Below are 288,358 nucleotides of genomic sequence, written 5' to 3'. Positions count from 1 at the left end.
CTCTTTTGCTCCCTTCCTTCTTCCCAACATGTCTGAAGTAGGGTGGTGCCCTTTTAAATGGAAAGGAGATGCACATGAGAGATATTGTGAAAAAAGAATTGGCAACCTCTCTGGATGTGACGCATAAAGGAGACAAGAGCATGGAGGATGCTGGCTGACTGGAAGAATGGTGGTGGCCTTGACAGAGACACTAATGGGGACATTAGGAAGAAGGGAGCAGTGATGCCAGCCACTTCCATGGCTTCCACTCCTGTTGAGACATCTTGGTGCAGTAGGAAGAGACTGGATTGGAAGTCAGAGGACCTGGGTTTGAACTCCAGCTTAGCCACTTATTACTTATGTGGCTTTGACCAAATTAATTAACCACGTTGGGCTTCAGTTTTCTCACTTGTAAAATGAGAAAGTTAGATTGGATAATCTCTAAGGTCTCTTCCAGCTTGAAATCGATGACCTTATGACTCCAACCCTCCACCTCCTCTCCTCGCTCCTGCTTTCACTGTCTTTCAGTCTCTAGGTGTCTCTGTCTCTCTCTCCTTCCCTCCCCTCCTCTCCCTCTCCTTCTTCTTCTCTTTCTTTCTCACATGTCCCAAACCAAACTCATTCTTCCCCCACCCCACCCCTTCCCAGATTCATCAGACTCATAAACTCAGAGAATTTTCAAGCTTGGGACCTAGGAGCTAATGATACAACTGAAACCTAGACAACCAAATTATTCTCCTGAAAACACAATGTGAAGTACCCTCAGAGTGAGGACTCTAAGGGAAATCCCCCACCCCTAGTGTCTTTCCTCGTTGTATAATCTCCTGACTTCTACCACCATTTAAGATAGCTTAGTGACCCTGGGCACATCACTTATCCCTGTTTGCCTCAGTTTCTTCATCTGTAAAATGAGCTGAAGGAAGAAATGACAGACCCCTCCAGTATCTTTGCCAAGAAAATCCCAAATGGTTCACCAAGAGTCAGACACAACTGAACAGCGACACCAACAACAACGACACGGTAGAGAGAGAACAAAGGTTAGAGTCTGGAAGTCCTGAGTTTGAATCCTGCCTCAGAGACTCCACTGCGACCCTGAACAACTCACTCGTGAGCCTCAGTCTCCTCATGGATAAAATGGAGATTATAAAAGCATCTACCTCCCAGGGCCGTTCGGGAGGATCAAAAGACAGAATACGAGCGAAGCTTTGCAAACCTTAAAGGGCTTTCTAAATAGGTTCGGGTGCTGCTATTCTCCCCAGAATCCAGTCGTCAGCAAGGGCCTTTGTTTGCTCAGTGTTGGGTTTTGTTTGTTGTCTGAGGCCAAGGTCACAGCCTCCGAGTCTCCTGAGCCTTCCCTCATTCCTGGAACCAGCTCTCCCAGTGGGCTCTACGTCCCAAATACCTGCCCCAGCCCTCCCCCCTTCCCCACTGCCTCTGACGTCACCCTATTGCTTCAGCCTCTCCTCCTCCAATCAGCAGCCAGCTTTTCACCGCTCTAATTTCATCAGCCCAGAAGCGTCATGTAGCTCCCTTTACCCGCTGAAGAAAGTCCAGACTGCTTGACCCGGCATTCAAGCCTTGCCCTAGCTGCCCCCATCTCCCTTTCCATCCCAGCCACCCCCCACCATGTCCTCCACTTCCCTGCCAAACTGGGCTCCTGGCATTTTCACAACCTCATACCCTCCTGCCCCTGTGCCCTCCATCACCTAGAGAGCTTCCCTTCCCCCACTCTGTGTCTTCCAGTTGAAATTCAATCCATCCTTTATGGCCAAGCTCAAATGTCAGCCCTGTGTGGGTCCCCTCTCCTCCTGCCCAGTGAGAAATGAGCTCGCCCTTCTCTGAACTCTCCCAGAATGCTCTATGGCTCTCCTTGTCCTCATCAGGTTCCAGTTGGTGTAAGAGCTGATTGTGCACATCCAATCATCCCACAGGGCGGTAAGCTCTGGGAAGGGATGGGAGTGGGGGGGGGGGGGGGCACGGTCAGTTCATAAAGCCTTAGATCTAATGCAGGAAGGGACCCCCAAGGTCACCTCAATTTAGAAAAAGAAAATGAAGGTCCAGAAAAGTCTCAGGATCTTTGATCTAGTGATGGAAGGGATGTGAGACCTCCTCCAGTCTGACCTTCTTGTTCTAGAGAGAAGGAGAAACTGAGGCAGAGGGAGGACATCTGGTTCAGCCGAAGCCATAGAATTAGTCAATAGAAGAGACAGACATTGAGTCCTGATCCTCTGCCCCCACATGCGCAGCCTTCACCATCCCACCTCCTTTACCTTTATCCGTCCAACCAAGGTCCCCTGCAGAGCCCAAATGGACTGCCAACTTTTTAAAAGTTTTATTGTTTATTTAAAATTCTTTTAAATTAAATATATCACAGAAGACTTCTAAGGGGCCTCAGAGGCTGGCTGGCTCAGGCTGCACTTGAGAGCATGCTTGACACCATCCCCTCCAATGACCCTCTAGCTTTGGCCTGAAGACCCCCAGCCCGCCACCTCCCAGGGCAGGCCCATTCCACTAGCAGACAACTCTCACCTCCAGGAAGTTTGGGATTTCTTCCCCTAATTCAAGCCCAAATTTGCTTCTTCCTAACTTCCCCCTGCTCCTGGCTCTGCCCTCTGAGCACGAGCACAGCAAAGCGAATCATTCTTTCGCATGACAGCTTTCTGAATAGTTGGAGACAGCTTGTTCACCCCCCTCCCCCAGCCCCCATCTTGTCTTCTCCAGGCTAAACACCCACACACTTCTTTTGTGATGTGAATCAGGAAAAGGCACTTCCAGAAGCATTTTCAAAAAAGAGACAATAGGACCCAAAGCCAAGGCTTCCCAGCAGATGTGTGGGACTGAGGCAGGGCGCCCAGGGTCAGCACAGAAGTGTGAAGGGAGAAAACAGAGCGTTTTTCAGAGCCGTGCAAGGCCATCACCTAGAAAACAAACTCAGCTGATGGAGGTTCCATCCTCTCCAATAGTACGAGATTCAAGGAATGGCCTCAAAGAGTGATGGTTGGTACAGTTAAAAGGGCCAGGCCGTGTGAGCCCAGTGATAGAGGCACCTAGGGTAGGGTAGGGTAGGGAGGCAGAGGGCCTGAGTTCAAATCTGGTTCTGCCACTGCTGCTTAGTTGTCCTTGGGAAAGTGTCTTCTGAATGACGCTGTCCAGGAGTGGGATGTGCTGAACCTTGGCAGGTAGTGGATTCCACCACCCTGGGAAGAAGTTTCCATTTGTCTGGGAACACTGGGGGCAGGATTCATTTCAGGTAGGGATTGGACATGACAATGGGGACTTATATATTGCTTTTGAGGCCTTAAATCCAATGGCGGGTTAAAGGGGTGTCTATACCCTAAGCACGTGAACACTTCCCCTGGCACAGTAGGCAGATAAGAACAGTTTGTCCCAAAACGGCCGTGAAGGTGGCTGAAGCAGGCACCATGGAGCGCCCGGAGCCTGGTCAGGCATTGAAGTCACCCAGGTCATCCGCTGCCTCCCAGGCCGTCGCCAGTCATCCTGACATCTCCCTTGTCACTGGACTGCCGTGCCTCTGGAGGAGAGAGGAGGCTGATGACCTTGCACAGCCCTGCCTCACTTAAATCCGGTTCACACCCACGTGCAAACAGCACCCGCAATGCCATGGGTCCTCCTTGAAGCTGAAGATGAACAATTGCTCTTCGTGGCTTGCACAAAGATCCTTATGTATGTTAACTCATTTGGTCCTCACAGAAACACTGTGAGGTAGACGCCATGATTACCCCCTCCTTTCTTTTTTTTTAACAGAGTAGGAAACTGAGGCAGGCAGGAGTGAAATGACTTACCCTGAGTCATTCAACTAGTAAATATCTGAGGCTGGATTTGAACTCAAGTCTTCCTTACTCCATGCTCTGACCACTACACCTAGCTGCTTAAATGCTGCTGGGGTACCATCCAACCCTATGATTCTGGGACCTGAATTTGAATCCTGGCTATGCCATTCACTAGCTATGTGACCTTGGCCAAATCACTTCCCTTCTCTGGGACTCCGTTTCCTCACCTGTAAAATAAAGGGGGAGGCACAAGGTCACCATCGAAGCTCCTTCTGTCTCTATATCTTGGATCGTATGAAGCCACTTCCCCTTCCTAGGCCTCGGTTGGGGTTGAACTAGAAAACACTCTGGGCGTCCTTCAGCTCTAACCCCTTGGCCTACTCTAGACACAGTCTTAGGTAAGACTACCTGGGGCAGGGGATTCCTTCCTCCTCTCCCATGGCAGGCTGAAGGGGACGGCTGGGACCGGAGTCAGCAGAGGCTGGCCTCCAACGCTTACTGGTTGTACGGCCGTGGGCTCCGAAGTCCTGGCAGGACCCACCGCACAAGGTCATTGCTAGGCTCCAATGAGCAAGTGGAGATGAGATGCTTTCCTGTCAGTCCTAGTTCTGCCTGGTAACCTTCCCAATGTCTCATCCCCCCACACCCAGCCCTACACCCAAACATCAGCCCAAATCGATGGCTTCTCTGGGGGCAAAAGCCCCAGCAACTTGTAAGCATGGCATTGGGACTTGGCCCCTAGAGAAAGGAAAACATTTGAAGGAGCACTTTTTAAAAAGATCATTCCCATCAAAGGTGTCAGTGAGGAGAGGCGTTAAAGTGATGGGAGGTGGTTCATTCCAGCCTCAAACAGGACCTGCCTGGCTGTGGCAGAGTAAATGACCACCCCCATCATGTGTCTGGGTGCCTCTATTTAAAAATGGCCCCCAAGCCCTTCCTTCCCATTTAGCCCCAATACTGGTGCTCTTCATCCCTACCTCGGGGCGGGGGGGGGGGTGGGGGGAGGGGAGTCAGTTCAGCTCTCTGAGACTCAGTCTCCTTGTCTGTAAAAGGGAGATGATAGCACCCTCTTCACAGAGTGAGTGTGAAGATCTCTCTTGATATAGAGATAGATACGCATATATGTATTACATACACACATGCGTATGTGTGTGCATGCTTGTCCATGCGTACATTGTACGATGCTTTACCAGCTGTGAAGTACCATAAAAATGTGATCTATCAGTGTGACGAGAGCTCTCACTATCACCTGTGGAGAACTGATAAGGAAACACACACCACCCTCCTCTATGTAGAGAAGCGGAGGCCATGGGTGTGGAATGCAGCATACACCGTAAGCCCAGCTTCAGGGATTTTCTGTGTTATGAGGAAGAGATCAATGTCGGAGAGGGGAGATGGGGGAGCAAGGCTCTGACCATGATGGAAAAACCAAAGGCCACCTTACAACTTTAAAAAATGGAGGAAGCGAGACCCAGTGGAAGGGAGCTCAGGCGGGCCGCAGAAAGACAAAGGTTCTGGGCCAGCTCAGCCATTACCTGGCTATGGAGTCATATTCATTCACTCAACATGCACTGATTAAGCCCACCTGCCAGGAGCCAGGCTCCATTAGACCTTGGGCAGGGAAAGGAAAAAACCCTAAAAGTCCCTGTGCTCAAGTGCTCACCTTCAGTAATTTGCCAATAAGTACGTACTATCTGCTGGGTCAGAGCTACAAAGGTAGAAATAAACAGCCCCACCCCCAAGGACCTTATGTTCAGGAAAACCTGAGTTCCAAGCTTGCGTCAGACACTTATTTACCAGCCGTGTGACCGTAGACCAGTCCCTTGACTATGGGGAGGAGGCAGGGACAATATGTGCACAGTTAAGAAAATATAAATTGTATACTGAGTAAAGACCAAGGAATTTTGGTTGGGTGGGGGAGGGCCCTAGTGATTGGGGCACCAGGACAGAGAACGTGCATGGAAGCCCAAGCCCCTTCATCTCTCTGGGACTCAGTTTCCTTTTCTGGGAAGGGAGGGCGTTATGCTCCATGACCTCTAAGTTCCCCTCTAGCCTTCCAAATTTATTACCCTAAAAGGAAATCTATTTCAGGACCATTTTTGACTCACCCCGGGCAGAATCCACAGGAAGCTCAGTGTTAATGAATTTAGAAGCTCATCTCAGTGGGCATCGCTTTTAAATTCCAACTGCCATTCTCCTCCCCCCTTCCCCCCCAAAGAAAGTCAACAACAACAAACCACAAGCCAAGAGTAAAACTGGACATTTGTCACTCCCCCCACCCCAGTCTCCACGCCTCTGGCTGAGCTGCCACTGGGCCTGGGCAGCTCCCCCTCACGGTCCCCCTCGTGCCCCGCTTTGGGAAGGCCCCAGCACCACAAATCATTCTTCATCACCAGCCTGCTCTGGTGACACTCCACACACGTGGGCTTCAGCAGCTGTTTTCCCAACTTTCATTACCAGAGAAAGGTAAACTATGGCTCTGGAGTGGCCCAATCCCCCCCTAGAGTTACTCTAGCTCTGATCTTCTCTCCTGATCGAGAATGCCACAAAGGCTTAAAGATTCCTTGCTCTCTGCCACAAAGCAGAATCTGGAGGTGCAGCACAAACATTCAGCTCCTGCAGCCAGGGAGAAAAGAGGAGGAAGAAGAGGAGGAGGAGGAAGGAAGGAGAGGACAAGGAGGAGGAAGAGGAAGAGGATGAGGAGGAGGAGGAAGGAAGGAGAGGACAAGGAGGAGGAAGAGGATGAGGAGGAGGAAGGAAGGAGAGGACAAGGAAGAGGAGGAGGAAGAGGAAGAGGAGGAGGAAGAAGGAAGGAGAGGACAAGGAGGAGGAGGAGGAAGAGGATGAGGAGGAGGAGGAAGGAAGGAGAGAAAGGAGGAGGAGGAGGAAAAGGAAGAAGAAAAAAGCATGGCACGGTGGACTCAAAGCCAGAAAGAGCTGAGTTCAAATCCTACCTCTGACACATTGCCAGCTGTGAGATATGGACCCAGGCACGCCTCGAAGACCGTAAGTTACTAACAAAATGCCAATTTTCTTCAAGAGAGGGCATTTCCACATTGGGAGTCCCCTCCATCAATGATTAATAATAATAACAAATAATAACAATGATGATAATTCTAATAACACAGAGACCCTACACTACAGCATTATAGTGCCGTAATCCACACACTGTACCCTGGCCAAGTTGTCCAAGTATCCTGGTATGTTAGCACATCTTATCTGCAATAGAGCCCTTCAGGGTCAGCAGGACGAGTGATCTCATCCAGAGAGGCAGCCCCATAGAGTGCACAGAGTCAGGGGCTCCCATCCCTCCCCTGACTCTTAGGAGCCGTGTGACTGTGACGAGGGGCCAAGGAGCCGTCTCACTCAGGGGAGCTTCACACGAGGCTTGAGTTGCTCCAGGGTTGGAGGTGGGAATGTGTTCCTTCAAAGCAAAACTTGTTTTATTTGTTTTTAAATGGTATAAGGAAAAGGTCAGAAGCTGCCATGGAGCTGGGATCAGGAGCTAACAAAGAAGGAAACCTTCTACCAAAGCAACTTAGAGGCTCCAGGAGTAGCCTAGAGCCCTGAGAGGCAGAGGGACTTGCCCAGGATCACACAGCCAGCATGGTTCGGAGTCAGGACTCGAACACAGGCCCTCCTGGCCCTAAGGCCAGGGTTCCGTTCACTACGTCCACTATACCATTGCCTTTCACAGTATTTAATGGCATAGAGAGGGAGAAAAAAGGAAGGCAGAGACAGAAGGTTGCAAAGAAGGAGTTAAAGGAACGATGTTCCCAAATTAATTTGGTTGTTTTTGTGGTTCATTTGTTTTAGTAATGTCCAGCTCTTCGCAATGTAGTTTGGGATTCTCTGGGCAATGATACTGGAGTAGTTTGCCACTTCCTTCTCCATTTTACAGATGAAGAAACTGAGGCAAGCAGAGTTAAGTGACTTGCCCAGGGTCACACAGCTAGTAAGTGTGCGAGGCTAGATTTGAACTCAGAAACACTCCTTTTTCTCATTCTATCCACTGCACCACCTAGCTGCACAAACCAATTTGCCTCAGAACGTTTTATGATAAATATTTACCATACGATGTGTTAGGGCCTTTATACCTTAATTAAAGCGAAAATAAGAAGAAAGAAAGCATATGATATAGGACATGGTAGTAATGGAATATTGCTTGGTCATAAGAAGCAATGAACGTAAAGAATTCAGAGAAACATAGGAAGAATCACATGAACTGATTCAGTAAAGTCCAAAGAACCTGGGAAGCAATAGTCCCAATGGCTTTGACAGTGTAAATGGGGGGGGGGGGGGCGGGGAGGAGAAAGAATGTGCACACTGTGTGATTATAACGAACAGAGTTCAAAGGAGGATTTTTAGGAGCACCTCCTTTTCTTTAAGGAGACCGTAGGCATGGACCAATATAGATATATAACAACAGAACACTTTTATGTAGCAAATTAAGGTTTACAAAGTACCTCACGAATATTACCTCATGTGGACAGCACAACAACCCTGTGAAGTAGGTGTTATCGCTATCTCCATTAAACAAATACGCAAACGGAGACTAACAGAGGTTAAGTGACTTACCCAAGGTCACACGGCTAGGAAGTGTCTGAGGCAGGATTTTACCTCTGGTCTTCCTGATTCCAGCTCCAACCTTCTGTCCACTGTGACACCAACTGCCCATCAGACTCAGCTTATATATTGGTTAGTTTTACTGAGCTGCTTCTCACTCGCTTTTTTAAAAACCATCTGTTATAAAGGATGTCTCCCTTGAGTAGAGAATGCCCGCCCCCCCCCACCCCGACCCCGTCCCCTTTTCTTTCACAGAGGACTCAGTGGTGTAGGCAGGGGCAGGGGAAGAGAGGCCTCAGCCATGGGAGTACAGACTCCTATCCAGCAGCAGCCTGAGCACACAGCATGGGCTGCAGTACCGCCTTCTGAGCTCAGCCACCTCAGGCTCCAGCTCTACAAAGGTTGGAAGGGACAAGTTCCCTCCTCAGATGTAGCCTCCACCATTACCAGCCTGCACAACAAAAATGCAGGTGCCCATCAGCAAAGTCTGAGTCTAGAATTTATTCTAGTCATCGTCTTGGCAAGAGGAATGGCCCCACTTTGCATCCACTGCCTTGCCTGGTTTCTACTCCAGGGGACAAGTTGCCTCTCCCCGAGGAGCTCGTCACCTCTAATCTCACCACCGTGCTGTTAATTCAAGCCTTGACTGACACCACCTTCTTCAGCCTCATCTCTCCTCTGTTTGGAGGACTGGAGGGCAGAGGACCAAATTCCTCCCAATGCCTTTCTTTATAGAGGGCAGAATTTGGACTCGCAGTTCCCTCCACTTTGCATCTGCCGCCCTCCCAGATTTTAACTCCATGGAATCAGGTACCCCTATGCAGGGTAGCCTTGCTGTGCCTCATCGTCCCCACCTACCTCCCATTTTCCTGCCTCCCCTTGTGTGTTGTCTCTTCCTTTAGATTGTAAGCTTGTTAAAGGTGGGGACTGTCTTTCTTTTGATTTATTATATCTCCAGGCTTAGCACAATGCCTGGCACGTTACAGGTGCCTAATACATGTATATTAGAGTGTATTGAATTGAACACAAGTTTTAAAACACTGACCTATTTGGAGAGAGGACATGATTTGCTCCCTTCCTCCACATAATTCTTGAGCTCCCCCAAGACCAAACCCAGTCCCCCCGACAGAGCTCCTTGAAGAGAAGCTAGCTTGTCAGTAGAGACAGATGTGGAAGCCAGCCTTCTGTGAAGACATTCACAGAATGTCTGAGCATGGTCTGAGTGCGCAATGGCTAGGTAACCATTCAGTCCGACACTCCAGGCTCCCTGACTGATGTAAGTGGCTCAAAAGTTGGCCAAAGGAGACTGCGTTTGATCACTTTCACACTAAAAGAAATGGCGCTCCCCTTGGGCAGCAGTGGAACTAGAAAGCAAGCTTCAGCTCAGCACAGTCACGTCATTGAGGCAGAAGGCGGTGGAGCAAATAGGATGCCTGACTGGGAAACAGGCAGACCTGAGTTCAAATTCTATTTAGCATGGGAAAGGCAGTTAATTTCATTCACCCTCAGTTTTCTCATCTGTAAGATGGGGTGATAACAGCATCTGTTTCACTGGGTTGTTATGAAGCGCAGATAATATAACCTATGTCCAACAAGACCTGAGTTAATGTGAATAACAGATCCCTGAAGCAGGTGAGTGCATTTGAATTCACACTATTTAAAGTGACAGCTAGATAAATTCTAGTAACTGATTCCAGGCCAATGGAAATATGCCATGTGAATTTAAGTAACGGGAGGCCATTTCAGGGCATTCATTATTTGCACTAATCAGAGCTTAGCTGTGAAAACACTTTGTAAAATGGAAAGCTCCGTAGCAATGTTCGCTTTTATTGTAGACTCATGAACTCATAAATGTGACAGAATTAGCCGAGTTGCCAAATGTCCAAAACCTACCAAAGCCACTTCCTTAATATACTGTTGGAAAGGAAGCAGGAGGTCATTGGTCCTTGTCCATTGTTCAAGTCAACTTAAGTCAGTGATCATCGTCCGAGAAGAAGTCTGATGCCTCTTGTAACTCTGACTTTCTTAAATGAGAATTCCAGCAAAGACCACAAAGTATTGTGTTTCAATTAGTAAGCTCATCATAGGGTAACATGTACTAAATAAGATAATATTTGTAAAGCACTTAGCATAGAGCCTGGCACATAGTAGGTGCTTAGTGTTGGTTCCCTCTCCATCCCAAGGCTGAGTGACCTTACTTGGGCAGCACCCTCTAGGGATCTTCCTCACAACCTTCTGCACCTACAGGTGGATTGGGTCACCAGGATTCAATTAAGTGTCTGTCTCTTCTCATGTTTACAGAGGTCACCCTGAAGGGTTTTTGAGTTCCTAATAACTTCACTCATGAGCCTCCACCAAAGTCCCAATTGGAATAGCCATTTGAACTCTCCCCAGTGTCAATTAACATCACTTAGCTTTATAAGGGGTTGGAGTTGGATATATTTCACTGGGAAGGTATCGTGAGACCAAAGTTTAACATCCCACACACAAAGAAACATCTGGAATATATTCTCCCACAAGTCCAAGGGAAAGTAGTCTCTCCATTAGAGACCATGTGTTGAAGAAGGAAACTCAAAGTTTTTGGTTAGATGAAAGTCCTTTCCCCTTTTATAGAGGCTTCATGAAATTCATTCCCCTGATTTCTAGCTGCTTGCTAGTATAAAAGGCAGTGCCTTGTAGAGTCCTAATGCTGCCTTCACTTGGTTAGTCCAGATTGTCCTGGATTCTGGGTGCAAATGCTGCTGTTAGCCACCATTTGGCCAGCCACTGCTGTTCCTGGAACAATCTTATCACCAATGGGAAGTCCAAATCTTCTGACTTCTCAAAGTTGACAAAGGGGAATCAAATGGGGAGGAGACAGAGACTCTCCCACCAAGCCAGCAATTACTTTTCAAGGGCTTGGCTGGAATTGCTCAACCAGTTTGCTGATCTATTAAAATATTGGATTCTGAGTTGGACCCACGGAGCATGATTAACTGTCTTCAACCAATCCCAATACACTTCCTATGTGGCATCATCCCATTTTATCCTTTGGATTTAAGCATCTCACTCTACGTGTCTATATTACCCTTGGGTTGATTAATTGATTCAACAGAGATGTTTAGGAATTGTCCACATCATTTCCCACACTTGATTAATTGATTCTGCACATCAGTCAAAGGAGCTCTTGCCAGTTGTATTAATTGGGGTAGGGAGACGGATCAATTCAATTGAGAAGGACTGGCCTTTTGTGTTTGATTAGAGTGGAGTGAACTCCCATCCTTTCATTCTTAAAGGGAAGAAAATAGAACTTGTTCCTTTGATTATAAAGTGTTTATCTCTCATTTTCTGCTGTGTTGAGCATTTTGTCTCTACAGTGTCACCAATGGACTGAAACCATCTAAAATACCACTTGGCATCTTTGGCCTCCCTCCAGGCTTCCATTTTTGCTGCCACTGTCCTAAGTGCCTAGTTTCTATACAGCAATTATGTGCATTATAAAAATCAATTTTTAGTTGTGAAAATATTTGATAATCTGTCGATTGTGTGATAATGCAAAGGGATGCTGCGATAATCCTACAATTAATATTTCATATTAAATAAATGGAAGAATTTTTATTGGGGAGAAAGTGAGATGCTTTAAAATGTATCAATAGCTTTCCTGCTAGGCTCCGCTCAGCGATTACCAACTGATTCCTTCAACTATCACCTTCAGCTTCAACTGACACCTTCAAGTATTAATTATCAACCCCTTACCTTCAAGATATTTGTAATAGAGAAGGGGGTGTGAGCATACCTTCCCCCACCCACAGGATCATATATTTAGAGCTGGAAGAGGCCTAAGAAGCCATCTTATCTAACCCTTTCATTTTAGAGATGAGGAAACTGAGTCTCAAAAGGGTTAATGGACTTGCCTAGCACATGTCAAAAATAGGATCTCATTCAGGTCTTCACATCTCCAAGTCCAATGCTTTACTGCATGTGTGATACAGCTCCTGTCCCCATATGGGGAACGAAACAACGGTGACTCATTGAGGAGTGATGTTCTGTTGATAATCGGTCCTCCCCATTAAAAACTCCCTTGTTTCTTTAAAAGGGGGGGTCCTTCCTCAGAGCCCCAGATCTGGCAGGGACCTCGGAAGGCAGGAGGTATAATGTTCCCTCCAAGTCACTGGGTTGCTAAGCAGCAGGGAAGGAGGAAGAAAATTCCATGCGTCCTGACTAGACCAAAGGTTGGCCAGTCTAGTGGGAAAGCTTCAAGATACTCCTGCCTTCCTTAGGCTCTTCCTCTCTTCTCTGAGCTCTCTCTTCATCCCTTCTGTGGAAGCACACTAATCCTCTGCAGGGCCACCCATCCCTTTCTCTCTTCCAAATGGAAAAGGGGTAAATGGCTCCACCATCTTCATTTCTCTCCGTGTACCCTGGAGGGGCCAAGTTCTTGTGGCCTCTGTGATCTGTCAAGATCAGCCTGACTGGGTGAGCCCCAGTCGTCAGATTTTGTATCACTCAGAGGAAAACCTACATCTCGTAGCCTTTGGCTTATTGTGAACAATTATGCGCTCGATTTAGAGAAGTCATTTTGGATGAATTTATATTTTTGTACTGAGCCAGAAATTTCCCCAAAGTCCGTGTGCTTGCTAGTCCTCATTAAATTCCTCACTCTCTCCCACTAGCAAAATTATGTCCATTTATACAAGTAAAGAGCCAGCCAAACGTTCTGTTCAGTACTACCTGAGAGAAACCAAAGGTCAGTTATGTCCCCATGTCCCTAACCAGAGGAGGAAGGGGGAGGAGGGGGAGAAAAAGGAAGGATGGAAAGAGAAGGAGGAGGGGGGAGCTAGTGGATGGGGGGGAGGAAGAGGACTGTCTTTTACAGATTTGAATGAGAAACATGGGTAGTGACTTCAACAAGGTACAGATGAAGGTGGAAAAACACAGGAATGTGTGCGTAGATATGGATTTATAGGTATATTCAAATATGCATACCTCCCCACAGGAAGCTGTAAATTTATACTCAATCAACCAGCATTTATTAGAGACCTGCTGTCTTCCAGGCATTGCTCTTAGCTCTGAGAATACAAAGAGAAACCTGAAAGTCTCTTTGCTTAAGGACTTCTATCCATCCATCCACCCATCTGTCATCTATCTCTATTTCTCTCCTTTTATCTAAAATGCATCCATGTTATTGAAGTTGAAACTATATATGTGTATACATACACAGACAAACACACAGAGAGAGGGGGAGGAAGGAAGGAGGGAGGGAGGGAGGGAGGGAGAGGGAGAGGGAGAGAGGGAGAGACAGAGAAGGGAAGGGAGGGGGAGGGGAGGGGAGAGTTTATATTTCCGTTCTAAAAGCTAGCTGCTCAGTCTCTAGCTATGACCTGTACATCCCAAAGGATGGAGGGAAGGATGATTGGAGTGGAGCGTCCTAAAGGACACATGACCCAGCAGACAACACTGCCTTGGAAACCAGGCACTCCAAGGTCTCCTACTCTCTCCCTTCTGGCTCATCCACTGAATGATCTTGTCTCTCCCGAACTTCCGTACCTGGCCCCTGAGATAAGCATCCCCAGGGTAGTTTGCAAACACATTACCAAAAGCCATAAAGACTTGAGTTCCAATTCCACGTCCAGCGTTTCCTGGCTCTGTGTCCATGGGCGAGTCACTCATCCCTCGGAGCCTCATTTTACTCGTCTTTAAAATGAGGATGATCACAACTGAGGCAGCTGTCTCATAGGCCCTTATGTGGTTCAAATTATATTTACACACACACACATACACACACACACACACACACACACACACGTATGTACACGTAAGGGAAGGGAATAAGCATCTCTACAGCTCCTCCCTTGTGCCGGGCACTGCACTGAGGGCTTTTCACATCTACTGTCTCATTTGAGATAATCCATAAGAGCTGGGTTCAAGTCCTGACTCTGACACACACCAGGTAATGAGTTACAAGGTGACTGTCGGCAGGCGCTTTAACCTCTTCATGGCCCCAGGAAATAAGAGCCAGCATTTCTAGAGCCTTAAAGGTTTCCAAGTCCTTTCTGTCCCTTATGTCATTTCATCCTCACAATAACCCTGGGAGTCAGGTGCCTTTACTACTCACATTTTACGGATGAAAAAGCTGAGTCTGAAATGAGCTAAATAATATGTCCAGGGGCCGGTAGAATGGCTAGTCAGTGTGTGAGCTAGAATTTGAGTTCAGGTTCTCTTCATTCTAGGTCTAACATTCTCTATACTGCACCACCTGGCCAACCCTAGGCACCTAGACAAGACTGAACACTCTTCTTTTGAATCCCTGGCTCAAGACTCGTCTCAAACGAGCCCTTCTGCAGGACATCAGCAACATCCTCCTCCTTCTCTTCCTCCGCCTCCCCCTCCTCTCCATTCCTTGAGTTCTGGTGAATGTTTCCCTGGTTCTCCTCCGCCCTATCCAACCTCTCCTCCCCCATGTCCTTTGCCAGATCTTCATCCATGCCACATTAACCAACCATGGGTGTCTCGAAAGGCTTTCTTCTCTTCCCCTCTATAATATTTTGCTTGGGGATGTCATCATCTCCCATGGATTCAATCTCATTTCTGTGCAGATGATTCCCAAATATCCAGCACTGAGCTCTCACTTGACATCTGGTCCCACGTCACCAACTGCCTTTTGGACATCTCCAGCTAGATGTCCTGTAGACATCTTAAACATAACCTAGCCAAAACTGAACTCATCCTTCCCCCTCAAACTCCCCTCAATTTCCCTTTTCCCATCACAGGCACTACCCCCACCCCCAGCCCTCCAGGCTTGCCATTTTACCTTCCTTTCTTGCTCTCACCCCACATATCCAATCTGTTATGATCTTATCACTTCTGCCTTGAGTTCACCCCCCCTTCTTTCCACTCACAGCCCCCACTCAGGTGCAGGTTCTCACCACCTCATGCCTGGACTATCGCAATAGCAGGCCATGGGTCTGCCTGACTCTATTCCCCCTCCACTCCAATCATCCTCCCCTCAGCTGCCAACGTGATCATCCTAAAATACAGATCTGACCAGACCCCTGTTGTCCAGCAAACCCAGGAGCTCCCTGATACCTCTGGCATCAAATAGATATTACATGTCAGATGCATAAAGCTCTTAGGGCAAGGGGGCAGCCTGGTCCCTTTCTACCTTCCCAGGCTTTCTACATTGCCCTCCCCAACGTGTATTCTGTGATCCAGGGACCACCACTGTTCCTCACTGTCCACACTCCAACTTGACCAATGCAGCTCAGCACCTTCCCTGCCCTTATCACCCAGGACACTGAGCCGAAGGGACTGACCCAAGGTCCCTGGGCTGGTATGAGTCAGAAGCAGAATTTGAACCCTCCTATCCTGACCAGGAGGCCGGCTCTCCTTTTTTGAGGACAGGCTGCTGCTCTGTGACTTATCGCTACCCTTGCTCCACCCCCACCTCCTCCAAGCAAGGACGTGGAGGCCCAGAAAAGGGGCCTGGGCATTTTAAAAATGCCCAGAATTTACTGTTTCATTTCTCAGTCTGGAGCCTGTATGCTGAGCTGCCATTCTGCGCAGAGGGTTGAGGCTGGCTGCTCCAGATTGTGGATGTGGACTGATGTATGCATGCCTGGTAGTTTGCTCCTCTTTCTGTCTACTGGCAGGGTCACAACCCTGTCAGGGGGTCTAAATAGGGAAGAAGATGAGGATTGGGCTCAGCCCTGGGCTTCCTTAGATTAGAACCTCCTCCAAACCAAGTTCAAAGACAGGACATCCTAAGAAAGGGGGAAAACCAGGCTGGACCTTTTCCAACTAAAGAAGCTCACGGGACCCTAGAATGTTAGAACTTTGTGTGACCTCCAGCACTACCTAAGATCCTTCCCTTGACAGACACCAAGGACCAGAGAAGGAAGGCATATCCTCCCAGATTTCACAGCAAGGACCAGGCACAGTCACGTTTCAAACTCAAGTCCTAGATCAGAGATTTCAAGGTTGCAAAGAGCCTGAGAAGTCATCGGTTCTCCAGCCCAGCTCATTTTATAGATGCAGAAGCTGAGGCCCAGGGGGATGAGACACTCCCTAGGTAACCCAGGTAGTCAGTCAGTGGCACAGCTAGGGTTTGCTCAAGTCTTCAGAATCTGGATGGAGCCTTTGCTCCCACTACCCCAGGCCAAACCCGGGGCTCGCCCCACCGCATCTCAACAGCCACTGCAAGCCATGTGGCATCGGCTACAAATGACTGACCCACTGTCCCACGGGGCATCCGTGCCTCACCGTAGTGAGGGCAGAGGGTCTATGGTGGTCCTGTCTCCCCACAGTTTGGGATGAGATTGTGTTCATGAACACTCAAGACTTCCTTGGGCAGCCAAAGCCTGGAGGTTAGCCCTGTGCCATTGCATCATTGAGACTTGAAAGTCACTACACTAACCCAGGACAGGCACCAGGAGCTCTGATGCCTTTGTCAGCTTGTAAGCAGCCCACTAATACTGTAGCTAGCCTTAGGAGAGCCATGGGCAGGTGCCATGAAGTATCCACTTAAACCAACTTGTTAGAATAAGTTCATCTGAGGTGGAGACACAAGGTCTTGTGTTGGGAAGTCCAGACCCTGGGTCTTTGTGTGGTTCTTCAGGAAAAGCCTCAGGCAGAAGGCAGTCCTTGAACTGAGCTTTGAAGGTAAGGAGGGAATCTGGTAGGTGGAGGTGAGATGGGAAAGTACTATAGGCATGGGGAAAAATTTGAGCAAAAGCCCGGAGAGGAGAAAATGAATATCATTTATGTAAAACAGCAAGGTTACTGGAATGTAGAGTGGATGATGGGGAGTAATGCATAATAAATCTGGACAGGTCACCAGGTTGTGGAGAGCATCGAATGCCAAGGCAAGTTTATGTTGAGCCACGGCCAACCTCCACTGCCCACTTCACCTGATGGTCCCCTCCCATCAGGTCCTGTGGCAGCCTGTGGGGATCATTCTAAATCCTCCTCATGCAGGGTGAAGGCAACTTCTGAGTAATCGGCCACAGTTTATTCCCATTCCCTGTATAAGAAGGTCATGGAAGAGATTCGGATGAGAACAGAACCAGCCCCACCTTCTGTGCTGGGAAGAAAAGTCAGGGGGCAACTGAGCAGATCCAGGGCAACAAGATTCATGTTCTCATGAGCCCTCAGGACAGTGACTGCCAGCCTTGGGTTCTCTGTGGGGCTTTAGGGACAATCCACTGGTTTCCACGGCCTGCTGTTCCCTTGTAATTGTTCATCCAACTCCATCCCCCACATCCCAGGATCCCATTCATGGAAGGTGACTGATCCCTCAACTCCTGGCCTCTGCAGAAGATGTGATTCCAAGGGGCTGGACTATCCTGTTAGCTGCTGCCAAACTAGTTTAGACCTTAGAGTCAACCCTACTTTGTTTACTGAAGCTCTGGGAGGGAAAGATTTTAGGTCCAGATCCCCTGCATCACCACGCTGCACCACCCCCACCCCCAGCAGAATTCACAAACTACAAATTCTTTTCTAAATTTCTGTCATGCTCCAGGAGGTCGCTTCATAAATGCCCCCAGCTCTGATGAGGAGTGAAGGAATGTAGCTTTGTGCTCGTTATGTCTTCAGGCTGTCCTCTCAGTCCCTCTGAGAACTCAATGATAAGGAGAATGGATAGGCATGGGAAAAGTCTAAACATGGCAGAGGGCTTTGTGTGGGAAGGAAGGAAGGAAGGAAGGAAGGAAGAAGCGAGGGAGGGAGGGAGAGGGGGAGGGAGGACGGAATACTTATTAAGCACTTACCATGTACCAAGCACTAAGGTCTGGGGATACAAATAGAAGCAAAAAGAAAGACTGCCCCTGCTCTCCAGGGGCTTACATTTTAATGGGGACGGTAAAACACAAAAAGATGAAAAGGGGAGTCTGGGGTCAAGGTGTGTGAGTCTAAAGTCTAGAAAACTGAGAGCAGGGCAGCGAGAGGAATGAAGACAGGCTGTCCTGGTCCCCCTCACAAAATGGAGGCTCCAGGGGGAATGCACCCAAGGGAGAAGGGGGCTGACCTGGCAGAGGGAGACCCTCAGCTGAGCAAGTCTCAGGTGCCAGGATGCTCCCAGCAGGCAGGCCTGAGATCTGAGGCAAGCTTCAGGGTGAGAGAGCTGTAGTAGAGATGTGATTTTGGAGTCTATGGGGACAAGAATGGGGTTAGGATGAAGGCAGAAACCAAAAGAGTCACTATAAAGCACCTTGTTTGGAGTTGTCCCTGAACACTTGCGAGTCTTTTGCGTTTGGCATTGCTTCTGTGTGGAGGAAATACCTGGCTGTTCTACATCTGATCTAGAATGTAACTAAATACCTGTCTACTCCCTGTTTCGGCAGATCCCAGGCATGAGATAAAACCTAAGTTTTAAGTAATTTTTCTCAGGACTCAGGTTAGGGGTATAAAGAACCAAAGAATGTTTTTAAAATGGCGCCTAAACCTTTCTCTTTAGAGGTCAGGCTTCCCCGGGACTCATCCCAGGGCAAGACCTGAGATAGTCCCTGAGTGTATTGGGGAGATCAAGGCTCCTGGGCCCAGAGATGCTTTTTACTGATAGATAGATAATAGATAGATGAAAGAGAGAGAGAGAGGGAGAGATAAATGATAGACAGATAGATATTCCATATCTGTGCACACGTCACTGTCACCCACCGGAGAATGTCAGCCCCTCAAGGTCATCTCTATCCCCAGCATGACACAAAATGGCGCCATATTGTCTCTTTACACTGCATTGCCATTTTTGTTAGAGAAGCGGGGGAAGGGAATAAGCATCTGTTAAATGCCTACTATGCGCTAAACACTTCACAGATATTGTCTCACTTGATCCTCGCAACAATCCTGGGAGGCAGGGGTTGATATGATCCCCATTTTACACATGAGGAAACTGAGGTAGACCAAGGTCAAGCGACTTGCCCAAGGTCACACGGCTGGTAGTGTCTGAGGGTAGATTTGAACCCGGGTCTTTCTGACTTTTGGTCTGCCTCTCTCTCCACTATGACAGCTCCCTTTTTTGATCCAGCGACTTTGGCTTCCTGGTTGGTCACACACAAGACTCTCCATCTCTTGGCTATTGGCATCTTCTCTGCCCAGCCCCCATGTCTGGAGCTCTCTCCCCCTCCACTCAGCTACTGACCTCCAGCTTCCTGTAAGTCCCAACTAAAGGACTACCTCCTCCGGGAAGCCTTCCCCAAGCTGTCTCCATTCCAGTGTGTCCCTTGTGTTCATTCTCTCCTATTTATCTTGTATAGGGCTTGCTTGTGTCTATTTGTTTGCATGTTGTCTCCCCCACTGGATTGTGAGCTCCCTGAGGGCAGGCACTGTCTTTTCCTTCTTCCCCTGTCCCCAGCCCTTAGCACAGTGCCTGGCACATAGTAGGGGTTTAATAAATGCTTACTGACTGCCTGATTTAGCTGAGTCCAAAGCTGCGCTCTTTAGGTGACCAAAAAGAGATGAAATTGGACTGAGATTCCTTGACTTAAGCCTAGCTCAGCTACTAATTTAAAAATTCAGAGTGAGTCACTTGCACAAAATGCTGGGGAAGCATAAATCTGGAGCCGTCTGGTTGGCCATGTGCTCTCCAGAGAGCCTGGGATAATGAAGCACCTGATTTAACGTTTCTTTGGGATAAATATGCCATAGCCAGAGTTTGGGAAGAGTTATGGACCACCTTGGAGCCTGGAAATGAGACCTGGGGACTGTACAACAAAAAACCTTCCAGAGAAACTCTTTTATTTGAGTAGAAGTAAAGAAAAACAGAGATGAGAAGAATAGTGGGTCAGCAATAGCTTGGGGCCCTATTTAAACATTCAAAAATCATGAAAAATACATATCGTTTGACAGGCAAGGGAACCTGGCCACTTTGCAGGGAATCACAGGCCTCCTCACACCTTGAAATAACATATTCCTCAGAGATGACGTAGTAAGAACTGGGTTTTAAAAAGTGTCTTGTGACCTGCTCCAAATGTCAAGTCAGCAAATATTTATTGCGCTCATAAATACAATAAAATATTATTTAATATGAAACCACAAAATGTAAATACAATAAAAGCAGGATACAAATACAATAAAAAAGAAAGACAGTCCCTGCTCTCTAGGAGTTACATTCTAATTAGAGGACAGCACACAAAAGGGAGCTGAAAAGCAGGTGGGGGAGGTGGGCCATGGCGGGGGAGCTCTCCACTTCCAAAGAGAGCTGGCCCAGGACTGAAAAATGGCTGAGCTGGACCTCTTCTCAAGATGTTAGCTCCAGGAGGAACCTGCCAATGAGAGAAGAGTTCCCAGGACCAAAGGATCTTTCTGGCTGAGAAGGTCCCAGGGATGGATGGAGCTTCCAGGATGAGGAGGTGGATACTAAATGGTGGTGAAGTGGTGGGAGGCAAGAGGAGAACGGGGAGGGTCTTAGAGCCAAGAGAATGACCAGAAGTTTGACTATGGCCAAAGGAATGCAGAAGCACAGAATTTTAGAGCTGAAAAGAATTCCAGGAGCCCCTCAGTTGAGTAAGAATCTCTACCTGAACATGCCAAAGATGTGGCCATCCAGCCTTTGCCTGAAGACCTCCAATGACTGATTACCTCCCAAGACAAGTCATTCCACTTTGTGATAGTTCCTATTGTTAGGACACATTTCCCTATACTAAGAGTCATTCCTTCCTTTGGTAACTGGCTCTACCTTCTAGATCCAGGTAGAAAAATTCTAACCCCTCTTCCAAATAATGGGCTTTTAAATCCTTGAAGATGGTTTTCTCCTTCCTCCTACTCAGTCTTTTCTTCTCCAAACTAAATATTTCTTGATCCTTCAATTGGTCTGCTCTCATATGGCACAATAACAAAGCCCTCACCACCCTAGTTACCCACCCGTGGATGTTCTCCAGGTTATCAATGCCCTTTCCACAATATGGCAGCCAGAACTGAGCCCAGCAGTCCAGTTCAGGTCTGAGCAGAGCTGTGATGAGTTTGCGTGCCCAGAAAGCAGCAAGCTTATCCTGCGGATTTCTGACAACACTGACATTGTGAGTCTCAAGTGGAGAGATGGGGAGGAAGGTGATAGACAAGAGCTGCCTAAGCAAACTGAAATTAAACCTCAGCCCCAGGGGATCAGATGTTTCCATTAGAGCCCAAGCTTTGTATCCCAGGCCAGTGGAAGCCATTCAAACGCTAGATTTTGTTGATGATTTCAGCTTGCAAATAGCAAAGTTGACTAGATTGGGTCACTCATCCTTTCCTTCCCCCGGACCCCTCTAAGGAAAGTGCTGCAGACAAGGCGGAGATCCTCCTGCCTGAAAGCGTTATAGAAATGTTAGCCGCTATTACAATACCTCCCCCAACACACACCCACACACATTACAGAACCTCTGCGTTCGTCTCCTTGATGTGCTGTTTACACAGCCCAGTCATTTAGGAGGCCACTCAGCTGCTCCAGGAATGGGCAAGGTAACCCCCTTGGAAATGCCAGCTGCCAGGCAAGTCTGTCAGGCAGTACCTGGCTGAGCTGTGGAGCTTGTGCAAGGATGGTGTCCTTCCTTCCCTGCCTGCCTTTGGCCCCACAACAAATCCATACCCCATCCCCCCAAACGGCCCCGCTGCTCTCCTGCTGGCTTCTCTTCTCCTCCCAAACCCCGCAAGTTTCACAGCAGGGAGCCCAGAGCTGGGCTATCTCCCAGGCCCTCCAACGTCGTCAGGACATTTAGAGGAAAGTGTGACTGACAGTGCTCCCCTCCCCCGCCCCCCATGAAGGAAAGTTGATGTGAAGCTTCAAAGTTGCCTGGGGCCTTCTGCCTTCCCCTCTCCTGTCTTCCTCTCACCGTCTTTAAAAACAAAACCGAACAAAACTCTTCTTGACCTTGACCCCTCCCTCCCAGCAGGAGATCTTGCACCAGGGATGAGCTACTTCCTTATGAGAGTTTTTGATTAGTTCAGATGGCTGCTCTGCCCCGCTGCTAATAACCTTCATGTCACTTAGCTCAGGATTTCATGAATAAGCATTACGATTAAAAGAAAAGAGAGGGGGGGGGAAGGAGAGACAGAGAGGAGACATAGAGACACAGAGAGAGACAGAAAGAGAGAGAAGGAAGGAGGGAGAGAGAGATAGAAAGAGAGGAGAGAGAGAGAGGAGAGAGAGAGAGGAGAGAGAAAGAGAGAGAGAGAGGGAGAAGAAAGAGAGGAGAGACAGAGAGAGACAGAGAGACAGAGACAGAGAGACAGAGGGGGGGAAAGAGAGACAGAGAGGAGACATAGAGAGAGAAACAGAGGGAGACAGAAAGACAGAGAAGGAAGGAGGGAGAGAGAGATAGAAAGAGAGGAGAGAGAGAGAGGAGAGATAGAGGGAGAAAGAGAGAGAGAGACAGAGACAGAGAGACAGAGAGAGAGAGAGAGAGAGAGAGAGAGAGAGAGAGAGAGAAAGGGAAGAAAGAGAGAGGGGGAAGGAGAGAAGGAAGGAGGGAGAGAGAGATAGAAAGAGAGGAGAGTAGAGAGAAAGGAAAGAGAGAGAGAGAGAAGAAAGAGAGAGGGGGAAGGAAACAAGTAAGGGGGAGAGGGAAGGAGAGAGAGAAAGAATGGAGAGAAGAGAGAGATGGATAGAGAAAAGAGAGGAAGAGACAGAGCTAGGGGAATAGGAAGGGGAAGGTAGAAGGGGGGATGGAGAGACCAAAAGAGAGAAAAGAAGGAAGAATAGAAAGAGAGAGAGAGAGGGAGAGACAGAGAGAAAGAGGGAGAGAGAGAGAGAGAGAGAGAGAGAGAGAGAGAGAGAGAGAGAGAAGAGGGAGAGGGAGAAGGAAGATAGAGCAAGCTTGGTATTTCTTACTTCTCCATGAACTCATCTATCCTCCCTTGCACTCATGGGGTCCACCTTAAGAGACACCTAGAACCATGGAGGAGAGAGCAGTGTGGTGCATTGGTCAGAGTGCCTTCCACTCTTTACCACCTGAGTGACCTTGACCGAGTCACTACCCTCTCCCAGCCTCATTTCATGGTCTAGCTGATCGCTAAAGTCTTCCCACTCTAGATCTACGTCCCTGTGAGTCTTCAGGAGGCAGCTAGGGGGCGTAGTAGACAGAACACCGGGTCCGAAGTCAGGAAGACCCGAATTCAAAAGTGGCCTCAGACACTTACTAGCTGTGTGACCCTGGGCAAGTCACTTCCCCCTATTTGCTTTAACTCATTGGAGAAGGAAATGGCAAAGTGCTCCAGGATCTTCCCCAAGAAATCCTCAGGGACATTGTTAGCGTGCTGTGTTCCACAGGGTCACAAGGAGTTGGACATGACTGAAAAACTGAACGAGAACATAAGCCTTCAAGCTTGGAAGGACATTGAACCTTCCTCAGGCCCACTCAATGCCAGATCAGCCTCTCTGTGCCCTCTCTAGCACATGGCCTTCCATTCTCTACACGACCACATTTCCTGTGATGGGAAACTCACTACTTCCCCAAGAAGCCATTTCGTCCTTGGAGGCTTAAAGAGTTTAGAATCCCTCGGGTGTTGAGCCTAACATCCCTCTCCCTGGACCTTCCACCCAGCACTCCCACACTTCCCCTCTTGGCCCAAGGAGAACCAATCGATGCCCATCAGCAGCGTCAGAAATCCTGGAATTGATACAAGGTCATCTTCATCAGTGGCAACTCCAAAAGAAGATGCTGGGGAAAGTCACAAAGGACACTGAGCACCCGACTCCCACGTGGTCCCAGCATCCTCTGGGCTCCGCAGCCAGTCACTGAGGGCAAAACTACTCAGCCCCTGGAACACTATGACTTGCAATGAATACTAATCGGTTTGTGGCTCAGCACCAAGCGGTCACAATGTTCAATAAATATTCAAAACCTCCGCATTCCTCGGACGTTCCTTAGCACAGATCATTCTGTACTGCCTTGGGGACGAGAGGCGGGATCGGTGCTGGCTGCATTTCTGTAGCAGCCCACAGCACTGGCCGAGCAATGCTCTCTGAGGAGCTGTATTGTTTTTTCTTCTAAATCCCGAGCTTCTCATTCAGGTGAGCCAGTCCTCATCAACCCCTGCCCTCCTCCGAGCCCTTGTCTCTATGAGGCCACTTAACCTGATAAGGGTCTTTGCTTATGGGGATCTCCATGAGAGTGAACAAATGAAACAGCAAAGGCTAAAGAAAGGACAGTGGTGGTTTGATTTCCAAGGGGAACATGGCCCCATCTGACCTCTGTAGAAAAACCTTATTATACAGGGAAGTTGGAAGAGATGCCTTTTGTTAGCTATTAGCCCTTGCAGTCCACAAGCCTCTAAAAGCACTTGCGTCAGGAGAACTGGGATTCCATCCATTTGGGCCATCTCTCCATTGGTGCAGATCGCCACCCGTACAAGCCATCTCACCCTGCATGACTCTCATCCACATCCTCCGCCACTGGGAGCCTTCCCCCAGGCCTCTTGATGTGGTCACCAGGGCAGCACACAGAACGTCCATTGGTTAGCACCATTATGTGACCAGCTGACTTCTTTTCCGGGAATTCATCTCTTCTGCAATATCTTTAAAAAATAACAGTAACCCCCCTTCTCCCACCCCACTCATGGCTTTGTTCTCCTTGAGCCAAGAGGGCAGAACCAGTAGCCATGGGGGAAGCTACAAAAAGACCAGTTTAGGCTTGATTTTGAAAAAAGCTTCCCAATGACCAGAGCTGTCCCACAGCGAACTGGGCTGCCAAGAGAGGTGGTGAGTGCCCCCTCCTTGGAGATCTTGAAACAGAGGCTAGACCACCACACACTGGGGATATTCTATCGTGGGGAGGTCCTTTCATGTAGGATCATACTAGCCAGCCACTAAGGCCAGTACCAGCTCTCCACCTCTGTGATTCTTGCATGTGGGTTGGCCATAGGGTACAACCCTTGTAGACTACTGAACATCTCCAACATCCTAAAGCCCTGCCACATGGTCATACCGTCACTCAGAAGGGGCGAGGGCACTTGCCTGGTCATGGCACAGCAGGTGGCATTTTCCATGGCTGCCCACAGCAAAGTCCATCACCCCAAGAGCAGCCTTCCCTCTCTCATCCAACCATAAGTTGGATAATTGTGACTCTAGGGTTGTCAAGAGGCTCCCTAGAAAACAAATAAGGAAGACCTGATAGATAATTCCTGTAGTCACTTCCATTCAGAGGACCTAGATTCAGATCCTTTCCTGAAACTCACTAGCTGTGTGATTTTGGACAAGTCAACTAAACTCTCTGGACTTCAGTTTCCAATTTCCAAAAGCATGGCGGTCCCTTCCTCCAAGGACCCTTCTTACTGCTGACCTGCTGGTCTCCTGTCCTTTGTCTTCAGGTGTTAGCTTCTCCATCTGTAAAATGAATGGGCTGTGGCTCCCTCCTGCTGTATAACTATGCTCCTGTGGTGTTACAATCCCTCTATCCATTCTGAGTCTAAAGGCAGTTGGACATGATGACAAGAGTACTGGACTTGGAATCAGGAGTGACCTGGGTTCAAATCCCACCTATGACATGTACCAGTTATCTGACTTTGAGCAAGTCATTTAACTTTTCTGGGCCTCAGTTTCTCATCTGTATGACCTATAACCACTGCCTGGAGTTGTCATGGCGAGGCTCAACCAAGATGTCTGTCAATTGCTTAATAAAGGTCACCGCTGCCTGTTGTTTGAATGGATCGGGTATGTTGGCTGGGACTCAGTCCCTGGCCTCAGACTCATTCCAGTGCTTGTCTCCCCAACCACTGCTGATTCCTTCTGGCTTCCCAGGCACCTGTGCCCACCCATCCATCCTCGTGGAAGAGGCATTGTGGACAGGCAGCAGCTGTGGCTAATCCCAGCCTCTGGTATAGTCCCCATGACGACTGTCACTTGGGGGAGATTAACAGCTAAGGGACATATGAATCATTGAATAACCACCTGAATTAGCAGAGCTTCTTCTGAAGCCACCAACGCCCAAACCCAGCCAAGTCCTGGCCCCCTGGGCTTCCATACCAAAATCACAAAAAGAGCTTGCTGTCCTAGGGCTTCCCCCATCTGTTTCAAATGAAACCCTGTCACTCTCAAAACCATAAAGTGCCACCAGTCAATCAAGCAAACCTGCATTTATTAAGGCCCCATGATATGTTGGGCACTAATACAGAAATAGTCCCTACCCAGGAGCATGTTCTATGAAGGGATGCAACGGGCAGGCATATAAATATAGTAAAAATAAGCAGGGCCTAAATATAGCAAAAATAAATAAAGTGTAATTTTGTGGGGGTGGGGGAGGAACTACCAGTACTCAGAGGGGGGTACGAGGGAGGTGCCATTTGAGCTGAACTTTGAGGGAAGCTAAAAATTCTAAGAGGCAAAGGTGAGGAGGGAGGGCATTCCAAGTTGGGGAGACAGCCAGTACAAATGCATGGGGGTGGGAGATGGGAGAATCAAGTTTGAGGAAAAGAAAAAAGGCTAAATTCTAGTGAATGAAGTTTTGTAATGTAAAAGAAAGCTGAAAAGGGAAGCTGGATAGGGGGAGGGAAAGAAAATAAACTTTTTTTTAAATTTAAAAACAAAAAGGTAGTCTGGGCTTGGATTGCAAAGGGCTTAAAAGGTCAAGCAGAATTTGTGCTTTGTCCTACAGGCAACAGGAAACCATCAAAGCTTTTTTAAGCTGGGGAGGGTCCTGGTCATGACTGAGCTGAATGGAGAGCGGAAAGGTTAGAGGCAGGGAGGCCAATCAGGAGACTGTTGGAATACTCAGGGTGAGAGAGGAGGACTGTGTGAATGTCAGAGGCGCTGCCTTCACAAGCCATGGCCCGTCATTCAGCAGCTACTTAGAGGTTAGCCAAGCGCTTTACAGACAGGATTTCATCTGAAATAGATGAGAGAAGAAACAGGGGATAGAGTCCTCTTTGGGAATTTTCATGTGAATGCTGACTGAGTCAGGGCTCTGTGGGGGTCTTGATGGCGGTGGTTTTTAGAACAAGTATTTCTAATTCCATTGGCTGTTCAGTGCTGCAGGTGAGGAGGAGGAGGAGGGGGAGGAGAAGGTGGTGGTAGAGGAGGAAGAAGAGGGGAAAGGGGAGGAGGAGGGGGGAGAAGGAAGGAGGAAGGGGCAGGGAATGGAGGGGGGGAGGGAGGAGGGTGAGAGAGGAGAGAGGAGGGAGGAGGGGAGGGGGAGGGAGGAGAGGAGGAGGAGAAGGAGAAGGAGGTAGAGGAGGAAGAGGAGAGGAAAGGGGAGGAGAAGGGGGGAGAAGGAAGGAGGATGGGGCAGGGGGAGAAAGGGAAGGAAGGAGGAGGAGGAGGGGGAGAGGAAGGGAGGAAGGGGGGGGAGGGTGGCTGGTGAGAGTAGTCAGACTCAGAAGATTGAATGTAAAACCCCAGGAATCGCTGGTGTGTCAGCTGGACTATAACATAGCCACAGAGGCAAAATGTGAAATATGTCTGGAAAGGGATGTTGGAGGCAGTTTATGAAGTGCCAGAAGGTCAGGACAAGGAGTTAGAATTATCCCAGAGGTAACAGGGAGGGGCTGAACTTAAAATACCTTCAGGACGGAGGAATGGGAGCCACCCTTGAACCCCTGGAGTCTCCCAGGATGCTCAGTGCCAAGCAGGAGAGAAACACCACCCATGTCACATCTCCTCCTGACTTCAGTGCCCCCTCCCAGCCCGCCCCCCACTCCCTTGGGTGCAGCCTGAGTAGCTCCAGCTGAAGAAAGCTCCAAACACGTGGTTGCAGGTAATTATTATCCTTCCCAAGATCTCAGACTTTCAAATATTAACAAACCAAGCTTCTGAGAATGACTGTGAAGGCCTAGTCAGACCTGCAAGAGAAATATCCAGCCAAACTCTGGGAGCAGCAAAAGGTTGATCTGCTTTAAACCATTGTAGCCCCTATGGACCACTATGGATTCCTGGGGGCTAGCTGACCATGATGACTTTATCAAGAGGGGGAAATAACTTCGGTTTGAGTTAATAGACATTGGACAGGACAGTCTGGAGGGGGAGGGTTTTCACAAAATCACTGTGACCTAACAAAAGGATCAATAAAATGTGTTGAAGGGAGGAAGAGAAGAAGGGAGGAAGGGAGGAAGGGAGGAAGGAAGGAAGGAAGGAAGAAAGGAAGGAAGAGAGGGAGGGAGGGAGAAAGGAAGGGGGGAAGGAAAGGAGGGGGGAGGGGCGGAGGGAGGAGGGAATTTTTCAAAAGAGAAAAGAGGTTGAAAAATAAGTAAAAGAAAGACATCTCAAGAAAGGGGGAAGAAATAGAAGCAAGCAATGTAGTGATAGGCATATGTTCCAAGGAGGTTAAAGATGGAAAGAAAGACCTAAACAACCCCAGAAGGTTCAAAGTAGCACATTTGTGGTAGAAAAAACAATAAACAAACCTGGAAACAAACTGAGTGATGGCTAACCAGGGGATGGCTGCACAACCCATGCTGTCTGAGTACAGCAGAATGTTTTTACACTCTAAGAAATCACCATTATAAGGAATTCGGAGAAACAGGGAGGACTTGTATGAACTGATGCAGAGATGGAAAGTGGAAACAGGAGAACCATTTACACGGTGACTCCCAAGAGTGTATGTACATCAGGGATTCTTAAACTGCTTTCACCCTTTGGGGTCGGATGAAACCCATGGAGTCTTTCTCATGTTAATGACATCATAATTGAAGGAGAAACTCAATTTCAGTTAGAAGTTACTGGAACAAAGAATTTTTTCCCCCAACCTTTTACTAACTCCCTGAAATCTATCCATTGACCCCAGGTTAAGAATCCCTGGAGTAAATGGAGGCAGCTGGGTAGCTCAGCAGATAGAGCATTAGTCCTAGAATCAGAAAGACCTGAATTCAAATCCAGCCTCAGACGCTGACTCGTTGCATGACCCTTGGTGAGTCACTTCGATCTGTTTGCCTGAATCCATCGAAGAAGGAAATAGCAAACCACTCCAATATCTTTGCCAAGAAAACCCTGTGGACAGCATTGGTGAGCCATAGTTCATGGGGTCACAAGGAGTCAGACCCGACTGAACGACAACAAAGGAGAAAAACATTAAAAAGGGGGAAAGGGAAGAGAATAAGTGTTTCTATGGCATCTACTTTGTGCCGGCGCTAGGCCAAGTGCCTTCCAAACATCTCCTTTGGTCCTCACAACAACCCTGGGAGGGAGGCGCTATTACACCTGTTTTAAAGTTGAGGAAACTGAGGCAGAGATGAATTGACTTGCCCAAGGTACATACATCTGAGTATCTAAGGCTGGATTTGAACTCAAGTCTTCCTGCCTCTGAACCTAAAGGTCTGCCCACGGTGCCTCTTCACTGCCAAACCCAGTTTAGTTGTAATGAACACTATCAGTCCCCAAGAAGAGGCAGAAGGCTGGGAATGATCTGTCAGAAAGTGCCACTTTGTCCTACACTTTTCTTGGCTGGCTGTCCTTTGCTACAAGGGAAGGGGTTCAATGGGAATCAAGAAATGACCATGATGTAAAATGCAAAAGGCACACAAAGATGATTCAAATTACAATAAATTAAAATATTCTTAAAAGATAAATAAATAGAAAAGAAAAAGAAAGACATATAAGGGAAAGAAGACTGGATTTCACATAGGAGACCTAGATTCTGGTCCCAGCTCTTCCACTGCTGAGCCATGGGACCTTGGGCAGGGTCCTAGGGGAGCTTGGCCTCCCCAAGCCTCAGTTTACTCACCTGAAAAAATGAGAGGCTTGAATAAATGATCCCGTGTACTTCTAATGTTCTACATTTGTATGAGCTAACACTCTCTAAGCTAAAGAGATGCCTACGCCCTCCAGGATATGGGATTGTGTTGGCAATCAAAATGGGCTCTTATCACTCAGTTCAACCAAGTGCCCTTGAAGAGTTTGGCCTTTGTTTCCTTGATTAGACTGGGAGTCCTTGGTGACCTCCTTGCCTCAGGGGAGGGCCTAGTTTCCATGGGTTTGAGTGGCATGTTTGGGACATCAGAAGCTTTTAGACCATGTGGGTTTAAGTCACCTCTTTGTGACGATTCTAGGTCACGTGGGTGAGTCCCATGTGTGACTCACCCTTGACCCTGAAAAACATGTAAAACCAGGAGTTGGCTTTCTCTTTCTCAGAGCTCTTACCCACAGCTGTGGTGGCACGCGTGACTCTGGGCCAGCCCTTGTTAGGAGCTCCCGGGCTGAATTTAGACATTGGTAACTATGAATTATATTTGGTCTGTCGGTGTTTGTAATTTGTTTGTATTTTACTCCAAAGTTCAGGGTGCTGGCTTTTTCCCCCTAACTAAGTGAGTTATATTTGTAGGTTGGATTAAAGTAAACTTGTTAACCCCTTAATGTTGCTTTCCTTAGTAAAGCAGATCAAAAGAACCTGGGCTTTTGCAGCATGCTGGTGGCGTGCTTGTTGTTGGGCTCATGTTGGTCTTTCACCCCCACAACAGCTACTAGCTGGACTGTTGAAACAGGGATAAGCCACACTAACAGAAATAACCATGAAAATGCTTTAATTCTCAGAAATTGATATCCACTTCACACAGATACTGAAGACACGATCGATTATTAAATGAAAGCACAATAATTCGTATATGGTAGGCATTTAAATGCTTGTTGAACTGAAGTGAATTCAATAATAAATGCTGTATATTCATTTTATATTTCATGAGAATTCAAGATGCAAGAGAATCCATTCTGATTATCAGTAGTAATCACAACTTAAGCATTTATTAAACACCAATGCTGCGACAGGAGGTGCTGTGTGTGGACCTGGGAAGAGAAAAACCCAAAGGAAGCAGCTCCTGCCTTTGAGAAGCAAACATTCTGTAGAGAGAAAAACAGAATGTGCTCAGGTAAGGAAATACTCATTATTATGGGAGGTGGGGGAAGGGGAAGGGGAGAGAACACATTACCAAGGGGGTGGGGCCTTAAAGTAGTAGGTGACAGCAAGCTGAGCTTTGATTGGGGCTGAGAGTCAGGAGAAGGACCACTCCAAGAACGGGAATAGTCTGTGCAAAGGTATGGAGCTTAGTAAGTGCCTGGCATACAGTAGGCATTTAATACATGTTTGTTGGTTGATATTGATTGAGGGAGACAGGAAATTGAATCTCATGTAGAAATTCCAACAAGTCAGCAAGTTTGACTGAACTCGGAAGGGCACAAAGGGAGGAACATGAAATAAGCAGCTAGGTGGCTCAGTGGCTGACAGGACTTGGAGTTGCCAAGATCCGAGTTCAGATCCTACCTCAGACACTTACTATCGATTCCGATCGCATCACACAGGTCTCAGTTTCCTCATCTGTAAAGTGGAGGTAATGATCGTTATCTCACAGGGTTATGGTGGGCTTCAGATGAATCAACATGTGGAAAGCACTTTGTCTGTGTCGTTACTGTTGTTAGCTATCGCTATCAGTAACTCATCTCTCTGTAACGACTTCGGTTTTACAAGGCGCTTGCTTTACAGCCACTCTGGGAAGAGGGAGGTACAAACATCAGCCCCACTTTACAGGGAGGAGACTGAAGAGAGAGAAAGAGACCTGTTCTGCATCAGCACCATGGAGAGAGCAAGGGCCTGGGGACAGGAAGCCCTGAGTTCAAATCCAGCCTCAGACACGAGTTGTACGACCCTAAGTCACTTAACCTCTCTTTGCCTCAGTCTCTTCAACTGTAAAATGGGACTGATGATGGTGATGATACCTACCTCTCAGGATTTTTGTGAAGATCACGTGATAGAGTATTTGTTGTTGTTTTAAACCACACCAGAAGCACATAGTACAGTGCCAGGCACATAGTAAGAGCTACATAAATGCTGATTTCTTTCCCTTCCCTGCTCCATGTCATACAGTGACTACACATCAGACCTAGGGTTTGAATCTAATTCCCCCTGGCTTTAAAATCAGGGCTCTTTACCTTAAACAGTACTTCCTTTTATATGGATTTATAGCATATATTTCAATTTTATTTTGGTAATGGCTTTCAGTTACTCAGACTAGTGGAGAAATTGGGAAAAAGCAAATGGTAGATAATCCCAAACCATTTATCCGTAGCCTTGGAATATTCTCAAAAGTCGAGGTGGGGACAGAGGGAAAGTGTTGTAATTATCTCTTCCTAATTACACTTTATTTGGGCGAACACAAAAATGAGCTGGCATTCTCTGGTCACACACCAGAGGATGGCCAAAGGAAAAGACCCAGACATGCACTGGGGGCAGGGCAAGCCAGCTAGGATTATAATTTGCTTGTGAGCGATTCCCGATTCTTTAACCCTTTGCTAGTTCTGCAGCCTCACTGACGATGGGGGACCATCTCCCCCTCCCTCTCACATTTCCTCCATTAAAAATCTGCCCAAAGAGCTGAAAGTCTTCCTCCGGGTTGTTTCACATCTCGTGTTTCCCATTGCCTTTTTCTATAAGGGGAAACCATATGTATACACTTGGAGAGGTGCCAATTGAGTTAGTCCATCCATTGATCATCTCATCCCACTTAGCCCACAAAGCTTTATCAAAAGAGAACACCTCATGGGGGCAGCTAGGTGGCGCAGTGAGTAAAGAGGAGGACCTGAGTTCAAATCTGACCTCAGGCACTTGACACACTTGCTAGCCTTGTGACCTTGGGCAAGTCACTTATCCCCAATTGCCTTGTCTTTCCCCCTCCAAAAAAAAATTAAAAAGAGAATACCTCCACTGAGTTAATTAGTAAATCAGAGATGGGGAGGGTCTGTATTGAATTAACCATTCAGCCAAGTGCTGTGAAAAGTTAGCAATCCTTGCAAACCATTGGATACAATGGAACAACTTGTCCAGAGAACATTTAAATTGGTCAGGGAGATCTGGCTGAGTTAGTGGGACTTATATAAACCAGCCAGTCAGTGGAGAATTGAGCCCTCGGGCATCTGGTGGCCCAGGGGTGGAAGGTTCCAGCCAAGTGCTTAAGTAAGAAGGTTCTGGCTCTCCCCGTCCCCCTCCCACTGAACAGTGGAGGTCCCAGGGAAAGACGAAGCCTCAGAGGACTCAGGACTTCCTAATGGTATTGCCAGAACAGCGGAGCCAGTATCTCATTGGGAATGAAGGACAAACTCAGGAGAGGCAACTTTAGCGCTCCACAAGGAACCCAACAGAAAGTTCCACCTTACTTAAAGAGAGTAACATGAATACTTGACATACCTCAGCTTTCAGTGTCCTAGGGGGAGAGCGGGTCAGAGACCGTTGGGGGATGCTTTGTGCCAACCTTTCTCACCAGCTACCTCAGCAAACTCCCCTTTCTAAAAGCTAATTACGTCTGCCTGACTAACCTATAATCAGGGGAGAAAGCACCCTGGAGGGGTGGGGTGCTGTAGGGAACCACAAAGACCCGCTGCCGAGCCCATCCCTCGAGCAGCAGCTGAGCTCTGCAGACTGAGCTGCTGCACGTCGGGGGGTAGGATGTCCCAGGGCATGTGCTCCTCACGTAAGGAAAAGTAAAATACAGAGGAAATAGCAAGTATATGCTGGAGGACGGGCTAGCAACTTAGGAAAATCAGCAAAGGCTTTTCACCCACACTCAGCCCAAACAGCACCTCCTCCAAGAGGCTTTTCCCTCTGAGATTAGCTTGAATCTGCTTTCCAAAGATCGTCTGTGTAACTAGTTACTTATGTGCTGTCTCCCTCATCAGAACGTGAGCTTCCTGAGGGAAGGCGTTGTTTTGGCCTTTTTACCCCCAGAGCCTAGCCAGGTCCCTGGCATACAGTAGGTGCTCAATAAATGCTTGGTGCCTGCCAGTGATAGGCAACAAATCTGAAAAGGTGGGCTGGAGCCAGACTATGAGGGGGGAGGAGCCTGTATTTGAGCCTGGGCTCAGTAGGGAGCCAGTAGAGTTTCTTGATGGGGGGCTGATATGGTTGGTTAGATGTGCCCTAGGAATGGGGAGGATGAGGTAGACAGGGCAGGGACTACAGGAGGGGAAATCTAGGACGGGGCTATCACCATAGTCTGCAGAGGATAGAGGATGACCTGAGGTATGTGAGTGTGGAGAAAGAGAAAAACTGGAGCCAGCCTGGCAGGAGCAACAGACCTGGGACCCAAATGGGTAAAAGGGGAGGGAGAGCCCGAGGTTGGTGCAACTTCCCTTCTGCTGGGGCTAAGAAGTGACTTTCCTAGAACAGGAGAATGTTGGGGACTCAGTTTCCAATCAACAACGCCTGGCTCTCTGCTGGACCTCATAGACCAGGTGGCAAACAGGCACTAAATAGGATTCCTTCAGACTCATTTTCTTGCCTATGATAAAACTGCTTTATTTCACTTTGAAGACGATGGCCGTGGCAGCTGGAGGTGCCCAGGTAATAGCCGTCATGACAAATAGCCTATTTTCTGGGCCCATTCTTGACTTCAGGAGGAAAATGCTGTTTGTATGAAAAGGCACGGCCTTGACTGGTACGCAGCACTCTCCGCATCCTTCAGATTGCTCACATCTGGCCAGCCCGGTGTGCATTTACACACAGGATTGATGATCTGCCACACAAGCACCAGGAAGAGGTTATTTAATAGATAACTATATTTAGCATAGCAATTCCTCGCACATACTCCCACATCCCCCCCTCAAAAAAAGCCAGTGGTTGAGTACAGATATCCCAATGAGAATGGAAAAGTCTTCCTATAAATACAGAGCTGGTGGTCTAGCTATGTCTGGGCCCCCCACAATACTGGGCTCTTAGAATAACAACGAGAGGGCAGCACAGCTCAGTGCATAGAGGGATGGCCTTGGGATCTGGCTGGCCTGGAGTCAAGTCCTGTCTCTGTCTCTGTCTGTCTGTCCATCTCTCTCTCTCTCTCTCTCTCTCTCTCTCTCACACACACACACACACACACACACACACACACACACACATACACACCCCTAATGCTTAGAAAAGTCATTTAACTTATTTTCTGTTTCTTCTTATAGAAATGGAAAGGATTGGATTCAGTGGCCCCAGAGGTCCCTTTCTATCAACCTATGATCTCAGGTCCCCACAAAATATTCCAACCCTGGTTCTCCCTTTACTCCACTTTCAGGAGTCTTTTGTGTTGGATTTGTGGGTTGTTAAATCCAACTTGACTGGAACTTAGGGTGAGTGGGAGATGAGGCTGGCAGGGTAGGTTGGGACCAGAATAAGGAGAGCCTCGAATGCCAGACCAAGCAAAGAGGACTTTGGCCTGTAGCACTGGGGATTCATTGGAAGGTTTCTGAGCAGGGAGGCAGCTCCCTCCAGAGAAGTCCCAGTGTCAAGTGGGGTTTAGAGCAAATACTGAGCTAGATACATTGCAATACTCAGTTGTGAATAGATGGAGGAGAAAGAGAAGGGAGGAGAAATTCTGCTCACAGATGAGAGCTTTGGCATCTTCACAAATGCTGGAGTAATCCAGAGAACAGCCCCAGACCCTTTTCCACAAGGAATCACTTCCAAAAATGTGCCTTTGAAAAGATCCCAGTCTGGGAACCAGATTGTCCAGGGCCTGGGTCCAGAGAACAGAAAGAAAAGGAAATCAGGCAGTGAGAAAAGCAGGCCAGGCCATGCCTGCAGACCTCACACCGCCCATCCTAGCTAGTAATTCATAGGGAGTTTCTGGTGCCCAGCCCCTGGATAAATAATTCAACCTTAAAACAGAGATAAAATATGCAAAAGCGGCATACATAAATGCATTAGCAGCGGGCCTCATGTTTCATTTTTGGCAACTAATGAGCTCAACAGATTTGGGGAAGTGAAGCCATCCTGAATGTTCTCAGCCTTTTTTTTCCATGGAGATGTAGGGAGGTTATCAAGATACTCATGATTGGCATTTATGTCAGGAAGACCTCTGACATTCTCTGCTGTGTGACTCTAGGCAAGTGACCTCAACTCTCTGAGCCTCCATCTGTAAATGGAGAAATTAATTGATTCCTACTTCATCGGGGTCGTTGTCAGGAACAAATAAGATAAGGTTGTAAATCAAGAGAGATACTCTACGCCAGACATTGTAGGCTGTGCCAGAGAAACAGGAATGGGAACCAGAATTGAGCAGGATAAAGAGATTTAGAATTGGAAGGACCTTAGAAGCCATCTGGTCCTGCACCTTTATTTTACCGATGGGAAGACTGAGGCCCAGAGAGCGATAGAGATTTGTCCAAGGACACACAGCTCTTTGCACCATCATCTGTTCTAAGGATTCTGAGAGACAGACGTAAGGACATAAAGCATTCCAAGTAGACAGGCAATCAGCTGGGTGTTATTAAGTGCCTACTGTATGCTGAGCACTTTGCTAAGGAAAATGTCAATACTCCATGATGCATTTACCACTGTGTGGCTAAACTTTGTGCCATTTCAGCTTCTACCTTTCAGGCTGATGGGTCCAAAGCCTTACCTGGCTGTATAGCATGAAGTTATGGGGTGGGGTGGTGGTGGGGGATTGTCCCTTGGTAACGGTGGAAAGGACATTGGCTCTGAGAAAAAAGACCTGGATTAAAATTCTGTCCGTGAGGCTTACTACCTGAATGAACTCAGATGATCTATTTAATCTCTCTGACTCAGTTTCCACACCTGTAAAAATGAGGGCCTTGAGCTAAATGGCATCTGAGCTTCTCTCCATCTCTAGACCGATGATCTTAAGTCACTCTGCCTCTCCAGGACTCAGTATTCCCACATGCAAAATGAGGAGGGTTGGACTGAGATTACAGCCTCTCCTGAGGCCCCTTGCACCTCCAGTCACAGTATGTTATCCCCTAATCTTAGGCCTACCTTTCTCAAGTACCAAGTGGTATTCCCCAAATTCCAAGCCACAGAGAAAGTCAGCCTCCCTGTTGGGGATCCATCCTCGGAATAGCGTCTATGGAAGATCCAGTGGTCTCCCTCTTTATCAAGAATGTAAATGTCTTGAAGGCAGGAACTATTTTTGAATACCTGTCACTTAGCCCAGTTCTTGCCTTGTAGGAGGCTTTTGTTGATTGATTGATTGATTAGAGGACATTGCCAAGTCAGCCCTTCAAATGAGCAGAATCCTCAGCATCACCTGGTGGCGGTCAGAATGCCCACCTGCCAGCCTCTCTCCTCTTTTCCTTTGGCTGCTGCCTTCATTTCCTCAGTCTCTTCCTCTGTCCTCATCCTTCTTTGGGTTCCCTCCTGACCTGGCACAATCTCTTTGCAGGCCAGCATCCAGAAGGAGACTAGTAGTTGTAGCTAGAAGTATTCACATAATGACAGCCGTGATTCCTGGATCCATTCCAACCCCCTTCCCCACGATTTCCGACACTTTGCTGGCATCTCTGGCCTCAGCGAGGCTCTGGTCTTCAGCATAGCTAGAATTGATCTCCACATTCCAAGAGTGAGTTTCAAGCAATCCAGCCAGCATGTCCTTCTCTGCAAAGTTAGGGTGTGGGACAAGATGATTCAACTCCGTTCCATTCACTCACTTAGAAAGTGTTGATTCAGTATCTGCTATGTACTAGTGCTAGCAATACAAAGATGAAGCAGGCCCTGCCTTCAAGAAGCTTATATTCTATGGGAGAGAAATGAAGCTATGCAGAGAAGTAAATGCAAAATAGATGAAAAATGCCTAAGAAATCATTGGGGGAGGGGGAAGAAGAGGAGGGAATTCAAGCAGCTGGGGGATGTAGGATGAGCCTTATCTTCAAGGTCACAGACCCCTGGAGCCCAGGCACCCTCAGGGATCATCCAGCCCAGAGGTTCCTCACCTTGTTTATGCCCTTGACCCTTTGGGCAGGCCACCAAGGGAGCTGCCAATGGACCCGTCCCCACACTCCCACTCTGAACCCTGCTTGTTGCCTCCATTCATAATAGAAGGAAATGTAAATTGTTGGTTAGAGATGACTGAAAATATATGTATTTTCCCCCATCCAAGCTAATAGAACCTATCCACTGCCAAATCTATCCACAGACCCTTTCCAGGTTAGAAACCCCTCATCTAGGAAACTGAGACCCAGAGTAATAAAAAATGACATACACGAATCAAATAGCTGGTTAGTAACAGGGTCCAATCTGGACCTCAGGTATCTTGATTCCCAGTCCACAGGGCTCCTTCTACAAAGTAAAGCTGAGGGATGAAAGATCCTAGACTCAGAATTGAGATCTAGAGCTGGCCATTTGTGTTGGTAAGCAAAATGGGCTCTTAGCACTTAGTTCAACAAGTGCCCTTGAAGAGTTTGATTTGTTTCCTTTGAGTAATTCAGTGTATTTCATTGAGCCTTACTAGGTGCTAAGCCCCAGGCCCAAACCCCTATTAGGTGTAAAACCTATGTGGGTGTGACTTGGTAACTAAGGTGAGGCCCAAGGTGGGGCTAACTCAGGGGAGGGCCTAGTTTACAAATGAGTTTGAGTGATAGGTTTGGGACATCAGAGGCTCTTAGACCACGTGGGTTTAAGTCGCCTCTTTGTGATGATGTTAGGTCACATGGGTGAGTCACCCCTGACGCTGAAAAAGATATAAAAACCAGAGGTTGGCCTTCTCTTCTTTGGAGCTCTTTCCCACAGCAGTGGTGGCATGGGTGACTCTGGGCCAGCCCTTGTTCTGACCTCCCGGGCTGAACCTAGATGTTGGTAACTATGAATTGTATTGGGTCTATTTGTAATTTGTTTAGGGTTCTCACTGGAGATGGTGCTGATGAGGAGACTCCGGGCAGCTCTAGCTAAGGGCCCTCCAGCTTGTAACTCGGATGCTGAGACTTTGTTAAACTCTGGTAACTATGTGTTGGGATTTGAATCAGACAAGGTCTGTCTGTCCATGTTTGTACTTTGTTTGTATTTTGTTCTGAAGTTCAGTGTGCTGGCTTTTCCCCCTGAACTAAGTGAATGATATTTGTATGCTGAATTAAAGTAAGCTTGTCAACCCCTTAACGTTGCTTTCCTTAGTTAAGCAGATCAAAAGAACCTGTGCTTTTGCAGTGTGCTGGTAGCGTTCTTGTTGTTGGGCTTTCACCCCCACAGAAGCTGCTAGACGGATTGTTGAAACACCATTAGAGGTGGTTGAGTCTAAACTCTCATTTTACAAATGGAGAAATTGAGGCATGGGGAAGGGCTGTAACTTGTTTAAGGTCGCTTGAGTATTGAGAGGGCATGGTGGCTAGAGGAAGAGAAGTAAAGAAACATTAGAAGTTTTATTTCATTTCCCTATCAGGTGTTAAGAACTTCTGAAGCTTTCTGCCTGTAAGAAATCTAAGGACAAGATTTATTCCACCCCAAGACCGGCCTCCCCCCGCCCTGCTCCCAGCGGAGAGTGGAAGGACAGACTGAGTGGACAAAGCAATTGATTTCTATATCATGATACACCGAGCAGATGTCAGCTCCAATTTGGGCAAAGATTTCCTTTTGAAGCTTACTCTTTTTCAGACTACCAAATGTTAAGAATCTGGATTGTAATTTGTCTCCCAGCTTCCCGTCTCTACTTTTTCCTATCCATCATCCCCAGAGCTACCCAAAAAGCCTCCCTGATGCTTGCTTCTGACCTTCCTGGGAAGCCTACAATAGCTCCCTGTGACCTCTGGAATAAACTTTAAACTACTGAGCCTGGCGCTGAAGTCTAAGTTCCAGCTAAACTGTCTGTTCCCCAGCCTGAGCCTGTCATTCCACCATCCTCGTACTTGCACAAGCTGTGCCCCATGCCCAAAATACACTCTTTCCTTATCTCTGTCACTCAGAATCCTTTTCCTTCAAGATCCAACTCAGAGGCTACCTACTCCATGAAGGTTTCCCTGAGGGCCCAGGTCTGAGAGCTTCCTCACTTCTCCCAATTCCTTGACCATCGTGTGGCTCCCTTTCCTGCCGCTCCTTTCTCCTGCTATGCATCAAGCTCATCTGCCTTATTCTTGCTGCTGTGGCTGGGTCATTTTCAGCCGTGTCTGACTCTCTGTGACCCCATTTGGGGTTTTCTTGGCAAAGACACTGCAGTGGTTTGGCATTTCCTCCTCCATTATCTACGCTACTCCCATGAAACATAAGAGCTCCTTGAAGGAGGCACTCCTTTGTGTCCCTCTTCATATCCCCAGGGCTTAGCACACAGTGGGATAGAGAGCAGTTGTGTAATTTCATTGGCCAAAGGAACTCCCCCAACACTGCAAGTCAGAACCGTCTTTGTCATTTTTATTCTAGAGAGTTTCCCGAGGCCATTGAGGGGTTAACTGATTGTCCAAGATGGCACAGTTCCAGTCAGAGACGGGTCATGGACCCAGGTTTTCTTAACTCTGAAGCTGGCCCAGTAGACATTTGATAAATGTTCACTGAATTATGGAATGACTGAGAATCAACATTCAGAAGCCAACGGCAGTAACACCTAAGGCCAAAGACATGGTTATTTTTCAAGATTTGACTAAAAATAGCCATTGGTTTTTGGAGATTTAACACAGCCAAGTAAGAGAAGGCAGCTAACTCCCCAAAGCCTTCAGTGACAGCTCCTTTGTTCCCATTGTCAGAGATACAGAGGAGAGAAGATGAGACCCTACCATCTTCCACAGTCACCTTTCCCATTGGGTACATAATATTTGGGATTAGACTTTCAAATGATGTGTACAGATGTACCCAGTGGCTAAGATTTCTCCATGAATATTTATCCTCCTTTTCCAGTTTGCTGAGGAAGCTTTCTGGTTTTTTCCTGACAGGTAGTGAGTGACATTTCTTTTGGTGGGGGAGGGAGAGGAAGGATGAGGAAAGGGTGATAAGAAGATAGACCAGAGGAGAACAGAATCCCAGAATCTCAAAGCAGGAAAGTCTAACCTAGACATGAAACCAAATCCTCCCCCGCATAATGCAGCCAACAAAGGATCATCTAGGCTCTGCATGGAGACCTTCAAAGAGGGGAGCCAACCCTCCCACTCCAGGCTGTCCGTTCTGTTTTGGGTTAATTCTGAGAGAAATTATTATTAATAACCAACAATTTGGGGAGATCCAGAATTCTTTCCTTCTTCTAAAGTCCTAATTTTTAAAAAATAAAAAGTTCAGTCTCCGGAAGGACATTACTGATAGTGAGGTTGAATTAACTCCCCTCCATCCTGGCCAGACCCCACTCAACCTTACAAAGAATTTAATCCAAGGTGGGGAAGCCCCTAGCATTGTGCTCTGGTTTGGGTGGCGATAAATTCTTTGACTAGATTGCCCAAAGCTGGGGGTGGTCTGGGGATAGAGATAAGACTCTCAGTCCCCGGGTAACACGCCCTTGCTCGCAGCCCATCATTTTAACACAGCCCGCCTCCCATGGTGTTAACCAATCAGAGGTCATTGCCACTCCTCTTCCAAAAGCCCTGAGCCCAGCCACCACGATTGTCTTTGTTCTAATGGAGATGGCCAAATGAGCATCATTTCATTAATAATGTGCTGGCCTTATTAATAAAATGATTAAATTACCCAGAAACTATATCCCTGGAACCTTTTTAATTGCCACATCTTTCACAGATCATGTAAATGTCTAACCCTGCCTCTTTGCTACTCCCTCCATTTCTCCAAGGTTGTCTCTTTTTAGTCCCCCTCCCTAAAGGGTCTTAGCTACAGGGATAGAAGAAATTTGAAAGGTTGTCCAGCCCAACTCTACATATTCAAGTAACCTGGGAAAAGGGGGCAGAGTCAGGATCTAAACCTAGATCTCTTACTGCAGAGCTAGAGCCCCTTCTGCTAAGACATTCTGACTTATGCAACCTTTCAAAATCTTGATGACAGCTGCCATCATGATTCCTCTGAGTCTTTTCTTTTTCAGCCAAACAACTTCAGTTCCTTCAATACATCTTATGTCCTGGATGTAAGACCCTTCAATATGTTCAAGGTCCCCTCCGGAACTTTTCCAACCGATTTCCAATAAAAATGCCTCAGTCCCCACTGCTTTCTGATTTTGTTCCAGTGACTGTGAGATGCTACTTTATCCATCCATCAGTCAACAAGCACTTATTAATAATGATAGCTAGTATCCAGTCTTTACCTAGCACTTTAAGGTTTGCAAAGAGTTATTTGTGAAGGACCTACTATGTGCTAAGTGCTACCTACTTATGAAGGACCTACTAAGCACTGGGGATACAAAGACAATAATGAAGCTTTTTTTTTCTCCTAAAGGAGATCATATCCTACTGACCAAAGGGTCAGAGACCCAGAGATGAAACAGACCTTTGACCCACTCCTTCATTTTATAGAAGGGGAAACTGAGGCCCAGGAATGTAAGGGGCCACACAGGTAATAAACATCAAAGGCAGAATTTGAACCCAAGTTCTTACTGAGGTGAAATGTGTGCACAGAAAAAAGTAAATTCAAGAATGAGACAAAAATCCAGAGGGATGGAGGGGCCGCTCCCAACTGTGGGGACGAGAAAAGGCCCCCGAAGGACGGAGCGCACCAGCTAGTCCTTCCAGGGGGATCCGCAGAAAGCGTTTCAGGGCTGTGCTGAGACCCCTCTGCAATTCTACCCTGATGGATTCCTCCAGCATTGGAAAACTGAAGCCTGAGGGTGTTCTCAGAAACATTCCATAGACCCGTGTGAAGTGGGTAAAGGTGACGGAGCCAGCTTCTTCTGCTTCCAAGCTGTGAAGATTTAATTAAACCTTTCATATCCCAAACTTCATAATCATAAAGAGATTTTCCAGCGAGTATAAAAAGAGGAAGGAGAACAAAGTATTTCAGAATTTTCAGGGTAGTATGCAGGGTCCCAGAGCGCAGAAATGGTTTGCTCTTCATCTTTGTGTGCCTGGCACCGTGTGCTTCATGCCAGGTGCTCAGTTAATCCTCCTTGACTGATACTGCGTCATCCTAGTAGAAGGTAAGCTTCTTGAGAGCAGGGACTGCTTTGCATAATCCTGGAGCCTTGAACAGGGCTTGGCCCACGGTAAGTGGCTAATAAATGTCTATAAAGTTAAAACTAATTTTAGTCATGATGTTAAGCTGGGATGTCAATCAAGGGACTAGCTTCTTGGTGTCCACAGCAGCAAAGAAATCTATTTGAATGCAATTTTAATGACTTCAGACTTTCTAATATATAGAAGGTATGAAAGAGCCACAAAGACTCTCCCTTGGCCTTTAGGAGAATTCCAACTCAGTTTCTCAGGCACTGAGAGGACAAGTCTCTGAAAATTCCTTGGTTTCTCATGTCCCAGACTCGCCCCAAGAAAAGAGAAGTTGGAATAGGGCAGAGGACATTATGGTGGGAGAGTCTTAGGTTATAGGTTTTCAGTCATTTCCAATTATCTGTGGCCCCATTTGGGGTCTTCTTGGCAAAGATGCTGGAGTGGTTTGCCATTTCCTTCTCCAGCTCAGTTGACAGATGAGGAAACTGAGGTAACCAGGGTTAAATGACTTGCCCAGGGTCATATAGCTAGTAAGTGTCTGAGGCCAGACATGGACTCAGGAAGAGGAGTCTTCCTGATGCCAACCCCAGTGCTGGGGCTCTAGTAGCTGGGTAACAGACATCAATTCACAAGACACAGTCCAAATGGTTTAACAGTTGCCCAACCTGGAGCTCTAATCTCACGACCACTGCCCAAGACCACCTTCCTGGGCTACAGCAGAGGCCTTTTAACAGGCCCTCCCATTTTTATACAGGCCTTCCTCCCCTCCATCCATCCTTTAGCTAACGCCACATTAACTTTTCTTATATATAGTTATATTACTCCTCTGCTCAAAAATCCTCAGTGGGTCCCCATTGCCTACTGAGATCAATTCAGATTCTTGGCATTCAAGGCCTTCTACAATCTGGCACCACCCTGCCTTTCCAAATGAGCCATTTCAATCGCATCTATGTTCTTCAGGCTCCAAATGGATCACCTTCCTCTGGCCCCAGAAACAGATGGCTTTCCCCATGCTCTCACCTGTGAGTCTGACTTGCTTTTGGCCACACTCACTGAAGACAGAGAGGCTTGGGCTGAATGGCCAGTCTACCAAGATTCCTAAGTTCTTGAGGGGGCTTGTGGGAAAGAGAAGGAAACCGCAGCAGACCCTGAAACCTGATGATCTGGATCCAGCAGGCCACTCCCCTGCCCCCAGTGTCTCTACTCCCAAGGATGTGGCCATAGGCAGGTCCCAGCTGTGATGCTATCTCTTTGCTGCTTCATCTGGTGAATTCCTACTAATACTTTGAGCAGAAACTAAATGTCATTCCTCTGTGAAGTCACCGTAACCCCCCCCCCCCAAGTTGAGACTTTTCCCCTCAGATCAAGAAGAGAACTCTCCCCTTGGGGGTTCCCCACCTTTTGAAATGTGTAATTATCATTCAGTCAAGTGAAGAAAGTGACAGATTAGGGCGATATAAACACGATGTTTGTGAAATTATTTATGTATTTGGAAGTTTGGAAGAATGAGAATGTGTGAATGCTGACCCCAAAATGGCATATAAAGGCAGGGTTTGTCAGGCTTTGACACAGCCTGCCCAGCCCAGCTTCCTGAAGTGTTTGGTGACACCGTCTCCCATTGCAGGATCACGGATTTCAGGCTAGAAAGGGTCTGGGGGCCCCCTCACTTTGCACAAAGCCTTCCACTTGTCTTGGTGAGCCATCCAAGACACCCCCGAGGATCTGGTCCCAGGCCTAGTCATAGAACACTGACCAGCTAAACAGTGAGTGGAGTTCGGACTTTTCCTCTTGACTTTCCTGTGGCCTGTAGAACATCACCAGATGTTCTACAACCTAAATGTCCCTTGTGAATTCTAAGATACAACTGGTGAAGCAGCAGAGTGAGGAACCACAGGAAAGATGTGCCAAGTGCTTGTATTGTGGCTGGGACCCATCCACTGGCCCCTTGCTTCCTGCTTCTGCATGGAAACCAAAGCCAAGTGGCCAGTGAAATCAGAGGGGCTGGTCAAGCCAAGCCAAGAAGCATCTATCCAACATTTCCTATGTACCAGGCACTGTGCTGAAGACACAGAAAAAAGACAAACCATGTCCTTGACCTCATTTCCTCAGAGAGGAGAAAGCATTCAAAGAACCATATACATACAAACTATCTACAGTGTAAATGGGCTGCAATCTCAGAGGGAAAGGACTGGGGGGGCAGGGGCCAGGGAGGGCTTCTTGCAGATGGTGGGATTTGAGCTGAGTCTTAGAGAAAAACAGGAATCAGTCCAGAAGGCAGAGCTGCATTCAGGTGTGAGGGGCAGCCGGTGAAAATGTCCAAAGGTGATAGACAAAGCATCTTGCTCTGGGAACAGCGGAGGCCAATGCCCCTGGATGGGAAAGAAGACAGAGGGAGTTAAAGTGTAAGCCATCTGGAAGGGTAAGGTAGGGCCAGATTGTGGGAGGCTTTATAAGCCAAGAAAGATTTTATATTTAGTCCCTGGAGTTTATGGAGTTTATGAAATTATTAATGTATTTGGAAGTTTGAAAGAATGAGAATGTGTAAATGCTGACCTCAAAGTGGCATACAAAGGCAGGGTTTGTTGAGCTTTGACACAGCCTGCCCAGCCCAGCTTCCTGAAGTGTTTGGACACCTCCCTTATGGAGTGAAGGGAGTGTGAGTTGGCTGCTAAGTAGGGAATGGCCTTGAGTAGGTAGAGCTTGAGGCAGGGAGTTCACCCTTTGAGAAACCACTGGGTGCAAAAACTGCCATGAGGTGCACTGTTCTATGTCCATAGTCCAGGTCTTCTCCAAAGAGCCCAAGGAGCAGCTCCGAGGTCTGGTGGGAGACGTGGGGTTTGAGCCAACGGAAGCTGGGGGGATTTGGGCACGTCACTCAAGCCTTCTGTGTTACTTCATTTCTTTGTCCCCAGCATCCAGCCCTGCATTATGTGCACCGTAGAGGCTGACTAACGTTCGGGAATTCAGAAAAATTGAAGTAACAGGATTCCAGAATCTCAGAGCTGGAAGAGACTTCAGCTACCCCTGAGGAAGGCTCTCCTCTACAACAATCAATCAGCCAGTCAATGAGAACCACTCATTAAGGGCTTACTACGTGCCCAGCACTGTGCTCAATGACCTCTAGTGAAAGATAACCCACTACCTCCCCAATCGATCAATAAGCAATCATTAAGCCCCTACTATGTGCTAGGGCTGGGCACCCAGGTACTAAACAACAACGATTCCTGTTTTCAAGGTGTTTGCATTCTTTCGAAGAAGACAAGCGTGCCTTCCATTTGGGGATATTTGGGAAGGTGCCAGCTGGTTTTGGTTTTTTCTCATATTGAGCCTCAACATGTCTCACTGCGATTTACTTTACTATGAACTTAATCATTATTAACAAACATGAACATTTCAAAAGACAAAAAAGAGAAAAGAGGCTTGAAAGTGAAGCTCTGAACCAGTTTGATAGAGTTTTAAAAGTGGTGTACAGTGGCTGTGAGGGCAGCTAGGTGGCTCAGTGCATAGAGTGCCAGGTCCGGAGTCAGGAAGACCGTTCAAACGCTGCCTCAGATACTTACTAGCTGTGTGCCCCTGGGCAAGTTACTTAACCCCACTTGCCTCAGTTTCCTCCTCTGCCAAATGAACTGGAGAAGGAAACGGCAAACTATTCAATTATCTTTACCAAGAAAACCCCAAATGGGCTCACGAAGAGTCGGACATGACTGAAAAATGACTGCAGTGGAAACCCACAACGTATTAGCTATAACAAACCTCCCGGCTTGCCCGCCTGTCTGAGCGGCTGCTCTCTGCTATGGGTTTTTTAAATGTTTCATCCATGGTCTTTCCTCACATTTTCACTTTGTTACCACTACTAATTCGGCCCCCCCAACTCCACCTGAAGCCCTGCCTTGCGATAAGGGGATGAGGTGCTTGCTCTGCCCTCAGCCCTCGGGCTTCTTGATTGGTCATCTCGTGGGTCGGGTTTGGAATTCTTTCCAAGTCCTTACATAACTGTGGCCAGGGTGCCCACTGCACTGCACTGCCTCTTCCGCTTACCTCCCTCTGCATCGGCTCAGCGAAGTCTTGCTAGAGGGGAGTCTGTTCAAACATTCCCCGGCTGATGACCACCCTCTTTGTCCTCAGTTCTGGACGGCAACAGAAAACACTGCCACGACGTCTTTCGGTGCATGTGGGTCTTTTCCCTCCATCCTTGTCCTCTCGAGATACATGCCTGGTGATTTATGTCAAAAGCTAACTCCCAGTTTTGTGTCTTTGGGGTTATCGTTCCAAATTCCCTTCCAGAATAGTTGGACCACCTCACAGCTCCACCAGTAATGTATGAGTGTGCCGCCAACATTTTTCCTTTTCGTCTTTGCCTGTCTGGGGGGAGAGGGTGTCTTCCTCTCTGCATTTCCCACCCATTCTCTCTTAGTCCTGCCCTAAGGAACCAGCAGACCAAGCAGAACAGGCTGTGACACGTAACATCCCCTGTGATCCCAGAGAGCACTATCACCCCCCCAGTCTCTTCTCCAGGCTGAACACCCAGTTCTTTCAAGCAGTCCTCCAATGACACGGCTGCCCCTCTCTGAATGGTCTCCAGGTTAGGAATAGGAGTCCCAGGCTGGGGTTCCCTGAGCTGACCACAGTCCTCCAGGTGGGGCCAGAGCAGGGCAGCGTCAGGGGGACTCTCACCTCCTGATTCCTGGGCATCGTCCTCTGCATCTCTTTGTGGGCCTCAATCCCCAGATTTCTTCCTAGGGCGTGTGGAATCATATAAAGATCTGGGAATAAATGTCTCAAATGTACATGTTTGTTCACACACTGTGTTTCCTATTAGAATGTGAACTCCCTGACCTCAGAGACTAGCTTTTGCCTTTCTTTGGTTCCCCAGCACTTAGTAAGTGCTTGTCACATAGTAGGTGCTTTTAACAAATGCTTGTTGATTGACTGATTAACAGGTAGAGGCCAGAGCAAAGCTGAGCTGTAACTTCTCCGATTTCTAGGGGCCAAACTGTCCCGGACACGACAATCCAGAGGCCTCAAGACCCAGCATAGCTCATCCCTGACTGTGGATCACGAAGCCTCAGCCTATTGGCAACAGGAACACGTACACTTACGCCTTCCCTGTCTTTCCCCTGGTTGGAACAAAGGTCAACGGATGAGCCTTTGAAATCCTGCCTGTGACAAAGAATACATTCCAAGATCAACCGAAATGAAAATAGAAAAGACACTTCAAAAAATGACCAGAGTAGGGCTAGCCCCTTGGCAAAAGGCATGAACTGATTCAAAGGCCCCAGCTGAAAGGCAAGTCCAAAGGCAACTGGCACCTGGTGCTACCAAATAGGATAAGAAAAGAAGGCCGAGCTGTTTGGGAGGCTGGAAGGGAGCATAGGCATTCAAGCAAGGGAATCAGAGCCTGCCCTTACTTATGCAAAGCTGGACTTAGGCAAAGCTCTGGGAAAATAACAATCTTTAATGTCAAAGAAATGCGCATGCATATCAGCCAAGGACTCGGAAGTTTGCAAAGCAGAGAAAATGCCTTCATTCATTCCCCAAAAGGAGTCGGTGGTGGTGGTGGTGGTGGTGTGTGTGTGTATGGGGCGGGGCGGGGGATAGAAACCTAGGCTCTGGGAGCAGATAGCCTGCCTTCCAAACCTCCTGCAATCAACCAACAAGCATTTGTTAAGCATTACCAGCCGTGAGTTAGCCACCGCCCTCTCAGCCTCTCCTCTGTAAAATGAGAGGATCGGCCTCCACACCTGCACACTGAGGTCTTTTCTAGTTCCCGCTCTTTCATGCATGGATGAGTCAATACCTCGGGGCCTCAGTTTACCCCTCTCTAAATCGGGGCTAATAATGACTGCAGTTACCTCATGCCTAGGGGTCATTTTAAAGTTTTAATGGGCAACGTTTAGCTCACATTTCTAGTGTTTTAAGATGCGCAAAGCCCGCACAGCAATGGCCACGGGAGGTAGAAGGGTTATTCCCATTTCCCATTTCTGTCAGCTACGGGCAGGGTGCATCACCTCCAGTGCTAGACTTTGAGGAAGGAAGAGCTGAGTTTGAATGCTGCGTGACCCTGGGAGAATCACTTAACCCCTCCCAGCTGCCTTTGCCCCACTGGCCCCGCAGTGCATTCACAAGACACACCGAGCTCCCCAAGCCCCCTCCCTCACCATGCAGTTGTTGAACTACAAGGCCAAAGATCAGAGGCAATCCTCGGACAAACTGTCAAAATCAATGAGCCTCCCAGTCAGAGAGGCTCCCGCCTCTCCTTCCCCACCCCCCTCCCCGGCCGCCCTACCCCCAACTCACACAGACTTTCCTCCCTTCCCCAGCATCAAAGCCTCGGTGCCTCCATTCAACTCTATCTCCTGAACACACTTGCACTTGTACCCTACAAAAGATCTAAGCCAAAGAAATTAATGTCTAGTGACTGAATTTCAGACTTGGCTGAGCAGACCGGAGAGGCCTCCAGAGATGGCTGTCCCAGCCTCCCTCTCTGGCTCCCCCCTGACAAAGACGGGATTCTAGAAGGATCTCAGAAACCACCTAATTCAGTTTTCCCATTTGACAGATGAGAAAACTGAGGCTAATGAGATAGATATGTGACTTAATGGACACAGTAGTTACCAATAATTTTTTTTTAAGTAGCTGGATTTGAGGTGAGAGGACCTGATCTCCAACGGACAAGTCTTTGTGCCTCAGTTTCCTTTTCTATAAAATCTTAGGGGCTTGGGCTGGATCACAGATTTGGAGCCAGAAGGCACCTCAGGAGAGGGCTAATGGAATCCCATCACTTTCTCTGGAAGGAAGGGGGCGTGATCCAGGCATAGAGTCAGTTACCTGAGGTCCCCCAGGTAAACATCCCTGACATTTTCTACCCAGAGGGTGGGTGGCGATTCCTCCATTGGATTTAAATGCTCCTTATGTGGGCAAGTTTAAATCAAATCTTTCCAACAAAGAGTCCTCCCAAACCCCAAACCCTTGGTCTCCCACTCACTAAACAAGAAAATGAAGTCATTGTCCTCAGGGAGAAAGAGGTGGCGGCCTCTCCTGGAAATCATTAACTCCCGGGCATCTCTAAGCAATCTAGAAAGCTATTTTTCAGCAGGCATTTTTAACTCCGAGAAAATACCCTGGAGCATATCACCCAAACTCAGCCAGGATCGTTAAAGATAATGAAGCTAAGGGAGAAAGTGTTTGTCCCCCACCCCTACCCGATACATAAAAAGCTTCCAAGGACAGGACCCTAGAAGGTCAAAGCTAGAAAGTATGACCATGCTTATTTATTCTCTTCTCAATTCATTCATTCATTCATTCCATAAGCATTTATTAAACACCTACTGTGTACCCAGCACAGGAGTAGGTTCTGGGAATACAAAGAAAGTCAGTGAAACTGCCCCTGCCCCCAAAGTGGTTCCATTGTCTTAGGAGGACCAGACTTACACGGGGTCACTCACACATGGGGTCACACGGCTAGTGTGTGTCAGAGTTAAGATTTGATCCTAGGTCTCTCTTGAGTCCACCATACTGCCTCCCATGATCATATGTGCAAATGAACATGTAAGCCAATCGATACAAAGAAATCCGAGGGAGTGCACTAGCTACTTATGGATAGAAAAGGTTTTCTCGAAAGACATTAGGGATTTCAAGAGGCAGAGATGAGGAAGGACTACAGGGGTAACAGACTATGCAAAGGCTCAGAGGTGGGAGATGGGAAAACAGAAAGTCAGATGTGGGCGGCCTCAAATGAGGAGGTTGGCTACAGCACAGAATGCATGAAGGGGAGCCGTGTACAGGCTGTCACCCGCTGGGAAGGGCCTTCACTAACAAACACGGACATTTGTAGTTGATCCTTGAGGCTATGAGTAAGTAGGATCAGGCCCATTATTTTAAGAAAATCACTTTGGCAGTTGTGTGAAGGGAAACTTGGGAGATCATTGAGGAGACGCCGGCCTCTGGTAGGTGCTAGAAGTTGTAAGGTCCAGTGTTCCCTGCCCATGAGAAGGACATGGTCCTCCAAGCTCTATAAGAAACTCAATTGTCCTTTTGGTGAAGCCCTGCTCGTTGCTGGACTTGGGGGAGGGGAGGAGGTGACTTGTTGGAATCAGACCTTAAATGGCTGCTTTGCATTTCTGGGATTTTTGAAATGTTCTACGTAGGTTAAACAAGATGGGGAGGGATGTGCTGGACAGAGCATTGGCCCAGGAGCCCCTTGGGTCAGTCCCGTGTGACTACAGGAAAGCGCTCCCCACCCCCACCCCCACCCCCACCCCAGGGCCGTAGTGCCAGAATCACTTGCCCCGAGACTAACGGTGGCCTCTTGGCCGGTCCCTTTGCCCTACCGAGCTCCCAAAATAATGTTACTATGGCACGCTCTTCTGTTCAGAAGCCTTTAGCGGACCCCAAGCGCCTCTACAGCCCAGCATTTAAGAGCCTCCACTGACTGGCCTCAAAGGCAGCTGGGCGGTGCAGTGGATAGATCGCCCGGCTCTGGAGTCAGGAAGACCTGAAATGAAATCCTGCCTCAGACACTCACAAGCTATGTGATCCACCACATGAGGGCAATGATAGAACTCGCCTTACAGGGTTCTTGTGAAAATCAAATGAGAAAATACATGTAAAGTGTGACATAGGGGGTACCTTTGAGGATTATCGCTGTGACAGCTGTTTGCTGTTATCTCCAGCCCCCACCAGCCAAAGCAGTTCTTCCCACAAATTTTCCTCTTTTTCCTGGCACTTTCTTTTGTTTTTCCTTTTTAATTTCTTTTTCCTTTCTTTTTTCCCTGTCACCTTCTACCTCACATTCTCACCTGTGTTACTTATCAGTATAAAATCACAGGACCCCAGATGGAGATCGAAGAGGTGATTTGGTGACTGCCCAGAACAACCCTCTCATTCTGCAGATAAGGCATGGGAGGCAGGGAAAGGGAGGCCAAGGACTAGCCTGAGGTGACTCATCTCAACAAGTCACAGAGTCAGCATTTGATCTCAGATCCTCAGGCTTTCCCACAGGGTGTCAGCCCTCCCTCACCCCCTCAGACTTGAGGTCTCTTGAAAGTCCATGACATTTAACTCTCCCCATGCCCAGGGCAGAGAAGGCCTCAGTGGTCTGGGTTGGACCTCTGATTTCATCAGGGTGGGGACCTCCCTGGATTAATGCACTTCCCCATTGCAGACCAGCACCAGCTGTTCTGTAGTAAAGGAAGCACCTGAGGAGCTGAGAGTAAAAGGCTCTGTCTCCCTGAGGCCCCACAGCCAGGAGACTAAACCAGGAGTCTAAACCCGAATCTGGGTCCTCCCAACTCCAAGGCCACTGAGCTATTCTAGGCCGCACGGCCTCAAACTTAATAAATGCTTGTTAAGTTGTACAGACTGAAAGGTCCCTCCAGCTCTAGAGTTCTGTGAAATTGAGGAAAGTTCTTCTTAAAATGGGACACAATATAGACCAAGAGACAGACAGATTGGGAGACTTCTGGAGCAAGGGGCCCCTGGAGCAGAGACTTGAATCTATCTCCTGCCTCAGAGGCCAGACATCCTCCCCCACACTGCACATCTCCCTGGTGGGTCCATGGACAAGCCATTCATGGACGAGTGGATGCCGGAGATGGAGGTCCCAGGAGATCGACTAGTTTATTTTACAGACTAGAAGACTGAGGCCTGCGGAAGGGAATTGGCTAGGCTGAAGCAGGGGCTTAGATCCCTTTTAGGTCTAATTAAGGAGGCCCTGGTCCCCTTTAGCCATGAAATTCCTGCAGACCAGAGAACTTAGTCTTCCCTTCGAATCCACGTGTCCTACAATGGGTCTTTCCAAGACCAGGAGGGGGAAAGCCCCCTTTTAATCTCACTCTGTAAAATGAGGCAATCTGATGTAGTGTTACCCTCAGACTCACAGAGATCTGGGTTCAAATCCTGCCTTAGACACTCAAGGTGTGACACCAGGGGCCATTTGTATTAGCATCACTGCTGCTATGTGACCACAGGTCTGTCACCTCCCTTCTCTGAGGGAAAGCCCACCCCAATTTGGACTGGCAGAGAAGCAGATCTGGTCTCTATTGCCTGACATAAAGTCCACAGGGAGCACAGAGGCCATCTAGCCTGACCCCCTCACTTTACAGTTAAGGAAACTGAGGCAGAGACTGCTTCCCAAGATCCCTGGCAAATCCAGGTCCTTCCTCTGATTCCAAGCCAGGGCCCTTTCTGCCATACCATGCTGCCTGCCCAGCAAAGGGCAGAGGGTATAACATGGCAGCTTATTGAACAACCTCAGGGGCATTGAGTCAGCTGTTGGAGGAAGAGGGTAGAGGTGGCAGAGTATTTACTTCCCAGATGATGGTTATTCACATGCCAGCATTAGAGAACAATTTACCATTTCTATGAAAAAAAATGAGGGGCTGGAATATTTTCACTCCAAGTCAGAGCCAGGCTACAACATTCTTCATGAGCTTTCAGACCATGTCCTCAGATTCTTGCAGCTTCCATCCCACAGAAAGCATGGCACAGGAGGCAGTGTGGCCTAGTAGAATGCGAACTGACCTCAAAGACAAGATTTGGGTTGTGTGAATCCGGCCACATCATTGAAGCTCAAAATGCTCTCGGCAACTCTCCCAAGACCAGTTTCCACCCAAGCCTCGAAGAGTTCAAAACCTCTCCCTGCCTTGTTGGGTTTGTTTGGTCTTCTCTGACCCAGACTAACAAAACAGGGTGTGTAGCACCCCTCTTTGCCTGAGCAGGGGTTCTCCTTCTGTGTTGTGAATGCCTTTGGTAGTCTGCTATAGAATGGGCCTCAGCTCAGAATCATGTTTATAAATCATTGGGAGGAATGCAAAATTTCCATTAGTTTTTAGTCGGGAAAAAAAATTGCATTGTTTTTTTTTTTCTCCATCCCAGTTCAGGGACCTCCTGACATCACCCCAAACACCCTTTATGGTTCCAGGTTAAAACCCCCTGATTTAGAGAGGTTAGGAAATGAGAATAAAGTTGGCCTCTCCTCACTCGAAGACTAGAGGGTACAAGGATTTACAGCTGGAAGGGCCAACGGGCCTCATCTAAGCTGGTGCCCAATTAGGAAGGTGGGGAAGGGAAATGGGTTCTGAGAAGTGTAAAATGCACAGCAGTCAACTCCAGAGCTCCCATCCCGTTAAGGGGGCCGTCAGAAATCACTGCCGACAACTCATTAGTTTTTACAAAAGATGTGCCGAGTTGGAGAGATTCTTCCAGATCGTTTGCAAGATTGTGTGAACTAATTAGGGGCTGTTCAATGTACCTTTACAGAGAAGAGTTCAATTTTCATGTCTCTGGGAAGCAATTTATACCAGAGATGGAAAGCTAATCGCTAATTACTAATTGCTTCAGAAATCATCACAACGAAACCTGATTTCCAAACACCCTGCAGTTGTGGGGGGAAGAGAGAGGGAGGAGGAAGGAGGAGGCTGAGGAGGGAGGAGGAAAGGGAGGAGGAAGGAGGAGGCTGAGGAGGGGTAGGGATTTGGATGTGCAGATTTTTAAATCAATACAAAAACATCTCCACTCTTGCCCCGTTTTGAGCTGGAGGTGACCCTAGAGTCAAAGACTCTGGCCATGGGAAAGTGAAAGCTATGAGGAACTTGGAGAAACAGCATGACACGTGTATGAACGGAGGCAGAGAGAAGAAAGTGGAAGCTGGAGAACAGTTTGCATAGCAACCCTAATAGGTGACCAATCCACTCCGGTGGACTGAGAATGAAACATGGATCTGACCTCTGGGCAGAGCGGTGGTGAACAAGGGCAGGACGTTCCCAGGGTGGCATCCATGTTGGGCTGTTTGGCTTGACTTGATCCATGTGTTATGGATGGAAGGAGGATAATTCCATTAGAAGCAGGCAGGAGCAGATTGCAACCAGCTTCAACAGACTGGCAAGAGTCAATATTGAGATCTTCATCAGGAACATTTATACCTTGGAATTCAGAAAGTCCTACAAAACAGGGCTTGATTTGTTGTTCTGTTGATTGTCTAGACTGAGGAAGGTGATGAAGAAAACATCGATAGTGCAGATGACAATTAAAAGCAGGTCGTGGGTACATTCTCCCCCAGGGACCTGGCTGTTAAATATTTACCAGGACACCACAGGGGTACAGGGGAGCTAATGAGAAGGGATAGGAGAAGAAGGAAGAGGATGAGGAAGATGAGAATGGGGAAGGAGGAGAGAGGAAGAGGAGGAGGAGAACAGAGCTTTAATAAAACATGTAAGGGTCTGTCTAGTCCAACCCTCCCATTTTACAGATGACAAAACTGAAGCCCAGAGAGGTTGTGTGACCTACCCAGGCTCACACAGCTTCTAAGTGATTAAGGTCTTCTGACTCCAACCCTAACACTCAACCTACTATCTATGGCATCTAGATACTAGATTCACCAGAACTAGTCCTGCTGTTCCTTGCAACTTTCACTCTTTCCAAGATGGTGGATTTCACTTTACAGTACTTAGAGATCACCTCCAACGACTTCATTTTACAGGTGGCAATCACCCTAAAGGCTCCCTCCTACACGAGGTCTTTCCTGACACGGCCCCCAGATGCTGGGTCCTCCCCCAGTTATATACACAAGCCCCTGCTGCCCCATAAAATGTAAGCCCCGCTCCCCTCCGCCCCCCCCCCCCATCACAAATGCATAGGGCAGTGCTGGTAACAGTGAGTATTGATTCATGGCCACAGCTCGATGATGACTCATGTTGACCTTGCAGTTCACCAAACCCTCCTGATCTTATTCTCCATTAATCTGGTGATTAAACCCACCCTGTGGTTCTGCTGTGAACCTTTTTTGATCTCGTGACATCCTTTACATTTTTCTCTATTAAACTGCATTTGATTCGGTCCATTCTCGTAGTCTAATCTTCTCGGGGGACATCTCAGGCCCCTTCCAGCTCTGAGTTCCATGGTCAGTGCTCTGCTCTTTCAAACATGCCTGCAACCCAAAAGCTCACTTGAGAAATAAAAAGCTTAAATCCACATTTAGTCCCACAATTGGTCTATTTTAGAGCAGTTGTGTTTGGCCGGATTCAAGTGGGTGTTTTCAAACTAGGCCTTTTTATTCTCCCTTCAAACAGGCTTCTGTATGTGCATAAACAAGGTCTTATAATAGGTTCAAATGTTTTGTTAATAAAATCCATCTATTTGCATCCAAATCGCCCAAAGACTCCATAGCTGAGTTCCAAACAAGCCAGAGTAAGGTCACAAAGCAGCATCCCCAAATGCAGCAAATTTGTCCGGAGGGAGACTGTGGCAAAGGTTCAGGTGGTGCACATGAATTTAGGCGTGCATATACAAGCATACACACAGCTGTGTTATTTTGAGACTCAAACATTTACATTCCTGTTTCCTGGTATTATTTGCAAATAACCCAGTGATTGTGCAGGATTGAATGTAGGTTTGTTTTTCCTTAAAGCTTTGTTCTCAGGGACTGGGGCACTGAGTCCTTCCAAGAGTGCCTAGAAAACCAGAGGACAATGCTGGGTCTGGGGGGAAGCCCTCACCTCTGGCCCCAGCTGAAAAAGGTTCAGTTGTGAAGAAAGCTACTGTGGGGCCATTCAGGGTGAAGAGTCAGAAAATGCTCATGTAAAGACTTTGCATGCCAAACCCCTTGTGAGTATCGTCTGTGCCCTTCTGGAAAACAGAAGTTAGACATGACCTGACTTCTCCCTTCTCCCAAAGAACATGCCAAGATTGACACTCAGAGAAGTCTCCAATAAATCCCAGCATGCCTCCATCCAATGCCCTGAAGAAACACAGCTCACAATGAGTGCTGTCTACAAATGCAGGAAGGTTTCCTTAGGAGTCCTCCAAGGGTCCCAGGCCCTCATCAAATCAACGGTGAAAAGATTCCAGCTACCCCACCCCTCGCTCTTGGACACTGTTTAGAAAAAGGAAGGAGGCAGCTAGCTGATGGCTCCCTTTGTCCCAATTCTAGCTTCTTCTCTATTACTCCTCCCCCCACAAAAAAAGCCTGGAGTACATAGGTTTGTATCACTCAACAAATGGTGAGGGTGCCTCCTGAAAGTCTGTAGGATTTGCTGAGATTAGAGACTGGGTAAATCGAGCGTTTCTCCTTTTCTCCCAGGGCTTTCATAAACTCTGGCCAATGAGCACAGCCAGCAAGTCATAAGCCTCTGCCTTCTATAGTACGAGGACTTCCAAGTGGGTCTCTTGAGACCATTATTCACCCTTTTAGATCCTGGGGTGGAGCGGGGAGGGGAGAAAGGCTCCCTCCCTCTCTTTCTTGCAGAAGCAGGGAACATTGATTATACTATCAGATTCAGTTGTGTTGGTTCATTTTGCTAAACTGTGCCCCCTACCCACACCTTTTAAAAAAAAAAATTGTTTGCTACAGGGGCAGCTAGGTGGCAGAGTGGATAGAGCACTGGATTTGGGAAGATTACTCTTCTTGAGTTCAGATCTGGCCTCAAACACTTATGATCTGTTTGACTCTGGGCAAGTCACTTCACCCTGTTTGCCTCAGTTTCCTCATCTGTAAAATGAGCTGGAGAAGAAAATGGCAAACCCCTCCTGTATCTGTGCCAAGAAAATCCCAAATGGTGTCACGAAGAGTCAGACATGACTGAACAACAAAAAAGGATAGCTTTGGGGAGGGTGGGGGCAGGCAGGGAAAGAATACATCCAGACACACGAGTTGTATAAAATAAAAGATATCAATATTTCTTTTTAAACCTGTGTTACCTCTCTCAAAAACCTTCAATCACTCCTAACTGTCTCTAAGAAAAAACACAAATTCTTCAGCCTGAAATTTAATCAGAAGCACGTTTTAGAGTTAAAAGGTCCCTCTGAGAATCATGTGAGTAAAAGGATCTTCTCTAGAACCCTGTGAAGAAGTAGCTCTCCATTCTTTGCTTGAACATATCCAATGATGGGGCACTCACTCCCTCTCCCCGTCACTGCCTTCCAGGGAGCCCATGGTGGTGCTCTGGGATGGCTCCAAAGGGTAGGATGGTCTTCCTTAACTCAAACCTAAATTTTCCTCTTTACAACTTCCTTCCTTTGCTCCTTGCTGTGCCCTCTGGGATGAAATAGCACAAAAGGAATTCTTTGATGTGACAGCCCTTCTAAGCGTCTGCAGCAGCTCTCAAGCCCTGCTCCACTGTCCAAGCCTTTTCCAGGCTAAATATACCCAATTCCTTCCATGGATCCTCCATCCCAAGAAGTAGGGCAACACCCAACACTTTGCAAATGGGAGCAGCCTCCTCAGTGACCCCTCACTCCACTCTTTATTAGAACCAAGACTAAAGCCTCCAGGCAAGATGGAGAAAGGTAGGGGATGGATGCAATGAAGGATTTTACGAATGTACTTTGGCCATGTGAGTCACCAGACTATGGCAAGAGAAGGAAGTCCATGAGAGTTTTCCAACCGGGATGTGGCCACCTCATTACACCAAGGATCTTGCCAATTTGATGGGTAGGTCACCTGGATCTGTCATCCTCCTGTATCTGGACAACTCAGGGATGCTTCAGGGCACCTAGGAGAGGTATTCTATAGGGTCTTATTGAGGCATTTCTGATTGGTTTCCTATTTGTGATGTCACAGGGAGGGAGGCACCAATCGACTGGGAAACGGCAGCTCTTGATGGCTCCTGGCTTGGGAAGATTCCTGAGGAGGAGGAGCCCCACCCCTAATGGTGTCTAGAAAAGGGCCTTGGTACCAGGCCAGGGAAAAAGGGCCTGTCTACAGCAGAGGCAACCTGTCGCCAGAAGGGTCAGCCCTGAAAGCAGAGGGGTCTCTTCAGACTACAGAACTTGGCTCACCAAAGTGAATGGTTCAGACTGGCCATAACACACTCAATTAGAACTTCAGGACAAAGAGTGAATGTGCCTGAAATAATTAGTCATTTTTATTACCCATTAGCTCTGCTAAGCACCTTCCTGTTTAGCAAGGACTTTCCAATCTGGTATGTAAAGGAAATAACATTACAGGGCAGGATGCCTGATACCAGCCCTATGTCAGAATCTTGGGAATCGTGCAATAGACCAGCAGGTGAACTCTTTATGGTGTCCTGGGATCTTAGCCTGTTAGAGCTAGAAGGACTCCTAGGGGACATCGAGGCCAACCCCTGCACTTTAGAGGGGAAGAAATGGAGACCAAGAAAGTGGAAAGAACTTGGCCAATGTCATTGAGAGAGTGAGTCTCGCATCCCTCATCACCAGCAATGATTTCAAGCAGCCATGTTCTTTCCATGTTACTAAACAACTAATTCCCCATCCTAGATTTAACTAAATTGAAACCATTAAGGTTTCTGACTTGAAAATAAAACAGTATATGCTTCAGTGAGCAAAGAAGCCATTCCATTTCCCTACTTTCCTACCTTGCTTCCAACCTCCTTGTGCCCTTGACTTTTGAGAGAGGAGGATTTCACATCAACACTACCACAGATTCTATGAGTGTGAAGTGGCCATCTAGTCCATAGCTAAGTGGACACTATGGCTGGTGATGATCCAGTCTCCCCTAGCAGAATTCCAGAGAGGGACAACTCATTCCCTAGAGGTACAGTCATTTCTCTCTTTGAGGAGCACTTATTGTTAGATGTTTTTTTCTTTACACTGAACCAAAATCAGCCCCCCAGCGCTTTCCACCCACTAGTCCTAATTCTTTCTGTTGGTGCCAAGCAGAATAATGTAAATCTCTCTTTCATAAGGCAACCCTCTTAAAATTTTTTGAAAATGTAATTGGAAAATAATGAAATAAATTAAAATATTTTAAAAAGAAAATCAATATCTCAATGGACGCAGGAAAAGCCTTTGAAAAAATACAGCACCTGTTCCTATTAAAAACACCAGAGAGTATCAGAATAAATGGAGCTTACCTTAAAATGATAAGTAATATTTATCTAAAACCATCAGCAAGCATATCTGCAATGGGGATAAAAGCCTTCCTAATAAATACAATCGGGGGAAAAGATGCCCATTATCAGTATCCTTATTCAATGTTGTACTAGAAATGTTAGCTATAGCAATAAGAAATGGAAAAAAATTAAGGAATTAGAATAGGCAATGAGGAAACAAAATTATCACTCTTTATAGATGATATGATGGTATACTTAGAGAATCCTAGAGAATCAACTAAAAAGAAACTAGTTGAAATAATTAAGAATTTTAGCAAAGTTGCAAGATACAAAATAAACCCACACAAATCATCAGCATTTGCATATATTACCAACAAAGTCCAGCAGCAAGAAATTGAAAGAGAAATTCCATTTAAAATAACTGTAGACAATATAAAATACTTGGGAGTTTACCTGCCAAGAAAAGCCAGGAAATATAGGAACACAATTGCAAAGCACTTTTCACACAAATAAAGTCAGATTGAAATAATTGGAAGAATATTAGTTGCTCATGGGTAGGCTGAGCTAATACAATAAAAATATCAATCCTACCTAAATTAATTCACTTATTTAGGGCCATACCAATCAAACTACTAAAAAAAAGATATGTTATAGAGCTAGAAAAAATAACAAAATTCACCTGAAAGAACAAAAGTTCAAGAATCTGAAGAGAATAAATGAAAAGAAATAGGAAGGGGATGCTGTACCAGATCTCAAAGTGTATTATAAAGTGGTGATGATCAAAACATTCTGGTTAGCTAAGAATAGAGTGGTGGATCAGTGGAATAGACTAGGTACGCAAGACATGATAGGAAACAACCAGAGTAACCTGGTATTTGATAAACCCAAAATCCACACTTTTAGGACAAAAACTCGTTATTTGACAAAAAATTCTGGGAAAACTGGAAAACAGTGTGGCGGAAACTAGGTATGGACCAACATCTTTCACCATATACCAAGATAAGGTGAAAATGGGTACCTGATTTACACATAAACAATGACAAGAAAATTAGGAGAACGTGGAATAGTTTATCTGTCTAATCTATGGATAAGAGAAGAATTTAGGACCAAACAAGATATAGAGAGCACTACAAAATGTGAAATGGATGATTTTGATTATATAAAATTTGAAAGTTTTTGCACAAAATGAAGTCAATGCAACCAAAATTAGAAGGAAAGCAAAAAACTGGGGGGGGGGGCGGATTTTACAAGTTTCTCTGATAAAGGCCTCATTTCCCAAATATATAGAGAACTGAGCCAAATTTGTAAGAATATGTTATTCCCCAAATGATAAATAACAAAATGATGTGAAGAGGCAGTTTTCAGACAGAATGGGAAATTGAGGAGGTGCCCTTCAATTGGGGAATGGCTGAACAGGTTGTGGTATATGATTGCAATGGAATATTATTGTGCTATAAGAAATGACAAGCAGGATGATTTCAGAAAAACCTGAAAAGACTTATAAGAATTGAAGCAAAAGTGAGCAGAACCAGGAGGACATTGTACCCAGTAACAGCAATTATGTACGACGAAGAACTGTGAATAATTTAGCTATTTTCAGCAGTACAATGACCCAAGACAATCCCAAAGGACTTATGGTGGAAAATGCTGTCTCCAGAGAAAGAACTGATATTGTCTGAATACAGACTAAAGCATACTGTTTTTCTCTTTCTTTCTTTCTTGCATGCTTTCTTTTTCTTTCTTTCTTTCTTTTCTTTCTCTCTCTTCTTTGCTTTCTTTTTCTTCCTTCTATCCTTCCTTCCTTCCTTTCTTTTTCTTTCTCTCTCTTTCTTCTTTCTTTTTCTTCCTTCTATCCTTCCTTCCTTTCTTTTTCTTTCTCTCTCTTTCTTTTTCTTCTCTTTCTTTTTCTTCCTTCTATCCTTCCTTTCTCTCTCTCTCTTCTCTCTCTCTCTCTCTCTCTCTCTCTCTCTCTCCCTCCCTCTCTCCCTCCCTTTCTTTCTTTCTTTCTTTTTCTTCCTTTCTTTCTTTATTTCTTCCTTTCTTTCTCTCCCTCTTTCTTTTTCTTCCTTCTATCCTTCCTCCCTTCCTTCCTCTCTCTCTCTCTCTCTCTCTCTCTCTCCCTTCCTTCCTTCCTTTCTTTCTTTCTTTTTTGAGTCTTCTTGCACAAAATGACTAGAATGGAAATGTTTTACATGATTGTACATGTATAACCTATATCAGATTGCTTATTGTCTCGGAGGGGGAAGGGAAGAAGGGACGGATAGAATTTAAAATTCAAAACTCAAAAAGAAAAACAATCAATGTTAAAAATAGTTTTTGCACGTAATTGGGGGGGATAAAATATTATTCTAAAATACTCTATTTTTTTTTAAAAAGAAAATCTATTCCTGAGCATTTTTTAAATGTGTTGCTTCCAGCATGAATTTCTTCTGGATGTATTTAGTCAAGTAGAGGCATTGTTCTTGACATCATCACTTTAGTAGTTGGAGCTACTAAAAACCCCAAAAAGAAAGTTCTGGTCACCCGAGTCCTTGGCACTGTCATGGTTCAGCATCATAAACCTAAATGGTTTTAGAAATGGAAGTTTTTGTCTGCTTTGCTGCTGTACTCTAAGGACTGTGGGTCCTTTCCATCTGACTTGCTTCCTATACGTGTTGTCTCCCCCATTAAACTATGAGCTTCTGGAGAGCGAGGGCTGACCTGTTTTTCTATCTTTGTCTCCAGCACATAGGACAGAGCTTTGCATCTAGTAATCACCTACTGTTTTTTTTTTCATTCATTAAATGCTATTGCCAACTGATTTCTTGCATATGAGGTCAGGGGCCAAGACAGCAGAAGTCACATTCGTGAGTGATTTTACTATTAAGAGAGGCCAGAAGAGATCAGCTGAAAGAAACTCCCCTGGAGACACAAGCGGGTCTGTTCCATTTTGAATGTGTCTGTTGTTCTTCTCCTACTTTGATCTATGGATTCACTCTAGAAAATGTTGCTGTTCAGCCATTTCAGTCACTTTGTGAACCCTTTGGGTGGCTTCTTGGCAGAGATGATGAGTGGTTCACCATTCCCTTCTCCAGTTCACTTTACAGCGGAGGAAACTGAGGCAAAGTCACACAACTAGTCTAAGAGTGGATTTGAACTCAGGTCTTCCTGACTCCAAGCCTGGTGCTCTATCCACTCCACCAGCCACACATCCTCTAGATGATATTATTTAACTGGAACCCACCCCAAGCTTTCTGCAGACCCATTTTCTCCTCAACTGTTTTGTGAAGTGATGCAGTGTTCCAACAATGCTGCAAGCCCAGGTTCTTTTGATCTCCTTTACTAAGGAAAGCAACATTAAGGGGTTAACAACCTTAATTTAATCCAGCATACAAATATCATTCACTTAGTTCAGGGGAAAAAGCCAGCACCCTGAGCTTCAGAGCAAATACAAACAAAGTACAAACATCAACAGACAGACCTTGACTGATTCAAATCTCAATTCATAGTTACCAGAGTTTAACCAAGTCCAAACATTGGGTTTTTTTTCAAAGTCGGGGAGCTCATGACAAATGCTTGCCTAGAGTCACACGCTACTCCTGCTGTGGTTCAGAGCTCCAAAAAAAGAAAGCCAACCTCTGGTTTTATGCATCTTGTTCAGGGTCAAAGGTAAGTCACACATGCGATTCGCCCATGTGACCTAAAATCATCACAAAAATGCCACTTAAACCCACGTGGTCTAAAAGCCTCTGATGTCACAAATATGTCACTCGAACCCATATAAACTAGGCTTTCCCTGGAGGAAAGGAGGTCATCAAGGACTCCTAATTTAATCAAGGAAACAAAGGCCAAACTCTTCGAGGGCCCTTGGTTGAATAAGTGCTAAGAGCCCATCTCGACACCAATACATGCAGCTCCTCATTTTATGTCCTTCTCCTTTGTGATTTTTTTTAAGAATCCATTCTCCAAATTCTCTGGATAGCTGCGTTGTTTGGGGGAGGGGTGGGGTTGGTCTTCTTTCTGCCTTCTTTATAGTGGTGAATATTGATGAAACATCTCTAAGAACTGATGATGGAATTAGTATCTTTATTCCCCACCCCCGCTCCCATCTCCCATGATTTTAGTATGTAGGTCACTTGTTTAAGCAAGGGCCACTATGTGATGCAGTGGGTAGAGTGCCAGGATTGGATAGGAGGTTAAAAAGTTAGGAAGACTCATCTTCCTGAGTACAAAGCCTGCCTCAGATGCTTACTACCTGGGCAAGTCACTCTACCCCATTTGCCTCAGTTTCCTTATCTGTCAAATGAGCTTGAGAGGGAAATGCAACCCACCCCACTATCTTGGGCAAGAAAACCCCAAATGGGTTCATGAAGAATCAGACACAACTGATAAAAAGACTTCACTTTTGCTTTTGCTTGTTTAAGCAGGTCAGGTGGGAGCTTCTATCATTCTAGACCATTGGATCTCATTGCCTTTTCCTTCCCTCAGCTTTGGGATCTTCTTTGATCATCTGGCTGGGTGAAATCCCTCCACACAGACAGGTGACTAAAACAACAGCTCCTTCTGTATCTGGCTGCTTCCTGTCTGTCCACAAAGAACCCACGATCTGGATTAAACAGGAACAAATAGGAAATGCACACACACAGATTGTATTCAGGGAACAGGAAGCCACCTGGAGGGGAGATCGTGGGGTAGTAGAAATGGCCCTGGATTGGAAGTCAATAGAACAGGATTCTGCTGACCTTAACCTCAGTGCCTGAGCTTCCTCACCTGTAAAAGGGGAGGGTTGGGTGATCTCAGCTACCTCAAACCCACCCACTAACTCTGAAACAAAGCATCACAATTCAGTCCTCAGCTCTGGTGGAGTCTCCCCCCAGACTAGCTTTGCTGTTGAGAAACAGAGAACATGGAGAAGCAGACACCAGGCAGCCTTCAGCGGGATTTGAGGATCCCTCAGGGCAGCCACCCCACACGATGCTGACCAGAACCTCCACTTTGCAGCTGCATTATCTATCTAAATCATTTACTCACCACAAGTCAAACTATAGGTTACCTTATGATGGAAAGAGGTCAAGATCTGGATTTGAGAGACCTTGTTTTGAACCCTATCTCTAATCCTTGCTGTGGACTCTTGGACAATCTACCTTCCTCTCTCCAGATGCCAGCTTTCCCATCTATCAAAAGAAAGACATGGGTTTGATAACTCCTATATTTCTTCCCAGGTTTAAATTGTGAGACCTAGGCAATTTCTAAATCACTTTGAGCTATGAAAGCATAGTCTGATTTTCTTTTATGGGATCAGTACATTAAAAGGCAGGCATAGTGTACAATTTGATTTCAGTTTCTAACATTATAATATTTGCATTTCTGTGAGTTATAGAACTGTACGGTCTCTGAAAAATCAAACAGGAGAACCACCCAGAAGGCAAGAGAGGGGCAAATGATGGCGGTTAGTAGGCTGCCTGACAAAGAGAAAAAGAATTACCAAAAAGAACCAAAGGAAAGGGCATCATCAAAGATGTGCCTGAGAAAGAAAGATCAGCTGATCACCTGGTGCAAGTAAAGGCTGACAGTGGGCATTGTGTGGGATCCATTCAAGACTATAATGTTGAGAGAAACTAAGGAAAGAGCCCAGGATGGTGGTTGGGCACCCCTGGTGAATTTCTGGGAGGATTAGAGGGGCGCAGCCTCAGAGGTAGAAGAGACGTCAGAGAACATCTTAGTCTGACCACTTTATTTTACAGACGAGGAAACTGAGGCCCAAATACATAAAGTTATTTGCCACCATTGTTGTCGTTGTTCAGTTGTGTCCAGCTTCATGACCCCGTGGACCATTGTGCACTAATATTGTCCATGGGGAGTTTTTTGGCAAAGATACTGGAGGGGTTTGCCATTTCCAACTCCAGTGAATTAAGGCAAACGCAGGTTAAGCCAACATCATATGACGTATCAAATGATCATAGACTTAAACCAGATGGAACCTCAGAAAGCATCTAGTCAACCTGTTCATTTTTCAGAACAAGAAACTGAGATTCAGGAAGACGAAATGACTTCCCCAAGGTCCCCGTGTCATAAATGTCAGAGCTCAGTGTTCTCTTCTGTTCCCCAGTGACAAAGGCAAGAGTCATAAAGGATGGTCCAGCACCGATGGCCTCCAGTAAAGACTGGTCCAGCACCGATGGCCTCCCATTATCTGCACAGTTGGAAAGAATGCCCATTTTGAAGAGCTCACAGACCTGCTGGCATAGCTGAGTATTCACTTTAAGTGCTTTCAGTTTTTAAAAGTGCTTTATAGTCATTGCCTCCTGCGAGCCTCCCACCAATCCTGTGAGGTAGGCATTACAGGCATTCATCATTGGCAGAAACTGCTTACACAATGCTAACACACGGATGAAACTTGGAAAAGGTGGGCAATGTGCCAGCCACACGTTGCCAGCTGTTATGTGTATTCTCTTCCAGGTGTTTGCTAGTGTAGAAAGAGTGAGATTATTAGTCCAACCGAGCAAAGAACTTCTGTGGATTTCACAAGCTCCTCTGAAATACTGTAATTCAATAAAAGGGGGGGCACAGGATGGTGTTTTGCTGGAACCACTTTGCTTGTTCTTATGACATCCAAGATGTTCTAAGACCTGAAAAAGACGGTGAGTGAATGAGCAGCTTTAGCCCAGGTCCATCCGTTTCTAATTGCTTCTCCTTCGGAGCTTGGTTACCCTTGAAGAGACCTTGACCTCCCTACAGGAATTCACCAGCCTCCTACTCTGCTTCTTTTATTGACTCCTGGAAAATATGCCTAGAAAATGTTTTGTTCAGAAGTCCAACCACAGTGCACATGAAATTGTCAGGCTTGAATCAGGATCTCATGGAGAGTCGACCTAGGTTATGATCTATATTTCCAATAAGAAACTTCATTTTTCTGTCATGTTCTTCTTTTGGTTCCTGAGTCAAGAAGGCAATTCTATTTCCTCCTGAACCGATTATAAAAAGTCAGCTTTGCTAGACTATTCACTATGGGACACTCACTGTGTTCTCTTAAAAAAGCACGTTTTGTGGAATCCCGTTACTGGCAAGAGCCTTGAGTCGGCTCTGTAGCCACTGAGCCCCATGAACCCAAGAGCCCTGCCTTGTGACCATGGGAGACGTTTGCTTTAAAAATAAGGGCATCCAATAACTACAACAACCACAACCACAATCACTGGAGAGGGGGAGTAGGGCAAGACAGGCTTGTAAGTGCAAGAGGAAGTGGTTCCACCGAATGATGGCAGAAATGGAATTCTCCTGTTGTCTCTCCTCTGACACTCTTCAAGTTTCCACTTTGACCCACCAATGAGGTGGGTTTTTCCTCGGAGCCAGTTTGGCACCCTTCATAAAGCTGTGTCGCAGCTCCAGCCCCTCTGTTCTGATTCTGTTTTTACTTCCCAATGTTTAGGCGTCACTCTTGTGTCACTCGATCAATAGTAAATGTGCTTCAGAAGAATGGGAAGCTTCCTGGCCTGTGTTTGCCGGGTATGTCTGATCACAAATAGCAAGATGGTGGGAGGTAGTGACTGTGGTGGAGTAGGTGGAAGAGGGGAGCAGAGTCAGGAAGACCTGAGTTCTAATCCTCCCTCTGACACTTACTACATGTGTGACCATAGACAAGCTTAGACTCTCTGTGGCTCAGTCAGTAATCACTGAGTATTTATTACGTGTGCCACATGCTGAGCGTACCAAGACAAAATCACAAAGAGTTCCAACCCTCAACGAGTTTCTATGCCATGGGGAGAGAAAGGGAGAGAGAAGTAGCGAGAGAAGAATAGATAGAATGATTGTTGCGGTTTGTCCTTCATTCTGGAAGAGGACCAATGACATCAGGAGGAGGATGTCTTGACTTGCAAGTGCATTGGATTCAAGTGAGGCAGGGCTATGCAGTCATCCTCCTCACTATCTCCTCCAGAGTCCTCCGGTGTCCAGTGGCAAGACGTAGGTCAGGATGACTGGTGGTGGCCCTGACGCAGCGGGAGACCTTGGCCTTTTTATTTTAATGAGTGCAAAGAGAGGCTGGCTGCCCAGCAGAGTCCACAGGGAGACATCACTAAGGGTAACAAGTTCTGCTTTTTTGCAGCTACAAGTCACACAACCTGTGTTGATCTACATTGTTGGGGGCAATTTCTTCAGTGGAAATTCTCGGCACCAATGAAATCCTAGGTCATTAACACCAATGACAAAACACCCCATGTGCAGCATAAGGAAGAGCCAAAGTGAGACAAATCCCAGCTATTAGAGACACATCAATTCAGCGGAGGGAATTCCTAGTATTGTAGGATCATAGATTTAAAGCTGGAGAGAACCACTGAAGCCATCAATTCCAAATCCTTTATTTTACAGTTGAGGAAACTGAGTCCCAGAGAAGTTAATTGACTCACCCAGGGTCACACTGCTGTTAGGTGTCAAAGATGGGATTCAAATCGAGGTCTTCCTAATTCCCAGTGGCTCACTCTATCCTTTGAACCTGGTCTGATGGGCCAGTTCAAAGGGGCAGTAATCTCCACCCAGATGGATATCTGGGAGTGGGGAAGCGATATCTGGTATGGATGCAAAGGGGAGATGAGCAGGGCCACATACATGGCAAGCACTTAATCAAAGCTTACTGAGTGACTTGAAATGCTGGGGGACTCCTGAGACCTGACATGACTTCTATGGATGCCAGGCTGCTCCAACCGGGCTGTGTCAGACCTCTGCAGTTTGCAAGAGTCGGCTTTTGTCTCCCAAGGCCTGCTGGACCAGGGAGTGGCAATTTACTTCAATGATATCCTCATCTCATCCTGGACTCCTGCCCAGCATTCGGAGCTGGTCCAAGCCATTCTCTGGTGCTTACACAACACTAACACTGACCAGTCCCCAACATGGAAAAGTGCCAGGCAGGGAAGCAGGAGATGAAGAGCCTGGGACAGAAAACAGGTCACCAGGGAGCCTACGTGGCCCCAGAGAGAGCCATGGCTGTCCAGCAGCGGGGCCTTGGCTGCCTCCAGAGTGGTGCCTTTCTTCAGGAGACAAGGCTGTTGTTTCATCCCCAAGGTCTCTGCCTTTTGTAATGGAAACACCTTCCCAAAGGCTTCCAGGGGGTGCCAAAGCGGGAGCTACCTCCTGGCATGAAAGGAGCAACTCAAGGGGGTAGCCCATCACTGCCCACGTTCACCATAAGAATTCTGAGCTCTTACTTTAGCAGGAAAACACTGGGAACAAAGTAGGTGCTCACTGTCTTCGTTGTTACTGTTTGGTCATTTTTAGTCATGTCCAGCTCTCTGTGACCCCACTGAGGGTTTCGTGGCAAAGATTCTGGAGGGGTTTGCCATTTCCTTCTCCAGCTCATTTGACAGACGAGGCAACTGAGGCCAGTAGGGTCATACAGCTAGTAAGCATCTGAGGACAGATTTGAACTCAGGAAGATGAGTCTATACACTGTACCACCTAGCTGCCTGGAGTAAAATCTAAGCAATCCATGACCTAGGAATATAATGGTGTATTTCTGTGCCACAATGAATGATGACTGTGAATAACTCAGGAAGAAAAGGAGGAAGGAAGGAAGGAAGGAAGGAAGGAAGGAAGGAAGGAAGGAAGGAAGGAAGGAAGGGAGGGAGGAAGGAAGGAAGGAAGGGAGGGAGGGAGAGAGGAAGGAAGGAAGGAAGGAAGGAAGGAAGGAAGGAAGGAAGGAAGGAAGGAAGGAAGGAAAGAAATAAGGAAGGAAGGAAGGAAGGAAGGAAGGAAGGAAGGAAGAAAGGAAAGAAGGAAGGAAGGAAAGAAGGAAGGAAGGAAAGAAGGAAGGGATGAAGGAAGGAAGGAAGGGAGGAAGGAAAGAAGGAAGGGATGAAGGAAGGAAGGAAGGAAGGAAGGGAGGGAGGAAGGGAGGGAGGGAGAGAGGAAGGGATGAAGGAAGGAAGGAAGGAAGGGAGGAAGGAAGGAAAGAAGGAAGGAAAGAAGAGAGGAAGGAAGGGAGGGAGGAAGGAAGGGAGGGAGGGAGAACAGTAAATACAATGCTATTCCTGGAGTCACAGGATCATAGGAACATAGGTTTAGAACTGAGAAGGCCATTAGCAGCTGTCTAGCACAGTCATTCATTTGACACATGAGGAATCAGGCTCAGGACAGTGAAGTTCCTTGCTGAAGCTATCATCGGTAGAGTGAGGATTTGAAACCAGACACTGTGACTTCCAAGGCAGCCACTTCTTCTGTAGGGCTCCAATCCCATGTCAGATCACTGTGTGACCCTGGGCAGATTAATCTTTCTAAGCCTCAATTTCCTCACCTGTACCACTAAAAGAGTAATTACTGTAGGCCTATCTCTCGGGGTTGCTGTAAAGCCCCAGTGATATAATGCATATTCTTCAAATGCTCCATAAATCCCCGCTCTCCTCATTAAGGAGCTCGGAGAGCTCAGAGTTAATGTCGGGCAAACATGATGGGCCTCGGCCGTGGGGCGGCCTCACCTTTACATGATGAACACCAGACGAGATGCCTTCCTTTCCTTCCAGAGATGCTCCTTGGCAGGTCAAGGCTCGCTGACTGGCTTTGTCTATTTCCCATGTTCCAACCAGTGAACCAATTTGAAAATGTTAATTACTGAGCAGGTAGTTCCATCTGAATTCCAGGATTAATCAAGTCTGCTCACATTTCCCCTGCCTGCCCTGTGATCCTAGAATTTCCCATTTGCTCAGAGTGCTCTTCATCATTAGGGGGTTCTCACTCGATTCCTTCAATACCCATTGGGGAGGAGGCCGGCCCCCGCCGTCCCCTCTGACACAAACACATACCCTCCTGGAAGCGGATGAACCCCCTGTGATCATTGTCTGCCAGGACGTGGGTATCCATGTTCTTGTTTCCATTCCAAACTGCTGCTTCCTCCTGTCTCTTCACACCCCCTCCTCCTCCCCCACGTAAGCCCATGCAACCAGCCACAGCCCAGGGATGCTCTGGGTGACTGGTTCAAAATCCCCTCCTTTCACAGCTGAGGATCCTGAAGCACACTGAGGTGAGGGCCTCCCAGTTAGTAAGAGGCAGAACGAAGGCTGAAATTGGGGTCTCCTGACCTCTAAAGCCTGCACTCTTCCCCCTTCAAAAGATACCCATCCTCAAAGAGCATCAGGGTCTTTTCCTGTTGAGTGTACATCTCAAAGAAACTGCTCACGCCGAAATCTAAGATGCTGACATTAAAATTATGTGACCAACGTCACCTGACATGCCCAGCTACTATGACGGCCACAACCCCTGGCTATTCCTGGCTCGTTCCAACATTTTTTAGAGCTACAACATGGGCCAAGACATCAAGGCTTGGCTCCTTAAGGGTTTGAATAAACCATCACATCAATAAAACTTTCCACTGAGACACGCAAGGGGCTACACATTCAGGCTTCGCACCTTAATGCCTTTTTTATTGAGTGATCCCAGATCTGAGCTTGCCCCTCCTGCTCAAAACCTTTTGTTGATTCGTTGACCGACTACCTTCTAACCTAATACAGCCCAAACTCCTTATCTTGGCCTTCAAGGACCTCTTCTTCCGCTGCCATCCTACACTTCCGAGGGGAAAGGGGAAGGCAGAAGGGAATATTTATACAACGACCACCAGATGCCAGGTGCTTTACAAATATTCTCTCACTGGATGCTTACCATAACCCTGCGAGGTAGGTACTGTTATAATCCCCATTTTACGGTTGAAGAAACTGAGGCAGGAAGAAGTTAAATGACCCACCCGGAGTCACACAGCTAGTAAGTGTCTGAGGCTAGATTTGAATCGGGGTCTTCCTGACTCACCACTGCCTTCTCAGCCTTTGCTTGTCCTATTCCCCTCCACACACTCTGCAATCCTGTCAATTCAGGCTCTTTCCCTGCTTCTGTCTGGATTTGGAGGCCGAAGTTTCAAATCCTGCCTCTTATACTACCTGTGGGGTCAGCAAAGTGCTTCCTTCACTTAATTCTTTGGGCCTCAGTTTCTTTATATGAAAAATGAGAGGACTGCGGTAGATGACATTTTAAGTCCATTACAGCATGAGAATTACGATTCTCTCATATTTTCCCCCTTCTGAGCCTTTGCTAACACCATGTCTTACACCTGGAATGCCCTCTCCCCTAATCCCTCTTCATCCTTCAGGACTCTTCTCAAATATCACCTCCTTAATGATGCTTCACCTGATCGTGTCAGAGAGAAAAGACCTTTTCTTCCTCTGACCTTGAAGGGAACTTTGTACGTAAGGTTGCTGGCCTTAGCAGATGTAACTCATCATGCCAAGGGGGATAGGATACAAGACGGCAGCTATGATAGTAATGATGGCGGCGACGTTGGCAAAGCCCTTCATAGACCTTGTCTCCTTTGAATTTCAGGACAATCCCATGAGGTCCCTAGTGGGGGACAAATTACCCTCATTTACAGGCAAGGAAAAGAAAGCCCTGAGAGTCTCAAAGATTTGTCTGGGGTCACACAACTAGCACAGAGGGTCCTCTTTTCATGATGCCACATGACCTGCACACCTGGAACAAGACTGGCCAGTCTGGTGCTTCTGCCCCACCCCCCTCCCTGCACTCCTGGGCCTCTGTCCTTCTCCGATCCTCTGAGGCCTGTTCAGCTCAGGCCCAGGAACCAGGAAGGGAACACATTCATTTTCTCTCACCCACTGCTCTGGGACCAGGACATTTGGGAGGTAGCCACAGTCAAGCTGGCTGACCAACGGGCCAAAATGTGGTCCTTCTAGGATTCCTGAGCTAGACCACACTGAAGAAGATGCCTCAGTAACATCCCCATCATGTATCAGCAGCTAAGTCAAGGTTCCAGAATAATTCTCTTGACTGGATCACAGACCTTCCTTGGTGAAGGCCCATCCAAAGGACGTCTAAGAGGACCAGCAGGTCAAAGTGGCCCATGTTATCTCCAGGATCTCAAAGCCTCAGAGATGCCATCCAGTCCAAATGAGCAAGATGCCAAAAAGCCCTTGCCAGACAATGTGCTACAGTGGGCAGTGTCCTGGTTCTGGAATCAGAGGACAAGTGTTCAAATCTTGCCTCTCATGCTTACTGCCAATATGACCTTGGGTTAGTCCCTTTACTATCCCAGGCCTCCGTTTCCTCACCTATAAAATGAAGGAATTAGGCTTCATGGCCTCCAAGGTCCAGATGCGTACCCAGGACCCTGTACTCTCCATATGATTGTATCATAAAGCCGAGATCTGTTTCCCCCATCTTGGACCTGCTGATGACAATTTCTGACTAAACCCAAGGTTCTCATGCCCTGAGAATATTAGCAAAGGGCTTAGCCATCATCCAAACAACAAGGGCCCTGGTCTTAGGTGAGGGGAAAAGACATGGGAAAGTAGTGACCTCTCCTGACGTTGAGGCAGCCAGTGGCATGTCCATCTGGGGCTGGCATTGAGAGCTGCAATGTCTAGCTCTTTAAGACTCACAAAGAGTGACCCAAGATTAGAAGGGAAGCAGAAAGCTGGAAACAATTGTCTACAGCCAGTGTCTCTGATAAAGGCCTCGTGTCTCAAATACATAGAGGATTAAGTCAAATTGATAAGAATACAAGTCATTTTCCAATAGATAAATGGTCAAAGGATATGAACAGGCAGTTTTTAGATGAAGAAATTAAAGTTATCTATAGGCATATGAAAAAATGCTCTAAATCACTATTGATTAGAGAAATGCAAATCAAAACAACTCTGAGGTACCACATCTCCCCTGTCACATTGGCTAACATGACCAAACAGGAAAATGATAAATGTTGGAGAAGATGTGGGAGAATTGGAACACTAATGCATTGTTGGTGGAGTTGTGAACCGATCCAACCATTCTGGAGAGAAATTTGGAATTATGCCTAAGGAGCTATAAAAATGTGCATACCGTTTGACCCAGCAATACCACTGCTAGGTCTGTAACTCAAAGAGATTATAAAAAAGGGAAAAGAAGCTACATGTTCGAAAATATTTACAGCAGTTCTTTTTGTGGTGGCCAAGAATTGGAAATTGAGGGGATGCCCATCCATTGGGGAATGGCTGAACAAGTTGTGGCATATGTGTAATGGAATACTATTGTGCTATAAGAAATGACCAGCAGGAGGACTTCAGAAAAACCTAGAAAGCCTTACATGAACTGATGCTGAGCAAAGTGAGCAGAACCAGGAGAGCACTGTGCACGGTAACAGCCACTTTGTGTGATGACTGACTGACAGACTTAGCTCCTCTCAGCAATGCCAGGATGGAAGACAGCTCCAAATGACTCATGATGGAAAATGCTGCCCACACCCAGAGAAAGAACTCTGGAGTCTGAGTGCAGAGAGAGGCGGGCGATTCTCTCTCTTTTTGTTGTGTTTTTCTTTCTTGTGTTCTTTCCCTTTGGTTCTGATTCTTCTTTTACAACATGACCAACATGGAAATACGTTTAATGTAATTCTACACGCATACCCATATCAGATTGCACACTGTCCTAGGGAAAATTTAGAACTCAAAATCTTATAAAAGTGAACATTGAAAACTAAAAATAAATAAATAATCTTTTGTTTTTTTAAAGAAAAGACTCACAAAGCATGTTCCAAATATCATCCATTTCTTGAGAGACAGTAGGGTACAGTGGTATGAACGTGGACAGTGGAGGCAGAAAAACTGGGTTCCCATCTCACCTCTGTTGTTTGCTAGCTCTATGATCCTGGACAAGTCACTTAATATCTATGGACAAAATCTCCCTCACCTGAGAAATGAGGGGCTCAGGGGCTAGACCATCTCTTCTAGCTCTAAATCAATGGTGATTCTGTGACTGATTGGCATAATCTGCCCCCCCCCCATTTCTAGACTGCTGAATCAATTGAACCTGGCAGTGACCCTGAGCCAGGCCCTCCTCTGGGGGTCCTACAACCTCCTTTGCATCCACGAAGGCCAGGAGTGGGAGATGACTGTGCTCTGGGAGAAGGCTGAGTCATACCCTCCAGGTTTTGTCCTGCCCTGTAGTTTTGCCATGGTTCATCAAATCTATTTTCTAGGACTTATTAGAGCACAGTTATTGTCTCCTAATCTGATCTGGGACCTGTAGCCAGAATGCCAAACTGGTCTGAACCAGGCACCAGTCTCAACTCTTTACCAGGTTGGCAAATACTGTTGAGATGAGGAAAAAGTAGAACTTCTGGGACAGTAAGTGGTCAGTGAGGGGTGCCAAGGGTCCACAATGGTGGAGGCTGTTGACTAAAGTGTCGCAATGCCTTCTGGGCTCCAGGGGTTACTACCACTGGTCTGTCCTTATCGGCCCTGCTTCGTGGACTTTTGAAGGAGCCAATGACATTTTCTTGGACACCTAAAGCAGAAATGCTCAGAGCTTCTGCCTCTTTTGAGCAGACCCTGAAATCTCTCCCTTAGACTTCCAGTAAGAGAGAAGGGAAAAGAAGGAGGGAAGAGAATAAATGTTTATACAGTGCCTATCATGTGCCAAGCACTGTGCTAAGCACCTTACCAGTGCTATCTCATTGGAACCTCATAATCCTCCTGGGAAGTAGGTGCTATCGGTACTTCCGCTTTACATTTGAGGAAGCCGAAGCAGACTGACTTTGTCCAACACATCGTGACCCTTTTGGGATTTTCTTGGCAGAGATGCTACGTAGTTCACCATTTCCTTCCTCCATTCACTTTACAGAGGAGGAAACTGAGGCAGACTAATTTTGTTGTGACCCCTTTGGGGATTTTCTCAGCAGAGGTGCTACGTGGTTCACCATTTCCTTCCTCCATTCACTTTACAGAGGAGGAAACTGAGGCAGACTGACTTTGTTGTGACCCCTTTTGGGATTTTCTCGGCAGAGATGCTGGGTGGTTCACCATTTCCTTCCTCTGTTCACTTTACAGAGGAGGAAACTGATGAAACCGGTGAAGTGACTTTTCCAGAGTGCTACAGCTTTAAGTGTCTAAGGCTGCATTTGAACTCAGGTGCTCCTGACTCCAGGTCCTGTGCACAGTGACTCCCCCTAGCTGTACTTTGGAAAGCCACAAAGCAGAAGTTGCCTTCTTCTCTTCCTGGCAGTAGCTATGGTGGTTATGAGCACAGTGACAACTGCACCTTTAAAATGCTCTGTTGGTATTCGTCCCCTGACAAACCCCTTCCTGTCCATTTGCAGAAGGGCTGCCATTATCCAAACCAAGCAAACAGAAAACCCATCAGGAGCCTCTCTCAATGCTGCCTGCAGAGAAAGGCTTGGAGACATTTTAAGACAAGGGATCCATAGTGGCTAACAAAACAATTCCAAGCATTTTAAGGGCTGCCACATCCGTTTAGAAAGAACAGCTCATGGTACTTATTTTGTGTGCTAACTATCTAAATAAATCATAAGACCCAATCCTCTGAGGAGATCCCTCCACCCACGAAGAGAGGCCCTGTGGTGGTGGCAGGAGCCAACAAGAAGGCTGGGGGACTGAGGGTGGTCGAAAGCAGAGAGGGGGGTTTCCTGGGAACAGACAGCAGAGAGCAGGAGGGGATGGGAGTGCAGAGAAGAAGAGGAGGAGGAAGGGAGAGAGACAGCTGGGAAGAGGAGGGGGAGAATGGGGAAATGGATCAGTCACAAGGACGGGAGAGAGCCAGCATCCCACAGAGAATGTGCAGACATTTTCAGGGAACCTAGAGGAGGGGATTATACGCCCTTCATTCCCAGGCTTCACTGCAGTCTTTGGGAGTGGGGAAACACACACACACATACATACATACACACACACACACACACACACACACACAGAGGAGTAAACAGAGAAAGAAAGACAGGGACAGAGAGAGACAGAAATAGAGAGAGACAGAGACAGAAAGAGACAGAGAGAGACAGAGAAACACAGAGAGAGAGAGATCTTTTTCTTCTATTTGTTCCTACGTGATTATACTTGGGCATAATTTTTCCAAACACCAAAACCACACAGGATGTGCCCCAAATCAGTCAAGAAACTTGATTCTGATCCCTCTCCAGATGGCCCCCATACCTATGTACCCAGCCTCCATCACCCTCCTGGGCTCTGCTTCTGCATCACCACCTGCTTGTTGGGCAAACGTCTCTGCCTCAGCTCCCCTTCACCAACCTTAAACTCAATCTGTCCAGAACAGAATCCTTCAGCCGCTCCTCCAAACTGGTCCTTTCTCCCAACTTGTCTATTTCTGTTGTTAGTAACAAGGGCATCCACTTCAGAGGTTTGGGGAAGGAGAGTTTTACTTCTCCTGCACTCTGAACCACGGCATATTGAGTCAAACTGAGTGGTTGTTATTTGGTCATTTTCCAGTCATGTCCAACGCTTTTTTTTTTTTGGCAGGGGGGAAGGCAGGGCAATTGGGGTTAAGTGACTTGCCCAAGGTCACACAGCTAGTAAGTGTGTCAAGTGTCTGCGGCCGGATTTGAACTCAGGTCCTCCTGACTCACCACGCCACCTAGCTGCCCCTTGTCCAACTCTTTTTGAGAAGAACATGACCCTGTTTGAAGCTGTCTTGGCAAGCATACTGGAGTGGTTTGCCATTTGCTTTTCTAACTCATTTTACAGATGAGGAAACTGAGGCAAAGAGGTTTCAGTGACTTGCCCAGGGTCACACAAGTAGTAAATGAGGCTGAATTGAAATTCAGGTGTTCCTGACTCCAGGTCCAGCACCACCTAGCTGCCCCAAGGGAGATAACAACATGGAAGTGTTTGGAAGCATATAGCACTATATGAACATAGCTCTCGTCATCACTCAGCCATCCCGGTTCACAACCTTGAACTCCTCCCTGATCCTCCCCCACCTTAGGTCCCTATATTCCATCAGTTGCTAAATCCTATCAATGTGGCCCCTGAGTCTCTTGAATCCCCTCCCCGCCCTCTCCAATCACACAAATCAGAGAATCTCAGAAGTGGAAAGGGCGCAGAGTCATCGTATCCAGCTTTGCCCAGTGCCTGACACATAGTGAGTGTTTAATAAATGTTTACTGATGGAAAAGAGAGGGGGTTCAGTATAGCAGTCCGAGGACCTGGGATCTGAGGTCTCCCCCAGATTCTTGTAAAAGCCTCCCCACTAACCTCCCTGCCTCTGGCCTCTTTCCTCCCTAATCCATCCCCCATGCCGATGTCCAATAAATTGTCCTAAGGCCCAGATCTAAACTTCCAGCCGCTCCCTAGCTTAAAAGTAAGTAAATAAATGAACCTCCCCTCGTCTGGCTCCACCCTCCCTGTGCAGGCTTATTTTACATTGCAACCCTTTACTTCCCCTCCATTCAAGCCCCAAACTGGCCTCCTGGCGGTTCTCCCCAGTGGAGGCTTCTGCTGCTCTCTGCCCCAGCCTGGAAAGGGCTTCCTCCTCGCCCCACTCCCTCAGGAGCTGGAGCTTTCTCCTCTGGCTTCCTTCGAGTCTCACCTTTTGTGAGAATCCTTTCCCAATGCTCCTGAACCCCGGTGCCTTCACTCTGTTTTCTGGCTTGAACTTAGCCGGTCTATATTGTGTTTGTACATAGCAGTCTGCGCCTTGTGTTTGCTATTAAGCTGTGAACTCCTTGACCACAGGGACACCCCCAGCCCTCAGCCCAGTGCCTACATATAGCAGGTGCTTAATAAATGCTTCACCAACCTCTGGGGAGCTTTCCCCAGTTCCCCCTTGCTAGTGCTCCCTCCCTCAGATACTCCTCCAGGAAAGGTCTGACCTCTCCTTGACATCAGCCCTTGGTGCCTGGGACTCTACCAAGCAGAGTACAGACTGTATTCCCTCAGTAGAACGAGGAGAGGGACCGTTTCTGTTTCTGTCTCTGTTTTCCTTGTGCAGCCTCTTCTGAAATTTTTTCTACGTTGAAGCAAATTGAATTAATAATGTTTAAAATCAATATTAAGCTGATTTTCAGCCAGGCTTGAGTCCTCTGAGGTCATTAATCGATTAATAAACATCTATTAAGTGTCAGGCCCTGTGCTAAGCATTGGAGATACCAAAAGAGCCTTGCCCTCAAAGGGCTTACAATCTAACGGGGAGGCAGCATGCAAACAAATACGTACAAAGCAAGCTATATACACAGGGTAAATAGGAAGTAATGAACAGAAGGATGACACTGGAATTAAGAGGGCTTCCTGTAGGAGGAGGAACTTAAAGGAAGCCAGGGAAGTCAGTGGTAGGAACTGAGAAGGAAGAGCGTTCCAGGTACAGGGGACAATGACCAGAGAAAATGCCCCAAGCCAAGGGATGGAGGATCTTGTTTGGGGAACAGTCAGGGGTTGGGGTCACTGGGTTGAAGAGTATGTGTAAGGGCCTAAGGGATAAGAAGTCTGAAAAGGGAGGAGGGGGCCAGGTTAGGAAGGGCATTGAAGGCCAAACAGAGCATTTGCTATTTGGTCCTGGAGGTGGCAGGTAGAACTCTGGGGTTCCCTCGACTTAAAGACAATCACTCTAGTGCAGGATGGATTGGAGTGGGGAGAGCCTTAAGGCAGGCAGCCCCCCTCTACCCTATCAGCTACTGCCACAGTCCAGGAGTGAGGCGATTAGGGTCTGCACCAGGGTGGGGGCAAGGTCAGAGGAGAGAAGGGGACAAATTGGAGAGATGGGGCAGAGGGGAAATCGACAGGCCTTGGCACCATATTGGATCTGGGGGTGAAAGACAGTGAGGAGTCCAGGATGACTCCTGGGTTGGGAGCCTGAGGGCCTGGGAGGCCCTAGGACTTCGGTGCCCTCTACTGTAGCAGGGAAGGCAGGAGGGGGTCAGGGTTAGGGGGAAAGATCAGAAGGTCATTAATGCCTTCACTTTCTCCTCTGGCACAGGCATATGTCCCCTTTGCCAGGGGACTCTTGAGGAATAAATATTTAGAGAGCATGTTTGCTGATAAGACACTATCCTTTAATAAATATTTTGTAAAAGAAAAGCTACATAAACATTTCTAAGATGAGCTAGCACCAGCCAGTCTTTCATCGCTGCTCAATGATGAACTCGCTCCAATCCAATCCAATCTGATTAGCACTAAGGGTCCCTGTGTGCCAGGCACTGTGCTGGCCCAAGCTCAAGAGAGGCGGCTTAGCTAACATTCTCCAGCAATGCTGGCCGTTGTTTCCATTTGCTTATCATCGTCCAAAGACAAGAACAAAGTGTAGATAAAGAAATATAAAATAGAGCTGGGGGTGGGCGCTAACTTGAGGGAATAAGAGGAGCTGCTGGTGTTTACACATCACCTTAAGATTCACAAAACGCTTTATGTGTTATTTCGTTTGCTGCTCACAACGACTATGGAGTATTATCCACATTTGAGGATGAGGAAACTGAGGCTGAGCAAGGTTAAAGGTTCCACAGCTTGCAAGTGTCTGAGGCAGGATTCAAACCCAGGTCTTCCTAACTGCCGGTCCTGTCCTTTACCCACAGATCTCCCAGCTGCTTCAGGAATCAGGAAGGACTGGGAGCCAAGGTCACCGAAGCCAAGGTTTGAAGGGAGCTAGGATCTCCAAAAGGCAGAGAGAGGGGAGGGGAGGGGTATTCAGTCTTCCACGTGCAGACTAGACATTCAGCCGTGAACATGCAGGAAACAGGCAGAAACAGATGCAAGCCTTCTTAACCCGGGGTCACGGATTTCATTTAGTTTTGTGTTTAATATTGTGGTTACTGCAGTTCAATAGAATTGATTTCCCATGTCATCCACTGCCTTTCATTTTGTACATTGAAACACATGACTGAGGAGGGCTGCCCTCATTTCCGAGCCTGCCAAGGAGGTCCAACCTCAGCCCAAGAAAGGCAAAGAACCCGGCTCCCATAGGAGGCTGAGGATCAAAGCTACCATCCATGGGCCGGCTGGTGGCTGGAGGTGATTCCCTGATAGCTAGGGAGGCCTTGAGAATATTTACTCAGAAATTACCTTTCTGATGGAAATGCAATGAGCTCTCTCTTTCTCCACCAATGACTCACTTCTTAGGCATGCCAGGGAAAGCTTTCTGGGTTCTTTTGGGACCATTCTAGCTCTGGTGGCAGACTTCATTAATCAGGGGCCTAGGAATCGCTCCAGATTCCTTCTTTAGGCCTGAATAACTCAGAGATGGGGATTCTTCCCCTCTGTAAAATTAAGCTTGTTCTTAACATTTCAGAACAAGGACAGATTGAAGTTCTAGATAGGAAAAAATGTCCAACTTCTAATTCTGGAAAATCATATGTGTGTGTGTGTGTGTGTGTGTGTGAGAGAGAGAGAGAGAGAGAGAGACAGAGACAGAGAGACAGAGAGAAACAGAGACAGAGAGAGAAGAGAACAGGCCCTTTTTAAATTTTATTTATTTAATTTTTAATTTCCATAATAAAGGCAGCATTTCCATAACATAAAATAATTTTAAAAGTCATATTGATGGGACCAAAATAGAGAGAAAAAACACCAAAGGGGTGGCCTACCTGAAGGAGGTTAGCCCCACTTCTGATCCACCGCCATTGCGTCCCAGTAGGGCCAGACCAGAAAGACTCAGTCATTGGCCTTTAATCTGTTTCAGAAGGGAGGAGAACCCAGCCACCATCCCCATTTTCCACTTGGTGTGGAGGCAGGTCCTGGGCCTAGACTTGGCATTAGAAAAAGACACAGGATTCTAATAAAGGTGCAAGCTGTGTTAGCCTGAAAGGGCCTTGAAACCACTCTTTCCTCATCTACTGAATGGAGATAAGATAAAAAAAAAAATCACCCTCCTTATCTCACAGAGTGGTTGTAAGGGAGGCATTTTGCAAACTGCCCCAAGCGAGTAAATCCTGAGGGAGCCACGGAGCCCAGCCTGGAGCAGGCCAAGAAGCCCTCTGCAAATCCCTGACCAAGTAAGTGGGCATCCAGCCTCGGTGTGCAGACCTCCAGAGAGAAGGAAGCCACCCACTTCCTCCTGGGGTAGTCCTTCCCCTTGGGGATAGTCCTCCTTGTTGACATCCAGCCTAAACCAGCTTCCCTACAACATCCCTCCGTTGCTCCTGTCCTCTGGGGCCAAAGAAGAGCTGCTGAAGTCTGAGCAGGGCAGCACACAGTGGGATGATGGGCTGTCCTATATCTGAAAGCCTGGATTCTCCGGAGGATCCCATTCACTGTTCTGGCTGCCTTATCTCACTGTGGACTCACAATGAACTTGCACTGCACTAACCACCTCCTCTGCCCTCACCAGATCCTCTTCAGAATGCCTGCTATCTGCCCATTCCTCTTCCATCTTGGCCTTGTGAAACTGATTTTTTGTGCCCAAGTGAAAGACTTTACATTTCCCTCTGCTGGATTTCATCTTAGATCCAGCGCAGTGCTCCAGTCTGGCAAGGTCCTTTTATCAGCAAGAACGTCAGCTGACTATCAGTGACCCTAGCCAATGGATAAGCTTGTTATCTGCTGATAAACATGTTAAACAGGACCAAGTCCAGATCCTGGGGACAGTCCCTTAGCCAGCCAGGCAGGTCCAACTGCGGCTGCAGCTGTGGGGATTATTGTCCAACCCGTATCTCCTCATCTTCTCCAGCAGCAGAAGAGCACGGGGAGCACTTGATGCAAGGCTCTGCAGAAAGCCAGCTCAGCTTTCTCCACCATATTCCCCTCATCCACTCCTGGCTTAGTAATACTGTTAGCGAAGGCAAGGAGGCAAGCCTGGCATGGCTTGTTCCTGATAAAGCCAGGCTGGCTCCCTCTAATCACTGTCTCCCTTCCCTTCTCTTTTAACAGCCTGGTCTAGAACTTTTCCAGAAATTGAAGTCAAGCTCACTAATCTATGGTTTCTAGACGCTTCTCTTTTTGGAAAATCAGGACAAGCTCTGTCCTCCAGTCTTGTGGTACTTCTGCCATTGTCCGAGAGCCATCCCAGCTGCCGGTTCTCTCAGGACCCCCAGATGTGTTTCATCTGCACCAAGTGACTTGAATTCAACCCCCTTCTTTTATGTAATAGGAAGCTGAAGCCCAGGGAACAGCCCGAGATTGCCCAAGTGGTGGGTTTCTGTTGTAGGGTATGAACACAGTTCCTATGACTTCAGATGATCCTCAGACCTCTGACCTCGTGCCTTAACCACCCATAAAATGGGTATCTTGTTATTTCAGATAACAGGAGCTGTCATTCATGTTTCCAATGGGCTTCCTGTGCTCCCTCTCATTAGATCTTCTGGAACTTCTTGAGATAATGAGATAAGAGTTGGGAAAGGCATATTTGAATATAAAGGATGAATAATAGAAATTGGCAGTACAGGGGAAACCAAGGAAAAGCGAGTTTCAAAGTAATGATGAATCCTGGATTTGAAAGTAGGCTGCCCTGGTCTGCACTAATAACAGGGAGACTGTATGCAAATGATTCACAAATGAGACTATCCTTCTGTTTCACACGGCTGCATTTGTCATGTAAGGAGATTCAAATAAAACCCCTGGTAGGAAGTTTGTCCTTTCTCAGAACAGCTTTTAGAAATTAAGCAAACAAACCTCTGAGGATAATAGGTTTCAAGCTGCAGTGGAGGTCATCTAGTTCAACTCCCTCCCTTTGAGAAGGAGAAACGGAAGTCCAGAGAGGGCCATGCCTGTCATGCAGGTAGGTAGGTGGTGAGTGGCAGAACCAAGCTTGGGACCTGATATCTTCAGCTCCAAACACTCTGCTCTGCCCACTGACAATACCGTGGCCATCTCTGGAAACTGGCCTCGAGCTGTGGCTGTCTGGGCTCCCTCCCTGACCTTGTCTTTTCCCTTCCCAGTGATGTTGTCCAACTCAGGGTGGCAAGATGCCAAGGCGGCTGCTGCCCAGATCAAGAGCTGTCTTTGGCTGATGAGCAGCTGCTCTGGACTGTAGTTGCCTCTGGCCCCTCTCCCCTCCTTCTGGAAGTCATCGAGAAGCCTGCCCCTCCACTCACCCACCCACCACAGGGCATCTCCTCACATCATAATCATCAGCTAAACAAAACCGTTCAGAAGTGGGGATCGACTCAAGCCAGTCCATGGCATTTATTGAGCGTCTACTCTGTGTTAGGCAGAAAGGGACAAGAAAGGGGGAAAGACAGAAAGGAAACAGATGATTTGGTCCCTGATGGAAGGACTTAAAAACACTAGCCAAGAAATAGCCTGAGCTAGGCCTGATGGACTAGTGAGGATTTTAAAATCGTTTTCCACTAGTGGGAAGGACCTGTGTTCATATCCTGTCTCTTCCTGTAGTAGGTGTCTAATAAATGTTTATTGATTGCTTACCTGTGTGACCTTGGGAAAGTCACTTCCCCCTCTGGGCATCAACCTGGTCATATACAAAATGAAGGGATGTCCTCTAAGGTCAGGACCAACTCTATGCTCCTGCTATCCCATGATCCTCCTCTGATATCCCATCATGGCATGGAGGTCCTCCAGCTCTCAAAGACTAGCAAGCAGACTACAGGCTTTGGCAGATCCCACCAAGTCCCAAAGACTTAGACTAGAATGTAATTGAACAAAAGGTTCTATTCTGTCTGGAAGATACAACATGTTAACAGGTAGGGAAATCCCTCTGTCCCTGAAAGGCTTTCCTCAGCTGCCACTTCCTCCACGAAGGCTTCTCTGATAACGTCTAGCTGAAAATATTCTCTTCTTCCCCCAGCATTCCTAGAGCCCTTTGCCTCAATTTCTCCTGGGCTCCTTCCCCAAACCACCTTGTACCCTACTCACCAGTGTAGGTGTCGTACTCTCTCAGGGGAACATAAGCTTCATTCAGACAGGAACCTTAGTTTTCTATCATGCCCTCCCTACTTGGCATCATGCCTTGATCTCTAAGAAACACACGTAGGTAGCTAATACAGAAATTTGTTTTGTATGACTTCACATGTGAAATATGAATATCATACTGCTTGCCTTCTCAATGGGTGGGAAGGGAAAAATTTGAAACTCAAAAATAAAAAAAAAGAATGTTAAAAAATAAATGATTTTTAAAACCAGTCCATGTAGAAGGAATTAATTTTAAATCAATGGAACAAAATTGAAGACAGATGCCAATATTCTGGGTCTTCTTCTTCTCCATCTTCCCCCACATAACTCCCATTCTACATTCTGCTCAGAGCCTTCATGAGGCTTGTTTAGAGGAGCACACACAGGGAAGTGAGAGGAGACAACACTGGAGAACCCAGCAAGAGACAGAATGAGGAGCTCTATGAAGGAGCTTGGGGTTGAACCTTCAGGCAGCAGTTGGTGATCCAGGAGTAATCGGATCTGAGCTGGGCTTGAGGAAGTAAAAAGACTGGGAGTGTTCAGGCTGAGGCTGGAGGAGAGACAGATGGTAGAAGAGCCAGAAGTTCATCTCAAAAGTCCAGGCAGGAGGTCCTAAGGGTGAGTCAATAGGAAGGAAAAGAAGGGTGACTCAGATGTCTGGAATGAGGATAATCAGAACTGGAGAAATGGGAAAGAGAGAAGATGACTGTAGATTGGAACTGCAAGGGACCTTAGAGACCACTGAATCCAACCCCCTCATTTTTACTGATGAGGAAACTGAGGCACAGAGTGCTGATTTGTCCAGGGTCAAAGTACCTAAGGCAGCATTTGAACCTATGTCTCTGGGATGTCACATCCTATGTCCTATCCACTTAACCACATTGCCTTTCTGAGAAGTTAGGAGGCAGAACTGAATTGGGGGTTTTTTTGGGGGGAGGAGGGAGGTTGGTTTTTATTTTTGCAGGGAAGGAGGAAGAAAGGAAAATGATGAGCTCAGCTTTAGAAATTGAATTTGAGGTCATGGCTACAGTCCAGGTAGAAATGCCTCGGAGCCTATTGGAAATGATGATTGGGAAAGCCGCCAAGGTCGGAGAGAAACAAGGTAGAGAAGTATAAAACGTACCAGGTATAGAAGGGGAGATGAGACTGTCCTAGAAGCCACCCAAGAAAGTTGAGCTCATTAATTTTTGGTCACACATCTTAGGGCTGGGTCACACCTACATAGAAGAGATAGAGGGTGCCAGAAGAGATAGTAGGGCATGGGCAGGTCCAGAGCCAGAGGTGACCTTTAGGAACCATCTGGCCTAACTCCATTGCTTTACAGATTGAGAAACTGAGCTCCAGAGAGATTGTAAGATCTTTGCTTTAGAGAGAAGAGACCTGAGAGGTCAGTCAGTCCAATCCCACAGAGAGGGAAACTGAGGCCAAGAGGCCAAGACTGGCCCAAGGTAGTGGTCAGGATTTGAGCCCTGGCCCTCTGAGCCAGCACTCTAGACCCACATGGAGGTGGCAAAGAGATTCCTTGGGCATGGCCACTTTTAAGGGAAGGAACGAGAAAGAAGGGCCAGAAAAGGGGCCTTCAGAAAGGAGGGACCAAGCAGGAGAGAACGATGCCATACACTTCAAAAGCTCCAGAATCTTCTACAAGGGGAAAGTGGTGGACATTGTGAGAAGTCACAGAGGTCACAGAGAATGTAGACTGAGAAGACGTGGACATTATAGGTGAGCATTCTAGCGGCCTGTTTCAGCAGAGCTGTCTGGTCAGAAGCCAGAGAACAAGGAGTTAAGAGGAAATGGGGCAGCCAGAAGAGGAAGGAGAAAGCTTCCCTCTTCTTTGCAGAGGTGTGGGGGGTAGGAGGGTGGGATAGTGAGAACACCGTCAGACTCAGTTCGTGGCTTTTAAAGAATTGCCTTTTCTCCCTTTTGAAGGGAAGGAATTTATAAAAAATTTCTCATTGGAATATCTCTATCTCTCTGTTTCTGTACATATACACACATAAACATATATACACATATATAGTGTATCCACAATGCATATACACATGTGGATGTATAGGTGTATATAAATAAAATGTATACATTTTATACATATATGTACGTATGCAAATATGTATGTCTGTACACATACATATGTGTAGCTGTATTGTATGTATGTGAGACAGTTAGGAGGCTCAGTATGCTGGTCTTGGAGTTGTATCCCTAATTAGAGTGAAATTTTTTTTTTACTGTTTTCATTTTTAGAATGCTAAAGTAATCAAGTGCCTTTGAGTAAGTCTTGCTACGTGCTAAACCCCAGGCCCACACCCTTTTGCTGATTAGGTCTGAAGCCCTAAGAAGGGTATATAAACTTAGAGGTTAGCATTTTGTTTGGGGCTCTCACTCACTGGAAAAGTGGTCTGAGATTTGACTAGAGGAGACTCTGGGCAGCAGTTGTTAACAGCCCCCTGGCTTGAAAACCCAGATGCTGGTGCTTCCCTGGTAACTATGCACTGAGATGTTGGACAGAAAGCTAGAAGCCTGTCTACTGGTTTGTGTTATTTGATCTGTTGAGATTTTCTGTTTGTAATTTCCATTTGTATTTGCTCTGAAGTCCAGGGTGCTGGCTTTTCACCCTGAACTAAGTGAATGATGTATGTATGTTTAATTAAAGTAAGACTGTTAACCCCTTAAAGTTGCTTTCCTTAGAAAAGCAGATTGAGGAACCTGTGCTGGCAGCTCTTGCTGCTGCCCTTTTCAGGTCTTACACCTCAGCAGCAGCTGCAAACAGCATTGTTGTTACAGGAGTCAGGAAGACCTGAGCTCAAATCCGGCCTCAGACACTAGCTGTGTGACCCTGGGCCAGTCATTTAGCCTCTGTTTGCTTTAATCCACCGAAGAGGGAAATGGCCATGGATAGTATCGGTGCGCTATAGTCCACAGGGCCACAAAGAGTCAGACACTACTGAACAACAGCAACAACAATTATATGTGTGTGTGTGTGTGTGTGTGTGTGTGTGTGTGTATTTTAAAAGGTTAACATAAAAATAAAAGATGGCCCTTTTTTTCTCTTTAAAGAAATGGAAGCGGGAGGTAACTACATATTTGAAAAGTCCGGCAGGGAAAGAAAATTGAAAAATTGGACACTAGCTAGTGAGTGGTGGCCCCAGGGTCAAGTGAAGGGGTTATTTGGTTTGGGTTTTCTTTGCTTTAGAATGGGGAAGCCAGGGATACCCCGACAATGCTTGGGGGAGGGGGGAAAAGGGAGATTGGATCACTGGGGAAGTAAGGTTATACAGGGACCTTAGAGTTCACAGAGTCCAGTAGCTTTATGGGTAAAGATGCTGAGCCTTAGAAAGGTGAGCCAGAGGGCCCAACTCTACACACCAAATTAGTGATAGATTTGGCACAAGCTCCCAGCTTTGGGTCCATACTGAGACAAAACTCCTCTAGGAGCAATAGGAAGAAGCTTCCACGGGCAGATGTCAGAAAAGCAAAACAAATAAAAAAACCTTCCTGACACAGAGCTGTCCGAAAGGGGGAGGGAGGGAGCCTCGGTCTCCCTGGGGGCATCAAGCAAAGACAGATGGCAACTTGGTGAGTTGACAAAGGAGACGTTTCTTCGGATACAGCTTGGACTAGCTAAGGGCTGAGGTCCTGTCCACCTCTGAATCTTTGGTTCTGGGTTCTGGATTTGAGCTTCCAAAGCAATATAGCTAAGCTGCAGCGGCCTCCCCGGAAGAAACAGCATGGAATAAGTCAGTCTTTGAATGAGGAAGGGACCCCTCTCTTGAAGACAGAAAGGAATGGAAAAAATTGGGAGGGGGAGGCAAAAACAAGGAAAGAAGAGGATTGTTGTCATTGTTCAGGCATTTTAAAGTCATGTCTGACTCTTTGTGACCCTCTGAGGTTCTCTTGGCAAAGATACCGGAGCGGTTTGCCATTTCCTTCTCCAGCTCTTTTGACAGATGAAGAAACTGAGGCAAACAGGGTTAAGTGACTGGCCCAGGGACACACAGCCAGGAAGTGTCTGAGGCCAGATCTGAACTCAGGAAGATGAGTGTTCCCTTATTCCAAGTCAAGTGCTTTATCCACTGTACCACCCAGCTGCCCCACCAAAAAAACACGCACACACATACACATAGGTGTGTGTATATATGCATATATATATATGTATATACATGCATACATACACATAGCCCCAGCACAGTACCTGGCACACAGTAGGTGTTTAATAAATAGTTATTGATTGGTGGATGCACATACATATATGTAATTTAAAAAAATATCAACTCTATTTGTTGGTCACAATGAGAACATCAAGATGGGGGTTTCTTGAACTCAGTTCCTTGAGTAACATGTCTATTCATTGGTCATTGGCTAACTATCTCCCCCTCCTATGACTGACAGCAGAATTAATGTTTACAGATTGTCTAAAGAATGTGGGATTGTTAGGGACGTAGACACGGAATACAAGAACTTCAGATGCCATCTAGTACAACTCTCTCATTTTAATCAATAAATATTAAGCACCTACTGTGTGCCAGGTACTATGCTAAGTGCTGGGAATATAAAAAGAGGCAGAAAGCTAACAATCTAATTTTACAGATGAAGAAATTGAGGCCCAGAAATATTGGGTGAGTTGCAAGCACTTAATCACAGGATTATGGGACTAGAGTTAGAACAGAGCTCAGAATCCATCTAGTTTAACCTCCTCATTTTATAAACAGGTTCAGAGAGGTCGAGATAAGTCCAAGATATTGTAGTAAGAGGATGAGTGAGAGTTGGACCCTATCTTTTGACTCCAGCGTCGTTGCATGCACTTCCTACTATACCATCTGAAAGAACAGAAGGGGGTCTGCGCGTGATTGGAGGCCATTTGGCATTTCACTTTGTTTCCTGGGTCGCCACAATTTAATAATCACAAAATACCCAGTCTACTGACGATGAACCTTTTCAGACTTTAGCCAGCTCGGTGCTGAGAAAGCAGACTCAATCTATTCCTTTCCAGACCATCCAGTGAACAGCTCTTCTCTTCTCTCGACATTCCATTTGATTCTTAAAGATACAGTAACAATATCTGTAGTCGGCAGAAAAGCCTAACAGGCGTTACACTAGCATACCTGGCACATGATAATTGCTTAATAAATGCTCATTGACTGACGATAGAATGTGTCAGAGTTTAGATTCCATGGGTATACCCCTCAAGGGCCCAGAGTCACCTACATTCTAAGACGAGGCATCATTTTCTCTCTCTCTCACACACACACACACACACACACACACACACACACTGGGCATGGTGTCTGGAAGCCCTGAGTTCAAGTTCTGCCTCAGACACTTACATCAGATGAGATAATCACTGAAGCACTTAGCGCAGGGTCTGGTACACAGTAAATGATACATAAATGGTAATTATCATCACCGTCATTACTACTACCACAAGTACTACCACCACTTCTACTCCTACTGCTATTACTACAGCGACAGGATTTTTGGGTCAGTCGTTTCACCCCCTCTCTGGGCTTTAGTTTCCTCATTAATAAAGATTAAAATTACCTCTAAGGCTCCTTCCAATTCTAAGTCTAAGGTCCTACGGTTTTCCAGTGGAAAATGGCCATGAATGTTGGGGCAAGGGAGGCTAACGGTATCCCTACACCCAGCGTCATTTGTCCGGGCGCATGCTCTCCCTTCCCAGAATGCCTTGCCATCCCAGGTAGTGTTCTAAAGCAACCTTCAGCCCTTATAAACAGCCTCTTTTAGGCCACGGGGTGCCTGAGACTATGCCGTGATACTTGGCCCAGACGGCTCCGTGGCCTGTCTGTGGTGTCAGCCAGACAAGTGAGAGGATCTGGGCTGAAGCAGAAGCGAGTCAGAAGCGTCTGCATCATTTGAATCCAGATTTAGCCGGCAAGCGCTCACTGCCTTTGTCAAGTGCAGTTTGCAGGACGTAACATTGAAAGTCACTGAACAACAGAAAAGGGCGCACAACAAGCGAGGCTATCGTTTACGCGTCAGCTCCATCCACACGTCCTTCGGACTTCCAGGGGGTCCCCTCTAGGTCACATTTACTGCTTCCATCAAAACCAGAACTTTTGTGAGGTGGGGGGATGGGCCCAGGTCGTCATCTCCTTAAAAGTCTACCTTTTAGTGCGTGCTCCTTTGGGGAGAAAGAGGGATTGGGGTGGGGAGGGGCAGAAAGTGCAGGAAAACCAGGAGGCCTCTTGGTTTGGACAGTGTTGGGGGGAGCAGGCCTAAAACTCCTAAAGGAAAAACCAGGTCACCGTGCTCCTCCTCGTGTTTCCACACTTTTGGTCGTGATGGTCCTTTTTTTTTTTTTTTTTGGCAGGTCACTTGGGATTAAGTCACTTGCCCAAGGTCACACACCTAGTGTGTCAAGTGTCTGGGGCCAAATTTGAACTCAGGTCCTCCTGACTTCAGGGCCAGTGCTCCACTCACTGCACCACCTGCCCCCGCATGATGGCCATTTTTAAGGAGAGCTCTGCATTTGGGAGGGGGGGGGAGTGGTGGCAGTAGCGGGGGTCAAGTGGTGAATGAGCAGAATCTATTTCCAAAGAGCGGCATTTTCCCATCTTTCTTTCATTTACAGGATTTTCATACTTCTCAAGGAAGATGATTTGAAGAAGAGAAATCCTGTTGGAGACTCACTGAGCCGAAGGCTTCCAGGTCTGGCTATTAACATCTCAGAAGGGGGGTGGGTGGGTGGAAGCCCACACTTTGAATTGATTAAGGAGGGCAGGCTTTTGTTCAGCCTCTTTATCAGCTTCCACAGATAAGGCTTCGTTATAAAATGTTGGCCTCCATCCCATCAGGACTGGAGAAAACCAGTCACTGGTCCTGCTATTTTCAGAGGGAAGGAGGGAAGATTTAGGCCGCATCCAACGGTATATATTAGGCAGCCCTAGAAAATGACAGAAAGTTTGTTAGTCCCATTAATTTTTAAGCAGACCATAGAGAACTGCTTCATTCTAATAATGAATTATTTGTCCCATTAAAGAGCGGCCATGTTTTGTCTGCCAAGCCGAAGTGGTATTCTTTAAAAAGGGATTCCCTACTATGGCATCCAACTAAAAAAAGCAGAACCAACCAGTGTGTGTTCTGGATTAAACTACTTCTTTGGGGGGCAAACCACCCTCCTTGCTGGACGGAGCCAGGTCGTTTCTGGATAGAGTTGTTTCTGTTTCTGATAAAGTTATTTCTGCCAGTATAGTGTAAGGGAAGAAAAGACTATCCTCCCATTCTATATATCCCCTCTCCACTCTACCTCCTAGCATACTGTGGTATTTTTATCACCTGTATTTTCCAGTGAATCCCTCCATGGTCCCTAAAACCATTCTAATAAGAAAGGATTGTTCTTTTAAAGAGGGAAAATAAAACCCAGCTAAGCAAACCTAAATAGCAGATGGAAAAGTGAGATACTGTATACAGCACTCTATAACCATTGCCACCCACCCTTCCCCCCTCCTTACAAAGAAGAGGGGAACTATGCCTTCTCCTATGGGTTCTTTGGTGGCCCTCTTTTCTTAACATTTCTGTACCCCATTCTTTGATCAGAGAATCCATAGTGCCTTCCTTGCTTAAGAGACATAGGTAGATAAGATTATATAGATATTTTTGTGTATATATATATATATATATATATATATATATGTATATACACACACACACACATACATACATACATACAGAGATTTAAATCACAAAAAGACTAGAAGTGGCCTGGAAGCCTAGAAGGCTTCAATGGACAGAAGTGGACAAAGATAAGCATGGAAGGACACTTAATTATGTTAGGAAGGGGGAGATTCCTTTCAAGTGTTAAAAAGACAGCTGAGCCATTACCTCTGCATTGTGGATACATTTGCAGTATTTGCCTCATGCCAACCCCCTTCATCCTACCTCCCCGACCAAACAAACCAAAAGGAAGGCTCCACACTCTACTCCCTCCTCCACATTCATTTACAGCCCAAACAGCCCTGGCCCTTGAGTTTCTCCATTCTACTTGGCGAAAACAACATGGCAGAGATTAAGGTCAGAATTGATCCCAGATGAATGTAACCTCAGGGTAAAGGATCTCTACAACCTGGGCAAGCAGGGAAAGTCGGGGTGGGGGTGGGGGCAGGGTTGAAGATGGTGAGTTAAGCCTTGAAGGGAACTATGGATTCCAAAAGCTAAAGATAAGAAAAGGAAACTCGTTTTAGTGTGGGAGATCTGTGGGGGATAGGGTTGGCGGCCACATTATTTCTAAGATTCCTTCCTGCTCAATACCTTGGGAACTGACTAAGGCTCATTGGCAGGCCTGCCTTCTCCCATATACCCGAGGGCCTTTCTAATGTAGAGCTTCCTCTGCTATGGAAACCCTTAGTAACTGGCAATGTTCCCTGAGCTGCTCATCACTCCATTTACTGTTAGGTTCCCCACACTTCAAGACTGGCTGATCCTCCGCACGGCAGACTGATTGTTCCTAAAGCATGGGTCTGATTGCACCATTCCCCTGCTCAGGAAATGTCTGTGGCTCCCTACTACCTTTAGGAAAAATGTAACCTGCTCTTTTGGGCATTTAAAGCCCTGCATGGTCTGGCCCCTGCCTATTTAGGAGGGAGGTAGCTTATTGAAATGGGAAGAGTGCTGGGATTGATGACAGACACAGGGGTTGGAATCTTGCCTCCGCTGGACATTTCTGACCATGTGTTGTAACCCTGTATGATTTTGGACAAATTCCTTGGACTGAGATTCTCATCTGTAACAGAGGGTTGGGCTAGATAGCCTGAGGTCCCTTTTGGCTCTAAACCCCATGATCCTATGACCTAATTATCCTTCCTCACATGATCGAACATATTCCCTCTACACACATTCTATAGACTAGCCATCTCTATTCTATCTCCATCACCTGGAATGGCTTCCGGCCTTACTGCTTATTGGACTCCCTGGCTTTCTGCCAGACTCAGCTCTATTATGAGACTTTTCCCGACTCTCCCTGCTCCCCCAGTTGTTGGTACTCCTCACCCACCATATTCTTTCATTTAATTCATCCAATGTGCATGTATTAAGGCCCCACTATGGGCTAAGTGTTGGGCATCCAAAGACCAAATAAAGAAGCCTTGCTACCAAGGAGCTTACAAACTATAGGGAGAAATAACATTTCTTCCTTTTTACCTATCTTGGCATATAGCATATTCTCCCCGTCGAAAGTAAGCTCTTTGAGCACCAAAGCTGCCTCACCTGTCTATATGCCCAGCACAACACCTGGCACTTAGTAAATACTTAATAAGTGATTGTTCATTTGAACATTCATTCCCTCTCAGGAACAGCACCTCAATGCCCCCAACCAGGAGAGGCCTTTTCCCTGCAGAGCCCCCAGGACACTTGGCCTGCAATGGATATTCTGGAATCTTTCTGGAATCAATGAATAAATAAATGAATGAAAAACGTGTATTAATCCCTTTCCACATGTCAAGCCCTGTGCTAAGATACCAATTCAAAAAGAGGTGAATGTCCATTTACTGCTTGTGTATCTTGTATGCACCTATTTGTTTAAATATTGTCTTCCCCACCAGAATGTAAGCTCCTGAGGGCAGGGGCTGTTTCTACCTTTCTTTGGTTCCTCACACACAGTGAGGCTTCACACAGCACCCTGAAGATAGTAGGCACTTAGGAAATATTTGTTGTCTGACTGGCTGATCCAAAGGGCAGTGATGGGCAGAGAGGGGAAGTTACTGAGACCTAGAGTGGAGTGATAGAAACGCTGTAGATCTGATTCCTGTTCTCTGAAGTAGAAAGTCCCTTACGGTATTTTCCAGTCTATTCAGGATTATAATGATTTGGCTCCCTGCCTCACCTCCATCTATCAGACCAGAAGTCCTTGGAGGGCAGAGAATCAGATTTTCTTGATGACTTTAGCACCTACTTGAAAATAGGTTTATGCAATGAGTGAAATGAGACATTGTGGTCTTGGACCAGGGGAGAAAATAAGGGTCAGAACAAAACTCTTAATGCAGATAGGTTTTCTTCCTGCTTTTATTTCCCAATTGAAAAAAAAAAAAAAACAACTAGCAATCGGTTTCCAAAGCCAGGTGGGCCTCCAAGGCCCCAAATGACCAGACTTGTCAGAAAACCAGAGAAGAATCAGGCTGATTACATCAGAAATTCCCCCTCAGGCCAACAGTGAATTCACGGTCGGTGAGGACGGATTTCTGGGGAGATGAGGCGAGACCCCGCCTACTGCCTGCCTCCTGCCTGCCCACCTGCCTGCCAGGGTTCTTTTTGTCTCCTCTCACTAAGAGCTCTTTTGTTTATATTTTTTATAACTGCTTCTGAAACAGGTATTCGACTGGTTATTGATTCCACTTCTTGAGAGGAATGCTTTTTTTGTGGCTGTTTTTTATAGCAAGCAACAAATGCCCTTGAATCCAGTCCTGTTCCAAGGAGGCCGTGAGAGCTTTCCTTATAATCTCATTTCATTTGGGTTTTCTCCGTGTAATATATTTTATAGATAACCATCATGCTATTACAGTATATTACAATGATTTTTATAGCATTTTATATCTGGAGACTTCTCTGGATATGTGAATCAGGGAGTTACAGCTCACCAACTCCCCTCCCTGGTACTTCTGTGGCATCAGCTGTTTGTTGGATTTCGGTTTGGGATGATTAAGGCTAGTGGAAAGAGAACCAGAAAACAAAAGTCCAGACCTGAATTCTAGACTATTGGCTCTTTGTTCTTGGTGTGGTTATCATGTGGTTATTGGCAATCTTTTCTCCTTCCCAAGCTCATCTCTCAAGTGAGGACAGCAGGAAAGAAACCCCTCTCCTCAGGCAAGGCTCTCAAATTCCATGACTGAACTAGAGCGAGGCAGGAATGGGTTAGGATTGTCAGTGCAGGCTTCTTTTATTATCTGGACCTGATGACTGAGGGAAGGGGGAGGCTGGAGAAACATTAAGAGAAGCACCAAAAATTTTAGTCACTGACCTCCTAGCTCCACCAGGATACAGGAGGGCAGAGCCCCATAATGTCAGAGCTGAAAGTCACCCCTGGAACCATGTAGTGCACTCTCATTCTTTGACAGGTGTAAACTGAGGTCGGGAGAGGAAATGCATTGTTAGCTTGACTGCAGACTCCTTGAGACTGGGGGCTGCGGTAGGTTTTGTCTTTGTATCTTTAGCTCTTTCCTGGCAAAAGGTGGGAGCCATTTAATACTTGAACGTTGACTCTTCAGAAGTCTCAGGGCGGCTTGGAAGACCTGGACCCTCCCTATTCCACCCCACATGCCCTGCAGTCCCCGAGATATTAATAGAGACTCCATATTTATACAATCGGGATTTTCTGAATAAATCGTTTTCGTTCACTCGCCTGCTGGTTGCCCAAACCCCTCACAAAATCTGGTATTTGTTGCAGGCTCTCGTGGGGGAGAGGAATGGAAAACCTTTGATGGATGAAGCCAAGGCTGTTACGAAGGCCGCGCGCCTCACTGCATTTTAGGGTTGCGAAGATGCTGAGCAGCCATGTCGTCTAAACTCAGACCAGGAAAGAACCTCCACTACAATATACACCACAAGGGGTGCTCCAGCCTTTGCTTGAAGCCCTCCGACTTCCCTGGGCAGAATGTTTCCCACCTGAACCTAACCTGGCCGAGGCAACTTCCAATGGCTCCGAGCTCTGCGCCCTGGGGCAGGAAGGACCTTACATATGTTCAGTTTAGAACTAGAAGAGGCCTTCATGCTCACTCAGTCTCACCTCCTTTTAGGGATTAAGAAACCAAGCCTGGCCAGTCTTGTCCAAGATCACAGAGTAGCAAGGGGCAGAGCTAGCTTTTGAACCCTCCGTCCCCCCAGGCGCCTCCAAAGCCACCGCTCTATTCCAGAAACCAGATCGTTTTGCCATCGGAGAAACAAGCCCAGAGGGAGGCGGTGCCTTGCCCGAGGGCGCCTGCTCCAGGTAGCGCGCGGTCTGCCGGACACCCAGAAGCCTCCCACTAAGGGCCACTTCCAAGACCTCTTGCAAAACATGCTGGTTCTCAACTCGCTTGCCCACAAGCGCCCGGGCGACGGTTTAGACTCCTACTCTGGAGAAGAGAAACAAGGTTTCCGATCGTCCTCCATCCCCCCGCCCCCCCGCCACTGCCTCCGCCTCCGCCTCCGGGAAGGGAAACATTGTTTCCAATCCGGCCTGGGAGTTAGCACCACTCACCGGACGATTGCAAAGGCCTGGAGGTGGGCGGGCCCCCGGGTCCTGCCTCGCAGCCCCGGCCCAGGGGAGAGGGCGGGGCCCTCGTGACGTGGGCGGATTCGAATCCCGCCGCTCCGCCCCCCCAGCCCCCATCGGGGTTCTATTCTCCGCCCGCGCGCCCGCCTGGCTCCTCCCCAGCCCTGCCCAGCCGGGTCCAGCCCGGCAGCGGAGCTGAGACGGACCCAGACAGGCGCGCGCGCACACAGTGCAAGCGCCCCAGCCCCGCTGCCAGCCTCCGATCCGGGAGCGGGACTCTCTCCTTCTCGCTCGGCCGGACACTTGGGGACTGGCCGTTCGGCGGCCACCCCCAGAGAAAGCCCTCGCTCGCTGCTGCTCCTGTGGCATTCCCGGTGATCCGTGAGGGCTCCTTGGCCGGAGCAGCAGCCCCAGCGGCGGCCCCAGGGGGGCAGACACCATGGGAACGAGGTAGGCTCCCCCACGAGCTTGTGGGAACCCGACACGCTTTGCCCTGGGGGCTCGGGCGGGGCCTCCCGAGGGGCCCCTGATTCCTGGCTGCAGCCTGCAGATGCCCGAACCCGACGCCTGGGTTGTCCTGGACATTTCTAGCAGCCCCTGCCCCTGACCGCGAGCAGCACAGACACACACAGACACACACACACACACAGACACACACACACACACACACACACACAGTCCCCCCACTCCCCAGTGCTTTCTTCCCTTCCTCTGCTCCCCACACTTTCCTCCTACTCCGATCCCGCCCTCTTTCCTCGACGCGCCTTCCCCCTTGGGGCCGGTTTGCCAGCGCTGGGTGCGGAGCCCCATCTGCCATCGCGCCCCTACTTTTAGCTCGTGTAGACGCTGCTGGCCGCTCGGGCAGGGTGCTCTCCTGCCCTCAGGTGGGCGCCATATGTGTAGAGGAGAATGGACCTTTGCCTGCCGGAGTGCTATTTCGGAGTGGGTAGTGAGGCGCCTGCGGTGTGCTGTCCCCAAAAGAAGGCGTCCAGCCAGGGTCCCCGGCTCAGGTTAGCGCTACTAAAAAGGAGCAGGGAACCGGATTAGAGTAGCGGATTTTCCAGGCACCCAGTCAAGGTGGCCGTGACCTGACTGGTGGCGACCACACACACACACACACACACTCACACAACACACACACACACACACACACACACACTCACACTCACTCTTACACTTGAACAGTAACATTCAAACACTCTCACAACACAAACACTAACTCGCACACGCTCTCTGGCCGGGTCTCTTCGGGTGGGAGGGGACAGTGACCCAAGCACCCGGGATAGCAGCGCCCACGCACACTGGCACGCAGGGAACCTCCTTGTCATCGCCTTGGCTTCCTGCCGCTTCGCTCCCGGCGCATTGCTGCTTGGCTTCTTGGGTTGTAATTGCGGGTAATGGAGGTCCCTGGGTGCCCCCGGGTGCGTCGCTGCACTCTGCCTTTGCCCCAGAGCTGGAGGCTGTCTACCTGTCCCGAGCAGGACCTCCCACGCCTGCCTTAGGGCTGCCCCGCTTTGCGTTTGCGTTGTTGGAAAGCTGGGGCTAGGGAAGAGGGCTTGGGGCCCCGAGTTGCCCTCTGGGAACTTTCCCAGGCTGCTCTCGGACTCTTTCTGAGGCTTCTGTAGTGCTCTGAGTTGGCATCGAGGGTGGGAGAGCGACCACCTCCGATGGATCGCCTTTCTGTTCCTAAGACTGAACTAGCAACTGGGTGGACAAGAGCACCTGGAGTCCCTTCTCCAGTCTTCGCATGGACCTAAAAAGAACGGGGAGAGAGGGCTGTAGCCTTGGCAAAGTTAAAGCTTTTAGCTACTTCTCGTGGCTTGCTTGGGACGCTTGACTTTGCTTGGATTTTCGCCTTTACTTGGATTTTTGCAATTGTTTTCAGCTTTAGCTAGAGCAGGGCCAACTGTCTTGTGGAGGTGGATTTCAGGTTGTGTGTGTGTGTGTCCGCCCACTGACGAGCTACCCTACCCTTTTCTCTAGTTGGCATCTCCATCCCAGCAGGGAACTCGAGGAAGAGGGAAAGTCACCCAGCTTTGGGTGGCTTTTACAATCACAGTGGCATAGACTGATGGGGAGAGGTGGCCTCCGGGACTTGCTTAGAACTACTAGTGAAAGCAGTCCGCTTTGAAAGGTGCGTTCTTTATAACCTTGTGATGCTGGGAGAACCTGGCAGTGTTAGACCTGGGAGGCATCTGGGAGGCCTGTTGGTTGCCTGTTGTGGGGCAGTGATCGCCCTCTTCTCTTTCCTTCCCTCTACAAGTGTCTTAGAATCATGATCAAAATAAACCTCGAGCTTTCCTGAGAGGCTCAGCTAATCCTGACCGCCCCGGACTGGGAAGCAGGCTCATACATGTAGCTGTGCTGGGCCCCTAACATGGACGATACTTGATAGCGGCTGACATCTCTAAAGGATTGAAGTGCTGGAGAACTAAGTTCCTAGGGCATTCAGAGGCTCCCATTGATTTTAAGTGACTTCCTCAGGGTCATAAAACTAGTAGATGCAAGAAGCTCTCTTGGCCAACCGATTCATAGTGAAGGAGTGATACCTGCGGGGGAGGGCAGTAGAGCCCCATGAGCCTGGGGTGCTAGAGAGAGGACCACTCTGCATGGAGACTCACCTGGCGCTCCGGGGCCCTCCTAGGGAAGGCCAGGCCTGCTTTTACACTCCCAGAGGTCAGGAGGCTTTTCCTAAGGCTCCTATAAAAAATAATGAATGGTTGGGAAAGCTTTTGGAGGTTCATTAACCGGGGAAGCCACTACTTAAGTGCACACTGTGGACCAGAGGTTGGCCTAGACTGACACACGGCAGAGCCTGGTGCTGGCTCTGCAGATGGAAACATGACTGGAGGTCTGGGGAAGGGGCAGGGGCAGGCTGAAAGATCCACGATTTGGGGGAAGGGCCCAAGCTTTCCAGAAAATGAGGGTGCCTGAGAGGGGAGAGGCTGATGCCCAGATCTCTGGTTTAGCAGCCCACTTCGGCAAGTGCAGAAATATGGATTAGGTGGGGGGAGGGCCAGAGAAGCCGGCCCAGTGTGTAAGCACAGAAACTCCCCTTGAGTGCTAGCCCCAAAGTCTCCTGATGGGAGGAATGTGAGAACAGTTAGTCCTCAGCTAGACACTGGCTCCCACACTGATAAAGCTTGGCTTCCTAGGGGTTTGCTTTATGGCTGACTTGTTTACAAAATGAACAATGGGGATCTGTGAGGCCTGATGGGGGCCAGGGGGCCCTGTCAGGAAAGCTGCCCTTAGCCTGAGGTGGCCTTGGGTTCCTAAGTCCTAGGATCTTCTGCCTGCAGGGGTGTGTGTGTGTGTAAGAAAGCTGTATAAAGAGGCAGGCTTCCTTCAGTTTGCAGGGAGTCCAAGCTAGCAGCTAGTCAGTGACAGTGCATACGGGGTGATTATTTGCTCCAGGCTCTGGGAAACCCTGTTTAAAAACATTGCCTGGCCCTTTAAAAGGGCTGGAGAATGCGGCCGACTCCTGGAGAGTAGGGGGGAGGCTTCATTCTTTGTCACTGCATTTCCCAATCAGTTGGTTAACCAATAAACTGCTTAGCCCTGTGCCTCGCACGTTGTAGGGGCCTGGTGAGTAATCTGGATCTGGAAGGGACTTCGAGGTCACCTAACCAACCCCTTGAGGCCCGAGAGACTGGGCTGGGGTCACGCAGAGAGTAAATGGCAAACCAGAATTCCAAACTAGGGCCCAGGATTCGAAAACCTGCTCTCATAAAAGTCGAGCTCTCAGATTTCCTGTCGGGGAAATTCATTTTTTAAAGCATAAGCTCCCACAAAAGAAGCCACCATGCTGTCCAGGGGGAAGTCAGCCGCCTGTCCAGCACTGATGCGCCACACACTAGGCCCAGCTGACTCTTGGAGAAGGAGCTGCCTCTCTGAGCAGATGAATCACTATTTGAGGCCCCAAGGTCCCCTGGGAGCAGACAGAAGCTGCTGTTGTGTGGAAATGCCCTAATCTCTTCCATTTCAGGGTGTGTGGGGTGTTTCCTGGAGAGAGATGCCTTTGTGCCTGGTTGGTTGGTCAGTCTGTAGGTCCTCGTGTTACCGGGTCACTAAAGGGCTGCTGGGATCCAGTTTTCTGGCCTCAGAATAATGGCATAGACTTAGTGTGGTGAGTGGGTTTGAAGTTTCTGGTACCTTCTCTCAGGCTGCCCCCAGGCCTGGAATGGATGCATAGGATCAGAGACGAGCTGGAACTCCAGCCCATCCAATGGCCCCATCTTACAGAGGACAAAACTGAGGCGCCCAGAATGAGGAAGTCAGTAAGTCTCAGAGACAGAATCTGAACCTGGGTCCTGTGATTTCAGAGACAGTGTTCTTTCCATAGCTATCTACATATCTATCTACACACACTCATATAATTAGAGCTGGGAGGTGTCTTCAAGGCCATTGGGTCCAACCTTTTCTTGCTTTTCCTGGCAGAGAACAGTTGATCCGACTTGTCCCCAGTCAGCTAATAAGTGTCAGAAGTGGCATTGCCTCCTCGGGTCTTTGGGTCTCTGGGTCAGCATGTTTGTGCTAGGGATTTCATATCCCTAACCTGTCTCAGGGCTCCACCCCAGAGGAAGCTTTTCCCAGATGCCCTAATTGTTACTGCAGTCTTCCCCCCTCAGATGACATCATACTTCTCTTTATACATCACAGGCCTAGAGCTAACAGGCCCTTAGATTTCGTCTTGTCCTAAACACTCATTTTATAGGTAAGAAATTGGGGCCCAAGGAAGGTTAAGGACCTGACCTCTGGGGCCCAGGTGAGACACCACATTAGGCCCCAAGCCCACCGCCTTGGTTACCTTGGATAATTCTTACCCTTCCTCTTGAGATCTTGTGAGCAGAAAAGCTTCCATCCAAAAAGTTTAAACTTTTTTGGCACTTGAATGGTTAAGCTTCACTTTTCTAGAAAGCTCAGTAGAGTCAAACCTCCTGGAAATCTCTTCCATGCTGGAAGAATGAGGCAGGGACTGTTGCTACATTTAAATTTAGTCTGTTGTTCAGTTGTGTCCAATTTTGATGACTCCACTTGGAGTTTTATTGGCAGAGATACTGCAGTGATTTGTTGTTTCCTTCTCCAGATCATCTGACAGATGAGGAAACTGAGGCCAACAGGGTGAAGTGACCTGCTCGGGATCACACAGCTAGGAAGTGTCTGAGGCCATATTTGAACTCGGGTCCTCCTGTCTCCAGGCCAGGAGCTCTAACCACTGCACTAACTAGCTGCCCACAAAATTTAGTCTAGACATCTGGAAATGGTTCCCAAGAATCATCTGTGGGCTAGCTCTGGAGGTGGTTATTGGCTCCTCATTGGAGGTCTTCAACCAAGGTTGGCCAACCACTTGATGGGTTCAACCATGAAGGCCCCATTTCCATTCCAAACATTCTTCCATTCTTTGACTCCACCAATTGGATGTTGGAGAATGGAATCTAGTGTATAATTCTCTTCTTCCCTGCTCTAGGTCAGAGAAGCCCTGGAGGGTCAGGAACAGCATCAGCACCCCCTCTTTACTGAAGTTACTTGACCATATTAAAAAGGACCTAAAAGGTTTGTGAGAACTATGAGCCCAAATTCCCTGAGGCCCAAAGTGACTTCCTTGTTAGAAGCTTTCCTGTGTCTCTGCTACCACTCATTAGGGTTTGCATCCTTGCAGGCTGTGGCGCCAAAGAATTCCAGTAATGTCTTTATGCATGGAGAGAATTGGGATGCTGCCGTAATGGCTGGAAAGTCTTACCAGACTGTACAGGAGGTGCCGCCTGGCTCTTTAGACTCGGCATGCCTGGGGATTTCAGCAGGAGCTGCTTCTAACCTCTCTGTGTAGACAGGGTCCAACTACCTTCTCTTGGATTCTGATCCATGGCCAATCCTAGTAGAGATATCCCAGGGTGAAATGGGTTTTCCCTGGGGGAAACCCTTTGTGGTGGGCCTCAGGCAGATGTTGGAGATTGCGATCACATTTGTGAAGGGTGGGTTGGAGTGGCTTCTTGCTCTGGTGACCGCAGAGGGATCTTCCCACTCTGAGACGCTGAGATCATATTGAGGTTGGTTTGGAAAACAAGGTCCCTTTTTGCATTATTAAAAATGAATGGAGTTATAAGGGAGGCTTTGAGCATCTATTCGCCACCTCTGCTTAGACCATCTCTGTGCATCCGGGTGCGAGAGTCTGACATAACTCAATGTTTTGATCAAAGCTAAATCTCCTTCATCTAGGCCAGACTAACTTCCTATGTAGACATGTGTGCACTAGTATGAATCAGTGAAATGGCCTATTTCGGATTTATCCCTCCAGGGTCTTATTTTTTCTGGCCTCTGTGGTCCGGGAGCTGTTGTTTTTCAGGATGTCTTGTTTTATGTTCGTCCCCCCTTCCCATCGTCATCATCATCATCATCGCCATCTTCTCAGGATTCTCCCGCCCCAATTGAACCCTCCATTTTGTACCATAAGGGCAGTAACGCAAGCTAAGCCCTGCTTGGGGCGCCTCTGAGAAACATCAATCCAGCTGCTCACCTCCTCTGTGCCAAGAGGGGTGGCGTGTTTTCTCCATCAGCTCCCAGAAGACGTGACTGGACACTGAGCAGAGTTCTCAGGTCCTACGTGTAGTGAAGAAAGTCTTTACCTTGGGGTCCGAGTCTTAGGAAAATCACTCCCAGAGCCTGCCCGCTTCTCCCACGTCAGTGTATTCAAGTCTTCCCAAGTTTCTCTTAAACTGTCTCAGCCATATTCACTCATGCACTTGCTTGTGTTCAGCCCTTCCCCTGTGGACGGGCATTGACTGGGTTTCAGGTCTTTGCTTTAGCGAAAAATGCAACTGCTATAAATAGTTTCTGTTGACGGGGCGGCTTTCCTTCAGTCTGGCTTCCTTGGTGGCTACATACTCATTAACAAAGAGCAAGTACAGTTTACTGATGTTTCTGGCTTTTTTTGCCTGTGCAGATTTTTTTTAAAAAGTGTTAACATTAAAAAAAATGGAAATACAGATTTATCATGTCTGTGCAGACAGCGATATTTCTAATTTGTCGTTGTTCAGTTATATTTGACATTCTGTGACCCTATTTGGGTTTTCCTGGCAAGGATACTGGTGTGGTTTGCCATTTCCTTCTCCAGCTCATTTGACAGATGAGGAAACTGAGGCAAACAGGGTGAAGTGACTTGCCCAAGGTCACAGAGCTTATAAGTGGCTGAGGCTAGATTTGAACTCATGAAGAGGAGTCTTCCTGATTCCAGGCACGTTGATTTCATTAGCCGAGGCAACTTCTGGTATTGAAAATCGCTTCTGGGGTGTAGATCTTCAACCCTTTTAGAGAGTGCCTTGGACCAAGGCCGTGGTGAGTTGACTGACTTGCTCAGTAATCCAGCAGCTTCTGTGTCAGAGGGAGGAGGAACCCTGTGGCTCCAGACTGTCTTTATCCTCTATGTAAATCAAGCTGCCTTTTAGTAGCTAAGAGGTGCCGCAGTGCAGGGAGCCTGGACCTGGAGTGGGGAGAGCGGTGTGACCCTGGGCAAGTCTCTGAATCCCACTGAGCCACGGTTTTGTCATCTTTAAAATGGGGTGATAATAACAGCTACCTTCCAGGGCTGTCATGAGGGATCGAATGAGATATCGGTGGCCGTAAAACTCTATCTAACAGCTAGCTATTGCTGTTATTACAGTAAACTAATTCCGAACCTCTTTGGAGAATGTCTGGACCGTTTCACAGTTCTCTTAACTGTCTGAGGCCTGTCTTCTCTCGCTGGCACTGCCTCCTAAAATGGTAGTTACTCCTACATTGCCACTTTCCCCATCTTGGTTTCCATATATCACGGGGCAGCATAAGAAATTTCTGTAGTATTTCGTATTTTTAAAATTTCTTTTTCATATTATAGTATTTTTAACATTGACCTACATATAGCCTATGACCAAATACTCAACCCAAATTTTACAGTAAGGTGCTGTAAGCACCCTATAAAAGAAAAAAATCAGACTTCTTCTCAGGTATGAAGGGAGGGCCAAGACATTTTATGCAGATTTTCCAGATCCTGGGGGAAACCCCCTCCTCCCACACGCCAGAGACCAGTCTTTGGGGACAATCTGGTTGTGAGATCAAATTCCAGAGTTGATTATATTCTCTTAGAGTTTAAACTGAATAATCTCCAGAAGGTGTCTGCAGAGAGAAAGGGAAAACTGATGCACTCTTACCTGTGTGGGTATACAGCCTCAACTCACGACGGCTTTCACTGCTGAGTTTTGTTCACAGGGTGCAAATGGCCAACTGGCTTGTGGTCCTATGGACAATATGCCAGAGCCTTTCCTCACTCTTCAGTCCTGTGCCCTACACACTGTGACAACCTCGCCTCTCCTGCCTCTGATGTGCTCACAAAATCCCTGGTAAAGCAAATAGCCACAAACCTGAAGTCAACAACTTAACATCTAGGTAACTCTGGTTGAGTCAGCTGGGAGCCTGTTTCCCTTTCTACCAGATAATATCTGGGCTTCCTTCTAATGCTGAGAGACTTTATGGAATGGAAGCTCCCCGAGGGCAGGGGCTGGTGCCCAATGCTTGGCACATAGTAGGCACTTGAAAAATGCTTATTGGATTAGATTTTCATTGTAAGGCTATTATTAGCCCCATTTTACAGATGGGGAAATTGAGTCTTTAGGAGATCAAGTGATTTTCACACATGTAGAGAGCTTCTGCATCAGGATTTAAACTAGGGGTTTCCTGGCTTCCGAATCCTGCCTCTATCCAGTCTTTTACAGCAGGGGAACAGACCCATAGAGAGGAAGGTGACTGGTTCAGGGTCACAGAGGCAGGAAGCAGCCGTGCAGGAACTGGAATTTTCTGCCACCCAATCTAGTGTCCTTTTCGCTGTCCCATAACCCTGCCCTTTCTTGTGCTGACCAGATATGACCTTACAACAGTGGCACCTTTGGGCTTTCCCCTTGCCTTGGTGATCACCCAAACATTCTCCACCATGCTTTACTGCTCCAGTTTATGGATTTCCATCCAAGGATGGATTCGGGGTGCTCTGCTACCCCCCACCTTATAGCCCTTTTGTCGAATCTCCATTTGATTGGGAGTTTCACTGCTGTATTCCAGTCACGAGTGAGCTAACAAATGTCCGTATCGAGTTCCAATTTTATTTCCTTTGGGATAAAATTTCTTCTCCTTGGGTTGACTTGGATAATCAAGAGCCCTAAGTCCTAGATGAGGATGGTTTTCTAAAATAATGAGCAGGGAAGCGTTGTGAAGTACCATTTATCGTGCTCAATACCTCACCAGGGATTGGGGCTGAGGAATACATGGGACCAGGATAAGATTCTGGGGTTGACTCTGAGCTGTTTTTCTTGCAGAAATGACACCCATACTCTCATGTTGAATGGGGAAATCCTAATCTGGGAAATGAACAGATTTTATCTAAGGCCAGGACTTCCCTAGAGCAGTGAGATAACTGGTCTGGTGCCACCCAACAAATGGATGAGTTACTGCTGGCCATATAAAAATACAAGTCAGATATCTCCTGTCTCCAAGAGCTACAGTCGGCTGGAGCTCAGGACACCCATTCACAGATAGACAAGTACAAAATATCTGCAAAATGATTTAAAGGGGGCGGAACAGGTTAGTGGATCTGGGGCTCAGGAAGGGCCTGGCAGCTGAACTGGGGAGCCGGGGACCCTCAGGGAGAGGGGAGGAAAGGAGGTGTTCTGGAATGAGAGATGGCTGCCTTGTAAAAGCCCATGGGGAGGAGATGTGGGAGCTCCTCTCATAGGGCTTTCTGGTTGGCAGTCCTCCATACTACCCTGAGAGGGGTAGGTGGCATAAATGTTATCTGTCTTCATTGAGGAAGGATGAAGCTGAGCCTAAGAGGAGGGACATGAGTCATCTCTGCAGTCCTGCACCCAGAGTGTCCTAGCAGCCTGTGTCAGAGCTATGCTTCGGACCTGGGGCTCTTGCGCTCTTGGTCATGGGCAGCTTGAGGCCTGGGCCACCCAGCTGTAGGGCCTGGATTAGAGGAACCTGGTACCACTCATGCAGAGAGCCTAGTGGCTCAACCCCATGTCCCTCTCCAAGCTTTTTTTCTGTGGAGTAAGGGTAGAGAAAATCACTAGTATTCTTGGTGTTTAAAAGCAAACAATTGCCACAGGGAAGGTCTGGATTCTGTCTCTGAACCTCCTGAATGGATCTTTGGAATAGCTCCTTCGGTGAGTGGATCGCCTCCAGACAGGGTCATGCTGAGTCTCTGGGTTCGAATCCTGCCAGCTATGTGACCCTGGGCAAGTTTCTTCCCCCGGCTGGGCCTCAGTTTCCTCATGTATGGAAGGGCCTATACCACCTTTGGAGGCTTTTTAGCTGTATCAGGGTCTGATATAGTGGGGAGATCCCTGGGTTTTTGTCCAAGCTCTGCTGTTCACCTCCTCTGTAGGAGCTTGGGTAAGGGCCCCCAACTCTGGGCTTTCTTCACCTGTGGAGGATGAGAGGGTTGGGCATGGCTTCCGAGGCTCCTCAGGCCCCTCCCATTGTACCTCTCTGTGGTCTTGGATTTCTGTGTGAATTGGGTTAAATCTGTGTCCTTAAACTTGGCTTTGTGATAGAAGAAGGGACTCCATTAGTAATGGCCTCCATAAACCCATCGAATAAGGAGAGTCCAGTGAATGACTCCAATCTACTGACATTGGGGGCGGAGGAGATGGTAAAGGATTTCTGATTCAAGCTCATGGGGATTGTTTGGAGATATAGGGGCAGCTTAGGCTGGAGAAGTCGGCATCATGGTGAGTGGATAGGGAGCCATGGGTTCATGGGTTCAGGTCCTATCTCTGACCTTCACTGGATGCAGGACCGTGGGTGGGTGGGCAGATGGGGAGGGTGGGAGGGGGAGTCTCTTAGCATCTCCGTAATCCAGGCATTCTAAGCACTTGCAAAGTAGAAATTCTCTTACAAGTCAAGATACCACCCTCCGATGTCATTGGGCCTCTGGCAGAACTAAGGACAGACATTAACAACAACAAAAAGGCAGTTACCACTAGATTTAGGGGGTGGGGACGGGGCCTTCTCTTATTGGGAACCTTATACGGATCCTATTTCTAAGTTGTCCCCTCCCAAAAACTATCCTAGAGAAGAGAAAACTGGGAGATCATGGTCACCTGATTTCTGAAGATAGTCATGTGGGAAGAGTGGGCTTATTCTGCTCTCTGGGAACAACTGTGGCAGATTTAGATTTGGGAAGAAAACCTTCCCTCAGATTAAAACTGTTTCTAAGTGGTATGGGCTTCCTGGAGAGGGAGTGAGCTCCCTGTCACCAGAGAGATGCTCAGGAGGTAGGTCCCTTCCTTCCACCTCTGACATTCTATGATGGTGATTCTCCGGAACACGTTTTTCTTTGATCATTTCTGAATTCTTAGAATAATAGGATTTTGAATTGGAAAGAGCCTTCAGTAGAGACTGTCACTTCTAATCCTTTATTTTTGTGGAGAAGGAAGTTTAGACTCCTGCAGGGAAAGGACTTCATTACCTGAGGTCATAGTCAAGTCTCAGGGTTATTTGGAGAAAGCTTTATTTCTATTATCGCTCTAATTCTTGTGAACTCCCATTGGAGAAATGAAGGAAAGCCTTGGGTCCCAGTCTGGACTGCTGCAGTTTCCTGAGTATGATTGGGGGAGCCCTGGGGAGGGATATGAAGGTGGGCAGAGCTGTGTTTAAAGCTGCCTCTGCCCCTTTACTGGGTGATCTTGAACAATCAACTTTCTACCCCGATAAAGGGAAGGAGGCAGAGCTTTGAGATCCAGAGGCTGCCGGTTCGGATCCGGTCTCTCCAGAGATTTGAATGCCAGGCTAGATCTTCCCTCTGCAGCACTTCTGGAGAGACTTCTTACAGTAGAGGCTGGAAGGCTGCCTGGAAGCCAGGGTTCAAGCCCCACCCACTCAGCCAGCAAGCATTATAGCACGTACTGTGCTCCATGTACCACGCTTAGGGCCTGAAGAAAGGTTAAGAATCCTTGCCCACAGGGCGCTCCCACTTTAGGGGGGGAAGCAACATGCAAACAACTACATAGAAACGAGATCTATACAGGATAAACTGGGGTAACCTCTGAGATAACTCACATCAAGGGCTGCAGGGAACAGCTTTGGACAGAAAGTGGGATTTTAGTCGAGATTTGGGAGAAGCCCGGAGAAGGAGAGGGAAGGAGTCCCTGGCATGGGGGACAGCAAAGGAAAATGTCTGGAGTCTGGAGATGGCATTGTCTTGTGCGTAGAATAGCCAAGAGGCCAGGTCACCAATATGGGGAGGGGGAGTAAGGTGTAAGTAGGCTGGAGAGGGAGGAAGGGGCCAGTTACGAAAACCGATCTTGGAGGTGACTAGGAGCCCCTGGAGGGGAGGGGCAGATAACCTAGGCAGATTTGCCCTGTGGGAAGAACACTTTGATCGCTGACACTTTGATCATTGTATTCTGGCTGTGTGACCCTTAGAGAGTTACTTAACTCTTTAGTGCCATAGGCACAGTCTTTGAGACTGTGCGTGAGGGTGTTCCCAGGATTAATGAAAGTGCTGGGCCAGCTCCCTCCCAACCCGTGCCCCCCCTTAATTTCCATGGAAGCCCTGAGGGAATCTGAAGGGTCTCTCTCTCTCTCTCTCTCTCTCTCTCTCTCTCTCTCTCTCTCTCTCTCTAGTGGAAGTGAGATCTTTAGGTCACTTCTTCATAAATGAAAGGACGATGGATGGTTCCACCACAGTCAGAGGACTGGAGACCTACCAGGACTGGACTTTGAGGGAGGAGGAGGAGAAGGAGGAAGGCTTGAAAGCCCCGGGGCTTCTTCCTTCCAAGCCATCAGTGATCTTTGTTTGGCTGTTTTGCTGTGATTTCTATTTATGTATTTTAAATCAACCCTTGAGTCTTTGAGAAATAAATTTTGGTGTCTGGAAGGCCATTTAGCCTTTTTTAAAAATTCTGTTTTGCTCTTTCTTAAGTACAGAGTTCGTATTTGACAGCGCACCTATTTTTCCCCAAGATTTTTATGGTGATCTAATAGGTGACATCCCAAAGTTAGCTGCCCATTATAAATCAAGCTAACTTGATTCCAGGGAAGCCTTATGGAGCTGGGAGCTGCAGAGCCATCCATCATGCCCAGGTAATCATCTCAGGCTTCTCTTCAGGCTCACTGAAAACACGTCAAGATGAACTGGGGACTGACACAGACCCAGAAATGAGTCCGAAGAAGTCCCAGAACGCAAAAATTTTTACACACATACATGTATATATATGTATATGTGTATGTATTTATATGTATATAACTTTTTTATTTGTTCCTTAGCCCCTGGTACCTGGATGACATTTAATGAAATTTTATTGGATTAGCTTGTATTGAGAGCTTGGAGCTGATTCCCACAGCTGATGTTCCCTGGCTCTCATAGATTTTCTTCCAATATGGAATAGCCATGAGAGGCAGCCATGGCACAATAAATGAAGAGCTGGCTTCAGTCAAGAAAGATCTGGGTTCAAGTCCTGTCTCTGACACCTATAGGCTGTTTGACTCTGGGCCATTTTCTTAACCTTTCAATGTCCCGGACAATTCACCAAGACTGTAAGTTGTAGAATAGTTCCTTCATAGAAATTCTTCCCACACCTTCACTGGTATAGACACAGGTCTAGACTCCTTAAAAAAAAAAAAACAAGCAAACCCTAACTGCCAACTGGGAAATTGACGGTAGACCGTAAATCCCACTGGATTTCCAAGAACCAACACTTCTGGTAGGTGTATGGCATCTTTTACTGGGAGACGGGAGTGGGGTTCTCTGGAAACGAAGGCTGTTTGTGTGGGACATGAGAAGACTTCTTCAGTGCCAGTTTTCCATTATAGGAATATGTCTGAGGGCTTCCATAGGGGCCCCTGGAGCTGTATTAAATTAAAGCTTAGACCAAGACTCAGGCCATTATGGTTGTTCTTAGCAATGGGTGAGGTCTATTTGTGAAATTAGCCCCTCTCAGAGACCGACTCCCTGGACAGCTTTGGATACACTTGGTTGGTATCTTACTATGTCTTTCTGGGCAGGAGATTGACGCCCATTCAAACTCTGTTATCTTGGGTCCTGCTCCTGATTTTAGTTTGGATGGAAGGAAACGCTTCCAAAGATGAGAACTGTCCTACAGGGAAATGGGATTTCTTCTAGAATGGAGGTTCTTAATGGGGGTTTGATGTTAGCATCCCCAGAAGGCCTCCTGTCCATCCTGGTCATGCTTACCTGTGCATCTACTATGTGTCCGGCATTGGGGATATGGGGACAGTGAATAAAACCACCCCCAGAGAATGCTAAGCTTCCTCCCAATCAAAGGAGAATAGGCCACTTAGATGGTAAAGGATCCCCATCATCAGAGAGGGGATGGCTGCTTCTCAGCAATATTGGAGAAGGGATCCTTGGCTCCCAAGATCCCTTCTGAGTGGTCTGTCCTCTGGAGTAAGTGGGCATGACTACTGTGGATTTGCTTGGTCATTGTTCCCATTAGGTCTCAAATCTAGGCAATTCCATGTTGGGGTTGGCAGCCATCAGGTAGTTTGCAGATAACACAAGAACAAAACGCATTGACCCACGCATGGTCTATCTCTGCCCCAGACACTAGGGTAAAATATTGACGTCATCGGGAATGGAACAGAAATCTTGGTTTGCTGGGTTGTTGTCATGATTTAGAGACAAGAAGACTTCACCCCGCTGCTCTGGTGCATGAAAAAGGACTAACAGAATTATTTTCCTGGGTTAATCCTTATCCATTCCCTAGGGTCTCTTATTAGGCGTGGGTATACACCTTTTGGACTTAATGATTTGAGTCACCAATTCTTCAGCAGAGGGAGTCAGTTTGTCAGGCCCCTTCTCTTGCCCTCAGAGTGCTGGGGGCAGCAGCAGAAAGCTGGGCACTTGAGGAAAAAGGGATTGGGGCTGTGTTGGAATGAGGAGGCTGGTTGGGTAAAGAGCTGGATCCCAGTTTTGCCCAAGGCTGATCCTACTGGTGGGAGAAGATATTGAATAACACACTAATGCATTCAAATTTATTCAACTCAATTTCTTTTTTCCTCCTTAGCTTCCACCCTCCGAATCCATTTCATGCACCAAAAGTTACTAGAATTCTAACTCAACAGATTGAGAATTTCTTGAGGGCAAAACCTCAGTGTAATCTGTTACCTGTAGTTCCTAATACAACAGTTCTATTAAAAATATGCCTTGTTGGCTGATGAATTCCCAAGAATTTCACTCCATCTTTATGTGTAAGAGCTATCCCCGGAGCAAAGTTATTGCATATTGATTCTGGAATTTTGAAGGGCCACTAGGGACTTTTGCCTTTTCCATGTTAATTAGTCAGTAGTAAAGAGCTATCCCAATGGCAGGCAAGCCAGGTCCAGTGGAAGGAATGCCCTGGGTTCAAGTTCTGATTCTCCAGCATTCTAGCTTTTAAACATTGGGCAAGTCCCTTATCCTCTTTAAGCCTCATTTTCCTCAGCTGTAAAATGAAGAGGAGGGGCAGCTGGGTGGCCCAGTGGGTAGAGTGCCAGGCCTGGAGTCAGGAAGACTCAGCTCCTGAGTTCAAATCTGGCCTCAGACGCTTACTAGCCATGTGACCCTGGGCAAGGCACTTCACCTGATTCCTCATCTGTAAAATGAGCCGAACAAGGCGGTGGCAAACCTCTCTGGTATATCTGCCCAGAAAACCCCATGTGGGGTCACCGAGGGTCAGATACAAATGAAATGACTCAGCAGCAACAAAATGGAGATAGTCACACAAGACTATAGGGTAGTGAAGAAAATACTCTGTAGAAATGCGTGTTTCTGTTTCATGTGAAGTCATTAAAAACACCCAGAATTTGAGTTGGGAAAGACCTCTGGTGTCGGCTGACCAACCCCATCCCTCCCCGAGGAGGAATCCTTTATCTTGACTGGGGGTCATGTCATTTGCATGTTGATGCTCAGCAGTGGTGAGCTCTCCACCTCAGAAAGCCTTCCCATCCAGAAGTCCCAACCTTTTGGGATAGCCATGGTTTAACAGAAAGCAAGCCCTACTTTTCTTCGATTCAGTGTGAGTCTGTGCTGATTGTGAGCACACTCCATACTTATTTCATCTTCAGTTACCCGCCCCTGCTCTCCTCTCTGGTTTGAGCCTGGAGAATGAGTTCTTTGTGCAGTAACACAGGATTGCCTCTCTTATTTGCACAACTCCCCTCTTCTCCCTCACTGGAATGGCTGCTGGGATCAGAGTTGGCTTCGGAAGGCTTCCTTTCCCACTTGTGTTGAGCTCTGAGGTTGCGGGCCATGGGATGTACCTGCACTCAGGCTGAATCCTCTGAAATATTCTTTCAACACCAAGGATGGGCATCAGGTCACGCCAGGCTTTGCCTGTTTTTCTCTCATGTAACTATAGGCAAGAAGTGTGTTATACCTTCCCCAAGTTCCTTCCTGACCTTGCCCCTTAAGCAGTTCCTCCTGGTGAGTCAGTCTTCAAGTGATAATGGTCCTTAGGGGTTGTCCATGACCATCACACCGAGTACAGAATTCCCTGCTACAGTGTCCCTGGCAGGGTAGGTCCATCATCCAGACATTGCTTGAATTTGCTTTTAATGAGGACTTCACTTCCTACTCTGGCTGTCCTCTGCTCGACAACCACCTTGTGGATTCCAGCTGTCCTGATTGGGGACCTCTACCATCCCAGACCATTCCATGAAAATCTGAGCTGCCATCCGTTACTTACCCAGCCATTTCCTTGCTCACCGCCTTGCCACGGCACAAATACCCTTCGTTCCACACAATCCCCTCCCTCCCCCATAGGTGAAGAACTATAAGCTCCCATCATAGCAACTTTGCCATTGTTCCTGGATAGGTGGCATCAATCTACTGATCCTAAGCCCCACCCAGCATCCCCGACCCTTTTGGGACCAAAGTGCTTCCCCACCCCCTGAGGGAACTATATTGCCCTTTGTTGTTGCCTCCCTCTTTAGGAGGTAAGCGAGTCTCTGCTTTTACTTTTCCTAACACCAAGCTGACCTTTTGGTGAGCACTTACCACATGCCTTTTCATTCCTTTCGGAGGCTCCTGCCACCTCTGAGGCTCAGGTCCTTTTAGTACTTAGCTCAGTACTCATGGTTGGGTTGAAATCTGTCTCTCTGGTTTCCAGTGGAACAAAAGTATTTTTTCTTCCCATTTTTGAAAACAGCCATTAGCACTTCACTTAATCTTTTTCTCTTTTCGATTAAATGTCCATGATTTTTTCCAATCATTCATCTTTATGAATAGTTTATAGAACCCTTAACATGGTAGTTATTTCATGAAATTCACCCAGCTTTGTCAAGCCAATCTCAACTTGATCCCACTGCCCTAGGCCACTTTTCAATCACGAGTATTCCTCTTAAAGTGGGGAGCCCAGAAGCAGATAAAATCTTCTTGGTGTGTGGGACCTGCTGCGCATCAGATGAGACTGTAGAGCTCAGTGAGGTGGGTGGATGTCTTTGTGGGGGGCAGGAGGGCAAAGGCCAATGTATTTCCTCATCCAGGCATTAGGATAGCTTGATGTCACACATACATCTTAGGGGATTGTAAGCCTACTTGTGGCCAACTAAGGCTGCATCCCCCACCCCCACCCTGGTGAACTCTCCCCCATACCAGTTTGTCCCCACCTTTTCCGTCCCCTCCCCCACTCAGAGCAGTTGTTTTTAAACAGACTTTTACATTTTCTAAATTAATTGTTTGAGCCAGAGCGCAGAGCCGGCCTCTCCAAAATCCTGCTGAAAATGATTTCTTCTTTCTGTTTCTTAGGGAATTTTTTTCCAGACCAGGCTTTGCCTATATAACACTTGGGATTGTTGTGCATAAATATTTATTGTGAGACAACCAAGTGGCATGGTAGATAAAGTGCTGGATGTGCAGTCAGGAAGATCTGCCTCTGACACTAGCTGTGTGACCCTGTGCAAGTCACTTAACCTCTGCTTGCCTCAATTTTCCCAACTGCTAAAATGGGGATAATCCTCGCACCTATCTCTGAGGGTTTTTTGAGGATAAAATGACCGTGTTTGTAAAGCACTTTGCAAACCTTAAAAGCATCACATAAATGCTAACTTACAGTTATCACTGCCGTGGCCTTTATATTTGTTTATACTTGTTGATTTAGGTGGCCTGGAGGGCTTGGATAGGAGCAGACACTGTTTCTGCTTTTTCTTTGTATTCCCAGCTCTTAGCTAAGTGCATGCCCAGAGTAGCCCTTAATAAATGTTTGTTGCTTGACTAAATGTACCCCGTGGCCCTGTTCGATTGTAGCAGGCAGTGGGTGGCAGGGAAAGACCTGTTTTGAAATCTCTCTTTCATGTCAGTTTCCTGATCTTGGCTAAGTCTCATCCATATCCTCTGCAAGCCTCAGTTTCCTCATCTGTAAAGGCTTTGCAAACGTTTGAGCACAATCGAAATGGAATCCTTCTGGCTGGACATTTGGAGGAGGGAGAGAGAAGGAAGGGTTCACCCTGGGCCAGACTTCCTGGCGGTGGTTGGGAATTCCAGCCAGGCGGCAGGGAGAGCGATTCATGAATTTTCTCCTTAAAAGTGAAAAGCACCCAGGCCCATTCTGTCTGAGAGGACTTGGGAACGTTTACAGCTGAGAGTTTTCGAATGCTACATCTTTTCCATTCTCGAAGGAAAGCTTCTTTGGGAACGCATCCTTCCCTAAGAATAAGAAGGAAGAAACATGAAGCTCCTTTGCTGGAGTAAGACATCTGCGTTTGGAAATCCAGAGAATTTTTTGTAAAAACAGACCTGCAGCTGCGGGGGTGGGAAGCCTTTTATAAACTAAATCCTGGCAAAGCGTGCCAAGGCCGCCACTTAAGGGCACTGATGGGCCTTGGGCTCCAACAAATTGAACTTCTTCCTCTGCCCACAAACTAGAGAATTAGGGGAGAGGTCCAACTTGGCTACCAAATATTCAGGTTCAACGGCCACCTACCAATTGGTGGCTTTCCCATTTCTCAGTGGATTCCAGCCCCAGATTATCTCAAATTGGGCTGTAATCCGTGCCATCTGGCTGTTTGCCTCTTAAATGTGCCAAGATCTTGGCTATTCGGCTGGTCATGGGACAGGCCAGGAAAAATGTTGGCAGTTTGATAATGGACTTGGTCTCCATCTGCACCTTGTATGGATAGTTTGGACTGTTGAACCCTTGCCTCATGGTGGTGGTGATGATGATGATGGTGAGGAGATGAGGAGGAGAAAGAAGGTGATGCTAAGAGTGAAAGTATGCCAGTGATAAGATGTGTGACTCTGGGCAAAGCATCCTGGAGCCTCAGTTCTGTTATCTCTGAGACAGAAAGGTGGTGTGGACAATCAAATGGGAATGTATGGACAGTGAGGTGGGCACAGGGGTCGCTTCCTCAGTCTTCATGGAGCAGTGTGCTTGTGGTTTGTTGAGTGGTTGAACTCTTCTATCTTTAGTATTAAGAGCAGAGTGAGATTTGGGGCCCTGCTTACTTCAGGGCTCCTGGATTTTGTCGGTATGGGCGCTGCCATCCCCACATCACCCTTGGCCACCCCTCTGTTCTCTGCCTTTTTTGTGTCTGACCACTTCTGCACTCTCTGGACACACCCATGCCCCACTTCTCAGAAAATCCGTAAAGTAAAATACAGGGGATTAGAAAAGAAGCCGATTACATGGAAATATAGTCATTAGTATGAGTAATGAATGGGGCCAGGGGCTGCATTATTCTAGTTTACGCGCGCGTCTTTGCATTGACCATGTTTCGTTATAACCGCAAGGGGCACAAAGTGGACTTTTAGCTCGTACACTGTCTTCATTTTCAGGTGCATCCCTCGCTCTCCCAGCAAGCCATCCCTTGTAAGAAAGAATGAAAAAGAGGAGGAAAAGGCCACTTAGCAAGACTTAGATTACACTGAGTCTAACTGTATTCGATAGCACACATTCCTTCATCTCTGCCAGGACGATGCATTTTAAAAAGGGATTTTGATGGTTTTTTAACCTTAGTTCTTTCAATTCCTTCTCTCCTTTGAACATTCATCCCCCTTTAACAAAGAAAAAGAAATGAAAATGGGATTACTACCCCTGAAATCTTAGTCCTTTGGCCTGGTTGTGTCCTGCCCCTGCTGTGAGAGCGGCACAGGTACGCTGCCTTCCCTCGGGTCCTCAGCCCTAGCAGGGTGCCCGGCATACAGTAGGTGCTTAATAAATGCTCTTCTCCTTATCGGGCTTTCATGTTCTGAGCTCAATCCTTTTTGTGGGATTTTCACTCACATTGTTTTCATTGTCCTGGTTGTCCTTCTGGTTTCTTTGACTCCGTATCAGTCTTTCCAAGACTTCCTGGTTCAGTGAATTCCTCATTTGTCATTTCTTACTCCTCAATAATCCATTTGAGTCACAGACCATCTTTCTTCCCCCCTCACTGGGAGGTACCTGGTGGTGCAATGGTTAGAGCACCAGCCCTGGAGGCCGGAAGACCTGAGACCAACCAGCTGTGTGACCTGGGGCAAGTCTGTTTGTCTCAGTTTTCTCAACTTTAGGATGAGGATAATCACAGCGCTCACTTCACTTAGGACATATGCCTTGTTTCCTAGAACCCAGGACACCTTTGGGAAGCCTAGCCTGCCCTCCCTGTTGTTCTCTCCCCCACTTTTACTCCCCTCACTTTCTTCCTTCCCTCTCAGTTCACTTCATGCTTACTTATTCATGTCCATAAAAACGCCAGTGTAGAGATGGAAGGGATCTTGGGATCTCGTCAAAATCCTTTTATACTGAGGCCCTGAGAGTTTAAATGCCTTGCTCAGGGTTCACACAGCAGAATTTGAACTCTCATCCAGGGCTTAGCTAGCTACCTTAAAAAAAGAAAAGCTTATTTGCCTTCAGGAGAGCAGATCTTTCTGAGGGGAGGGACTGGGTGCTTTTTGCCCTTTTATCCCCAGGGCACAGACCAGCAGGCACACAGCAGAGGCTTAATAAATGTTTATTGGGAACAAACTTGAAGGCTGGCTTCAAGGATGGCTTAGCTAGTCCTCTCCACCTCTTTTCTCAGTCTGTAAACTGTATCACATGGAGGGATTGTTCTGTGGATGGGGACAAGTCAGAGCATCTCTAGTAAAGAATGCACTGCATCCAATGCCAAGAGCTTCCTTTGCCCTGCTAGGTCCCCAGCCTGATGACCTTCTTCCTCTCAGTGGTTCCGGCTGATCCTAGAAAGTATCTTATGGTTGGAAGGGCCCTAAACGGATCTCACCTGATCAGAGGATTGTGGATCCGGGGTGCGAGTGGACCTTAGAGGTTTCTAGAATGATCCCTCACTTTACAGGTGAGGAGACTGAGGGTCAGGGATGGGAAAGCACTTTCCTAAGGTCATGAAGCCCGTGATGGCTCTGGTCAGGTGCCTGAAGGGCTGTCTTGTGGAAGAGGCATTGGCTGGGTTCTGTTGGGCCCCAAGGGCAGAGCCAGAGGCAGTGTGGGTGAGAGTGGTCCAGAGGCCAGTGGAGGCTAGGGGTCAGGAGACCTTCACTGTAAATGAGAGCCAGCTGGGTGCCCTGCTCTCGCCTCTAAGGTCTTCACTCGGGGGCTGGATGGCCCCTTGTGGGGCGTATTACCCGGGGATTCTTCAGGCAGGTTTTGGACTAGAGGGCTGCTGGAATTGCTTCTAACTCTCAAATGCTGCGATCCAGTTATCTTTCTGAATAACTCAAGGTGTATATACCTCAACCAAGAGGGACTTTGGATCTGTAATGGGGCCTTTAAACAGAAAACCTAAAAGAATCGTTCATTTGCTTAGAAAATTTAGGGATGGTATTGGCCCCAGGGTAGTAGATCACCCCTGGATATGGGCCCCAGACCTAAAGGAAGATCTACTGAAGGAAGGCTATATACACTCCAGTAAAAAGCCTTCTCTTATGAACAAGCCTGGCTGGGAGTTTTTTCTTTGTCTTTTCCGATTCAGATAAAGATGTTTTTGTTCATTTCATGCATTGCTGCTTTCCTCCTTCATATTGGTTTCCTGATCTTGCAAATTGAACTGCCAAGGATCAGCCCTTTTTGAAGGTCCCCATGATAGCCAGTAATGGATGTCTATGTAGTTCACAGTCCTGACTACAAACCCCTGGTTTTAGGGGGTGGCCTTTCTCTGTCCAACAGACTGTCCCAGCAGTGAACCTGGCAGTAGCCCTGGCAGGCTTGGGAAACATTGCCCACTTCTCATTTGTTTCTCCAAGATAACTGTGTCAAGTAGGGAAGACAGGTGGTATTTATGCCCATTTTGAAGGTGAGGTCAATGAAGGTCAGAGAGGTTAGGTTGAAAAACCTTATATTAAGGCATTATTATATCCTCAGCTTGAGGAAATGCCCAGAAAGAGTGTGGTAATTACTGGGCTCGTAGAGCTCATGAACTGGGAGAGGCCACGTAAAAGACAGCTTAACTGTGGGGCCGATGGAAAGGCTTGGACTTTCTCAGATGCCAAGGCCCCGAGATTCTGAGCTTCCCTAAAGTGGGCTGATGGCAGTGGAAGTGGAGGGGCAGAGGCTGGGGGGACTCTTCAGGGCTCCCACATGTCAGCTTTCTTTCCATCCCAGTGACACAGACCTACTTGGGCCCTCCCTACATGGGTTTGCATGGGGAGGCTGGGCTCCAAGGCTCCCTTTGCCCCCACTGTGCTTCTGTAGCTCAGGCATAGCCATGAGCTGTGTCTGACTAGCTATCTGAACCCTCACTTTTTGTCTTGCCCCCATTTTACAATCAGAACAGGACAACCTTTGCACCAGTGGTTCTGGATCGGGGGTCTGGGAACTTAATGTCTACAAATACTTGGATCACTGTATTTCAGTATAATTATTTCCATTTGTAAACCTCCATAATTATTTTATGCTTTTAAAAACGTGATTCTTCTGAGAAGGGGTCTCTAGGCTTCTCCAGATTTCCTGCCCAAGGGTTCCAGGATACACAGGTTCTAGACTACTCTAGACTCATCTCTGAAGGAATGTCACTAGGCAGCTTTTGCCATTACTCAAAAAAAGCTGTTATGTGTTTTATCCTTATGGGAATGAATGAATGAATGGGCATTTATTCAGGGCCTGCTCTCTGCCAGACACTGCTAGCTCCTGGATATGCAGAGACAAAACCGAAACAGTTCCTGCCCTCAAGAGTTTTTCGTTGTAATAAAATGACTAAACTTAGAGGCTTGGAAAGATTCTCAGCTGTTATCTTAAATCTTGATTGAAAATCCTTATCTTCAGCTGCATCCCAGTTTTAAATGAGAGGCCATATGGTTCAATGGGCATAACCCTAACTTTAGAGCCACAACCCCTGGGCTCTTAGAGTTACCGGGGTCCAGGTGGCCTTCGCCAAGGATCATCATCAAACTCTCGGGGACTCAGTCTCCATATCAGTGGAATGGACTGGATGACCCTGAGAGGGCCCTTTCACCTCATGATTTGTTATTTTCTCCTTCTCTCTTCCTGAACCGTGGTAAGGAAAGCCATTTGTAATCTTAAAACAGTGACTATCTGACTTTGTTTGCTGTTCTCCAGGACACATTTGGCAGGGGAAATGTGGCCTATATGTTTCTTCTCTCTAACTGTTCCTCGAACTCTCAAAAATACAGACATTCTCTTTGATCCAAAATTTGGGGAGTCTTGCTAGAGCTTTCTGCAATCCTTGTTTTTGTAAATTTTTTAAATTTTTATTTTTTTTGCAGGGGGGAAGGCAGGGCAGTTGGAGTTATGTGACTTGCCCAAGGTCACACAACTAGTAAGTGTGTCAAGTGTCTTGAGTCCGGATTTGAATTCAGGCCCTCCTGACTGCAGGGCTGGTGCTGTACTCACTGTGCCACCTAGCTGCCCCTGCAATCCTTGTTTTAATTTAAAAAAAGTTTAGAGTCATTTTTCAATTTTCCAATTAATAAGCATTTCCTTTCTCTCCCTTCTACCTTCCCCACTGGAAAAAAAACCAAGAAAATGTTTGCAACAAATACGCAAAGCGAGGCCGAACAAATTCCCACATCGGACACCCCCAAAAGTCTGTGCCTCTTTTGGCAGCTTGAGTCCATCCCGCTTGGTCAGGAGGTGGGGGACTGAGTGTGCAATCATCATTTTACAGACATTTCTGGTTCATTAAATGTTTCCCAATTACGTGGAAAAAAATTTAGCATTCATTTTTAAAAATTTCGAGTTGCCAATTCTCTTCCTCCTTCCCAGCCCTCCCCCGGCCCTTGAGAAGGCGAGCCAGGAGACGTTGATTAGACGTGTGAAGTCAGTGCAGTGGTCTTCCAACTTTTCAGTTCCCCTCCTTTGCCTCCCTGCCTTCCAGGTTCCAAATGACTGCCAGGTTAATCCCGCTCCATACAGCAGGCTGGGGCCCGAACAAGCCTGGGCCTCTAGGGTCAGATACCCTGGGTGCTAATCCTGCCCCTGCTGCTGTCCTTGGTGTCTGATCGTGGACCTGGTGACTGTTGAAGTGAGGCTGACCTTGGGTGCTGCTGTGGGATTTGGAGGTGGGCTTCTGTTGTTGAGAGGCCTCCATTGACTCCTGTTGCCTGTGGGATGAAGTCTTTATTCTTTTACTCGGCACTCAGGGCCCACGATAGTCTAGTCCCTCATCCATGTTTGTGCCTTTCTCTTTTTATTCTTGTCACCTCCGAGCCAACCAGCCTGGTCTGCCCAGTGTTGTCTGAGAAGGCCTTGGTCCTGCCAGTGACCTCTTCTCCTTCCCCTCCTCCGCCCCACTCTGAGACTGCCCATCTTTTAAAGAGAAGAGTGAGTCCCATTGAGGTAAATGGTACCTGGACTCCAGTCCTTGCCCAGGTGCAGCAGCCGTGTGACCTGGAACAAATCACCTTCCTTCTCAACTGCCAAATAAGATTGGACCTGTTGAACTACAGGCCAGGGTCCAGCTCTGACCTTCTCTGCCCCCTCTCAGTAGTCCTCGCTGAGGGAGTCGAATTTACCTGTAGTGTCCGTGGTGTGACTTGAACTCAGGTCCAGTGACTCCGGGGCTAGTCCTCTTTCCCCTGACTCCCCACTCCAATTCTCCTGCCCTTCCTCAGTCTCCTTTTCTCCAGGTTAGACGTCCCTAGCTCTGAGACTCTGGAAAGGCCCTGGAGGGCAAGTGGGCAGCGCTTTAGGAATTTGGGGCAAGGGAAAGAGCAGGAATGAACTGAGTCTTACCCCTTCACACCAAGAAGAAACACATGAAGACGATGAAGCAAACATCCCATCATACCAAGGAGATCTTGGTTACACATGAATGTGTTTCAGAAGCAGCAAGTCTAACCCAAGAGGAAAAAATAAAACTGGGCTGCTCTTGCCAAAAGTTGTCTCAGACACACGGCATTTCCTTTCTCCCCAGTCCCCTTCCCCCGCCCCCCCTCGATTGCATCCTGGCTGGGAATCATCTCGCCAAAGGAGAACCAGATTAGTAATGCCCTTGGGGGGTGGGGGTGGGGGGAGGTGCCTTGTGGAACCAGTCTGTCACCTTCTCCAGAAGCCCTGGCAGAGTCAGGCTTTGCAGAGAGACCATTTCTCCAGGCTTTGCCAAGCTCTTCTTCTGTCAGATCCTGCATGTAGAGATTTGTCAGTCAAGGCGATGTGGAAAAAACACAGGAGACTTCTTGGCTTTCAGAGACACCTTCTGGCTGTGCTAAAGAGCTTGGGGCCCGAGAAGCAATCCCTGACTTCCTGGGATCCTATCTGTGCATCCATGTCATTGACGTCACTGTGCCGATAGTTCCTCCATTTAATTCAACAAAAACTAAATTAATTAATGAGTGGCAGAGGGGAGAGACAGACAAGACAGAGAGAGAGACAGAGACAGAGAGAGGGGAGGGAGAGAGACAGAGACAGAGACAGAGATTGATTATTGGGCACTTGATACTGTCGACTACTCTTTCCTTCTCCTGGTGCTCCTACCTCTTTGGCCGCTCCTAAATCAGTTTCCTTTGCTGAATCTTCCTCCATGTCACACCCGGATGTCCTTCAAGGCTCTGTCCCGGGCCTCCTTCTCTCCTCCCTCTCACATTTGGGGACCTCTCTAGTTCCATGAATTTGATAATTCCCAGATCTGTTTATCCAGGCCAGGCATCTCCCTTGGATTTCAACCCTAAATTTCGAGCTGTTGGTCTATGTGTCATTTCAAATTGGATGTCTTAGCATCTCCAACTCGGCATGAGCAAGTCACTGACGTTTACTAAGCGCCGCTCTTCCCAGTCACCCAAGCTCACGCCCTTGAAACCACTATTGACTGCTCTCAGGCAGCCCACATAGCCAACCCGTTGCCGTTCCGATCTGCACAGCATCTCCTGAATCTGTCTCCTTCATTCACTCAGCTGCATCCTCTTTCCAGACTCAAGCAACAACCTCATGATTGGTCTCCCTGACTCAAGTCCCCGCTCTGACTTCGGTCTATCATCCAGCTTCTGCCAAAGGGATTTTCTGAAAGCACAGATCTGACTGCGCCATTCCCCCACTCAATAAGCTCCAGTGGCTCCCTATTTACCTCCAGAATCAAGTATAAATCCTGCTATTTGACATTTAAAGCCCTTTACAACCCAGCCCCTTCCTACTGTCCAGTCTTCTTACACTGGCACTCTGTGATGCAGCCTCACTGCCCCATTCATTGGCGGTTACACACACACACACACACACACACACACAGAGTCTTAAGGACCACCTTATACATGAAGTCTTTCATGATTCCCTTCCCCTCCCACCCAACTTCCCTGGTCTTCCAAACTACTTTGTATTCCTTTCATGTATATTTTGCATATATTTATGTGTTCTTACTGCCTCCCCAACTAGAATGTGAGCTTCTGCTCTCGGAGGATTAGAGTGTTTCTACTCTAGATTCCTCTAAATTCTTCTGTTTCATCATTTAGGCTCCTGAACCATAACTTGTTCAGTCCCCCCTCCCCCCGCCCAGTGATGGGCATGAGTTTGGTTTCCAGTTCAAAGTACTTTTGTAAATATTTTCGCATATCCTTTTCTTCTATCTTTGATCTCTGTGTGGGATAAGCGTAATGATCGTATCACTGGATCAGGTGGTATGCACATGCACAGGTCGGTGACTGGGCTCTCTGCATTCCCCTCTTTTTTCCTCATTATTCTTAACTTTCTTTTGGTCTTCTTGATTAATTTTATTCTAGTTTTCTAAATTAACGTTTTGATATGACTCTGTCTATATATTAATTTAGGTGCTCTCATTTTTTACTGTGTTGACCCAGCCTAGCCTTGAGCAGTAAATATCCATCCTATTATTTAGTTCTGTCTTTATTTCCATAGTGTGCTTGTAGTTGTATTCTCATAGTTGCCATGTAGGTATTAGTAGCTACACCCCTAGATATAAGTTCTCTGGTTATTTTAAATGGAATTTCTTTCTCCATCTCCTCCTACTGGCTTTTGCTAGTTAATATTTAGAAAGGCTGATGACTTTGATGGTTTCATTTTTGTCCTGCTATTTTACTGAAATTATTAATTGTTTCAATAACTTGTTTCTAGCTGAATTTCTCCCACCTCCTCCCCCTACTTCTCCATGATTCACTAGCCACTTCCTTAGAATCCCTTCCTTTCCGCTGCTTGATCTTTTGTTGTTTTAATCTGCTAATGGTTAATCCAAAGAGACTGCCATCTGGTTTCTCCACTTTTGTACTGGGCTTTACTCATGGTTTCTGAAGAAAGTCCTCCCAAGTTCAGCTGATTCACCCACTGTAAATTCCTTTGGCCATCCTGTCCTGACCCAGTTTGCAAAAGTGAGTCTTATTGACTCCCACAAATTTCCAACTGAACTCCCCGTTCCCCCATCCTCACCACCTTTCTCTGCCTCTTTCCTCTCTCCTCATCATCTCTTCTACTCACAAAGGTGTAGGCCTGCCTCTAATCAAACCTCCCTTAATTGGCCCCACCTGAGGCCTAGTGAATGGGCAGGAAAGCTCTTTAATCACTGATTGGCATCACACCTGATAAACACATAGTGCCCACTTCTGGGCCATCTCGGCATCATCCTGAACCATGATCCTCAGCACTCTCAGCCTCCCTCTGCCATCACCACCCGTCCACCCCCATTCTGCTGTTGAGGGTTAGAGATTTGTTGGCCTTAGAGTCACAGAGGGAAAATGGAGAGGTTTCCTGGACTCAATTGGTTACTAACCTGTAGTAGAGAAGAGGAGACACAGCTGAGGCAAAACTGTAGGAAACATCAGTAGGTGTGTACATTAATATAAGACCCTCCATTCCTAAGTACTGAAGTAATTAGTAGCAAAGGTGGGGGATTGGGGGGTGGGGGTGGGAGGAAGCTTTTTTTTCTGGGGAGGGGGAAGAATATGAAACAGGCACTGTTAGAAGAAGAAGACATGGGGGAAATGTGCTGACATTTTCATTTTTGAACTTTCTAAGTATTGTAAATGCCTCAGAAAACTAGAGGCCAGCATTCTAACCACTGTACCACCTAGCAGATATCACCAAGAACTGGTGTTTGATCCTGGAGGTAATAGGGAGCCCTGGAAGTTTATTGTTTGGGGGACTGACATGGTCAGATCTTGAAGAATGACTTTGGCAGCTGAGTGGAGGATGGCTGGGATGGGGACAGACTGGAGGCACAGAGAGCAGTTAGAAGGAAGAACTTGAGGTCAGCCCTGCTGGAAATACCAGGGACCTGAACTGGGGAAGGGGTGGTAGCAGTGGGAGTGGAAAGAAGGGATTAGATTCCAGAGATGGTTTGGCCCTCATGGGATGAAGGTTGCCTGAAAAAATGGAGAGATTCAACCTGATTTAGAAGAAAAGAGTTCATGGAGAACCTGCTTAAGAGCAGTCCAAGTGTTTGCTGGTTGTCCTGTGAAAGAGCGGTTTGTTCTGTTCTTGGCCGTGGAAGAGAGAAGCAGCAGCAATGGGTGGCCTGGGCTGCCCCAGGAGGGAGCATTTCCCCCTCTTCTAGCCAAGGTCCCAGGACTTGGCTGAGCTGTTGGGGAAGGAGATTCCTGCCCAGGTGGATTGGACTGGCTGCCTCTGAGCTGTCTTCCTAGGAGTCTGTGATTCTGTGCCTTGGTTGTGGCACAGAAGAATTGTGCCAGAGACAAAGGCAGGACGGCTCAGGGGAGGGGGAGAGGGAAGGACTTGGCCACTGGCCAGAGAAATGGCTCCCACATTGGCTAGGAAGATGGGCAGGGGATGTGTAACCTGAGATGTTGCATTTGAGAGAAGGTGGAGGGAGAGCGGGAGGGAAGGAAGGAGGGAGGGAAAGAGAGAAAGAGAAAGGAGGAGAGAGAGATTGTGGCTGAACAGGTTTCTTTGTTCTTTGCTTTAACATTGTGTCATTGAGGATGTTGGGGAAACAAGTTGTTTATTCTCCTAAGTGAAAAAAGCCAAGTGGAAAATGTGGTCTTGTTTCACTATCAGTGGTTCGTGAGCCAGAGAAATTGGCTCTGGAGTCAGAGGGAGTCTGGGGAGGCCTGATGCTGAACCACTCCCTAGGTGTGACCCTGGGCAAGCGGCTTTCCTCTTCTGAGCCTCAGTTTTCTGATCTGTGAAATGGGTGGCTGGGGGTTACCTTTTCCATTTTGGGAGGAAACCGCTGTGTAGATTTGGCTGTGCTACAGAGGTGTGCCTTTAATAATAGGAAAGTAAGAAGAGCAGAATGGCAGCTTCAGAAGTATCCAGTTAGAACTTTGCAACCCCATTCTAGGAGGCTGACTGCAAATCCCTGGGTAAGTTCTCTGGCATGACAGAACTGGCTCTGCATCAGAAGGGAACAGGTTCACACCTTGCCATCTCATAGCCTCCCTATAGGACCACAGGCAAACCATTTTACCTCTGTGGGCCTCAGTTTCCCCATCTGTAAACTGAGGGGGTTGCACCAGAAGACCTCTGAGGTCCCTTTCAGTCCTAAATCTGGAATCCCATGACCTCTGAGCCTCAGTTTCCTCATCAGTGACATTTACAGGGAATTGACATCAAACTCATCCTGGACCCGCAGTTCAAAGCACCAACTTTCTTTTCCTTTCTCAAATTACAACCGGATTCCTTAGTTCCCAGGCCTCCAACACGTGCCCTTTACACCTCCCTGGAATGTTCAGATATTCACACCAGCAGCTGAACTGCTGTCACTCCTCCATTCATTTATTAGCCTGGATGCGTAGTTCATTGGGATCTCTCTTAGAGGTTTCCATCCCCCTGTCCCTACTTCTTAGGGATTTCCATCCCTGTTCTTTTCTCCCTACTCTCACCATCATTCCCCATGCCAAAGATATCAAATAGTTGGAGTCTGACTGAGAAGATCAAGTCAGCAAGTTCCTTGTGGCCTGGAGGTGCTGGGACTCCATGTAAAGGAGACCACCCATGGGAGGCCCGGGTGGACTGGAGTGGACTCCATGTAAAGGAGGCCACCTGTGGGAGACCCCGGGTGGACTGGAGTGGACTCCATGTAAAGAAGGCCACCTGTGGGAGGCCTCGGGTGGACTGGAGTGGGTCCTGCCTGGAGTTAAGGGCCACAGGTTCTAATCCTGGTTCCTCTACTTAGTGGACGTGTAGCCTTAGACCCATCACCAAACCCCTTTGGGATTTTCCCGTTCCCAAATGAAGGGGTTGGACCAGATGGCCTGGAAGGTCCTTTCCTTCCAGCTCTGAAGCTCATGAATTATTTGTTTGCTTTAAAGAAATACAGCTTAGAAGCTAAGGGGCCTATTGCTGATAAGCTCTCTTTTAAAGGCTTAAGCTTGTTGTTGTCTTCTAAATATTTAATCTCCTCCCTCCTGCTGATATTAAAAACAACAATCCTTGGAGTGAGGATGCTTCAGGGCAGAAAGCTCCCAGATCCTGTGTGTTTGAGGGGCTTAGGAGAGTGACAGGTGTGACTTGGACAGTTAAAGGTGTGGCTAGGGATCCATTTCAGCTCTCGGTAACCTGTTTGGAGAGGAATGGTGCCCTAGGCTGCTGGGGACAGAGTCTGGAATGCCTGCGCTCAAACCCCACCCAGGCTGATCAAGGGATGTGTCACCATGGGGAAACCACTTTAGCCCTCCAGCTTTCTTTTCCTCATCTGTGAAAGGGGCACCAGGACACCTGGAGCTCATGGTTGTTATGAGGCTTTGATGATGTGCAAAGTGCTTGGCAGGTTTGGAAGCCTCAGACCTCAGTGTTCTGGAAGAATCCAGGAGAGGGGACCCCAGCAAGTTGTGTAGATAGATTCCTTTTGGTCAAACTTAGGGAAAACCCCAGATCTGAAGGGTGCCCGAAATGGGCAGAGGGGTGGATTGTGATGTGCTTCAGAGGGTGGAACGTGCACTTGGACGAGATCAGAGATGCATCAGCCTTCCTTGGGCTTCGGGACAGCCGCGGTGTCCCATCCTCCTCCAAGGAGCAGCGGGCTTGTTGGGTCCATCCCATTTATAGATGGAGCCTTTTATAACATTTATCTCCTTCTCCATCTGAGTGGCCAGAGCGGTAGATGCTGCTCAAAGGGTCACCATCCCAGTCAGCTGTTGGCTCCGGAATGCCTGGGACCTGGCAGCTGTCGTCAGCATCCTTAGCCAAGGGCCAGAAAGTCTGCTTTGGGGGGGCTTTGCCGCCTCCACCATAGTCTGTCTTAGCTCCCAATCTTTGTCCTCTCAGGCTCCAGCAGCATCTTGTTTCAATGTTCCCCCCACCCCCACTTTTTAAAGACCATTTCCCCCTCAATGAGCGATCCTCTGTTAACAGAGAACAACCAAACTGCAACTGAGTCTGACATGAATGAAACATTTTGTATCCATAGTCCCCCACCTCTCTTACCAAAGGACTGAGGTATATCTCCTCATCTCTTCTCCAAAGCTGAATTTTGTTGTCAACAAGTCAGTTAACAAACACTTGTGAAGGACCTACTGGGTGCCAGGTTCTGTGCTGAGTGATGGCAGTACAAAGAAAGGTAAAACATAGTTGTTTTCTTCTTGTGTCTCCTTTCCCAATTCTCTTTTCTCATGCCTTTAAGTTTCCTCAGTTCTCCCTGATTCTGAGCTCCTGATTTGTCCTGACTCCTCAGTGTTGTCCCATTGTGTTCCTGGGCCACAGCTTGGCCATTTCCCCAGTCATTTGGCCTCCCCTTGGTTCTGGTTCTCTGCTGGCCAGAAATTCCTTTTTTTGGTGTGACTGCTGTGGCGTGTGTGCCTAGGACAAGCATCCGTGGCTCAGAGAATATGGACAGTCCTGTGATTTGTCTTGTGTCATTTCAAATGAAGGCCCCAGTCACCAGAATCACGTTCCCATTGGGTCATAGCCACTCTCGTGTTGGGAGTGGCCGGCCCTGTGTGCGGCCATCATCCTCACGGCTGATGTGAAGTGGTGCTTTGCACACGCTCTCACCTGAGTGTCATAATAACCATCTGAGGGTCCAGAGGGACTTACTCACATTTCATAGACAAGGAGAAAGAGTGTTGGGGGTCCCAATCTGCTCAGTGGGAGGTGGGAGGGCAGAAGCAGGAGCCCTGGGAGAAGGTGTCACAGGCTGACTTAGGCCTAAGGAAAAGCTCAAGTGGCAGGGGCATCCTGGGGAGGGTCTTGGGCTTCTTCGAACAAAGGCTGGCCAGTGGGCATTTTGTTCGTTTGGCCACTTGATGCCATCTCTTGGTTACTTCAGTCACTTCTAGGCATTGAACCCTCCCTGGTAACAAAAAAAATTACTTAAAAATAAGCAAGATGAAGAGATCTGACAATGTATTCAGCCTTTAGCCCACGAAGGCCCCCACCTTTGTTTGAAAGAAGGCAGGATATTCCATTAAGTGTTTTCCCTGGCTCTGGTTCCCCCCTCCCCTTTTTTTAAACAACAAAAGGAACCTTTTGTTTGTTTTTAACCTCCCCAGCCCTATTGTATATCCCGGGTAACAAAGCCTAAGAGAAGGAAAAGGGACAATTCAGTATCTCATGCCCCTGCTGCCTAGTCTTGCAACAAGGTGGGGGAGGGGGTGTGTGTGTGGTGGGGGGTAAGTTTTCTCTTTTCAGTCCCAAGGAAGAGCTCCTCAGTTACTGACCAGAGTCTGGCTTCTTCTCCGGATGTTTTCACTGACGTAGTTACTTTGTTTATGATCTTGTTTGTTTCACCTTGCCTCAATTTATCCAAATCTCTATCTTTTCCTGAATTCCTCATTCCGCTCTTGGGCACCTCCCTTTCTCCCCTAGCTTTTTGCTATAGCTACAAGGAGTTGAGCTGAGGATTTTGGTTCATGCTGAGCCTTTCTTTCTGTCTTTAAGTTCTGTGTCCAGTAATGGGACCATCACTGCAATGAACGGCCTGGTGCCTTTTGTTGTCTCCTAGAATGATTCAGCCACTTCACAGCCCCACCAAGAGGCTCAGTGTTTCTCCCAATGCCCACGCAGAGTTGATTTATAGCTTTAATATGAGTGAGCTCTTTCCTTGGTAGCTGGGCCCATTAGGAGTTATATTGGCCCATCATGGGTAATTCTTGGAACCCAACAGCCTGTTGCTTCTTGGCCTGAACTTTTGGAAGCCGTAGGAGGTTGCTGAGCTAGTTTCTCAAAGCAAACACTGGGGACCTTTCTGCCAACCCGGAAGTGGAGAGCTGCGGAGCCCAGGGACACAATGGCCGCATTCATGCCTTGCCCTCCAAGTGGGAAGAAGGTGGGCTCCCCAGGAGGCTCTGGCTGGGAAATGGAGCTGCATCTTAGTTATCAGAGCTGCCAGAAGGGATCAGAGCCGGGCCTGAGCCTTGTTCTCAGGCAGGCAGCGAGGCAAACAAAGGAATCTGCTGGTAGTGTCAGAGAGATCCACTGCTATTGCTATCCTTGGCTTCTTACCTGCCCCTCACATCAGATCCCAACCCATTGGGTCTGCTGTGAGCACAGAAATCAGCACATCAGCTGCCTCTGAGGGGACCAGCAGCACTCCGTGCCGTCTTCCACCCAGAGGGCAGTGGATTGAAGAACGTTCTTATTTACCTTATTCAGCTCTTCTTAGTGAACTTCAGAGAGCTAAGATTGGTTATTTCTAAGGTGTCCCCGTATACATGTTTCTGGAGATCCATCTCTGTGTCCCTCTACTGAAGGAGCTGACAGTCTAGTTGGGGAGAGGGAGAAGTTTACACTCATTTTTTCATTGCAGAGTGAGAAGATAGTTGGGTTAGCCCAGCAGGTTTGTTGGGAGGACACAGCCACACGACACTGGGGTGATCACTTAGCTGGTTCCAGTTTTAGCTGCCCTTGTGGGTCTCCAGCTGATGAGGCTCATGAAGAAGGATTGGAATGAAGACTGGGTCATGGGATGGACCCATTAGGAGTCTAGGAATTCAGGAGAGAAGTGGTGGTTTAGAGAGAATGTGGGGTATATGGGATGGAGCATTGAGTCTGGAGTCAGAAGACCATGATTTAAATTCAGCTTCTACCAGCTTACTGGTGGTTTGTTGTTGTTGAGCCATCTCAGTCATGTTCGACTCTTTGTGACACCATTTGGGGGGTTTCTTGGCAGAGATACTAGAGTGGCTGGCCATGTCCTTCTCCAGTTCGTTTTACAAGTGAGGAAGCTGAGGCAGTCAAGGGCAAATGACCTACCCACGGTCACACAGCTAAGACGTGTCCGAGGCCAGATTTGAACCCAGGAAGAGGACTCTCCTGACTCCAGTCCCACTTTATCCACAAACCACTATTGGTTTGCCTATCAACAATTCACTTAACTTCTCTGGGACTCAGCTTTCTTATCTGGAATCTAATCTCATGATCTCTACCGAATCTAATTCCATGTCCTGTGATCAGTGTGGGCTGGCAGGCAGCGGGGAGCAGCTGTAAGAATCAAGTCAGACTTGGGTTCAAATCATAGCTTGGTTTTTTGCTGAAGTCTCTTCCCCACTCTGACCCTCAGTTTCATCCTCTGTGGAATGACAGGGTTGGAAGTGAACTCTGAGGACTCTTGTGCAGCTCAGGCCCTATGAACCTCACTGACAGGAAAGGGCTGTGGAGCAGACGGGTCTTGGAGCTTCAGGAGGTTGGAAATAAGAACAGGGAGAGAAAGAAGGAAAGGGATTTGTGGGGGACAGCAGCATCATGAACAGAATTGGTCCAACTAGGAGCAGTAGGTAGAAATTGCACCAGGGCAGACTTTCTGCTTCTTGTAAGGAGAGGTCAACGTGACCGTCCACAAGGAGATGCTTTGGGAGCTGGGGGAGGGCTTCCCCAGCCTGGGAAGTTTTTAAGCAAAGGTTAGATGACGATTGGACCATAGATACAGAGCCAGAAGTAGCTAATGCCTCGTTTTACAGATCAGGGGAAAAGTGACCCACCCAAGGTCACACAACTAGTAAGTACTTGAGGCAGGATGTGAATTCCTGTCTTTCTGACTCCAGGTCTAGCAGTCTATCCATGCCACCTCTTAGCAGTCCTGTCAAAGACAGGGTACCAGAGGCTCTTTTTCGCTGTGCAGTCCAACACTGCATAGCCACGGAGGGGCCCTCCAACTCTCTCTCTACACAGGCAGGTGGTGGGGTACGTAGAATGTGGGTGATGGTGTCAGCAACACCTGAGCTCCAAATCTGGACTCAGATGCTTGCTGGCTATGTCACGCTGGGCAAATCACTTAACTTCTGTCTTCCTCAGTTTCCTCATCTGTAAAATGGAGATAGTATCTATCTACCTCTCATATTTGGTGTGAGAATTAGATGAGATAATATGTGTAAAGTACTTTGACAACCTTGAAGCGCTGTGTAAATGTTAGCTATGATTATTACAGTAACAAAAGTCATTCTTAGTATTCTGAGAGCTTCCCAAGAGTACAATGCTGGCCCAGGAAGTAGTGAGTTTACCTCCACTGAAGATTTTTAAGCCACCACTGGGTGGGGATTTCCTAGAGCGCATTTCTGTTCCACTTGGGGTTGGGCTAACTAGATATCTGAGGCCCCCTGGGTTCCTGACCTTGTGTGATTCTGTGGGATGGAGGAAGATGCCTCCGATCTTCAGAATTAGCCACTTGGACTCCTTCGGGTGTAAGGAAGAGGGACAAATGTCAGATAACCACTGTGACAATAAACCTGTGTCACCTTTTTCCAGTCTTAGTGAACATATGTTAGTACTCCCTATTGGGTAACATTGGGCTTCCTTCCTTCCTTCCTTCCTTCCTTCCTTCCTTCCTTCCTTCCTTCCTTCCTTCCTTCCTTCCTTCCTTCCTTCCTTCTTTCCTTTCTTCCCTCCTTTTTCAGCCCTTCCTTTCAAATTAGAGGGAAAAGTCATTACACCCATAAGATCATAGCTGGAGAGTTGGAACAAATCTTAGAGGTCATCGCATTCCACTACCCACCAACCCCACCTCCATTTTATAGTTAGGCAAACTGAGGCCAGGAGTAGCAATATGCCTACTCAGGGTCACACAGCTGGGATTTGAACCTAGTTCTCTGTGTGTTTAAACGTATGTAATGTCCCCCTTCTGAAGAGCTTAGCAAACACTGGGATCCAGCACTATGTGCCTGAACATCAGGAGAGACAGATGAATGGGCCTTTTCTAAGCTCAGCCATGGCCCAGCTGTTCTGCTTCAGGCATGGTTGCAAAATGCCACGCTTCCCAGAATTCTGGTTTGTTTGGTGCCCACATGGGCATCACCCAGCCTGAGGCGGATGATTTATCTCTCTCACCTCCATGCCAGCAGAGGTGAGAGGAAAGAAATCCCATAAAAAACAAGCCTCTGAACTGCCCCCACCCAGCCTTGCCCAGTGAGTCCTGAAAGCCCCCAACAAATTCCTTAGATATGAGGACTCCAAAAATACAACACATTTTTCTCTTCTTACATCTTTAGGTATTTAGCGGGCAGTGTCTAGCTCTGCAGAGCTGGAATGCCATTGCAGGGGGCATAAATTTTCCAGCCAGCTTCCAACCCCTTCAAATTTATGTGAAAGCTAAAATCAGGCTTAATGAAGTTCCCCTCTGAGTGTGTCTCTTCTCTCTCTCTCTCTGTCTCTCTTTCTCACTGTCTCTCTGTCTCTGTCTTTCCTCTGTCTCTCTCTGTCTCTCGCCCCCCTTCTTCTCTCTGTCTCTCTCTCCCCCTCTATCTGTCTCCCTCTCTGTCTCTCTGTGTCTCTGTCTTTCTCTGTCTCTCTCTCTCCCCCTCCCTCTCTCTTTCTGTCTCCCCCTCCTCCTTCTCTCTCTCTTTCTCTGTCTCTCTCTCCCTCCCTCTCTCTGTCTCTCCCTCTCTCTGTCTCTGTCTCTCTCTCTCTCTCTCTCTTTCTCTCTCTCTGTCTCTCTCTCTCCCTCCCTGTCTCTGTCTTTCCCTCTCTCTCCCCCTTTCCCTCTCTCTCTGTCTCTGTCTCCCCACCCCACTCAGTCTCTCTCTCCCTCCCTCTCCCTCCCTCCCTCTTCCTCCTTCTCTCTGTCTCTCTGTCTCTCTCTGTCTCCCTCTCTTGTTGCTTTATTCAGGGCCCCCTTTGGATCCTGAGCTGATCTTGCCGTTGTCATCCTGGCCCTTGGCCATTGGGGTCCTCACACTCTCCATGGGAGCTTGTTGCTGTGGTGCTGGGAAAGGATTTCCTTCCTGTGAGTTGACCATCAGCAAACATTAGGCATCTACTGTGTGCTAAACACTGGGATATGAATGTGAGAGAGAGAAGAGGAGCTCACCAGCAAATGGGGGAAGAAAATGCCCAAAGGAAGCTGGAAAAGGGGAGATGGAGAGGGAGGTTGGGATGGTAGCCAAGGAAGGGGCCTGTAGGGGAGGAGCCCTCCATGCAGCCCCCATCAGAGGGGCCTGGAGGACTCCAGGGGCAGAGGGGCCTAAATAGCTGTGAGCTGCAGGCTGAACAAGTCCCAGGGTCTTTGAGATGGGCATGGGGGCTTCCCCTATGTCTGCCCCAAATAGAAACATGCTACATATCAGAGATAGATAGTAAATGCTTTTGTGACCTCATGGTACATGAAGTTGTTGGGAGGGTCATTTAGTGACACTCAGCAGTGGTTCCAAGGAAGGTCTGCATTCTCCCTGTGGGCCAACAGTGTGATATGGGAGCAGAAAAATAAAATGTGATGGCAAGACCAAGTGAAGGGCTTAGTGTTGAAGAATAAGGAAGTGATGGGAAACCAATGGTGCTTGTCCTTGGTCAGACCCCACTTGCAGTTCTGTGTTTGGTTCTGGGACAAACAGGTTAAGTGACTTGCCCAGGGTCACGTAGCTAGTAAGTGTTTGAGGTCACATTGAACTCAGGTCTTCCTGACTCCAGGCCTGGTGCTTTGTCCACTGCACCATCCTCTAAATGGCTGGTGTTCTGGGCAAAATAAGGCAAAAGCTCCTTTGTTAAAAGCCCTGCTTCCCAGGGAGAGCATCCAGGCAGCATGATGTCCAGTGGCCGGGGTGCTTTGGAGGGCTAGTTCTAGGCTGGATTGTGAATTCCCTAATATCTGAGGCCATGTCTTATTCATCGTTGTCATGGAGGGGCCACCATTTATGCAACCCTTAAAAAGTTTGAAAAACAACCCACCTAACAGAGTGCATTCCTGGTTGAACCTCTTAACCCTAGGAGGCAGCTGATGTAGGGTTGGGGTCCCCACTTTGTGGTTAAGCACCGTGACTCTTTGTCACCTCAGTTAATGTCATTGTCACACAACTCGTAGTTGTCAGAAGCATCTCTTTGGGCTCCCAGTCCACCTTTGACATCTCTACCAGAACCATGCACACAGTAGGTGCCCAAGAAATCTCCTGAACTGAAATGGGCTAAAGCTGAGTGATTGTCACCATGGGCATCTTTGGGTCCCCTCTCCAGGCCTCTGAAGCCAACGTGAATGTGGTTTGAGGCTGTCCCCGCTTCATGTCAATTGTCCTTACTTTTAATTCTCACTAAGTAGAGACAGAGCTCCCTACCAGGGAGGGAAGGGGAGCAGAGGAGGAAGAGAGGAGGCATGTGAGATGAAGGGAAGCTGAAATCCGGGCAGTGTTCCAGATCCCATTTCTTTATGGGGCCGCAAGCGCCCATCTCTGGTGGTTTTGTTAAATGCTGTTGGAGAGGAAACTTCACGTCCCTGGTCTTTGCCTCTGAGGTGAACAGGGGGAAGGTAACCTGGGAGAAGCTGTTTCTAGGTGGCTTCTGTAGAAGGCTAGGAAGGTCATGGTGGGTTTGTATGAGGGGAGATATGTGGGGTAGAGGCGGGGAGAGGACAGGATCCTACCCCCAGGGATGGCCAGTCCTGCCAATATCTGATATTTACAAAGAGCTTTGAAGTGGGCAGAGGTGATACAGATGCCTTTTGAGCTATAACAAGTCTCATCCCATGTTAAAGACAGTATGGCCTAGTGGATAGAGAAGTGGCCTCAGGATTATGAAGACTCAGTTATGAAGTTCAAGCATCATTTCTGACACAAGCTGTCTGTGTGACCCTGGACAAGTCACTTAACCAGTGAACTCTGAGCCCAGATAGTTGTAGAGCAGGTGACGTGTCCATTTGTGATTTCATGGGCATGAATGTACCAATGCAAGCGATTCTCCTGAGTGATGAGACTGAAGCTCCAAAGGGCAAAATGATATACCTGGCAGAGATGGGCAGCATTGGAACACAAAGCCTCAGACTCCAGGGCCAGCTGTCTTTCCTTCACACTGTGTGCTAAGGAACAAGGTTAATTGCCTAGAGCCTGGTTGAGAGCTGATGCTGCGCGGCCCAGCCTGGCCAGCTGAGCTTGGACTTGGACCAAGACAAGCTTCTGAAGGTCTGCTTGTCTGTCCAAAACCTGCTGTGTGCTGTTGCCCTCTTACTGCTCACTGGCCTCTAGCTGATACAGTCACGATCATCCCACACTGGATGGGTTTCCTCTGGAAGAGATTCATGTCGATAAGCAGCGCCAGTAATAATAGTGATAGGCTTCGAGGGCCCAGAGGGCTTGACCCCACCTTCAAGTCCACAGCACGAATTTATCGAGCATCTCTTGTGTTTCAGAGACTGTGCTAAGACAAAGAGAAAGGCAAGCACGTTTTGAAGCCAAGGAGATTCCTTGTTCCTTACTGGCCAGCGGTCTCAAAGTTCAATTTCACATTTGGTTCTCTGTTGCTGATTCTGACCCACATTACTTCCTGCTTCCCATTTCCTCACCTTATGTATCACATCGGTTTCTTGGTTACTGCTAATTCCCATGCCTGAAGCATTGTTGATTTTCCTCCCTGCCTCGGTTTCCACTTATGGCATTTTAGATGGATACCTTGTTATAGCCTATATATGTAGACTATGACCCTCTTAAGATCTAGAACTGACAGTGACCTCAACTCAAATCTCTTCCTTCCTCCAATCCGTCTCTCCTATCTTGTCAAAATAATCTTTCTCTCTGTGTAGAGCTCACCCAAATCTTCAGTGGCTCCCTGTTGTTTGCCTAACATAGTTCACCCTTCTCTGTTCAGTTACAGAATGCAAACTTCTTGAGGGCAGGGATTTTGAAAAATAAATTCTAACTGATAGATTTTCTTTTAAAATCACCATTTCCTTATCTATCTATCTATCTATCTATCTATCTATCTATCTATCTATCTATCTATCTATATATATCTATATATATATCCCTCTTCACTCCCCATTCACAGAGGAACTCTCTTAACTAAACTTTGGGACCCTCCTAGTACCTACCACCATTCTTCGTAATGAAGAATCCCACAATCTCCAAGTTGGGAGCAACCAGGAGACATCCAGTCCCACCCATAGCTGAGTTAGAATCCCCTCTGAATTATCCCCAAGAAATGGCGGTCCAGTCTTTGCTTAAAGACCTCCAGGAAGGAACAAGTTACCAGCCCATGCCACTTGGGAACAATTTCCTTGTTGGGAAGCTTTGCTTTACTTCAATCAATATTATTCAATCAATGTTGTTGTTTGTCCTTCGTGGTGGTTGGAACAAATGGTTTTCCTCTGCCCATTCCACTGGGGAAAGTCTTCACATGCTTGGAGTAGACGTCCCCCTAGCCCACTGATAGGTTTGAGGCCTGTTGGTTACCCTCAGCCTGGGCTAGGCTGTTTGCCAAGATGGTTTTACTGGGCTGTGGCCACTGCACAATGCCATAGCTTCTTGGAGCACAGGTGAGAATTGGGTGACTCAGGTGAACACCAAAGCGGGGTGAGCAGCCCCAAAAAGGGCTCAGCAGCACCCACCCCAGAGGTGCTCATCCTCTCTGAATACCCCCAACACATCAATCAATAAACATTTATTAAAAGTGGTCAGTAAACACTTATTAAGCACCTACTGTGTGTCAGACACTGTGATAAGCTAAAGCATAAAGCTAAGTTGGTCTCTTTGTAACCTCGATTCCTCATTTGTTGGTGGATTTCTGTATTGTTGTCTATTGGTCAGTCAGTCCTAAAACAAGAGTTCCCTGGAGGCCCCAAGGCAGAACTGAACTTTATAAGTTTGAGCTATGTTTCTGGAGAAACCCAATATTAGAACCAGGCTGCTCCATTTCCTGCCATTCAATTCTAGTTGGTTTGTGTTTATGTAAGGTCCCGCCCAGTCCACACCCCAGTTTTATTTCTTGTTTGATCATATTGTGTTGAATCCAGGTGATTTGAGGGCACTGCCTTGGTCCAAGTCATGCCAAACCCTTGGAGAACACATCTTCTGTAACTGTGAAGGAAAGACGCATTCCTTAGGAGTTTGGGGAAAGGGTAGATTTATTGGCTTACAAGTCAGCCCTCTCCTTTTGTGTCTCTTGGTACCGGCTCTTCTCTCCATTGGTCCATGTGCTTCTCCAACTAGCTGGCAACTTGCTTAAAGGCAAAGGAGAGTCAAGTAGATAGTAGAGTACTAGACTTTAGAGTTTTTTTGGCCCCACCTCCTTACACGACAAAGGAGGAAAGAGACATAAATGGACGGTCTTCATATTTTTAGCTCATCATACATAAAGCGATTTGATTAAATAAGCATTTGTTAAGTGCCTACTGTGTGCCACTCATTGCAGATACAAAGACAACAGTGACAGCTCCTACCTTCTGGGACCTTAATTTCTGTCAGATGGTTAGAACATGTTCACAAATAAGAAAATAAGAGAGAAGGAAAATAAATGAAAAGTTATGGTAGGGCAGGTTTGAACAACTGGGGAATGTGGGAAGTCCTCTGGAATGAATGAATGAATCAGGGGTGGGGAACCTGTGGCCTCGAGGTCACATGTGGCCTTCTAGGCCCTCAAGTGCAGCCCTAAAGGGCCACATGTGGCCTTGAGACCACAGGTTCCCTACCCCTGAAATAGACATTTATTAAGCACTTATGCTCAAAGCACTGTGCTAAGCCCTGGGGATGGATAGAAGTAGGAAAGCCAGATACTGCTCTTTAGGAGCTCCCAACCTACTAGGGAAAGACAGTATGTGAGCAGGGCAGATGGAAAGGCCCATTGGTCTTTTGGGTGCAGCACCGGAACAGATGCATCTTCTTCAATGTTGGTTCCATTAGTAAAACTGTGTCAATTTCTGATCCTGAATCGTTTGATGGTGCCAAGAGCTTTGCCACTGGATCTTTGTTTTCTAGGTTTTCAGTAGCTGTGTGACCACCACTGAGACAGGGGCTAGATTTCAAGTTCAAGAGTCCTTGATCTTTGGGGGAAGGAACAGGGAAAGACAGGAGGTGCCCTAAGGGTAAAGCCCTTGAGAAGAGAGGGCCATGTGGGCCATGGCGTCCACCTGTCCATTGCGTTGGGAGCCCCGCAGGGGCAGATATCTTAGTGGTGGGTGGCCATGTTGACTGTACGTGGGGAAGAATAAAGAAACCAGTTCCAAGTGGGAAGGGTTAGGACCCTTTAAAAATCCATCCTTTCAAGGCAAGTTATAGCCATCTGTCTGTCATATTTCCCAAAGATTTTGTTGAGTGACATATTCCATCTGGTTTAATATCATAGGTTGTTATGACTACAGAGCAGTCTAGAATGTTGAATTTCACAAAGCAAACTTTCACTTCATTACCCATTTCTGTGTTCCAGGTTCTAACCAAGCCAGGGGCATCAGCAAAAGAGTGATTGGCATGACTGTTTTTATTTGACTTGATTTTTCAGGGGTCAGAAGTATTTCTGTCTAACTTGCCAGTCTCTCAGCAGCAGAGGGAAGATGTTCAAGGGAAGGGAGCCGCCCTGCTCTATTTTGCGTGACTTTGAGCTCTGATGCATTGGGAAGCAAAACGCCAGCCACCAGGAGTATATAAACCTTGGTCTCTTGGCCTTTCATGTCTAATTGATGGTTACTCAGTAAGAAGGCAAAAATAAACATACCTATCAGCAGCTGTCATTAAGGGGTGATTTGTAATCCACTGCAGAGGAAATGAGAAGGAAGGGTATCATTGAGAGCAGACCTGGGCACCATGGTGCCTGCTGACCAACAGTCATTTGTCCACAGCCCATGTTTCTGTTTAGGCTTGTCCCGTCAAGCCATAAAGAGTCATGACTGGATTTTGAGGGACCCAGGTAGCCTGACTCTTCTGGTGGAATGGAGGGAGAAGGAGTGAACCGACAGAAATCCATGGCAATCCCTAGAAAAAAACTACTCAGAAGGTGTTTCCCCTTCAGAACAGTTGGATGTTAAGATCATCATCTCAAAGACTAGATTTTGTAGAGTAGAGAATGGTAGGGTGTTGGGGCTCCAAGTGACCTTAAAGACCATACCATTGCAATGACCCTGAGGCTGTAGGGTCTAACCCGTAACCCTGATTGGGAAGCCCCTCAACTACCTAACCTTGGAGAGACCACCCACCCTCTCCTGGAAGATCTAGGAAAGCCAAGGTTGAAGAGATGACCTTCACCTCTCTAGGTGGCTCTTTCCAATTTTGAACAGCTTTCATTGGTAGGACATTTTTTCCCAAAGGGCAAGCCTATGTTCTCCTCTGCATCTTTCACCATTGCTTCCGCCTTTTGCCCTCTGCCCCAAGCACAAGAAATCTACTAAGTCCCTTTTGCTCATGGTAGCCTTGGAAATACTCAAATATGTCCTTCATGTCCCCCTCAAGGCAAATCTCCCTCAACTTACTTTTAAAGAGACTGAGACCCAGAGAAGAATCTTACATACACAATTCAACTAGTTCAGCCCCTCATTTTACAGACCAGGCAGCTGAGGCTGAGGGAGGTAAAGGAACTTGTTTAAGGTATCTGGAGTGAAAGGAGTAGAGTTGGGAATTGAATCCAAGTCCTTCGACTCCAAAGCGAAAGCCCTTTTGTGCCGTCTTGGGTAGATATTTGTCCACGTGGTGCTGCAGTATACAGAGTATGGGTCCTGGAGTCAAGAAGTCTCATTTTCCTGAGTTCAAATCCAGCTGCAGACACTTGGTAGCAGTGTGCCCCTAGACAAGTCACTTAACCCGGTTTGCCTGCATTTTCTCATCTGTAGAATAAGCTGGAGAAGGAAATGGCAAATGTTCCAGTATCTGCCCAGAGAATCCCAAATGGGGTCAAGAAGAGTCTGACATGACTGGACATTATTATTATTTGTAATAAGAATAGCTGGCATTTGTGTAACACCTTAAGGTTTGCAAAGCACTTCACAACGAGAACACCACCAACCATGTTTTGCTAAATGTAAGTTTCTTACGGGCCCCGTCTAATGTACACTCCAACCCTGGATGCCTTATGCACAGTGCCCTTGTGGATGTGGGCAGTGCATAAACAATCCTTGGTTCCTTTAGGGAAAGAGTATTAGGGCTGTGTGTGTGTGTGTGTGTGTGTGTGTGTGTGTGTGTGAGAGAGAGAGAGAGAGAGTGAGATGGGTGCAACCTTAGAACCCATTTCAGTCAATCCAGCTGTCTCTAACAGCCTCCATCTCTGGTTACTATCTCTGCCCAGCTTGGAGTGTCTCTGGTGGCAGTGAGATGACATTACTGAGATTCCCCAGGGCTCCGCACCTGCCAAGGCTCTTTCTGAAGCTTTGTTAGAAGGAAAGCCCATCCATCAATGCCATATTTCTGGTGCTGATGGCTCAGCCTCTGGGGCCACTCTCTGTTTCTACCCTGGGTGCTTTTTGACATGGCTGAGTCAGACTGGCAGAAATCAGAAGGAGATACCCCAGGGACAAAGATTCGGGTGGAACAGAAGCCTCCTTCAATCTCTTCTCCCTGTGTTGGGCAGCCAGTCTGGAGCTGGAGAAGAAGTGTAAAAAGGTACAAGACAAGTGGCCACTCCTCCCCTGAAGAAGCAGTTGAGAGAGTCGTAAAATACTCTGCCAGTCTGAAAGCACCATATAAATGCTGGTATTATTATTACTAATTTATTGTGACTGTTATCATTCTTACTGTTGGGCTTTGGAATTTGTCATGGAGCCGATGAATGGGTTCCTTTTCCCCTCCTATGAATCACACTGATACCCTCCTGGTGCAGAGAGAATTGGATTCCTCACCCTCCCCCAATTTTTTTTCCGGTCTCCAAATTCGGCCCTCCATCCATGCATCCCCTTAGGCCATCCTGGGTCCCAGGGATGTACCCTCTCCTCATGTCAGTCTCTCAGCTATTGGAAGAGCCTTCCTCTGGGAAATGCTCGCTCTGTGCTAAGTACTAGAGGGTCCCTGACTTCAAGGCATTTGCATTTCAGTAGGGACACCTGCAGGAGGTTGGAGGGAGGGTGTGCTGGATGTTGATGCTGTGAGGATGGCCTGGTTTTGGGCAAGACAAGCAGAAGCCAGAGGAACAGAGCCCAATGTGAGGAGGCCAGTGAGGTGGAGATATAGATGAACAGCATCACAAAAATGAAACAAATGCTATCCTCAACCGGAGGAGACCCATACAAGGGAAAGGTGGCCAGGGGAGTGAGCTGAGATCTGGGGGATTAGATGGCCCCTGGATCCTTTACACTCTAAATCTGTGATCCCTTTTGTGACTGGGAAATGCCTCCTGCAGAGTGTAGACTCTTAAAGGGAGCCATCAATTCCAAGAGTTGAGGTGAAGAGGGAGGAAAACCATTGCAGGCGTGGGGCAGCAGTGCGAAGGCAGGACGTGGGGAGCTGGAACATTGTGTGTGAGGAACTGAGAGAAAACTCGTTGGCTGGACTGGACAAGGAGAGGGGAGAGGGGAGTGGATGTCTAAAACGTGTAACAGCCTGGAAAGTTAAATCAGGGGCAGGTCATGTTTTGTTTTCCAGTTGTTCTTCAGTCATGTCCAGCTCTCCATGACCCCACTGGGGGTTTTCTTGGCGGATACTGGAATGGTTTGCCATTTCCTTCTCTAGCTCATTTTACAGATGAGGAAACTGAGGTAAACAGGGTTAGAAGTGACTTGCCCAAGGTCACACAGCTAGTAAATGTCTGAAGCTGGATTTGAACTCAGGAAGATGAGTCTTTCTGATTACAGACCTGGAACTCTTTCCAATACCAAACACAAGTGTTGGCATTGGAATCCAGAGAAATTCAGATGAATTTAATCATTGTCCCCATGGGCTCCAATCAAAGATCCTTCAAGTCATGAAACTGTTTAAGCGAACTGGCTATTAGGAGATTAGCGTCTTGTCCTATAAATTATGATGGTTCTTGGGCATTTCTTTCCATGAGCTAATTACAATGTGGGATGTTCCAGCCGCATTAATAAAATAGATGAGGCATCCTGGGCACCTTTGGCTCTGTCTACCAGGCTAATGCTACCTGTGGGTGGAAGCCTCTGAGGCTTTGTAGGCAGGCCGGCAAACATTTTTAAGCACCTACTATGTATGAGCCACTTTGCTTAATACTAGGGATATTAAGAGGCAGAGCAGGTATCTCCTTCGCTCAAGACACTCACAGTCTAAAGAGGAGGAGAGAAAACATGAAAATATGTGTGTGTGTATGTGTGTGTACACACACACAAACAAGCTCTAGCCAGGATAAATAGGAGATGATGAACAGACAGAAGGCACCAGCATTAAGGAGGGTCGGGAAAGGCTTCTTCCAAAAGCTGGGATTTGAGCTCGGTCTTGAAGGAGAGAGGGATGGAGATGGGGAGAGAGAACGTTGCAAGCACAGGGGAAAGCCCAGCATCAGTGTAGACGGGCCTAGAATGTCCTCTTTATCTTGAGCAGGGCAGATCTCTCTGTCCGAATGGATGCACGGCCATGCCTAAGACCCCTTCTCCCAGGCAGCCTTATTTTCTTCATTTCTTTCTCCTGGCTGCACTCCTGGACATCTCCATCATTGTCTTGCAGGAACCTCTTCATCCTACAAGATTACCTTAGCCTGAGAACTCGTATTTGATTGGGGCTCTTCTTAACCCCAGATGGTGTCTGACCCGAGCACATACAATGTTACCACTCACACATCCCCATGACTGCAAGCCGTGCCTCCCCTCCCCAGATTGCAATCTGTTTGGGTACCACAGGTATCCACCAATATGCCTAGACCCCTTTTCCAGAATTCTGCCCACCCATTCTTATGCTTGTGAAATTGACTTTTGTTGGAGCTGTCAGCCTTCACATTTCTCTCTGGAATTCTTGGGTTCATCTCATTGCTTGGACCTGTGGAGTTCTTGGATTGTTACTATCTCCCCCAGTTTTGTCATGGGCAGTTTTCAAAAGCATGCCAACTCTTCTTTGTCCAAATGGCATGGGGCCACCCAAGCCCAGATCCCCAGGGCCTTGTTGGACACCTCCCTCTAAGCTGATGTCAAGCCGGGGCTGAGCAATCCAGCCAGGCGCAGACCACAATTTTGTACATTATCTGCATGGAAAACATCGAGACCATCAGATGCTGCGACCCTGAGCAGATGCCTAATATCATTGATTTAGGTTTTCTTTAGGAACCATCTAGTCCAACATTTTATAGAGGAGACAGCCCAGGCCCAGAGAATTGAAATGACACACATAAATGTCAGCCAGCATTTGAGCCAGGTCCTCTGACTTTCAGTCCAGTGTTTCACCCTGCTCAAGGATCCTCCAATAATAAAAATCCGGCATTTTCTTCTGTAATACCTGAATTCTGGAGAAGTTTGGGATGGAACAGGGAGCCTTGCAAAATGCACACACCCTTAACCCACGGGCTTGGTGGGGACTCTGCAGAGAGTCAGCCTGCTGGGCACCTTTGTTGTGGAAGCAGCTGGGAGTGGATCTGATAACCATCCCCCAAGCACGATTGGGAACACAGAGGAAATTGTACCCAGCCCAGAGCATAAGGCTTCCCTTGTCTACCCCGGACCCAGGGGAGGCAAAGCCAAAAACGTCTTCAACTTTCCAGTGTGGGATTGTCCATCTGTGATTCCAAGGCAACCTTCAGAACTGAGGTTAGATTTCGGACTCGGCCTCCCCCGGGCTGTTCTGTGGGCCCCGTGGTGCTCATCACTCAACATGGGCCTTCCTCATACCTGCCTTTAGCTCTGATTTCTTGTACCATCCACCCCAGGGCTCCAGTTTCTCCAATTTTGTCTGTTTTTTTTTTTTTTTTAAACCAAGCAGTTGGGATGTGTCTTCAGAAAGTGAAACTTTAGTGATAGGTCACTCACCACCACCCCTTCGCCGACCGTGGAGACTCCTGGATGCAGGATGTGGTTGATTTTTTTCTTTGCATTCGCCTTTTTGAGAATGAGTTACTGGGGACCTATCAAGGTTAAGGATCTTGCCGGCCTTTTGCGGGAGATGAGGGGGAGGGGGACAGTGTCTGGGACAAGGATGTCACACACCCGGGGGTGGCACGAGCTTTTATGGGAGGGGTTGGGGGGGGTAGCTACAGCTGTTCTGAGGATCGAGTGAGAATTCATAATGACAATGACAATGACTTTTAGCATTTCTGTAGTGCTTTAAGGCTTGTGAAATGCTTTATAGGTATTTTATGATCATAACAAGCTTGGCAAGTTACGGGCTCCCAATATCCCCACTTAACAGATGAGAAATAGGAGGCAGTGCCCGGGGGTCACTTAACAGCTGGTAAGTATCTGGAGCTAGACTTGAACTCAAGACTTCCTGATGCCATGCCCAGTGATTTTCCTTAGGACTGTTCTGGGGCCTGAGATCTGTAGGAAGACTGGATTGTGGATTGCTGGGTGGGGGATGGGTACAAGGCAGGCACTTTCCCTGCTAGGAAAGGGTGCCTTTCCCAGGTTAAAGGTCTGATCCTTTCTCCCAGCGGGGGTCTGGGGTGGAAGGGGTTGATGACTTTTCAATCTGTGTGTGTGAAAATGCCCGGAGTCAGCTGGTCCCTCAGATTCTAGGCTGGAGCTCAGCTGTCCGCAGGGTGGGCTGAATCCTGGTTTGGCCCCTTAGTAACTGGGAGACATTTCACCTCTCTGAGCCTCTGTTTTCTGTTCTATAAAATGGAGACAATTATACCTGGGCTCACTTCTTGAAGGATCAGGAGAGAAGGCTAGTAACCCTCTGGATAAATGGCTGGTTTATCGCAGGGCTCCTGTGGTCTCTGGAGGGCAGTCTTTAAATTTTCCTAGCATTACAAGGGTTTGTTCTTACATTATTCTACAATCAACTCTCAGTAAATGTGCACCCCCAAGAAACAATTCAATTCCCTAAGTATATATTAAGCATCTTTTTTATGCCAGGCCCGGCACCAAGCCCTGGGGATAAAAAAAAAAAGGCCAAGGACAGCCCCTGTCCTCCAGGTGCTCACAGTCTAATGAGATTATATAAAATGCAAAAGGAAACAGGGGCAGCTAGGTGACTCAGTGGGTAGAGCGTTGGGCCTGGAGTCAGGAGGACCTGAGTTCAAATTCGGCCTCAGACACTTGACACATTTACTAGCTGTGTGACCTTGGGCAAGTCACTTAACCCCAATTGCCCTGCCAAAAAAAAATTAGACTAACCCAAATGGCAAAGGAAGTACAAAAAGCCAACGAGGAGAAGAATACCTTAAAAAGCAGAATTGGCCAAATGGAAAAGGAGGTCCAAAAGCTCACTGAGGTAAATAATTTCTTAAAAACTAGAATGGAGCAAATGGAAGTGAATGACTTTATGAGAAATCAGGAAATTATAAAACAAAACCAGAAGAATGAAAAAATAGAAGACAATGTAAAATATCTCATTGGAAAAAACACTGATCTGGAAAATAGATCCAGGAGAGATACTTTAAAAATTATTGGACTACCTGAAAGCCATGATCAAAATAAGAGCCTAGATATCATCTGTCTGTAATGGTAATCAGGGTGGGACTTTTTTTTTTTACTCTTTTCTTTTTTGGAATGCTGGGGTAATCAAGTACTTTTGATGAGTTTTGCCTTTCAAATATAATGTCAAGCAAAGTAGGACTCTTTGCTGTTTTGTGTTTGAATGCTTCTCAGCACTGAGGTAATCAAGTGCCTTTGTTTCAATTGGAAATCTTTGATGGAATCAAGAGTCTTTGATGACCTGCTTCAGAAACAAGAAAGCCCCAGGCATCGGGCCCTGTACCTTTTTGCTAAGTAGGCTCTGAGCCCTCAGGGCCCTGACCAGGGTATAAGAGTATAAGAGCTCTGAGGTTGGCAGTTTGCTTTTGGGGGACACATTCATTGGAAGTGTTGGTGATTTGGCCAGACAAGACTCTGGGTAGCCATTAAGGAGCGGACCGCCCCCCCCAGCTTTGAAAACCCAGATGGTGGTACTTCTTTCTCTGTATGTATTGCTATGAACAGATAGAGAAGCCTGTCTACTGAGTTTTGTTTGTTCTGTTTATATAATGTATCCTTGTAATTTCTGTTTGTATCCTCTCTGAAGTTCAGGATGCTGGCTTTTCCCCCTGAACTAAATGAATGATATATGTATGTTTAATTAAAGTAATATTGTTAACCCTTTAAAAAAAAGAAAAAGGAAACAAGTGGCTGATTAGTCTCCTCCATGTGTCACCCCTGGTCCCCCACTCCTCTCTCCAGAAGAGAGCCAAGGCTGAGCAATGTTGCTTGATTCAGTCACACACACTGCCTTTTCATGTGACTGAATACTTTCCCTCTGGTTTTGCTTACTTTCACTTTGCATCAGCTCATAGAAGTATTCTCAGGACCTTGTGGGACGGTGCTTTTATAGATGCCTGACCTGGGTTGGAGGGTAGGGGATTTGGGAGAGCTGGGCAGTTCAATGGGAATCTGGCCTGGTCCCTCTTCTCCCCAAATGACTCTTAAGTCTGTCTCCCATCCTCTGAATTTGTCATTTGTCCCACCATTGGGTGGCAGTGCAGTGCATCCAGCCCTTAGAAGTTGCCTCCATCTCTCTAACCTAAGGAAGGAATTGAAGTAAGGGATCTCTTAGCCACTGTTACTTTGGTTTATCGAGCTCTCCTTTTTCCATTGTATTCTTGGTGCTACTCCCTAGTCTTTGCATCAGTTACAGTGAGTCTTCCTATGCTTCTCTGGACTCCTATTCATCTCTTCACTCTAGGTGTTGCTGAGGAAGGCAGCAACCTGGGGCCCCAGCCCACAGGGGTAAAGAGTCTATCCCCTAGTATTGATCCCATTACAATCAAGTACAACAATTTGTTCTGCCGCTCTCTGAGAGATGAGCATCTACTTTGTCTCTAGTTCTTTACTATTACAGAACAGAAAAAAACAACAACCAGGAAATAAAGGTCATCTCTGAAAGTTGAAAAGTCTTTATACCTATAAAGTGAGATGGGCATTTTTCATAATTTTCTTTTCTTTCTTTTTTTGTAGTTTCTGCACCCAAGGCAGGGATGGCCCCATTCTTCTCTGATATTGGAGGGAAGTAACCCAGCCCCTTCAGGTAAGAGAAGCTGAGAACACCATTTGGAAGCCAGGGAGGGGGTAGAATTGGGTTATTGACTTCTGGTAAGCTATTTGAAAATTGCAAACAGAGTGATCCATTTGGGGTGGTGGTGTTAGGATTAGGGTTAGACATGGCACAACTGGAGTGAGCAGAAGCTGCCTCAAAGAGCTGTGGTGCCCAGGCTCAATGGCTTGTTCCTGGATTGCGGTGATCCAGGAGGAGAGGTGCTGGTGCCTGGCCAGGCTGCTAGTTTTCTCAGGATTCCTCATCCATCGCATTTGACCTCTACTGCCCTGTCTTCAGACACGCTAAGAGGTCAAGTATGGGCAGAGATCTGGCTCTGGGGGTTCCCAGACAAAAACCTTTCCTATTGGTTTACATGGGAAGCCTTTCTTTCCTGTTCCCACCAAGAGGATTGTTCTTGTGATGCCTAGAAAGGACACAGGAGACTTTTTTCTGTGTTGACAGCAGGTGGATTTGGCTGTGCCCTTTGTTCCAAGACAAAAGACATTATTCTTGTACTGTGGGTGTTCAGAAGTTTTGAAAACAATAAAGCCAGAACCAGATTGGGGGTGGAAGAGTTTACAGTAGCCACTCTGGCTCCACAGTTGAGCTCCCATGAAGGCTTCTGGGAAATGGCGAGCCTTTTATTAAGGCAACTGTCCTGAAGCCTGGGTCTTGTGCCTTAGTAGGGCATGGAGATGACCCTGGGGTCTCAGAGGCTGTGCTGGTTTAGTGTAAGCTCCTGAAGCTTCTATCGGCCATTGGCCTGGTGGCAAACTGTGTCTTTGGTCTAGCACTAACCCAGCTATGTTGGGAAAACCGGTTCTGGCTACCAGGTGAGTTTTTTTAGAGCTAATTTTCCTCCCAAAATGATCTAAGGCAGTGAAGAGTTGTAAATTCGAGGGAATAGCCACATGGCTGAAATGGACAGTTTGTGCCTGTCTGGATCTCTCCTTTCCCCCACCACTCAGCTTGTCTCGTAATTATATGTGAATTCAGATAGAATGTAAGCTTCCTGAGAGCACAGATTTTTTTCTGCCTTGTCTCCTTCGATTCAACATTCATTAAGTGCCTACTATATGTAACACAGTGTGTTAGGGCTAGGGCGTCCACAAAAAGACTATGCATTATCAAAGATGTCACATTCTTCCAGGGTGATTCGATGAGTGCGATGAGTGTAGAGGTAAGGAAATAAAGAGGACCTACAGAGTAATTGCAAGAGGAAGCCTGAGAGCAGCAGCAATCAGAGGGATGGGAAAAGGCCCCAGGAGGCGGTCCCTGAGAGGTGCTCTCAAGGAACCTAGGAGGGCTGGAAAGTTCCCTGGGGGCTCCAGATGAGTCTCTGTCTGTTTTGCACCCATTTCAGGTCACTTTTCTTGGTTTTCATATTTAAGTCCAGCAAAGGCAAAGCCCACACTTGCTACTAACCTTGCCCTACTTGTGTGTTACAGTGTCCCTCGATGTGACAGCAGTGGGACAGTCCATGGCTTAAGAGCCTGGAGAGAGGCTTCCAAGTGTGGTGGATCAGCCTGGACAAAGGTTCAGAGGTAGAAAGGGGCAGAAATCGAGTGTTTTGTTAGGTTCGTAATTGAGATAAAAAGGGTATAAAGGGAACAACTCACAAATTGGAACCTAGTCAGCGAGCATCTATTTGGTTTCCAAATCTTTGACCTCTTTGGGAGGACGAGTCAGTTTCTGTTGTTGCCACTTGACTAAGAATAGTGTCTGGGAGGTGTGCTGTGTCTCAGTTCTCCCCACGTTGGGCCCCGGCCTCAGCCTTCATTCCCCTTTATCTCTCTCTCTCCGTCTCTCTGTCTCTGTCTCTATCTGTCTGTGTCTCTCTCTCTGTATCATTAGACTGCATGGATTCCTCTGTCTTCCTCTGATGTCCATGATAGACTGTTATGCTAGTTTTCCTTTTCTGCCTGCCCCTTCTTGATTGTATTCATGTCTTTTTCGCCAGCCCTATATTGAGATTGGTAGATAGTTGTTCCACAAGGTTTTGCTTCTAATTTCTCTTTCCATGAGCTAGCTTAGCCATTTCCTTTGCTTCCACAAAGCAGATGACTCCCCTCCCAAGTTTACAGCTAGCCCTGACCTCAGTCTTTATCTTTCTGCATTCTTCTGGATGCATCTCCCTCCCCCACAGTTTCTACCAGAGTATCCTGCTTCTTTGTCAATTTGTGCTATGTCTCCCAAATCTGCTTTTCTTGACTTTCCCAGTTCCATTTATGGTCCTGACCTTTGTAGTCTGGCCCCAACCCACCTTTCCAGCCCTACCTTCCACTAATCTCCTGCATCTTCTCTATGCCTCAGCCAAGCAGGATGACTCACAATTCCCCAAGTAAACCCTATCACTTCTTGTTTATATGGGGGCCTTGCCTCATGTCTGGACCATCTTCTCTTTCCCCTCTGCCTATGTTTGCCTGTTGAAATCCTACTCAGTGTAGACTTTAGGTCAAATGCTACCTGTTTCACGAGCTCTGCTTTGATGGTCACAGAAGAAATAGACTTCTCTCGTTCTGTATCTCTCTCTCTCTCTGTCTCTCTCTCTCTCTCTCTGTCTCTCTCTTCTGAGATGCCCTGTCACTGGTGACATGTCATGGAGGGCCTTTCACTTCCTACCTGGCGTCTTCACCTAGTCTGATTGAGGATTGATCTGGCCCTCTGAGGGGGCTTCTTGCAAAGTCATGGGGTTTTCAGCCCAAGTTGAAATGATTGCATTGGTACCTAGTTCACATGTTTCTAACTTGGGATCTACAAACATTCTTTTCTTCTTCCCAATAAAATGTTTCAACAACTGTTTCCATTCCTGCAGATTTGATTTTGTTATGCATTTAACAACATGATTCTGGGAAGAGGTTCCCAGGCTTCAGCAGACCGATACCCAGGGGTCTGTGAGCCAGAATTGTTAAGGACCCACACCCCATATCACCCAGGGAGCTAAGTGCAGTGACTTGAGACTCTTCTTGCCCAGAATCATTTCTAAGCCCTGTTGAAAGGGAGATTTTGAAGGTCACTTTTTCTCCCACATCTTTTTAGCGAGTAGCCGACTACAGGCAAAGCCCCTTCCTGACAGTGGGCATTCAGACACAAAGATGGAAGACCGCCCTCTGACTTGGAAACTGTAGTCCAGCCTGTATACTTGGAGGTTCCCATGGCTAACTGCCAGTGTTCACAGCGTGTGTGTGTGTGTGTGTGTGTGTGTGTGTGTGTGTGTGAATAAAATACAGAGAGATGAATAATCCATATTTACTAGTCATTCAACAAGCATTTGTTAAATGCGAACTGTCAGGTACAGTGCTGTGTACTAGAGATATGAAGAAAGATGCATATTACATTTCTGCTCCCATAGTGCTTTAAAATATGTAATGTACTTTATCTTCATTCTCTTTTAAGTCTCATAAATAACCTTCTGAGAAAGGTGCTGGCTATTATCATCCTCATTATATATGTATGTGTACATACATGGAAACTGAGGCTCAGAGAGGTTGTGACTTATCCAGGGTCACACCTTAAATATGCTACTGTTATGTCAACAATTGAAATTTGAAGAAGAAATTTGGATGTTGCTACAAGGATAACAGGGTCATAGGGTCAAAGTTTTTTTTATTTTTTTTTAGAATTGGAATGGATTTTAGAGGCCATTTTTTAAAGGGTAGGAAACTGAGGCCCAGGAAGGCAGAAGGATTTGTCCAAGATTACGTGGAAAGTAAGTGGCTGAGCCAGCATTTAAACCCAGGACCGCTGATTCCAGTCCCCTCCCCCCTACATCCCCCCAACTCTGCAGGCTTGTTTCCTCAGAAGAGTACCCAGAAGGGTTTGGGAGGCTTGAGGTCAAGGCTAAACTCTCAAAGCCATGGAAGTGTCCTGTTCCCCAGACACTGGCAAAGATTGATCCTGTACTACTGCTGTGGTCTGGTTTGGTTGTGGGCAAGCTAAAATATGTTTGGCTGGCATGGCCAGACCACTCTCTGAAGGCTTGGGCAACCCAGACCAAACAAGCCTTGCAGTGCTTGCTGGTTATATGCTGAGGATGGAGTGGGGCTGCCCCCTTGCCAAGATGCCCAACCAGGCAGGTGGTTTATACCCAAAGATCTCTGCCTATGGGTTCTCCTCTTTGGGGAGTGTGGTGGGGAAGAGGGAGGCAAGGGGGTCCATGGGACAGGACTTGTGATTTCTTTTGTGTGGGGAGCTCCCAGGGAGGATGCTGCCCTTCCCAAGGCAAAGCAGCATCATTTCCACAACTCCAAGCATGGTGTCCTAAAGGTGCTAATGCAGCTCTAGGCTTTAATAGCTTAAAACTCCCCTGAAAAATTTTGCGGTCCCCTCTGTGTTGTCAGAGGTCAGTGGGACCTTTCAAAGCTTTTTAGTCTGACCATTTAATGCAACCAATGTTTATTATATGCTTACTGTGTACCAACACAAAGCAGACCAGAGTCCCTGCCTTCAAGGGGCATCCGTTCTACAAGGATCCAAAGCTTAGGCTGATCTTGACTCTCTCTGCTCAGATCTCTCCCTCAGGCATTCCTCATTCCAGCCAGTGCACCCTGAACTCTTTCTTCCCTGTGTATGATGAGGCCTTTCCTGACTCTGGCCTTTGTACACCCTGTTCCTTCATGGCTGTAATGTCCTCCCTCCTACTGCTATCTCTCTGAAGTCTTCCCCCCCAGAACTCCCTCCTACAAAGGGACCTTTTCATTAATTTGTTTATTTGTGGCCCCAGGGCCTGACACCAGGCGCCTGGTAAACACTGCTTGGTTGATTTTGTGCCCCCCCCCCCCCATTGTGGGGTTGCAGACTGTCCCCAAGCCTTGGTCCTGCTTTCAAGCTTCAGTACCTTCAGAAGTATCACTGCTGCCAACTTAGAAAGGGCATCACTTGGAAGTTTATTTAAGATTCTTTTATGCTCATTTAAGTTTGAATTTTGAATAATAAATTTAAAATTTTAATTTTGAGAAGTTGGGACGCCTTTCATTAGACATTGCCCTTATGGCAGTTTCTGGATGACCCTTTCTCAGATCAGTGAGTTGGTAGAGGAGGTCCTCTGGCTTGGTCACTTGACCTTGTGAAGTCATATCAGAACAGTGGAAGATGCACCCAGACATCATTTGCTGTATAATTTTAAGGCTAAGATGACAAATTCAATTCTAGCCACTGAGGAACAGCCGAGGAAAGTTTTTAAAGTTCAAAAATAGAGTGATGTATTTTTTGAGCCAGTGGGTATGTTGAACTGCAATAAAAACCATATGAACATTTTATTATTTTAAATTTCTAAACTTTTAATTTTTTTAATGGCATAGTTCTGAAAATATTAAAGCTTAAAGCTGCACTAAGACTTTGGGACACCCTTTGTATGTTATATTGACTTTCTGTAGGTGTTTTCCCCCAAGAGAAAACAAGTTTTTTGGGGGCAGGGACTGTTTCATTTGTCTTGGTATCCTTAGTGTCCAACACAGGGTCTTGTACACAGTTAGTGTTTAATAAATGCGCATTGAATTGCATTGCTTGGACTGGTGCCAAGAAGCCTATTTTGAGGAAGGTAAAAGATGGGGGGAGCTGCGTGGAGAGACAAAGAACATGTTGGTTTGTGGTTTGCTCGGTTTTTCTGTTTTAGGGTTTGTGAAGGAAGGTCTGTCTTGCAGTTGTGCCAACTAGGGGCAACAGGCTGTGGTCCCATTCCTTATTTTACCAACGGGGAACTTCCAGGTTGCATCATTCTGGCTCTGAGGAGAAGGTCTGATGCCGGGGTCAGGCCGAATCCTCGGGCCACTGCGAACTTTATAGGAAGCTCTGCCAAGCTTCATCGGGAACCTGCAGGTTAAATATAGACTACCAAAGCAGCTGCCTTATTACAGAACTCTAATGTAATTTGGCTGAGGTCATCAACCACAGGAGGGAAACTCAAGGAATTTGATACGTGCCACAGCCAGAGCTTGGCTCCTGGCTGCCCACTGGCTACAAATGGGCGTCAGCTTGTTCAAGGCCAGGATTTGGGTCTGCCCTCCATACTACCCTCCATCCCACCCTCTGTCCTCCAGAAAGTAAGGGCATCAGAGAACTCCTCGGATAGGCTCTGAATGCCCAAGAGGCCTCTGAACAGCCAGAGACTTAGGGACATTCAGATCTGATCCAAAAACCTTTCGCACTCTCCCCCTTCTGTGGCTTTAATATTTACACCTGGCAGAGCCCGAGGCCACTCATTAATACAGGGCTGTAGAAATTGGCTTTTCACTTGGTGGCCTGTGTGGGTTTTTTTAAGCATTTTGATCTATTAGAGAAGTATCGTGTTTCAATCGATAAACATTTATTAAGCGCCTGTTGTGTGCTCAGCAATGGGGATACTAATGCAAAATAAAATAAAGACAGCCCCTGCCCTCAAGGAGTTTACAATCTAATAATTGTTTTGATGGCTACAGTTTTGGATACAGTTGGGTTCGAATCCCCACCCCACCCGACCAATTTTTAGCTGTCTGACAACTCCTAGAATCATGACATGAGCTGGGATGAAACTCAGATAATTTAGTCCAAGCCGCTCTTTTTACAGATGGGGCGGGGGTGGTGGGGAAGACGACTGAAGCCCAGAGATAGGAAATAACCCCTCCCCTCCTCCCCAAACACACACACACAGGTGGTAAATGGCCGATCTGGACAGTATGACCACTAGTCCCTTGGGTCATTGGGGTTTTGTGAGGCTCAGATGAGTTGTGTGGACAAAGTCATTTTGTGGACTGCCAAGTCTGGTGCACGCGTGTGCACACGCACACACACACACACACACACACACACACACACACACACACAAGTTATTGATCATAATTACTGCCTCCTTTGAACTCTCCCTCACAGGCAGGAAAGAAGGGGAAGCATCCAGGGCTCCAATGGAGTGGTAGAGGCTGGGCCAGAGGCTGAGTCTTCCCATGGGCCTCCTAGGGCATGTCGCTGCAGCCCAAGGTCCAGGCATGCTGCTTCTTCACCTTGAAGGCCTCAGTGTCCTCATCTGTGAAATAGGGGGTTGTGGTAAGGGATCTCCAGCAACCCTTTTCCTGTCCAGCCATTTTGGACTGGGCTGAGAAGGTCAGGAGATAAGACCATGGGGCTGGTGAGCCGGAAGCTACGAGATCAGACCTAGGAAAGAAGCCAGTCCTCTCTTCCCGCTGGATGACAACACAATTGCTTTTTGATCCCAGTTCATCAGTCCTGTTACATGTGTGGACTCTCAGCCCTGTGGAAGGTGGAGGCACGACAGGCGTGCCTGGTTTCATCACCTGGTTCACTACCTGCTGTGTGCCTGGCACCGAGCTAGGTGCTGGGGATGGGAAGTCAAATGTGGAAGATATTCCTACCCTCAAGGAGCTTCTGTTCCAGCTGCATGAGACACTTCCCCAGCCGTGTGACCTTGGGCAAGTCACTGAACTTTCCGCCTTGGTTTTCTCATCTGTGAAGTGGGACTACTAGGACCTACCTCCTGGGTGGTGTGAGGATCGAATGAGATCCTACAGAAAGCTGTTTGTGAACTTTGAAGTGTCATCCCCATGCTGTTGTCGCTTTCATTATCATAACTGATATTATTCAGCACAGCAGGAGAAAGGCCAGGAATGTCAGAGTGTGGGGGTTGGCGTACTCCAGGGAGAAAGCTCTCCCCCTGGTGGGGCAAAGCCGGCCATTCTGCTCCCCGGGGAGGGCTGGAATGGAGAGCTCCGGCAGACATTTGGTTGAGTTCACTCCAGCAAGTATTAATTACATGCCTGCTTGTGTGCTAGGGCCTAGAAATGACGCCAAGATAAAAATAACAGCCCGTGCTTTCAAAGACCACGCTCTACTGGGGTGGGGGTGGGGCAAAGAGGATACCACTTGTACAAAGAAAAGGTAGGACATTTGAGGAGGGTGAGAGAGTACTAGCCTTGGGGGGAGGGAGGAGGAGCCTTGAAGGAAGCTCAGGACTTCAGGAGGTGCAGTTGAAAAGGGAGGGCACACCTGGAAGGTAGGAGATGGACCCCAGAATAAAGAGGAACAGGGAGAAAAGAGGCCAGTTTGTCCATAAGGTAGGTGGTGTGAATGGTGGTAGCTTAAAAAGCCAGGGAAGCTTAAGACAGAGCATTTATTGAGAACCTACTGGGTGCCAGGCACTGTGTGATGGAAGTGCTGGGGGTAGCAGGCTATAATGCCAAGCTGAGGGGTTGGTATTTTATCCTCCAGGATATAGGGAACCATGGAGGATTCCTGAGCTGGAGAGGGGCATGTTCTTGAGGCCCCTCACCATCCTAGCTGCTCTATGGCTTATCAATGTCCTTCCAAAACGTGGCGTCCAGAATGGAAGCAGACTAAGATATTTTTTCATGCTTCTTCCTCAGACCTTCTCCAAGTTCTGTAACACGTCTCCAACTTTAAATCTTTGGGCAAAACAGAACAGAATAAAAAGAGTTTAACCTTATCCCCCAGGGTCTGGGCTGAGGACCCTGGACTTCTTACAGACATGCACACAAACCTGCCTCTATTACCCATGGCCTTGTGTGGTCCGAAAAAAGTGACAGATGACTGATGACGGATGATGGATCAGACCCCAGCCCTGCCACTTATTACCTACCTATGTGACCTCTCTAGGCCCCTTTTCTAAACCTGCGAAATAATTGTGCCATAAAAATCATTGAGAGGCATTGTTGTGATGTGGAGGGCACTGAATTTGGGATCAGTAAGATTTGAGTTAAAATCTGTTCTCAAGCACTTATTAGGTGTATGACCACAGTCAGGACTCTTAATCTGAGCCTCCGTTTTCCCATCTGCAGAACAAGGGGGTTGCATTTAGTGGCCTCTAAGGTTCCTTCCAGATCAAAATTTAGAATCTTCTGCCTTGCTCCCAATGGGTGTTAAGTCCCTGTAGGTCTCTTTCTAGGGCCTGTAATGCTGCTCAACCTGATTAGGTACCTGGTGGTTACTGATTTAAATATAATTTTAATTTTATATATATTTTTTCCACATCTATATTATACAGTGTTAAGTCATACAAATGCTGATTCTTATTCATCCAGACCTTTCTTCTGTTGCATAAGGTGAGGCTCAGCACTTTCTACTGGAGGGCCCCAAGGCCAAGCCTTGTTCAACATTGTTGTCAGAGTGGGGCTTTCCCAACTTTTTTCAGGGGCAGCTTTGTTTGTTATGATTAGACAGAATTGAGTTTTAATATTGGTGTCTCTTCATTTAGGGTATAGTCACTGTGCATGTTGTCTTCCTGGTTCTTCCTTCACTGTGGATCAGTTCATAAAAGTCTTCTAATGCTTTCCTTTACTCTTTTAAAAATATATGTATTCTGACAAATGCCAGATAAAATGGAAATTTGCATAGGTTTTGTTGAAACAAAGGAAATTAGATGAGGAAAGCACAGGTCTCATCTATAGGTTACTCTGTGTGTGTGTGTGTGTGTGTGTGTGTGTGGGTGTACACGTACACATAGGTAGAGATTATTAGGTTCAACTGCGGCTTTAGAAGCTGCCTTCTTTATGCTTGTTTTCTAGACTTCCTTCTCTGCCTTGATATCTCGATGACCTTATTTTCTTGTTTTTCTTCACTATCTCCTTGATCCTCTCATTAGGAGAAAACAAACACAAAAAGAAAAGGAAGGGAAAGTCCTTGTAACAGATCTACTGAGTCAAGCAAGAGAGATGCCCCCGTTGGCTTTGTCCAGTCTTCCTGGTGAGCCTGCCGCCTCTCTGACAAGAGATGGGTAGCAAATGTCCTCATTAGCTCTCTGAAACAGCAGCCCGTCATCGCCTCCTTCAGAACTCTTGGGTGTTCCAAAGTTGGTTTTCTTTATAATGTTGTTACTGTGTAAATTGTTCTCTTGGCTCTGCACACTTTGCTCTGCATCAATCTCCTTGTATCTTAATAATCCTTTCTTACAGCCCAGTAATATTCCATTGCATTCATGTAGCACAATTTGTTAGCCATTCCCCAACTGACAGGCGTAATAGAGGCATTTTAATAGGGATGCTAAATAAAGTTCTATATTTAGTTTTTTCTTTAATAAATTGATTTCACAAATAGAGGATGTGGAAAATCTGGCTAGCCAGCATTTGAAGTAAAACTCCCAGATCTTGCCACAACCACAAGCTTACTTTGTGGAGGGGTTTGCTATAGAGACTAAAATATTTCCCATAATCCTGTGTTGATCTAATGGGATTTGAGTGTCCCTACCTCACAAATCAATAGTCCTAGGGTAGATAGATTTGTTTAGAAGGCACTTGGAAAGCTGTGTTGAATTCTGGCTGTTAGAGGTCTAGGGACATTGACCTCTTCCACTGTATTCAGAGAAGTGTAGTCAGGTATCTGGACTCCATCTTTTGTGGAAAATGGTTGACAGAATTAGGTCTGTTTAATCTGGATCGGGAAAAAAAAAGGACATGCTAGCTGTCTCTGCCCCATTTGAAGGGCTGTAACTTGGAAGGGTTTTTTTTTTGGTTGTTGGTGTTTTGCTGTGTTCGGTAATATCCGAACCAGAGGATAGAAGTTGAATGTGAAAGATTTTGGTTCCATAGGAAAAATTTTGTAACTAGGATTGCCTAAATATGGTGTGCCAGAACAGCTCTGGCTTTCAGGTCAGAGGACCTGGGATTTACACGCCTCACACCTTGACTGTTTACTTCCTCTGCGACTTTGGCTAAGTTCTTTGATTTCTCTGCACCTCAATTTTCTCTAAGATGGGAGGTTGATTCAGTCCATTGATAGGATGTCTCTTCTAGATGTAGATGCATCATTCTCTGATTTTGCTATGATAGATGATCATGATCTCACACTATAAGCAGTACAAACTTTCACTAAGCAAACACTATGGGCCAAGCACTGTGCATAACTGTCATATTCTATTAAAAACATAGACCATTGCCTGGGAGTTTGGTTGCAATGTAGGTGTCATTGTTAGAAAGGACTTCCTGGGGAGAAGGGGCAGTTGTTGCACCAATGAAATTGGCATACCTAGCCCACCAAATATAGGAAACTCTGTACCACGTGGGTGACTCCAGTGATTTTTCACATGTGAGAATTGGCCTGGCTTGGTTGAATTCTTTCTTAGAAAGGAGCCTTGAATCAGATTAAGGTGGGGATTTCTTGGTTTGTTTCCAAATTGAGGTTTGAAGGTTTCCTGCATGTTAGAATTCACAGATGGTGATGGTTTTGCCGAATTTTTCTCCCATGAACAAACATCATATAAACATTTGGGAGTGGTTGTAGTTACCAGATGGGAACAGAGGAAATTAATGAGACGCCAGCCTCCGTAGAATGCTGTTCTTGGCACCTCATTGTGAGATTATCTTTTAGGTGAAACCACTTGAAAATGAAGTCTTTTTTATTGATACTTCAGTAATTAAACTCCACTGGATGGGATCCAAGACAGTGAACTCCTGTGAAGTGTGACAACAAGGTTCCAGTGTGAGGGACTGAACAAAAAACTTTTCCTGCTGTAAATGATACCATCGGCTCTGTTCGGCTCCAGGGACCAAATGGAATGTTTCGGTTGTTTGCTGCATAGCTGCTTCTTTTCATGGAGTGCAGCGTTTGAAATGTCTCATGATACTGGTGTTTATTTCTCTTTGCTAAATCTTAAATTGTACTTCCATCACTAGGGTAGTGACAAGATGTGAATTAAAGACTTGAACCGGAGCTGAAGACATTCCCAGTGGTGGCTCCTGGCAGCCATGTTGGACTCCCTTTTGGGGGTGCCTTGATCTGTGTTCACCAGCTGGGACGTCTGTGCTTGTGTTCCTGTCAGCTCCCTTAGAAATTACTGTTGGTTGTGAGTTGAATTTGCTTTTTCTTTCTTTTGTAAGCACCGTGGAGATGGGAATAACTGAATTCAACCAACTTGTGGAAGGCGCTATGCTCTAGTATAGACACTGAGGAGAACTCACAAAAGTCCCTGCCTTCAAGAAGTTTATGGTTTATTCTTGTCCCCTGTGCTGAGCTAGGAGAGATGTGTTATTGTTGTTCATTGCTTTTCATTTGTATCCAACTCTTGGTGACCCCATCTGGGGTTTTCTTGGCAGAGATACTGGAGCCATTTCCTGTTCCAGATCATTTTACAAATGAGGAAACTGAGGCAAACAGTGTTAAATGACTTTTTCAGGGTCACAGATCTAGTAAGTATCGGAGGCCAGATTTGAGCTTCAAAGATGAGTCTTCCTGAGTCCAGGTCTGCCCCTCTATCCACTGTACTAGTTAGCTGCCCAGGAGAGATATGTAGAATTGACAAAGAAGCAGTCCAGGAAAATTCCTAATAATTGGAGGTATCCAGAAAAGGAATACCCTACTCCCACCCCTCTCCTGCCATGCACAGCATTCATTGGAATAGAATTCTAGTTCAGGGATGGATTAAACTAGACAACCTCTGAGATCCCTTTCAGCCCAAGGCGCTTTGACATTCTGTGGGTGCATCTTTAAGGAGAAGAATGCATAGGATCATTGAAGACCTGCCCGCATCGCATCAAAGAAGGCACTGTGTTCTTTTGAGCAAAGCAGAATTGCAGTAGCCCCAAGAAAATGTAAGAAGCACCAGTCTAGAGACATCTCCGTCCCAAATGTTCAAAGGGACCGTGAGAGCTGAAAGGGACTTCTTGTTGCTGTTTCTGTCGTCCTTGCCCCCGTTGTTGTTGTTCTGGGGCTCACTTGCCAGCTGGGGAGGCGGTGAGTGGGGTTTTATCTCTGGGCCTTAGCCTCCAAATCCACAATTCATTCCACCGTAGCTGGCTGTCTCTGGATGACCATGTGGAGAGCTGATTTTTGAAAGCACTAACCATTTATTAAATGCCCACTATGTGCTAGGTGCTGGGGTAAAATAAAAGCCCAAGTGAGTGGCTGCCGTGAAGGACCTCACAGTTCAACGGGGAAGACAAGCATTCAAACAAGAATGTCCAAACCAGATATAGACAAGGCAGTTTGGAGATAATCACAGGGAAGGCTAGCGTAGAGGGGGACTGAGAAAGGCTTCTCGTAGAAGGCGATTTTAGCTGAGACTTGGAAGAAGCCAGGAAGGCCACGAGGTGGAGTGAGGAGGAAGAGCATGCTAGGTGTGGGGGACAGCCAGGAAAAATGGCCAGAGCCTTGTGAAAGGAACAGCAAAGATGCCAGAGTCATTAGATCACAGATTCTGTGTGGGGGAGGGCCCTAAGGTTAGCCACGGCATGTCAGGCAGAACGAGGCAGGACAGTCTGAGTGTGTGGTGGCGGGAGGGATGTTTAGAGAATGACCTGGAGGTCCCTTTGAGCTCGGCTCTAGGGTCCAGTGAAAAGGGTGAAAAGAATTCAACGAAAGAGGATTGTTTTGATGAGACCTCTCAGGTCTTTGAACTGAAAGGATTTTAAAAAATCATCAATCATTGAAGAAATGTTTTCTGAGCTTTCTGCAGGCACCCCCTGTGTCTTCTGTGTCAGAAAGAGAAAAGAGTGAGGAATAGGTCTTGTCCTCTGGGAGCTCACTATCTTGCTGGAAAGATAAGATTCACATTCCATCTCCAGTGCTTGTTGACTGAAATGTAATGGGCAAGTCAATGAAGACTTTCTTGTAGGTTGGAGGAGGAGGGTAGGGTTTGAAAAGAGAAGCCAAATTGAGGCCTTGGTGACTCTGCAGGTATGATCTTAAGGAAGGAGAAAGGCCAAGGCCTGACTTTTCAGCTCAGTTGATAGGACTCAGCGCAGCTACTTCCTCCCAGGTGGGGCCAGAACTGTTTCTCCAGTTAGTGGTGGAAGTCTTCAGAAGTCATCCAAGCTAACCTCCTTATGCCAAGGAACCTGGGAAGATTTATTCCAAGCTCTGGGAGAGGAAGGACTGCTCTGGGGTTGGGTTGGTCTCTATCCCTAGCACTCTGGTAGGGCCTGACATACATATATGTGAGTGCAGTTTAATTGCTAATGTCTTCCCTTTTTTTCACCCCAGTAGAATGTAAGCTCCTTAAGGACAGGAAAAGCTGGATTTCTGTCTTCTCATCCTTAGTACAGTGCTTGGTATGCTGTAGATGCTTAATAAATGGGGTCAAGTTGAATTCCTTGTTCTCTCCCCAGCAGAATCTGAGCTGCTTTAGGGCAGAGACAGTTTCATTTTGTATTCTTAGCCCCCCAGAGCCTAGCACGGTGCCTGGTGTACAACAGGCACTTTATAAATCAAGCCTAAGAGAGCAAAAACAGCCCCTTCCAAACACTCGGGTAGGAAGAAGCCTATCCTCAGGCTTTGTTTTGGTTGTTCAGTCTTCTCTGACTCTCCATGACCCCATTCAGGGTTTTCTCAACAAAGATACTGGAGTGGTTTGCATTTCTTCCCCAGCTAATGTTACAGATAAGGAAACTGAGGCAAGCAGGGTGAATTGACTTGCCCAGGGTCACACAGCTAGTAAATGTCTGAGGCCAAATGTGAACTGAGAAAGATGAGTCTTCCTGACTCCAGATTTGGTGCTCTCTTTCTCCACCGTCTAGCAGCTGCATCCCAGAACTGAACCCCTGAGAATCCTGAGGGTCAATGGCAGAGCTCTCTGTCCATTGTACTTGGTTGAGCTTGTTTAGCTTGCGGCTCCAGATTCACGCTTCGTGCTTCTTATTGACCCAGATCGTAGTGAGTTCGTGTGTTCTGCATTGTATTTTTGCCACTTCCCCAAGCCCCCACCAGGATTCTTCCATGTCTGAGTGGGTGGTTCCAGAGAAGCCTTCTCTCAGTCAAACAAGATGAAACAGTTGTCTTTGTGTCCTTTGGCCCCAGGCCGCACCTGTGCAGCAGCAGGGGCATGGATCTGCCTACATGTTTGGCCAGGACGTGGTCAGCACACAACGGGAACAAATTTGAAGTAACTCCGTCATCACGGAACTGACTATAAAGCTCTCCGCTGAATTGAACTCACTCCCCTTCCCCCCGACCTGTCAGGTTGAATTCCATTTCTGGTCCTCCTGTTATAGCTGCATCGGAGAAGCTGGTGAAAAACATGCGATGATTCACACAGACGATGCTAATTTATGACTTGCGATAGCAGATCAAGGCCAGATGCCCGACCTTTGTGTTTTTGTAGATTGTCACTTGACCTGTGCAGCAAAAGTGAACCACTCTGGGCTTCTGTGAGCTCAGCTGATGTTTGTCACAGGTGGGGCACATGGAGGCAGGGGGCTGTACTGGCCATGCAGTCCTGCATGCGAGCCTGGGGGACCTGGGTTCAAGTCTAGCTTCTGGGAACCAGTGTGAAGTGGTGGTGGTGGTAGGGAAACAGACCTGGACTTGTGGAACCCCAGGAGATCTAGAACTGGAACAAGCAGAGTTTTTGGAGGTCATAGGGTCCAAACGTTTCATTTTGCAGATGAAGAAACTGCTTTGTTCCTGGAAGGCAGTAGAGGTAACACGGGGCCAGGTGGTTACTGCTGATATTTGACCTTGGAGCTAGGGGGGGAGGAACCGTTGGAGTTTGGGTAGGAGGTGGCATGGTGAGACCTGGCATTGAGGAAAATCACTCTGGTGGCTGGATGGAAGGCTGGTGTGGGGAGAGTCTTGAGGCTGGGAGGCCTCTGAAGTCATCTTGTCCAAAGCTCTCTCCCGTTTTTTAGGTGAGGAGACTGAGACCCAGAAAGGGAAGTGACTTAGTCAAGGTGATGCACGTCACCGCAGAGGCTGCATTTGCAAGGAGGTTGCATCAAATTCCAAATCTGTTTTTTGGCGGTGGGGGGGCACTAAGCTGCATCTTAGGGCCTATCTCCAGAAGCATGGAAGTCTGCTTTATCCATCACTGAAATATTTAGTAACTTGGGCTGTTTTAAATGATGAGGAAATCAAAAGTGTGGTAGGTCTTTGGGAAGTCTCTGTCCCTCCCTTTCTTCCTTGCTGTTGTAACTGCTTAGAGGTTGTTTTTTTAATTGTTAACAGAGCCAATGTACTTAGCAAATCATACAAAGCTCTTAATTGTATTGGACTTCTGTTGAGGAAAAAAATCTAAACTTGAACACAACAGCAATCTTCCTGTCTCCCCTTTTTGTAGAGAGAGAGAGTGTGTGTGTGTGTGTGTGTGTGTGTGTGTGTGTGTGTGTGTGTGAGAGTGTGTGTGATAATGCAGCACTTTATTTTTAATGGAAAGTTTCTGAAATAATATGTTCTCTCCCCTTGGTGTCCAGCATGTTGCTAATGTGACCCGTCAGGTACAACTCCCCTAAGACTTTTTTTTTTAGCAACATCCCCTTCTCCACAAAAAACCAAACAGAAAAACAGCCTAAACTAAAAGCCAAACTAAGTCCAAACCACGACTGCTTAGCTACGACACAGATGAGTAGGTGAGGAAGACAGTCCTCCTTGGAAATGGGGATAGTTGGTGGTATCACAGTCCCCAGAGTGCTGGGCCTGGAGTCAGGAGACCTGAGTTCAAATTCAACCTCAGACACTCTGAGTGAGTCACTTAAGCTCTTTTGCCTGGGTCTCCTCTGTGACTGGGAACAATGACAGCAGCTACTTCAGAGGGTCGTTGTAAGGCTCAGACGAGGTCCTGCTTGTAAAGAGCTTAGCCCAGGGCCTGGCACAGAGTGGGCCCGGTGTTACTCTTTCTTCCCTTTCCTCCTCCTCCATCTGAAATACCAAGCCAGGAGGCCCCGCTCTGGACAGGGTCTGGCCCTGGGAACCTAACTTCTGGGAAGCCTCAGCCAAGCCTCTTCCTTGGGGATGGAAACCTGGTTTCAGAACTGAGATGACCTGACTCCACTGGCCCCGCTAGTCTCCGTGTCAGGGTCCTCAGACACTGTGACTGCATTAGAACCACAACGGCGTGTTTTGGTTCACCTGGGGGCTGTTGGCTGATGTCTCCCGCTGCTCACATACCTTAGCGTGCCTAGGAGTCTTCACCATTATCTTTAAAAAGTTTGGCCTGTACTTAGGGCCTTCTGATTAGCTCATTCCAGAAAAGCTCGTGTGCCCCTGGGCTACCTGCTGCTGCCTTTGGAAGGGGCTGGGTTACTTCCTGGAGGTGACTGTCAGGCCCTTTGTTCTCAGGCTACCTCTGTGACTTTTTTGCTTAAAGGTGAGTGTTATATCTCCTTCCAAATATTCCTCTTGGGAACCTACACCCTTATTCTAAACAAACCATAATGGCGGAAAAGCATTGGGATATTGCTATATTACCACCCCCGTGAACCTAGGTTAGGCCTTTGGCAAGAGGGCTTGAGGTCCAGAAATGAAGAAAACTGAATTCTGCTAGTTCATTTGATTCTGCTGGCGTGAAATCAGAGGGGTGGGGTGTGTGTGTGTGTGTGTGTGTGTGTGTATGTGTGTGTGTGTATATGTGTGTGTGTGTATGTGTGTGTGCGTGCGCGCACATATACATGCACACAGACACAGACTCTTTTGTGTTGTATAGATCTGAATTATTCCAGGGAGCTACTAGGTTGATTTAGCTCTTCTTCCTGCCCCATCCTAGAACCCAAGCCCTCTGTGGCTGAGCGGATGACCCGAGAGGTCCTGTCACTAAACGATACAGTCCTGCAGCCATTCACCTTGAATGAGGTCCAGCCTAGCAGACGCTGGCCATTGCTGGGCACACACTCAAAGCCCACCAAGCTTGTTAGGATCCGGTAGAGTTCGCCCTTGGCTACAGCACCTTTGGGAACCCAGGCTCGCCTGCGAACCCCAGTGAGGTATTGCATGGGATTTAGGGTCACACATAAAATTTGGGGAGCGGCCCAAGGAGCCTGGTGTTCTGTGCTCTCTGAGAGAGGAGGCAGCAGGGGCAAGGAGGCAGTTTGAAGGAGATTGACTGCTGAATGCCCACTCCTACCAACCCCCAACCGCATATGGAGGAAAGAGACCCACAGAACACAAACCATGAAGGAGCAGATAACTGTGCCCACCCCAGGAGGCCCTGAGGGCATCCCCTGGCAACCCAGAACAATAATGGCTAAGCAGTGAGTTCTGATTAGCTGTAGTGATAGAGGATATTAAATCCGTAGGAGGAGGCAGTGTGGGACAATGGACAGCGTTGTACTCGAACTCAGGGTAGAGTTCATTGGAATCCTGTCTCTGACACTTAGTAGCTGTGACCATGGGCAGGACCCTTCACCCTTCCAAGCCTCAGCTTTCTCATAAGATGGGTTTAATAATACCTGCGTTACTTACCTCGTGGAAGGGAAGGGGAGGGGGTGGGGTGAGGAAAGGAAGAGATAGCGAGGGGTATGTGCCAGACACTGGGCTGAGCGCTGTTTCACACGTGTCACCTCAGCTGATCCTCACAACAACCCTGTGACGTAGGCACTGTTATTATCCACGTTTTATAATTAGAGAATGGGTAGCTGGGTGGTGCAGTGGATAGAGCGCTGGGCCTGGAGTCAGGAGAACCTGGGCTCAGATCCACCTCAGACACTCACCAGCTGTGTGACCCCAGGCAAGTCATTTAACCTTATTTGCCTCAGTTTCCTCATCTGTAAAGTGAGCTGGAGAAGGAAAGGACAAACCACTCCAGTATCTCTGCCAAGAAAACCCCAAATGGGATCACAAAAGAATCAGACAGGACTAACCGCCTAAACAACAACATATTTAAGGAAACTGAGGCATGGAGTTAAGCGACTTGCCCAGGGTCACACAGCTAGTAAATGTCTGAGGCTGGATTTGAACTCGGGTCTTCCTGATTCCAGAACCAGCCCTGTGGATTATATCGTATGAGATGTCAGTGACTAACTTTATAACCAAAAGACTTGGGTTTGAATCCTGGTAAAAAGACTGTGGGGCCTTGGGCAAACTCCCACTCCCTGGCCCTCATTCACTTGAACTTTTAAATGTAAGTGGTTGGACCAGATGATGTGTAAGGTCTGATTCTCTTGACTTGTCTAACAGCCCAGCGTCTGCTTACAGTGTGTGCACATGGCATCCCTGATGGGAGAATCCGCTTGGGTCTTCACCCATTTTCTTTCACTCCCAAGGTATACATGTGCCTTTGGGGTTTGGACAGTTTCCCAGCTGGGCTAATGGTTTTCCTGTCTGAACCTGTTCAGCCAGGCAGGCCAGAAATAGCTACGGTTCCTCAGGCCCCAGCACTAGCGTTGTCCTGCGGCAGGGTCTTGCCTCTCTGCCTCTTCTTCCACCATCTGTGTGCTCGCATTTCCCTGGTAGGCCCCACTCAGGCTGAACAATGATCTCAGGTGGCTCTAGAAACCATTAGAGAATCGAGAACACTCCTGGCACCTGTAGGAGTACTCTGAAGCCTTCTGTGGAGCTCGCTGTGACTGGAAGGCCTTTGGAGTCAGTGGCGTTTCTGTCTGGAAATGACCTTCAAGGACAGCCGTGTGGCTTCAGCCGGGTGACTTCCTGGGGGTCGTAGGTTTAGACGCTGACCCAGGTCAGTTGGGGGAAATCGAGGAAGGCCCCTTGAAGGAGGTCGCACCAGAGCCCAGACCTTGAAGCCTTCAAAGCCCTGGAAGAACGAAGCAGAGTTTGAGATGCGGGCAGTCTGGACCCGCTTGTTGCTGGTGTTTCCACGGGACGTAGAAAAGGAGATGACTGGAGAGAGAGCGCTGGAGGCTTTGTGCAGAATGGATCGGGATCTCAGCACGGGAGACACAGGACAAGATTAGCTCTAGTCTAGTTAAACAGGCATTTATTAAGCACCTACTGTGTTCCAGGCAGTGCCAAGTGCTTTACAGATACGATCTCCGTTGCTTCTCGCTACAACTGTGCAAAGTGGGTCCTGTTGTTATCCCTAGTTGCATATGAGGAAACTGAGGCAGACAGGTTAGGTGACTTGCCCAGAGTTATATAGCTAGTAAATATCCGAGGCTAGATTTGAACTCAGGTCTTCCTAAATGGAAGTCCAGAGCTTTTTCCAGTGCACTGCCTAGCTGCCCCCTGGCCTAGATGGTCCTTGGAAAAGGTGACTTCTCCTTTCTGGCCGGCAGCAGAGGCTTGGGTCAGACTCAGGACAGTGATCCTGAAGGGGGCACAGTGAACACTTGGTTCCAAGGTTATTGGTTGTAGCATGAGAGAAGGGACCAGGAATCTCGTAGGCCGAGCCTCTCATTGTCCAGAGAGGGAAGTAACTTTGGCCAAGGTCACGGAAGTCTGGAGGTCATGGATCCAGACCTGGCAGGGACCTGGTCCCTAACTGGGCCCCTTGGAGAGGGAGAAACCGAGGTCTAGGAGTAAGTTGAGCCGAAGGCACCCAAACGGATTTGGCTTGGATTCAAACGCGGGTCTTCTGCCTCCAAATGTCTCACCTCTCCTCACCGGACCATGACGGCTGGGGCTTCCATTAGGACAATTATAGCTTCCTGTCAACTTCTTGGACTGTTTGGTTGAATATGAACATGAGACCATGAGGGCAACACATTTATTGTTCCTGGCCTCAGTTTCCTCTTCTGTAAAAGGGAGGACTTACGTTAGATCATCATTCTTTACAGTTCTAACAGTCAGAGAGTAGACGATCCCTAGGTGACAAACTGTGGCAGGGAAAAAAAAGTACTCAGGCTTTCTATAGGGTAAGATTTGATTTGCTTTATCTGTGAAGATGCCTGGGAACCTGAGGCTCCTAGAAGCAATAGACAAGCAAATTAAACCTTGCTTGTAGTTGAAGGGACTGTGGTGATCGATACCTTTAAGACACTGTGCAACTGACCCTAGAGATTGTATATGAGAGAGAGAGAGAGAGAGAGAGTGTGTGTGTGTGTGTGTGTGTAAGCGTGTAAGAGACAAGCCTTGCATTTGGAGTCCAAAGGCAACTTGGACTGAACCCCAGGGCTGCCCTTTCCTGCCTGTAACGCTGGACACATCCCTTCCCCTCTCTGGTTTCAGTTTCTACCTGGCTTCTGAGGTCCCTTCCAGACCATGACTGTGATAAAACCTGGTGCAGGAAAGTGATTTCAGAGAGAGAAGAGGTGCTGCCCTTCAGCTGGCCCTGTCCGACCCTTCTTTGTAGGATGAAAAGATGGAACTTGGAGATTCCATTTACTGTTTTATTCCCAACCTTCAGGGCTCTGCAGATAGGCACTTCTGCCCCTAGATTGCAGGGGAATGGTTCCTGCATGAGGCATCCCTCCTTGATGTTTGAGGACCCCTCCATCAGAGACAGTATTGCTCTCTGCCTGCCAGAGACCTCACATCTGCACAAATGGCTCCTTGGGAGACGCCTGATTGTTTCCCAAATGCTCTCCTCCTCTTTCTCTGAGATTTGCTCCCTGTTTTGTCACCCAGGCCTGAAACTGAGAACAAGTCTGCCAAATCAAATATTAGCTTCCCCAGGGGCCCTTTCCCTCTTGCGTTTGGAGGTGAGATTTGTATCAGTTCTCATAAAAGGAAGTGTGATGGTGTCTGGAAGAGAAGAGTCTCTGCCAGCATGTTCTGTCCCCACCCTCACCCCCTTCCCCACATCCAGAGTGTCTGGAGGTAGGGATGGGAAGGGGGACTCTAGATGCCTTATCTCTTTAGAATGGAGTTTATTTATCAGAATGGGATATATTTGGGAAGTGGGAACATCCCCCAAGATACCTGTTTCTTCTTCGTAAGCATGTATGCCTTCTCCCTCTTACCACTCCAACCCCCCAGATGCCTGCTGTGATATAATAGGGTTCAGAGTCTATCTAGTCCAACGCTCATGTTTTACAGAAATGTAAACTGGCCCAGAGGTACTGAACAACCTGGCGGTCCTGAGGGTGCCGTGTGGTCTCCTCCTTCCTCATTCCGGCCTGTTCTGGAATAGATTTCTCACCCTCCGTACCTTTTCCCTCACTTTTCAGTGAAGCCAAGTGTAGGTTGATTTGATTATTGTGATCTTTGGGCTGGGAGTAGGAAAACAAAGTGAGATAGAGCATTCCTTGCTCTCACCTTATCTCCCAGTCATTTAAAGTCCCACCCAGAGACCTTGAATAATTATGATTCCCCTAGTCGTTACAGACCTCTCCTGCCCCCCTCTGCTATAGCAGATATTCGTGATTTTCACGGGAGCCTGGTGAGGGAGGCATTGCCAGTATGGTCATCTCCACCTTACAAATGGGGAAGTAGAGGTGCAGATAGATTGAAAGATTTGCTCATGATTGAACATGAAATGTCAAGAGTTGGCTTCCATCTCAGCTCTTCCTGGCTGCAGTACTACAGCTCTAGACTTTATATTTACCTAGTGAATATTTGCTGTCTTCTGCTACCTGTGTGCATGGGCTAAGCCAGGGGTGGGGAACCTGCAGCCTCGAGGCCACTTGTGGCCCTCTAGGTCCTCAAGTGTGGCTCTTTGAATCCAAACTTCACAGAACACACACACACACACACACACACACACACACACACACACACACACACACACACCCCAGCACCGTACACATTCTAGATGTTAGTATGTGTAACATTAAACATAGCCTCTTTCGGACCACAGCCTTACTCAAACTTTTCAGGCCTTACCTCACAACAGTGAGAGGCAATATTAAAATCAGGTGTTTTTCTCTGGCTTGGTTAGGGTACACAGTCCACTGCTTATGCGCCCCAAATACTTTTATTCCACTTCTTTGGAGTTAATTACTTCTTTCCTATCTCCCAGAATGCCCTGCACTGACCTGAACTAAAGCTTACCTGTCTCTCCTCCAAGGCTCATCTCCTGAAACATGCAGCCTCAGGCTCCAGGGACCTCTCCCCTCCTCAAGGCTGTCGGCACTCTAGTGGGCACTGAACTGTACAGCCCCTGGGATCACATGCTATCTCTCAGTGTCTTCATTTTATGGATGGGGAGTCTCTGAGAGCCTCCTAGAGCTGACACGGCCTAGGATCCCAGACTCTGATTCCAAATCCAGGGCTGGTTCCTATGTAGACGCCCCTCCCAGAGATCCCCTAGGAAGGTGCTTCTGGTGTCAGCATCAAGGCTGGTTTCTAAAGGGGAATGGATGCCAAAGGTAAGGTGAGCCAGGCTTTTGTGGTAGTGTGGGCTTTGGTTAACATAACCCTTAGGGTCACGGCCCTGGAAGTACAGGTGAGTCAAGGAATGCCGGTGACCTTGGAAAGATGACCAAGAGAGGACTTGGCAATCACTGGATGAGAAGCAAGAAGGGAAAACCCAAGGAGGCTCCGAGTTACACACCCAGTGGTGGCACCGGAAGAGCAGCTGGGAAGGCAGGGACAGGAGCTGGCTTAGATGGAGAGCAGGGCTGTGGATGTGTTAGGGAGCTGCTGGTGGGGCCTTTGGTAAATCAGTCTACACAGCTGTGAGATTTGGGTTGTTGTTTCACCAGGCTAGGGAACTCTGTCCATGCAGTCTTAGAGTTCAGCTCAGGAAGATTGGAACCCTGGACATTCTGATGCCACCTCTGGTCCTTATCTACTGTACCACACTGTCCTTCAGAGGAAAATGATCATACAGATTTATTTGCTAAATTTGTGTTGTATGTAATTCACTAGGAGGTTTAACATTTTTAGAGCTCAGATAAGGTTTTAAATTTCACTTTCTTTGCCCTTCTCGCCACATTTTCACTTCCAGTTTTTGGTACTAGTGGTATGATTAGAAGAAGAGTCACTGTGGATGGTGGGAAGGTGGACTTGGGAGTCAGGACACCCCCCACTTTGATGTTTATTTGCTGTGCAACCCACGGCAAGGCACATGGCTTGAACCCCACTTCTCACATCTGCTAAAGGGGCTGCTGTGGGGCCATAAAAGAGAGTATGTGTATAGAGCTTTGAAGGTCTTAAAGCGCCATTTTAATGTCAACTGAGTCGTGGAGTATCTTCATGGGTAGGCAGCTGGGTAGCATGGTGGATAGAGTGCCAGCACTGGAGACAGGAAGACCTGAGTTCAAATCCTGCCTCAGATACTTGCTCTGTGATCCTGCGCCAGTCACTTCACCTTGTTTGCCTCAGTTTCTTCATCTGTCAAATGAGCTGGAGAAGAAAATCGCAAACTACTCCAGTATCTTTGCCAAGAAATGCGGTCACCAAGAACTGGACGTGACTGAAACAACTGAACATTTTCATTAGTAGAAGGGTTTTCACCCAGGGAGCTCCCTACAGTGGGAAAGTCTCAGGTTTAGTTTTGTTTTTTAAATTCTTATCATTCTTATCATTGTTCATGTCACCATTGTCCTCTGCTGGCCCAGCCAGATTTGATGGGGGATGGAAGAGCTGTGTGGTCTATATTTAGCCCACTACAGTAAGGGCTTAGCTGGTTCCAGAGGTCATCCCTGCTAATTCCAGGATTCCCCCACGTGGAATCTCTCTGTCACTCGTCTGATGGGCGCCTGATGGAACCTCAGCTGCTGATGTGGTGGAGAACCTGTGCCAATGGGGACCACATGCCTTGAATTTTTGAGAAGCATGTGGATTTCAAGAAAAGGGACTTTAAAAGGGTCTCCTTCAGAACTCAACCTCTGATCCTGTAAGGCCAGATTTGAGGTTCAGGAAATATGTTGCTTTGTCCTCTTTTCCCCAAAACAAAAGCCTCTGATCCTACCTATACCCCACACAGTGGCCATAAAGTTTGTACTGTCTGGCTTGGGGGTCTTTTGACATAGTTTAACCAAAGTCTGTCCTATACTTTTGGAAACTGAAAGTAATCTTCCCTTTCTTCTTTGGTTTAATTTGTGGAAAAATGTGGATCAAAATATGTGTGAACATAGAAAAGCTCCAGTTCATAGCATCACAGACTTTGGAGCTGGAAAAGGACCTCACTGAACATCCAGTCCAACCCTTTATGGCTGCTATAGCTGAGGAAATCAGGGCCCAGAGTGTAGTGACTTATCCCAGGTTGCTCAGCTAGTGGTGGCAGAAACCATGTCTTTAAGTTTCCTACCAGTCTAAGACTCCAGTGTGGACTCAAGAAAGGGCACTTTGGTACTCCCGAGGCCAGCTGACTTCTTCCTTTTATAGGTAATGGAGGCTCAGGGAGGGGCCGCTTGCCCAAGGTTTAAAGCTACTAAGGAGCAAATTCAGAACCTGGCTCCAAAGGGTTCTGTGAGCTTGTTTAGAACAAAAACCAGCTGATAACTAACTGGCAGCACGTGGTTTCCTTTGGAGTCCTTTCGATTTTATTTGTTTTATTTAAAAACCTGATTCTTCCTAAAGTCCATGGCTTTACCAAACTCACTGCCCATGGAGTCCAAGATCTACAAAAAGGCTAGGCATTCTCTTGTGTAGCTCCACAGAATTTTTTTAATCAAGCCCTGAGGTCAATTCCTCTCTTAATCTGGATTTCTGATTAGCTACATGTTATGTCGAAGGTTCCTCCCAGGTCCCTCTAAATCTATGATTTCAGTCCACTTAATCAAGGTGGATCTCTGTTTATTCATCAATCAAATGGAATGGGGGGGTCCTCTTGAGTCAAAGATGACTGATCATGCATTGCCATATTTGGGTCATGGGTATGCTTCTCGTATCTCTGGGTTCTGTTCATTTTCTGTGTAGCCTGGCCCCTCTGCTCCTTTATCTCAAGCTTTCTGCTTGTTTACAGGGTTTTCTGCTTTGTATCCACAGGTCATTAGGGCCTTGTGGCTCCGAATTCCTCTTCTGGTTTTATCTCCCAGCTCCATGTCATATACTTGGTCTATTTCTGTTATTGTAAATATCTTTTTGGTGAATGGTGTTTTCTCTAGCAGTCAACTCTGACTGAAGCCAACCTGAGCATCCGGCAGGGTCAGAGAGACCACAGGGTAGTGGCCCTGAGAGGTAAGCTCTGGTGTGGGCTATTTGATGTTGGCTCCTGTATGCTGTAGCCTGACCTGGAATCATTGGGTCAATTCCTTCATTCTTTCCAATAGCTTTGCATTAGTTGTAACAATAGCAGCAAGTGTTGAAACAAGTGTAGTTAGGATAGCCCGATAGGAAATTTGTGCTTGGCTTCCTGTGGGACCTGGTGGCAAGAGGTCCTGGACCTGCTCATTCTTACGCTCGGGAAGAAAACCCAAGTAAAGCCTGGATGACCACCTGTTTGGGATGAGTGGAAATGGGATTTTTGTGTAGGTGGCAGCTGGTTCATGGAACTGATAGATGCCTGGACTCAGGACAGCCTGTCTCCTTGCTGGTATGATTCTGGGCTAGTCACTTTACTGAAAAGTGGTTGCGTTTTCTGCTTTATCTTCCAAGGATGGGTTGAACCTGGCCTCTAGAATCCATTCTAGTAATTGACTTAGAGTGATGCTTAAAGCTTCGTTCATATTTTGAAGCAGTGTAGCAAGCTTAAGATTGTAGAACGTGTTCAGAAAATATTTTAGAAAAAACAGTATTTTAGACATAAAAATGTTTTCCAAAGTTGAATACCCAGGTTCAGAAGATTTACTTTGATGGTGTGAGCCAAGATCAGGTCTGAGCCTCTCATTGTTCTTCTCAAGAGTCTTCATTGGCTCCCTCTTCCCTCATGGATGAAGTAGAAATGCCTTAGCTTGACATTTAGAGTACTGTACGGCCTGACTGCAGACTATTTTACCACACTTGCCATCATTCCCTTTCGTACACTTCAGTCTAGCCAAACTATCCTACTTACTATCCCCAAATTCCACCCCCCCACCCCCCTCCAATTTCATCTCTCATCTCTTTCTACAGGCTGTATGGACAAGTACCATGCCTGGAATGTGCTCCTTTCTTATCATCACATCTTAGAATCCATTGCCTTCCTTCAGGATCTGGTTCAAGGGACACCTCTGGTGGGAAGCCTTTCCTCATCTCCCAGTGTTAGTAATTTGCCTGATGCATATACTAACTTCTCTCATGCCCAGTGTCTGATCAGACTGGGAAAGGGGCTGTTTTTGTTCTTTGAGGGGATGTGTATATTCTTGGGGCTAATACAGAGCCATGTTACATCTACCCTAAAGCACTTTTGATAAATGTTGGAGCTGAATTAAACTGAATCGGGAGACAGACCTGGAAAGGGGATTCCAGGTCAAGACCTTTGAGGGAGTGCAAGGCAAAACTTTTATTAGCGGGAAGAGCATTGTGTAACCCTGCCCCTTCCCTACCCCCAAGCCTGGACAGATGGTGTATTTGTTTCATAGTTGTGCCTTGCCCCTTGTGGTAGAAAACTAGCATCTTGGAGAATGACTAGAGGGAGGTTAAGTATAGCTCTGCTTTTCAAGGGGATCCCCCTCCCTCTTGATTTAGCACGTTGGTTCCAGGGCCTAACAGGCCTTTAGACTCTCCGCCAGAACTGCTGGGGAGAGTGTGGCCAGCCTGATTGAGCTGAGCAAGAAACTGTAGTGTTCTTGAGCTGGAGCCTGAGTGGTGTATCCTTAAGAGGCCCAGACATGAGAATTACATGGTGCTACAATAGCCAGCCACATCTGGACAGTGTCAGGCTTGGGGATGATCTGCTCAGGTGCTCCCCAGTCCAGATCCAGTGGTCACGTGACTGCTTCCCCCAAATGCACGGGCAGTCTGGTAAATTTCACTTTGTTTATTTCTTCCTGGCCATGGAAATTGACTCACTTGGTTGATGGGAAAGCAATGAATGCAAGAATGATTTGTTCCAAAAGGACCAGGGTTAGCTTGGACCTTAGAGACTTTGGGTATGTCAGAAATGTAGCTATGACTGGAGTAACTGTAACAATCCTGGGAGGAAGTCGTGAAGTTGGTAGCAAAGATTTCTGCAAGCTAAACATAGAAGGTATGCATCCTGTTACGTCCAGGGTCCTGAGAGCTGCTGCTGGAAATCCCAAAAGGAACAGAACCAGGTTTTGAAAAGGGGGCAGAGAGGAGGGCTCCAGGCTCACAATCTGTCTCTTCTTACCTCCTACTGTGTGGCCATGGACAAGCCACCTTCCCTGAGCCTCAGTTCATCACCTATAAATGGGAGACAGCAGTGGGCTGGGGCAGTGGCCAGAGCTCTGGATTTGGAGTCAGGAAGGGTTGAGTTTATCTCTTCCTTACCCCAGCTTCACTTTTTTGGGGGAGAATCTTCTTACCTCTCATGGCTTCAACTATGCTTGTGATGCCTACAACATTATGACCAGCCTTGGTCTCCTGAACCCCAGCCTCTGGCACTGTGAGACATCCCCAAGTGGATGTTACCTATATCCGAAATGGCCCTTTTCTTTTTCCTGCCTTTCCATTCAAGGAAATACCTTCCTTCAAATCCCACAGCAACCCTCAGCTCGTCCCTCTCTTTTACCACCCCCATAGCCAGCCAACTTGTCAAGCTTTGTTCATTCTACTTCCATGGTCTATCTTCCTATCCATCCCTCCCCCCACTCCCCTTCACCCTGGCATCACCCAGGCATCCTCAGCTGCCTTCACTTGGTCTGCTAAACTTTAGGGAAGTGCCGCTGGAGCAGACGGTGAGCCCACGTTGATTCACCAAAGTTCCCAGCAGATGGAAGAAACCGTAAAACTGTGTGATCCAATTGGAGTCAGAATGAAGTCCACCCTGGGAGCCATGCTTTGGAATACCTCAGCCCTTATTATCTTCATTCTATTTGGATAATTGACCTCTTTGGAATTTATTGTTGCATATGGTATGAATTCTAATCACTTCCTTTTTAGCCACACTTAATTGCCTTCCAATTTTACCAATAAGTTTTACTGAATAAAGATTAGGCATCATGTCACCCAAAGGGCAGTAGAGTGAAATAGTGTATGTAAAAATAGGATACAATGTACCACTAATGTTGAGTTGTGTGCACGCAGGAAGTGGTGTAGATAAGATAAATGGATATACAGCTCTAAGAGACACGAGGCCAATCATGTTGGAGGATCGAGGCATGACCAGTAGCAGTCCATGCACTACCATCATCCTCATGGACTGTCCAGAGATTTAGAGGACATCCTCTTGGAGCCTTAGAGGCACTGGGAAAGATGAGATGTTTGCATTCTGTGCCATTAGAAGGAGAAGCCATTTCCGGGAAGCTGTGGAGATCTATCAAAATATTGGACAAATAGTCTTCTTCTTAATATTTTGAGATCTTGTCTTGGTTGTGCTGCTGGGTTTTCTATTCTGTTGTAGTGATCTAATAATATTTGCTAACATTTGTACATTGTTTTAAGGTACTACCAGATATTTTGTATATTAATAATGGTTTCTGATGTGACTTTAGGAAAGATCTTAAGCTGGAGAATCTGCATCAGGGAGTAAGTGGGCTAGTGACAGGGTTGGGCCTTGTGCCGGCCATGGAAGAATCAGTTGAAAAGCTTGGGGAGAAAGGTTTACTCCTGCAAGGACCGCCTTCCCATTTTATTATTATTTTATTTTTAAATAACAGTAATAATTCCTGTTTATGTTCTGCAACCTTTGCTTTTCCTTCTATGTTTTATTCTAATTTTGTCATGCTACAAAATAACTCATTGGTGGGTGGATGATTACCGTAGATGATAGGATGATAAGTGGAGAGTTGGAAAATTCGCCATTATGTATTTGGGACAATACTGACCTATTGACCTTGTGGTTTGTGTGTGGAGAAACAGCTACTGAGCAGGGTGACTCGGAGCCTCAGATATTTTAGCTGTGTGACCCTGGGCAGTCACTTAATCTCTCTCCAGGCTTCAGTTTCCTCCTCTGTACAAGGGGCATGATCGTACCACCTACTCGCAGGGTTGTTGGGCCGATCAGTTGAGCGACCATGTGTAATGCACTCTGTAAACCTTAACGTGCTATATAAACACTGGCTTTGTCTAGTATTATTATTCTGCCTTCCCTTTTGGGGGTCATTTTTTTCCTCAGCTGAGTAGGGCTTTTTTAGGAGAGAACCACACCTTCAGGTTTTACTTTGACATACAAAAACAATCCCTAAAACACCTCCGCTCGCACATTGGGTAAGGTATGGTGGTGTTAGATGGGTTGTGTGATTTTTTTTTTCCTGTAAGTTTTTCAGTTCCAAACTTTTCTAATGAGAATGGTGCTGTATTTAGAAAGAGGCAGAAAGTCGAGACTGTTCAGCGTGTATTAGGTACAGGGCATTGGAGGCATATAGAGCATTTCCCAGGCCTGAGCTGGAAGCGAGCATACAGAAAGGTATGCCCAAGCTCTTTGGTTCCCGGTGAGGGAGCTGATCCCAGAGCTCTGAAGTTCCTTGTCTTAGTAGAGGCTTGGCTATGACAAAGCTTCCTTAAAGCGCAGGCTGCAGGCTCCCAGAATCGTGGCAGGCCTTGGAAGTCATCCATCCAGCTTAATCCACATCTGGACAAGAATCCCTACTACAGAGAACCTGAGAATTTAGTCGTCTAGCTTTTTGTCTGAACATGACTAATAATACGCCTCCCCAGGCAGCCCGGTTCACTTTTAGGCATTTATGACGGTTCAGAAATCTTTGCTGAAATCGAGCCTAAATCAGCTTCTTTGTAACTCACCATAGTCTTTCGAAGTGATTTGCTTTATGTGTTAGTCTAGAAATGCTTCCCTGGGTCCACTTCCTTCCCTCTGTTTCAGTTCATGCAAGTCTTTCCAGGTTTCTCTGAATCCATGCCCTCATCCTTTCTTACAACACAGTTGGATTCTATTACACCCGTCCTATCCCATCACACCCCATACTAGAACTTGTTCAGTTGCCCCCAATGGATAGATACTTTCTCAGCTTCCAGTTCATTAGTACAACAGGTTGAATGACCTTGCTGTGCTCCAGTCCTTTGATGGATGCATGTTTATTCACAAACAAACAAACCTGGAGCACAGACACTGCAGCAGCTGACCTGACTCAGTTTTTCCTGGTAGAACAGTAGTTCCCAGCCATTGGTGGTCCCTGCACCCATTGACTTTCATTCAGGAAGCTTTCTGGTACCTCATATCCAGGCAAGATAATCGCCAAATAGTTGGAACTGCTCGTGAAAGTGAGCCCCCGGGAAACCTCTTAGGGCGAGAAGGCAGGGCGAAGAGGGGGGCCCGGCACTTCAGGTCACATCCAAAGTCTCCCGGCCTGCCGCCATGCTGCTGGTGAGAAAGGGGATCGTGTGTGATTGGCGACATTTTCCTGATGGTGTTAGATGGACCTTGGCTCCAATAATAATTAATAATATCACCACTATTATATTAATTACTGTTATAATTATTATTATAGCCAGGATGAAAAGAAAGTCTAGATTTGCCATTAACGTTTACATGTAAAAGGAGCAGACCTGATTTCATCAACATATGAACTTGCAAATGAGGAAACTGCCTGCACCAGTCCAGGCCAGCACCTTTTTCACAAGAGAGCCTAAGAAGGAAAGGGATTTGCCCAGGGCCCCACCTCCACTATGTGTCATCAGTAGGACTCAAACCCAGGTCTTTGGGCAGGCTCTCAGGTCACTATGCCATCCTATAAAGATAAAAAGAAAGGGAGGATTTCAATAGGACAACAGAATTGTTTACAAATATTCCCTGTACCCTTCACAGACTTCTCATACTCTGGAGAATTCATGGTCTTCCCCCATATTGGGGGATCCTGTGGCAAATAAAGAGTTCAGCTCCTTGGCAGCCAAATCCAGCCCTCCATCTCTCTTGTCGCTGTCTCTGAGGCCAGGCAGGGCTGGGTGGACGTGTTGAAGACGACCAACACTTCCCAGATGGAGAATGAAGGGAAGGAGGAGAGTTTTCCAGGAGTGAATGGTTTCCCATTCCAGTGAGAAGCCAAATAATCTGTATTTAACCATTTTTAACTTTGTGGAGGCAGTCTCAAGAGAGGAAGCAAGCTTGTGCCTTGGCCAGTTTATGGAGCCGTGATGTCATACGGGTAGAGCTGAAAAGGCCCAAGTTCCACTCTCTCAAATTATATATGAGCCAGTGGGAAATGAGGGGGTGTGCCCAAGGTCACCAGGCAGTAAGCGACAGAGCTGGGACTTGAACCTTGGGCCTTTGAGTCCAAATCCAGCACTCTCCACTGGACCACACTGCCTGAATCATCCTTTGGCCAGATGGAAAGAAACAAAAAGAGAAGATGATAGATTTTAACTTTTAAAGTGCCTGGTTCAATCATATGGAGTATATCTTAAATATGAACTTTGAGCTCAAGAGCAGGAACAGTGGGAAGAAGTTCCCACTTCCTCTCTCCCTTCTCTCCTCTTCCTCCCCCCTCTCCTTTCTCCCCCTCCCTCCTTAGACACCAGGAAGACTCTCTTGCCACCCTGTGCCCTCCAGGAACCTCTTGGTCAGAGATGGTGTTTGGCATGATCGGGAATGGTCCTTCTTAAAAGGAAGGATTATTCACAAGTCATGCATTAGTAGGTAAAACTTTGTGAATTTTCATCCACTTTTTAATTTCATTTTTGGGGAAGCATTGTCAGGTGTTAGAGCTCTGGGGATGGGAGCAGGGCTTTTCCTGTCACTCCATTAATGAGGCACTTTTGAAGGGGCTTCTATGTTCAAGGGACTGAAGTTACTATGAGAAAACCAAAGAGTTCTTGCCTTCAAAGAGCTTACCTTCTATTGGGGATAGCAACATATACATGAATAAATATAGAATACACATACCATAATATTTTGAAGATGGATGGACAAGAGAAAGTGAGCCTGTAAGACAGGTAAAAGAGTGAGAGGCCTGTGAAGTCCCTTTGAGCTCTAGGTCTCTGATCCTTTGTTTCAGGAAGTGGAACCTGAATCTTCCAGGGAACTGAGGATTCTGGCTGGCAGCAGTGAGGGGATGTGTGCTTCAGGCTATGAGGGCACAGCCTGTGAAAAGGCCCAGAGGTGGGAGATGAAGAGTTGAACTGTGGATGAGTCTTTTCAGTCTTGGCAGACAGAATTTTTCAGGAAAAGGCATAGAAAGAGATTGAACTTGTAGGAAAAATCTGAGTCATTATTAGCATATTTCTTTACATTGGACCTTGATGAAAAGGTCACATGTGCACTTGCAACCCTTTTGTGAGGATGCTATCGGCTCTTGGCCTTTCATTGTATTTTCTCCGTGAAAATGGTGAGGACAAAAGAATGATTGCTAGCCTCCATTTAAACCGGTGAGTCTGTTTCCCAGGCTTGGTCAGCATTTTTGGTCACTAATGACCTGGCTGGCTGGTCACCTGTCTGAAGCCACTTTGACTCATTCAGTCACCAAGTACTTGTTAAAGACCAATTGAGCCTGGTACAGGCTCCGCTCTGGGGACACTCTGAGGGACTAGAGGAGTCTTACCTTGTAACACAGGAAATCCTGCAGATGGAAGCTTAGCTGGATCCAAGGCTGAAGGGGACGCTAGCGAGGGAGGGAGGAGGGTGTCAGGGTCGGCAAGGACATAGGCAAGGATGAAGAGGGAAAGCAGGCCAGGCGTGGGGCACAGCCACTGCGAGGATCCGCCGGCTGGCCCAGGGAAGAGTCAGAGTTCAGCACATGGATTCCTCTATGGTGCTAGCCCCTACATCATGTGACTTTTTGTTCCCTTCTGATGAAAAAGCAAGAACTCATTGTAGGTCTCTCCCCCTCAAGAAGTTCCTTACCAACCACCAGGGAAGAAAAAACATTCCCATACATAAAAATGCACGAACTAGAGGGGTTCGGGCCAGGAATATCATGATTTTCCAGAAAGAATGGAGTAATAGAACCTCCTATGTTTCAGTCTAGAAGAGAATTTAAAAACCATGGATTCAGATTCCTTCATTTCTGCAAAGGAGGGATCCTAGGCTATATTAGGAAGGCAGGATTTATGATTTCAAAGAGAATCTCATATGTGCCTAAAAGGTCCGGAACCGCAGGATATAAGGAATTCTCTAGGCAGAAGGCAGGAGAACTAAAGCATGTATTTACACTCCACAATAACAAGCCCACAAACCAGCGTCCCCATTTTGATATTTTCATCAAAAGCTTCCAGGCCCAATAAGTCCGCCTTACAAGGGTAACCAGAAGGCCACAGAGAAGCGAGATGGTATAAGGCAAAATCGTATACATGCTTCCCCTCTACGGTAAGAAGATTACCCACTAGCCTCTAGTCAGCTCTGCTACCGGCAGCTCAGCTTCGGCTGTAGGTGTCTCTGGCTCCAACCGGAAAAGGAAAGGAGGATCTTCAAGCTGTCCTCTCCCCTCTTATAGAGTTTTTGACATCATCAAGCGCCGCCTGAACGACCAGGGCCGATTGGTTCTTGACTTGGCCCCTCCCCCAGCGTAGACCACGTTAACACACCTCCCCTCAGCCAGCGCCACGACTCATCACACAGGAAGCTCTGGTCCTGCCCCGGAAGAGCAAGCCCCAGCGTCCAGGGAAGCTCAACGAGGTGAGCTGAGTCATTCAAAGAAAACAAAGTCCATTCTGGCTAAACAGGCTTAGAGGGGGGTGACTTGCCCAAGGTCACACAGGCAGTAAGTAGCAGGGCCAGGATTTGAATCAAGGTTTTTATTGGTCTCTCCACTGTACTAGGCTACCTCCGCTTCCCATGGGAGCAAGCCGACCAAGTAGTTGGTACTGAACCATGAAAAATCTGCAATTAACATCAGTATTGTAGCTCCGGAAGAGGTCATTTTAGAGAACATTTGATCTCCTCCAACCTCCTCATTTTACAATCAACAAGCATTTTTTTAAACTGCCTACTATGTGCCAGACACTGTGACAAGTGATGGTGATACAAGGAAAGGCAAATCTGTTGCTGCCTTCAAAGAGCTCCTGATCTAAAGGAGTGAGACAATGGACACATCAATAGCTCGATAAACAAGACGGATGCAGAGTAAATTGGGGAGCTGTAAACCGGGTATGATGATAATAGTGCTCCATTCTCCTGGCAGTTGTGAGGCTCCGTAAGCACTTTGCTACTCGAGCATCAGCTGTTTGGAAGGTTTGCCATTTAAGGTACATTTCCAATCCCGAACAGGGCTATGCCTGACAGAAAGACTGGGAGTGAGGAGGCAGAGTAGAATTGGTTTGTTCTCTTCCTCTTGACCTCCCACCGAATGGATATTGGTGAAATACTGGCCTCCCAGGGCCATGGACTCCTTTCCCAAACATCCCACTTGGTGATTCTTAGATCCACTGAGGCAGTGGCAGAGACTGTCAGGGTTCCTTTGGGGAGGGGATGGACAGAGACAGGCTAACGCTACCCATCTTTCGATTGCTGATGTTTACACAGGCCTCCAGCCCAATCTCCTCCTTTTCTTGGTTTCTGTCATTTGGGCCCTTTCTCAAAGAAGCCTTGGCACAGACCTGTTCTGGAAGGGACCTCTGAGGTCATTTGGTTGCACTTAGTAACTTTACAAAGGAGAAGCCGAGTCCCAGAGAAGTTAATGACTGGTTCAAGGTCACACAGGTCATGTCAGGGTCAGGATTTGAACTGGGGTCCCCTGACCCCAAAGCCAGTGCCGTTTCTCCTGTAATTCCCACTCGTTTTAGATCTCTGCCCTGGGCATGACTCCCCAGGCTTCAGCTGTGTCTCCTTGCCTCTAACTGTGATCTAGACTGATGATCGGTTTTTAACTGAAGGTTCCCCTTGGCTTTGGTTTTGCCCCAGGCTAACCACAGACATCGTCTCACACACCCCAACTAATGCCTGGTTTTACAAAGAAAAAGATCTCTAAAAAAAAAAAAAAGCAGATTTCTTTAAGTGGGTGCCAGGTGTCTTGAATTCTGATCCTGCCCTTTCAGTGTGACAGGAGAGAAAGAGTGAGCCCTGGAACCCTGGGCCTCCCCAGGGCCAGCAAAGTGCTGCTTTAGAGACAGGATTCTCTTGTCCTTGGTCTAGTGCTGGTGGTGTTTGGGAATGTTTTCTATCCCTGTCTAATCACAAGACTCAGTGGGCTGTCAGCCCCTCCCCCAGCCCGCTTTGAGACTTCCTCCTGTATGTCATGAGAATCTTGGTCTTCTCCAACTTTCCCCGTGACAGTTTCCAAAGCAGGACTGACTTCAGTCATTCCACATCCCAGGCTTTGAGAACTCCTGACCCCAGGGAACTGTTTCTCCTGTAGAATGTGTGTTTGACGTTCCTTCCCCAGCCTGGCTGCCGGATTGAAGGTCTCTGGTACCTGCCTCCACTCCAACAATCTTTCCACTCCACCATTTGAATGTAGAGCCTCCCCCATGGACTCCCAGCCCTTTATCAGGGCCTTGGAACCCCTCTTCCTCAGAGCCCCAGTCTGGCTTTAAGATCTTCCCTCCCAAGTCCTCTTACTCACCCTCTGCTTGTCATAGGATATAGACAACTGACCGTGTGTACTCTACAGTCCAGAAAATGGAGAGGCCTTGAAGGGGTGGATGAAATGGCCTCTGAAGGCCCATAGTCTATCTGCAGATCCATGGGTTGCTGCCCTGTGTTCAGGAAAAGAAAAAGAAAAGGGAGGAGCCCCTCCCCCTCCCCCACCACTCTGTCATTCTCTGGTCCTGGCACTTCCTCAGGTGCCCACAGTGGCAGTGACCTCACTCTTCTATTTCTGCCCAGCTGAAATGCTTCCTATGGAACAATGGCTGGAAGCTTCCATGAAGCACATAGAGGCTCCAATGTAAAGAAGGACTTCCTCCCAATAGGAGCTGTCCCCAAATGGCCCCGGCTGCCTGGGGGGAAGGGGGGAGGCCTGGCTTGTCTCCTGAGACCCTTGGCAGGGATGCGGATGTCAGCAGGGATTCTTTTTTTAGATTGATTTTTCATTTGTTTTGTTAAATATTTTCTAATTATGTGGAAAAAATTAACATTCCTTTTTAAAAAAATCTGTGAGTTCCAAATTCTCTTCCCCTACTCCTTGAGAAAGGGGAGCAAGATGATATCGATCATACCTGTGCAGTCATGCAAAGCATTTCCACGTTAACCCTCTTGCAAAAGAAACACACACACACACACACACACACACACACACACACACACACACACGCACACACGAAAAATGGAGAAAGTATGAGTCAAATCTGGCCTCAAATACTGTGTGACCTTGGGCAAGTCACTTTACCCGTTTGCCTCAGTTTCCTCATCTGTAAAATGAGCTGGAGAAGGACACGGCAGACCACTGCAATATCTTTGCCAAGAAAACCCCCCCATGGGGTCACGAAGAGTCAGACACTGACTGAACAACGATAAAGAATGCTGCAATCTGGATTTTCTGTGCTATTTCTTAGAATAATGCCAGCTGCCCCACAGTGGAGTAGGCTTCCCTTAGAAGTGGAAAGTAACCAAGACATTTAAAAGATCTGACCTTAAGTGTAGTGGGTCCCACCCCTGCAAAGCTGGGGAACGAAGTCCTCTCTCAGCTTCGTTTCTGGGGCCGGGCCTGATCGGGGCTTAAGGGATTCTGAGTCGGAATAGCCAGCTTCCGGGCTCCTTCCTCGCCCGCCCAGCTGGCTCCTTAAGAAGAGCTTCTCCCATTGGGCAGCTGGTTTTCAGACTTACCTGCAGCCTTGTCTTACATTTAAAAGCACAGCTAGTAAACTGTTAAAAAAGCCCTTTTACTGAGCCTTAGTCTGCTGGCTGTGGCTTCTAGGGGTGAGCCGTGCCCAGGAATTGCTGGGGCCCCACGGGGGGCTGAGGGGCCCCTGGGGGTGCAGAGGCTTCAGGAATCTTTGAGCCACAAGCTGGAATTGAGAGCACCTTCCTTATCCCCCAGCCCCTTTACAGGATACAAAGTTAATCACCTGCCCAGGTGAATCCTTCTTTTCCTCCCCCGGCTCTTTTCAGCTAGGATGCAGTAGGTGTTTATTTCAGTGTCTGGACTGGATTGGATTCTGGGGCGGGGATCCAATGCTCAGCTTCTTCCTCCTTTCTTTCATGACTTCCCTAGAGCTGCAGATGTGAATTACAGAATTCTTGGTACCTTCAAACCACAGAGCACCTCAGCAGCTCTGTGGTCTCACTGGTCCCTGAACCAGAATGCCCTCTACCACATACCCACAAGGGCTAGTCCATTCTTCTCCGCCCCCCCACCCCAAAGCAGCCCCATGGAATCCTGGGACAGCTCTTCTTGGAGGGAAGTCTTTTTCTGCCTCAGTTTCCCTTTGCAGCTCCCACCTAGTGTTCTTGGTTCAGACCTCTGAGGCCAACCAGAATTCAGTTTTCAGAATATTTTAAAAACAAGTTCATGGAAGTCCTACTTTAAGAGATCCTGAATGTGGAGATGGCAGTGAGTGCAGAGGCCATCTGATTCAACCCTCTTTTCTCTCCTGGGCTTGATGGCCCTTCAGACACTGAGAGGAACCTCTCATGTTCCCGCAGAGGCTTTCCTTCTCCTCTGTTCCTTTAGGCCCTCTCCTAAGGTACATGGATGGGCACCCTGTCCTCTAGACTCTTCCCACCTGGGTGACCTGTGACTCCAAGAATTTTACAGAATATTGTCAACAATGGGGATTGTTCATCTGGTCTATGTCCCCTTCCTGGCCTGCAGAATAATCTTCCTGAAATACCATCTGCATCCCACACTTGTGGCAGCTCTTACCTACAAGATAAAGTTGCGTGTCTGGGACTTAGTTTCCTCTTCTGTAAAATGGGATCCAACTCTACTTTGCAGGGGAGGTTAACACTTTTTAAAAAATTTGGTCCCAGCTTATCTTTGTAGACTTCTTATACCATTGTCCTCTCCTTGCTCCTTGTTGTAGCCAAATGGCAACATTCCAGCTCCTGCCTATGTGCATTTGCTTAGGCTGTGCCTCCCACACTTGGAGAGACACTAGGCTCTCCCTCTTCACTTCCTGGAATCCAAGCCCCATCTCCCAAATGAGGCTGTCAGACTTCCCCAGTAGGTGGCCTCCCTACCATTAGACTGTAAGCTCCTTGATATCCCCAGTCTTTGCTCTTTGCTTCAATCTTGTCTGATTCTTCCAGACCCCATTTAGGGTTTTCTTGGCAAAGATACTGGAGGGGTTTGCCATTTCCCTCTCCAGCTCATTTTACAAATGAGGAAACTGAGGCAAACAGGGTGGAGTGACTTGCCCAGGGTCACACAGCTGGTATCTGTCTGAAGCCAGATTTGAACACAGGTTCTCCTGACCCCAGGCCTGGTGGCATCACCAGCTGTTAAGTAGAGGCTGCATTTAAACCTAGGCCTTCCCGGTCCAGCCTTTGGCTCCACCGGACCTTTATTTACTTTATTAAATTGGTAAGGCCCTGCCTCCACTCCTAGAAGAATGGAAGCCCCTCGAGGGCAGGGGATGCTTTGTTTTCCTCAGTGTATCCTCTGCTCTTAGTGCTGGGCCTGGAAAATACCTGCTATTTCCGTTCTTTACTAGCAATGTCTGATCTGTGACCTTCAGTTCCAAATTCCTGGTATCTCCCCCCCCCCCCCTTTAGCTGCTCCTTTGCCTATTCCTCTAAAGCAAAACTGATGTGTTGAATGTCTCCAGAAGGCCCTTGGCAGTTCTTTAGCTTCCCCTTCCAGGAAAGCCCAGCCTTTGTCCTTGCCACTTAAACAAATCCTACCCAGCTTTCAGTCATTATCCTGCTTCCTCCCTGCAAGCCTTCCCTCTCTGACCACCCTGGACCTCTTCTCCTGAGCCCCTAGAGCGCTAATGATCAGAACCCTCGTTCACCAAAAGGATCCCCCAAAGCCTGGGCTCTGGAGGGCTCCCAAGGGGCTCTGGAGGGCTCCCAAGGGGCTCTTGGGGGGCTCCCATCAGGCTCTGGAGGGCTCCCATTGGGCTCCCAAGGGGCTCTTGGGGGGCTCCCATCAGGCTCTGGAGGGCTCCCATTGGGCTCCCAAGGGGCTCTGGAGGGCTCCCAAGGGGCTCTTGGGGGGCTCCCATCAGGCTCTGGAGGGCTCCCATTGGGCTCCCAAGGGGCTCTGGAGGGCTCTTGAATTATTACTTACATTGGTTTTATTTAACTTTTCCTTGGTTAGTAGGTGCTACATAAATGCTTATTCTCTTCCCCTACCCACCCCACACCAGCCCTAAGTTCCCTAAGGGATGAGTTGATGAGGTTAGGGAACCATGTTTTTAGGGGTACTTGAGACCCCAAAATACCAACACGCCAGGTCCTGCTCGAATGAATTTGACTCAAGCCTTCTCACAGCCAAAGAAAAGCAAAGTTTATTACAGCCTCGCCATAATGAAATCTCACCATTTGTGACGCTTGTGAAAAGGTACAGAAAGATGGTGGGAGGGATCTGGGGTGGTTCCGGGGTGATGGGAGGAGGGGTTTAGGGAGGGTCTTCAGGAGGAGTCTAAGGAGGAGCTTGATGGGACTGAGGTGAGGTCAGACTCCAGGAACCAAGAGAATGGGATTAAGGGTCAGAAGTAGCTGAAGGCTACCTGGAGATAACCAACCTCTTAGGGCTAGGCTGGTTTAAGGGGAACAGATTTGGGCCTAGGCACTCTGATAGGATCAAGGGTGGGAAGTAGCTGGACAGTGGAGGGCTAGGCTCTAGGCTCAGTTGAGAGTCACCTAGAGATTTGGACATGGTGATAATGAAAGGCTTATGGCCTCAGGCAAATGCCTCATCTAGTGGGAAGATTCTAGGAGAGTTCAGGGGGGCTCCCACAGTCTAAACCCCATCAGTTTGACAGTCTGAGGTATTTCCAACACAGGAAATTTTCTGTTGTTATTTATTTGAATCCTACTTTTTGATGAGTTTCTTTGGGGTTTTAGGATGTCTGAGCTAGAAGGGACTTTAGAAATCAAGGCCAAACCCCTTAGTTTATAGATGGAGAAGTGACTTGCCCGAAGTCACACGGCTAAGTGACTGAAATGGACTGGGAACTTGAGGTCTCTTACTCTTTATTCCTTCTCGGAATCTTCCACTCTGTGCTGCCCAAGGAACTTCTTCGAGGCCACAGCTGTGGGAGTGAAGCTGGAAGGAGCTCATTTGTGTCTCCTTCCCCTCCCCCAGAACAAAGCCTTGCTCCTGGCTGGGTGGCCTGTGAGCTCATTTTAGCTTGAGGTACCAAGCCCATTGAAGATAATCACTTCCATTAGCCTCAGCGAGCTGGCTGCTGCCCTGGTTTACCCCTCACGAAAGCTGGAGCTCACGTATCTGTTGCGTTTCTAGGTTTGCAAAATGCTTTCAGACATTCTGTCAGTCGGATGTCCTAGCACCCAGAGAAGGAAGCTCTGCCAGCCCATTTTACTGATGAGGAGAATAAAGTCTACCAAGAGGTCAGAAGGTTAAAGAACTGGTTAGTATTCAGAGAGATTTGTGCCCTGGTCTTCCTAAGTTTGGCACTTTGTCTCCCAGACCACTGTCGCTGGACTTTCCTTCAGTCCAATCCAATAAACATTTATTAAGCACCTAGATGTGCCAGACACAATGCTAAGCACTGGGCATACAATTCATAAACAGAAAGACAGCCCCAGCTAACCCAGAAGGCAGGAGAAAGGGAGGTGGGAAGGAACTGGGATACCCAGGGGGGCATCTTCTATCAAGACAGGGCAGCAGATGTGCACCGACATGATCTGAAAGGACACTTTCAGTCCTCTATAAAGGAAGACATTGGGAGGAGTTTGGTTCTTTACCCTCCGAACTATGGAGAGGAGGCTGAGGGAGGGGGAGTCAATCTAAGCGTGATGGTGAGATTAGAGGTGTTGAGCTTCTGCTGGGTGGGAGGCTGAAGCCCTGTGGGGCTTTCTCTGCTCAGTCTCCCTGGGGTGGGGGAGCTAGTTGTGGAGAGAGAGCTGAGTTCAAATTCTGGCTCTTCTACTTACTGCCTCGTGACCCTAGGTAAGTCACTTCTCTCTAAAATCCTTTTATAAAATGATGGAATTGGACCAGATGAGAGCTAAGGTCCCTTCCAGCTAGAGGTCCAGGACCCTTTGAGGTGGGTTCTTAACCTTTTCTCTGTGTACTACAGTTTGCTGAAGCCTGTGGACCTCTTCTCAGGGTGATGTTTTTGAAATGCAGAAGATAAGGTGTAGGAACTACAAAGGAAAGCGATTATAGATTATATTGGCATATCGTTATTGGGATGTTTTTAAAGTCGCTTCAAGGACTCTAAGCTGGCAACTTCAATTTTAAGGCTGTAGAGATGGAAGTGGCTCTCCTCTCATTTTACAGAGGAGGAGAGAGAACACTTGGAACACTTGCCCTCTGTGGCTCCAGAGGCTCCTCTCAGATGCCCTGTGCTTGGAGCCACCCAGGCCTCCTGACTCTGATCAGCTTATTACAGTAGAGGTACCGCACATTATCAAACTCAGGCAATTGTTGGAGAGGGTTGAGTATGGAATTTGGAATGTGAGCACCTGGGATTAGATCCTGCTACTGTGACCTCAGCTAGGACCCTCCTGGGGTCTTTGTTTTCTTGTCTGTAAAAGGGGAGGGCTGGACTAGATTGTCTCTCAGCACTCAGCACGTTCCTAGCATACAGTAGGTGCTTAATAAATGTTTATTGATTGACCTGAGGTCCCCTTCCAGCCCTAGACTTGAAACGGTTTCTCTCTTAACTTCTTTGGACCTCGGTCTCCTCCTCTGTAAAATGAAAGGATGGGACATGATGATTTCTTAGTTGCCTTCTGGCCCTAGGACTGTATAGTAGGGTCTGTAAAGTGAGGACTTCTGGGATGAGGGGGCTCTGGAATCATTCACGTGTGTGTGTGTGTGTGTGCGCGCGCGCGTGTGTGTAGTGTGTGTACGTGTGTGCGTGCTCGTGTGTATGTGTGTATGTGCATACATGTATAGAATGTTAGTGAAATAATGTTTAGGTAACATACACATGCAAAAAAGCTCAGGGGCATGCTGGGAAAAATATATATGCAACCCACTTTTAGTCTTCAGCTTCCTTATTAAGTCATCATTTTCTCCAGCACTTAAAGTCCCGACAATAAGCCACACCCTGAACACAGCTTTGGCCAGTTTCTAATGTGTGAATGCTTACCCTGAGCACTTCTGAGCTGACTGGAGCACCCTCGGCTGCCTGTGACAGACAGTGGACTCTGATGCTTCTGAAGGCCCAGGAAGAACATAACTGGACTTGGACACCAGCCTTTATTTTAATGGATCCATGGGCTCTTGGCGTCATGGGTCTAGAATTACAATCATCTTTAGAGATTACCATGTTCGAGTTGAGGACTCTGAGTGTTGGCGGTGGGCTTTGAGCCCAGGCTTTCCTGACTCCACCCTAGCACTCTTGTGGCTGCTGTTCCCAGGGGCTTTCTATGAGCAGCCCACCCACAGATGTCCGGCTGCTCTGGTGGGGCGCTGCTTTAACCTTTCAGCCCACCTGAACAAGGCTCTATTTTTACGGGAGCCCTTGGGATCCAGGAAGGGGGAAGCGCCGAGCACCCGCTGTCTTCTGAGAAGCCAAAGCAAACATCTGATCACACCACAGCTCCTTAGGCACACAGAAGCTCAGTGTCCAGGAGCCATCAGCTGACCTCCCTCAATTAGGAGGAGCCTGTCAGATGACTTGGTTTTTGATGAAAAGGGAAGAGGTCCTCTTAACTTTGCTGTCCAACGTTACCTGCCCGAGGGTCCAGGAAATTTGTCTTCCCTGACCAAGTTTATTATTTGTTTTTTAGTTTTCAGTTACACCTAGCGGGAAAGGTTGTGTTGACCAAAAATTTAAGTAGATATGCGAGTAATTTAAAAACCCAGTTCATCCACAGCCATCACCCAGCTTTGCTGCTCTGAGATCCGCTGAGCCGAGGGAGGGCCCTCACCAGGGAATGTATCCTGGAGGAGGCTGGCCCAGTTGGATGACTCTCACCAGGGGACCGCTGGCCTTGGAACTGCTGTGGGCTGAAACAAAGGGCTTTTGTGTTTAAGGATGGGACTCTTGTTCCTCATTCTTCAGTCTCCTTTGCGGCTGACTGAGTTATGGATTCCTTAGAAGACCTTGACAATGGGGGAGTTGGTGAAATGGAATTGAGATAAGCGTAAAGTCTCATACTTGGGTTCGGAAACTTAGCCAGAAAGTATGAGATGGAGGGAGGTGTGGCTGGGCAGCGCTTAGTCTACAGAAAAATAATCTGGGGTTTGAATGGCCCCAAAAGCTCAATCGATATTTATTAAGCACCTACAATGTGCCAGGCACCATGCTAAGTGCTGGGGAGACAAAAAGAGGCAAAAGATAGTGCCTGTCCTCAGCAGGCTGACCATCTAGTGTGGGAGACAACATGCAAGTAAATAAATACAAAACAAGACATATACAGGAAAAATAGGAAGTAATTAACAGAGGGAAGGCACAAGAATTAAGAGTGCTTAGGGCAGGCTTCCGGTAAAAGCTGGGATTTTAGTTGAAAATTAAAGGAAGCCCAGGAGGTCAGTAGGTGGAGTGGAGGTTCCAGGCTGGGGAGACAGCCTGAGAAAATTCCGGGAGCTAAGAAATGGGGTGTCTTGTTTGTGGAGACAGAGACAGGCAAGCAGGCCTTCTGATGAATGGAGGGGGAGTGCCATTTGGAGACTAGCCTGAACCATGACATAGTCATCTTTTCTAATTCACTTAAGGGTAGGTGGGGGCCCTAGCAGCACCTTGGAAACCTCCTCCTTCACTGTCATGCCTGCCCTGGGCAGATCACAGAGAGGAGCTTCCTCGGAGCCTCCTTTGTGGTTGGTGAGGCTGACAGAGAGATTGATAACAGCCACACTCCCCTTCTGCATCACAGTAAGACCTGGCTTTTGAAACTGAAGCTAACTAGACTGGTCAGATTTAAAAGTAATTTAAAAACAAGAAGAAACTTGGAGAAAGCTATTTCACAGCTGGATCTGTGTGAGCAGCCCCCAGGTTCTTGCCGTATCAGAAGGTTTAAGACTCCTCTGGAAATGCTTGACAAGCCCTGTTGGTCCTCTCTGATTATAACTGTTTTCCTCTGTTGAAGACTTTCAAGTGTTTTACATATGAGGCAATGTTGCCTAGTGTAGGGGATAGGGCAGTGTTTCCTAGTGAGCAGAGTGCTGGGCTTGGAGTCAGGAGACCTGGATTTAAAACCTGCATCTTATACTTACTAGCTTTGTGACCATAAGCAAGACCCAAACTCAAGGGCCTTGGGCAATGCTCTAAGACTATACATAATCGATATACTGTGAAGATGCCATGTTGGACAGGAATACCACCGTGGTGTACCCATCATCCTGGACTATGAATTCTGCGTTTCTAAGATTCCATTGGGTTCCTGGAAGGTGCCTTTAACAGTCATCTTTGGTTTGACTTCAGGTAGTTCAATGACATGGGAATTGGAGCCATGATCCCTGCTCCTTGCCCTGGCCCTGTGACCTTGGAGAAGTCACATCACCTCTTCTGGGACTGTTTTTTCCTCTGTAAAATGAGAGTATTGAATTCAATACCTTTATTAAGTTTGCTTTTTTTCTAACTCTAAATCTAGAATTTTATAATTCCATGGACCAGGTAGTGGTAGCGTAAGAACTAAACCTGCCTTCTACAATGTTTTGATCTAGTTAAGACATAGACATAATGAGTTGAATGGAAATTCAGGGTGAAGCCTACTAGAGTTTACATAGACTGGGGTAGTTGGGGAGAACTTTTACATATGAGGAAACTGAAGCTTAGAAAAGATATAAAACTAGTGACTGGAGAGCCAGGATTTTGAACCCACTACGTCCACTTCTGAAGAGATCACTGAGGCCGTGGGCCTTGAGATGGGCCCTTAAAACAAAGGTAGAACCAAAAGCCCATCTTTCCTTTCCTCTCTTCCATTTTCCTTAAATGTACTGTGCTGGGCAAGGTGGTGATGGTGGGAAATGCCGAGTTTAGTGAGTACACAGTCCCTACCTTCATGAAACTTACTCTCTAGTAGGGGAATAAGACACAAACCCGCGTAATTCTAACATACGAGGGAAAGTCAGGACAGGGATGGGTTCAAAGCCAAACGCAGATACTACCTGGATGATAATGGGTGAGTTTCTTGCCCTTGCATTGACTCAGATCAGTCTTGGTGGATCAGAAGAGCCTAGTAGGACTGGAAGGGACCTCAGAGGCTAGCTAGCCCAACCTCCCTCATTGACAGATGGGGAAACTGAGGCTGAAGGAGACTAATGGACTTACCTAAGGACACACGAGCAGTAAGTGTCAGAAGCTGGAACCCAGGTCTTCTGATTCCAGAGCCAGTATTTTATCTCATGGCAGATTCTGGAATTAAAATGAGATTAATCAATCAAATATTTTTTAAGCTCCTACTTTGTGCCATGCATTGTGCTAGATGCTGGTGATAAAAATATAAAGACTGAGGTACTCTCTTGTCTGAGAGAACTTAGCTTCTAATGGAGATGAGTGTGGATAAGGCAAGATATCAAAAAGATTTCTTGGGGTTCTGTCAAGGGCTCGGGTTAGGGAGTGGGCAGAAAGGGGAGTCCTTGGGTAAAAAAAAAAAAAAAAGCTTCTGTAGTTCTGAGGTCCCAGGTGGGAACTTGCCAGTTTATTGTATCTGTGTCCTCAGTACCTACCACAGTGCTAGGCACTTAGTTGGCAAGTAATAAAATTCATGCTTCATGATTAATTGATTCTAAGCTGGTGATTAAGAGTGGGGAGTCACTGAGGCTCCAGGTAGCTGGCCATGGTGCTGAAGGAGAAGGCTCACGAGGGGCACCTCTTTCAGTAGATTTCACCACCCCAAGGAAATATAGACCAGCCATTCAGGAAAACTCTTCTTAAACACAGTTTCATTTTGATTGTAAAGTAAATCCCTGAAGATAATCCAACAAGACTCCATCAATAGCACATTCCGAGCAGTAAAAGACTTAAGCATGCCTCCGTAATGTGTACAGTGTCCCAAAGGTCTTCGTGCAAATTAAAGCTTAAACAGCTCAGCCATGGACTAAGACTTTTTGGACATTTGTATTTATTTAGTTGCGAAGTGTGTGTGTGCGTGTGCGCACACATGCATGCACACACACATGCATTCATACATATGCCACTGTATATCAGGGCTGTCCAACCTTAGGTTTTTATTGAAACAGTAGACAGTATATTTTGATTTGCCATTCAAGTGAGAGAAAATCACTTCAGCATCTGAACGGAGAAGAGTTTGGCTAGGGGAATGGTTGGAGGCAGCAGACCAATGAGAGGAAGCTATTGTGGGCAGTAATCTGGGGAGAAGTGAGGAGGGCCTCAACCATGGTGATGGCCCAGGTAATGAAGGTGAGATTTTGTGGAGGTAGATTTGGCAACTGTGTGTGTGTGTGTGTGTGTGTGTGTGTGTGTGTGTGTGTGTGTGTGCGCGCGCACGCGCACGTGTGTATGCATGCGCCTGTATGGTGTTAAGGAATTGAGATAAATGGAGCATGACCCTGTGGGCTTAAGTGGGGAAGGAGAAGTTCGGCCCCTTTAACCAGCATCTAAGAGGCTTCTGAGCCTGCCTTTACAAGCATGAAAGGAGTTGAGTGTCGACGTGTCACCTCCATGCATTGTGAACCTGTCCTCCTGCTATGGCCCTCCAAGTGAGTCTGAGGTCACCACAGCTGCTTTGACCAGCAGAATTTGTTATTTGCTGGAGCCCCGGAGCTGCCTCTGTGACTCCAGATGTGGAAGGTGCCCCCATCTGCTTTAGAAAGCCAGGAAGAAAAAAGCAGAGCTGTTCAACAGTGTACCCCTCTCAACAAGTTTCTTTCTCCCCTTTGATTCTCAGTCTTACTCAGATACTTGAGTCTGAGGGTCTGATTTTTTTTTTTACAAGGGTTGGGGATTCCTCCCCACCTAATTGCCTAAAGGCAGTTTCACACTTTACTGGGCCAAGAGATTCCTCACCAGGTGTTGGAGAGACTTTCTGACCTTGGCTAGACTGGTTCTTGAGATAGAACTAGTCCTCAGCTTCCCACCCGGTGGGACCCACCCAAGCTTTGATCATTCTCCTGGTGTGGATCCTTCAAGACCCTAGGCCATGATGATGCCTCCGAGGAAGGTGTTAATGAAGGAACCTGGAAATATTTTGTTCCTAAACTTTTAACGTAGTGTTTTGATCCTAAGTGCTCACTAACATGTCAGATAAATGGGTCTGGCCCACCTTTGCTGAGGGCAAAGAGAAAATTGAGCTGTTGGCACTCCGTAGCACTCCAGGGCTTCTGAGTTCACTGAAGCCTTGTGTGCTTCAGCAGGTCTATGGATATAGTTTAGAGAAGATTTCAGATTCAGAAGTAGAAAAGACCTCCTGATTAGAGGTGATCTCATCCAGATTCTTCATTTTATAGAAGAAACCCAAGCCCAAGGAATGTTATAGATAGAATTCTTATTCCAGTATGAGTTGTATTCCATCTAGGCCTCTTCACCTGGCTTCCATGAACTTGTGGCTGGCTGTTAAATATTTTGATCGTTATTTCAATATTTGTTTCTTTGTACTCCCTTATTTTGTTTTATTCATTTAAAAACATGATTCTGAAAAAAGGTATTCTTAGTCTTTACCAGACTGCCACCAAGGCCGCTCAGAATGCCAAAAGGTGAAGGACCTGTTATGGAAGGAATCCTTTTTAAGCAGAATTCGCACTGGAGGTCTTCAAGGTCGCTTCTGGCTCCGAGATCTGGGGTCTTTCATCATCTTCTTTTGAGCCGCAAGGCTTTTCTCACAGAAGCTGCTCTTTAAGCCTCAGCTCTATGGGCAATGTTGCTATGAACAGGCCCATCAGCCTAGTGCCTGGATAGCTTCAAATTTGGCTCCTAGCTGAGGTCTGTATATTTCTATTAATACAGCCTGGTGGCTAAGATGTCCTCAAGCCCCAACTGCCAAGGCCCCCAAGGAGTGACCATTACCTGTTGTAGGTCAGGATGGTAAAGAGCTGATGGGTACCGTGGAGGTCTGTTACACCTCCAGTGTTAAAGATGAAGAAATGATAGCTGAGATGTCCAAGGTCACACAGGGAGTAAGTGGAAAAAACAGGATTCAAACTCTGCTCCTGTGCCTCCAAGTTCAGGGTTCTTTCTTCTGCTCCATGTTCTGCCTGGCCTCCTAGAAACTGAGGAGAAAACAACTACATGCTAACTCGGGAATGATGAGGGTCACTGTTCAAGAGGGCAGAATTTGAAGAGTCTCCAGGGCTCCCAAGACACCCTTCTCGTGTCTGTCTCTAGCATAGTCTGTTTTCTCCGTGCTCCTGTGAATTAAAAGAGTTTTCTCCCAGATTTAATTGGTTATTTCATCAACACATTTTGGCTGTTTTCATAGTTTGATTTTAAGGAAATTTATGGATATTTTTGGTTTTCAGATTCCCATGATTGAATGTCGTCCGTTCCCTCTCTCTATTCAGAATGGGAAGATTTAAAAATGGAAGGGGGAGGGAGGGAGAAGGAAATGGAGCACACCAGTAACCATTATGTTTCACACCCATAACTCCCACCCCCATCTCCCAGTATGAGAGGAGGGAGGGGCAAGTTTTCTCAGCTCTCCTCTGGGCTCAGCCCAGCCCTTCTCATTCCATGTGCTGACACTTTCCTAACTAGGTGAGGGCCCTTTCACTCTGAGATCTGGGGCGAGTGATGGAGGCAGAGGCAGCCCTTTAATGCAGCACTTGGCCCACTGTAGCGCACTTATTCCCAGGTTCAGTTTGGATATATCTTCTACAAAGCCCTGAATTTCTCCTGGAGGGATATTCCTTTTGGGAAATACCTGTCATACTTAACCTTACTTCTTTAAGGCCCTGTTGGGTTTAAGGAGGAGGGTCTTAAAGAAGGGCTACCAACCTAGGGCCAGAACTGGAGATCTCAGATCATCTAATTCCAGTTCTCCAAATGCCCCTCTTTGATTTCACACATTAGTAAACTGAGGCTCAGATAAGACAAGCTTGCCCAAAGTACTACATAAATCATAGATCAATCAAGAGGCCAAAGTGTTGGACTTGGGCCTAGAGGTCTGAGTGTGAATCCTGGCTCAGACACTGACTGCTTCAGTGACCTCGGCTAAGTCCCTTTCTCTCCCAGAACCTCCATCCTCTCATCCGTAAATTAAAGGAGTCTGGCCAGCCTAGATGACTTCTGAGCTGAGGTCCCTCTAGTTCCCAACCTGTGATCCTGTGTTTTGCCCCCTTCTTTGTCAGGAGGCCAGGCTGGTGCCTGTGAGGCTGGGAATGAGGAGGTCCATCCTCCCCTAGTGTGGCTGCCCAATGTATCCCCTCCTAGTAGAGGACACCAGGATCCTGCTCCTCCGACATCAAAGGCAAGGTGCTTGGAGCTGAAGAGATGCAGGGAGCCAGCCCCGCCTGAGCAGGCCTTGGCTTTGGACTCAGGGAAACACAGGTAAGGTCCTGGAAGAGAGCAACATTTCACATCCGTGGCTGGCCCTGGCAATCACCCAGAAAATACCTTTTGGGACTTTGGTGGATTCTGGAAGCACTAACTTCAAAGGCTGAGAGGATTCTGTTCCTTCCTTTGACCCATATTTGCATATGTGTAGGCCAGGTCCCTCCACACCTCAGTACCCCCAAGGCAGCTTCTGGACCTGTCTGTTACTAGGAAGACAGGAAGAAGGTGCTCGTCTGCCATGATAGAATTACTACTGATATCAAACCTCCCTCCTCCTCCCTCTTACCTTCTCCCAGAAAAACCCTTTATCAGTTCAGAAACAATTCGGCATCTTCCCTGCCCTTAGGTCAAGAGTTCTTAACCTTTTTGGAGTCTGTCTGGTGAAGCCTCTGGCTCCTTTGTCAGAATCATATTTTTAAATGCATAAACTAAAATATATAGGATGACAACAGAAACCAATTTTAAAAGTTATCTATCTGTCTGTCTATCTATCTATCTATCTATCATCTATTTGGGGGCAATTGGGTTAAGTGACTTGCCCAGGGTCACGCAACTCCTAAGTGTCTGAGGCCAGATTTGAACTCAGGTCACCCTGACTCCAGAGCCGGTACTCTATCCACTGTGCCTCCCCCACATGTTTCTAAAAACAAATTGAGGTGAGGACCCTGTGTTCTAGGACATTGGCCTAATTAATTAGCATTTGGAATCAGATCTGGAGGAGACTTGAGACATCGTGTTGTGGAAGAGGGATGACCAAGTGTCTGATGTCCTGTCACAGCCCAAACCAAGGCTGGATGACCACTGCGTAGGGGCATCACTGAGAAGTTCTCATTCAGCCATAGGCTGGACTCAGTGCCCTTGGTGGGCCCTTCATAGCTTTGAGATGCTCTGGGATTGTGAACTCACAAAGGGATCCCAGGTCAGTTAGTTCACAAACCCTATTAGATACCACTTCGGTGCTTGGTGCTGTCAATGAATCAATGAACAAAAAGGAATTTATTTCTGGCTTGCTCTGTGCGGCACATGGTGCTAAGCCATGGGGAGCCAGGCCCTGTCCTCAAAGATCTTCCTTTCTAATCAGAGCAGGCAGCTCATAGATAATGGCTAGGGAAGGAGCACTAGGGGAGTTGACGGTGTCTTGATTGCCGGATGGTGACTTGATCCGTAGGACATCCAATTGTCCTGCCCTTGGTAGAAGCAGTGGTGATACTGCTTTAATTCCTGTGCCTGCAGAGCTGAAGTGAGTTACCCAATGTCAAACAGGTGCCATGAGGCAGAGCTTGGGTATCATCCCCAGGTTTGCTGACTCCAAAGCCAGGGTTTTCCTTGGTGCCACTCTGGACAAAGTAACTTCGGAGGACATAGGGTCACAAGATCATGGTGCTAGAAAGAATCTTAGAGGTTGGGGAGTCCAACCCCCTCTTCTTAGACATGAGATCACTGAGGGTCAGTGAGTTTAAGGGACTTGCCCAGGGGTCACACTGCAATGAAATGGGAACCAAACCCAAGCCTTCCTGAGTCCAGAAGCTCAGGACTCCATCCACTCTGCCAAATTCCTTCTTGGCTCTTTCATTTCTAAATCTGAGCTGAAGTAGAGGCGAGAGGAATGTTCCTATATATAGGCAGTGCCTATGATGAGTGGTCTTGTTTCCTCTCTGCCGAGGAAGATCCAAGACCTTTTTCTGACCAAGGCCGTGCTTATTTGGCCAAGCTCATTGTTCTCTTTCTTTTTAAAAAATATTTTTTCCCAATTATAGGAAAAACAATGTCTAACATTCACTTAAAAAACTGAGTTCCAAATTCTCTGCCTCCATTTTTCTTATAAATATGACTTAGGAACGAATAATTTGCCTCGCTTTAAAGGCTGGGCCTAGCACTCATCTGGTATCACTAGTGAGGCTGCATTTGTGTCAAATGTTTGAACTGGGTGACCTCTAAGAAAAGACAGTAAGACCACACTTCTAGAGATCAGATGTCAGGAGATATCTCTGCCTCTCTGCACTCAGAAGGTAATGAAAATGGCCTGGGCATTCCGCCTTTCCCTCATACCAGAGCCCTGTGTCAACACCAGACCTTTCTGGTCAATGTCTGAGCCTAAACACGCTGACTTTTCTCTTTTTTCTAAGCACCAGCAGGCTTTGTTTCCTCACTTCCTAGACCATTTGTTGTTCATTCTTTTTAGTCCTGTCCAACTGATTCCATTTCGGAGGTGGTGGTTTCCCCTTCTCCGGAGGCCTTCAGGCAGAGGCTGGCCGCTCCACTTCTCTGGGTTGTTAAGAGAGTATTACAGTTGGTGACATCTGTGGTCTAGAAGTCCCCTGAGGCCCCTTCCTGATCTGTCCTTCTGGGGATCCCTGGTGGGCTTGAAGAAGTTCCCCTCATCCTTCTCCTTGTGCTTCTTGGCATCCGTACACAGACATTTCCCCAGACTTGGAAAGGGCTATTGATGGCTAATGGCATTTGAAAGCTCATTTTACAGCCTTCACTGTGAAAAGAAAACCCATTTTGGTTCCATCTTAGGAAAGAGGCAACCCGTTCTCTCTCCCAGCCTTGTTCTCTACATTCAAGCCAGCCTGGCTGTGTAAGAAATGGGCTGACTTATACTAATCTCATTGAAAATGTTGGCATTTGTTGAGTGGGTGAATAGGCTGACCCAAGGACAAAACATGTCTAGAAAGGTAATTTATTCTGTCCCTCCAGTCAAAGGAACAAGGGATGTTTGAAGACAGGGGAGTTCAGTGTGAAGAAAACAGCTGTTTGGGCTCATTGAATGAACAACTTTAGAAATGTTATTTTGTCCTCATTTGGGGTGCTAAGTGGCCAAGGCTTTGGGGTTATCCAATTTTGTGGCTTATCTATCCAGATGTTGGCAACCCTAAGAACTGTCTTTGTGATTTTAAGGGCTTACAGAGCTCTTAAAAACAACTCTGCGGCAGCTTAGCGATCGTTCCGCATTTCAGCATGACTCAGTGTACAAAACCATATGATTCAGTTATTTACTGCTGTAAAATTGTGGGGAAGAGGGTGGGGCTATCATTCCATTAGAAACAGAAACATCTCTCCTGATAATTGTAGGAATTCCTAGTCTGCAGCCAGGACTGCCTTGGACGCTTTGTGATTAAACCTCATTGAGCCTGATCAAAAAATCTTGGGGAAAATGATTTCCTAATTTGCAGTGACAGGGCTGGGCAATGTGTGACATTCAGGAAGAAAAAAACAACAACAGTGCACACAAAGGATGAAACCAGAGAATGTCAGCGGAAGGGACCTCAGTGGCTGTCTAGTGTGACCCTTTATCAATTAATGAGTCTTTCAATAAGCATTTATTAAAGGCCTCCTGTGTGCTAAGCGCTGTGTTCATGCTGGGCCATAAAGAAGGGGAAAAAAAGACACTTCTTCCTTTCAAAGAGGTTTTCATTGATGAGGGGAGACAAAAATAATACACATTAAAGTATATAGAAGAGAGATACAAAGTAATTAGGGAGGGGGGAGCAGCCGTTTATTTAGCACCTTCTACGTGCCACGCACTGTGCTAATCTCATTCAGTGCTCGCAACAACTCTTGGAGGCAGGATGTTTATCCTCATTTTGAAGTTGAGGAAACAGGCAGACGCAGGGTCGCACAGCCAGCACGGTCCAAAGCTGGATTTGGCCTCAGGTTTCCCTGACTCCAGGCCCAACATTCTTCTCCCTGGGCGGCCGGCTGGTGGAATGGGGAAGTCAGGTAAGAATTCATGGAGGAAGAGGCATTTGAGCCCAGCATTTTAAGAGGCAGAGATCAGGAGGGGGTGAAGTATGCTGCAGGCTTTGGAGACATGGAAAAAAATGGACATGGGGGAAAAGAATCTTCTCTGTAGCATCCTTCACAGGTGGTCATCGGGCCTCTCTCCATGAGGAACTGTGGTGGCCTGGTGGCCCCGGAGGTCCTTTGGCCTCTGGTTGGTCATTGCACTAAGTCTCTCCAAGTTGTTTGTCAGTATAAGATCATTGATGTTACAGAAATTATTCTCCTGTTTGGCCCTACCACACTCTACATCAGTTCATGCAAATCGTGCCAGGTTTCTCTGAGATGGTCCTCTTTGCCATTTCTTATAGGACAAACATGAGATTCTATTACTTATGCCATGGTTTGTTCAGCCAGCCCCCAATTCATGGGTGCCACCCTTTCAGTTTCCAATTCTTTGCCACCAGAAAGAGCTTCAATAAATATTGTTTCAGCTTATGGATCCTTTTTTTTTCCTGTGTTTGGGATAGGGGCCTCATCTTGTTAGAGCTGGGTCAGAGGTTCAGTGCGGTCACTTTGGGAATGTAGTTCCCAATTTCTCTCCAAAATGACTGGACCAATTCACAGCTCCCCTATAACACTGCATTAATGCACCGGTTTTCCCTGACCCGCCTCAATCTTTGTCATTTTCCTTGTCTACTTTGTAAATCCAGTGAGTCAGAGGTGGGACCTCAGAGTCGTTTTAATTTATCTTTCTCTAATTATTAATAATTCGGAGTATTTTTTTCATATGATTGTTACTAGCTTAGATTTCTTCCTTAGGGAACTTTGTTTTTCATAACCATATGATCTTTAAAGAAATCTCTGGGAAAATTTTGTTTTTCCCCAATGCGCTTCCTTCCTTTCATCTCCTTTCAGATGCATTGCTTTTGTTTCTGCACAAACATTTAAATTGCATGTAATCAGAACTGTCCATTTTACCTTCTGTGTCAATGGGCTGCTCTTAAGAAATGGATTGGGGGGAGGGGTTGTCATGGGACGGACATTGGCCTGACTCTACCTCGTGTTGGTACTTTGCAAAAATAGCAAACAAGTGGAGTGGAGTAAGCATCTTTGAACCTGGTGTGTTTGTGCCTACGCGTATTCACACGTGCCCATGTCTATGTGTGCCCACGCACGTGCCCACACACACTGGTATCCACTCCACTGAAGCCAGTCTTGCGTTTTTCATGAGGCACAGAAATGACCCATTGGGCTCTCCGAGGCTCTGCAGGTGAGTGGGAGGTCCAGCTCTTTCTGCAAAGCTGGACATTGGTCAGATGTGGGGCCCTGGCAGATTGCATGGATGTCATTGGCAGATCAGTCAAGTTTACTTTGGAGAGGGTCTTATTTTCAGGCTGGCTGCCCCATGATGAGTTTTTGGCCACAGCCACCCAAACAGACCGGCCAAGCTGTTGGAGGCACAGGGCGGCTCCACAAAAGCATCTATCACTGATCGATGGGGGCTGAAAAGGCTTATAATAAGCGAGATAATCACCAAAGAGTTGGAACTGCTCATGAAAGTGAGCCCCTGGGAAACCTCTTAGGGCGAGAAGGCAGGGTGAAGAGGGGGGCCCGGCACTTCAGGTCACGGGGTCCAAAGCCTCCTGGCCTGCCGCCATGCTGCTGGTGAGAAAGGGGATCGTGTGTGATTGGCCACATTTTCCCGGTGGTGTTAGATGGACCTTGGCTGTAATAATAATGATAATATCACCATTATATATTGATGTATTGTTATAATAATAATAATTATTAATATAATGATAGAAACAGCCAACATTTAGATAGGGCTTACTATGTGCCAAACACTGTGCCAAGTGCTTTACAATTATCTCGTTTGATCCCCACAATAAACAACCCTGGGATGTCGGTGTGTTATTATCCACATTTTACAGGTGAGGGAATGGAGGCAGACCTAGCTGAAATGACTCATCCACGGTCACGTAGCTGGTGAATATCTGAAGTCTTCCTGACCACTGAGCCGCCTGGCCACCCGAGGCCTGGGAGATGAAGTCATTAAACTAAGGTCATGTAGGAAGTAAGGATCAGAAAAGGGATTTGAACCTTGGACCTTCAGACTGCAGAGTCGGTGCTCTTTCCTGGAAAGCACATCCTAAGCCTTCAAAGCCGATGAAGATCAGCTGTTCTATGGCTGTGATTATTCTGGGAGGCCACTCGGATGATCTGCAGATGCAGAGAATATCACATTAGTAGAATAAATGTACTGTTTTGTGACTGCTGGTCTGGTGGACACCAGCATAAGCCCGGTGTTGGAGGATTCTGGTTTTCAATTAGTCTTGGAGCATTGGGAGGTCCCTCTGGAAAGCCAGTCCCTGTTGGTTCCAATCTGATCATTTCTCTCTCTCATTCTAATGCCTTGATGGTTTTCTCCTAGGAATTCTGCTGAATCATTGATGCTTTAAAGGATTGTTTTTGTTTGTTTTCATGTGATGTTTGGGATAAGGGGGATGGAAATGGGCTCCTGGTTAATCATGTGAGAGCTGCCCTATGAGGCTGGGGGTGGAGATCCCAGTCACACAGGAAGCTTCCCGGCTTGTGGCCTTGGTGCTGGTCCTGTGGGAAGGAGGCCATTATTGGCCTATTAGCTTTGAATAAAGGGAGCCACCAGTCATCCAGGTGGGTCTGCTACACTTACTCCTTGGCTAGCTGGTCATGATGTAGGAGGCAGCTACATTCACATGAGTTAGATCTGTCCTTTCTGCAGTGAATACCTAGTGCCAACTGTGGAGCTGATACTCAAGGACATCTCTCTTGTGGTAGGATGTGGGTAAGGGCATGTGGGGTCAGAGGGTATGACAGGGTCATAGCCCTGGAGCTAGAGGGGCCATTGGGCCCAAGCCCTTCATTTTATAGACAAGGAAAGTGAATCTACTTGTCCAAGGCCAAAGTTACACAAGTAGTGAGTCACAGGGCAGGGATTCCAACCCAGCTCCTCTCACTCACACATTCGACAGTCAAGGGTAAGATGGTGGAATGGATACCATGTGATTTCTCGACACTGTCTTTGGGAGCAGCTTGTTTCACTTCGGGGAAGTTTTATTAGGAAATATCCATGAACTTATATGCAGAGGGATGTATATGTGTGTGCCCACAGATATGTGCATTATCACCATTCCTGAGGGCTCTAGTCCTTCACGTTATCATAAAGCTGCCTTTTCTTTCCATAGAACTTGAGTAGGCCCAGTGGTGGCATCTGGTGGGAGTAATCCAAGGTTGGACTTTGGCAAAGCATGATCTCCTGACAGGACCAGAGGTCAAGAGAATAGATATAAAGGTCAAGTTTACTGGCCTTGTGGCATGTAGGATTCACCTCCTTTTTGAAGACATGGATCCCATTTGTGGGTGCAATTTTTCTGGCTCATCAGCCCTAACTTCTACAAATTCTTTCTATGGATTTCTTAAACTCAGTAAGAGCTCTTTGACAGTTTTAAAAACATTCTTAATGACCTTGCAGAACCCCAAGCAATCTCTTAAGACTCCTAACTCACAGACCCTTGTCTATAACATTGGGAAGAAGGAAGGTCTTGTCATCAAGGAAATCACAGGACTAAATGAAAAATTTTTAAAAATTTAAATGGTACTTTTGTATGAGAAAGGAAAGGCTGAATTTAATTAAAAAGCATTGGCATAAACAAAAGTCTCTGGAGAGTTTACCTTCACCTGGGGGAGAGTGGTACTAGATTAGGTCAATATCATTTTAGCTCTAAGGCTAATGACCAAGGAGGCCACTGAGTCCACCCCTTCAATGGCCTTGAGAAAGCTGGGACCCAGGGAAATGCAGTGACCCAAAGTCACACAGGTAAGCCTAGTACTGACTTTGTCTTATTTTACACTGAGCTTAGTAAAAACCAGATCATCTGGATTCTCATCTACATTGTATGACCAAAGGAGGGAATTTACATGAAGTGGCAAATCTCTTTAAAACAAGGAATAAATACCTCATCTGCCTGTCAGAGCTGTCTCGCTTATCTGTGATTCCATGGGACTTTCTTTCCTTCGTTTGTCTTTTCATTAGTGGGGGTGGCAGTGGAGAAGAGCTTCGTCATTAGCCTTCTGTCTCTCCCACCCCAACACTCTCCAGGAAAAGGAAGAAAAACAAAAATATACACAGTCAAGCCAAACGGATTCCCACATTGGCCATATTCAGAAACGCTGGCCTCATTTTACATCTTGGGTCCATCATCGCCCCATCAGGAGGTTGGTAGCGTGCTTTCCCATTGCTCCCCCTGAAATGCGATTGGCCCCTGTGTTCTTTGGACTTGTTCCTTTCAAAGTTATTTCTCTTTGCTTTGTTGTCCTTGTCTAAAGGGCCATCCTCATTCTGTTCATGTCATCGGGAACCCAAGTGACTCCAGAAGGGATGGTGGGTTCCTAGGTAGGTGGGGGGGGCGGAGGGAGAGGAGGACCTGGGGACAGGCATCGTGATGAAGATGGTGCCTTAGCTGTGCTTTTGGAGACTGCCAGGGAGTCTTCAGGGTGCAGGTGGGGAGGGGGTACATTGCAGCCGTGGGGAATAGTCTTGTGCAAGTGTCCACACATTTGCAGACATTTGCTGCTTCCTTCCAAATATTTAAGCCAGTCTTTGTGTGATCGTCTCAGATGAGAAATCAAAGAAGACCCAAGGCCATTCTACGCCATGGTTGGCCCTGCCTCTGCCCAGTATTGCACACTGGCTCAGGTGATAGATTTGGTACATGTTGGGAGCAGAAGTGGGAAGCTCTGGCAGAACTCCCTGGCCTTCCAGGTCTGGGGGCAGCGACAGTGTTTGTGGGAGACCCCCAGATCATGGGAAACTTGATGCAGCATGGAATAGGTTCCTTTAGAGCATGCTCCACACCTGCCTTTTTCCAGCCTGTGTGCTTTGGGGAACAGGACAGTTGCTTTGTGCTCTTCCATGAGAAACATAAGCCAGAGAAAAAGAGATGTATCTTTTTTTCAACAAGGTCAAAGCAGGAATTGGTTCTGCTTGATGACTCATTTGTTACAAGGTGCCTTCCCCCATCATGCCTGAAATGCTCCTTCCTCCCTTGTATCTCCTGGAAATCCTGACTTCCTTGAAGGCTAATTTCCACGTGCCCTTTTTGTGGGACCCCTTTTCTGATGCCAGCCACCCCCAATTACTTTATATTTACTCATATACATCAATGTACGGTCTTGGTGTCTCCCCTCTTTTCCTGATGGGGGTTGTTTCTTTGTAAATGTGTTACCAGCATCTAGGCCAGGGACCTGCACAGAGACATTTCATAAAGGGAGGCACATATTTTGTATCTTTGTACCCTTAGAGTCCGGCCCAGTGTCTACACATAACTGCTTATTGTTGGGAGTCGGGAGAAGAGTGGTGCACATTAGATCCCCCCCATTTCTCTGACCTAGTTGTTCCATCAGCCAAGTTTGTGCTGCCCACTTACGTGCTGCAGAGAGCTAGGAGTGAGGCTCTGAGACTGTGAGCAAGGAAGGATAGCCACCACAGGCTGCTGGTGCGGGGTGGGAGGCAGTATTTGCCATTCATGAAATAACAATGATTATATTGTTGGGTACACACACATCTCCCCCGCCCCGCCCCTGACCCACAAAACCAGCTGTATATTCAGAACAAATAATGTTTTATCTTGTTCATTGACTGGGATGAATGTGTAGGCCAGGTGGCCCGGGAAAGATATTGTGGGCTGTGCTGGGGCCCCACCAGGAAGAGAGGGCATGAATACCAGGCAAAAGAAAACCGTGCTTGGGTTGAATGTGATGGCACACAGTGGCCAAATCAAAGAACAGAAAGTTGGCACAAGCTGTTGGCTCTTGGCTCTCGTCCATTCATATTGCCCTTCCCAGAAAAATAGAGGGCTTGTCCACTACATAGCGTCTTCCAAGTGGAGATGGGAGTATTTTTTTTGTTGTTTAAATGACCATTGTGTGCATGTGTGACACAAGTACCTTGCCAAAGGGATCCACCCTGACCCCTCTCTCCTTTCTCTTTTCTGACAGAAGCCCACTGTAAAAGCACAGCCCTGGGAAGGCCAAGATTGCCCAGGACAGATGTCGTAGCAAACACTCTGCCAGAGTCTGGGGAGGAAACATGAAGCACTAGCCCCTACCCAGGAAAGGGTTTCAAGATGGCGGCTCAGCGGATCCGTGCAGCCAACTCCAATGGGCTCCCGCGCTGCAAGTCTGAAGGGACTCTGATCGACCTGAGTGAGGGCTTCTCAGAGACGAGCTTTAATGATGTCAAAGGTGAGCTTCTGGAATCTGGGCCCCACATGGCTTTGTAGAGTTCCCCTGTACCAAGAAGAACATGGAAGGGATTGTTGATCGGGCTTCAGGCCTGCCTTCTGTGCTTAGCTTGTTTGTACCTGTGTTATCTCCCCCATTAGATTATGAGCTATTGGAGAGTAAGAAGACCATTCTCACCTTCGTTTGTATCCTTAGGGCTTAGCGCAGTCCCTGGCACATAATAGGCATTGTTTGTTGACTGTCCACTTGTAAGGGCTCAAGGTGAGGAAATGTGGGCCAAAGGATCCGACTTGGAGAAGTCCAAAGCCCCTCTTCCAACTGAGGGGAAGGATGGGTCAATATTCCTGGTTGGCAGATAGCGAGCAATCATTTAAATGGTGCCCAAGAAGGAAGATCTAGCAAGGAAATCTATGGGAGGGACAGCTTGGGGAACCAAGGGATGGCCTGAATCTTTAACAAAAGAATGTGAAATTGCCTCGGCTTCCACTCCAGTCTCATTCCAGTTCCCCTTTGTGGTGGGGGACTGGATGGTGCTAGGTTCACCACTCTATCCACTGTGCTACCCTGCCTCCATATGAGGATGTAGGACCCTTCATTAGAAGCTCAAAGGGACCTTAGAGGCCATTGTCCAAACTCCTTATTTTACAGATGAGGAAACCGAGGTCAGTGGAGAGGTTGTGAGTTGTCCCAGGTTGAGCAGATCATGTACGAGGCAGGATTCAATCTCAGGTCTTCCAGACCCCAAGTCCAGGGATCCATCCTTTGTGCCACCTGCCCAAGAAGTGTCTAAGACTCTCCGAAAGTTTCAAGTGTGTTTTTGGTTAATTTTACTGTAACTGTTCTTTCCCTCTCAACTTTCTATGGCTCTCTGCATTTTGCCATTTATTTCTTTGGAAAGAAAAGGAACATGATTAGATCATATTTGTTATTTTTAAAAATACTGACTCCCTGTATCTCCCAGCCTGGAAGTGCAGAAGCTACTGGTGGGCCTGATTATACTCACTTGATTGGCAGGGAAGCTGTCACTAGCTCCATTTCCTGAACCAGTTGGTCCCTCTGTGGGCACCCCGCTCCCTGTGCCCCGCCAGGGCTCAACATATTTGTCTTGGACCCAGCACAGACATACACTGCAGAGCAGCATTCCCAGGCTGGGGAAACCCAGCAGCCTGTTCCTTGGTCCCGTGCCCATGCCAGCCTGGCCAGATCGTGTTCTTCATCCAAGTAGCAGATTGCCTGACCTTCCCCAAGCCTGTCTCCTCATCTTTTGCTAGAAGACCTCAGGATCTCTTCTAGGTTGACCACTTGAGTGCATCCTGTGAAATGTCCAGCTCTCCTTTTGTGCAGCTTCCATGTGCCTGAAACCTGAATGTTGGTGTATGAAATCCTCTAATTTCCTCCCTCCCTCCCTGCTCCCCCCGCCCCACCACGTGAGGAGGGTGGTGGTGTGGGCCGCATTTTAGCCCTCAGGAAATTGAAACCCAAAAGTCACAGGCCTGGCCCAGGGTCACATTTGCTAGTAGGGATCCGAGGAAGGATTTGAACCCAGGACTTCCTGACTCACGGTCTAGCACTCTTCACCAAAGCCACTCTGTCTTAGACATTCGGCCTTGCTTCTACCTAAGTCTATACCGTGGGTTGCCTCTCTTTATGTGGAGGCAACCTGCTGTGGTGCAGAGAGGCCCGGCCTTGCAGTCAGAGCTCCTGGGTTCAAATCCAAGCTCGGCCTAGGTGATCTAGGCAAGTCACTTGTTTTCCGGGCCTCAGTGTCCTCGTTTGTAAAATGAGGCGATCGGAGTGAATGGCCCCTTCCAGTTCTTGTTCTAGGATTCAAAAAAAGGAACACGTGGGTTTGAGGTACTGGATTCCTTTCAGAATTTAAAGAAAACTAAGGGAGAAAGCATGGGAAGGGGAAAAAAATCAAATCACTTTGTGGTTGTTCAGTCATTCTCAGACATGTCTGACTCTCCATGACTCCATTTGGGATTTCCTTGGCAAAGATACTGGAGTGGTTTGCCTTCCTTCTCCAGCTCATTTGACAGATGAGGAAACTGAGGCAAACAGGGTTAAGGACTTGCCCAGGGTCACACAGCTAGTGTCTGAGGCTGGATTTGAACTCATGAAGATAAGTCTTACTGACTCCAGGCCCAGCCCTCTATCCACTGCACCACCTGGCTGCCCCATCAAGTCACTAAAAAGTAAAATTAAATGCCTCTTAGCTGTGACTGCACCTCAGTGTTTTCATCTGAATAAGGTCTCTTTCAACTTGAAACATACCTAATACATACGCAGGCCCTCGCACTTACGTACTTTCTGCGTCATCAGTACACTCCATCTCATCTATACGCTCTGTCTCCCTCCTTCATGGGCAGAAGCCTTCGCTCCTAGCTCATAACATCCTCTCTCATGCATGAGCAGAGAACCCAGAAGATTAGAGTATAGCTTCACCCTAACACCTGCACCCTCAGATGTTTTCATTTTTATAACAATGGTTACTATTAGTACTGACAACAGGCAGCTGGACCCCCATCAGGGACTGGCGGGGAGGGGAGTGCAGCCCACTTTGTGAACTCAAAGCTCATTGGCTCAAAAAGGGAAAATAGGACTTTGTAAGTGGCCCAGATGACCTTGGGGGGTGGGGGCAGGGGGAAAGATGGGTTTATATGTTCTTGCTGGCATAAAAAGATAACATTAAAGATATTTGAGAAATGTGGGGTGTGGTAAGTGTGGGGAGGATGACCCAGGGCCTTGATATTGTGTCTTATCAAGATCGTTGGAAGGATATGGAGAATAGAATGGGAGGGGAGGTGATAGTTAACCACAGAGAGCTCTTTTGGCGCCAGGAGACCTAGCCCAGGCTGGGAGCTAGATTTTTCCCCTGACAGATGCAAACTTGATAAGAATGGGGCAGTCCAGAGGCTGCTGGGAATCCCTGGCAGGTAAGGAGCTGCCCATGATGAGAAATGTTTCATAACCATTAGTCATGCACGTGACAGGGATGCTTCCTGGTCAGGTTGCTCTGTGTGGCCCTGAGGGCCCGTACAACTCGGACATCATTAACTCTGAGATCACATCCCAGTTCCAAAAAAGACTCTCCCAATTTAAAAGTGGCACTGTCTGACTTCCTAACTTGAATGTTTAAGTGTCCAGAGAAAATCAAAAGAAAGAAGACAGTTTCTGAGGATGAGTTCTTACTGCGTGTGTTATGTGGCCCTTCAGCTGTCTGAAGCCTGTGGAGCCCAGATCCCTTCTCAGACTGAGGTTTTTAAATGCCTAAAATAAAATTGAATAAAAACACAAGGGAAGTGCTTAAATACAGCAATCATTTTTTTTAAAAGTTCTTCTTGAACCCCAGGTTGAGAGCCTGTGTCCTAGACTCAGGTTTAGACCTGAAAGGAATCTTGGAGCCCACCTGATCTAGGCTAATCCCTTCATTTTAGAGTCAAACCAAGTTGGAATGACAAGGAAGTAACGAATGGCCTCCCTGAGATTGGACTCGAGTCCTCAGCCTCCAGATCTAGCATGCTTTCTAGAACCCCATTAGGATTTCCACCACGGGGTGGGGTGGGGGGCGGCGCAGGGATAAACAGAAGGGACCAACTGAGCCTTTGGCTCGTTCCCTGGCTTTTGAAAATGTGGCCTCCTGGCTCAGGTTGTGAATTTCTGCTCCTCCGTTGCTGATTCCTTCCTTGGGGAAAGGCGCTTGGGGTGTTTGGCCAGCCCCTCTCCTGATCTCCTAAATTGAATAATCAGAAATTAGACGGGGAGTCCAAGGACCTAGATTTCCAGTCCCACTGGGGTTATTGTGCATGTGACTTTAGGGTGCGTCGCTTCACTTCTGGCCATTTCCTCCTCTTGAGGAAGCTGAAGGCTTGGCCTCCGTGGCTTCTGGGCCCGCTTGTTGCTCTGGATCTCTGAGCCTCCAAAACTGAGGATTTCAAAGGGCCCTCCCAGCTCCCACTTCTGGTGGCAGATATTCCGAATGGTGCTGGATGAGTAAAAGCGGAGACCTGCCTGTGGGTAAGCCATGGGGCAGTCAGCCTTCTTCTCCATCCTCCTCTTAATGCTTGACCTTTCTTTAGGCCTTTCTAGATCTACTCAGGCAGTCACCAGCATTCCGTAAGGCCCAGTTACTTTGCTAGGCACTGAGGGGACAAGGAAAAAGAATGAAACGATTCCACCTTGACATCTTAGTGTGGTTTTCTTTTGGTATCCATTATCACGACACCCTGGAAGGCAACTGCTCCAGGTACTAATACACCTGTTTTACAGAAGGAGACGGACTCAGAGAGGTAGTGACTTGCCCGTGCTCTCACACATTTCAGAGGCAAGATTTGAACTGGCTCTTTCTGACTGAGTCCCATCCTCTAGCCCTCCTGCCTCCCTAATCTAGTCTTTTTCTTTGAAATCACATCTTCAGGTTGGATACCTATCATGGTAGTTCATGGGATGTAGCTCTGGAACAACAAGGTACTTTAGAACACATCTACCCCATCTCCTGTATTTAAGACATGAGGAGGCTGAGACCTAGGGAGTTGAATGATTCACCCAGATATCCTCGAGTGAATAGTGCCAGAGCTAGGATTTGAATCTGTGTTGTGTGACTCCAAACATGGCGCTCTCTTCCCACCGCTCTGCATTCAGGTCCCTTTGCTTGTTGATGCTTCTCTCTGCCTTGTCCCTCCCAGGCGCCATGTTTCCCCTGTTTGTTGAGAAGCGTCCCCCAAATAGATGGCTCACTGACTCACTTTACTCTTTTCCAGTGCCTTCCCCCAGTGCCTTGCTTGTGGACAATCCCACACCTTTTGGAAATGCGAAAGAAGTGATAGCAATCAAAGACTACTGTCCCACCAACTTCACCACTCTGAAGTTCTCCAAGGGGGACCACTTGTATGTCTTGGATACATCGGGCGGAGAGTGGTGGTATGCGCACAACACCACGGAGATGGGCTACATCCCTTCCTCCTATGTGCAGCCCATCAACTACCGCAACTCAACGTTAAGTGACAGCGGCATGATCGACAATCTTCTGGACAGCCCTGATGAAATAGCCAAGGAGCTGGAATTGCTGGGAGGAGGGTGGACGGAGGAGAAGAAAGGTTTGAACAAAGCCCACAATAATAACCCTTTCTGGAACGGGGTGCAAACAAACCCATTTCTGAATGGGAACGTGCCCATTATACCCAGCCTGGAGGAGGCAGCTCCCAAAACAACGGTGGATTTGCTGCTCTTTGACACAGAGGCACCACCATCTTTTACCACAACTGGTTCTGCGATGACCAATAGCATTGGCAATATTTTTGACGAACTGCCGTCCACCAACAGACTCTCCAATGCTGAGCAACCCATCAAGCGAGATAACCCCTTTTTTAGAAGCAAACGTTCATATAGTTTATCAGAGCTGTCTGTCCTGCAAGCCAAGTCTGAAGCCCCATCATCGTCCAACTTTTTCACTGGGTTAAAATCTCCAACCCCTGAACAGTTTCAGAGCCGAGAGGACTTTAGAACTGCCTGGTTGAACCACAGGAAGCTGGCCCGCTCCTGCCATGACCTAGATCTGCTTGGCCAAAATCCTGGCTGGGGTCAGACTCAACCTGTGGAGACAAACATCGTATGCAAACTGGATTCGTCAGGTGGAGCTGTCCAGCTCCCAGACACAAATATTACCCTCCACGTTCCTGAGGGCCATGTGGCTCCTGGGGAAATGCAGCAGATTTCCATGAAAGCCCTTTTAGACCCACCCCTGGAGCTCAACAGTGACAAATCTAGTACCATCAGCCCGGTCCTGGAGGTGAAACTGAGCAACATGGAGGTGAAGTCATTTATCATCTTGGAGATGAAAATTTCGGCCGAGGTAAGACAGGATGTGGTCAGTAAAAGCACCGTGGCCTTGCAGTGTTTACGCAGTGACATGAAGGAAGGGCCGTATGTCCCAGTGCCTCTAACGTACAGCTATGGAGACACGATCCAAGTTCACTTGGAGAACCTGGAACCTTGCATGTACATAGCTGTCGTGGCCCACGGACAAAACATTCTCTACCCTTCTACTGTCTGGGACTTCATCAACAAGAAAATCACAGTAGGGGTGTACGGCCCCAAGCACATCCATCCTTCTTTCAAGACGGTGGTCACAATCTTTGGGCACGAGTGTGCACCGAAGACCCTGCTGGTAAGTGAGGTCACGCGGCAGGTTCATGGTACTTCTCCAGTGGCTTTGCAGCTCTGGGGGAAGCACCAGTTTGTTTTGTCCAGGCCCCAGGACCTCAAGCTGTGCATGTTTTCCAATATGACCAACTATGAGGTCAGAGCCAGCGAGCAAGCCAAAGTCGTCAGGGGGTTCCAGATGAAACTGGGTAAGGTAAGCCGCCTGATCTTTCCCATCACATCCCATGACCCCAACGACCTCTCAGACTTCACCCTGAGGATCCAGGTGAAAGACGACCAGGAGGCCATTCTCACCCAATTCTGTGTCCAGACCCCCCAGCCCCCACCCAAGAGTGCCATCAAGCCTTCTGGACCTAGGAGATTCCTTAAGAAGAACGAGATTGGGAAGATTATCCTGTCTCCTCTGGCTGCTACCACCAAGTACCCAACTTTTCAGGAACGTCCAGTGGCCAGCCTCAAGTTTGGAAAATTGCTTAAGACAGTTGTGAGACAGAATAAAAATCATTATTTGCTGGAATATAAGAAAGGAGATGCCATAGCCCTGCTTAGTGAGGAGAAGATCAAATTGAAAGGCCAGCTGTGGACAAAGGAATGGTACATCGGCTATTACCAGGGTAAGATTGGACTTGTGCACACCAAGAATGTGTTGATTGTTGGGAAAATTAGGCCATGCTTTTTTTCTGGGCCTGACCTCAGTACCAGTGTGCTTCTGGAACAAATTCTGAGGCCCTGCAAGTTTCTGACTTATATCTATGCCTCTGTAAGGACCTTGCTTATGGAGAACATCAGTAGTTGGCGGTCATTCGCAGATGCCTTGGGTTACGTGAATCTCCCACTCACGTTCTTTTGCCGAGCAGAATTAGACAGTGAGCCTGAGCGGGTGGCCTCCGTCCTCGAAAAGTTGAAGGAAGACTGTAATAACACTGAGAATAAAGACAGAAAATCTTTTCAGAAGGAGCTAATGATGGTAAGTACTTGGAAGATCATATTCCTTTGGGTTTACTTGGAAGGCATCAGGAAGCATTTGAGATTTAGCTGTCCCCCTCCATGCCCTTAATGGGTTGTCTTCTTTTAAACAGATCCTAGGAAAGCACAGTCAGTTATGGTAATAAGGCCCATTTCATGGAGATTGCCAGGGGTTTTGTTTGCTCCATCACCGGGCATCTGTGGGCATTCTGACAGCTCTTACTTAGCATGCTTATTAATGTGGAAGTGCCAATGATGGGCGCACAATGGCCACGGGGTAACAGCTGGTGTTGACGAAGCCATGGTTTTGAATGGTGTTGGTTTCCAGCCTAAATCTTAGAATGTTCCTGATTTCTGCCTATGAGTCCAAGAAGACATGCACTTCAAAGGCAATGCAGAGCTCAGTCTTGTTGTGGATCTTTGTTATGAATCTCTTTATGTTGATTTAGAAAGAAAAAAGCTCCTCAAATGCTGCCATGGCCAATTACCAGCTGTAACATGTTTATATTTTAATGATGAAAAGCAAGGAAAGGGAGGGGAGACGTTACTGTCATGGCGCACGACAGTCAGGATTTAAGAACACAACAGTCTAAGGCTAAACTCACCAAATTCTCTTACTTCAAGAAAAGGTTCAATGTTGACTTGTTGAGAGCCTATAGGCTTTGGTTCAGGTAGCTTGAACAAGGTGTCCATGCCGAGCTCCCTTCCAACTCTGAGATTCTGTGATTTTATGGAATATGTTTCTTTCGGGTAGGAGGAAAATAGAGATTCAAAATATACCACCCCCCCAAAAAAATCCCAAAACACCAAACAACAAACCCGCGGTGTGGCTGTTAGTTAACTACCTACAAATGCTGTTTATGGGGTTCAATTATATGCTCCTCTGTAATGGAAGAAATACCGTCAGTGTGTCCAAGGCCTTTGCCAGCAGCAGAGAGTGGGAAGGGGATGGATGTTGGGGGCTAGGCCTGGCTCTCCTGACTTGATGTGTCATGTTAGACGCCTTGTTCTCCTTCTCTGGGCCCGTTTCCTTGTCTGAAAACTGAGCAGGGCTGCTTCAGAGATGATCTCTAAGGTTAGATACGTCAGAGTTCTAACACTTTTCTCTCAGATTTAAAAAGTGTGGAAGTGTTTCTCCTACTATCCTCAACCAAGAAACATTTTTGAAATACCTGCTGTGTCGTTAGATTGTGAACTCCTTGAGGGCGGGGGGGCGGGAGGGTATCTGTCTTCCCCCTCTTTGTGTCCTCAGCATTTAGCAAAGTGCCTGGCACACAGTAGGTGCTTAATTGTTTATTGACTTACTGTAAAAATTGAGTCACCCCACCCCCCACCTCCAGGCAGCGTCCAGTGTGCATCATGGTGACTGTCTGATCTTCCCCATTCACGCTCATGGCGAGGTGCCAGAGGACTGGGATTAGAGCTGTCCTTTTTGCCGCTTACTTCTCTGTGTATTGTTGGAAAAGGAAGTCACTTTTCCTTTCTGGGCCTCGGTCTCCTTATCTCCAAAAGAGAAGGCGTTTGATGATTCCCAGAGTTGATGTGATCCTGTGACTTGATTCTTTCTCCTTTTCTTGAATACACTGGTAGGGAGAACAGAAGCTTCTCTTGCAAGATGGTGCTCACTGGTTTGAGAGGAAGTGGCCTGCCCTGAAATGCCAACCTGCCGCTCCGATACCAGAGTGCTGCGTCAACAGACTTTACATTCCAACCCTCTGCTGCCATTGGCCAAGCAGTAGACCTGGGGCCCAGTTGGCATGCTGCTGGGACTCTGAGTTAAGGGGGCCTGTCTCCAAAGATAACAGAGCCTGTGCATATCGGCTTCCATGAGCTGCTGAATGGACTGAGTATTAGAGCTCCCTGGAAAGCCACAGGGCCCTGGACCATGTTAACTAACAGACCTTAGGACAGACAGAACAAATCTTCTAATTCCAAGAAGGTTTTGTCAGTGTGGCTCCCTCAAATCTAGGGATACGGTCTAGGATGGGTGGGTTTCCTTGTTTGGGGATAGGGGGGTATGCTCTCCCCTATCCCCAAAGGGAAGCCCCTTGGGACCCTGGATAATGAATGGGTCAAACCCAGTAGTTACAAGCTGTCTTTGAGTCAGAATAGTGAGAGGTCCATCTCTTTTTCCATCCTTGTGAAAGTTAGCGGAGATCATTAAGGGGAAGGTATGATTGCAGTTCTTGGAATCAGAGAGCTAGAGCTGGGGCCTCAGACGCCGTGTGGTCAAATCTCCTTTACTGGGGTGTAAACTGAGGCCCAGAGAGGCTGAGCGCCTTTTCCAAGGTCACACCCCAAGCATCGGAAGTGGAATCCAAGCCTGGTCCCTGGTCTTGCCATGTGTGGAAGTGGGAAGTGGTCCCTGAGCTTTGGCTCCTGTCTCTGCCCCCCACCTCACTTTTCTGGTAGTGCGCAAGCCTGCGCAGAGAACCCAGACCTTTTGGATGGATTGGTTCATTTTGCTCAACTGTTTGTATTTTTAATTTGTTATTCTTCGCCAGAGAACGCTCCATTAGGAAATGAGGTGATGAAAAAACAAGATTTTAATAAAAACGGATCATTAAAAAGCACTCCCAAGTCAGAGGCAGTGTAGCCTAGGGGGCAGAATGAGGCTTCTGTGTCAAGAAGAGCAAGGTTCACACCTGTCTTCTGACATGTACCGACTGTGTGACCCAGGCACAATCATTTAACCTCTTAAGACTCTAAGGTTCAGGATAATGGCCAGTGTGCACTGAGAGAGGGAGGTTTCTCCTGGAAGTTCCCTAGATCAACAAAATTACAGGTTTGGTGTGTCTGGCCCCCTACCTCCATCCTCCCATCAGAGCAGAATATAATTCTCCTTAGGACTGAATGGGGTTAGATATGACTTTGCACCTCTCTGGTCTGGCCCTCTTAATGCAGCCCAAGGTGACATTCGCTTTCTTGGCTGACACATCATGATCTTACTGAGTCCCCTGGGTCTGTGTGTGCCTGTCTATCTAGATATATAGATACATAGCTAGACACACACACACATAAATATACATACGCACATAAGCACATAACTCTGTTTATGTGTATGTGTACATATACATACACGCATATAAAAGGGAGACCCATGAGATTCTTGAGGAAGATTCAGGAGGGAGAAGCCTCTATACAATTAGGTTCTGGTGAATATAAATAATGAATCCAGAAAAGTGGTCGTTGGAGTTCACACTGCATATTTCCGTTGGAGTGGAATGAATAACCATATTTTACATAATTAGTACTTGAAGTGGTGCAAATTTGAATACATGGGACCCCTTCACAAGGTTCAGTATTTGCATTCATTGAGACCAAGCTGTTACTACCACACACTGGAAAGCAAGGGGAATTTGGAGTCGGAAGACCTGGGTGTCCAGGCAGGAAGAGAGCTCCTTGAGGGCTGGATCTGGCTTTTTATTCTTTTTCTTTAAATTTCTTTTTTTCCCAGTTACATGTAAAAATATTTTTAGCATTCTTTTTTAAAAATTTTGACTTCCCAATCTCCCCTTTCCCCACTTCCCGAGATGGTTGACAATGTGATATAGGTCATATATGTATAGTCATAAAGATACATTTCCATATTAGTTGTGTTAAGGATGAAAACAAAGAAAACCTCCAAAACCAGCAACAACTAAACAAGCCTTCAGCCTGCATTCAGACTCCGTCGGGTCTCCCTGCAGAGGCAGAGAGTCTCTTTTACCGTAAGTTTTTGGAGTTGCCTTGGATCGTTGTATTGCTGAGCACAATTAAGTGATTCTCAGTTGATCATCACACAGTGTTACTGTTGCGGTGTATAACGTTCTCCTGGTTCTTTTCACTTCTCTTTGCATCAGTTCATGTAAGTCTTTCCAGGTTTTTCCAGACTCATCCTGCTCGCCATTTTTTATAGCACAATAGTATTCCATTACAATCACGTACCACAACTTGTTTAGCCAGTCCCCAATGGATGGGCATCCCCTCAATTTCCAATTCTTTGCCACCACAAAAAGAGCTGCTATAAGTATATTTTTACATATGGATCCTTTTCCTCTTTAAAAAAAATCTCTTTGGGATAGAGACCTAGTAGTTATGTTGCTGGATCAAAAGGTATGCACAGTTTTATAGCCCTTTGGGCTATAAAAGTTCCAAATTGCTCTCCAAAATGGTTGGATCAGTTCACAACTCCACCAACAGTGCATTAGTGTTCCACATCCCCTCCAACATTTGTCATTTTCGTCTTCTGCCCTATTAGCTAATCTAATAGGTGTGAGGTGCTACCTCAGAGTTGTTTTAATTTGCATTTCTCTATTCAAGAGTGATTTAGAACATTTTTCATATGACACACATGCATATATGAGTGTGTGTGTATTTCCTTGTCTGAAAATTTCCCATTCATTTCCTTCAACTTCAATATATCCATTGGGAAATGACTTGTATTCTCAGGCCTAGCTTTTTTGCCTTTTTATAAAACTTCAGGACTTAGCACACTGCTTGGCAAACAGTTGGTGCTTAATAAGTGCTAAATGACTGACTGGTTACCAGTATCAGATATAGCAGACAGCTCCAGAAAGATAAAGACTGAGAAAAGACCCCCTCTCAGGTAAGGCAAGTGAGATGTAGTTAATATGTTTGGAGAGAAGAGTATCAGTCAAGTGATGGAGTTTGAAGCCAGAAGTGAAGGCTTTAGGAATGAGTGAGAGTAAAGGGAGGACACATGTGGAGACTGCCCTTTCAAGGAGTTTAGTTGACAAAGAAAGGAGCTGGAGAGGGTGGTAGGGTCCAGTGCATTTGTTTTGTTTGTTAAAGGTTTGGGGAGGTGGGTATAATTTCAGGCATCCAGGAAGGAGCTATAATAGCCAGGGAGAGGCTGAAGATCAGAGAAGTAGATGAGTGAGGGTGCATCTACTGGAGAAGATGGGATTAAGTGGAGAAGAAAGATTGGTTTTCTGTGTCAGAGGCTACGCAAAGAAGGGGAAAGAGTGGGAGATGATGTCCAGGGGGCTTTGTTTGGGTCAGAGGGTGGATCAAGGAAGGAAGGAAAGATTCAGCATAGCTTCTCCGGGGAGAATAGGGGATTGCTTAGGGAAGAACAAAAGGGCTGCCTTGCTGTGGTGAGGGCCCAGTTGGATAACATGAACTTGTACCATGTGGGGCTGTGAATCTCTCTCCAGCTGAGTTCTCAGTAGCTTTTGCTTCATAGGAGGCCCACATGGCAGGGGCGTCTCTTTGATCATTAGTGATTTAGAACAGTTTTCGTTCTGCTTGCTGGTGACTGGCTAGAGAGTCTCCGTAACCTTGGATCATTCATCTATTGACCGCTGCCTTTTTCTGTCCATTCCCTTTATTAGATGTTTATCATAGAAACATACTCAATTCTCCGTTGGGTGTCTCCTTTCTGATTCTGCTCGCATTGAATTGGTTCAGATTTATATTTTATTCATACCACCTGTTTTTCCAGCACCGTAATTCCTGATATATCCCTTTTCTCTCCACCCCTTCTAATGAAGAATTTAAAAGCAGAACAAAAGCAGTTAAGCAAAAAGGACATGATATTTGGTGCTCAGCACCCAGACCTGCATTGATTTTGCTCCTGCAAAAAGAGCTTTTGGATTTTATGTCATTGAAACTGTCTCTTTTATCTTCTCTGATTGTCAAGTGCTCCTTCCACTTCCCTGTCTTGCCTCCCTCTGGCTTGTTCCTTAACCCTTCCTGTACCCCCACCCCCATGCCTATTAGAAGCAGGCTGGCATGGACCAGAGAGAGAGAGAGGCAGGAAGTTTCTGGCCGTTCAGCTCTAGCCAGTAGCCTCCTCATGCTTCAGGGTTCCTGAGTTCTTAAGGGTTCCTCCAAAATGTTTCAATCTTATTCAATCGTCTTGCTACACCCGCTGAAGTCCCCATTAATACCCACCTGGATTGGACCAGGAACCCTCTTTCCTGCCCCCTGTCCACCCCCAATTCCTTTACATTGTTGTTGTGTTGATCCTCCTCACAGAAATCTGGAAATGTCCCTCCTTAAAAGGAGCCCAAATGCCTAACATATCGAAGCAAGCGCTCTTTTTCCTTTGGTATTCAGGGTTTATCGAGTTAGTACTTTCCCTTTCCAGCCTTATTGTGGATTATCTTTTCTCTTTTATAACCAGCCTGGAATAATGTCTCTCTAAAAAACAGAGAAAATTAATTTATACATTATAAGACAGGGGAAAAATTTTCCCTAATCATTTCTGTATGCTCTCTCCCATGTTTGTGCCTTGGCTCAGGCTGCTCCTTGGAACACAAATTTTCTTCCTTCCTCTTTTTGTCATTGGACTTCCTACCCATGTTTGGAGCATGATTCCAATGCTGCCTCTTTCAGAAAGCCTTCCCTGGTCTCTGTCTTCTTCCTTGCTTCACTAGGGGCTTCTTTGTCACCACCAGCCCCACCCCTGAACCAGGTTTAAGTCAGCATGAGGTATTTGATTAAAGGTTGCCATATTGCCACTAATTGGTGTGAAAATGCCAGTGAGTCACTATTCTTCTGCAAATGGGAATGAATGTCCCATATACATAGTTTTATTTTTTGTTGGGGGGTTCCATCTAGCAGTTCTCAGGACTTCCTTTCTCCTATTTCAGATGAGAAATGGGGGAGGGGTGGTGGGACTAAATAAAATATTGACAGACTTTTGGCCCTATATCTTGATCTAAAGATGATGGCCTGTTAGCGCCAGCTCCACTCACGATAGAATTGAAAGTGTAATGCTTTTCGAACCTTTGTTACAAGAGCTCGCACAATTTCACACCAATAATTAGATTTCACTCAGGCTGAAAGATGGAGATGAGATTAAGGATTCGGAGCTTGGCCGTTGATTTACCAACCAGCTTGATTATTTGTTTGTTACGGCAGATTGAGAGCCGTCTTTGCCAGGATATGTGGGCCCTCAAAATTGAACTTCAGCCTTGACTGATGCCTGATCCACTAAGTTTTTTTAAACATTTGTTTGTTTAAATATGTATTATTTTCAATTACCAGGCGTTTATTTTTCCTCCTACCCACGTTCTCCCACTCACTGGAGAAAAAAGAAAGGGAGAATAAATTAAAAAAGAAGGAGGGAGGGAAGTCAGAGGAGAAGAAAGAAAGGAAGCGTAGTTAGTGCCAGAGAATTATATTCAAGCCAAAGAAATTACCACATCGGCCCTGTGCCCAGATGTGCCCAGATGTGGGTCTCATTCTCCATTAGTCCAGCGTTCTCTGTTCTGTGGTAGGTGGTGCTCTTCCTCGTCTCTTCACTAGAAGGAGTCATGGTGTCGTGTCTGAATCTCTGATAGTTTGATCTTAGTTTTAATAAGTCATGACTGTGATGGGCAATGCAACAAAATGCACAGTTTCTCTTCATCCAGGTGGCAGAACAGGTCTATGCCAGATAGAAGAGGTAGCTTGGGAGGTTCCGGGAGCAGGCTGACGAGGGTGCTGACCTTGTCCAACAAAGGGGCTGATCCTCAGGGAAGGGCCAGTTTGTGTATCCATGGTAATGCCTTATGTTTGTGGCTGATCCCCTCAGATCCTCAGAACAACACCTGCCCAGGAGCCCACCTGCCTGTATGTTTGCCTTGGAGTGTTTGGACAGGTGCCTGTTACTTGTTTTCACTGTGTTTTTAGAGAATTATACCAGCTGTGTGGTGTGGACATGGTGGTGGTAGAGGGTTGTTGGGAGATGGGTCACAGTTTACCACTGGTGCAAGAAAGGGGGGGGGGGCTTCCATGGAGGGCAGGGTTTGGAAGTAGAAAACCAAGGATCCCACCTCCTATTTATCTGTGCTCTCTGACCAATCACTGAGCTTGGGCTCCCTCTGCTTAGACCTGTTCCAGCAGAAGTTAGATGACCACTTATCACAGAATTAAAAAAACACTATTAGAATTAATTTTTTCCATTAACAAAATATTGTTTCTCCTTCCCACCTACCTTTCCTCCCCAACCACTACTGGAAAACAAAACAGAAAAAGAAAGAAACCCTTGTAACAAATAGGCAGAGTCAAGCAAAGCCAATTCCTCCAGTTGCCCGGACCCCATCTCCTCCCTGTTTGGGGGTGGGTAGCTCGCTTCTTCACCAATCCCCTGGAATTCTGGCTCTCAAACCCCGTCCAGCTCGCCCGCCCATGATCAGTGAGCAAACAACGCATGAGAGGTGGGTGGGCAAACATCGAGCTGGAGAATCGAGGCCTGTGATAGAGGCAGCTTTATTTTGTGGGTCTTTTCTTAGGCCGTTGTTAGCTTCCCAAAGCTCAAGGCAGCGCAGCTAGCAGCTTGACAGCTGAGGCCTGTGATTTAGCAGCATGGTTAGTGTGGAAGATTTGGGGGTGTCTGATAAAGTAAACTTCCAGTTCATGGTTCCCCACCCCCTTCATGACTCTACTGTGCTGGGAAAGGTCAGCGGATGACCATAGGAAGAGGTGGTCCTGGGATGGAGGTGGAAAGAATCTGGAAGGTAGGGTTGGGGAGGAGCTGCGTTCCAGGCCGTGCATGGCCCTAGATACAACCGATGCCTGGAATGTCGAGCCGGTATTCAGGGAAGGGGGGCAGAGGAGATGGTTGTTGACCTTCTGGGAAATGTCAGAACTTCAAGGCCAAGCTGAGATGTTTGAATTTGATCCTATCGGCACTAAGGAGTCCAGTGAAGGGTACACGTCATGGGATTTTATTTGTTGCTCGGGGCTTGGAGGAGGTCAAGTAATCAAAGTAATGAGGTTTATAGGAAGAGTCAGCCGATATTGCACACACGTCTGTATACTATAACTATATACCTGTATACCTATACTGACATTTTGAAAGAAAATAAAGAGCTTCTAGGAGGAATGTCCCCAAGGGCCTTTTTTTCCCCTGAACTTGATGGACTTTAAAGGGAGAGAAAACCCCATGAAGCCCTTTGCTGCTGAGGGCCTGGGGGCCCAGGGCTGCCCTGCTCCATGGTGGCATGTGGTAGAAGCCGAGCCACATTTGCCCAGTGAGAAATGGCTTCATTCAGGCGCTGAGCCATCCATTCATCTCAGACTCCTTTGAAGTGACAGCCTGGCCTCGGCCGCCTCCGCTTTCAGGGCTTAGCACACAGCTCCTGGACCCCTGCCTGAGGGTGTGGGCAGTCACCGGTTATCAAAGCCACTAGCATTTCTTGGAACCTTTGGGGTTTTGGTTACCAGCGATGGGCCCATTAGAAAGCGGTCATCCTTACTCATCCCCTTTGGCCTCAGAATCCACAGAGAAACATGCAAATAAGTACTCTTTGACTTGGAAATCTAATGATAGCTCAAAAGTGGATGTGGAGAGACATTCGCCAGAGTTTGGTTTATTTACAACAGCCGGGCCTTGGTAACATGTGGGTGGCAATATTGTCCCTAGGATGAATTGTCCTCTGAAGAGGATGCTTCCAGATCCCAGCCTGTCATCCTGACTTTCTGAACATGACGGCGAGGGTAGCTTGAAAAGCCAGGGCTGGGTGTTACAGCGCTCGGATTCTTGGCCAAGGTCTGCCATGCAGTAACCGTGCGGCCTTGATGATAATAATCACAATAGCCAGCTCCTCACAACAGTCTTGGGGGGTACGTGCCGCTTTTAGCTTCATTTTACAGATGAGGAAACTGAGGCTGAGAGGGGTTCGAGGCTTGCCCGGGGTGACACAGCTAGAAAGCGTCTGAGGCCGGAATTGAACTGGGTCTTCCTGATTCTCACGGCCTATGCCCTAACCATTGTGCCACCTAACTTCAGCATGCCCGTCTTGGGTATCCCGAGCCCTGTGGCTGTGTCTTCGGGGAGCAATGTCGTTTCTGCTTTGTGCTCCCTGTGAGGCAAGCTCGGACCTGAAGTCTGATGCCTGCACGTGGCGTGGCTGTCTCAGGCGCCCAAGGCCTCATCACTGTATTCTTGTCTCTCTAGGCTTTGCTGAAGATGGACTGTCAGGGCCTTGTGGTCAGGCTCATCCAGGACTTCGTGCTCCTCACCACAGCCGTCGAGGTGGCCCAGCGATGGAGGGAGCTGGCCGAAAAGCTCGCCAAAGTGTCCAGGCAACAGATGGATGCTTATGAATCTCCACACCGGGACAGGAACGGGGTGGTCGACAGCGAGGTGAGGAAGGGCTCTGTCGTTGGTTCAGGAGTAGCAGAGTTATGGAGCGCTGGATGAAGATGCTCCTGTGGATGGCAGCTGCTGTGTTCAGGCTGCCCCACTGGATGGGCGTGGTTTTCTCTTGAGCCCAACTGTCCCTGTATATGGTTTATTCTTTGGGCTCCAAGATGGCTCTTTCCACTCCGCCCTTAATTCTTCTGGGCATATAATAAGCAGGATCTATCCTGTTTTACATCCCACCTTTAGAGCAGGCCTTTGGTCTTTACATAAATAGACTCTTTGGAGATAGATTTAAGCCCCATACTTGGGCCTTACTGTAGAAATAGACCGTTGAAATAAGTGATGGCTTAGAGAATCCCAATAGAAGTCCCTTATATGTTGGGTTGCAGGCGAGAAAGTCTTTTTTCCTATATCCATCAGTCTGTTGTTTCTAATTATCTTGTATGTGGACTTGACCCTAATTTTCAGCCCGGGATTAAAGAAATCTTGATGTAGGTAAAAGAGGGTTTGAAGCAGAGGACCTGGGGTCAAGACCCGCACTCAGCTTCAGGTGATCCAGGTCAAATCCCCCATCGCTTTGTTGAGGCAGTTTATTCTTCTGTGAGGTGATGATGGTCAGTAACTGTTTCAAGTGGCTTTAGTTAGACCCCTCCTTAGAAAACTTTGCTGGCTTCTGCCTGCTGTTTGCCTTTCAACGACTTCATCCCTAAAATGGAAACATTTTGCAAACTTAATTTTGTTAAAGACAGAGATAAATAATGGCTCTCTGGTGTCCTAACCTTGTCCCTCTCACTCCGTCTTGGGCTAATATTCTAGGCCATGTGGAAGCCTGCATATGACTTCTTATTGACGTGGAGCAATCAGATCGGGGACAGCTACCGGGACGTCATCCAGGAGCTTCACCTGGGCTTGGACAAGATGAAGAACCCCATTACCAAGCGTTGGAAACATCTCACGGGGACCCTGATCCTGGTGAACTCCCTGGACATCCTGAGGGCAGCTGCCTTCAGCCCCATGGACCATGAAGACTTTGCCATCTGACGCGTGGGCTTTCCATATCCTGCCTGCTTTCTCTTTATGATGAATGGCCCAGGGTGGAACTGCAGCTGAAGAGCAGGCCAGTCATTGCAGACCAGAAGGCTCTGCTCCAGACCGGTACCACGGCCAAGGACTAAGCATCTCCAAGTCCTTCTCTTTCCCATCCCATTCCTCCCCCTTCCTTGCTTTCTCCTAACCCAGGAACATCCTGAAGAGATTTTCTATTGTATATTGTTGCCAATCAAACAAACTTTCTACTTGTAAAGTATAAAATGAAAAATCATGTTTTTTATAGATATTTGGAAAAACATACAGAATATCTAATTTTTTAACAGACAAAAAGAAAAAAATAAAACCACTGATGAGGTGGGGAAGATACGAACTTTTTTCAGATGTACAAAGACTTTTTTTTAAATTATGGTATACATTGTTTTCCTTGGATCTTGTAAATATGTATTTAAAAAAGAGTCCAGCAGGCCACTCTCTCCTTTTGACTCCCCTCCCCAGTTTTGCATTTCAGCTCTGTGAGGCTGACAGGACTGCTGATCCAGCGCGATTAGGTTGATGGAGTAGATGCCAGCTTCGAAGGTCCTGAGAGGGGGAAGCCTTTCACCAAAAGACTGGTCTACACTCATTCGCGAATGCCCCAGGCCCCATTCTCTGGGGTTTTGTACCATTGGAGTTTTGTTTATTTGGGGATTTCTTGCTGTGCAAACCAACCAGTGCACCTGTGAGCTTTTGCTGGAAGAGTTGGAGCTGACCTTATAATCGTGTTGCGTAGTTCTCAGAAGAGATGCTGTCACTAGCCATCAAGAAGCAACTGGGGGAAGAAAAGACAACCTCTTACTCAGTGGAGGCGTTGTCTGACCTAACTCAGAACTCCTGTCTTATATTTGGTGTAGCTGGCAACTCAAAAGACAGACCCCCTTTGTGGTTTACAGTCACGGATTACCCAGCAGTGAGAAGCCACTGGAATCTTTCTCCCCTAGACGAGGCAGGCAAACCGGTCCTTAAAAAACTTGTCACATAGTCAGTGGACGTGATTGGGAGAAAAACATCCCTCTAGGCTCTGGCTTGGTTCCAGATGCAGCATCTGGCAAACTCTTCCTCACCACTAACATCAATATATTCGGAGACAGCCAAATCCGGAGGACCATTCGATGGTAATTCCTCGGGTGCTTTGGGAGCTCCATTTGCCAAATTAATATATAACTTTGGTCCCTTGGGAATCCACTGGTGTTCTTCTTTGTTCTCCCTGTGGGCCCTTGGAAATAGTGGGTGTGAAAAGTATTTTAGCTCAATGAGGAGATGTAATTTTGAGTGAGAAATATATAATTTTTTTTTCAGAAAGGGAAAATGGTACCCCATACAGTAAAAACCAAGTCCTTGGTTGAAACTAAGGTTCATAACCACAACAAAAGAATACCTTTGTGAAGCAAACTGGGGTGGATGTGTGGGTAGGTTGCTGGCTGTCTCTGTGTTTGGGTGATTAGTGTCTGAATCTAGGAAGGGAGAGGATGACCTAGGACTGACCTGGTAGATGCTGAGGAGCCCATTTCACATTCAAGGAGAACAATCCCCTTCATGAGAAAGGACACAGCTTTGCTCCCTGGCTACCCACCTTCTCACTTAATTTCTGTTCTGATGGAGTTGGCTTGTCTTTCTGCTGGGCCCCAGTGGGAATCCAGAGCAGCTGGTATCACAATTGAGGAAAGTCTGCCCCAAACTAGCGCCAGGAGTGGTTTTCTGCTGTAAGCCAAGCAGATGTTTCCAAACGATGGAATTAGTTTCCCCAATCAAAATGAGAGAGATGTCTCTGATTCTCCCTGAGCATTCCCAGAACAGCCTCCCTCCCACCCCCCACCCAGGGGATCCTGGGCTTCATCTCGCATCTTCTCCCCAAAGAGAAAAAAAATGGCCGTTTGCACCTTAAATTCACATCTTTTCCTCAGGGGCTTCGAGTAGTTTCCTATGCAGCTTACCTTGTAGCACAACCAAATTCACCAAGTTGCAGAAGCTTTTCTTTGAATGTTATAACCTGTTGAGTGGTTTGTTTTTTTTTTTTCTGCACCAAACCAAAATCTAAATAAAATTCAAATGATTCAGTTGTGGCATTGTTTTTGAAGAGGGGGAGTGGGAGGGAGAAGGGCCACTCCAGGAAGCCATTTTTCCAGCTCCCCTTGAGATTGATGCACCAACCATCATGTTCTTAGTGTGTTCCTGATGAGCTGTGGGAGTGATTTTAGAGGCAGTACAATGGAGTGGGAAGCACTGGAGTTAGGGGAGGTAACTGGGGGCTTGAGTCCTGGCTGAGCCACTCATTGCCAGTGTGGTCTTGAGCAAGGGGCTTCTTCTGAAAGCCTCAATTTCCCCTTCTTGGAAATGAGGGGATTGAATTCGATGGCCTCTGAGGTCCTTTCCAACTCCAAGTCTGTCTGTGATCCCACCTGGGTGAACTCAGCCAAGTTATTTGTTTTGTCTAAAGGCTCTGTTTCCCTCTGTAAATGTGGGGATTAGGCTAGATGTCCCCAAGGTCCTTCCCATCTCCAGATGTTTGATCCTATATGTGATCTCCATCAAGCCACATCACACCTCTGGATCTCAGTTTCCTCATTTGTGAGATTAGGTTGGACTTGGCCTTTGGGGTCCCTTCCACATCTACATCTATGAGCTTGAGGGCCCATGTCTTGTCTACTCTGTATCTCCATTGTGTCCCAACCTTGATCCTTTGGTGAGCGTGCAAATTGAGTCACTGGGGTCAGAACCCCCCAACCTAGGATCTTCTTATTTAATGGTTCTCTTGTGAAGAATCAGATGAGATCACCTGCAAGGGCATTGCTGTGCTTCAAAGTGATACAGAGATACACACTCACACACACACACACACACACACACACACATACACATACAACATATACGTATAACCTAAAAGCCAAAGTCCCACTGTAGAGTTTGATGCTGGGCCACATCTCTGGTCAGCTCTGACCCTTCTAGGGTCAGGAAGTGGCTAAGCCACTGTCCCATGACTTGGAAAAAGCAAATCTCGAATTCGCAGGTCTTCTGCTTCTCCCTGCAGCCAATGGATGGAAACATCCTACCTTGTCTCAAATTCTCAATGTTCTCCAGTGGTTAAGCTGCTTACATGGGGAAGAAAGGCTGAAGAGGGCGTGTCTCAGCTCCCTCCAGTGTACTGGGTACAGTGTACAGCTCCCTCCAGTAGTTCACGGGTTCTGGCATCCGAGTTGAATTCCCACCTCCAACATGGTCAGGGTAAGCTGGGCTTTCCCTTCACTGCTCTGGGCCTCAGTTTCCCCATCTTTTAGCAGGGAAGTTGGGCTAGATGGCCCCTGAGGTCACTTCCAGCTCTAGACCTATGGGCCTCTGGCAATAATAATGATAATGCTGATAGCTAGCACTGCTATAGCATGTTAAGGATAGCAAAGTACCAGGCAGCTGTTAACTCCCTTGATAGCGCAAGGATTTAGAACAGGTTGTCCTGCCTAGCCCAAATAGTAGCCATGAAAGTCTGAAGTGGCAGCTTGAAAAGAGCCAAATTAAAACTTAACACGAGGAGACAAATTACTAACGATCAGCACTGGCCAAAAGTGGTCTGGGCTGCTTCAAGAAGTGATGGCTTCCCTCTCCTTTGAGGGTCTTCAAGCAGAGACCAGATGGTCTTTTATGAAGTATATTGGCACAATGGAGATTCTTTGCAGCTTCGAGTTGGCCCATGTCCCGTGAAACTCTTAAAATTTTGTAATTTCTTCTACGATACCCCCACACCACCCAGCTGTGGACAATGGCAGCTTATAGAAGCAGCACGTTGTGTACAGTCTATACTTGCCCAGAAGAACATGAGAAGGCACTTCCTGGAGTTGTGTTTCCTGACTACCTTCTGCCTATCTGTTAGGCCAACAACTAGAGATCCTGAGAGTGGATTCATCCAGCCTGGGGAAAGCTTCATGTTATACCCTGAGTTCTAGAGTTGCCGAGAGACTTGAGTAAGGCACCACCTTTCTAGAGGGAGAAATTTCCCTCAACAACTCCTTTGAGAAGAAAGGATGCATAAAAGAGTATGGAATACTCTGCCATGGGTGGAGGTGAGGCAAGAGGTGGTACGTGACCTTATCAACCCAGCATTGCTGTGAAGTGTTTGGATGTTGGGGCCTCAAGATGAAAGGAGGTATTTGTTCAGCAGTCCCCCCAAAGCGCCTTTACCTTCCAGGAAGGGTCTGAGTCTGATGGGCTATTTGAAAGCTTTATGTTTCTGTATTGGTTTATGGCATCTTGTGAGCCCTTCGAATCTGAAGCATTATCTGTGCTGTATGAAGTAATTACTGGCTCATACCTGATGCCCATACTGTATATTGGATGCCTGTGTGGGAGTTGGGGACCCACTTAGCTACATTTGGGGAAATGTAAACAGGAGCCATAATGAAGCTTTCTTTAAGCAACTTTCCTGGAGAGGTCCAGGTGGAGACAAAATCAAAAAAGATAAACCATTGACCCCATTGAGGTGAGCCCCAGAGTAATTTTAAGATGAAGTGCATGCTTACAACTGGGAGAGGCTGTATAGAGAAGGAGGCCTCTGAACTGGGCTTGGAAGAGCATTATGATTCTAAACGATGGGTGAGGACTCTCCCTTGACAGGGCATCCCCTAATTTTCCTTTGACCAATGTTCATTCATTGCAATTGAGCCTGACTCTTCATGACCCTATTGGGTTTTTCTTGGCAAAGAAACTGGAGTTTGTCATTTCCCTTTCCAGCTCATTTTACAGATGAGGAAAACTGAGGCAAATAAGTTTAAGTGACTTGCCCAGGGTCACATAGCCAGTAAGTGTCTGAGGCCAGATTTGAACTCAGGTCTTCTTGCCTCCAGACCCAGCACTCTGTGCACTATGGCGGCCTTGCCAGAGCACATCTACCTTGGGTCAGAGGACTGGAGCCTAGACTGTTTCTCCCAGGCAGGAACGGAGATACCTGTATGCCCAACTAACTTCTTACCTCATACTGCCATTTGTCTGGAAGAATTCTATAATTTACTTTCTCATTTTTCATCATTTTGTGATTCTCTGTAGGGATTCAGCACCCAGACCCTGCCATGTCTTTGGAGTGGCAACTGTACTCCCTAACACAACAGTTCACTGGCATGCACACTGGCTGCTCACTTTAAGGTTTGTAATCCACTGAGGTTGGCAGTGCCAATGGTTACTACCTCCATTTTACAGATGAATAAGTTGAGGGTCCAAAGATCACCCAGTTAGGAAATAGCAGATCTCTCATGACTTCAAGCCCATCAGTCATTCCAATGCGCTGAACTCTTTGAAAGTTATGGTGGACAAAGCAAAATCCATCCCCAAGTGGTCCATCTGGCAATGAACTTCTTTATGCTGGGTCTGTCACTAGATCCTACTCTAGGATCTGCTTCTCCAGCTTATTTCCAGGTAGGATTCTTAGGACTTTTAGAAGCTACATCTCTGCCTTCCACATCCCCCACACGCTCCACTGATCCTTCTCTTCGACTTCCATCCAAGTGGTCCTCCATATTGGCTTTCTCCTCCTTCCCCTTCATGAGTCCCTAGATGGCTCTGATCCTTCAGAGTTATCAAATCCCCCAGAATGGGAGAGTGGCTGAACACATGGCGATGCAGCAATAGAGTGGATGAGGTTGCACTATATGAAATGGTAAATACAGTGAAGAGACAGACATGAGAACGTTCGGAACTGATGCAGAATGAAGTGAACGGAACCAGGGAGAGATGATGATACACAATGACTGTACCAAAGTCACTGCATCGAAGTAAATGAAAAGAGGAAAAATCCAAACACTGTGTGTCCTACTAACCAAGCCTGGCCCCAAAGAAGAGCCATGAGAATGCACGTCCAACCTCCTTTACAGAGGTGGGGGAACACAGACAAGGAACTCTGCATTTACTGTAGGGCACTTAATGTGTTCGTTACTTGTGGCGAACTTTCCTCCTTTTTTTATTCTTTGTTGTAAGGGATGGTTTCCTCCCAGTGTGTTGGGGAGCAGGGGAGAGGGAGGGGAAGGCTATCTTGGAAAGTGCAAGCGATACTAAAGCAAGAGTCCCCAACAAAGAGAAAAAGGGATCAAATCTCAGATCGAGAGTTAGTTAGAGGTTGGCCTGTTCTCATTTTATGTTTGAAGAAACTGAGCCCCAGCAAGATGAAGTAACTTGTTTAGAGTCACTCAGTGGCAGAACTTGGTTTCACATGCAGGTCTTGACCATAAATCCACATTCAGCTTCTTTTCCCCTTCTTCCCTAACCCCTGCACTGGGGATGGGGAGACATCTTTGTTTTCTGACCTCCAAAGACCTCTAGGACTTCCTTGCTGTCATCAAGACTCACCAGTTCCAAGTGTCCAGCTCCAAAGCTGTGATTTATGATCTCTGGGCCTCAGTTTCTCCATCTGTATAATGAGGGGTTTGAACTGCATGGCCTTTAAGGGCCCACCCAGATCTAAAGCTGTGACCCTGGGGTGAGTACAGCCAAGAGGCTGCATAGACCCATTTCCCTGTCCTTGTCTCCTGGGGCGGGGGCCGGGGGTCAGTGAGAGGGGACACTGCCCTGGGCTGCAGACAATGAATCCTCCATGAAGCCATTGTGCTTGTTCACCAGTTGTTGGGGGGTTTTCCCCCTCGATTCCTAATCCTGAGAATGGATTGCCCTTGGACCAAGTTTTCCTTTTAAACTTCAATTTATTTTTTCCCAGTTTAAAAAAAAATCTCATCTGGCTTCCTAATAAAATTGAAAAGTCAGCCTTCAATTCTGGGGGCTATTTACATAATATCTACCAGGCAACTGATTGACTGTGCAAGCTGTTTGCAGATAAGGATGTGCCTTTTGAGATGAGTTGTATTGTCAGGCTCTTCAGAGAGCTGGCAAACTCCTCAGTGTTTTTAATGCTTTGCTTCTCCACTGAGATGCACAAATCCTGCCACATAGCCAGCAGAGGCGGGAAGGGGAGGCCAAGTGTTCTACCACAAACTCTCGTATGGCTTCTTTTTGAGGTCCACTGAGGTCTAATTCCTTCATTCTGCCTCTGCATTGGCTTAATCCCTTTTCTATCTGGACCTTGCCAGTGTCTCCCCACTGGCAGATTCGTGAACATTCCATCAAGGAAGACCCCTGGTGGGTGGGGGATCGATATGAGATGGATGCGATTGAGTTGGCCTCAAGAGACTTTAGAGGTCATTTAGTCTGACTCAAAGATGACCAGACATCTCTGCAGCATCCCAGACAAATGGGCATCCAGGTTTTGCTTGCTGGGCCTGTTTCACTTCTGGCTTTGCAGCCCAAATGCCTAGCCAAGGTCCTGGACCTGGTGGGGTAGGAGGAAGGGGAATCAAGAAAGTCCTCATGGAGGAGATTGGCCCGTGAACTGTGCCTTGAAGAGACCTAGGGATGTCAGGAGGGGGAGGTTTAGAGGAAGTGCGTTCCAGGCATAGCAGACAGACTAGGCAGAAGATGGAAAATAGTTATCTTGCTGAAAGCCTCTTCAGATATCAGCTGACAGGGCTTCTTCACCAAGCCACCCTGTAAAGCAGCCTCAAGGATCAATCACTCTTCTGGCATTTACAGTCTTCAGTTGCTTGGCCCCGAGCTCAGTTTCTAGGCTTATTCCCTTTCTCACTTTCTGACACTCCATCCCCTATCTCTATGCATTTAGAGACCATCCCCCATGCCTGGAGTACACTCCTTTGCCCCCCTCCCCATCCCTTGGGATCCCCAGCTTCCTTCAGTATTCCAGCTCAAGGACCTCTCTCTACATAAAACTTTTTTCTGATCTCTCCCTCCACTTACTCCAAGACTACTGTGACCTTGTATTTCCTCGTATTTACTTCATATGCATTTGCCCCATAAAATTTCAAGGGTGAGGCTAATTGAACAAATCAAGTTAGGCAGTTCCAGTTAAATTAAGTGGTAAGATGCCCTGACACCTTGACAAGGTAAGAACCTTCTCAGTCAACCAATTAATCAATACTTAAGATTATCTTTAGATAAGGACTGGTAGGATGAGTGTTTAGATTGGCTGAGAAAACTTGGTCTCCCTCCAGACATCTTCTGGTTTCCAGAATCCCAGGCATTTGAGCATCTGATGAAGACTCAGATTCCCTCAAGCAGCATACAAGGAGGATATTCTTGCAAACTCCCTAAGGAGGAGTGGACACAAGTTCCATAGGGATCAGGGGCAGGGAATTGGCTTTGGCCTGGATCTCCTGTCCCCTTCCCCTTCCACCCTTAGGCAGAAAAACATTTTTAACTTCAAAGGTGCCATAGGATTTGGGATTAGTGTCCTAAGTTGTCCCTTAGAACAGCAGCCAGTGGTGATGGTATTGAGAGCTGAGGACAGGCTGGATCCAAGTCCCCCAAGGTCCTTTACAGGACTTCTTGGGTACTTCTTAAAGGGAAGAAAAAGATGTTTCAGCAACCAGGGCCTGTGAGTTTATCCCCACTGGCCATACATATTATCTAAGCTTGAGTCTATGTTTCCCTGAACCCTAAATATAGTGATTAGAGAGTATGTCACAAACTCTTTGGGGGAGATATTTTGTACTAGCTATGATGCCTTAGTAAACAGCATTTTCTGGTAGCGAATTGAGCCTGACTCAAAAGGACAATCATGGTGGGAAGCACACCAGTGGGAGCATTGCCCTATGACACTAGAAAAGATACCTCCCAGTCCCTTAGAGGTACTCCCAGAATTGTCAAGTCAACAAGCATTTATTAAATATGCCAGGCACTATGTTAAGCACTGGGAATGTAAATATAGGCAAAGATACCTTGGAGATATTGCACATTCAGTTTCAGATTACACAATAAAGCAAATATCCCAGTGTATATAAAAATTATGTTTACAGTATACTGTAATACATTATGTGCAATAAATTTATGTCTAAAAATGTAGATACCTTAATTTAAAATTTTAATTTAATATTAATTATTAAATAAAATAAATAAATATTATTAATTAATAATTTAATTTAATATCAATTTATTGTTAAGAAATGCTAACATCATCTGAGCCTTCAGCAAGCTGTAATCGTTTTGCTGGTGGAGGGTCTTGCCTTGATGTTGATGGCACTGAATGATCAAGGTGGTGGTTGCTGAAGGCTGGGGTGGCTGCAGCAGTTTCCTAAAACCAGACACCAATGAAGTTGGTCACAATGATTGGCTCTTCTTTTCACTTGAGCACTTAGAGGCCATTGTAAGGTTAACTGGCCTAATCGTCATTTTGTTGTGTCTTGTGGAATAGGGAGGCTTGAGGAGAAGGTGAGACTGGGACCTACCAGTCAGTCGGTGGAGCAGTCAGAACATGCACAGTATTTATCAATTGATTTCGATGTCTTATATGGGTGTGGTTCATGGTGCCCCAAGACAATGATGCCAGTGACATCGAAGACCACCGATCATGGATTGCCATAACAGATATAATAACAAAAAAGTTTGAAATATTGTGAAAATGACCCAAATGGGACACAGAGACACCATGTCAGCACATGCTGTTGGAAAAATGATGCCCAAAGATTTGCTCAAGAAAGGGTCACCACAAATCTTCAATTTCTTTAAAAAAATAAAAGGCAGTATCTTCAACATGCAATGAAGCAAAGCACAATTAAACAATGTATGCCTTCCCTCGAGGGGCTTACATTCTAACGGAGGAAGCCAGTACATAAAAGGAAGCTGCAAAGGTGGGGGGGAGGTCTGATGATAGACTTGGGAGAGGAATGAAGACATGGTTGCCTCGGCCCTTTCCCAAAACAGAAGTTCTGAGAGGAACCTGCTAATCAAAGAAAGGGGCCACAGAGATGGAGTGAACTCTAGAGCGAGGAGGCTGCTGTGGCTGGTGGAGAAGCCTGGGGAGAAATAAAGACACCCCTAGAACCCTGCAGGAGCCCATGCTCCATGGACCAGACCAAGCCTGGAGGAGAAGGGCCCCACCTCACGCCCAAGAACCTGGGGACCAGAGCTGCTACACAAGTACCAAGTCAAGTCCACTCGGTTTGTCACCTGAAGAAGGTTGAGGTGACTTCCAGTCAAGGTCCCTTCTCCCTGTGGGATGAGTGCTCCCCTTCTGTGCTCAAGGAATTCTGGACCAGGCTTTCCCTCTGAGAAGGGAGATGTTTCCTTTTCTTCTTGTGGGCTGGGCAAGGTCCCATCTGCAAGCAGCAAGACAGACAATAACCTACTAGAACTTTTTGAAGTGGTTTGGGTTGGTTAAAGTGGTTTTGGGTTGGTTGAAGTATCACCATGTATTTGGAAATATGGAAGGGTGGTAATTCCCAGATATGTTTACAAATTGCCACACAGACTTTTCCCAGTACTCTTTAGCAGAAGTCACCAGGGAAGTCTTTCCCATAAAATAAAATGCGAAACCTCCCCCAGTCACACAAGAGCCATGCAGAATTTGGGATGGCAGGCTTTGTGTGGCACACTCCAGCAGATGTGCTGGGGACAGGCACAGAGGCAGCAACTGAAGTATGGACAGGGAAGAAGAAGCAGGACCGTTGGTCTGGAGTCTGGAGGGCTTGGACGAGACCAATGGGCAGCAGGCCTGCCAGGGGACTCGGGTACCAGATGGTGAAGGCTTTAATGACCAACATGGAGTTTGGATTTGAGCTGGGAGGCCCTAGGGAGCCACAGCACTTCTTGAGCCAAGACCATCAGTTTGGGGGTGCTCTCTCTACTCCACTCACAGGTTCAGTTCTATCCCAATTCCATCTGTCCTGAAAACTCCCCCATTTTCCTGGGGGGTGGTCCACCATTCTTCCACTCAAGTTCACAGTTTCCATGTTGTGCTGGTCTCTCTCTCTGGCCACACACAGTCTATTGGGGCCAGGTGATCTCCCCAACACCTCTCACACCTGTTGCCTTTTATCCACACCCAAGCCTGCATCCTTGTTCAAGACTTCATCCTTAGCTCACTTCGTTAAAAGCCTCCTAATTGGCCTCCTGGCCTTGCTCCTCTCCAGCCCGTTCTCCACTCAGTTGCCAAGCTGATTTTCCTAAGGCAGAGGTATAAAAAGCATGTCACCCTCCCTACCCTAGAAATGGCAGCGGCTCCCTGCTGACTCTGGCCTAGAATCCTCTTCTTTAGTTAACACAGAGCCCTTGCCAACCTGCCTGCTGTCTGCCTGCCTCGTCTTATTTCATATCATTTTCCTTGATATGCTGTTTGAGCCAAATGAACCTATATTCCATCACTACTTCTGCCTTTGCACAGGCGGTCCCAGGGCCCTCAGATGCTCTTCCACCTCCCCTCCCCTTTTTAGAACCTCCACTCCCTCACAGGCTCAGCTTGGGTGGCACCAGGCCTCCTGACCCTGCCCACTCCCCTCCCCATCGAACCCCAGTCCTTCCAGAAATGGCTTTGTCTTGCCTTCGGTTAGTGTTGGAGTGAACATTTCTTGGGGACAAGACCTGATTCTTTGTCTTTGTACTTCAGTGCCCAACATAGTGCTCTGTAGGACACAGACCAGGAGCTAAAGATTTTTTTTTTAATTGAAAGGGATCTGTAGTTCAGTGTGGGCCATCCCTCTGCTAAACAGATCGCGGCCCAGCTCTAACTCTTACCAAAGCTCAGAGGTTGTGACTCACCCATGGTCACACGGCTACTGTTGGAAGCTACATCTGAACTCAGGTTTTTTGCCCCTCAGGCTCCCAGACACCCTGTGTCCATTTTCTTGCAGCCACATGATAAAATATTTAATTAACATCTTCATTCTTCTCTGTTTCCTCCTGCCCGAGTTTTTTGCTCCATTTTTTGGCCACCTCCCGCTGAACCTTAATTAAAGCTTCAGGCAATGGCTTTTCGGAAGTCTGCTACCACTGAGGCCCTGGGACCAGTTCTGCTCCCCAGCAGGGGAGATGAATGAGCTGGAGCTGGTTGCCTGGCAACAGAGACTGCTTCTGTAACCAGAGCCCATCACCAGGCTTCTCTTTGTGCAGTTGTGGGCTCTTGGTGTGTGTCGCTGAAACAAAATGAGCCCAAAGCCCGCCTCAGTGCAGATGGATGGGGCACGTCTTTGGGATCTGAATGATCTCCATTACTCAGTGGCTGCTCCCTGTTAGTGTCTAATTCTGCTGGAGGCCTTCTCTCTCTTCTTGATTTGTATTATTCTGGAGAGTGGAAAGAAGGCTCCCTCAGACTGGGAGAGCCAGGTTAAAATTGTTCTGACACTAACTGGTGGGGTGATCTTGGGCAAGCTATTCAGCTGCTCTGGGCCTCAGTTTCCTTAACTGGAATAATAAGGTGGTATGACTATCTCTGAGATTACCTCTAGCTCTTCTGTCCTATGATTTTTCAATGATAGTTATTTTTAAAAATTAGATGTTTTTAATTAAACATTTTAATTTGAACACCAGCACAACTAATTAGACATTCTTAGTTATGACTGAGACTTAGACAAGAGAATTTTAACTTATAAAATATCATAATCCTTTTTAGTTATTCAAAGGCCCCATCGGCTTTGGTTTTGTCTGTTTATTCCCCATTCATTTTTTCCTTTTATGTGGCTGTAAATAAATGTAAAAATATATGTAAGTAAATAAATATAATAAGTAAGTAATTATCATTCATCCTTCGTTTCGAAGAGGACCAATAACTTCACAGGGTGATGGCTTGCTCATGAACTGGATTGAAGTGAGGCAGAGTTGCACAAAGACATCAGCCTCACTCTTTCTTCTGGAGTTATCAAAGTCCAATGGCAAGACAAAAGTCAGAACTACCGGCAGTGGCCAGGGATGCAGTGGATGACCTTGGTGTCTTTGATGCTGGCCAAGCACTAAGCACTCCACAGTGGCTGCTTCATCATCATGGCTGTTGGTACAAATTGTTCTCATTGGCCCATTCTGCTTGGAGAAGTCTTCACATCCTTGGCGTAGACATCCCCCTAATTCATGGGTTTGAGGCCTCTCAGTTACCCTCAACCTTGATTAGCCCATCACTGAGATGGTTTTACTGGGGTGTGGCCGCTGCAGATGCTACAGATTCTTGGAGCCTTAGGTGAGAGTTGGATGAATCAGGTAGACCCCAAAGCCCTGAAAGGGCTTGGCAAGCCCTTACACCAGAGGTTCCTGCCCTCCCTCACAAACAATTTCACTGACCACCTAAATGAATAGGCCAATGCTGTTTTGTAGAGAAATATTGACTGGACGATAGTTTAGTTCAGTAGAATCACAAGGTGTTCAATGACCAGATCCAAAGAGTGCTGGTTAATGGATCAGCATCAGCTGGGAGGGCAGTACCTAGGAGATCCAATGATCTGTCTTGGATCTGTACTCTTTAACATGTTCATCGGTGCTTGGGATGAAGGCAGAGATCATATACACATAAAATATGCACGTGGTGGAAAGCTAGGAGGAACAGCTGACATATTGAACGAAAAAGTGAAGATCTTGAATGGTCTTGAAAATCTGAATCTTATCCACTGAAATTTAATAGAGATGAATGCCAATTCCTACTTTTGGGTAGGATGTCAACTGAATGATAGGGGGATGGAGAGGGTGAAGCACAGTCAGGAAACATTTATTATGAAAAAAAAAAAAGATCTGGAGGTTCCAATGGTCCTCCCGCACAATAGCGACTAGCAAAAAAGTTCACTTGGAGATCTGAATTAATGTATGCACGTGGCTTTGGATAACAGAGGCAATAGCTACACTATACACTTTACCTCCCCTTACTGTATCCAGAATGCTCTGTCTAGTTCTCAGTTCACTTTCTCAGCCTGAGAAAAGCAACTAATCTTTGTTCTGCCCAAATAAACCAAAACAAAGAGTAATCATTCAGAAAACCTCAAATTTAGTTCTAATGGGAATCTGTTCATTCCATCGGTTGGTTAAGATCCGGGTGAAATGCCAGAGGGATGGTTTGGAGTTTGATTGTATTAGCTGCTCTTTTCAAGAAGTAATATAATAATAAAGAAGTAACCGTCATAGATATAAACTAACTGCGGGTCCTTGGATGTTTCCACTGTGTCTGCCTCAGACGGGGTAACGAGGGCGCACACGCACCACTCAGGGCTCAAGCGAGATAGAAAACATGGAAAGGGCTTTGCCGACCTTCTCCTCGTTTGAGTCCCCTATTTCACGAAGACCTCGCTGCATTTTCCATGTTAATTATAGTCTTCTGTAATATGAATGTGTGACAATTTATTAAACCATTTCCCCATTCTTGAACATTTAAATTTATTTTAATTTCTTTTTTATTACAGTTGGTTGGCCGTGCACGCGCTTCCATAAGCACAGGTGCACAAATACAACTCACTCCAACTACTTTCCACAGACAACCCTTTCTTTGTTCTTTTAAAAAGCTTTGAATGAATGGGCAAACATTCATTAATCTGTAAACATACCTTGTGCCAAATGCTGTGCAGATAGTCCTGCCCTCGTGGAGTTTGCAGGCTTCACTGAAGGGATTGCCTCATTTAGAATCTTTGCTGAGTCCCCAGAATTTTCTAAATGAACCATCATCTCATCAGCAAATGTGGATGGTTTCACAGAATATTCCTCAGGTATTTCAGTTGCTCTTTATTTCTCTGAGGGTCCTTTTGTGAATGAATTTCTACAGACCTTTTGTGTGCTTTGGAAGATTGACCCACACAATGTATTATGTATTATGTATTTTGTATTTCTTCAGAATGAGATTTCTGTTTCTATTATTGCCTTTTGGCTCTTGTTATAAAAAAGACAATGATTATAATAGGTAACATTTACACAGTGCTTTAAAATTTACACAATCCTTTATGAGGATTGTCTCATTTATCTTCACAACAATACTGGGAGGTAGGAGCTATCCTTATCTCCTTTTTACAGATGAGGAAACTAAAGTAGGTAGTTAAGTCACTTGCTCAGCATCATATAGCTGGTAAGTGCCTGAGGCTGGATTTGAATTCAGGTCTTCCAGATTCCAGGTGTAGAACATTGAGCCACATCACTGCCTCGGATTTCATAACCTACAACTTTCCTGAAGTTATTGTCTCAATTACTATCTTCACTGACATCCCAGGATTTTCAAAGTAAACTATCAAGTCATTAGCAAGTAGGGCTAGTTTTATCTAATCTTTGCCTATCTTCAAACTTTTAATTTCTTTCTCTTTTTCTTATTGGTATTGCTTGCATTTCAAGGCCTGTATAAAATAATAGCAATTAGAGTGGACATCCTTGCTTTACTCCTGTGTTTACTGAGAAAGCATCTAGTGTTTCCCCATTGCATAGGATGATTGCTTTTGGTTTTAGATAGATACTTTAATGATATATTTTTAAAAAATTCTGTTCCTTTACTTTTTGGGGTTTGGGGCATAAATTGCTGTTGTACTTCCTCAAAAGCTGTTTCTGCAACTAATGAGGTAATTTTATGGTTTTGGGGTTTTTGTTTTTAATGTAATTGTTTCCCTAATGTTGCGCCATCTTTGCATCCCTGGTATAAATCTAACTTGGTCATAATAAATGAATTCTTAGATGAATCACTTGGTCTCCTTGATAGGATTTTTAAAAAATGCTTTTTGAATCAATATTAATTAATGTTATTGGTGTCTAGTTTTTCTGTATCTTGTCCTTTCCTTTGTTATATATTAGAACCATGTTTGTCCCCCTCAAAGGAAAAAAAAAGGATTTTGGCAGGCTGCTTTCTTTCCTCATTTTTGAAAATAATTCATGTATTATGGGAACTAATTATTCTTCAAAAGTATGATGGAATTTTCCCACAAACCATCAGGACCAGGAGTTGGTTTTGTTCCCTTCCCCCTTTAGAACAAGTTCTATTTCCGTTTCTCAGATTGAGTTATTTACACTCTGTGCTTGGTTTTCTCTTAGTTCAGATATTTGATATTTTGGAAAGTATCCTTCTAGGCCTTTTCTATTCTCATTATTGTTAGAACAAAACTCCGCACAATCGGTTCTATTAATTCTTTTTACTTGGCTGATTTCATTTTCTACTCTCTTCTTTTAAAGCAGATATGGACTGAATTGAATTGTCTAACAGATTTTTTGTTTTATTTATCATTTTTATAGTTTGGGGTTATAATTTATTGTTGTCTAATTTTAACATCTCTTGTGGTTATTTAAGGTTTGTTTATTTATTTACACATTCAGTTCTCTAAACCTCTCTCTCCTTTTTTATTTTGTTAATTTATATTTGTAGGAATATACTTGTCTCCCTAAGGACATCCCAGAACTTTTTCTTTGTTGTTTCATCATGATTTTCTTCCACAGAATCGTATGACTTTTTCGTTGATGCATTTATCATTTCAGATTTCATTGTTAAGTCTCCATTTGGGAATGTCTTCTGTTTATGCTTCCTAAACTTATTAGACTTTTTAATGAGCTTTAGAGGATATCTTCACTATTTCTGTCTTTTTACACTTGTTTGTGAGATCTCAATGCCTTAATATGTGGTCAGTTTTTGTTAAAAGTTCTATGTGGTGCTCAGAAATAAATATATTCTTTAGCAATATCATTTCTCTCCATATTTTTCCTTTGTTTTTTTTTAGACTTATCCCAAACTGAAACATAGATATTGAAATATCCTGCCACTACTATTTTACTATCTATATATCTTTTGTAATTCATCTAATTTTTCCTTTATGAATTCACACGCTAAGGCATTTGGAAGACGTTGTCCTAATAAGGGTTTTTTTTTGGTATATGGTTCCTTTCAGTATAATATGTTTGTTTGCTTGTTTGTTTTTTAAATCAATCCCTTGTTATTTTAGGAATGTTATTTTTTGCGTGGGTGCAGCTCTTACCTTTTTGGATTTGCCTGATGCACAGTCATGGTTTTTCCAGCCTTTCATTTTTATCATTTGTATCTCTTTGCTTTTCAGGTGTATTTCTTGTAAGTAACACACAATGCGGGTTTGTTTTCCTATGCAGTCTGTCACTTTAAAAAAAATGATTGGATTATTCCGTTCACATTTCTATTTCCATCACTACTACCAGCCCCATTTCTCTTTAATATTGTTTTTCAAATGAGTCTTTCTTTTTCTCTTCCTTTATAAAGACTTCTTTGTCTCTTCAGTTATTTTAGCTTAATCTGCTCTAAAATAACTCTATTCCCTTCCCACTGACTCTCTTCTCCTTCTCCTCAATCCCTTTTCCTGATATATATATATATATATATGACTTACATTCCTTAGTTAAACTTTGTTATGGTTTGTCCTTTGTTATTGTTAAACTTTGACTTGATTTTCTTTTTCACTTGATTATCTAATTCTATCTTGTTCCTCTCCTCTCCTCTCATTTTTATACCTGCTCTCATTCTTTCAATTGCTCCCACAAAAAGGCACTGACATCCCTCAGTGGGGGTCCAGTGAGGTTTAGTCCGTGGTGCTTCAGGCCTGTCTTTGAACTGTCATTCTGATTTACCTTTTGCTTTTATTCTTGGTTCCTAGCATACTTTTTTAAAGAAACAAACGTCTTCATTGCCTTTCTCTTGCGATTTTGTTGTCGTCGTCCTTGGTTGTTACATTTGTTTGCTATTCTTACATTTCTGTTAGCTGGAGTGTGTGAAAACTAAGTAGTCTGCTTGGGTCTGGTTTTCCTTCTAGGAATCCTTCAGATGCGCATCTTTGATTGAATATCCATCTTTTTCATTAATGATTAGACTCAGCTTTGCAGACTATGTCACGTTTAGTTGCATCTTGAGGTCCTCAGAATACATTCTATATTCTTTCCTGAGGTTGATTGTAAGGACAGAATAGTCTTGTGTCTTTCTCCTGGTCACTTGTACAACTTGTTGTTTGACACTGGTGCTGCTAAATCTAATGACCATCTGTCTTGGAGTACGCAGCGTAGATTGTTGTGTTTTGGTTTGTTGTTGTTGTGTTCTTTTGTTTTCCCCTGGATTTGACCTGTTGGTTCTTTGGATTGGACTTTGTTTTATGGGTTCAGTTCTGGGCAGATTTCTTGTGTTGTTTCTTGCATTGTGTTGTTCAGGTTTGTTGACTTTTATTCTTCTGGGAGACTTCAAATCCCTAACTTATCTCTATACATCTTGTCTTTGAGATCAATAAGTTTTGCTTTTATGGAAAGCATACTTTTTTTAATGTTATAGCTTTTTGCTCTTCTTCCAGATTGTCTTTCACTTACACCAACATGCATTCCCAATCAATCATCCTCTCTTTTGTTTCTTTGGTGACACTCGGCACTGTGGATTCAAGTTTTTCTATTCTGCTAATTATTTCTGCTGTGTAGGCCATACGTTCTGCTTTCACAATTCTTATTTCTCTTTTAAACTGTTTGAGAATGGCGCAGTTCCACGATCTCTTGAGAATCTGCAGGATCCTTTGCCTCATCAAGCAGTGACTCATTTTCCTTTGTCTTGAACTATATGATCATAGATATCTAGATTCTTTAAGCCAATCCACAGGCTGTCTTCCCTTCTCTCTTACCCTATTGCTCACTTTCTGACTCCTCCTTTGGCTATTTTACTAGGGGCTGCACTTCAAAGTTGCTTCAGCTTCCTCCCATTCACTGGCTCAAGTCTCTGCCCCAAGTGACTTCTCGGAGGAAAGAACCGGCTCTAGCTGGATGCTAGGCTCTTTCCCTCAGGCAGGTAGCTATACACATGTGTCCTGCCCCATTTCCTCTGTTCCTTGGTTCTCTGGCTAAATACTGGTTCAGCCCAGTACACCAACACATTCCTGAGGCAAGGCAGGATGGGGTTGAGTTGAGTACTGTTGCAAGCCTGTGGAGGATTGTGCTGCCATACACAGTCATGGTGGGAAGCAGGAGACGGAGTACTGAGTGAGCACATAAGGGTTTAGGGATGGACCTTCTCTGCTCATTGGATTTTTACTTTATTAAGATTTTTGGTTGTGGCAACATCATTACCTCTTGAGCATAATATTGTGGAGAGGTATGAGAGGGTATGAGGAAATGGCTATCCCTCCATCTTGTTGTCCGGGTGACGCTGAGCTGGCCTTCTAATGGGGTAACAACACATCTAGGGATGTGTCAGCTTGTAATGTATATTCCTAGGAATAAAATGATTGGGGTACGAGGCCACTTAATCTATGATTTTCCTACCTTTGCCACTCTGCCAGCTTATCCCAGCTAGCAGCTAGTGTGCAGCCCTGGGGACCTGAGTGGTTCTTTTACAAGTAACATTCCAAAAGCTCCAGGTAACAGCAAAACAGTTCTATAAAGCACTTCAGGAAGAGAAAAGCCAATAAAAGCTGTTGGCCCCAAGGTTAAAAGCAGTCTACTAAAGTCCTAAAAAAAAAATCACTTTTAAATTTTTCTTGACGAAAGGATACACAGCTGGGTCACAGATCAATCCACCAGCAGATAAAATTAACCTCACCTGCCTGGGATCTGGCTCCATACCTTTTTTGACTGCCAGAATTCTGACTGGCCTTTGGCAAGTGAGTGTGCACATGTGTGTGGCAGTGCTTAACCCATGCCTCTCCAGGTCCCCTGGTATCTTGATCCACAATACATGGGAATGTTGCCAAGGTCAAGCCCTGGTCAGCTCCTCAGAAGTTTCTTAGGCCACCAGCTCCTCTGTTAAGAACCCATCTAGACATTCAGAAGGGACCACAACTAGGGCAATTTTGTGACTTCTGCTTCTAAAAGGAGCAGACACCCTAGCAAGAGTTCACAGTTTCACACGCAATCCTCTTTTCTTTTCTCATTTGTATTTTGAACTTCAGAGGCAACATGGAATAATGGTTAGAAAACTAGCCTCAGAGCCATGAAAATGGTAGTTCCAAGGCTAGCTCTGAAATATATTGGCTAAGTAACCCTAGGCAAGTCATTAGGCATCTTAGTGCTCTAAGCAAACATACATTTCAGAAAAGTTGCCTACCTCCATTGATGGGGGGGGGGGGCATTTCCTTACCAAGGAGTTCTCCATATCGATGGAATCCCATTGCCTATTGAAATGTTCCAGTGCATAAAGAAATATTTATGTTTGCTGAGATTGAATTCATAAGAAAAACATTTTCTAATCTTGGCAACCCTGCCTTTGGTTCCCATGTCTTACCCCTTTCACTTCAAAGCCACCTTGATCCTTGAACCCTAACTCAAGGGGCTCAGCGTCCTAATCTTTTGTTGTTGTTCAGTCGTGTCCATCTCTTCCTCGGCCCTGTATGGAGTTTTCTTGGTAAAGGTCCTGGAGTGCTCTGCCCTTTCCTTCTCCAGTGGATTAGAGCAAACAGAGGTCAGGTGACTTGCCCAGGGTCATACAGCCAGGGAACGTCTGAGGCTGAATTTGAACTCAGGTTGTCCTGACTCCAGGCCCAGACTTTAGCCACCTAGCTGTCCCCCTCCTCCCCAACCTTCTGAGTTTCTTTCAAAGCTCAGCTGGTGTCAGATCTTCCCCTGAGACCCATCCTGATCCCCCCCTCCCCTTTCCTAAATTACCTTGTATGTGCTTCTCTATGTATGTTTCCTCCCTGACAGAGTGTACGCTCCTTAGGCACTGAGTGTTTGGATTTGGGCCCTTTATGCCTTGCCTGGGTACACTGCCCAGCAGCACAGTCGGTGCTTCGTGGATGGTTTTCGATGAATGAGCTGAGCCAGCCTGGCTCCCTGAGCCCAGAGTCCTACACTAAGTCTCTCCTGGCTGGCTCCTTCCTCTTGCTGCTTCTGCTGCTGCCACTGCTGTTGCCTCAAGGTGCCACAGGCTCGGTGCCCGTTTTCTCTCTCTCTTTTAATCCCACCTTCAAATACTATAGATCACAAAAATCTGGCTTCTAACTTACCTTCCCAGGAGTGTAGAAAATGTAAAAATTCATAAATAGTTCAATAAGATGAAAGGATGAAAAATTTCCAAGTTTTATGATTTACATCTGGAAGGTGCCCCAATGGGCTAGTCCAGCCCCTTCATTGATGAGGGGACTGAGGCCCAGGAAGGTTAAGGGATTAGTCCAAGGTCACAGGGGCAGCAAGTACTACAGGCAGAATCCAAACCCAGGTCTTCTCATTCCAAATCCAAAGTTGGTTTCTTTTTTTTCTGCTTACCTGTATAAGAAAGGTCCCCAGGCCCGGACCAGATGGCCCTAAATTTCCCGATCCTTCTGTGCTAACTTTCCTCCGACCCGGCCATCTGGACTCCTGTCTGCTAGAAGGAACACATGAGAGAATCTGGCTCCTCTCAGGGCCCCAGAATGACAGACTTCAGCGTAAAGCCAAGTCAAACTTGACATCTTCTGTTTGGGCCTATGTGGTTGGTCCATTCTTTCTGTCTTCTGGTTCCCTCACCCTCTGTGAAAAGAAGATGCCCATACTTGCTTTGCCTAACTCACAGCGGGGATGTGGGCAAAATGGTCCCCAGGCCTTAGAGGGCCAGAGGAATTGGAGTGGAATAGTGCTCCAGGGACCACGTTCCAGCCACACTCATCTCAGCTAAACTTAAAGGAAGCTTAACTGCCTAGGGATCTAATTTCACCTCCCCACACCAGGAGATAAATGAGAAACAGAATGAGAGAAGAAGGATGGAAGAGTAACCTCATCACTTTAAAATCACACTAATCCCAGCAGATCATCCAAATGGGGTCACAGCAGATGACTTATTCACAGACTCTGAGCTTGAAGGATCCTTGGCAGCCATGAAGTCCAACCTGTTTATGACCAAGAATCTCCACATTCCCAACCTTTGCCTCAAGCCCTCCAGTGAGGGGAAGTTCATTCCCTCCTACTGAATGGCTCTGGGCCCTGTACAGTAATAGGGAAGCTGGAAGCCCTGCCTCAGACTCCCCTCCAGGGCTGAGAGCCCAGCGAGGCACTTGTCGGGAATGTTGCAGAGGGGAAATCCTTCTTCCAGCGCTGGTGAGACTGGATGCCTCTGAGGTCTCAGTCCACATCACTGAGAGTCTTCAGGCACCCACCAGACACCCTTTTGTCAGGGATGATGGATTCATGTCCTCTGGTATCCTTTGGTTCTATATGTTGCAATGCAAGAATTTTGGGCCAGGGGAAAGACGGAAGGAAGGAGGAAGAACAGATGGAGGGGGTAAAGGGGACAGATGGATCATACTTGGAGGGGAATTGGAAAGGATTGATTCTAGATGGTTCTGGATGTGGAAGCTGAGATGGGGAGATGAAAAGTGATCCAACCTTGAGTCTAACTGGAGCTGGGTCATCCCCCCAGTGCCCATCCAGCCTCTCCTTCCCTCCGAGGTCACCTTCCATGTGCTCTGTGTGCCCTCTACACCTACCTGCTCATCTGCATGCTGTCTTCCCTTTTAGAGTGTCAGCTTCTTGAGGGCCGAGGCTGTTTTTTTTCTTCCCCTATGCCCGGAGGTCTAGCACAATGCCTGGCACAAACTAATCACTTAATGAATGCTTGATCGATTGGACAATTCACCAACCCCTCGCTCCTATTCTAGAGAGTTAATTGTTACGAATCCCCCTGCCCCCTCCTTATGTCAAGGCTGAATTTGCCTCTGTAGCTTCTGTCCACTGCTTCTAATTCTAATGGATACCTGAAGCCCGCGGCCATTGAAAGCTGACTGCAAATATGCAGGGAACCTGAGATGAGGATGAGTCCGTGAAGCCAATTTGTATGTTTAAATTAGCCATCCCTCCAGAGTCCAGTTATGTTCTAAACTGTTAGCCCAGCTGCTGAGGGCTCAGAACTGAGAGGTCAGTGATTGTGAGCTGGAGAACAGGACAATTAGCAAAGATGTTAATTGGGTTAGGAGGAAGAGTGTTGGCGAGAGGGCAGCTAAGGGGCACCACAGTGCACAGAGCACCTGGCCTGGAGTCAGGAAGACATCTTCCTGAGTTCAAATCTGGCCTCAGACACTTATTAGCTGTGTGACCCTGGGCAAGTCACTTAACCCTGTTTGCCTCAGTTTCCTTGTCTGTCCAATGAGACCACAAAGAATCAGAAGCCACTGGAAATGGCTAAACAACAAAATAGATTTGAACCTGAGTCAGGTGTGGACCTGAAGTCTGTAAGTAAAACTTTAAAAATAAGTAGCGAGCATACTCTGGTCCTCTTGTCCAGAACCAGGCTGCTTACAGCTCCCCTCAAGGCTCCGGAATAGCCCAGAAGGGCCATGATATCTCTGTTTTTTGTCATCGGCTTGAGCCCTCATCCACATTGTTAGGGATCAGCAACTAGCACATGGATTCCATTTAGCTGCATATTAACCACTAGCTTTTACAAAGGGGTATTTATTTCAAAGGTACAGCAAGAGAATAATGTTGACATCTCCCCCAACTTCTAGGCTATGATCTCCCCAAGCCACCTCTGCCTGGGGGTTGGAGCGATGGGAAATTAGTCTCAAAACTTAGCTCGGTTCCTACGTAGCACTAGTCCCACCAAGTTCAAATCCAACAGTCCAAAGGCCACGTCACTGCCAGATAAATCTTTGTCCTAGCCATGGCTCTGCTGGGTCCAGAAGGTCCCTCCTGGCTTCTCAAAGCAATGTTGCTGGACTGACTGGAATGCCAAGTCACCAAGGTAACCTCCAGACCCCTCAAATAACAATGTTTAGGAGTTTCTCTTCACCAAGAATGGAAGAAAACAAATGATAATTGCTAACATTTATACAGTACCTTCTATGGGCCAAGCTCTAAGCCCTCCACAGTGCCTGCTTCAGCCGCCTTCGTGGCCATTGGAACAAACTGCTCTCATCCATCCATTCCACCAGGGGAAGTCTTCACATGCTTTGAATAGGTACCCCCTGACTCATTAATGAGTTTTAGGCCCCTCAGTTACCTTTCATCTGATTTAGCCCATCTGCTGAAATGGTTGACTGGGGTGTGGCCTCTGTGAGTGCTACATCTTCTTGGAGCCATCAGGTAAAAGCTGGAGGGACCAGGTGGACAGCCAAGATAGAAAGCAGCCCTGCAAAGGGCTCAGCAGCCCTCACCCCAGAGGAGGTGGTCCTCCCTGAACACACCCTGTACCCCATGAAGACCTGGGTTCAAATCCAACCCAAATCCTTACTTACTATGTGACTGGGGACCAGTCATTCAATCTTCTTGTGCCTCAGTTTCCCCATCTGGGGAACAAAAGAGAGGGAGTTGTGTTGGTCTCTGAGGTCACTTCCAGCTCTAGATTGAAGAGATTCACCCTCATGAAGCCAGGCTGCCTCTGGCTTGGGGAATGCTGCCATGTAGACTGGTCCGAGGGGACAAGGGCCAGGTTCTTGGCCCAGCTCTGTTCATCTTTGTGGATGACTTGGGGTACATTCTTTGGGAAGATGTGCAGAAACAGAACAGATGGAAGAAAATGTACTTGGCTATATGTCCTTAGCTATGCAGAGGTCCTGGGAGTCTAGCCACACCTGTCAGAGTGAAAGCCTTCTAGAGATGGTATGATTAAAAAAAGAAATCACCCAGCAGCCAACCTGGGCTGAGGCTTCTTCAGACACAGCTGCTTCTCACACGCAGATGTGCCGGCCCCTATCAGGACTTGCCCATGTGGAAAGGCCTGCCTCAGTTTGCTAAGTATTTCACAGACATTCTCACTTTGATTCTCAAAACAACCCCCGATGCCATGGGTATCATTATCTCCAATCATGGAAGAAGAAACTGTGGCTCAGAGAAACTATGACTGTCCCACAGTCACCATTATAACATGCACCAGGGGCAGAATTTGAAGCCAGGGCTTCCTGACTTCCACCCAGGTGTCCAGCCTCCATGCCGGGCTGCTTATTTGTGGATACTACTGAGTCACCGGGCATTTCCTGTTTTGTTAGAGCTAAAGAAAGATATGAATGATAATGCTTGATTCACATGAGAATTCTGGCATTGCTTGGTGCCTGAGAGTCTTCAACCTTCAGGCTGGTAAGCCTTGTTGGTAATCATGGTAGTCATCAGCACTGTAACTAGCATTTCTGGCTTCCCACAGTTTTGGTGAAGTATGGAATCTCTGGGGGAAGAGGAGGGTTCTATGTATCTTTTAAAAGATCCCACTTATATTTCAGTGGTACACCTAACCTTCTAGGGAATGCTGGGGGATGGGTCTGGAACCCACCAGTTGTGATCGGAAAAGACCAAGGGAGGGCTGTTTGCCCCTGTGGGACACAGCCACGGTCTGCCCACACATAGGTGGGGTCGAGGTGGCAGGGAAGGAAGGAGTGATGATGATGGTAGAAAGCTGACATTATCAAGCACTTTTGGCTGAGGGGTTTGCAGACATTATCTCCTTTCAGTGACAATATTCCTGTGCTTTGAATGGGGCCCCTGCAGCAAACAAGTGCCAGGCCCAGACAGGGAAGGCTTTGGAGAGTCTGAATGGAGCCCTTCGGTCTGGGATGACTCCTAGGACCATCTCCACCTGCTGCTCCCTCTTCCTAATGGAGCGTCTGCTCTTTCTCTCTTTAGTGCTGTGTGTCCCACTGAGGAGCCAAACCCCTTTGGCCAAACTGGAGTTAGATTTCACAAGACCATTCTGTGCTCAGAACCGTGTGTGTGTGTGTGTGTGTGTGTGTGTGCATGTAGTATGTTTGTGCACATGTGTATAAATGTGTATGTGTGCATGTGTATGTAGTATGTGTTTGTGTGTACTGTGCATATGTGTGCATGTGTGTGAGTGTGTATGTGAGTGTGTGTGTGTGTGTGTGGGTCTCTTTGGAAATAGGAAGGACTGGAGATTTGCCTTCGAGCTGGCCTCTGATGTCTCCTTCATCCCCCAGCTCTCCAGCTCAGCCTGTCCATCTGAGGATGTGACATCAGAAAAAGACATTGCCCAGGGGTCTAGTCCTTTGTCATTGTGGCCTGTTGTGAATGCCTGCAGGCCCTACCTGAGCAGATGACCTTTTCTGGGAGCAGAACATCTTCATTTTCATCAGAACATGGATCAAGAGCTGGAAGGAACCTCAGCAGCCACTGAGTCTGAAGATTGAGAAATTGAAACTTAGATTTAAGGGATTTTCCCAGAGTCACACAGCACCCCTCCCCCAAGGTGAATTAAAAAAAAAATCCTGAGCCAGATGAAAGATAAAACAAAAACCACAAGAAAAACCCATGGGTGTCCATGCTGGATTTATGCCTTGCAGAATTGCCTGAGGACTCATGGTGTGGCATCAAGAAGAAACCCAGTCCTTTGCCACCCTGCTGTTGATCAGGGCCAGCCTGAGTCCAAGTGCTTGGCCCTGCTTTGGCCTCTCAAGCCTCCTGCCTGCCGGTGTCTCCCTGGGATGAGCCATCTTGGCTTTGGGGGGCTCTTCTCTGGCCCCTGGCATTGGGGAGGGACCAAGTGGGACTTCCCAGCATGTTGGTCATTTCAGCTTCATTAGGAAGCCCCATGTCCACGTGCAGAAAGGTGGGTGGGCCATGGCCTGCAAAAGCATACATGTGGCTGGCATAGCCCTTCACGGTCACCTCGTCACTCTCAAATAACGGTCATCGTTTGTATGTGGCTTTAAGGCTGGCTCAGAGACATCATGTTGTTCGAGCCTCACAGCATCCTGTGACATGGGCACCATTATCATCTTCATCTTCCAGATGAGAAAATGTGGAACCGAGAGGTTGTGATTTGCTTAAGGTCATACACTTAGTAAATGTCTAAGGAGGGATTTGACCCTCAGTCTTCCTGGCTACAACTCCCATGCTGTATGCAGTATGGTAGGCTCCTTTCACTGCAAGTGACACCCACGACAGAGCCAGCTCCTATTTACCCTAAATATTGGTCGTCATTGCTTAGTCATTTTCAGTCGTGTCCTGCTCTTCACAGTCCCATTTGGGGTTGTCTTGGCAAAAATACTGGGGTGGTCTGCTATTTCCTTCTCCAGCTCATTTGACAGATGAGGGAAACTGAGGCCAATAGGGTTAAGTGACTTGCCCAGGGTCACACAGCTATTAAGTGTCTGAGGTCAGTTTGAACTCAAGAAGGCACCCTATCAGCCAGCAATCATCATGTCTTATCTAACCAGGACATGTGTTCAGTGACTGTGGCTGACAGGGTCTAGCCATCGCTTGTGAGGAAGATGTCACACTATGGGATCATAGACTGAGAGCTGGAAGGACCCTCGGACCTCAGACGCCTCATATTATAGAGAGGGAAACCGAAACACGGAGCAGTTATGCAGCAGAAGAGCTGGACACCTTTCAGACACCTTCCCCCTACCCCAGATCTTCCTTTCTTCGGGAAAAGCCTCCCCACGTCCTCCAACCAATTCCCAGTATTATGGCAGGAGCTCTTGCTTCATCTTGCTTTTGGTCAGTTGGATACTCTCTAGTTTATCAAGTTCTCCCCCAAATGGGCCCTGAGAGATGAACACAATGCTCCAGATGTTCTCTGTTCAGGGCAGAAGACAGAGGGACTGCCACCCCTTGGTACTGGACAACGTCTTTTAATTAAGCCTCCGTCCCCCTTAGGTTTCTTTGTCGCCATGTAAAGCTTGGTTAATAGTGAGCTTGTAGCTCACTAAAATTCTCTCTTTTCCCCCAGACAAGTGTCTTCCTAGCTGTGACTCCCTCATCATGTACTTGGGAGATTGATTTTTTGAATTCATGCACAAGCTTTGACACTTATCCATATTAAATTTTATTTTCTTCAAGGGTTTTTAATATCTATAAGAAAAGCTTTACAAAAATGAGCAAGGTTCTGTCTTCACCGGAGAAAGGCCATCCTCAAGAAGTGTTTTCTTGCATCTATCATTCACTCGTTTACTCAGTCCCTGTAAGTGGTCCTGAAGCAGGTAATTTGAGTCTAATTCGGCCTAGAAGACATTCTGGCATGGATTTCTTGCTCAAAAGGAGCTTTATGGCAGTAACGTAAAAGGTAAGCTGTTTTAATGTCTGACATCGTTAGGTGGTCTTCCTGTCCAAATAATGATAATAAAATGACGACAGTGACGATCGTGATAATGATGGTGAGGATGCTTTAGGTTCATAAAACACTTTATGTATATTTTCTCCTTTGAACCACTGTGTTATCTATAGGAGCTGCAATCTTTCTTACCATGGGGCACGTGGCAACACAGTAAAATAAAGATCAGATTTCTGCCTTGGCCATTAAAGTCAGAATTGATATTTGCTCAGGCTAAGGGCAGGAAGTTCTTCAGAGAGTGTTGGATATTTTCTTAGATTGCTTGATCCTCTGTAGTCTTTGAAGCATGCTACCGTACCCACAGTAACACTGGTAAGTGGACAACCTGCCTTCCCTTGTTACTCATCTTTAAAATGGCCATGATGGTGCATCTATCTTTGGAGTGTTGTCAAGACCAAAGAGATAATTCCTGTCACTCTTTGATCTTCTCAGAAAGGAGGTCGCTATACAAATACCAATAGATGCTCTGCCCCTTTCTGTCCTTCTAATAACAATATCTGATGTGGATAATGGAGTTCCAAGCATTTTAAAGCGTTTTCCAACCATTGGTAACACACTCTAGTCTTTTCTCCACTCCAGTCTTCCTCCCGCTCACTCCCATCAGAAGTTGGGCTGTGCCCATGGCACCGCCTGAGTCCTAGCGGGTAAGCCTTTGTTTTAGTTTGCTCCCAACCGAGGCCAGCACACACTCTTCCCAGACATTTCAAAACCAGTCTCACAGTCTGCTTTCTAACTCTTTGTTAGAAAGATTTTGAATTTGAATCTTCCTATTCAAATATCTCCTCTATTCAAATTTCAGCTTCTTTACAGCAGGGACTAGCTTGCTTATGTTGGTATCACCAGCAGTCAACATAGTGTCTGTCACATAGTAAGCATTTAAATGCTTTTTTCGTTTATTCATTTAAAAAATTTTTATTTTCTTAATTAACAAAAATATATAACTGTAACTCTTGGCCCAAAGCCCACTGGTATAAAACTCTCTTCTCAATGGTGGAGTTGAATGCTCTGCACCAAAGGCAGGGCAGAGGTGGCGAGAGTAGGAGACCTGTGGTCTTCTTGAGTCCTCTCCAGGAATCAATGATTGAGTCATTTTGGGCACTTCTGGCTTCCAGAGGAAAGGTGGAAGAGGCCAATCCATTTCAGGCTGTGGAAGGGAAAGACTCTGGGAAGACATGAGAAGAGCTGGCAGTCTCCACCATGTTCCTATTCCCAGCTTGTTACATTAGGAACTTCAGGGATTTTTCCCTTGGGTGAGGTCTCTGACTCTCTCTCTTGGCTACTCCCAATGGGAGAGCTCCTTCTCTCTGCATTATCTACTATATATTTTCCTGTGTATAGCTTTTCTTATTTCTGTTTTGCTGTGATTTGGATAACTAAGTTTCTTTGTAATTTGCTCTGTATGTTCATTGTGGAACAGTATTTGGTGGGAAAGGAGCCAAGCCTTGGATGGAAAACGTGGGGTCCTGCTTCTTCCTAACAATGACCAAGTGATCAGAAGTTACCTGGAATTTGATCATATCCCCTAGATTGAGAATATTTAAGGGAAAAGGTAAATACCACTCTAGCCCAGTATACCCTCTCCCTGAGGAAAGCAGAATGGTGGTCTCTGGCCCCAACTTCCACTTTCTGTCTTTGCAGGAATGCAAGTCTCCCTTGGGGCAGGGTATGGGGAGAAGAGGCCTCCCTTTGAGCTACTCACCAACAGCCCTCTCTATACATGGGGCCCTCCCTGTTATGTGCAGGACTCTCTCCATAACAAAGACTCACAATCAAACAAAACAGAACCCCACATTGGCCCCACCCAAAAAGACTTGTCTCGTTCAAAATTTTTAGGCCAATTACTCTGCCAAGAGGGTGGGTAGCCTGTGGCACATTATCAGGCTTCTGGAATTGTGCTGCCCTCCCCAATCATAATGTAAGATTCCTGAGGGCAGGGACTCTTGTACTTGTATTTGTGCAGAGTGTCTGGTCCCCAAAATGGCCTCAAGTAAGCGGGGTTTTTTTCCATTCAACCTGTCCTCCATTTTTCAGCGTAAATATTTTCATTAAAATCCAACATCACTATAGCAAGAATTTTTTTTTTGTCAAAGGCTTATCAATGTATTATTGGGAACATAAATAATGTAACTTGACTCTCATGATCTCAGCTTGTGGGAATTGGGTTGTTTTTTAAACCAAACCTCCTGATTCCTTTCCCTGTACCAGGGACAGAGGGAGGCGGGGGGAGGGGGAGGGAAGATTATGAAATGAGACAGAACCAGGGCCAGGGAAGGAGGAGGGCTGCCCCTGCTTGTGGAGATCACCTGGTATAGTGGAAACCCCTCTGGATTTGGAGTCAGGAGACTCAGGTTGGAATCCTAACCCCCACCACTTATTGACGGTGTTATTATGGCCTAGTCATTGAAACTCTCTGTGGGCCTCAGTTTCTGAATTTTAAAACAGGCGATAATACTTTTTCCTACTAAGCTGAAGTGTTATTGTGGGATGGATCAGCTCTGTGGAGGGTCCCTGGTGACCAAGCGGCATCAATCACACGGTGCCTGTGTCTGAGATAAAACTAGCTGGCTGTCCTTAGACAGAGTTAAGGGATGGGATCCCACTTCCTGGTCCCCTCTCAATCCTGTCTGCCCCCACACAACTCCATTGTTTGGTTTTCAAGAGAAACAGACATAATTACCATCGGAGGCAGCTTACACAGTTCAGAGCTAAGCCATATGGGGATGGTTTAGGATAGGGAACTCCCAGGGAGGAGACTCCCTTTGCTGATGTCAGTTGATACAGTCCCCGGGACTTATGATCTTAGAGAGTTGTCTGGGGGTCCTCGGGGGCGTGACTTGCCCAGGGTCAATGAGTATTTATCAGAGGCACTGCTTGAGCCTATCTTTCTGACTTGGAGGTTAGCTTGCTGTCTACACTTTACCGGGCCTCTCGACAACAACCACAACCACAACACATCATTTATTACTCACAATAATCCTGCGAGATAGCATGCCCGTCTTACAGATGAGCAAGCTGAGGTTCCCTCAGGGTTGAGCATTCTTCCCGCACAGCTGACAAATGTCCCCAATTTTCCAGAATACTCTCACCACTACACTAGGCTGCCTCTAATGACCACCAACCCACCTTTTCAAATATAACTTTTCCTTTACAAATCTCTTTCTAGACAATCCCTCTGACATACAGAGTCTGAATTTTACCCTAGCGTCCTAGAGAGGGGCTGAGTGTACGTACTCTCCCTGACCTGGACCTGAGGCCAACCTGTAATAGGTGGTAGGTTTTTTTTTTTTTTTCCAGGGCTCACTTTTATTTGGTTTTTCCTTTCAAAGAGATCTTATTTTAATTAGCAGGCATTCATTAAATACCCACCATGTGCCAGAAATTGTGCACATCTTAGGAGGAAGTAGTTTATCTTTAGAGGCACCCTATATCTGGACCAACATGGTATTATCCTGATTAACAAATGAAGAAACAGTCTCAGAGACGTGTAATAAGGAAGTGTGGTACCGTGGTTAGTACCTGGGCTTAGAGTCAGGAAGACCTGGCCTTGAACCCTTTCTCAGGCACTCACTTGCCTCTCTGGGCCTCTCTTTATTGGTCTTTCAGGTGACCCCTGAGGTCTGTCCCAGTCTGAAGCCTAAGATTGAGGGGGGTGATCTCAGCCTTGTGGGTTGGTGCCTTGGTTTGCAGTCAAGAACACCCTCCTCCATGTCATGGGTAAGGGGGCCTGGGCTGGCTGAGGGGAGGAGATGGAGAGGGTGTAACTAGATGGAATTGGGTTCTGCCCACAGGAGAGGGCTGCCCCAGGTGATGGTGGGAGCCAGCTGGATGTACTTTCCCATGGACAGGGAGGCTTTCCTGCCTCCTCCCGCATTCCATTCTCCAGCTCCCTGCTGGGATCTTGCCTTCCTGACCTTCCCAGGTTGTTTCTGCATGAAGGCCACGCACGGCCAGCCCAGCACTGTTCGGTCCTTAGTCGGGATTTCAGCAGCTTCTGTCCTGAGCCCCTGCTCAGCTCTGATCCTGGCCAGACAAAGCCTCTATCAGCCTTTCTACACCCTTGTGGTGGTGGTGGTGGTTGTTCAGTCATTCCAGGAGTGTCCAACTTTTCCATGACCTCATTTGTGGTTTTCTTTGCAAAGATCCTGGAGAGGTAGGCCATTTCCTTCTCCAGCTCATTTTATAGGTGAGGGAGCTGAGGCAAACAGGGTTAAGTGACTTGCCCAGGGTCATACAGCTAGTAAGTGTCTGAGACTGGGTTTGAACTCAGGAAGTCAAATGTCCCTGATTCTAGGCCCAGTTGCTGTATCCACCAGCCACCTCGTTGCCCCTTTGCCCACCTCTCCAAAAAACCCAATCCCACCACCACTATCATGGCTCCTAGTTTCCCTCTCCCTCCCCAAGCAGAACAAAGTGAATCCCTCATCTCAGTGAAGCTCTTTGGTCAGGTTCACACCAGACAGAATGAGTAAGGGGGGATCAGAGCTGCTGCCTCAATGTCCAAGTCCAGCTCCCTTTCCACTGGGCTTCACTGCCTTCAACTGGAACACAGGTACTGAGTGGCAAGGCGGGTTTCTGAGGCTGGGTCTCAGGCACTCAGGGAAATTGCTCTGAGTCTACAGAATCCTTCTTCTTCAAACCTATCCATGGTCTCCAATTGTTTCTTCCATTTGCTTTACTGACAAACAGGTCTCTCCGTAGCTGAGACAAATGTTAGTCCTTTTTCTTCCATTTTTATTTCTTTTTATTTTATTTCAATCACACGGCTTGTGCAGAAGTTTATTGCAGTACGTGGTGTGAGGCAGAGAGCTGTACCCATTTTTACTTACTTACCTATCCAATTTCCCCAGTAGCTTTTATTGAATAGTGATCCCGCCTCCCAGTGTTCCCGGTGGGTGGGTTTCAGGAAGTCCTGGATTCTGTTTCTGGGTCCTCTCTTGGGCTCCATTGATGGATTGTGTTATTTGGTTTTATTTTCTGGCACCGGGTTGTCTTTGCAATTCATGCTTTACAGTATATTTTGACAGCTCGCCTGGCTCACGCTCTTGCCCTGGTCTTCTCAGTCCTAATTATTTTTGCCTATTTTTCCATATAAGTCGATTCATGGGTATCAAATTCTACAATATTATGGATCAGTATTTGGATATTGAATTAACTCTTTAAATTAGCTTGAGAAGTACTGACATTTTTACTACAATTTCTCAATCTAACCATGGAAGGAGCAATATGGGGTCACGGGTAAGGGGCTGACCTAAGAGCCAAGACCTGGCCGTGTGACACTGTGCTAGTCACTTTACCTCTCGATGCTCCAGGCCATGCTCCAGGAGACTTAGTTGTTGAGGTGGTGCCAACTTCCTTTGGTAGAAGGAGTTCTTCCTGGGAGAACACACGAAATAAATCATAGTTACGGAATTTCAAAACAAAATAAAACAGAAATATGAACTGAGATCCCCTTCCTCCGATGGCCCTGTTCTTTCTTGATTTCTATAAAAATCCACTTGAATGTGTCTTGAATATCTTGCTAAGTAAATTGTGGCACATTGCTGACTTGTTTTCTTGTTATTGTGTAAGATGGTTTCTCTTCCTTTAGACTCTAAATGAAGTTTTGAGGGTTTTTCTAGACAATTCTCCTCCTTGAAAGTTTTAGTTTTCTTTTGTGTTTTGCCATCTCTCAATCCACCACCCGTGGGTGGGTCACAGTCTCATAGGGCTTTGAACTGGAAGCGTCTGTACAGATCCTCTCCCACAGTACCCCCATTTTACAGATGAGAAAACAGATCTAGAGAGAGCTATGATGTGCACATAGGGTTTCAATGTTTATAGGCATTTGACAAGACACCTAGTCTGGCCCATCCCTGAACAGAAATCTTCACTACAATATCCCGACCTCATCTTGCAAATCTCCAGTGATGGGGCACTCACCACCTCCCCAGTCAGCCCATTCCACGTATGGATGGCTCTCATTGTTGCAAAGTTTTTCCTGACATCAAGCCCAAGTTTACTTCTCTGTAACTTCTCCCGAATTGTTCCCGGGTCTGCCCTTTGTGGTCGTCTCTCCACACAACAATCCCTGAGATACTGGAAGGCAGATCCTCTCTCTGCCCCACCCCAAGCCTTCTCCTCTATAGTCTAAAAATCCCCGCTTCCTTCAAGGGGTTCTCAATGGCATGGACGTGACATCCTTGCTCCTTTCTGGTTGTCTCCTTCTGGATGAACTCATGTTTTTGGACAGCGTCTTTCCTTACCTGTGACACCCATTCCCAAACTCCATATTCTAGGCACTACCTGACCAACAGGGAGAACAGCCCAGCAGGACCATCACCTTCCTCCTTCTGATCCCTCAGCTTCTCTTAGTGCTGCTGGGTCATCCAGGCTGCTGCATCACATGGTGACTCATTCAGCAAATCGCTGAAGAGCTCAAATATTCTTGTAGGTGGGGTGCTTTTGATTCAGAGGCTCCCCATTCTGTCCTGATTTTGGGGACCAAATGCAAAAGTTAGCATTTATCCTCACTAAGTCTCACCTTAATAGGTTTGACCCATCATTCTTTTTTTTTTTTTTATAAATTTCTTTATTTATTTTTCGTTTACCACACACGGTTCTACATAGTTTTGAGTTCCAGTTTTTCTCCCCTCCCTCCCCCCTACCTCCCCAAGACGGCATGAAGTCTCATATAACTGTCATGTGTAACTTCGCATTGAATTAATTTATGCACTAGTCAAGTCGTGGAGAAGAATTTTGACCAATGGAATGAATCATGAAAAAGAAGAAACAGAACCAAAAAAAAAAACCCCAAAAACAAAAACAAAAGAGAAGCAGAAAAGGCGAGCATGTAGTGTGCCTCAGTCTGTATTTTGACCCATCATTCTAAAGGTTAACTGGCCAGTATCCTCAATTTAAAAAAAAAAAGTGAGGCAAAGTAACCAAGAGTTTTACTGTCTCAATAACAGTGAATAAAAACCTGGAGAATAACCTTTGGGACACCGGAAGGAGCCCTAGGCTTAGGGTCAGAAGGCCTGGCTTTGAATTGGGACTCAGCCTTTCTACAGTAATAGGACCTGACCTAAGTGAGCTGGACTTTCTCCATCTATGAAGTAATCATGGAGAGGCAGCATGGCACACCGGATGACTTAAGGCTTTGGAGTCACGAAGACAACAGCTGTGGGACCTTGGGCCAGCCATTTCATCTCTGGGAGGCTCAGAAAGCTCTTTACAATTTATCAGCTAAGGTTTAGCAGGATTGTAACCCACACTTGTGTTCCACTGATAAAATCAAAGATTCTGGATGTGTTCCCTAGCCAAGGTCTCAGAGGAAGAAGGAGAAATGAGATTCAAACTCGGGACACGTCACCTCCCATCCTCTGCTCTTTCCAGACAAGTCTCCCAGCACGGTCCATTGCCCTTTACTCCTCCCCACCCCCCACCACTCTGGGCCAGAATGGGGGCTGTGTGTTTCCTCAGTAACCAAGGATAAAGAGCCACAGCAGGGACAGCCTGGGGTTGGAGGCGTTTTGTTGTCTTGTCCAGGGTTTCCAGGGAAATGCTGAGTTTCAGTCTGGCTAGGTAGCATAAGCAGCAGCTGAGCTGTAACTATTTGAGTTCACAAGAGCCTGAGATAGTGTTCTTCTAACCTTTAAAGGAGAAAAATGGCTTTCATATCATATTTAGTTCAACTGGCCATTCACCATATTAGTCTGGCCACCTTAAAGTCAGCTTTAGCAACGATTCTGTAAATTTCGCAGGCTTCAAAACACACACAGAAAACACCTGACTGCTGAGTCACTCTCTAGTCAAGCGTACTCTGCAGTGAACATCAGAAATGCCCTCAATTTCCTGCATCGCATTTGAGGATATGAAAGCTTTAGGGACGTTACCGTGGGTTTCCCCCATCCCTATTGAAGCTGTCAGACGCATGCATGAATGTTTGTATGTATCCATCAGTCAGACTGCAGCCTTGCTCCCCAGAGAACAGGGGGATGACGAATTAGCTCAATGCCTTTAAGGGGAAGTGGAGAATTTGAAAAATGACATCCCCTCTTCCTAATTCCCAGCCTAGAGCGGCTCCTCATCCAGGTCCCTGGCTCTCATCTATCATACCTGCCCTGTCTCCCTGTCAAGCCCAGCTCGTTCCATCAGAATGACCAGAATGAAGTTGCTAAAATTCTACTTTTCTAAGGTGGGTAATCCTACATGGATGTCCTCCCCCACCACCACACTTTCCCACCAGCTAGGAGATCAGATGTTTTTCTCTCCCTTTAACATTAATTATTTTGCTTTTCTTAGAGGAAGCTGATCTTTGAGCCACCTCCCCCAGCCCATCCCGGCTTCCCGATTCATCTTCCCCTCTCAATTTCTGATGTCTGTGAGTCCAGCCCCACTCCCCAGCTATCTGGAGATTAGCATCTTCTGAGGATGATTACAAAGGCCTAATATCCTTTCGGTTTCTTTGATCAAAGGTGTCAATGTCCCCTTTGGAAGCATCTTTCTATTAGTGGGAGCTGTTTCTTGCATTTTAATATCCGGCCAACATTTTAATTTGGGTAAGGCTTTTCAAAAGGAAGGCATATTTTGCTCTCATTGGCTTTTATTATTGGTTTCCAAAGATAAGTCATTTTTTTCCCTTTGGCATCTTTGCATCAGTGTCTCCTGAGGCGGGGTGGGGGGAGGGGGAAGGAGGGAAAATTGTCTGGGCTCTTTCGACATACATTATCTTTGGGGTCAGGCAGTCTTCCCTTAGGACTGGACCGTAATGATGAGAACAGACATTTCTAGGACCCTCGAGCACATGCAGATTCTCTTAAATACATGATCTCATTTGATCCTCCCAACACCCTGTGAGCAGGCAGGTATTTCAAGTAGGTTTAGAATAAAAGCTTAATGAACGCATCCCCATTTCTCAGATGAAGAAATTGAGCTCTGGGAGAGGTAAAGAAAAATGTTGTTTTTCACTCATTTCTCTCATTTTTCAGTGACTCTGGGGCCCCATTTGGGGTTTTCTTGACAAAGATCCTGGAGCGGTTCGCCATTTCCTTCTCCGGATAATTTGACAGATGAGGAAACTAGGGCAAACCAGGTTAAGTGACTTGCTTAAGTGACTCAGACGTAGCTAGTATCTGAGGCCAGAGTTGAACTCAGGTCCTCCTGACTCCAGGCCCTGCATTCTGTCCACTGTGCCACATAGCTGCCAAAGAGTAATACCCATGGGTCAAGTTGGATGGTAGATGTAGAGCTGGAGGAGGGACCTTAGAGACCATGGAGTCCCAGACCCTCCTTCTACAGCTAAAAAACCAAAAATAATCAGTCACGCAGGATCAGGGATTTAGAACTGGGAGGGGCCACAGAATCCTGTCATCTGATTGCCTTATTTTACAGCGGAGGGTCCCAAAACTTGGGGAGATGAAATGACTTGCCCATAAATAGATGGGATCCCACCCCACAGTTAGGAAGAATTATAGAATCATTTCATCTCATCTCCCCATTTTACAGGAGGAAACAGGTTCAGAGACATGATGAAGTGACTTCTTGGAGGTCCCACAGGTAGAGAGCTTCAAAGCCAGGGCTCCAGCCCAGGCCACCTGAGTCTGGACCCAACATGTTGCCCACTACAGTGTCCAGCCTCTCATCTCAAGGAAACTGGAAAATTGCGGGAAGGTCAATGGGCACCTCTGGAACAAATGGACACAAGTGGCAGCTACTTGTCCCACCTCTGATTTCCTCTAACACCTTCCTGATGGAGAGTTACCCAGTTGGAATGTGAGCTCTGTGAGGACAGATTTCATTTGTGAATTTGGATAAAGGGCCCAGCACACAGTAGGCACTTTAAAGTGCTTGTTTGATTCATTAGTTGAATTATAGAGGATTCCACCATAGGGAGATCCCTTTGATTGAGAAAATTGGGGTACTAGATAGAATATTCAAACAGCCCATTTCAAACCAACTTAAATCTTTTTTTTTTCTGAATTAAAAATTTACTAATTTTGTTCCCCACCCCCTTTTCCTTCTTCAGAATGATCTTGCACTAGGAGCTATAGAGATGGGCTCCATTCCCTGCATTAGCCCAAGATGCCAGAGCTTCTGAAGATTTTTAAAGCTCTCTCTTCTCGGCAGCAAAGCACGGCATGATGGAGGAGCCGGGATCAGGCTCCTTGGGTCTGGTTTGCAGAACCAATAGGTATTGTGTATTTGGTATGTTGAGCAAAGGTCAGCATGGGGCAGATGGCAGCTTTCCCAGGAAGCCTACAAGTACAAACAGGAATGAATCCCAGGGCTCAAGCTCAGGCAGGCCACAAGCATTGATGAATGCCTTACTGGGTTCTAGGCACCCAGGCTGGGAATGGAAAGACAAACCCAAAGCAATCCCTGCCCTCGAGGAGCTTATTTTCTACCGTCCTGAGAGGACAGAGCTTAGACTGAGAAATCAAGATCAAATGTGGACAAACCTGTCTGCAGGAAAGAGCTTTAGAAAGGGAATCTACGTCTCCTCATTTTGTTACCGATCAATGAAAACACATCTAACATGTCATTTGCCAAGGACTATGCCAGGGGGATACGAAGATAAAAATTAAACCCTCCCGGCCCTAAAGGTGGCTTGCGTTCAGTGGGGAGCCATGTATATACATAAAATAAATTCAAGGTTATTGAGCATTGGGATGGGAAGGCCTTAGCACTTAGAGGAAACAGGTAAAAACTCAAGAAGGACAAGGGAATTGATCTGAACTCTGAAGGAAACTAGAGATTCTAAAAGGGAGAGAGGTGAGGAAGGAGGGCACTCCAGGAAGGGGGGCAGACTGGTCAAAGGTACGGAGGTGGGGGATGAAAGTTTATCTGTGAGGAACAGTTTGGTCAAACTATAGTGTGTCAAATCGGGAGAGGTTTTGGACAGGAAGAGCCAGGGAAGACAGTGATGCTGGTCAAAGCAAAGTCCTCCTTGCTGTTCTCTGCATATTGCATGCCATCTCCCACCGCCGTGGCCTTCCATACCTTGCCTCACCCCACCCCACCCCTGGTCTCTGTTTTGGCCTTTGTCCCTCCAAACTTGTCTCCCTTCAAGTCTCCATCCAAGTGAGTTCTAGACTAGGTTTTTGCTGACTCAGCCAGTTGTTAATGTCTTCCCTCCCCCAAAAGTTATTTTTGATGTATTTTGTATTTATTTTTCTGGGTCCATGACCTTTTCTCTCAAAAGAAGGTAAGCTCCTGAGAGCAGGCAATCTTTCATTTTGTGTCTCCTGTGCCTAGCATGTTATCTGGAGTGCCATAGGAACTTAACAATGGGCTTCAATGAAAACCAAGGGGCAGACCTCAAAGAAATGATACAGGGCCTGCTGAAATTTCTAGTATCCTTCTCTTCTTTGGATAAGGGGCAGGAGAAGGGGAGACCGTGGAGGAATTCTCCAAGATTAGAAGCATGGAATCATGTTAGCTGTGGGACACTGGAGAAGTCGCGTGACCTCACTGGGCCTCACTTTCCTCATCTGTAAAAAGGCTTGAGATAGTCCTGAAGGTCCCTTTTCAGCTCTAAATCTATGATGCTATCTTGCCGGGTTACAGATGAATTGCTAATTGTCCTTGGTGGAGGGGGTTTCTTCCCTGGGAATTCCCCAATCTGATGAAATCACAGACCAGAACCACATACAAAGAATTTGTTAGCAAGCCTGGGTACGAGAAGGCCATCCCTTGTCTCTCATGTCGATGCTGGGTTCAGAGCTGATAGCTACCACTGTTCTTGTGCTGGTCATTACTTGCATTGGCAGTGACCTTCAGCAAACTGACAGAACATGTCTAAGGCCTTTGGCCACTGTCCTTTAACTAGGACCACTGCCAGGGTAGAGAGAGCAGGTGAAGCAGGAGCCCTTGAGGACTACAATTCATGAGAGAAAGTGATGACTCACTTGAGAATCACAAAATCCTTGATCTGGAGCCGGCAAGGACACCAGGAATCATCCAGTCCAAACCCCTCATTTTACAGAGAAGGAAACTGAGATTCAGGGGAGTGAAGAGACTTACTTGCCCATGGTCACACAGTGAGTGGAAAGGCAAGGTTGGAATGCAGGTCTTCTGATACTTAGTCCAGCATTCTGGACTTTTTCTATGATTTAATTTTCCATGACAAGAAATTTTAAAATAGATTTTAATGATATGTTTTGTTTTCACATCACCAGAATTTTTCAAATATTCCTCCCCTCGCTTTGAGAGCCATCCCTTATAACAAATATTTTTTAAAGAAAAAAGAAAAAGAGGAAGAGCAAAAAGAAAAATCAGCAAAATCCGTTCAATACATAAAACAATCTGAAAATAAGTGCAATGTCCCACACACGCATGGACCTTTGACCTCTGCAAAGCAGTAGAGTGGGAGTGTCTTCTTATGTCTTTAAGGCCATGTTTATTCTTGGTAATTTCATAACAATCACCATCTAAATAATTTTTAAAATAAAATGTTATTGTAATCTTTTATTTTTTTGCATTACCAGAAATTTCCCTAGTTCTTCTTTCCCTTTTGCTCCCATCTAATAAATCATATTTTAGAGAAAAAAAAAATGGAAAAGAGGAAGAAGAGACAAAAATATACAAAACTATTCAATACACTGAAAAAATAAATCTGAAAATATATCCAAAGCAGTACATCTCTGGACCTTCCCATCTCTGCAAGAGTGTGTGTGTGTATGTCTGTGTATGTGTGTATATGTGTGTGTATGTGTGTGTATGTATATGTGTGTATGTGTGTATGTGTGTATATGTGTATGTGTGTATATGAGTGTATGTGTGTATGTGTGTATATGTGTGTATGTGTGTATATGTGTGTGTATGTGTGTATATGTGTGTGTATGTGTGTGTGTGTGTGTGTGTGTGTGTGTGTCGGGGGGGGGGGGAGTGTCTTCCCATATTTTTTTCTTGGTGGCCATGCTTACTCTTTGTAGTTTTGCGATATTTGCTTCTTATTTGGGGTGGGGGATCTTTCCATTTACATCATTGTATTTGTTGTATATGTCATTTTCTTGGCTCCGCTTACCTCATTCTGCATCAGATCATGTAAATCTTTCCATGGTTTTTTGTGTTCATCAGATTTGTTTCTTACAGCACAGTAATATTCCATTAGATTTGTGTACCACTATTTGTTTGGCCATTCCCCAATCAATGGGCATCTACTTTTTAATTTTTGTTTACTATTACAAAAAGTGCTGCTACAAATATTTTGGTGTAGATGGGGAGCTCCTTCTTATCAATTATTTCCTTGGAGTATAATCTCTTTGTCAAAGGCACAGGCATCTTAGTTGCTTTATTCGCGCAATTCTAAATTGCTTTCCAAATTGGTTCTACTGACTAGAAGATTCATTAACAATGCATCAATGTTCCTATCTCCCCATAATCCCTCCAACATTGACTATTCTCATCTTTTGTTATATTTTGCCAATTTGCAGGATAGGAAGCAATATTTGAGGGTTATTTTGATTTGCATTTCTATTATTATTCGGTACATTTTTTCATGTGATTGTTAATGGTTCACAATTCTTCTTTTAAGAAATATTTGTTCATGTCCTTTGACTATTGGACATTCTCTATTGGAGAATGGCTTTTAGTCGTTTATACACAAAGGTGGGTATGTGTGTATACATATGTACACATGCATACACATGTGTGTATGGATAGATTGGTGTAGCTAGATGTTGTTTATATAGCTTAGATTTGAAGCCCTTACAGAGAAATTTCCTACAAATATTTTCCCCCATTTGATCGCTTCACTTGTTATGCTAGGTGCATTGATTTTGACTGTCCAGAAGTTTTTCATCTTTAGGTAAGCAAAGTTATCTGTTTAATTTGTGGAATTGCCTCTATCCTTTGTTTGGTTAAAAAATATATCTCCAACCCATAGTTGTGAAAGATATGTGATTTGTCCTTTTAATTTTTTATGGTATGATCTTTGATATTAAAGTTATGTATCCATTTTGAATTTATTGAGGGATATGGTGTAAGATACTGGTTGAAGACCAATACTTGGCAGATATTTCCAGTTTTCCTAGCAGCTTTTATAAAACAATATTTTTTCCTGAGTAATTTATATTATCCAGTTTATTGAACACTGGGTCACCGATTTCTGTTATTTCTGATTCTTTCTGGTCTAGTGTATTCCATTTTTATCCTGTACCAAATAGTCTCGGTGGGCTACTTTATAATATACTTTGAAATATTTCCTTCTTCATACCTACTTTTTTTTCCATTATTTCCTTTGATATTCTAGACCATTTTTCTCCAAATGAATTTTTTTACTATTTTATTGGATTCCATATTCTTTTGATAATTTGATGGGTAAACGTTATAACTGTAATTTAACTTTGGTAGCATTTTCATTTTTATCATATTGGCATGGCCCAGGTATGATCGTAGCCCAGCTATTTAAGTTATTTAAAAAGCACTTTGCAATTATTTATACAATTATTTGTGTTATTTGATTGATCCCCACATGTTTTGCATATTTTGTATATTTTTATGGAACTTCTCTTTATATTTCAGTCTCTTAGATTTTGTTATTATTATATAGAAAAATGATTGATTTCCATGGCCTTACTTGGTAACCTGCAACTTTCCTGGAGTTACTGTTTAATCACTATCTTTGCTGACTCCTTAGAATTTTTAAAGTAAACCATCAGCAAATAGTTTTATCTCTTTGCCTTTCTTTATACCTTTAATTTCTTTCTTTTGTGTTATTGCTAATGCTAGCATTTTGAGGACTATATAAAATAACAGAAGGGAGAGAGAATATTCTTGCTTCACTCCCATATTTATTGAGAAAGCATCCAGGACATCCCTAATGAATATGATACTTGTTTTAGGTGGTAGGTAATTTTCTGATATTGAAAACATCTTTCTATACCTATATTTTATAGAGTTTTGACATAAATGATCATTGTACTTTGTCAAAAAAGTTTTTTCTGCAGCTATTTCTGCCTTTTTACATGTACTTACAATACTGCTATGTCCCAATATATGGTCCAGTTTTTGTAAAAATTCCATGTGTTGCTGACAAATGCATATGTTCTTTAACAGTTCCATTTAGAAGATGCCATGACTCTTACAGCTCTGGTTTCTCCAGCAATTTGTTCGGTTCTATATTTTCATTTTTGTTTCTTCCTGTTAGATTTGTCCCAAACAGAAAGGGACATAGAAAAGTTCTGCTTTCATTATATTGATATCTATATCTTCTTTTTAATTTAGTGAAATTCTCCTTTATGAATTTAAATGTTAAAACATTTGGAGCTTGTAAGTTCAATATTATCCCTAGAATATTATTACTTCTGTGAAATTCTCAGCAAGTTAAAACCAACCACTTAGGAAACCTAAGTGGATGAATAGTATCTATTGCCAATCTACGGAATGTAGCCTAATTGGCTTTTCAGGGCAGCTAGGTGGCTCAGTAGATACAGTGCTGGGCCTGGAGTCAGGAAGACTTATCTTCATGAGTTCAAATCAGTTCCCAGACACTTAGTAGCATTGCAACCCTGGGCAAGTCACTTAACCCTGTTTGTCTCGGTTCCCCATCTGTAAAATGAGCTGGAGAAGGAAAGGGTAAATCATTCCAGGATCTCTGCCAAGAAAACTCCAAATGGTGTCATGAAGAATCAGATACGACTGAACAACAATTAATTTATCAATAATAGGTACCTTGGACAGCAGCACCTAATAACCCATATGCAAGGTATAAAACTGGGTATAAAACTGAATAGGATGAAGATACCCAGCTAGAATTGATACCCTGGATTGATTTGAGGAAAGTATTCACTGAGTTCAGCTGTCCCGTGCTGCCCACCATGACCAGAATGAACCTCTTCCCCAGTGCTACCGTTGTAGGTACTGATGTCAATAATTCAGTGAGAAAGTTCAAATAAATTGAGTATGTTTCCATTTATCTCAAATCAATCAACAAGCATTTGTCATGTGCCTATGGGCCAGGCATACAAGACACAAATGAAACCAATTTCAAGAGTAAATATCTTTTGAAAGGGCACGTGAAATGGATTGAAAGCCTCTTTCAGACACTTGGTAGCTACGTAATCACCATAGAGTTTCATTTGCCTCAGTTGTTGAATGTGGATGATGATATCTGGAGTCCCTGCTTCGCAGGGTGATGAGATGGCTCTTTCAGAGTGTTCATGTGGCTGGGAGATGAGACTTGTTCTGCTTGGCCCTGTAGGACAGAAATAGGAGCGTTGTGCAGAGGTTGTAGAAAGGCAGATTCAGTCTTTTGTGCAGCGCTTCAAGGTTTTCAAAGTACTGCATATATCCTTTGATCCACACAACAACCTTGAGAGGGATACACCGTTATATCCTTATTTTACAGGTGAGGAAATGGAGGCATAGAGAGGTTAAGTGACTTGTCCAGGGTCTTACAACTAGTAAGTGTCTGAGGCTGGATTTAAACGCAGGTCTTCCTAACTCCAGGTGTCGAGCTCTCGCCAGGGGGCCACCAGCTACTTCCAGATGGCCTCTAAGGTGCAACTGAGAATCTTCAATATGATGAAGCTTTGATGTTTCATGCTTTTCCGAGATCTAAATCTATGACTGAGCAATCCTCAGCACTCTGACAATCAGTCTTTCTCAGGGTATTCTAAATGACATGGTTGTAAGGGCCACGCACTATCTTGGCGACCCAGTGTTTGTTTCTGTGTCCGAAAATCATGACCCAGTGGATCTAAGGCATTTCTTATGTATCATGATTGACAAAAGACACTCCCTCTTCTCCTATGTTCCTTAAAAAATGGAAAACACTTCTGGGTCCCTGTTGCATCTCTTCTCTTTGTTTGATCTGATGGGACAAGCTCAGGCTGGAGCCCCTGGTTATGACTTCAGCCTGTTGTTTAGGAAGCTAGCTCTGACAAATTTAGAACGATGACATCAATTCAAGGTCAGCCAGCAGGAACTTGTTGGTTGGGGGTGGGAGGTGGTGAGAGAGGGAGAGCAAACCCAGCAGACGGGCCAGACCTCACAAACACGAGAGTAAATCTTGAAACCACCAGGGACAGGAAAACAGATTGTTTTTTCCCCTTCCCCTTTCACTTTCATATTAAAATCCCTTTGCGGGTTTTCCCCTCTTCCAGAAACTAAGTTAAAAACCATCATCTCCCAGGTCACACACTAAATAAATAGAGAGACCAAGCCACCCATCTGCTTCCTTGATTTTGGGATTTATTTAGTCACTCCTCAGTGGAGGGGAGGGCAGGTTGTCCTTGATACAAGTCACCCAGGAGAAATAACTGTTAGATTTCTTTAATCAGAAGGTGCTTCAAAATCAAGAACAGAGACAGATCTCTTCTACATACATTTTTCTGATCTGAACTCAGTTTCCCCCTTCGCCTACCTAGTAGCTGAAAGATGAGCTTGTCAAGAGTAAAACAAGAGGAGGAGAGGGCAGGGGGATTAAGCTTTTTATAGTTTACTGATAGCAGAGAGCAGAGAAGATTAAGTAAGGGCGGAGGAGATTCCAGAGAAAGGCTTTGAACGCCCCGATGGTGAAGTTTTTCAGAAACTGAGGAATCTGGCCTATTGTCAAAAGAGCTACATTCCAAAGGCATGAGGCATTCCTGGTGAGCACCCAGCATTCCAGAAACCCAGGTTCAAAGAGAGAGAGGGAGCTTTGTGAAGCCCAAAGGGAACTCTGGTTACCAACTAACTGAAACAAAGGTCAGAGCTGAGGCCCGGGACAATTTCAGCCTGTGGCAGAGACTCTAGGAAGACAGAGGGGCCAGGGGCTGTACGTAATTCCAATCCAGGTCACAATGAGGCCAGTAAATCCCAGCAATGGGACAAAAATCCATGATGTGACATTGGCTAGAAAAGCCGGCCCTGTTTAAGTGATTTGAGAATCTTCATTCGCCACATGCCTAGCTGTCATGATCTTCATCGGTATAATCATTACTATTTCTCTGGGTCTTGTCTCTTCCATTAGAGAGGGAGTCCCTCGAGGGCAGAGTCTGCCGGTGTTATTGGCCACTTTCGTGTCCCCAGCACGTAGCGTAGCACCATGTCCGACGCATACTGATAGATAGATACTGAAGAAAGGCTTGCTGATGGACTGTTAGGATTCTTCTTCCTCTTCTGTCTATTTTTCACAAGGAGTTCAGATACGGATGGTCCTAGGACAAGTCTGCTGTTATTCTCTGATATTTCACGTTCAGGGAACTCTTGTGCGAGTGGATAAAAGAATTATTTTTTGTAATTGAGCCAAACCACTGAAATTGAAGCCCACTTTCTGTAGGCTCCTGAAAGCACAGTCAGGCAACTCCTTAATGGGGAAGGTAAGTATGCTGATCTGTTCCCACCTGTTCTTGATTTCCTCTTCAAGGTCACTGTTATTTGAGTTATTACTATTGACACATATCTTCATATTGGAGTGTAAGCTCTTTTGAGGGCAAGGACAACCTTTTGCCTCCTTTTGTATCCTCAGTGCTTAGTACAGTGCCTGGCACACAGTAGGTGCTTAATAAATAATTCCCAGATGTTTCTTTTATATTTTCCTCCAAATCCTTCTTCTTTCCACTCTTAACTCAACCAGGTTATTATTTCAGGAGATTCTCCAGTGGTGTGCTTGTATCCAGCTGCATTGGCTGCCGCTGATCCTCCACCCACCTGCCACACGGATATCCTTAAAAGCTTAGGTTTACTCGTGTCACTCCCTTGCTCAAGAAGCTTCAGGGGATCACTATTACTTTGACTATGAAATGGGTAACTGAGGTCCTTCCCGATCTGGTTCCAGACCATCATTCCGGGCCCATTCATGTGTCATACATATTCTCCTTGGTCTATGCATCCAGGGTTGTGTTGATTTAACCACCAGCTCTCCAAAAATGCAGGAGATGCTTTCAAGTTGAATGTGCATTATGGACATTTTCTCTATTACTGTGTTAGGTCTAAACAATCAACAAAGCAATAAATCAAGCCACGCTTTACAGCATTTGTTGATTTCTGAGGCGTAATGCTGACACTGAAAATTTAATAATCACTCTCTCTGTCTGAGCTGGCTCCGACATACTGCTGTTGACATCACAGCCAAATTCACTCCCTTGCAATTCCTAGTATATGCGATTCCGTTTCCCTCCTTCCATGCCTTTGCATTGTCTGTCGCCCCTACCGTGGATGCCCTCCTTCCTCATCACTACTTGGAGCTTCTAACTCCCTTCAAGACTGAGCTCAAACACCAGCTGCTATAGGAGGCCTTTCTTCATTCTACTCCCCCCCCCAGTTGTTGGTGCCCCCACCCACAATTATTTTTATTTACGTATCTGTGCACATTTACCCCACCTCAGTAAGTACCTTTGCAGGTCTCTCATTCTTTGCTTTTGTATTTGTGGTTCTTGGAATATATAGTAGGTGTTTAGTAATTGTGCATTAATATTCTCATGTTCAGAGGCTCATCAAGTCATACTTAAAGCCCTAAATTCTGGCCCCAGCTCTGCTGCCAACCACGTGACTTTGGACCAGTCATCAGACTGTGAAGTGAGAAGCTTGGCCTCCAGGACCTCTGAGGGACCTTCCAGTCCTCGATTTCTGACTACCACGGTGCGGAGAGCGCTGGATCCACCATGTACCGATCGGTTGGAAGAGCTGCACTGCCCCTTTAGCCTTTCTCCACTACCCACAAACAAACCAGAAAAGAGGATCACAGGATTTAGAGCTCCAAAGGGCCTCAGACCCAGAATAGAAAACTCCATTAAGCAGCCTTTCCTACCATCAGGGAAAGATCGGTCTAGGGTTTTCTGGCCTCTAGGTTTTCTGATCTAAAGACCAACAGCTTAGGCCACAAGGCCCGGGCAGAAATCAAGCTAGCAATTAGAACGATAAGAAAACCAGGCAGCAAGCAAGCTGTGGGAGCCAGGAACGGTTGGAAGGTGAAGGTCGGGACCACTGGGCCTTCTTCCCCTCCAAGGCAAGTCTAGGCTTGTCATCCCAGTAGGGTCTTGGCGCCTACTGAGGGAAGGCGGGGGAGGTGAAGACTGTTGCTTCTAGCTAGGAGTCTTTGAAGGCCTTCTCAGCTGCCAGCTCCCTAGATGAGAAATAGATTAAAAGAGATCTAGAGAAATCCCAGCAGAATTCTGAGGGCTGGAGCTCATTTTCCACAAAGCAGGGGACAAATTTAGAGGCATAGCTCCCTGAGGAGTCGTAAGGAACAAGTTTCTTTCTTTGGGCATCCAAATTCAAGCCCTTCTCCCCCAAACAACAACAGTGAAGGTTGCATCTTCATTCCTGAAGGAAAAAAACAAACCCTCCCTGGTGTATGGTATATACTAATCTTGCTTGTTACAACCGATGGCTCTCTGGGAAGGGGAAGAGGGGAAAATACAAGAGAAAATCTATATGTTGGTGAAACTAAAAGATGTCAATGAAAACTTATTTAAAGAAACACAGTGTTTCATTTGGCCACGTGTGATCTGGCTGTTTGTCTCCTCGAGAAGGCCTTGCCTGTATGAGGCCTCCTCTTAGGGAGAGTTTGGGGTGCAGGGCAGTTCTTGGCACTGAACTGATCAATGAGGAGATGATAGTCAGACACTTTCAAGTCCCTTTAAAATAAGGGCCAAACTCGGAAAACCGAGTCGTCTGCTCCTGGTTCCTTGGCCACAGATAGCAAGGTAGGAAAGTAACCTCTGCCAGCCCCCTTAGCTGATAGATCAGACTGTTTACAGAAAGGGAGATGAAGGGGCCCTCTCGGTGCCTTGATGGAAAAACAAGATTGGAGGCCAAAGGACCTTTAGGGTAGAGGCCACAGCTGCCCCAGGCCTCTCTCCCTAGGGCTGCTGGGGTGACTCTGGCAAACAGCCAATTAATCGGCCAATTCACCTGTTTCTGCCAATCACGGGCTTTATTCTATGTAGGGCAGGACTTCAATCATAGACTTAGAGCTGGAAAGGGCTTAAAGGTTGTGCCCTCCAACCTGCTGCCTTTTACAAATGAGGAAACTGAGGGCCAGAGGAGTTGGCAATCTAACATTGATAAACAACAGGCTAGCAACTGTGCAATATTGTGCGCTTTGCAGAACGCTCCCCGGGCCTTACCTCTTGGATCCCGGAGCTCTGGCTATTATCTTCTCTGTTTCCCAGAGAGGCTGAGTCACGTGCCCAGAGTGAGACAAAAAGTTGGTCAGTGACAAAGAGGGGATTCCAGCCCAGCGGCTCTCAGTGGAATGGGGGGAGCTCTCCTCCAGCTTTTATCAAAGCCCCCCAGTTGGGAATTCTGTCATCTGGCAAGCCGTGTGACCTCTCTCCAGGGAATGCTTATGGCTCTGTGTGCTGGCTGGCTCCTTGGTCTTTACAACGCAGGTCTGCCCGCTGTGGGGGCGGCATCCCTGTGCTGGGCACGTTAGAAGATAAAGACTGGCATAATAATGACAGATGAGGGGATTCCTGCCCTTCAAGCTGGCACCTTCTCTGCAGGTTCTAGTCTTGTTGCCCAGATCACTGAGAAGGTGAGTGACTTGTCCAGGGTAACGCAGCCAGAGCACTTGAACCCAGATCTTTCTGACTTTGAGGCTGACCCTCTATTCACTACACCACACTGCCTTTTCTCTTGGCTTCACAACCTCTAAAAGGAATGCAAGATGGGAGTGACACGAGAGAACGGTTTATGAGTAATGCCCGAATCACAGACCTTGGCACTAGGAGTGACCGTGACGGAGCATGGCCAACCAATGACGGGCCTCATCCAAAGCCTTCCAGGAACGAGGTATGGCTTTCCCCGTTTTAGGCAAAGCCCCTGAGGCCCTGAAAGTTTCAGTGACTTGTTCCAGGTCAGATTCTCCACTTGGTTAGGCTGGCATTGACTTGCACTTAGACAAGATTGTTTTTTGTTTTTTTTGCTTCCTGATTCTCTTTTCCAGCAAGGCTTATGGGATGTCTTACTGCAGCCCTCATCATACTGGGTCATCATTCGCATCTTCATCACATCACCACCATCATCACCATCATCATCATCATCGTCACCACCGTTGTCATCTTAAGTGATTTAGAACAGAAAGGGATCTTTTTTTTTTAAAAAATAGATATGGAAACTGAGGCCTAGAGGGCCCGGGTGACTTGTCCGAAGTCACTTAGCAAAGTCAGGATTTGAACCCAGATCTTTGGACTCTAGACCCCCTCCTTTTCTTCCCCCATGTAAGGGCTCTAGGATCATTGTCCACCCTCCTATACGATGAATGTTTCCCCAGGCAGGCATGACTTAGGAGCATTTCTGGGAGCTGTCCTTTGCCCAGACAAGAAACGAAGCCGTTAGACATCGGTCCTTAGTCTGAGGATACAGCGCCACCTGCTGGAATATGAACCTTATTTCACCTTTCTCTACGATTTGTCAGCGACTCCTCTCATCTCTAAGCCAAGAACTGGAAAACAAGACACAAAACCAGGCAAACCAATAAACCAAAGCCCCGCTTCCGTAGATCCACCAGAGCCTCGGAATCTTTCATCTTTACAAACGAAAAGGAAAGCCTAGAAAAGTCAAATGATTCACCCCAGGTGAGCGTCAGAGTCACCTTTGAATCCAGGCCCACTGGACCGCGTTTCCTTTCCAAGCCAAAGATTGAGTGGGTTTTTTAAAAGGCCACTTGGAGTAAACTTTGATTCATTGATTTACTTTTTGACTCAAGATGGAGGGATTTCCTGAAGATTTCTGTTTTCTCTCCTCTGATTTTTTGGGGCTCAAAATCAACTGCACGAGTACCAGGTTGGGGAGATGTGCCTAGACAGCTGATCCAAAGAAGAAGAGCTAGGGGCTTTAGTGGACCTCAAGCCCAATATGAATGAGTCCACACTGTTATGTGGCAGCCAGAGTACTTGAATTACACACTATCTCTCAACGTGTGTCTCAAATTTTCCTACATGGTTACTCAGCAGAGTTCTGGCATTTTGCCCTAATTTATTCAAAGAACTTGGTAAATATCTCCATTGTTTGCCATTAAATTAAACCTTGGAAAATAGATGGGACAGAGATTGAACCTGTGAATTCATTAAACAAGATAAGTTCAGAATGAGGAAACTCCCTCTACAAATGTTAGCTGACATCTTTCCTGCAAATTCTATTAGCCTTAGAGGTTTGGTCTTATGTAAGCTTGGAGAGTTTCCTACAGGCCTAAGAAGTAAAGTGACTGATCTGTAACTCTTTCTGACTTCTCGAGTCCTGACATGATGTGGATCGTCGGCATCCTGGTTATGCTTTTGGAGAACCCTCCATGAAGTTTGATCAGGGGATATGTTTTAGAGGGATCTCCAGCGAACAAGGAATTCTGCATTCTACTCTATGGAAGGCTGTCGTCCTGTGAAATAGTCATCTCACCAACGGTAACAATGCGGAGGGCGCTTCTTAGGATGGGGAAGGACAGAACAAAAATGCCTAGAAAAGCACTGAGCGAAACTCAAGAGAAGTGAGGACAGGATAGAAGAGTCCTCGCTGCTCACACTGAGTTCAAACCAGCAGGCCCAAACAAGGATGCCAGGGATTCTGTGTGACTGCTGAGCCACTACTGGTGATCTCTGAAAACTCACGGAGAATAGATGAGGTTCTGCAGACCTGAGGTTGGGAATTGTGCTTATTTTCAAAAAACATCAAAGGATGAGTTCTTCAAACTATCAATTAGTGAGTTTGACTTTAATTTTTGGCAAAATTATTTTCAACATATTTTTTATTTATTTCATTAAAATGTTTCACAGCTACATGTAAAAATTTCAACATTTTAAAAAAAATTTTGAGTTCCAAATTCTCTCCCTTCTTCCCACCCCTCCCCCACCCCTTGAGAAGACAAGCAATATGATGTCATTAGACATGTAAAGTAATGCCAAAGATATTTCCATATTAGCCGTGTTGCAAAAGAAAACACACACACAAACAAGAAAAATAAACATTTGAAAAGTATGCTTTAATCTGTATTCAGAGTTAATCAGTTCTATCTCTGGAGGTGGTTTGCATTTTTCCTCATGGGTCCTTTGGAATTGTCTTTCACGACTGATCATCCTTACAACAGTGCTGTTATGGTGTACAGTGTTTTCCTGGTTATTCTCGCTTCACTTTCCATCAATTCATGTAAGTCTTCCCAGGTTTTTCCTGAAACCATCTCGTTCATCATTTCTTACAGCACAGTAGTGTTCCATTATATTCGTATACCACAACTTACTCAGCCATTCCCCAATGGATGGGCATTTCCTCCGTTTCCAACAGTCACCACAAAAAGCTGCTACAAATATTTGGGTACAAACAGATCCTTTTTCTTTTTCTTTACTCTCTCTGGGATACAGACCCAGTAGTGCTGAGTCAGAGTGAGCACAGTTTTGTAGATGTAGTTCCAAATTGCTCTCCAGAAGGTTGGATCAGTTCACCATTCCACCAACGATGCATTAGTGTCCCAGTTTTTCCACATCCCCTCGTGCATTTGTCATTTTGCTTTTCTGTCGTGTTAACCAATCTGATATATGTGAGGTGGTATCTCAGTGTTGTTCTAATTTGCATTTCTCTAATCAGTAGTGATTTAAAGCATTTTTTCATGGGATTGTTAGCTTTGATTTCTTCTTCTGAAAACTTGTCTTGGCAAAATTCTAAAACATTACTAAAGGATGGTTAAACTATTAGAAATAATGACACCTAAGAATAGGGGATCATCAAGGTAGGGCATGGGAAACCAATCTCATTCTATTTTTGGGCAAGGTTACTAAATTAATAGACCAGCGTGATAGACATAATATATCGGGATTTCAACAAGGCATTTGACAAAAGTGTCATGATATGGACATGAGGGGAAAAAGTAGAAAAGATCAGAGTAGAGGCTCAGAATTGGAGCCATCATAATAATTGCTGGACTGCTGTCAACCTTGGCACTGTACTCAAGTGTAGCACCCTAAGGTTTTGTTTTTGGTCCTTTCTGTTTAAAATTTTGATCATTGATTTTTATAAAAAAAATAGCTAGATGACACACTTAACAAATTTGTGAATGGTAAGAAATTGGAAAGAATGCTGAGATACAAAAAGAATTCAGCAAGTTAGAAGAATAGTTCTATAATAAAATAAAAATTAACAGGGATCAAAGTCTAACACCTAGTTTAAAAATAATCATGAATGAGTACGGGATGGGAGAGGTTTTTTTTTACACGAAGTTAACAATTCATGAAAAAAAGACGTGAGTTTTAGTGAGCTACCAGGTCCGAGTCAACAGGATAGCATGTCAGCCCCCAGAATGCTAAAACAATGGAGGTTATAGGTCAACTGTAGTCTGCCTTCATTAGACTAGTAATATTGTGTTTAGTCCTGAACACTACTTTTTAGGAAGGACATCAGGAGTCCATCTTGAGGATGATGATCAGTAGGTAAGGGTACTAAAAACCATGCCATGTGTCAATTGAAGAAATAAATAAGAGGTTTAGCTTCAAGAGGAGGTTAAGCGTTTGAACATTTAAAATTCAGAGAGCAGACAAATAGGATATGAGCATTTGCAGAGACAGAGACATGTTCATTGTTCATGGGTTGGTTGAGCCAATAAAAATGACAATACTACCAAAATTAATTTATAAGTAGGGTACGAACATTTAAAATTCAGAGAACAGCAAATAGGATACATAAGATTTGAGTATTATAAAGTGTACTGGTCTATTCAGCCCCTCCCTGGCTGGGGCCTGGTAAAGCTTGGGAGCTGAATTAGATTCACAGTGCTGATTAAGTCCTTTCCTGTGTGGAGAGCTAAGGATAGCACTATAATCCTAAAATCATAGACATCAAACTGGAAAAGACATATCCATCATCTGGGTTTGTTTATTTAGTTCTTAATTTATTTACTTATTTTTAGTTTTCAACATTTGCTTTTATAAGATTTTGAGTTCTACATCATGCACGATTATAGACACAGGGTATCTGCAATGACTAACTTTGATATACTTGGCTCTTCTCAGCAATGCAAGGTTCTATGACAGCTCCTAAAGACTCATGATGGAAAGGGCTATCCACATCCAGAGAGAGAACTACAGATTCTGAATGCAGATTGAGGCAAACTATTTGCTCTCTCTCCTTTTTTCTTTTTTGGTTTTGTTTCTTCTTTCTCATGATTCGTTCCATTGGTTATAATTCTTCTTTATAACTTGACTATATTTGTGAAAATAAGTTTAATGCGAAGATGTATGCAGAACCTATATTGGTTTACATGCCATCTTGGGGGCAGGGTGGAGAAAAAGGAGGGGGAGAAAATTTGGAACTCAAAAACTTGTAGAACTGAGTCGTATATTAAAATAAAATTTTAACAAAGGTTTTGAATTCTAAAAAAAAAGAAGTAAAGTGACTTCTGTAGGGTGCCACATTTAGTATGTGCCAAAGGTAGGTCTTGAACCCAGGGTCTTTCTGGCTCTTAACTGCCTCTCTATCCAATATGTGATATGCTGTACATATTGCAAATTGTTAATAGGTAGTTTGGAATTTTTTTTCCTTTTTTAAATTTAGTAGACAAGAAAATTGAATGAAGTTCAGAAAGTGAAAGGGAATCTCTCTTTTCTAAGCTTACCAAAGGGGGCTAAGGTGGTCTAAACAAAATGATAACAAAAGACACTGAACTATGCAAAGGCTCAAATGGTTCTTTGGTCTCATCAACTTGGCCATTGCATCCAATAATGCAGATTGTGATCCATCCATGTTGTCCCACCCTGGGTGACTTTTGTCTATTCAGCTGAGAGCCTCCTGGCCCCTTTAGAAATGCCCCCTTTCAGAATCTCCCTCTGCCCGACTCTAGCCTATATGATGAAAACTTAACACCTCCAGAGCAGTGCTAATCAAGAAGTGCCAACTGACAGTGCACTGTTTCATTAATGATGCACTTACTGGGAGCTGCTTCCTGGGATGGTCCTTTCAAGGGAACCATGACGAGGGAGATGCTTTCTCTTGAAGGAGCCATGGGTCACTGAAGAGGGTAAAAGCCTACAGTGACTCAGACGAAACCAACATGGAGCACGACGGTTGTGAGGATAAAAAGGAAAGAGAAATAATCGAACAGAAGGGCCCCAAGTTGGCTCAGATACTCACTTGCTCAAGAATATTTGGACACTCCCTGTGAGCTCCAGAACAAAGCATCAGCTCCTTTCCTTGGCATTCAGGGAGACCTCTTCTCGGTTTGACTCCAGTCTCCCAGCCCAGACAGATTTCCTCTCTCTCCTCTTCTCAGGACCCTTCTTTCCCTCCTGCTTGATGTCAGTCATGCTCAACATGCTATCTCCCTCAGTAACACCTTTATCTAGCCAGTGTCCCCCTCCTGGGATGCTTTCCTTCCTCACCTAACTCCTGTTAAACTTTAGCTATCTCCTAAAGTGATCTTTCCTGATTGCACCAGTGTGTTTCCTCTAAATTACTTTGTATTTATTTTGACCATTAAAAATTTACCTGTGAGCTGGTGAGCAGCGGGAATAACTGGAGCCATTTGGAAAAGCCCTAGCACCCACACAAGCTGATCTCTGATGAAGCGGCTGTTTGGTGGCTTGAGCCTATCTCCCTCTTACGGCCAAAGCGTAGACTCCACTCTGTACCACTTGAGTGAAATAAAGAATGAAGGGAAAGCCTGCTTTTTGTAGGTGGTAGAATGCGGGTACCACCAGCAAGTGTACATGGAGCCCACACCAACAGTCACAAGCAAAGAATGATTGGACAGTTCTGCCTTCTCTCAGCTGCCTGTTGAGTTCCTCCCCTCTGTGCAATCTATGCTCTAGCAACAATCACATACTTATTCTCTGTTCAGCTCACAGAACCCTCCAGTTCCCAACTCCATGTGATCCCCCCGGCTGTTTCCCACCTTCTGCAGGAAGCCTTTCCTCTGGAATGCCCCACCCCCAGTCCCCGCTGCTAGTGCTTTTTTTCAGGGACCATTCATACCACGGGGATCTTGTATGTGCATAGTTATTTATACATTGTCCACCCCCATTAAAGTGTGACTTCCTTGGGGTCAGGGACTGTTTTTGCAAAGAAATGGTGTTAAGTCTGAACCCACCTTCCCTAGGTGTTAAGAAGAAATGTTTGTACTTTTTTCTTGGTATATTTGTAGTAAACATCCCTAAAGAAGATCTATCTATCTATCTATCTATCTATCTATCTATCTACCTACCTATCTACCTATCCATCCGTCCATCATCTATCTATCTGTCTATCTTTTTGTCTATCTATATTTTTTGTATCTGTTTTTCTCCCTAGGAAGTGCTGAAGATGGATGAAAGAACATCTGTTGCTTCATGGTTCCATGCAGCATCACAGGTATGTAATTCTAGGTATATTAATTGTAATATCTATTAAGTTGGGTGTCTTTGATTGGGCCTTCCTAGGTGCAAAGTCCCAGGCCCAAACTCCTATCTACTAGGTGCTAAACCTAGTAGAAACCCTCAGGGTCCTAAGGGGCATTGCTAAGACCAGAGCCAATAGTAGGGACCTGAGTACTGGTTGCTCAGATGATGTTTGATGACAGCTAAAGAGTGTATAAAAAGAGAGAACAGAGCTATTTGCTTGAGGCTCTCCCTCCTGGAGGTGCAGGACTCTGGGGCAGCTGCTTTAAGAGCCTCCTGGCTGAACTTAGATGTTGATGGTTTCTTGGTAACTATGAATTATATTTGGTCTGTTTTTAAATGTATGTTTGTAATTTGTTTGTATTTGCTCTGAAGTTCAGGGTGCTGGCTTTTCCCCTGAACTAAGTGAATGATGTTTATATGTTGGATTAAATTGAGATTGTTAACCCCTTAACGTTGCTTTCCTTAGTAAAGCAGATCAAAAGAACCTGTGTTGGCAGCTTTCTGTGTACTGGTTGTTGGTGGGTCTTAACACCCCTACAGCAGCTGCTAGCAGATTATTGCAACAAAGGTATCTAAGTCCAGGTCTTTGATTCTCTGACATCACTTCATTGCATTGGTGAGAATTTTCAAAGTCGGTAGAAACATGAGGTTGCCAAACGGTAGTTCAGGCCCTTCCCACCTGGCATTTCTCTTGCAAAGGGTTAGCAAATTAAGCGCTCCATAATTTAATGCCCAGCCAGCCTCAAGGGTTCAAACTCAGCCCAGGTATTCAGGATTTGTTTGTGACAAATATAAAACCAAGGATGTCTTCTTGTCCCATGGAAGTTGCTGTGTGTTTCATGACATGTGGCAAAGCAGTTCTGAAGAGCATGGAATGAAAGAGAAATTGGCATCAAAGCCCCGCATGGTTCTGGTAGAGCTGGAAGGACACTTAGAGGTTGTTTGATTCAACCCAGAAAAGTTAGGTGACTCATCCAAGGTCACACAGTCAATCAGCGATATAGAACTGGGCATACTTTGCTCTTCAGGGAAGCACCTTTGCCTGCCTTTACTTTGCCTCTCCTTGGCCCCAAGGCTTCTCATGCCATCTCCTCTGAGGACACCATCCATCTACTCTGCATTTATCTCTTTTTTTACATGTGGTCTCCCCCATTAGAATCTAATCATATAAATTCCTTTAGGGCAGGGACTAAGATTGCTTTCTTTTTCTTTTTTGCTTCTTTGGATCCCCAGGGCCTGGGCAGATAAAGTGCCTGCCTGAAGTCAGGAAGACTCATCTTCCTGAGTTCAAATCCAGCCTCAGACACACACTAGCTGTGTGACCCTGGGCAAGTCACTTTACCCCTCAGTTTCTTCATCTGTCAAATGAGCTGGAGAAGGAAATGGCAAACCCCTCCAGTATCTCTGCCAGGAAAAGCCCTGGTGGAATCATGAAGAGTCAGACATGACCGAAATGACTGAGCAATATTTCCAGCGCTTAGCGCAGTGCCCAGAACCCAGTAAGCACTTAATAAATGCTAGTTGGTTGGTTGCTTGCTTTTAGAATTCAGCAATATCATTTACCTCTGCTTTGCTTAGTCGAACACTTCGAAGGTCTGAGACTTTATCTGAAGGTTCTTCCTCCACCCAACCCACAAGTCAGTCAGCCCAGGATGATGCTGCCCTCGTCGGGTGTCATTCAGGGAGGCCAAGTTCTCTTCACTCCGGACTCATCCACTCTCCAGACCATTTCTTCACCTCCTTGTCCACATCTCTGTCCAGAGGCCTTGCTTTCCTGATCAGTCTTGATTAGCAATTCTCTGGCCAGGCTCAGGATTTCAGGAGGAGTCCCAAACAGGCTCATGTCCCTCCCCAATTGACTCCCTTTCTGGACTTCCTCTTCACCCTCTCAACAGCCACCTAGCCACCTTGTGGGTACCTTACCCTTGAGATCGTTCAATTATACAAAGTATGGTGCCTGGCACAGAAAAAGTGCCTAATAAATGCTCTCTTCTTCTCAGTCAATAAATAGTAAGCACCCCTTGGTGCCAGGCATTGTTCTGGGGTGTTAGTGAAATGGCCCCTCCCCTCAGGGAGCCTACATTCTACCCTGAGATTTGGGGAGGCTCTTTGAGAGCTGTTCTAGCTAAACTTTCCTTTTCTGGGTCAGCCTCAGCTGGTCCTTAGACAACAGAGTAGCCCCTACCAGGCTCATCCTCCAAAGCTCTCCTGCTGCCAGGATATTCCAAAGCTTGGGCTCTGCCAGTCGTGGCCTCTGAGAACCCAGGATTACCTTCACATCAGAAGGAAGAAACTGAGGGGATGAATCAGAAATTAATTTAAAAAAAGACCCAATATATGTGACTGCTATTAAATAAAAACTTTAAAATCAGTGCTATTGCTGGGATCCTAATCTTTGGGACATTGTTGTGAAGAACTTTCCTTTGAGTCATGCCATTCAATCAGCAAACATTTATCAAGTGCTGTTTGCCAGGCACTAGAGGGTCAAAGATAAAAATGTAGGAGTGCTTGCTTCCAGGAGCTTCCATGCTGTTGGGGGAATGGGGGTGTCGAGAACCTATGCAGGGAAAATGAGCGCATACAAAATCAGGCCCTGGGGGAAGGCGGTAGCAACTGGGGCCCGGGAGGGATCCAACAGGTTTCTTTAAAGGAGGCCATATTTAGGCTAAATTTGGAAGGGGACAGTCTCTTTTTTCTTAAAACATTATTTTTAATCAATCCTCTCTGTAATAGCAAAGGTATTTAAAGCCCTAGGTGTGTTTCTCTCTCCTCCTTACTCTTGCTTTGGTCTGGCATGGCTGGCAGGCATCTGTGGATCCCAGACATCTTCAGTAGCTCTACCAGCTTCCTGCTCCTCAGGATGCTGCTGACCATGAAGTGGGCCATGGTGATGCCAGGTTCACCCACTATGGTGGCAGCCTGGCCTCTCCTGTGCTACCTTCACAACAATATCTTCTACAGTCAGAATTCAGCCATTGGTTGCATGGGGTCTACTGAGGATGTGTCTTATCCAAGGGCTTGATCACAAAGGGATCATTCACCATGACACTGATTTTCTTTCTTCAGTTCCTCTTTGGTGTTAGTGGGGTTAATGGAGGGTCATTCTAGCCCCAGTCACAGTCATCGCCTTAGCCTGGCCCACCTGGAAACCTTTGGTGTTGTTAGAAATGGCTCTATTCTCTGGGAAACAGATGCCCTTCATGTTGACAGCTAACACAACTACTTCACTTGGGTAAAAGATGATTCCATTGGGAATGTCCCAGAATAAAGAGCAATCTTTGAGGGCCACTTCAGAAGGGCCATCTTCACCAATGAACACAGTGCAAGCTGCAAAGGTTGATGTTGCTCTCAGAGATTGATGGTAAATGGATCTGGTCAAAGGACCATGTACAGAAGGCAGCAAATGGGCTGTGGGAAGTCCTGGCCCTCTCCTGTGTGGTGCACCCCACAGTGATGCTCATCACGTTCTGTTATGCCTAGGAGCACTCACCGAAACGACCCTGATGCTCTTTCTTGGCATTCTGAAAAGGCAGAATTCTTGGTGACCCCATTCTGAGTAATCACATGGGCATTGGTGTGTCCCAATTTAGCCAGTGCCTGGCTTTGTGTACGACCAGCTTGTCTCCAGGTTTGTGACTTGTGGGAGATGGTGTCTGGATGTTGGTGATGCTAACCACAAGGGTATCCTCTTTGGGGAGGGTTTCTAGAATCTTCTTCTTGCTTGGGATCTGGTTAGAAACGTCCTTGACGATTTGTTCTTCTCATGATTTGGGGAAGGGGCTTCCCATGCCAGGATTCCTGTGATTCCTATGATTCTTCTGCCTTTGAACATCTTTGCAGTGAGAATCTCTGGCTGATGCTTGGCATGGACAAAGGCCTTTCAGAATTCATCCACACTGGTCCCATCCACCATGATTGCATTCCACCTAAAGGAGTCAAGATTTCTGAAGATTTCTAAGCTGGTACTGCAATGGGGCAGGGTCACTATGGCCCAGTCCAATTCCAAGGATGGCAACTAGGATGTCCAACTTATAGATTCCTGCAAAGCCTTCCACACAGAGCCTTTTGTATGGCTTCCTATCACCCAACATACAGCATACATGTAGCTGGCTTTATTGAAGTGTTTGCCAGTGTAGACCATCCCTCAAACTGCCCCAATATCCTGACCCAGGGAGCCACATCACTAGAAGATTGTCTTGGGATTGAGTGGCTGTCTAAAATGGAGCTAATTTTCAATTCTGTTTTGACCCAGATGGCACAGAAGAAGGGAGTGTACAATGTGCTTACTGCTGAGGCCCCCGAGGGCCCAAGGTTTGTGTGGAAGAAGAGCCCTGCCATGGTCTCTGCTTCCATACAACATGACATGGGGTGGCTGGAGCTGGCTGCTGTGATGGCCCAGGTAGAGCTGAAGGGCAGCCATTGGTAGTGTCCTTCAGTGCCTGCAGCCTTGCTAGTTGGGCTTGTGGCTGCCAGGTGGGTGGCAAAGGCAGCAGCAAGAGAAGTGGGAGCAGAGTAGGTTGGAGGTCAAGGAGCAAGCTGGGGGTTGAGTAACCCAGAATTGAGGAGATTGTGCATTCTAGCCACAGGGGACAGCACGTGCCAAGGTTCAGGGACAGGATATGGCAGGTCATGTACTGAGTACAGGAAATGGGCCAGTTTATCTGGAGTAGAGAGTAATGGACAGAATCCTCCTACTGAAGAGCAATAAGGCCCTTCTTGGAGGTGTCCTATGACTTGGGCATTTCACTAATTCAGACAGAAGGCCAAATCAGCCTTAATGTTAACCAAGACAGGGGGATTCTTTATGCTAATGGCATTGGGGCTTTTTAGCAGAAGGCAGTAGGAGTGGGAGGAAGCAGGAGGGTCTAGAAGATGGAAAGAGGATGGCGTTGGAAGGCTTCTGTTCTCCCTTCTCCCAGAATCACCCTGCCCTTATTTCTTTCCCTCTTCTGCAGGTTTAAGTCATCCCCTGGCAGTCTGTGGTCTCGAGTGAGATACTTGGATAGATAACAATGATTGGCATTTACATAGCATTTTCAAATCCTCAAGAGGTTTTACTTACATTATCTTTGTTGAGACCCACAATAATCCTGAGAGGTGGTGACTAGAAGTTATCATCTCCATTTTAAATATGGGGGAACTGAGGCTAAGAGGTGAAGCCATTGGTTCCTGGTAACACTTAGTAGGTGTCAGAAGTGGGTTTTAAGCCCAGCTATCTCCTGATTGCAAATCTAACAGCAACCACTGGGCAATCCAGCCTCTCACCAGTAATAGTCGACAGTGATGTGATACCTTTTCAGGTTTCCAAAGTACTTCTTATGCATTGTCTACTGCCCCATGTTGCTTCTGCCCTTTAGTCACCCTAAGAAAAGCCTTGCTTCAGCATCTCTCCCCTGGACTCCTCCAAGAGCCTCCTAAATAGCTTCCCTGCCCGGGTTTCAGCTGTCAAACTGTTCTAAAGTGCACTTCTGACCACGTCATTCTGCATCTCAAGAAGCACCTCTAGCACCCAATGCAAACTCTGGCATCCAAAGCCCTTCCCAGGGTCCTTGGGCTCCGTGCTTGCTTCACAACATTCTCATAGCATGATCAACATAGGCCCTTAGGTGGCTCTAAAGATCTCCCCTGGAAGCCTGGCTTTCTTCTTTCTACCTTGTTTTCTCATAGCAAAAACCCAGTCCGAGCTCTCACGGGCTGCTTCACTCTCTTTCCCCAATGTGGGGTCCTGGATGCCAGTATTTTCCTTATCCTGCCCTGCCCCCTGGTGGCAATCAGGATAACATCACCATGTCCTCTCTGGGCAGAAAAAGGAAGAACCAGGCCTGGATCTGGATGGCCTTATGCTTCGTCGGCCTGGTTCCCAGCCAGTCCAGAGCCAGAGACATCTGCCAGACACAGAAGCCCAAAGGTCATGGTTCTTCAGCCAAGGTCAGTTGGGCCAGCTGTGGGCAGCTCTCAGACCTGGGCGCAGTTCTGAAGGGCTACGGTCCTGAAACAATTCTCCCTCATACGTGGCATATGCTTTCTATGTATTTGTATGTGCTACGCTCTTGTTTTCCTCATGGAATAGGGCCAATGACTGGAATGGAAAGCCACAATGTGCCAAGTCCTAGGGACACAAACAGAAGGGTAGTTCCTGCCTTCAGAGAGCTCACACTCTAATTCAGGGAGACAACACATCCAGGGGCT

General features: G+C 46.6%; 1 protein-coding gene across 1 annotated transcript; it reads left to right on the top strand.

Annotated features, from left to right (window-relative positions):
* The first annotated feature begins 96,723 nt into the window (after nucleotides 1–96,723).
* On the top strand, nucleotides 96,724–228,257 carry SH3BP4 (SH3 domain binding protein 4). Its single transcript, XM_036768982.1, has 6 exons — nucleotides 96,724–97,004; nucleotides 147,987–148,056; nucleotides 207,661–207,906; nucleotides 212,667–215,035; nucleotides 224,927–225,115; nucleotides 225,932–228,257. Exons 3-6 carry the CDS (start codon nucleotides 207,789–207,791, stop codon nucleotides 226,154–226,156), a joined length of 2,901 nt encoding a protein of 966 aa, XP_036624877.1. The 5' UTR covers nucleotides 96,724–97,004; nucleotides 147,987–148,056; nucleotides 207,661–207,788; the 3' UTR covers nucleotides 226,157–228,257.
* Nucleotides 228,258–288,358: the final 60,101 nt, after the last annotated feature.

The sequence above is a fragment of the Trichosurus vulpecula genome, chromosome 7 (assembly GCF_011100635.1).
Source record: "Trichosurus vulpecula isolate mTriVul1 chromosome 7, mTriVul1.pri, whole genome shotgun sequence".
In the NCBI taxonomy this organism is placed as follows: Eukaryota; Metazoa; Chordata; class Mammalia; order Diprotodontia; family Phalangeridae; genus Trichosurus; species Trichosurus vulpecula.
The sequence above is the reverse complement of the archived record's forward strand: the minus strand, read 5'-3'. Positions and strand labels throughout refer to the sequence as shown.

Bases quoted from the DNA above. Each gene is read 5' to 3' on its own strand.
- SH3BP4 (XM_036768982.1), top strand. From the start codon at position 207,789: ATGGCGGCTCAGCGGATCCGTGCAGCCAACTCCAATGGGCTCCCGCGC. The intron at 207,907-212,666 runs GTGAGCTTCTGG...ACTCTTTTCCAG, and splicing joins GAGCTTTAATGATGTCAAAG to TGCCTTCCCCCAGTGCCTTG. The intron at 225,116-225,931 runs GTGAGGAAGGGC...CTAATATTCTAG, and splicing joins ACGGGGTGGTCGACAGCGAG to GCCATGTGGAAGCCTGCATA.